This window comes from Takifugu rubripes, chromosome 8 (genome assembly GCF_901000725.2).
Source record: "Takifugu rubripes chromosome 8, fTakRub1.2, whole genome shotgun sequence".
Lineage (NCBI taxonomy): Eukaryota > Metazoa > Chordata > Actinopteri > Tetraodontiformes > Tetraodontidae > Takifugu > Takifugu rubripes.
This window is the reverse complement of record NC_042292.1, coordinates 15,706,316-15,989,850: the sequence shown is the minus strand read 5'-3', so window position 1 is coordinate 15,989,850 and position 283,535 is coordinate 15,706,316. Positions and strand designations below refer to the sequence as shown.

The 283,535-nt window shown below is 45.7% G+C and overlaps 14 protein-coding genes, 2 long non-coding RNA genes and 1 other non-coding gene across 37 annotated transcripts; 14 read left to right on the top strand and 3 right to left on the bottom strand.

Annotated features, from left to right (window-relative positions):
* The first annotated feature begins 50,329 nt into the window (after positions 1-50,329).
* On the top strand, positions 50,330-58,422 carry LOC115250708 (uncharacterized). Of its 4 annotated transcripts, XM_029840443.1 has the most exons (6): positions 50,512-50,776; positions 55,378-55,440; positions 55,536-55,661; positions 56,770-56,830; positions 56,909-56,983; positions 57,175-58,422. In XM_029840443.1, the coding sequence occupies exons 5-6, from the start codon at positions 56,950-56,952 to the stop codon at positions 58,077-58,079; spliced, it is 939 nt and encodes a 312-aa protein (XP_029696303.1). In that variant the 5' UTR covers positions 50,512-50,776; positions 55,378-55,440; positions 55,536-55,661; positions 56,770-56,830; positions 56,909-56,949; the 3' UTR covers positions 58,080-58,422. The 4 variants fall into 4 exon arrangements, with proteins under 4 accessions (XP_029696301.1, XP_029696303.1, XP_029696300.1 ...); XM_029840441.1 differs by lacking the exon at positions 50,512-50,776 and adding an exon at positions 50,330-50,396 and having other exon boundaries at positions 55,536-56,830; XM_029840440.1 differs by having other exon boundaries at positions 55,536-56,830.
* A 1,816-nt stretch (positions 58,423-60,238) lies between these two features.
* Positions 60,239-106,107, top strand: trpc5a (transient receptor potential cation channel, subfamily C, member 5a). The gene is made up of 18 exons (XM_029839644.1): positions 60,239-60,728; positions 83,514-83,555; positions 83,967-84,069; positions 84,172-84,422; positions 86,045-86,161; positions 86,254-86,316; positions 86,413-86,550; positions 86,631-86,834; positions 93,077-93,214; positions 93,542-93,740; positions 94,315-94,454; positions 95,479-95,679; positions 96,110-96,231; positions 97,397-97,592; positions 97,673-97,879; positions 99,254-99,295; positions 100,331-100,420; positions 101,770-106,107. The coding sequence occupies exons 2-18, from the start codon at positions 83,523-83,525 to the stop codon at positions 102,787-102,789; spliced, it is 3,264 nt and encodes a 1,087-aa protein (XP_029695504.1). The 5' UTR covers positions 60,239-60,728; positions 83,514-83,522; the 3' UTR covers positions 102,790-106,107.
* Positions 106,108-107,989: 1,882 nt separating this feature from the next.
* cnpy3 (canopy FGF signaling regulator 3) lies at positions 107,990-111,193 on the top strand. Its single transcript, XM_003966875.3, has 6 exons — positions 107,990-108,250; positions 108,687-108,813; positions 109,125-109,221; positions 109,652-109,774; positions 109,856-109,973; positions 110,098-111,193. The coding sequence occupies exons 1-6, from the start codon at positions 108,145-108,147 to the stop codon at positions 110,397-110,399; spliced, it is 873 nt and encodes a 290-aa protein (XP_003966924.1). The 5' UTR covers positions 107,990-108,144; the 3' UTR covers positions 110,400-111,193.
* A 7,670-nt stretch (positions 111,194-118,863) lies between these two features.
* On the bottom strand, positions 118,864-159,319 carry LOC101075414 (dachshund homolog 2-like). Its single transcript, XM_029839645.1, has 12 exons — positions 158,399-159,319; positions 136,284-136,399; positions 129,965-130,075; positions 127,204-127,428; positions 126,081-126,250; positions 125,829-125,934; positions 125,352-125,426; positions 123,919-124,019; positions 123,696-123,843; positions 123,465-123,623; positions 122,788-122,853; positions 118,864-119,997 (listed from the first exon to the last, which is right to left on the bottom strand). The coding sequence occupies exons 1-12, from the start codon at positions 159,046-159,048 to the stop codon at positions 119,960-119,962; spliced, it is 1,965 nt and encodes a 654-aa protein (XP_029695505.1). The 5' UTR covers positions 159,049-159,319; the 3' UTR covers positions 118,864-119,959.
* Positions 134,132-136,548, top strand: LOC115250618 (uncharacterized). Its single transcript, XR_003889172.1, has 2 exons — positions 134,132-134,985; positions 136,074-136,548. It is a non-coding gene; the product is annotated as an uncharacterized lncRNA (long non-coding RNA).
* A 12,258-nt stretch (positions 159,320-171,577) lies between the features above and the next one.
* LOC101075634 (FERM domain-containing protein 7) lies at positions 171,578-176,108 on the top strand. The gene is made up of 12 exons (XM_003976616.2): positions 171,578-171,737; positions 173,122-173,226; positions 173,304-173,346; positions 173,417-173,495; positions 173,568-173,665; positions 173,747-173,861; positions 173,933-174,080; positions 174,150-174,245; positions 174,332-174,495; positions 174,567-174,635; positions 174,699-174,774; positions 174,845-176,108. Exons 1-12 carry the CDS (start codon positions 171,588-171,590, stop codon positions 176,021-176,023), a joined length of 2,322 nt encoding a protein of 773 aa, XP_003976665.2. The 5' UTR covers positions 171,578-171,587; the 3' UTR covers positions 176,024-176,108.
* Positions 176,109-176,145: 37 nt separating this feature from the next.
* Positions 176,146-186,303, bottom strand: stk26 (serine/threonine protein kinase 26). 2 transcript variants are annotated; one of them, XM_011617588.2, is made up of 12 exons: positions 186,036-186,301; positions 181,257-181,325; positions 180,956-181,117; positions 180,815-180,871; positions 180,363-180,471; positions 179,847-180,004; positions 178,452-178,637; positions 177,808-177,950; positions 177,632-177,728; positions 177,425-177,487; positions 177,168-177,295; positions 176,146-177,058 (listed from the first exon to the last, which is right to left on the bottom strand). In XM_011617588.2, the coding sequence occupies exons 1-12, from the start codon at positions 186,054-186,056 to the stop codon at positions 177,043-177,045; spliced, it is 1,209 nt and encodes a 402-aa protein (XP_011615890.1). In that variant the 5' UTR covers positions 186,057-186,301; the 3' UTR covers positions 176,146-177,042. The 2 variants fall into 2 exon arrangements, with proteins under 2 accessions (XP_011615890.1, XP_003976661.1); XM_003976612.3 differs by having other exon boundaries at positions 176,934-177,058; positions 177,155-177,295; positions 186,036-186,303.
* Positions 186,304-186,688: 385 nt separating this feature from the next.
* Positions 186,689-191,012, top strand: LOC101074974 (palmitoyltransferase ZDHHC3). Its single transcript, XM_003976613.3, has 9 exons — positions 186,689-186,833; positions 187,223-187,311; positions 187,390-187,463; positions 187,808-187,920; positions 187,995-188,056; positions 188,144-188,264; positions 188,356-188,428; positions 188,839-189,016; positions 189,109-191,012. Exons 1-9 carry the CDS (start codon positions 186,709-186,711, stop codon positions 189,198-189,200), a joined length of 927 nt encoding a protein of 308 aa, XP_003976662.1. The 5' UTR covers positions 186,689-186,708; the 3' UTR covers positions 189,201-191,012.
* Positions 191,013-192,557: 1,545 nt separating this feature from the next.
* Positions 192,558-195,960, top strand: LOC115250775 (transcription factor 7-like 1-A). Of its 2 annotated transcripts, XM_029840802.1 has the most exons (9): positions 192,558-192,658; positions 192,901-193,047; positions 193,138-193,349; positions 193,432-193,579; positions 194,191-194,246; positions 194,326-194,361; positions 194,473-194,617; positions 194,690-194,797; positions 194,883-195,960. In XM_029840802.1, exons 1-9 carry the CDS (start codon positions 192,569-192,571, stop codon positions 195,552-195,554), a joined length of 1,614 nt encoding a protein of 537 aa, XP_029696662.1. In that variant the 5' UTR covers positions 192,558-192,568; the 3' UTR covers positions 195,555-195,960. The 2 variants fall into 2 exon arrangements, with proteins under 2 accessions (XP_029696662.1, XP_029696663.1); XM_029840803.1 differs by lacking the exons at positions 193,138-193,349; positions 193,432-193,579 and having other exon boundaries at positions 192,600-192,658.
* Positions 195,961-199,124: 3,164 nt separating this feature from the next.
* Positions 199,125-200,592, top strand: LOC115250750 (transcription factor 7-like 1). The gene is made up of 6 exons (XM_029840641.1): positions 199,125-199,193; positions 199,277-199,338; positions 199,413-199,454; positions 199,564-199,720; positions 199,808-199,915; positions 199,989-200,592. The coding sequence occupies exons 4-6, from the start codon at positions 199,631-199,633 to the stop codon at positions 200,436-200,438; spliced, it is 648 nt and encodes a 215-aa protein (XP_029696501.1). The 5' UTR covers positions 199,125-199,193; positions 199,277-199,338; positions 199,413-199,454; positions 199,564-199,630; the 3' UTR covers positions 200,439-200,592.
* A 689-nt stretch (positions 200,593-201,281) lies between these two features.
* pip4p1 (phosphatidylinositol-4,5-bisphosphate 4-phosphatase 1) lies at positions 201,282-204,666 on the top strand. The gene is made up of 7 exons (XM_003976614.3): positions 201,282-201,537; positions 202,113-202,294; positions 202,466-202,572; positions 202,993-203,104; positions 203,197-203,249; positions 203,333-203,423; positions 203,496-204,666. The coding sequence occupies exons 1-7, from the start codon at positions 201,435-201,437 to the stop codon at positions 203,637-203,639; spliced, it is 792 nt and encodes a 263-aa protein (XP_003976663.2). The 5' UTR covers positions 201,282-201,434; the 3' UTR covers positions 203,640-204,666.
* Positions 204,667-208,883: 4,217 nt separating this feature from the next.
* LOC115250852 (zinc finger protein 638-like) lies at positions 208,884-218,348 on the top strand. Its single transcript, XM_029841097.1, has 13 exons — positions 208,884-208,987; positions 211,158-213,156; positions 215,418-215,479; positions 215,571-215,609; positions 215,693-215,869; positions 216,028-216,425; positions 216,545-216,795; positions 216,873-217,007; positions 217,157-217,252; positions 217,335-217,372; positions 217,464-217,828; positions 218,057-218,276; positions 218,345-218,348. The coding sequence occupies exons 2-13, from the start codon at positions 211,456-211,458 to the stop codon at positions 218,346-218,348; spliced, it is 3,486 nt and encodes a 1,161-aa protein (XP_029696957.1). The 5' UTR covers positions 208,884-208,987; positions 211,158-211,455.
* LOC105418324 (titin-like) lies at positions 217,612-228,265 on the top strand. Its single transcript, XM_029840187.1, has 27 exons — positions 217,612-217,618; positions 218,245-218,782; positions 218,898-219,065; positions 219,157-219,191; positions 219,329-219,487; positions 219,570-219,683; positions 219,771-219,809; positions 219,889-220,014; positions 220,103-220,244; positions 220,336-220,473; positions 220,556-220,590; positions 220,686-220,850; positions 220,948-221,082; positions 221,311-221,349; positions 221,430-221,582; positions 221,798-221,898; positions 222,169-222,192; positions 222,309-222,474; positions 222,741-223,472; positions 223,572-223,633; positions 223,733-223,907; positions 224,089-226,056; positions 226,141-226,231; positions 226,452-226,559; positions 226,646-226,882; positions 226,955-227,193; positions 227,288-228,265. The coding sequence occupies exons 2-27, from the start codon at positions 218,506-218,508 to the stop codon at positions 227,363-227,365; spliced, it is 5,706 nt and encodes a 1,901-aa protein (XP_029696047.1). The 5' UTR covers positions 217,612-217,618; positions 218,245-218,505; the 3' UTR covers positions 227,366-228,265.
* Positions 228,266-229,489: 1,224 nt separating this feature from the next.
* Positions 229,490-245,369, bottom strand: LOC101076575 (uncharacterized). 7 transcript variants are annotated; one of them, XM_029840175.1, is made up of 34 exons: positions 245,249-245,369; positions 242,119-244,449; positions 241,178-241,239; positions 241,025-241,063; positions 240,318-240,518; positions 239,772-240,235; positions 239,450-239,604; positions 239,219-239,353; positions 238,721-238,819; positions 238,610-238,647; positions 237,750-238,522; positions 237,579-237,659; positions 237,465-237,499; positions 237,239-237,391; positions 237,015-237,146; positions 236,823-236,861; positions 236,503-236,628; positions 236,310-236,436; positions 236,050-236,220; positions 235,916-235,950; positions 235,668-235,826; positions 235,458-235,592; positions 235,326-235,364; positions 235,104-235,244; positions 234,835-234,929; positions 234,729-234,752; positions 234,135-234,633; positions 231,216-234,005; positions 231,041-231,131; positions 230,713-230,820; positions 230,603-230,626; positions 230,390-230,527; positions 230,079-230,317; positions 229,490-229,995 (listed from the first exon to the last, which is right to left on the bottom strand). In XM_029840175.1, exons 2-34 carry the CDS (start codon positions 244,207-244,209, stop codon positions 229,933-229,935), a joined length of 9,501 nt encoding a protein of 3,166 aa, XP_029696035.1. In that variant the 5' UTR covers positions 244,210-244,449; positions 245,249-245,369; the 3' UTR covers positions 229,490-229,932. The 7 variants fall into 7 exon arrangements, with proteins under 7 accessions (XP_029696035.1, XP_029696034.1, XP_029696033.1 ...); XM_029840174.1 differs by having other exon boundaries at positions 230,390-230,626; positions 242,119-242,550; positions 242,581-244,449; positions 245,249-245,368; XM_029840173.1 differs by having other exon boundaries at positions 230,390-230,626; positions 242,119-242,640; positions 242,671-244,449; positions 245,249-245,368.
* On the top strand, positions 230,238-235,194 carry LOC115250665 (uncharacterized). Its single transcript, XR_003889240.1, has 3 exons — positions 230,238-230,374; positions 234,392-234,460; positions 235,071-235,194. It is a non-coding gene; the product is annotated as an uncharacterized lncRNA (long non-coding RNA).
* On the top strand, positions 243,973-282,974 carry dysf (dysferlin, limb girdle muscular dystrophy 2B (autosomal recessive)). Of its 10 annotated transcripts, none has more exons than XM_029840177.1 (59): positions 243,973-244,098; positions 247,384-247,568; positions 251,612-251,667; positions 251,785-251,876; positions 252,386-252,491; positions 252,669-252,792; positions 252,869-253,125; positions 253,200-253,328; positions 253,407-253,469; positions 253,579-253,629; positions 253,721-253,751; positions 253,819-253,934; positions 254,129-254,255; positions 254,326-254,429; positions 254,517-254,585; positions 254,666-254,709; positions 254,826-254,908; positions 255,631-255,663; positions 255,840-255,955; positions 256,032-256,145; positions 256,222-256,399; positions 256,473-256,597; positions 256,671-256,777; positions 256,890-257,085; positions 257,166-257,312; positions 257,389-257,520; positions 257,686-257,852; positions 257,919-258,033; positions 258,102-258,207; positions 258,285-258,427; positions 258,671-258,844; positions 259,045-259,129; positions 259,204-259,281; positions 261,359-261,540; positions 261,621-261,761; positions 261,846-261,875; positions 261,957-261,992; positions 262,209-262,250; positions 262,613-262,714; positions 262,815-262,976; positions 264,541-264,712; positions 264,795-264,868; positions 266,109-266,168; positions 269,982-269,993; positions 270,988-271,086; positions 273,195-273,323; positions 273,532-273,687; positions 273,885-273,976; positions 274,806-274,976; positions 275,101-275,243; positions 277,291-277,430; positions 277,510-277,598; positions 277,686-277,781; positions 277,857-277,998; positions 279,638-279,737; positions 280,488-280,660; positions 280,799-280,908; positions 280,974-281,121; positions 281,220-282,974. In XM_029840177.1, the coding sequence occupies exons 2-59, from the start codon at positions 247,481-247,483 to the stop codon at positions 281,274-281,276; spliced, it is 6,414 nt and encodes a 2,137-aa protein (XP_029696037.1). In that variant the 5' UTR covers positions 243,973-244,098; positions 247,384-247,480; the 3' UTR covers positions 281,277-282,974. The 10 variants fall into 10 exon arrangements, with proteins under 10 accessions (XP_029696037.1, XP_029696046.1, XP_029696036.1 ...); XM_029840176.1 differs by lacking the exon at positions 243,973-244,098 and adding an exon at positions 249,371-249,422 and having other exon boundaries at positions 247,502-247,568; XM_029840181.1 differs by lacking the exons at positions 243,973-244,098; positions 266,109-266,168 and adding an exon at positions 249,371-249,422 and having other exon boundaries at positions 247,502-247,568.
* On the top strand, positions 271,731-271,819 carry trnar-ucu (transfer RNA arginine (anticodon UCU)). The gene is given in 2 exon segments: positions 271,731-271,767; positions 271,784-271,819. It is a non-coding gene; the product is annotated as a tRNA-Arg (tRNA).
* Positions 282,975-283,535: the final 561 nt, after the last annotated feature.

Here is a 283,535-nt window from a genome sequence, read left to right as displayed (position 1 = left end):
TAACACATTTTTAGTTAATGCAAATCAGAGTTAGAGCTCAAATTATGGAATACATCATCACAAGCTCAGTAAAGTTTTACTTAGTAAGGATATTTCAAATATCAACAATGTTTTTTTCTGATATCAGAGGACCAGTGTTGGTTAGTGACACACAGGTTCAACGATAACAGATAAATCAATGAATTGAAATCAGAATCTATCCATGATTGGAAACCTTGAACAGCATATAAATGAAGCACAAACCTTATCAGAGCTGCTTTCTGTGTGTCACCTATTGACCGACAAAGCCTCTTAGCTGTCTCCTGCATTAATCTCTCTCTCTTCAAAAAAGTTATCATTTGAATCCACATCTAATTACTAACCCGATGCAGTAAAAATGATACTCTCTATTACCCGTCACAAATGACACTTTTCTGCACCTGTTCTGACTTCATTTTTCATCCTTCTTCACCTCTTTTCCACCTCAGCCTCCAGCCTGGATCCCTCTCATCCTCACACACATAACCTGATTTGCTTCACCTAACCTTCATCCCTTTTCTTTCCGGGGCAAATCACCATTCTAAATGTTCCTCCACCTTCTCCTGCTCTCAATACAGATCAGAGCTTCATCTTTGAATATCATAGTTGTTGTCTTACCTCATCTTTCAGCCCCTTCTATCACCATAGCGATCAAGAAGAAGTTCTGAGCTGATCTATGGTGCAGTCCTACCTCCGCCCTGAACTTCTCCTACATCTCACCTCATTATCTCACAGCTCTTGTCCATGTCCTGAACCACTGGAACAAAACTTTATTCCACTGCAGACTTCCTCATGCACTCCCCTTGTTCCTCTTTCAGCTCCCTGTCATATTCTTTTTCTATATCTTTAAAGGCACTTTGCAGCTCCCTCTGACCGTCTCTGCACTTCTTTACTGCATCATAGTACTCTTTCTTGGCATGAAAACCATACCGCTTTTCTTCCGCCTTTGATCAAGCTCTCCACATCTCTTTTCCATGACCTCACTGTTTGGCTCTTCAAATATATTCCATTGTCAATGCCACATCTCTATACATCTCTGTTGTTCTTAATAATCCGATTCAACATAAAGTAAATTTTTTAAAATGACCAAAATTGTAATTATTTTTTTCTACCTTTCTCCATGAACACAGGTATTTTCTGAAGTAGCACTCCTCCTACTTGAATCTCTCACTCTGTTTTATTCTATTTATCATATTTAAATGTTAAATGGTGTTTTGACATGACAAATAGGAGGTTGCTGGTCATTTTCCTATGAATTCTGCTTTCATAATGATGCCAGCTCCTGTGACAAAACTGCCCCAAGCCAATAGTTGCACAGTGCTTCTGATACACTAGATATTTTATAATTTTACAATGTGAAAGTAATTTGAAGGATCTCTAACCCAATGTGCTGAGACTACAAGCTGATTTCTGCCTTTTTTGGGATCTGGACTCAGCAAAACATTATCTTGGAAAGCATGGGGATCACTTTTCCTAAAAATTTAGAGAAAGGACCATTATATCTCTCTTTAGTTTCCTATGTTATTCATGGCGTCCCCCAGGGCTTCGTCTATGGATCATTTTAATAAAAATCATAAAACTTTTTCACACACACACGCACAGTCCACACTTCAATTACAGTGAAAATGATTTTTCAACACCGACTTATTGTTACAGAACTGGGGTTGAACAGAACCCAAACGCAGGCCAGGACACAGTGGTAAAATGGTCACAAGGTTTTATTTTTTGGGGGGCAACACAAGGAACTGTAGGGCAGCCCTTCAGGACTGCCAAGCACCAGGGAACAGAAGCGGCCCTCCAGGGCAGCAGGAAACTCGGGAACAGGAGCGGCCCTCCAAGAAACAGGGAACTCGGGAACAGGAGCAGCCCTCCAGGGCAACAGGAAACTTGGGAACAGGAGCGGCCCTCCAGAACCACAGAACACCAACACACGACGAGGGAAACCAAAATTCACCAACATGCAACAAGGGAACCCAAACAAACACTCATTACACAATGAGGAAGACAAACAGACACCCTGGCACTGACAGGCAGGCACAACCTGCTTAAATAGGCGGCAAGATGTAAATTGCCTACAGGTGTGCCTGCCTGCAGTGCCAGCTGCCACCAATTGTGCTCCACACCACCCCCTGCAGGACAAAGCCAGACACAACCCAGAACCCCAACACTTAAACCAGTTAAGGGAAATCAAGAAATAAAATGAATGATTTTCTTTTGTTTTGTGAAATAAAAAAAACACTGAAATTTTGAAAACAAGAAAAATGTATTGAATTGAACATAAATTAGAGTTTTATCTGAATTCCTTTTTTTTCACGTTTAGACATTTCTTGATCTAAACTGTTCCTTATGTTGTATTGTATGTAATTACATTCCAAATTTGTTTTTTCCATTAACTATGAAGATAAATGACTGACATTAACCTCACAAATATAACGGCAGATATACTCTCCAACTGCACTCACTGGCCATCAAATATACGTCAAAACAGAGATAATATGTATGAGCAGGTCAAATTTGTATGGATGATTGTTGAGCTGAATTACGAGTGTGTTGTTTTGGTTATTTATCTGACAGGAAATGGACAATGCAAAACCTTGTTCCTAATTAGCATTAGTGATACAAAATGTAAATGTTCCTGATCTGTGCAGAAACAGTAAAGGTAACAACAGAATACTGGGCAGATTAATCCAAAGCAAAAAATTAAATGCCACACAACTGCTGCCTAATATTGCAATAAAAACAGACCAAACCAGATTAATTAAAAGGTGAAGTGACACCGCTCCCAGTATGAACATGACAATGTAAAAAGCCTTCTTTTTGATTGATTGGACATGCCCCTGCTCCCAGGCTTGTCTCCTGGTCCTGGGCGAATCAGAACACAAAGAATAGAAATGCTGCAGAAGGACACCACAAACATGCTAAAAAGCATAAAAATGTAGTTCAATATTGTATGTACTTGCACTTTATCCATCAGACCTGTCCCTCCAAAACAAATTAGCCAAACACACCCAACACAGGTGTTTCTGATTCTGATCCCTTGTTCACTCCTGGACCTCAGGTAGGTGATGGGGTGAACAACAGCCATGTAGCGCTCTAGACAGGTGAGGACCTGAAACAATGCTTCTCCATACCTGGGGATAAACCAGAAATAAGACCCCAATGTAAAAATATCTTTCTTGGTCTGGATGCCAACACAGCAGAGGATGCACCCCAAGATCCCAACAAGCTCCATGACAACCAAGTGGTAGATGAAAACGTCTGAGTGACCCATCGTTGCTGCTGTGGAGGTGGAGCGCTGCTGCCACCATTGTTGGAGACCCAGGTAGAGAATCAGGACACACATTGGAAACATTAGTAGGATGTTTGTCAGGTAGAAGATAGTGAAGTTGATGGAGCCTGGACTGATGAACATGCACTGTATCTCAAAATGGAGGGCTTCTTCAGAGGATGATCCATTTGATGAGGAGGCATTTATCATCTTCATCTGAAAAAAACCCCACAAACATCCTTTTTCACTGGTTTTCAACGACCCTGTTTCATGGAGAACTTCATCATAAACTACCAAACATCAAAACTTTAGCTCTTTGGTTCCTATAACTTCACAGACTAACACATTTTTAGTTAATGCAATCAGAGTTAGAGCTCAAATTATGGAAATACATCATCACAAGCTCAGTAAAGTTTACTTAGTAAGGATATTTCAAATATCAACAATGTTTTTTTCTGATATCAGAGGACCAGTGTTGGTTAGTGACACACAGGTTCAACGATAACAGATAAATCAATGAATTGAAATCAGAATCTATCCATGATTGGAAACCTTGAACAGCATATAAATGAAGCACAAACCTTATCAGAGCTGCTTTCTGTGTGTCACCTATTGACCGACAAAGCCTCTTAGCTGTCTCCTGCATTAATCTCTCTCTCTTCAAAAAAGTTATCATTTGAATCCACATCTAATTACTAACCCGATGCAGTAAAAATGATACTCTCTATTACCCGTCACAAATGACACTTTTCTGCACCTGTTCTGACTTCATTTTTCATCCTTCTTCACCTCTTTTCCACCTCAGCCTCCAGCCTGGATCCCTCTCATCCTCACACACATAACCTGATTTGCTTCACCTAACCTTCATCCCTTTTCTTTCCGGGGCAAATCACCATTCTAAATGTTCCTCCACCTTCTCCTGCTCTCAATACAGATCAGAGCTTCATCTTTGAATATCATAGTTGTTGTCTTACCTCATCTTTCAGCCCCTTCTATCACCATAGCGATCAAGAAGAAGTTCTGAGCTGATCTATGGTGCAGTCCTACCTCCGCCCTGAACTTCTCCTACATCTCACCTCATTATCTCACAGCTCTTGTCCATGTCCTGAACCACTGGAACAAAACTTTATTCCACTGCAGACTTCCTCATGCACTCCCCTTGTTCCTCTTTCAGCTCCCTGTCATATTCTTTTTCTATATCTTTAAAGGCACTTTGCAGCTCCCTCTGACCGTCTCTGCACTTCTTTACTGCATCATAGTACTCTTTCTTGGCATGAAAACCATACCGCTTTTCTTCCGCCTTTGATCAAGCTCTCCACATCTCTTTTCCATGACCTCACTGTTTGGCTCTTCAAATATATTCCATTGTCAATGCCACATCTCTATACATCTCTGTTGTTCTTAATAATCCGATTCAACATAAAGTAAATTTTTTTAAAATGACCAAAATTGTAATTATTTTTTTCTTACCTTTCTCCATGAACACAGGTATTTTCTGAAGTAGCACTCCTCCTACTTGAATCTCTCACTCTGTTTTATTCTATTTATCATATTTAAATGTTAAATGGTGTTTTGACATGACAAATAGGAGGTTGCTGGTCATTTTCCTATGAATTCTGCTTTTCATAATGATGCCAGCTCCTGTGACAAAACTGCCCCAAGCCAATAGTTGCACAGTGCTTCTGATACACTAGATATTTTATAATTTTACAATGTGAAAGTAATTTGAAGGATCTCTAACCCAATGTGCTGAGACTACAAGCTGATTTCTGCCTTTTTTGGGATCTGGACTCAGCAAAACATTATCTTGGAAAGCATGGGGATCACTTTTCCTAAAAATTTAGAGAAAGGACCATTATATCTCTCTTTAGTTTCCTATGTTATTCATGGCGTCCCCCAGGGCTTCGTCTATGGATCATTTTAATAAAAATCATAAAACTTTTTCACACACACACGCACAGTCCACACTTCAATTACAGTGAAAATGATTTTTCAACACCGACTTATTGTTACAGAACTGGGGTTGAACAGAACCCAAACGCAGGCCAGGACACAGTGGTAAAATGGTCACAAGGTTTTATTTTTTGGGGGGCAACACAAGGAACTGTAGGGCAGCCCTTCAGGACTGCCAAGCACCAGGGAACAGAAGCGGCCCTCCAGGGCAGCAGGAAACTCGGGAACAGGAGCGGCCCTCCAAGAAACAGGGAACTCGGGAACAGGAGCAGCCCTCCAGGGCAACAGGAAACTTGGGAACAGGAGCGGCCCTCCAGAACCACAGAACACCAACACACGACGAGGGAAACCAAAATTCACCAACATGCAACAAGGGAACCCAAACAAACACTCATTACACAATGAGGAAGACAAACAGACACCCTGGCACTGACAGGCAGGCACAACCTGCTTAAATAGGCGGCAAGATGTAAATTGCCTACAGGTGTGCCTGCCTGCAGTGCCAGCTGCCACCAATTGTGCTCCACACCACCCCCTGCAGGACAAAGCCAGACACAACCCAGAACCCCAACACTTAAACCAGTTAAGGGAAATCAAGAAATAAAATGAATGATTTTCTTTTGTTTTGTGAAATAAAAAAAACACTGAAATTTTGAAAACAAGAAAAATGTATTGAATTGAACATAAATTAGAGTTTTATCTGAATTCCTTTTTTTTCACGTTTAGACATTTCTTGATCTAAACTGTTCCTTATGTTGTATTGTATGTAATTACATTCCAAATTTGTTTTTTCCATTAACTATGAAGATAAATGACTGACATTAACCTCACAAATATAACGGCAGATATACTCTCCAACTGCACTCACTGGCCATCAAATATACGTCAAAACAGAGATAATATGTATGAGCAGGTCAAATTTGTATGGATGATTGTTGAGCTGAATTACGAGTGTGTTGTTTTGGTTATTTATCTGACAGGAAATGGACAATGCAAAACCTTGTTCCTAATTAGCATTAGTGATACAAAATGTAAATGTTCCTGATCTGTGCAGAAACAGTAAAGGTAACAACAGAATACTGGGCAGATTAATCCAAAGCAAAAAATTAAATGCCACACAACTGCTGCCTAATATTGCAATAAAAACAGACCAAACCAGATTAATTAAAAGGTGAAGTGACACCGCTCCCAGTATGAACATGACAATGTAAAAAAGCCTTCTTTTTTGATTGATTGGACATGCCCCTGCTCCCAGGCTTGTCTCCTGGTCCTGGGCGAATCAGAACACAAAGAATAGAAATGCTGCAGAAGGACACCACAAACATGCTAAAAAGCATAAAAATGTAGTTCAATATTGTATGTACTTGCACTTTATCCATCAGACCTGTCCCTCCAAAACAAATTAGCCAAACACACCCAACACAGGTGTTTCTGATTCTGATCCCTTGTTCACTCCTGGACCTCAGGTAGGTGATGGGGTGAACAACAGCCATGTAGCGCTCTAGACAGGTGAGAATGTTAAACAATGATTCTCCATACCTGGGGATAAACCAGAAATAAGCCCCCAAAGTAAAAATATCTTTCTTGGCCTGGATGCCAACACAGCAGAGGATGCACCCCAAGACCCCAACAAGCTCCATGACAACCAAGTGGTAGATGAAAACGTCTGAGTGACACATCGTTGCTGCTGTGGAGGTGGAGCGCTGCTGCCGCCATTGTTGGAGACCCAGGTACAGAATCAGGACACAGATTGGAAACATTAGTAGGACGTTGGTCAGGTAGAAGATAGTGAAGTTAACAGAGCCTGGACTGATGAACATGCACTGTATCTCAAAATGGAGGGGTTTTTCAGAGGATGATCCATTTGATGAGGAGGCATTTATCATCTTCATCTGAAAATGAAAAAAGACAAATGTCCACTGGTTTCCAACAAGCCTGTTTCATGAAGAACTTCATCATAAACTACCAAACATCAAAACTTTAGCTCTTTGGTTCCTATAACTTCACAGACTAACATATTTTTAGTAATGCAAATCAGAGTTCAAGCTCAAATTATGGAAATACATCATTACAAGCTCAGTAAAGTTTACTTAGTAAGGATATTTCAAATATCAACAATGTTACTTCTGATATCAGAGGACCAGTGTTGGTTAGTGACACACAGGTTAAACGATAACAGATAAATCAACGAATAGAAATCAGAATCTATCCATGATTGGAAACCTTGAACAGCATATAAATGAAGCACAAACCTTATCAGAGCTGCTTTCTGTGTGTCACCTATTGACAGACAAAGCCTCTTAGCTGTCTACTGCCTTAATCTCTCTCTCTTCAAAAAACGTATCATTTGAATCCACATCTAATTACTAACCCGATGCAGTAAAAATGATACTCTCTATTACCCGTCACAAATGACACTTTTCTGCACCTGTTCTGACTTCATTTTTCATCCTTCTTCACCTCTTTTCCACCTCAGCCTCCAGCCTGGATCCCTCTCATCCTCACACACATAACCTGATTTGCTTCACCTAACCTTCATCCCTTTTCTTTCCGGGGCAAATCACCATTCTAAATGTTCCTCCACCTTCTCCTGCTCTCAATACAGATCAGAGCTTCATCTTTGAATATCATAGTTGTTGTCTTACCTCATCTTTCAGCCCCTTCTATCACCATAGCGATCAAGAAGAAGTTCTGAGCTGATCTATGGTGCAGTCCTACCTCCGCCCTGAACTTCTCCTACATCTCACCTCATTATCTCACAGCTCTTGTCCATGTCCTGAACCACTGGAACAAAACTTTATTCCACTGCAGACTTCCTCATGCACTCCCCTTGTTCCTCTTTCAGCTCCCTGTCATATTCTTTTTCTATATCTTTAAAGGCACTTTGCAGCTCCCTCTGACCGTCTCTGCACTTCTTTACTGCATCATAGTACTCTTTCTTGGCATGAAAACCATACCGCTTTTCTTCCGCCTTGATCAAGCTCTCCACATCTCTTTTCCATGACCTCACTGTTTGGCTCTTCAAATATATTCCATTGTCAATGCCACATCTCTATACATCTCTGTTGTTCTTAATAATCCGATTCAACATAAAGTAAATTTTTTAAAATGACCAAAATTGTAATTATTTTTTTCTTACCTTTCTCCATGAACACAGGTATTTTCTGAAGTAGCACTCCTCCTACTCGAATCTCTTACTCTGTTTTATTCTATTTATCATATTTAAATGTTAAATGGTGTTTTGACATGACAAATAGGAGGTTGCTGGTCATTTTCCTATGAATTCTGCTTTTCATAATGATGCCAGCTCCTGTGACAAAACTGCCCCAAGCCAATAGTTGCACAGTGCTTCTGATACACTAGATATTTTATAATTTTACAATGTGAAAGTAATTTGAAGGATCTCTAACCCAATGTGCTGAGACTACAAGCTGATTTCTGCCTTTTTTGGGATCTGGACTCAGCAAAAACATTATCTTGGAAAGCATGGGGATCACTTTTCCTAAAAATTTAGAGAAAGGACCATTATATCTCTCTTTAGTTTCCTATGTTATTCATGGCGTCCCCCAGGGCTTCGTCTATGGATCATTTTAATAAAAATCATAAAACTTTTTTCACACACACACACACACACACACACACACACACACACAGTCCACACTTACACAATTACAGTGAAAATGATTTTTCAACACCGACTTATTGTTACAGAACTGGGGTTGAACAGAACCCGAACGCAGGCCAGGACACAGTGGTAAAATGGTCACAAGGTTTTATTTTTTGGGGGGCAACACAAGGAACTGTAGGGCAGCCCTTCAGGACTGCCAAGCACCAGGGAACAGAAGCGGCCCTCCAGGGCAGCAGGAAACTCGGGAACAGGAGCGGCCCTCCAAGAAACAGGGAACTCGGGAACAGGAGCAGCCCTCCAGGGCAACAGGAAACTCGGGAACAGGAGCGGCCCTCCAGAACCACAGAACACCAACACACGACGAGGGAAACCAAAATTCACCAACATGCAACAAGGGAACCCAAACAAACACTCATTACACAATGAGGAAGACAAACAGACACCCTGGCACTGACAGGCAGGCACAACCTGCTTAAATAGGCGGCAAGATGTAAATTGCCTACAGGTGTGCCTGCCTGCAGTGCCAGCTGCCACCAATTGTGCTCCACACCACCCCCTGCAGGACAAAGCCAGACACAACCCAGAACCCCAACACTTAAACCAGTTAAGGGAAATCAAGAAATAAAATGAATGATTTTCTTTTGTTTTGTGAAATAAAAAAACACTGAAATTTTGAAAACAAGAAAAATGTATTGAATTGAACATAAATTAGAGTTTTATCTGAATTCCTTTTTTTTACGTTTAGACATTTCTTGATCTAAACTGTTTCCTTATGTTGTATTGTATGTAATTACATTCCAAATTTGTTTTTTCCATTAACTATGAAGATAAATGACTGACATTAACCTCACAAATATAACGGCAGATATACTCTCCAACTGCACTCACTGGCCATCAAATATACGTCAAAACAGAGATAATATGTATGAGCAGGTCAAATTTGTATGGATGATTGTTGAGCTGAATTACGAGTGTGTTGTTTTGGTTATTTATCTGACAGGAAATGGACAATGCAAAACCTTGTTCCTAATTAGCATTAGTGATACAAAATGAAAATGTTCCTGATCTGTGCAGAAACAGTAAAGGTAACAACAGAATACTGGGCAGATTAATCCAAAGCAAAAAATTAAATGCCACACAACTGCTGCCTAATATTGCAATAAAAACAGACCAAACCAGATTAATTAAAAGGTGAAGTGACACCGCTCCCAGTATGAACATGACAATGTAAAAAGCCTTCTTTTTTGAATGATTGGACATGCCCCTGCTCCCAGGCTTGTCTCCTGGTCCTGGGCGAATCAGAACACAAAGAATAGAAATGCTGCAGAAGGACACCACAAACATGCTAAAAAGCATAAAAATGTAGTTCAATATTGTATGTACTTGCACTTTATCCACCAGACTTGTCCCTCCAAAACAAATTAGCCAAACACACCCAACACAGGTGTTTCTGATTCTGATCCCTTGTTCACTCCTGGACCTCAGGTAGGTGATGGGGTGAACAACAGCCATGTAGCGCTCTAGACAGGTGAGAATGTTAAACAATGCTTCTCCATACCTGGGGATAAACCAGAAATAAGCCCCCAAAGTAAAAATATCTTTCTTGGCCTGGATGCCAACACAGCAGAGGATGCACCCCAAGACCCCAACAAGCTCCATGACAACCAAGTGGTAGATGAAAACGTCTGAGTGACACATCGTTGCTGCTGTGGAGGTGGAGCGCTGCTGCCACCATTGTTGGAGACCCAGGTAGAGAATCAGGACACACATTGGAAACATTAGTAGGATGTTGGTCAGGTAGAAGATAGTGTAGTTAACAGAGCCTGGACTGATGAACATGCACTGTATCTCAAAATGGAGGGCTTCTTCAGAGGATGATCCATTTGATGAGGAGGCATTTATCATCTTCATCTGAAAATGAAAAAAGACAAATGTCCACTGGTTTCCAACAAGCCTGTTTCATGAAGAACTTATCATAAACTACCAAACATCAAAACTTTAGCTCTTTGATTCCTATAACTTCACAGACTAACATATTTTTAGTTAATGCAAATCAGAGTTCAAGCTCAAATTATGGAAATACATCATCATAAGCTCAGTAAAGTTTACTTAGTAAGGATATTTCAAATATCAACAATGTTACTTCTGATATCAGAGGACCAGTGTTGGTTAGTGACACACAGGTTCAACGATAACAGATAAATCAATGAATAGAAATCAGAATCTATCCATCATTGGAAACCTGGAACAGCATATAAATGAAGCACAAAAATTATCAGAGCTGCTTTCTGTGTGTCACCTATTGACCGACAAAGCCTCTTAGCTGTCTCCTGCATTAATCTCTCTCTCTTCAAAAAACTTATCATTTGAATCCACATCTAATTACTAACCCGATGCAGTAAAAATGATACTCTCTATTACCCGTCACAAATGACACTTTTCTGCACCTGTTCTGACTTCATTTTTCATCCTTCTTCACCTCTTTTCCACCTCAGCCTCCAGCCTGGATCCCTCTCATCCTCACACACATAACCTGATTTGCTTCACCTAACCTTCATCCCTTTTCTTTCCGGGGCAAATCACCATTCTAAATGTTCCTCCACCTTCTCCTGCTCTCAATACAGATCAGAGCTTCATCTTTGAATATCATAGTTGTTGTCTTACCTCATCTTTCAAGCCCCTTCTATCACCATAGCGATCAAGAAGAAGTTCTGAGCTGATCTATGGTGCAGTCCTACCTCCGCCTTGAACTTCTCCTACATCTCACCTCATTATCTCACAGCTCTTGTACATGTCCTAACCACTGGAACAAAACTTTATTCCACTGCAGACTTCCTTATACACTCCCCTTATTCCTCTTTCAGCTCCCTGTCATATTCTTTTTCTATATCTTTAAAGGCACTTTGCAGCTCCCTCTGACCGTCTCTGCCCTTCTTTACTGCATCATAGTACTCTTTCTTGGCATGAAAACCATACCGCTTTTCTTCTGCCCTTGATCAAGCTCTCCACATCTCTTTTCCATGACCTCACTGTTTGGCTCTTCAAATATATTCCATTGTCAATGCCACATCTCTATACATCTCTGTTGTTCTTAATAATCCGATTCAATATAAAGTAAATTTTTATAAAATGACCAAAACTGTAATTATTTTTTTCTTACCTTTCTCCATGAACACAGGTATTTTCTGAAGTAGCACTCCTCCTACTCGAATCTCTTACTCTGTTTTATTCTATTTATCACATTTAAATGTTAAATGGTGTTTTGACATGACAAATAAGAGGTTGCTGGTCATTTTCCTATGAATTCTGCTTTTCATAATGATGCCAGCTCCTGTGACAAAACTGCCCCAAGCCAATAGTTGCACAGTGCTTCTGATACACTAGATATTTTATAATTTTACAATGTGAAAGTAATTTGAAGGATCTCTAACCCAATGTGCTGAGACTACAAGCTGATTTCTGCCTTTTTTGGGATCTGGACTCAGCAAAACATTATCTTGGAAAGCATGGGGATCACTTTTCCTAAAAATTTAGAGAAAGGACCATTATATCTCTCTTTAGTTTCCTATGTTATTCATGGCGTCCCCCAGGGCTTCGTCTATGGATCATTTTAATAAAAATCATAAAACTTTTTTCACACACACACAGTCCACACTTACACAATTACAGTGAAAATGATTTTTCAACACCGACTTATTGTTACAGAACTGGGGTTGAACAGAACCCGAACGCAGGCCAGGACACAGTGGTAAAATGGTCACAAGGTTTTATTTTTTTTGGTGGGGGGGAGCACCACAAGGAACACAAGGGCAGCCCTTCAGGACTGCCAAGCACCAGGGAACAGGAGTGGCCCTCCAGGGCAGCAGGAAACTCGGGAACAGGAGCGGCCCTCCAGAACCGCAGAACACCAGCACACGACGAGCGAAGCCAAAACTCACCAACATGCAACAAGGGAACCCAAACAAACACCCAGCACACAATGAGGAAGACAAACAGACACCCTGGCACTGACAGGCAGGCACAACCTGCTTAAATAGGCGGCAAGATGTAAATTGCCTACAGGTGTGCCTGCCTGCAGTCCCAGCTGCCACCAATTGTGCTCCACACCACCCCCTGCAGGACAAAGCCAGACACAACCCAGAACCCCAACACTTAAACCAGTTAAGGGAAATCAAGAAATAAAATGAATGATTTTCTTTTGTTTTGTGAAATAAAAAAAACACTGAAATTTTGAAAACAAGAAAAATGTATTGAATTGAACATAAATTAGAGTTTTATCTGAATTCCTATTTTTTTTTTCACGTTTAGACATTTCTTGATCTAAACTATTCCTTATGTTGTATTGTATGTAATTACATTCCAAATTTGTTTTTTCCATTAACTATGAAGATAAATGACTGACATTAACCTCACAAATATAACGGCAGATATACTCTCCAACTGCACTCACTGGCCATCAAATATACGTCAAAACAGAGATAATATGTATGAGCAGGTCAAATTTGTATGGATGATGGTTGAGCTGAATTTCGAGTGTGTTGTTTTGGTTATTTATCTGACAGAAAATGGACAATGCAAAACCTTGTTCCTAATTAGCATTAGTGATACAAAATGTAAATGTTCCTGATCTGTGCAGAAACAGTAAAGGTAACAACAGAATACTGGGCAGATTAATCCAAAGAGAAAAATTAAATGCCACACAACTGCTGCCTAATATTGCAATAAAAACAGACCAAACCAGATTAATTAAAAATTGAAGTGACACCGCTCCCAGTATGAACATGACAATGTAAAAAGCCTTCTTTTTTGATTGATTGGACATGCCCCTGCTCCCAGGCTTGTCTCCTGGTCCTGGGCGAATCAGAACACAAAGAATAGAAATGCTGCAGAAGGACACCACCAACATGTTAAAAAGCATAAAAATGTAGTTCAATATCATATGTACTTGCACTTTATCCACCAGATTTTTCCCTCCAAAACAAATTAGCCAAACACACCCAACACAGATTTTTCTGATTCTGATCCCTTGTTCACTCCTGGACCTCAGGTAGGTGATGGGGTGAACAACAGCCATGTAGCGCTCTAGACAGGTGAGGACCTGAAACAATGCTTCTCCATACCTGGGGATAAACCAGAAATAAGACCCCAATGTAAAAATATCTTTCTTGGTCTGGATGCCAACACAGCAGAGGATGCACCCCAAGATCCCAACAAGCTCCATGACAACCAAGTGGTAGATGAAAACGTCTGAGTGACCCATCGTTGCTGCTGTGGAGGTGGAGCGCTGCTGCCACCATTGTTGGAGACCCAGGTAGAGAATCAGGACACACATTGGAAACATTAGTAGGATGTTTGTCAGGTAGAAGATAGTGAAGTTGATGGAGCCTGGACTGATGAACATGCACTGTATCTCAAAATGGAGGGCTTCTTCAGAGGATGATCCATTTGATGAGGAGGCATTTATCATCTTCATCTGAAAAAAACCCCACAAACATCCTTTTTTCACTGGTTTTCAACGACCCTGTTTCATGGAGAACTTCATCATAAACTACCAAACATCAAAACTTTAGCTCTTTGGTTCCTATAACTTCACAGACTAACACATTTTTAGTTAATGCAAATCAGAGTTAGAGCTCAAATTATGGAAATACATCATCACAAGCTCAGTAAAGTTTACTTAGTAAGGATATTTCAAATATCAACAATGTTTTTTTCTGATATCAGAGGACCAGTGTTGGTTAGTGACACACAGGTTCAACGATAACAGATAAATCAATGAATTGAAATCAGAATCTATCCATGATTGGAAACCTTGAACAGCATATAAATGAAGCACAAACCTTATCAGAGCTGCTTTCTGTGTGTCACCTATTGACCGACAAAGCCTCTTAGCTGTCTCCTGCATTAATCTCTCTCTCTTCAAAAAAGTTATCATTTGAATCCACATCTAATTACTAACCCGATGCAGTAAAAATGATACTCTCTATTACCCGTCACAAATGACACTTTTCTGCACCTGTTCTGACTTCATTTTTCATCCTTCTTCACCTCTTTTCCACCTCAGCCTCCAGCCTGGATCCCTCTCATCCTCACACACATAACCTGATTTGCTTCACCTAACCTTCATCCCTTTTCTTTCCGGGGCAAATCACCATTCTAAATGTTCCTCCACCTTCTCCTGCTCTCAATACAGATCAGAGCTTCATCTTTGAATATCATAGTTGTTGTCTTACCTCATCTTTCAGCCCCTTCTATCACCATAGCGATCAAGAAGAAGTTCTGAGCTGATCTATGGTGCAGTCCTACCTCCGCCCTGAACTTCTCCTACATCTCACCTCATTATCTCACAGCTCTTGTCCATGTCCTGAACCACTGGAACAAAACTTTATTCCACTGCAGACTTCCTCATGCACTCCCCTTGTTCCTCTTTCAGCTCCCTGTCATATTCTTTTTCTATATCTTTAAAGGCACTTTGCAGCTCCCTCTGACCGTCTCTGCCCTTCTTTACTGCATCATAGTACTCTTTCTTGGCATGAAAACCATACCGCTTTTCTTCCGCCTTTGATCAAGCTCTCCACATCTCTTTTCCATGACCTCACTGTTTGGCTCTTCAAATATATTCCATTGTCAATGCCACATCTCTATACATCTCTGTTGTTCTTAATAATCCGATTCAACATAAAGTAAATTTTTTTAAAATGACCAAAATTGTAATTATTTTTTTCTTACCTTTCTCCATGAACACAGGTATTTTCTGAAGTAGCACTCCTCCTACTTGAATCTCTTACTCTGTTTTATTCTATTTATCATATTTAAATGTTAAATGGTGTTTTGACATGACAAATAGGAGGTTGCTGGTCATTTTCCTATGAATTCTGCTTTTCATAATGATGCCAGCTCCTGTGACAAAACTGCCCCAAGCCAATAGTTGCACAGTGCTTCTGATACACTAGATATTTTATAATTTTACAATGTGAAAGTAATTTGAAGGATCTCTAACCCAATGTGCTGAGACTACAAGCTGATTTCTGCCTTTTTTGGGATCTGGACTCAGCAAAACATTATCTTGGAAAGCATGGGGATCACTTTTCCTAAAAATTTAGAGAAAGGACCATTATATCTCTCTTTAGTTTCCTATGTTATTCATGGCATCCCCCAGGGCTTCGTCTATGGATCATTTTAATAAAAATCATAAAACTTTTTCACACACACACGCACAGTCCACACTTCAATTACAGTGAAAATGATTTTTCAACACCGACTTATTGTTACAGAACTGGGGTTGAACAGAACCCGAACGCAGGCCAGGACACAGTGGTAAAATGGTCACAAGGTTTTATTTTTTGGGGGGCAACACAAGGAACTGTAGGGCAGCCCTTCAGGACTGCCAAGCACCAGGGAACAGAAGCGGCCCTCCAGGGCAGCAGGAAACTCGGGAACAGGAGCGGCCCTCCAAGAAACAGGGAACTCGGGAACAGGAGCAGCCCTCCAGGGCAACAGGAAACTCGGGAACAGGAGCGGCCCTCCAGAACCACAGAACACCAACACACGACGAGGGAAACCAAAATTCACCAACATGCAACAAGGGAACCCAAACAAACACTCATTACACAATGAGGAAGACAAACAGACACCCTGGCACTGACAGGCAGGCACAACCTGCTTAAATAGGCGGCAAGATGTAAATTGCCTACAGGTGTGCCTGCCTGCAGTGCCAGCTGCCACCAATTGTGCTCCACACCACCCCCTGCAGGACAAAGCCAGACACAACCCAGAACCCCAACACTTAAACCAGTTAAGGGAAATCAAGAAATAAAATGAATGATTTTCTTTTGTTTTGTGAAATAAAAAAACACTGAAATTTTGAAAACAAGAAAAATGTATTGAATTGAACATAAATTAGAGTTTTATCTGAATTCCTTTTTTTTACGTTTAGACATTTCTTGATCTAAACTGTTCCTTATGTTGTATTGTATGTAATTACATTCCAAATTTGTTTTTTCCATTAACTATGAAGATAAATGACTGACATTAACCTCACAAATATAACGGCAGATATACTCTCCAACTGCACTCACTGGCCATCAAATATACGTCAAAACAGAGATAATATGTATGAGCAGGTCAAATTTGTATGGATGATTGTTGAGCTGAATTACGAGTGTGTTGTTTTGGTTATTTATCTGACAGGAAATGGACAATGCAAAACCTTGTTCCTAATTAGCATTAGTGATACAAAATGTAAATGTTCCTGATCTGTGCAGAAACAGTAAAGGTAACAACAGAATACTGGGCAGATTAATCCAAAGCAAAAAATTAAATGCCACACAACTGCTGCCTAATATTGCAATAAAAACAGACCAAACCAGATTAATTAAAAGGTGAAGTGACACCGCTCCCAGTATGAACATGACAATGTAAAAAGCCTTCTTTTTTGAATGATTGGACATGCCCCTGCTCCCAGGCTTGTCTCCTGGTCCTGGGCGAATCAGAACACAAAGAATAGAAATGCTGCAGAAGGACACCACAAACATGCTAAAAAGCATAAAAATGTAGTTGAATATTGTATGTACTTGCACTTTATCCATCAGACCTGTCCCTCCAAAACAAATTAGCCAAACACACCCAACACAGGTGTTTCTGATTCTGATCCCTTGTTCACTCCTGGACCTCAGGTAGGTGATGGGGTGAACAACAGCCATGTAGCGCTCTAGACAGGTGAGAATGTTAAACAATGCTTCTCCATACCTGGGGATAAACCAGAAATAAGCCCCCAAAGTAAAAATATCTTTCTTGGCCTGGATGCCAACACAGCAGAGGATGCACCCCAAGACCCCAACAAGCTCCATGACAACCAAGTGGTAGATGAAAACGTCTGAGTGACACATCGTTGCTGCTGTGGAGGTGGAGCGCTGCTGCCACCATTGTTGGAGACCCAGGTAGAGAATCAGGACACACATTGGAAACATTAGTAGGATGTTGGTCAGGTAGAAGATAGTGTAGTTAACAGAGCCTGGACTGATGAACATGCACTGTATCTCAAAATGGAGGGCTTCTTCAGAGGATGATCCATTTGATGAGGAGGCATTTATCATCTTCATCTGAAAATGAAAAAAGACAAATGTCCACTGGTTTCCAACAAGCCTGTTTCATGAAGAACTTTATCATAAACTACCAAACATCAAAACTTTAGCTCTTTGATTCCTATAACTTCACAGACTAACATATTTTTAGTTAATGCAAATCAGAGTTCAAGCTCAAATTATGGAAATACATCATCATAAGCTCAGTAAAGTTTACTTAGTAAGGATATTTCAAATATCAACAATGTTACTTCTGATATCAGAGGACCAGTGTTGGTTAGTGACACACAGGTTCAACGATAACAGATAAATCAATGAATAGAAATCAGAATCTATCCATCATTGGAAACCTGGAACAGCATATAAATGAAGCACAAAAATTATCAGAGCTGCTTTCTGTGTGTCACCTATTGACCGACAAAGCCTCTTAGCTGTCTCCTGCATTAATCTCTCTCTCTTCAAAAAACTTATCATTTGAATCCACATCTAATTACTAACCCGATGCAGTAAAAATGATACTCTCTATTACCCGTCACAAATGACACTTTTCTGCACCTGTTCTGACTTCATTTTTCATCCTTCTTCACCTCTTTTCCACCTCAGCCTCCAGCCTGGATCCCTCTCATCCTCACACACATAACCTGATTTGCTTCACCTAACCTTCATCCCTTTTCTTTCCGGGGCAAATCACCATTCTAAATGTTCCTCCACCTTCTCCTGCTCTCAATACAGATCAGAGCTTCATCTTTGAATATCACAGTTGTTGTCTTACCTCATCTTTCAACCCCTTCTATCACCATAGCGATCAAGAAGAAGTTCTGAGCTGATCTATGGTGCAGTCCTACCTCCGCCTTGAACTTCTCCTACATCTCACCTCATTATCTCACAGCTCTTGTACATGTCCTAAACCACTGGAACAAAACTTTATTCCACTGCAGACTTCCTTATACACTCCCCTTATTCCTCTTTCAGCTCCCTGTCATATTCTTTTTCTATATCTTTAAAGGCACTTTGCAGCTCCCTCTGACCGTCTCTGCCCTTCTTTACTGCATCATAGTACTCTTTCTTGGCATGAAAACCATACCGCTTTTCTTCTGCCCTTGATCAAGCTCTCCACATCTCTTTTCCATGACCTCACTGTTTGGCTCTTCAAATATATTCCATTGTCAATGCCACATCTCTATACATCTCTGTTGTTCTTAATAATCCGATTCAATATAAAGTAAATTTTTATAAAATGACCAAAACTGTAATTATTTTTTTCTTACCTTTCTCCATGAACACAGGTATTTTCTGAAGTAGCACTCCTCCTACTCGAATCTCTTACTCTGTTTTATTCTATTTATCACATTTAAATGTTAAATGGTGTTTTGACATGACAAATAAGAGGTTGCTGGTCATTTTCCTATGAATTCTGCTTTTCATAATGATGCCAGCTCCTGTGACAAAACTGCCCCAAGCCAATAGTTGCACAGTGCTTCTGATACACTAGATATTTTATAATTTTACAATGTGAAAGTAATTTGAAGGATCTCTAACCCAATGTGCTGAGACTACAAGCTGATTTCTGCCTTTTTTGGGATCTGGACTCAGCAAAACATTATCTTGGAAAGCATGGGGATCACTTTTCCTAAAAATTTAGAGAAAGGACCATTATATCTCTCTTTAGTTTCCTATGTTATTCATGGCGTCCCCCAGGGCTTCGTCTATGGATCATTTTAATAAAAATCATAAAACTTTTTTCACACACACACAGTCCACACTTACACAATTACAGTGAAAATGATTTTTCAACACCGACTTATTGTTACAGAACTGGGGTTGAACAGAACCCGAACGCAGGCCAGGACACAGTGGTAAAATGGTCACAAGGTTTTATTTTTTTGGTGGGGGGGAGCACCACAAGGAACACAAGGGCAGCCCTTCAGGACTGCCAAGCACCAGGGAACAGGAGTGGCCCTCCAGGGCAGCAGGAAACTCGGGAACAGGAGCGGCCCTCCAGAACCGCAGAACACCAGCACACGACGAGCGAAGCCAAAACTCACCAACATGCAACAAGGGAACCCAAACAAACACCCAGCACACAATGAGGAAGACAAACAGACACCCTGGCACTGACAGGCAGGCACAACCTGCTTAAATAGGCGGCAAGATGTAAATTGCCTACAGGTGTGCCTGCCTGCAGTGCCAGCTGCCACCAATTGTGCTCCACACCACCCCCTGCAGGACAAAGCCAGACACAACCCAGAACCCCAACACTTAAACCAGTTAAGGGAAATCAAGAAATAAAATGAATGATTTTCTTTTGTTTTGTGAAATAAAAAAAACACTGAAATTTTGAAAACAAGAAAAATGTATTGAATTGAACATAAATTAGAGTTTTATCTGAATTCCTATTTTTTTTTTCACGTTTAGACATTTCTTGATCTAAACTATTCCTTATGTTGTATTGTATGTAATTACATTCCAAATTTGTTTTTTCCATTAACTATGAAGATAAATGACTGACATTAACCTCACAAATATAACGGCAGATATACTCTCCAACTGCACTCACTGGCCATCAAATATACGTCAAAACAGAGATAATATGTATGAGCAGGTCAAATTTGTATGGATGATGGTTGAGCTGAATTTCGAGTGTGTTGTTTTGGTTATTTATCTGACAGAAAATGGACAATGCAAAACCTTGTTCCTAATTAGCATTAGTGATACAAAATGCAAATGTTCCTGATCTGTGCAGAAACAGTAAAGGTAACAACAGAATACTGGGCAGATTAATCCAAAGAGAAAAATTAAATGCCACACAACTGCTGCCTAATATTGCAATAAAAACAGACCAAACCAGATTAATTAAAAATTGAAGTGACACCGCTCCCAGTATGAACATGACAATGTAAAAAGCCTTCTTTTTTGATTGATTGGACATGCCCCTGCTCCCAGGCTTGTCTCCTGGTCCTGGGCGAATCAGAACACAAAGAATAGAAATGCTGCAGAAGGACACCACCAACATGTTAAAAAGCATAAAAATGTAGTTCAATATCATATGTACTTGCACTTTATCCACCAGATTTTTCCCTCCAAAACAAATTAGCCAAACACACCCAACACAGATTTTTCTGATTCTGATCCCTTGTTCACTCCTGGACCTCAGGTAGGTGATGGGGTGAACAACAGCCATGTAGCGCTCTAGACAGGTGAGGACCTGAAACAATGCTTCTCCATACCTGGGGATAAACCAGAAATAAGACCCCAATGTAAAAATATCTTTCTTGGTCTGGATGCCAACACAGCAGAGGATGCACCCCAAGATCCCAACAAGCTCCATGACAACCAAGTGGTAGATGAAAACGTCTGAGTGACCCATCGTTGCTGCTGTGGAGGTGGAGCGCTGCTGCCACCATTGTTGGAGACCCAGGTAGAGAATCAGGACACACATTGGAAACATTAGTAGGATGTTTGTCAGGTAGAAGATAGTGAAGTTGATGGAGCCTGGACTGATGAACATGCACTGTATCTCAAAATGGAGGGCTTCTTCAGAGGATGATCCATTTGATGAGGAGGCATTTATCATCTTCATCTGAAAAAACCCCACAAACATCCTTTTTTCACTGGTTTTCAACGACCCTGTTTCATGGAGAACTTCATCATAAACTACCAAACATCAAAACTTTAGCTCTTTGGTTCCTATAACTTCACAGACTAACACATTTTTAGTTAATGCAAATCAGAGTTAGAGCTCAAATTATGGAAATACATCATCACAAGCTCAGTAAAGTTTACTTAGTAAGGATATTTCAAATATCAACAATGTTTTTTTCTGATATCAGAGGACCAGTGTTGGTTAGTGACACACAGGTTCAACGATAACAGATAAATCAATGAATTGAAATCAGAATCTATCCATGATTGGAAACCTTGAACAGCATATAAATGAAGCACAAACCTTATCAGAGCTGCTTTCTGTGTGTCACCTATTGACCGACAAAGCCTCTTAGCTGTCTCCTGCATTAATCTCTCTCTCTTCAAAAAAGTTATCATTTGAATCCACATCTAATTACTAACCCGATGCAGTAAAAATGATACTCTCTATTACCCGTCACAAATGACACTTTTCTGCACCTGTTCTGACTTCATTTTTCATCCTTCTTCACCTCTTTTCCACCTCAGCCTCCAGCCTGGATCCCTCTCATCCTCACACACATAACCTGATTTGCTTCACCTAACCTTCATCCCTTTTCTTTCCGGGGCAAATCACCATTCTAAATGTTCCTCCACCTTCTCCTGCTCTCAATACAGATCAGAGCTTCATCTTTGAATATCATAGTTGTTGTCTTACCTCATCTTTCAGCCCCTTCTATCACCATAGCGATCAAGAAGAAGTTCTGAGCTGATCTATGGTGCAGTCCTACCTCCGCCCTGAACTTCTCCTACATCTCACCTCATTATCTCACAGCTCTTGTCCATGTCCTGAACCACTGGAACAAAACTTTATTCCACTGCAGACTTCCTCATGCACTCCCCTTGTTCCTCTTTCAGCTCCCTGTCATATTCTTTTTCTATATCTTTAAAGGCACTTTGCAGCTCCCTCTGACCGTCTCTGCACTTCTTTACTGCATCATAGTACTCTTTCTTGGCATGAAAACCATACCGCTTTTCTTCCGCCTTTGATCAAGCTCTCCACATCTCTTTTCCATGACCTCACTGTTTGGCTCTTCAAATATATTCCATTGTCAATGCCACATCTCTATACATCTCTGTTGTTCTTAATAATCCGATTCAACATAAAGTAAATTTTTTTAAAATGACCAAAATTGTAATTATTTTTTTCTTACCTTTCTCCATGAACACAGGTATTTTCTGAAGTAGCACTCCTCCTACTTGAATCTCTTACTCTGTTTTATTCTATTTATCATATTTAAATGTTAAATGGTGTTTTGACATGACAAATAGGAGGTTGCTGGTCATTTTCCTATGAATTCTGCTTTTCATAATGATGCCAGCTCCTGTGACAAAACTGCCCCAAGCCAATAGTTGCACAGTGCTTCTGATACACTAGATATTTTATAATTTTACAATGTGAAAGTAATTTGAAGGATCTCTAACCCAATGTGCTGAGACTACAAGCTGATTTCTGCCTTTTTTGGGATCTGGACTCAGCAAAACATTATCTTGGAAAGCATGGGGATCACTTTTCCTAAAAATTTAGAGAAAGGACCATTATATCTCTCTTTAGTTTCCTATGTTATTCATGGCGTCCCCCAGGGCTTCGTCTATGGATCATTTTAATAAAAATCATACAACTTTTTCACTCTCTCTCGTGCGCGCGCGCGCACACACACACACACAGACACACACACACACACACACACATACACACACACACACAGTCCACATTTCAATTACAGTGAAAATGACTTTTCAACACCAACTTATTGTTACGGAATGGGGGTTGAACAGAACCCGAACCCCGGCCAGGACACAGTGGTAAAATGGTCACACGGTTTTATTTTTTTTGGTGGGGGGGGAGCACCACAAGGAACACAAGGGCAGCCCTCCAGGACTGCCAAGCACCAGGGAACAGAAGCGGCCCTCCAGGGCAACAGGAAACTCGGGAACAGGAGCGGCCCTCCAGGGCAACAGGAAACTCAGGAACAGGAGCGGCTTTCCAGAACCGCAGAACACCAGCACACAACGAGCGAAGCCAAAACTCACCAACATGCAACAAGGGAACCCAAACAAACACCCAGAGCACAATGAGGAAGACAAACAGACACCCTGGCACTGACAGGCAGGCACAACCTGCTCAAATAGGCGGCAAGATGTAAATTGCCTACAGGTGTGCCTGCCTGCAGTGCCAGCTGCCACCAATTGTGCTCCACACCACCCCCTGCAGGACAAAGCCAGACACAACCCAGAACCCCAACACTTAAACCAGTTAAGGGAAATCAAGAAATAAAATGAATGATTTTCTTTTGTTTTGTGAAATAAAAAAACACTGAAATTTTGAAAACAAGAAAAATGTATTGAATTGAACATAAATTAGAGTTTTATCTGAATTCCTTTTTTTTACGTTTAGACATTTCTTGATCTAAACTGTTCCTTATGTTGTATTGTATGTAATTACATTCCAAATTTGTTTTTTCCATTAACTATGAAGATAAATGACTGACATTAACCTCACAAATATAACGGCAGATATACTCTCCAACTGCACTCACTGGCCATCAAATATACGTCAAAACAGAGATAATATGTATGAGCAGGTCAAATTTGTATGGATGATGGTTAAGCTGAATTCCGAGTGTGTTGTTTTGGTTATTTATCTGACAGAAAATGGACAATGCAAAACCTTGTTCCTAATTAGCATTAGTGATACAAAATGCAAATGTTCCTGATCTGTGCAGAAACAGTAAAGGTAACAACAGAATACTGGGCAGATTAATCCAAAGCAAAAAATTAAATGCCACACAACTGCTGCCTAATATTGCAATAAAAACAGACCAAACCAGATTAATAAAAAATTGAAGTGACACCGCTCCCAGTATGAACATGACAATGTAAAAAGCCTTCTTTTTTGATTGATTGGACATGCCCCTGCTCCCAGGCTTGTCTCCTGGTCCTGGGCGAATCAGAACACAAAGAATAGAAATGCTGCAGAAGGACACCACAAACATGCTAAAAAGCATAAAAATGTAGTTCAATATTGTATGTACTTGCACTTTATCCACCAGACTTGTCCCTCCAAAACAAATTAGCCAAACACACCCAACACAGGTGTTTCTGATTCTGATCCCTTGTTCACTCCTGGACCTCAGGTAGGTGATGGGGTGAACAACAGCCATGTAGCGCTCTAGACAGGTGAGGACCTGAAACAATGCTTCTCCATACCTGGGGATAAACCAGAAATAAGACCCCAATGTAAAAATATCTTTCTTGGTCTGGATGCCAACACAGCAGAGGATGCACCCCAAGATCCCAACAAGCTCCATGACAACCAAGTGGTAGATGAAAACGTCTGAGTGACCCATCGTTGCTGCTGTGGAGGTGGAGCGCTGCTGCCACCATTGTTGGAGACCCAGGTAGAGAATCAGGACACACATTGGAAACATTAGTAGGACATTTGTCAGGTAGAAGATAGTGTAGTTAACAGAGCCTGGACTGATGAACATGCACTGTATCTCAAAATGGAGGGGTTTTTCAGAGGATGATCCATTTGATGAGGAGGCATTTATCATCTTCATCTGAAAATGAAAAAAGACAAATGTCCACTGGTTTCCAACAAGCCTGTTTCATGAAGAACTTCATCATAAACTACCAAACATCAAAACTTTAGCTCTTTGGTTCCTATAACTTCACAGACTAACACATTTTAAGTTAATGCAAATCAGAGTTAGAGCTCAAATTATGGAAATACATCATCACAAGCTCAGTAAAGTTTACTTAGTAAGGATATTTCAAATATCAACAATGTTTTTTCTGATATCAGAGGACCAGTGTTGGTTAGTGACACACAGGTTCAACGATAACAGATAAATCAATGAATAGAAATCAGAATCTATCCATCATTGGAAACCTTGAACAGCATATAAATGAAGCACAAAAATTATCAGAGCTGCTTTCTGTGTGTCACCTATTGACAGACAAAGCCTCTTAGCTGTCTACTGCATTAATCTCTCTCTCTTCAAAAAAGTTATCATTTGAATCCACATCTAATTACTAACCCGATGCAGTAAAAATGATACTCTCTATTACCCGTCACAAATGACACTTTTCTGCACCTGTTCTGACTTCATTTTTCATCCTTCTTCACCTCTTTTCCACCTCAGCCTCCAGCCTGGATCCCTCTCATCCTCACACACATAACCTGATTTGCTTCACCTAACCTTCATCCCTTTTCTTTCCGGGGCAAATCACCATTCTAAATGTTCCTCCACCTTCTCCTGCTCTCAATACAGATCAGAGCTTCATCTTTGAATATCACAGTTGTTGTCTTACCTCATCTTTCAACCCCTTCTATCACCATAGCGATCAAGAAGAAGTTCTGAGCTGATCTATGGTGCAGTCCTACCTCCGCCTTGAACTTCTCCTACATCTCACCTCATTATCTCACAGCTCTTGTACATGTCCTGAACCACTGGAACAAAACTTTATTCCACTGCAGACTTCCTCATACACTCCCCTTGTCCCTCTTTCAGCTCCCTGTCATATTCTTTTTCTATATCTTTAAAGGCACTTTGCAGCTCCCTCTGACCATCTCTGCCCTTCTTTACTGCATCATAGTACTCTTTCTTTGCATGAAAACCATACCGCTTTTCTTCCGCCTTTGATCAAGCTCTCCACATCTCTTTTCCATGACCTCACTGTTTGGCTCTTCAAATATATTCCCTTGACAGTGCCACGTCTCTATACATCTCTGTTGTTCTTAATAATCCGATTCAACATAAAGTAAATTTTTTTTAAATGACCAAAATTGTAATTATGTTTTTCTTACCTTTCTCCATGAACACAGGTATTTTCTGAAGTAGCACTCCTCCTACTCAAATCTCTTACTCTGTTTTATTCTATTTATCACATTTAAATGTTAAATGGTGTTTTGACATGACAAATATGAGGTTGCTGGTCATTTTCCTATGAATTCTGCTTTTCATAATGATGCCTGCTCTTGTGACAAAACTGCGCCAAGCCAATAGTTGCACATTGCTTCCGATACACTAGATATTTTATAATTTTACAACGTGAAAGTAATTTGAAGGATCTCCAACCCAATGTGCTGAGACTACAAGCTGATTTCTGCCTTTTTTGGCCTCTGGACTCAGCAAAATATTATCTTGGAAAGCATGGGGATCACTTTTCCTAAATAATTTAGAGAAAGGACCATTATATCTCTCTTTACTTTCCTGTATTATTAATGGCGTCCCCCAGGGCTTAGACTATGGATCATTTGAATAAAAATCAAACAACTTTTTCACACACACACACACCTACACGCACACAAACACACACACACACACACACACACACACACACACACACACACACACAGAAAGACGCTGTCCAGCCTTCAAATGATTTTTCAATACTGACTTAAACCAGTTAAGTGAATCAAGAAATAAAATGAAGGCTTAACTTTTGTTTTATGAGATAAAAAAAACACTGAAATTTTGAAAGCAAGAAACATTTATTGAATTGAACATAAATTGGCTTTTTATCTGAGCTGCTTTTTTTTACATTTAGACATTACTTGAGCTAAACTGTTCCTCATTTTGCATCGTATGTAATTACATTAAAAGCTTGTTTTTTCCATTTACTCTGAAGATAATCACTGACATTAACCTCACAAATACAGCAGCAAATATGTTCTACAACTGTATTCACTGGCAATCAAATATACGTCAAAACTAAAATAATATACATGGGCAGGTCAAATGTGTATGTTTTGAATGTTACTACACAGTAAAACATATGCTATTATTTTTAGTGTTTTTACAGATGACAAAAACAACATATGCTTTTTCTCTTCCACTGATGGTGGGTGTTTGGAATAATTTACAGCCTGTTATTAGATTGGGATTCCCGTTCCAGGTTTCTCCTGAGTGATCAAATGCACCACACAAACCAGTTAACTCACAACAACGTGGGAACATGATAGACATAAAGGATGACTTAGCAAACTCTCATCATGTTGAACATGATTTGACATGTGTGGAAGAGTGATGGAGAAAAATGTGGCAAGAGAGGATGTTAACTGATGGTTGAGCTGAATTAATAATGTGTTGTGTTGGCTATTCATCTGAAAGTCAATGGACAATGCAGAACTTTGTTCCTAATTAGCATTACTGATACAAATTTTAAATGTTCTTGATCTGTGCAGAAACAGTAAAGGTAACACCAGAGTACAGGGCAGATTAAACCAGACAGAAAAAATAAATGTCACACAACTCCTACCTAATATGTCAATAAAAACAGACCAAGCCAGATTACTTAAAAATTGAAGTGACACTGCTAGCATAATGATCATGACAATGTAAAAAGCCTTCTTCTTTGACTGGTTGGGCATGACCCTGCTCCCAGGCTTGTCTCCTGGTCCTGGGCGAATTAGAACAAAAAGAACAGAAATACTGCAAAAGCAGAGCACCAATATGATAAAAAGCAGAAGAATGTGGTTGAATATTGCATTTATTTGCACTTTATCCATCAGACTTGTCCCTCCAAAACAAATTAGCCAAACACACCCGACACAGGTGTTTCTGATTCTGATCCCTTGTTCACTCCTGGACCTCAGGTAGGTGATGGGGTGAACAACAGCCATGTAGCGCTCTAGACAGGTGAGGACGTGAAACAATGCTTCTCCATACCTGGGGATAAACCAGAAATAAGACCCCAAAGTAAAAATATCTTTCTTGGCCTGGATGCCAACACAGCAGAGGATGCACCCCAAGACCCCAACAAGCTCCATGACAACCAAGTGGTAGATGAAGACGTCTGAGTGACACATCGTTGCTGCTGTGGAGGTGGAGCGCTGCTGCCACCATTGTTGAAGACCCAGGTACAGAATCAGGACACACATTGGAAACATTAGTAGGATGTTTGTCAGGTAGAAAACAGTGTAGTTAACAGAGCCTGGACTGATGAACATGCACTGTATTCCAAAAGGGAGGGCTTCTTCAGAGGATGAACCATTTGATGAGGAGGCATTTATCATCTTCATCTGAAAAAAACCCCACAAACATCCTTTTTTCACTGGTTTTCAACGACCCTGTTTCATGGAGAACTTCATCATAAACTACCAAACATCAAAACTTTAGCTCTTTGATTTGTGTAACTTCACAGACTAACATATTTTTAGTAATGCAAATCAGAGTTCCAGCTCAAAATATGGAAATACATCATCATAAGCTCAGTAATGTTCACTCAATAAGGCAATTTCAAATATAAAAAATGTTTTTTCTGATATGAGAGCACCAGTGTTGGTTAGTGACACACAGGTTAAACGATAACAGATAAATCAATGAATTGAAATCAGAATCTATCCATGATTGGAAACCTTAAACAGCATATAAATGAAGCACAAACCTTATCAGAGCTGCTTTCTGTGTGTCACCTATTGACCGACAAAGCCTCTTAGCTGTCTACTGCATTAATCTCTCTCTCTTCAAAAAAGTTATCATTTGAATCCACATCTAATTACTAACCCGATGCAGTAAAAATGATACTCTCTATTACCCGTCACAAATTACACTTTTCTGCACCTGTTCTGACTTCATTTTTCATCCTTCTTCACCTCTTTTCCACCTCAGCCTTCAGCCTGGATCCCTCTCATCCTCACACACATAACCTGATTTGCTTCACCTAACCTTTGTCCTCCCTCTTTCCTGGGAAAATCTCCACCTTTCTAAATGTTCCTCCACCTTCTCCTGCTCTCAATACAGATCAGAGCTTCAACTTGAATATCACAGACGTTGTTGTCCTGAACCACTGGAACAAAACTTTATTCCACTGCAGACTTCCTCATACACTCCCCTCATCCCTCTTTCAGTCCCCTGTCACATTCATTTTCAATATCTTTAAAGGCACTTTGTAGCTCCCTCTGACCATCTCTGTACTTCATCAACATCTTCAAAGCAAATACTGCATCATAGTACTCTTCATTGGCATGAAAACCATACCACTTTTATTCTGCCCTTGATCAAGCTCTCCACATCTCTCTTACATGACTTCAGTGTTTGGAGCTTCATAATTATTCCTCTGTAGTTGTCAGGTCTCTATTCATCTCCCTTGGTCTTAATAATCGGGACAAACGCAATTTCAGCAGACTCTTGCTATATAAATAAATGTTATAAAGGACCTAAATTGTAATTATTTTTTTCTTACCCTTCTCCGTGAACACAGGTATTTTATGTAATATTACTCCTCCTACTCAGATTTCTTTGTCTGTTTTATGCCATTTATCACATTCAAATTTTGAATGTTTTGACATGACAAATCGGAGGTTGCTGGTCATTTCCCTATGAAATCTGTTTCTCATAATGATCCTTGCTCTTGTGACTAAACTGCACAATGTCAATAGTTGCAAAGTTCTTCCTATAAAATAGATATTTTATATTTTTACTGACCAGAAAACATTTGAAGTTCCTCCAAACAAACATGCTGAAATTACACAGTTGCCCCTACGATGAATGTGTTGCCTCATTCTGGACTGATCAAACCCTTATACTACACAGCATCATGTTTATTTTTTAAATAAAATTTACAGTAAGTACCACTATATGTCACTTTCATTTTCAACGTTATTAATGGTGTCCCTCAGGGCCAAGTCTTTGGATCATTTTTGTAAAAACCATACAATCTCCCAAAACATTTCTTTAACTGGGAAGAGCCCCTCTTGGGACAATTCAAAAGATGTTGTACAGCCTCTAATGACTATTAAAATACCTTTAAAAAAATAAATAAAAATAAAAACTAGTTAATGAAAATCAGGAAATAACATTTACATTGTACTTTGGTTATGTGACTGAAAAACAACTACTTCCAAATCATTATCAATTTATTGGCTGGAACATATATTGTATCCTTATTTAAACTAGTTTTCACTTTCAGAAATTAAATGAACTGAACTGTACCTCATGTTGCATAGTATGTAAAAAACATTATTGTATAGAAAGCTAGACTTGTCCATTTACTCCAAAGATAACAAATGGCATTAGCTTACAAATATAACTTCAGGACAGTAACTAAACTTTACACACTCACTGTCAAATATTGATAAAAACAGTGGTAATATGTGAACAGTTAAAATGTTCATGTTAGAAGGTTTCACAGGTACACATTAAGAAACATGCTGTTATGTTGGGCATTTTTACAAATTACAAAAACAAAAGATGCAATTTCTTTTCCACTGATGGCGGGTGTTTGGAATCATGTACAGCCTGTTATTAGATTGGGGTTCCTGTTCCGGGTATCTCCTGAGTGACCAAATGCATCAGACACCAAACCAGCTAACTCATAACAAAGTGGATACATGATAAACATTAAGGATGACTCTGCAAACACTCATCCTGTTGGAAAGGATTTTTGGCAAATTTGGTGACGTTCGGGAGGTAAAATGTCTGTGTATTTTCTCAATCATTCAGGTCATAGCTATCCAAGGTAGTTTTCTCTGTCACCTGGATTGTTTTTCTTCTCTTTTGAAGACATTTTGCATTCTATCCAGAAGGCTTTTTCAGAACTGAGGATGCCTTCAAAAGAGAAGAAAAACAGTCCAGTTGACACAGAAAACTACCTTGGATTTGGGAGGTAAAATGTGACAAGACAGGATGTTCACTGGTGCTGAATTCCGAGTTTGTTTTGTTGTTGGTGATTTAATCTGATGTTTGTAGTATATGGATCATGCAGAAATCTTGTTCCTAATTAGCATTACTCATGCAAAATGCAAATGTTCCAGATCGTTGCAAAAACAGTAAAGGTAAAATCAGACTGCAGAACAGATAAGGCCAGGCAGTAAAATTAAATGCCACACAATTTGTGTCTAATCCTAAATCTAAAACAAAACAAAACAAATTGCTCAAAAGTCGAAGTGACACCACTCCATGTATGACCATGACAACATAAAAAGCCTTCTTCTTTGATTGATTAGACATGCCCCTGCTCCCAGGCTTGTCTCCTGGTCCTGGGCGAATCAGAACACAAAGAATAGAAATGCTGCAGAAGGACAGTACAAGCATGACCATAAGTAGAAAAATGTAGTTGAGTATTCTACATATTTCCATTTCAGCCGGCATAATTATCCCTGCAAAACAAATTACCCAAACACACCCAATACAGATGTTTCTGATTCTGTTACATTGTTCACTTCTGGATCTCAGGTAGGTGATGGGGTGAACAACAGCCAAATAGCGCTCCAGACAGGTGAGGATGTGAAACACTGCTTCTCCATACCAGGGGAAATTCCAGAAATAAATGCCTAATGAAAGAATTTCCTTCTTGGCCTGGATGCCAACACAACAGAGGATGCACCCCAAGACCCCAACAAGCTCCATGACAACCAAGTGGTAGATGAAGACGTCTGAGTGACACATCATTGTTTCTGTGGAGGTGGAGCGATGCTGCCACCATTGTTGGAGACCCAGGTACAGAATCAGGACACAAATTGGAAACATTAGTAGGATGTTTGTCAAGTAGTACATAGTGAAGTTGATGGAGCCTGATCCCATGGAGATACAATCTAAATAAAAAGATGAGGGTTCCATTATCGATGAACCATTTGACGAGGAGGCATTTATCATCTTATCTGAAATGGAAAAAAATGGACAAATGTTATTTTCTTTCACTAGTTGTGAATGAACCTGTTTGATGGAGAAGTTGGTCATAAACTACATGCCATCAAAACTTTAGGTCTTTACTTTATAACTTTACAGATTGATGTGGTTTTTGACTAATGCAATTCAGAGTTCTTCAAAATATGGAAACACGTAAGCACAAGAGCAGTAATAAATACTTTCATGAGACTCTTCAAAATATTGAGAACATTACCTCTGACATCAGAGGACCTGTGATTTTTGGTGAGAAAACAGGTTCAACATCAACTTATTTAAATAACAAAATTAAATCATTATCTATTCATGATTGTGTGGCAGCATGGAGTTCATGACTGCCCATCACCTTAAATGTTGGGGCAGTTGCAGCTGTGGTGTTCCCCTTAAAAGGAGACTGTGCTGCACGGGCTGCTCTTTCTTGTTGTCGAGCTTTTGGGTGCCACGCCACAGCTCACTTGGTCCTCATCTGATTGCTGTGCGGTCGGGCCGTGCTATCCCATGTGCACCTGGGTCTGCTGTCATCCGAGCTGGGGAGCCTTGGGTGTCTTTGGTTCGTCAGCTGTTTAGCCCTGCTAGCGGGAGCACTATAGTGGCTCGGTGTGCGTCTCCACTTTAGAGATTTTTTTCCTTTACCTGACCGTACGTAGCGGCTGCTTTTAGCTTCACCATATGGGCAATTATTGTCAGGAACCTAAAATTGCTTTCTCTTAACAGGAGAAATTGTTACAGGTGCCGGCTCTAGTGCGCTTTCCTCCCGTTGCTGTTGGCCGGCTGCTGTTTTGCCCTCCACATCGGGTTTATCGCGTATGCTCCCAACTGTCACTCCTGTCTACCTCTGAGAGGTATCATCGTGTGGGGTCCAATCTAAAGTGCGAGTGTGTGAGTGAACTGCGCCTCTAGGAGGACTAGGATTGCCTTTAATTGGTTTAACGTTTTGTTGCGGGGGGAGGGATTTGGGGCTGATTTGTGATGGTAATTGTTTGTGTGGGTTATTTTTGCATGTTATTTGGGGTTTGACTAAGTGTGCTCTCTGTTCATGTGGGTTATTTTTTTGCATGTTATTTGGATTTGATTAATTGGTGCAGATCCTACCCTGTGGGGTGCAGGTGTTTTAAAGATAATCTTGAACATGAATTTAATACCCATTCACACACGTTGAGTGTGTGAATGGGTGCGTGAGACTATTTTAGCAATTGTTGTTAGAGGATATCTGGAAATAAAAGTATTAATTTTGCACATTGGACCAGTCTCTTCTCCTCACTAGAAAACACTTGTGCGGCCTTAATAATAATTCTCCAGGTGGAATTCCTGGGGTGGCGTTCTCAATTTAGAGAAGAGATATACTGAGTCCCGTTAGGCGCGTGCCACATTCGGAAACTTTGAACAGAGTACAAATGAAAAACAAACCTTATTAGAGCTGTTTACCGCATGTCACCTGTCCCGAGACAATGTCTATATGCTCTCTACCTTAGTAATCTCACTCTCTGTCTCTCTCTTTTAAAAAGATCTGATTTGCATCAAGGTCTAATGACAATGCTGGTGCCAACAGTAACTTTTCTCCACTTGCACCAAACTTGCTTTTTTATCCTTCTTGCTTTGCTCATCTTCATTCCTTTTCTATCCTGGGCATACCAGCGCCTTTCTAAATGTTCCTCCACCTACTCCTACTCTCGATGCAGATCATCATCTGTCATCTGTGAATATCACTGCTGTTTAACTTTCTCTTTCAGCCTATCTTTCACCATAGTGATCAAGAGGGGACTCAGAGCTGATCCCTGGTGCCATCCTACTTCCGCCCTGAACTTCTTTTACATCTCACCTCATTGTCTCACAGCTCTCATACATGTCCTGAACCACTGGAACATAACTTTATTCCACTGCAGACTTCCTCATACACTCCCCTTGTCCCTCTTTCAGCTCCCTGTCATATTCTTTTTTTTATATATATCTTTAAAGGCACATTACAGTCCCTCTGACCATGTCTGTACTTCTTTCTCAACAGCCTCAAAGCAAATATTGCATCATAGTACTCTTCCTTGGCAAGAGTACCATACCACTTTTCTTCTGCCCTTGATCAAGCTCTCCACATCTCTCTTACATGACTTCACTGTTTGGTTCTTCAAATCTATTCCCTTGTCAATGCCACGTCTCTATACATCTCTGTTGTTCTTAATAATCGAGCCCAATGTAACATAAATGTTACAAAAGGACCAAAATTGTAATTACTTTTTTCTTACCCATCTCCGTGAACACAGGTATTTTCTGTAACATCACTCTTCCTACTAATATTTCTTACTCTGCTTTATGCCATTTATCACATTCAAATTTAGAATGTTTTGACATGACAAATAGGAGGTTGCTGTTCATTTTCCTATGAAGTCTGTTTTACATAATGATGCCTGCTCTTGTGACTAGACTGCACAATGTCAATAGTTGCAAAGTTCTTCCTGTAAAAATCGATATTTTAAATTACTGAGCAGAAAATATTTGATGTTCCTCTAAACAAACATGCTGAGACTGTCACGAACCAGATGAGAACCCAAATGCGACACAGGAGTTTGGCTGAACACCACTTTATTGTCAGACACAGACAACAGACAGGATTCACCGGGGAGCGAGCAGAATAGAATAGTCGAGGACAGGCAAGGTCGAGATTGGGCAGAAGGCAGACAGGGTTTACCGGGGAGCAGGCAAAACAGAATGGTCAGGAACAGGCAAGGTCGGAACCGGGCAGGCAGGCAAACAGTAATACGCTGGAAAGTCATCGGAACATGAATAACGATCTGGCACACACATACACACACACACACACAGACGCTGTCCAGCCTTCAAATGATTTTTCACTACTGACTTAAGCCAGTAAAGTGAATCAAGAAATAAAATAAATGCTTTAATTTTGTTTTGTGAAATAAAAACCACTGGATATTTGAAAGTAATAAAAATTTATTGAATTGAACATAAACTGGATTTTCATCCGAGCTCCTATTTTTTTTTACGTTAAGACGTTACTTGAGCTAAACTGTTCCTCATTTTGCATCGTATGTAATTATATTACAAGCTTGTTTTTTCCATTTACTCTGAAGATAATCACTGACATTAACCTCACAAATACAGCAGCAAATATATTCTCCAACTGTATTCACTGGCCATCAAATACATGTCAAAATAGAGATAATACGTATGTGCAAGTCAAATTTGTATGTTTTGAATGTTACTACACAGTAAACCATATGCTATTATTTTAGTGTTTTTACAGATGACAAAAACAATTTAGATTAGATTAGAGTTCTTGTTCCAGGTTTCTCCTGAGTGACCAAATGCACCACACAAACCAGTTAACTCACAACAACGTAGAAACATGATAGACATAAAGGATGACTTAGCAAACTCTTATCATGTTGAGCACGATTTCACATGTGTGGAAGAGTGATGGAGAAAAATGTGGCAAGAGAGGATGTTAACTGATGGTTGAGATAAATTACGAAGGAGTTGTGTTGGTTATTTGTCTGACAGTAAATGGACAATGCAGAACTTTGTTCTTAATTAGCATTACTGATCTTTGCAGAAACAGTAAAGGTAACACCAGAGTACAGGGCAGATTAAACCAGATGGCACAATTAAACATAATACAATCCCACAGTTTTTCTATAGTTAAAACAACCCAAGCCAGGCTGCTTAAAAGTCGGAGTGACACCGCTCCCAGTATGATCATGATAATGTAAAAAGCCTTCTTCTTTGATTGGTTGGACATGCCCCTGCTCCCAGGCTTGTCTCCTGGTCCTGGGCGAATTAGAATACAAAGAATAGAAATGCTGCAGAAGAACAGCACCAACATGACAGATAGCAGACAAATATAGTTGATTATTCTAAATATTTCCATTTCAGCCATTGCAATTGTCCCTGTGAAACAAATTAGCCAAGCACACCCAATGCAGATATTTCTGATTCTGATCCCTCGGTCACTTTTGGACCTCAGGTAGGTGATGGGGTGAACAACAGCCAGGTATCGCTCCACACAGGTGAGGATGTGAAACAAACCTTCCCCATACCTGGGAATATTCCATAAATAAGCCCCTAATATAAAAAAAATCATGTTGGTCTGAATGCCAATACAGCAGAGGATGCACCCCAAGACACCAACAAGTTCCATTACAACCAAGTGGTAGATGAAGATGTCTGAGTGGCACTTCATTGCTGTTGTGGAGGTGAAGCGCTGCTGCCACCATTGATGGAGACCGAGGTACAAAATCAGGACACAGGCTGGAAACATTAGAAGGACATTTGTCAGGTAGAAGATAGTGACGTTAACAGTTCCTGGACTGGTGAGGATGCACTCTAATTCCAAAAAGAAGGGTTCTTTTGAGGATGAACCATTTGACGAGGAGGCATTTATCATCTTCATCTGAAACTAAAAAGACAAATGTGATTCTGTCACTGTTCTACAAAGTATTTCATCACAATCTACGAACTAATTATTGAGGTCTCTACTTCACATGTATATTTTCTTTTTGACTGATGAAAATCAGAGTTCAAGCTCAAAATAGAAATTGAATAGACATAATCACAAGCTTTGTAATATGGAGTATATATTACAAAGGTCACTTTGGAATATTCATCATTAACTCTGATTTATGATTACAGGTTACAGGTACATCAACAATTCCAAAGTGAGATCTAACTTTGGTTAACTATGACCTGGATGAATGAGAATCTACACAGACATCAGCTCATATAAAATAAATCCCAATCTAGCCATGACTGGAAACCTTGAACAGAAAACCAGTCAAAGACCAACCTTATCAGAGCTCCTTTTTGCATGTCAGCTGTCCACGGACAATGTCTGTACGCTCTCTCCGCACTTAAGGTCTCTCCCTCCCTTTAAAAAAAGGTTCTATTTGCATTAGTGTCTCATGACTATGCCGATACTGAATGGGATAGCTGTATCACAATGAGTTCAGAGACACGGTTGCATGGAAACATCCCAGATTCAGCCATAAAACGTCAGGGAAACAGTGTCTACAGAGCAGACTGCACATCAGAGGCTGGGAAAAAACAAAATAGGATGTGTGTGTTTTTGTGAAAGATGATTTTTACACTGATGTCTCTGTCATAGAGATAGATAGTTGGCGTTTCCGATGCTAAAATGCACATGGGAATATCACGTGTTGAAACAGGATCCAGGTGCTGCACAAAAACAGATGAAACAGCTTCTGATAACAGTGAGATCTCTCACCGAAGTAATCCTGGAGATAAATCCACAAACGTGAAATACTCAGGCAGACAGGAACAGACAAGGAGCAGGCAGAGACTCGGCCGAACAGAAAATATGGGCAGGGTCAGGAACAAGCAAGTTTGATACTGAGAAATCAGTCCAAAAAAAAATCTGGAAGGTCTGGCATGAGCGCAAAACAATCCGATAAGGAGCGAGTGTGAGGTAGGGGCTTCAAATACCTGGGGAAAGAACAGGTGTGCCACATTATGCTGCGGAGCAGAGAAAAGTCACAGGTGAGTTGCATGAATTAAGATGGAGCAGAATATGACAGGGAAAATGGAATAGAAAAACATCCATCCCTGCTGACCTGGTCCAGTGAAAGTTTGCCTGTAAAATCCAGAGGTGCACTGAGGATACCATCTTGACACACCTAAAGAACCCCAATTCCTATGAGAGGATAAATTCCTCGCAATCAGCTCAGCTTTTAATATTATCAACTCACGCAACCCGCTGTCACTGGACCTGGACTACCACCTCTGCAGTTCGATTAAGGACTTCCTCTTCTACAGACCACAACATGCGAGACTTGGAGACCTCATCTCCTCCAGCACAATCCTCAATACCAGTATGTTCTTAATCCACTCTTAAACTCACTCTTTACACACATATTTGCCCCATTCATCACAAAACCTCCATATACATGTTTGCAGATGACACAGCTGTTGTCGGGTTAATTACCAACAGTAATGAGACATGCTATAGGTAGGAGGTCCAGGCCTTCACATCCTGGCGAACAATATCAGTACAATGACTTGCTCCTCTAGTTCGACGTTGGGGTTCTCGCAGTCAAGCGAAAGGGTTGCTTCCCTGCTCCTTCCGGTCGGGGAACGGGTTCTGACGGTTGTTTGTGCGTATACCCCAAACAATAGTACCCACCCTTTTTGGAAGATCTAGGACGGACGCTGGACAGCGTCCCAACTGGGGACTCAATCGTGCTGCTGGGAGACTTCAACGCTCACGTGGTCAACGGCAGCATGACCTGGAAAGGCGTGATTGGGAGGAACGGTCTGCCCGATCAGAAGTGTCAGCTGATCTGCGGCCATATGTTTTGGACACTAGGGTGAAGAGAGGAGCAGAGCTGTCAACTGATCACTACCTGGTGGTGAGTTGGATCAGGTGGGGGGGGAAGCCACCGCGCGGACCTGGCAGGCCCAAACGCTTAGTGACGGTCTGTTGGGAACGCTTGGGGGAGGAACCTGTCAGGCTGGTCTTCAACTCCCACCTCCGACAGAGCTTTGATCGTGTTCTGAGGGCGGTAGGGGACATTGAGTCTGAATGGGCCACGTTCCACTCTGCCATTGTCGAGGCGGCGTTCGCGAGCTGTGGCTCCAAGGCCGGTGGTGAGGGGAGCCGTCAAGCTAAAGAAAGAGGCCTACAGGTCATGGTTGGTCTGTGGGTCTCCGGAAGCAGCTGACCGGTACAGGTTGGCTAAGCGGGTTGCGGCTGCGACAGTCGCGGAGGCAAAAACTCGGGCATGGGAGGAGTTCAGTGAGGCTATGGAGGAAGACTTTCGGTCTGCTCCGAGAAGATTCTGGCAAACTGTCCTGCGCCTAAGAGGCGGCATGCGGCAACTCGCCCATACCGTATCAGGTGTGTGTGGGGAGCTGCTGACGTCTCCAGGGGCAATTATCTGGCTGTGGAAAGAATACTTCCAGAAGCTCCTCAATCCTACCAACACGTATCCTCAAGGTGGAGCAGAGTCGGATGACCAGGAGGTAGACCATCCAATTTCCGAAGCGGAAGTTACTGAGGTAGCGAAACTGCTGCCCGGCGGCGGAGCTCCGGGAGCGGATGACATCCACCCGGGGTATCTTAAGGCTCTGGATGTTGTAGGGCTGTCCTGGTTGACACGCCTCTGCAACATTGTGTCGACATCGGGGGCAGTGCCCTTGGACTGGCAGACCGGGCTGGTGGTCCCTATTTTTAAGAGTGGGGACCAGAGGGTGTGTTCCAACTATAGGGGGATCACACTCCTCAGCCTCCCTGGGAAAGTCTATGACAGGGTGCTGGAAAAGAGGATTAGACTGATAGTTGAACCTCTGATCGAGGAGGAACAATGCGGGTTTCGCCCCGGTCATGGAACCACAGATCAGCTCTTTACCCTTGCTGGGGTGCTTGAGGGGAGTTGGGAGTTTGCCAAACTAGTCCACATGTGCTTTGTGGACTTGGAAAAGGCTTATGACCGTGTCCCCAGGAGCATCCTGTGGGGGGTGCTCCGGGAGTATGGGGAGGAAGGTTCCTTGATAAGGGCCGTCCAGTCCCTGTACCAAAGGAGCAGGAGTTTGGTCCGGATAGCCGGTTGTAAGTCGGACTCGTTCCCAGTAAGGGTTGGAGTCCGCCAGGGCTGCCCTTTGTCACTGGTTCTGTTCATAACTTTTATGGACAGAATTTCTAGGCGCAGCCGGGGAGTGGAGGGTGTCGAGTTCGGTGGGCTGAAGATCTCGTCTCTCCATTTTTTCGGATGACGTAGTTCTTCTGGCGCCATCGAACAGGGACCTCCAACAAATGCTGGGACGGTTCGCAACTGAGTGTAAAGCGGCAGGGATGCGCCTCAGCACCTCCAAGTCAGAGTCCATGGTCCTTGCCCGGGAAAAGGTAGAGTGCCTTCTCCGGATTGGGGAGGAGGTCCTGCCCCAGGTGGAGGAGTTCAAGTATTTTGGGATCTTGTTCACAAGTGAGGATAGGAAGGAACGAGAGATCGACAGGCGGATCGGAGCGGCGCCAGCAGCGGGCGCTTAACCGATCCGTTGTGGTGAAAAAGGAGCTGAGCCGGAAGGCAAAGCTCTCGATTTACCGGTCGATCTACGTCTCAGTCCTCACCTATGGCCATCAACGCCACTTATTCATGTCCACTATCTCCTTTGAGTGTTTTTTTTTTCTATCATTTATATTTTATGTTTATTTACATTACTTATACAGTATACTGCTGTGAACACTAGTTGTCAACCAATTTTTCTGTATCAGAATGTGCAGTGTTAATAAAGAATCTATCTAGAATCTATCACTATTCAGGCAGCATTTCCATTCTCCATTACATGTCACAACTGACACTTCTTTCAACTTGCTCCAACTATCTTTTCCATGCTTTTTCAGCTCTTTTCCACCCTACCATTCTATTGAGATCCCTCTCATCTTTATATATTGTCTGTATTTCTTCAACCTTCATTCCTCTTCTTTCCAGTGCATAACTCCACCCCATTTTACTCTCAATACAGTGTCAACTTCCTCTTTCAGCCTATCACCTTAGCACATAAGGAGGGACTCAAAGCTGATTCTTGGGTTAGTCCCACCTCTATTGTGAACTTCTCAGCTCACCCCACCATTGTATAATGGCTGGAAAGCACTTTGCGATTCTAACAATCCTAGACCACTGCATGACACACTATGACACATGGCTCTAATAAACATGCATTGTCATATGTGCATACATTTCTAAAAACAACCAAACTGAACTTCTTTTTTTCTTTGATTAAAAAACAGTCAAAGTGTAGCAGCTGAACTACTTGCTACTTTAAAATAGATTTTTATAATAACTTAAGCTTAATGAACTGAAGTTCCAGTCAGCATTGAAGCTGACAGGTGGATGTGGAATGGCAGTGGCAGGAGGCTGGACAAATCTGCTATGTCTCTCTTGCTACATGTTGACCAAAATATGTTGTCAGGACTTCAGTTTTCTCCAACCTAGGCTTAACTTCTCTTTTCCCCTGATACTGCTGCATTTTGCCTGTTCAGTGTTCAGCAAGTAGTAAACCAGAAGGAGTAAAACTGAAGGTTCATTAGCTATCGACAGTGTCACTGTATTTTTTTAACCCATGATGGCTGAAGAAGAGAGATTTGATCCCTGGATCCACCACTTCTGCTAAATGTCACAGTTCTTGCTATTAAAGCACATAAAAAAACTTATGCCAGAACGGCGACTGGAAAGAAACGACTTTCCACATTAACCTTCATGTCCATGGAAAAGGACTAATTGATGGAATTGAAATGGACAACAATGGAGTGGTTGAAATCTTCTTGAGAAGAAGAATGGATTTGGTTTTCAATTAAGCAGGCAATGCACTTTTCGTTTGTTAGGTTCAAACAACCTGAAACATGAGAAAAACAAATGAGGCAAAGACAACAGTTTTGAATTTTACTTGCAAGGAGAACGGAGAAATGTGCTCAGTTACAGATCTCCAACACGTTCTGACGCACAACTTCCGCCATCCTTCTTTTATTGAAATTAGGAGGTCCCTAGTTACACAGAATTCAAATGTGTCTAAAGAGAGGGGGAAAACACAAGATAGCAGGACCCAAACAAAGCAAAAGACTGTAAATCATAATGGTGAGATTATACGTAGGTCTTCACTGATTTGATTAGCTTAGCTTGCACACAGCACATTCTTCCATATCAGACAGATTAAAAACACCTCCTGGGTCATGCCCTGCAGCTCTATCTCCAGTCAATGTCACTTCTTCACAGCAGCTGCATTTCTGTCGCCCTTGACCAGAGAAGTTCGAGTTGACACATCAAGCATCATGAACATTAAGCATTAGCAAATAATAAGAAACATTAAGTAATGAGAAACAATATAACAAGAATAAAGAATATAACAAGGTAAAAGCAAATAAGAGATAACTTTAATATAATGGATCTAACGTCGTTTTAATGTCTTTGTCATTTTATTTTCTGAGTATCTGGCTTCAGTCACAGCTGCGCTAACATGCTTAGCTGTTTTGATTTTGTAAACTCTTTAAAACAAATGCTCCTTTTACTTGTAGTTTGAATTGTTATTGTCACACTGATGTCTCATTGGTCATCAAATACATATCAAAACAATGATAAGAGTCAGATTGGATATATAAATATTACACTACATAATTTTTTTTTTTATTAAAAAAAAAAACTACAATTGGAGTGGAATTCTAAGTGCTTTTCCTGTCAACAATATTATTCCATTTTCTTAAGTAACCTGGATGATGCGGAACCTAATTAACTTTGCACATGAAAAATGTAAATGATCCTGATCTGAGCAGGAACAATAAAGGTAACATCAGGGCAGAGAGCAGATTAAACCAGACAGCACAATTCATCGCCACACAGTCACTCTGGAATTTTAAATGAGAAACAAACCAGGCTAGATTACTTAATAACCGAAGGGACACCACTCCATGTATGACCATGACAATATAAAAAGCCTTCTTCTTTGATTGGTTGGACATGCCCCTGCTCCCAGGCTTGTCTCCTGGTCCTGGGCGAATCAGAACACAAAGAACAGAAATACCGCAGAAGGAGAGCACCAACATGGCAAAAAGCAGAAAAATGTAGTTGAGTATAATAAATAGTTGCTTTAAAATCAAAAGACTCGTCATTGTAAAAGACAATAACCAAACACATCCGATGCAGATGTTTCTGATTCTGATCCCTCTTTCAGTTTTGGAGCTCAGGTAAATAATGGGGTGAACAACAGCCAAGTAGCGCTCCACACAGGTGAGAATGTGAAACAATGCTTCTCCATACTTGGGAATATTCCATAAAAGAACCCCCAGTGAAAAAAATTCTCTCTTGGCCTGGATGCCAACACAGCAGAGGATGCACCCCAAGACCCCAACAATCTCCATGACAACCAAGTGGTAAATGAAGACGTCTGAGTGACACATCGTTGCTGCTGTGGAGGTGGAGCGATGCTGCCGCCATTGTTGTAGACCCAGGTACAGAATCAGGACACAAATTGGAAACAATAACAGAATGTTTGCTATGAAGAAGATAATGTAGTTAACAAAGCCTGCTGTGAAAAAGATGCACTCTGCATCAAAAAGTAAGGATTCTTTAGAAGAGGAATTGTTTGATGAGATGGCATTTATCATCGTCATCTGAAAACAAGAAAGACAAATGTCATTTATTCACTTAGTTCCATCGGTTCTATGCAAACAATCATTAACTGCAAAACTTTTTACAAAACTGTCATAGTATGGCTTGTTTCTATTTTTGACTCCTGTGACACAGAGTTCAAGCTTAAAGCAAATGGGAAACACATCATAGCTGTCCAAGTTAAATACAACATGGCCCTTTCAAATATTCAGCATTACCTTGGATGTTAGAGTATCTGTAATGGTCAGTGACAAATAGGTCTATCATCATATGATACAACGATAAAATTAAACACACCATCTAATAGTGAGCGAAAATAAAGAACACCACAAATGAAAGACAAACCTTGCTTGCTGCATGTCACCTGTATGTGGGCAATGTCTGTGTGTTATCTGTTAATCTCAGTCTGTCTCTCTCTCTCTCTTAAAAAAACATGTATTATTTGCATTAGTACCTAAACACAATGTTGATGTATACAATACAATGCTGCCACCATTCGGGTACAATGGCTGCACACATACACTCTCATCCCTCAATGTTACATGTAAAGTCATCAGGGACCTGCAGACTGTTAGCGGATAAATTAACTATTTGTACCAGCAGCCACAAACAGTCCAACAAGAGCATTATGTCAGGGTGCATTGGTTCAAAGAAGGTTGATAATCACTGCTTTAGGTGTCCTGCGTTCGACCTGCCCCTCAGTTTATATGCTCTTATGCCTGCACAAACATGTTCCCTGAAGTCGGCCCCAATCTGTTTTACTTTTGTGGATACTCTGATCGCAGCATCGTCCCATCATGAATCTTAATGAGAAGAATGATGTGACAAATGCTCACGACTGGACTCACAGCTAGATTGACACACGATTTCCTTCAACTTTAGGCATTTCACTGTCTCGTTCACTATTTCCGGTTTGCGGTGAATGTCTCATTGTAAGAAGTGGCAGGCTGTAATCATTTCGAGGTTTTACCTTTCAAAGCTTTATTCAGTTTACCACCAGTCCACGGAAAAGACAGATTCTAAAAATCAGATGTTTGCAATAAGATGGGTGTCCAGCAGTTTCAGTACTGTCAAAGGTAAACTGAAAGATGTGTTTAGTGTTAGTACATCATTTTGAGTCCGCCAGTGAGGATGGCTCGATCCTACTTTGGTGCAGCAGATACACCAATTTATGTTAGCATCTAACATCCACTGGATTCCTCGCTGATTTGGCTTCAACGAAAGATGTTTTATGCGAATTACAAAGTCTTTCTGTGAAATTACAAAAACGCGTCAAATCCCTGGCTGATACAAGCCATGACATCCACCAGACAATCGAGATGCTTTCTGTCATGATGGACCACAGAGGAGAAATAGAACTGAAAGTCATAAAAAGGGTGTAACCAATGGAAGGTTCAAAGGGAAACTCTGTAGATTGGTCTCCATAATCCCACATGATTAAGGATGATGTCTGTTGAACCTGGCTGCCATCATATATTTGTCAAGATTTGTTAAGGTTCCATTCAGTGTGATTTGTTTTAAGCTTGGTAAAAAGTTGTAAAAGAAAATGTGAGATACAATGGGAGAAAAAAGGACAATAAAAATGACCTATGTGTTTTACACGTCTAAGTTTCTGTCAAGTTTGGTTCACCTTTTGATCAATGTATATCACAGGTTTCTCTGGCAATGATTCAGCGGAGTCTGACTCAGAGATGGAAAGGTTCTCTCACCACACACAAATTGAATGTCTGTCAGTTGTTGCCTCATTCATGTGAGAGAACCACTTGTGTCATCAAATGCCCTCCACAGAATTAATCCAAGATCCTATTGGTGGGCTTTGAAAATCCTTTCCTACTTAGGAAGACAGTAATAATGAACAATTTTTTCTTTTATTTATCCCACATTGGATATTTTTTTCAAGAAAACTCTACAAATTGGAAAAACAAGACATTTACAAATAAGATGCAAGTCTATCAGAGGTCTATCTGCTGATGTCAGTGACTACCAAGGATATGAGCTTGATATGGACATAAAAGGTAGGCAGTTCCGATATCAATTTGATTCTTTTCAATTTGATATGTGATATTTCTTTAATATAACGAAATCAACCAAACAATATTGAAAATCTCCATTTAAAATGTGCTGACTTTTGCCAGTGGCTGCATTTTGCTTCCAATACACACTTTTTTAACAAAAAAATATTTTCACTACACAGACACCAATTCAGAAATGTGTTCCAAAATAGTATTGCTTGTACAAAATTAAATTAAGTAAATTTTCCTGATCTGTGCAAAAACAGGAAAGGTAAGAAGAGACTGCAGGGCAAATTAAACCAGATTAGAAAATTTACCACGAGACAATTACTGTGTGAGCTTAAAGAAAAAGCTATATAAACTATATTACATGAAAATCTCAGTGACACCACCACCAGTATGCTCATGACAATGTAAAAAGCCTTCTTCTTTGATTGGTTGGACATGCCCCTGCTCCCAGGCTTGTCTCCTGGTCCTGGGCGAATCAGAATGTAAAGAACAGAAATACTGCAGAAAGACAGCACCAACATGGCAAAAAGCAGAAGAATGATATTGGCTATTATAAAGGTTTGCATTGCAGGCAACAGACCTGTCAGAATAAAACAAAGAAACCAAATACATCCAATGCAGATGTTTTTGATTCTGATCCCTTGTTTACTTCTGGAGCTCAGGTAGGTGATGGGGTGAACAACAGCCATGTAGCGCTCCAGACAGGTTAGGACATGAAACAATGCCTCTCCACACCAGGGAAAATTCCAGAAATAGTTCCCTATTGTAAAGAAATTCCTTGTGGCGCGGATGCCAATACAACAGAGGATGCACCCCAAGACCCCAACAAGCTCAATGACAACCAAGTGGTAGATGAAAACGTCTGAGTGACCCATTGTTGCTGCTGTGGAGGTGGAGCGCTGCTGCCGCCATTGTTGGAGACCCAGGTACAGAATCAGGACACAGATTGGAAACATTAGTAGGATGTTGGTCAGGTAGAATATAGTGAAGTTTACAGAGCCTGGACTGATGAACATGCACTGAATTCCAAAAGGGAGGGCTTCTTCAGAGGATGAACCATTTGATGAGGAGGCATTTATCATCTTCATCTGAAAACAATAAAGAAAAATAAATTCACTGGGGTCCAATGAACCTGTTCTATCTATTGAGACAAGATTCAAAAATGCAAAATATCAAAACTTTTATGTTCAAAATAGCAGATGGAAACGCATCATCACAAGCTCAAAAATACACCCTCCACTGAGACCCTTTCAAACGAGTGTTACCTCTGATATCAGAGTACCTCTAATGTTCTTGGCAAACAGGTACATCAGCTGAAGAAACAATGTAACATTGTTCCGTACATGAACGACGTAAGGGAATCAGCAGCTATCATGATTGGAAACTTTGAACAGAAGACAAATAAAGAACAAACCTCATCAGAGCTGCTTGCGGCATGTCACCTGTCTGGGGACGATGTCTGTATGCTCTCTAATGTATTAATCTCTTGCTCTCTCTCTCTCTCTTTAGAAAAGGTTGAATTTGCATCAGGGTCCAATGACGATGCTGATGTACTCAGTCGAATGCCACCATTCAGCTCCAACGCTACTCTCTGTTACATGTCACAACTGACACTTTTCTCTGCCTCCACCTTCTCCACTTTTCTACTAGCTTTTTAATCCTTCTTCACCTCTTTTCCACCCAACCCTCCAGCCTGATCCCTCTCAACTTCTCCTGCATCTCAACCCACCATTGTCTTGCAACATTCATACGTGTCCTGAACCATGGAAATATAATTTTATGCCAGATTAGGTCATATGCTGCCCTTGTTTGTCTCTTAGCACCCTGTCATATATTTACATTTATGTTAAAAGGCACACTTAGCTACTCCTTTCTATACATCTAATTTCCTTTCAGGTGAGACACAAAGTGCTGGCCTAAACTTGTATTTGTGAATTCATGGAATGACCTTTTGAACACCCAAAGCCTATCTCATACCCCCATGAAAACCCATACAAAATCATTTTTAGCTTCCCTGACTTCTTGAGGTTGTCTTTGTCCTTTTCATTTCACTCTATTTTATGCTGTCTGGCTCTGTACCGTTTCTGTATGTCACAGCTCCATTCCCCCAGTTCCTTCCTGTCCCTCTGCCTCAGTAATTTTCCATTCTACCTGCCAGCCACTCCCACCCCGTCAGCTCAACTCCACTCCCCTGCAAGCACAGCTGCAGCCAAGTCCCAATCAGCCCGGATTATAAGCCTCCCCTGCACCCTCAATCCTTGCAGGATTGTTCTTCAATGTTTCCATGCAAGACTCTCCAGCACTTATCTGCCTGACCTCCTGTTGCCAAACCTGTTTGCCCCTGACCTGCCTTCACTGCCTGTCTCCCGGTAAACTCACCAGCCTTCCGTCCCTGACCACGACTTCTGCCTCAGCGTTTCTGGTTCCTGTCTGCTCACCTGGTCCTGACTTCTCCGCCTGGTCCCGACTTCGCTGCTGCTCGTCCCCAGTCTGCTCTGCTGCATCGTCGGCCTCATCTCCTGTAAGCCTCTCTCTGTCACTCCTGCCCGCTGTAAACGGAACTGTACGATTCCGAGGGTTCACGTCCTCCCCCTCGGTTCTGCATCCTGGCTCCGCTCAACCCAATCCCCGAGCCCGAGCCTGAAACCCATAGACTTTGTGCGGGCCCTGAGCCGGAAGAACATACTGTTTCCTGTGTTTCTTTGTCTGCCTGAGTTCCTGTTTGCCTGTGTACTAATAAAGGCCATTACCACTGGTCCCAGCTTTCCAGAGTGCTGCATTTGGGTCCAAATTGCACCCCGTCACACTGTAATTTGCAGTTGCTAATATCTATAAATGAACCTTCTCTATACAAGATGACATTCTCTTCTAAATCTCCTTGTTTTTCTGCCTTCCACCTTTCCCAAAGAGTCCCTACTCTTAGTTCTTCACCCTTGCATGTCCTCTTCGCTTCCTACCTACAGACGCACATTCCTCCTCATTTTTGGAACCACAGTAGCAGTTTCCACAAGCACATTGTAGGATGACAGCACTGATGTCATGGAATTGAATTGCATTTTTACTTTGGTCGAGTCTCAGTGTTGCTGGTATGGGGACAAAATATTGGCATCATCTTTGTAGACCCAGAGAGACAAATAACGATATCGGCAATAATGGGACACAGCGTGTAATAAAGAGTTTGGTAATGATGAAGCCTTGTCCAGTTGTCATGGAATCTGATGTCAATGTTTTATTCAAGTAAGTGGATGCAAAGTCTAGAAAAAGGTTGTTGATACAAGGATTTTTAGAAATCTGAAAAAGACATATTACACATATGAACTATTTTGGTTTTTAAAAAAAAAAAAGATGTTAAGTCTTTTGTTTGTACTAAATAAATGTGGCAAAGGCACCAATCTTTTCATTATTATGTTCTTACACTTTTCTTTAATTTGTGTGGGTAGGGGAGGGGGGTTCTGCTGAACATACATGTATTGGAGAGAGTTGGTGGCAGAGGTACACATTCCTAATTTCTGTGTAATTCTGTAGTTTTTTTTATATATCTTAGTATATACATTTCTTATGATTATTTAATCTCACTTTTAAAATAAATAGAAAAGGTTTGAGTGGAACCTGCGGTTGGTGGGGTGAGGTGATATGACCCATGATGCTTAAGGCTTACAAAAGTTTAGCAGCTGCCAGGCCTGAAGACTCAGGAAACGTCAGAAAAACACCTCCAGCACAGGTCACACTGGATCATTAGTGTCGCACAATGTCACACAATGTGTTCCTACCATTCTCCTTTGGAAGGCCCTTCTGGTCACAACCAGACACAAGAACTTTTTTTTCCTACAGGCCAACACTTTGATAAAAACCTAGTATTTAGTCATCTTATCTGCACTGCAAACTCAATGTTAATTGCACTACCATTTCAGTATCTTTTTGCCATCAGCCACTTTTATACCTTTATGTGTGCATTGTATATATGTCTAAATGTGTGTGCACATGCGTGCATACACAGGGGAGTGAAAGTACTATCAACCAAATTCCTTTTATGTTTGCATATACACGGCAAATGAACATGATTCTGATTCTTTATTGAACAATGTAAAACAGACTAATCCATCAAGTAGGAATTGAAATGAAAGAGATTGTTTAAAATAAAGAATGTCAATATTTCAAAACAGGTTTATTATTCAGCTCAATGTACACAGACAAATCAGGATGTCAGATTTTTACTCTTGCAGATATGATTGAATTAATAGCAAATCGTCAACTGCTGTTGCATTTACAGCATGCAAATGCTCTGTTTTTTTGCAGATACAGCAGAGGTATGACCAGTGTGCACGGCACATTAAACCAAGCTCCAAACATCATCACAAAACACTCGTTCATGACCACCGCCTCGTTCAAACCAGACCAAGTTATATTCCAAAGACACCTCAGCAACACAGTCCCTAATATAGATATAAGGGTGATAAAGGCCTTCTTTTTAGACTGGTCCAACCTTCCCCTTTTCCCACACTGTTTTCCTGGGCCAGGACGAATCAGAATACAAAGAACCGAAAGGGTACAAAAGGAGATGACAAACAAGGTTAAAAAGGCGATCCATGAAGTAAGCCTAATAAAGACCATTTCCTCTCTCATGAGAATTGTTCCCACAAAGCAAAGCAGCCAAGCATTTCCGATGCTGATGTTTCTGATTCTTATCCCTCGCTCTGTTCTCAGGCTCCGATAAGTGATGGGGTGAACGACAGCCAGATAGCGTTCCAAGCAGATCAGGAGGTGAAAGAATGTCTCTCCGAACCATGAGAAGGTCCAGATATAGTAACCCACTATCACAATGTCAATGTTACAACAGACCTCGTAACAGCAGAAGATGAATCCCACAACCCCAAAAAGTTCTATGACCACCATGTGATACGTTAAAATGTCTGTGTGGCTCTTCGCTGAGGCTGAGGAGATGGAGCGCTGCTGGTGCCATTGTTGGATCCCAAGGTAGCATATGCAGGTACAGGTTGGGATGAGGATGGCTACATTTATCATGAAGAATACGGAGTACACAATAGAGCTTGGTCTGATGACAAGGCATTGTACATTTAAAGGAAAGGAGATGTTACGGGAGGGCAAGTTAAGGGAATCATAATAAAAGGGACAGCCCACAGGCATCTGAAAGGGGGACACAAAATATTTTAGTTTTGGCAGTGCCGAATGTGAGCAAATAAAAACAGACAATGAAAGAAACATTACCAGATCATTAAACTTTGCCTGGCTCTGTGTTAAACACTTTATTAAAAAATACACACACAAAAAATCCTCATCACCTGACTGCGCAAAAAGACATGAGAGAGGCCGCAAGACCCCTATGACTACCCTCAAAGAGCATCTGAGGTGAGAAAGATTCTTCAAAAATCTGTTTACTGTCTAAAGAAACTGACTTTCTTAAAATCTGTTCTTCAGAGACAAAGAGTTGAGTTCCTGCTGTCTAAAAAGCAACTATGATTCCGTTCTTTTATGGGTATTGATAAGTACAGTGGCCTCCACTCACTAAAGCTAAAGCAAAATTCAGTACAGACTTTTAAGACATTACAACCTACTGAGAAACCTGTTTGAAATGATTAATTCTCATCCATCCATCCATCCATTCTCTGCCGCTTATCCGGGGTCGGGTCGCGGGGGCAGCAGCCTAAGGAGAGAATCCCAGACTTCCCTCTCCCCAGCTACTTCCTCTAGCTCATCCGGAGGGATCCCCAGGCGTTCCCAGGCCAGTCGAGAGACATAGTCTCTCCAACGTGTCCTGGGTCTCCCCGGGGGTCTCTTACCGGAGGGACATGCCCTGAACACCTCACCAGGGAGGCGTCCAGGGGGCATCCTGACTAGATGCCCAAGCCACCCCATCTGGCTCCTCTCAACGCGGAGGAGCAGCGACTCTACTCCGAGCTCCTCCCGGATGGCAGAGCTTCTCACCCTATCTCTAAGGGAGAGCCCAGCCACCCTACGGAGGAAGCTCATTTCAGCCGCTTGTACCCGGGATCTTGTTCTTTCGGTCATGACCCAAAGCTCATGACCATAGGTGAGGGTAGGAACGAAGATCGACCGGTAAATCGAGAGCTTCGCCTTTCGGCTCAGCTCTCTCTTCACCACAACGGACCGGTGCAGAGCCCGCATTACTGTGGACGCCGCACCGATCCGCCTGTCGATCTCCCGCTCCATTCTTCCCTCACTCGTGAACAAGACCCCGAGGTACTTAAACTCCTCCACTTGGGGCAGGATCTCCTCCTTTACCCGGAGAAGGCACTCCACCTTTTTCCGGTTGAGAACCATGGCCTCGGATTTGGAGGTGCTGATTCTCATCCCAGCCGCTTCACAGGCGGCGGCGAACCGATCCAGTGATAGTTGGAGGTCACGGGCCGATGAAGCCAACAGGACCACATCATCCGCAAAAAGCAGAGACGCGATCCTGAGGTCACCAAACCGGATCCCCTCAACACCATGACTGCACCTAGAAATTCTGTCCATAAAAATTATGAACAGAATCGGTGACAAAGGGCAGCCCTGGCGGAGGCCAACCCTCACCGGAAACGAGTTCGACTTACTGCCAGCAATTCGGACCAAACTCTGGCACCGATCGTACAGGGAGCGGACAGCCCGTATCAACGGGCCCGACACCCCATACTCTCGGAGGACCCCCCACAGGACCCCCCGGGGGACACGGTCGAATGCTTTCTCCAAGTCCACAAAACACATGTGGACTGGTTGGGCAAACTCCCATGTACCCTCGAAGACCCTGCTGAGGGTGTAGAGCTGGTCCACTGTTCCACGCCCAGGACGAAAACCACATTGCTCCTCCTGAATCCGAGGTTCGACTATCCGGCGGACCCTCCTCTCCAGTACCCCTGAATAGACCTTGCCAGGGAGGCTGAGGAGTGTGATCCCCCTATAGTTGGAACACACCCTCCGGTCCCCCTTCTTAAAAAGAGGGACTACCACCCCGGTCTGCCAATCCAGCGGCACTGCCCCCGATGTCCACGCGATGTTGCAGAGTCGAGTCAACCACGACAGCCCTACAACATCCAGAGCCTTAAGGGACTCTGGGCGGATCTCATCCACCCCCGGGGCCTTGCCACCGAGGAGTTTTTTAACTACCTCGGCAACTTCAGCCCCGGAGATACGAGAGCCCATCTCCAGGTCCCCGGGCCCTACTTCCTCACTGGAAGGCGTGTTGGTGGGATTGAGGAGGTCCTCGAAGTATTCCTTCCACCGATCCACAACATCCCGAGTTGAGGTCAGCAGCACACCATCACCACTATACACAGTGTTGACAGTGCACTGCTTCCCCCTCCTCAGACGCCTGATGGTGGTCCAGAACCTTTTCGAGGCCGTCCGAAAGTCGTTCTCCATGGCCTCACCGAACTCTTCCCATGCCCGAGTCTTTGCCTCGGCAACCGCCGTAGCTGCACTCCGCTTGGCACGCCGGTACCCATCTGCTGCCTCAGGAGTCCCACAGGCCAGTAAGGCCCGATACGACTCCTTCTTCAGCTTGACGGCATCCCTCACCGCTGGTGTCCACCAGCGGGTTCGGGCATTGCCGCCACGACAGGCACCAACCACCTTGCGGCCACAGCACCGGTCAGCTGCCTCGACAATGGAGGCACGGAACATGGTCCACTCGGACTCAATGTCCCCCGCCTCCCCCGGGACATGGTCAAAGCTCTCCCGGAGGCGTGAGTTGAAGCTCCTTCTGACAGGGGACTCTGCCAGGCGTTCCCAGCAGACCCTCACAACACGTTTGGGCCTGCCAGGTCTGTCCGGCATCCTTCCCCACCATCGGAGCCAACTCACCACCAGGTGGTGATCAGTTGACAGCTCCGCCCCTCTCTTCACCCGAGTGTCCAGAACATGCGGCCGCAAATCCGATGACACAACCACAAAGTCGATCATCGATCTGCGGCCTAAGGCGTCCTGGTGCCAAGTGCACATGTGGACGCCTTTATGTCTGAACAAGGTGTTCGTTATGGACAATCTGAGACGAGCACAGAAGTCCAATAACAAAACACCACTCGGGTTCAGATCAGGGGGGCCGTTCTTCCCAATCACACCTCTCCAGGTCACACTGTCATTGCCAACGTGAGCATTGAAGTCACCCAGGAGGACGAGGGAGCCCCCAGAAGGGGCACTCTCCAGCACTCCCTCTAAGGACTCCAAAAAGGGTGGATACGCTGAACTGCTGTTTGGACCATAGGCACAAACAACAGTCAGGATCCGTCCCCCCACCCGAAGGCGAAGGGAGGCTACCCTCTCATCCACCGGGGTAAACTCCAATACACAGGCACTGAGCCGGGGAGCAACCAGAATTGCCACCCCTGCTCGTCGCCTCTCACCATCGGCAACTCCAGAGTGGTAGAGAGTCCAACCCCTCTCAAGAAGACTGGTTCCAGAGCCCTTGCCGTGCGTCGAGGTGAGGCCAACTATATCTAGTCGGAACTTCTCAACCTCGCGCACCAACTCAGGCTCCTTTCCCACCAGAGAGGTGACATTCCATGTCCCTAGAGCCAGTTTGTGCAGCCGGGAATCAGACCGCCAAGGTCCCTGCCTCCGGCTGCTACCCAAAACACAATGCACCCGACCCCCTTGGCCCCTCCTGCAGGTGGTGAGCCCACGGGAAGGGGGTCCCATGTTGCCTCTTCGGGCTGCGCCCGGCCGGACTCCATAGGCAGAGGTCCGGCCACCAGGCGCTCGCCAATGTGCCCCACCCCCAGGCCTGGCTCCAGGAGGGGGCCCCGGTGACCCGCATCCGGGCAAGGGAAACTTGAGACCAATGTTATTTATCTTCATTAGGGGGTCCTGGGCTACGCTTTGTCTGGTCCCTCACCTAGGACCTGTTTGCCATGGGTGGCCCTACCAGGGGCATATAGCCCCAGACAACGGAGCTCCTGGGATCATTGGGACACGCAAACCCCTCCACCACGATAAGGTGGCAGCCCAGGGAGGGGATGATTAATTGATTAATTCTATTGTTATTTATTAAATTGCAAACATACATTGTAGCATTTTAAAGGAAATTTGGAGACCAACCTTAAAAATCCTTGCTGTCGTTGCAACTTTCTTAACTCAAATGCTGGAGTTTTCCACCGCTGTCTAGTTTTCACACCCAAATTGTTTATTTGCATAAAACTCAGAGTGATCATGAAGCTCCCGTTGGGGCTGGAAAACTCAACACTTAATGTCACATCCTTTTAAAGCCATGATCATAACTCCACTTTCCCTGTTGTATGCTGATAAATGTTCCCAAAATTTACCTCCACAAATTTAACTGTACATCAGACGGAGTCACACCGAAACTATGGAGTTACATGATTAATTTTGCAATCAAATTATAATAAAAACAAACCTGTAGAAAACATAAGTAATGTACAGCATGGAAAATCTAGCACTATATCAATACAACCAATGTGTTTGAGTTTTTTTGTCCCAAAATAGAAATTCTACATAAGATTATTCTATATTTACTTCACTTACATGCAACAAAAATCTAAACTGTCTCATTTTTCATCGTTCTTACGACATGAAAATATTCCTGCTCTGTGCAGGAAGTGTACAGGTAACACTAGCCTACCGGGGAGACTTAGCCATGTTTCGAATATGATTGTGTGACAAAGATGTTGTTTGCTTAGGTTAAAACTTGACCAAATTATACTCAGAGAGATCCTCAATAAGAGCATCGATATCATGGTCAGGAAGATATGGTAAGCCTTTAGCTTAGTTTGGCAACCCCGGTCATTGTTACCACTTTTTTCCCGGGACTTTTTCCCCAGAGTGTAGACAACAGAAATACCGCAGTAGAACATGATGACAAAGCAGAGAATACAGGCAACGATGTCCATTATTGCAAAGATTTCACTGGCTATCATCAAACCTATTCCTGCAGAGGAAAGAAGCCAGGTACACGCAAGGCTGATGTTTCTGACTGTGATCCCCCATTCTCTCCTCAGGATCTGGTATCTGATGGGGTAAACCACAGCCAGGTAGCACTCCATGCAGGTCAGGATGTGAAAGTAAGTCTCACCATACCAAGTTAAGTTGAAAATCAACATCCCAGTCATCAAAAGGTTGAAGTCCCATTTAAAAATACCAGTACAACACACTATAGACCCAAAGATCCCGACCACCTCCATGATAGCCAAGTGGAAGGTGAAGATGTCTGCGTTAGTTGTCCCTTCTGTGGAGTGCTGCTGCCATCGTTGGAGGCCCAAGTACAGGACAAGTATAAGGAGAGGTAAAATGAGGATGAACGTCATGATGATGTATGCAATGTATATATGGTTGAATGGGTTAGTCATGTAGCACAAAATAAAGCTGCCTTCACTGGTGCTGAAGGACTTATTAGGTTGAGAGGGGCCGTTCACAGACATGTCTGTCAGAGAAATAGAAACAACAAATTAAGGTAAGTTTTTAATCTAACAACATTTCAAGCTGAATGTAATTACCATATTTTATATTGGGTAAGTAAACCCAAGCTGTAAGGTGCAAACCTCAATACGTCATAACAATTTTAAGGGTTTTGGTGAGAAATATCAATTGAAATGAGACTTATAAAACCCAAAGGAAAAGAAGAAAAGTGACACACAAGTGACAATGATGTTAACATAAACACTAGAAGCAGTATTTACTAGCTTTAATCGAACATTAGCATGTTTTTATGGTTAATGACTAAATCCACGGGTGACCCCAAGGTCCGCTGAAAGTATAACGCACTGCCTCTAAAAACACAATAACGAACACAGGTGCTCTGGGAGGAGTATGATCTGCCTACCAATTTATTTGAATCCTCTCACCAGAACCTGACAGGAGACAAATAGGTTTTTGTAAAAACACTTGATGACTTATTAGTGATGACCATATTCAAAGATAAATCAAAGATAAATTCCCAAAGAAATGTGAAGAAATGTTGCTCTGAAATACTTTAGTCAGTTATGACATTCAGGGTGGCAACTGAGGGCGTCGCATCACAGCTCGAACAGTCAGCACAGACATTTTTACAGTTTAAGTCCATATTATGATTTAAAATGAAAAATCATTAAAAATATAATAAAATTCTTCTTAATTCCCTGTGTAATTTGATGAGTATATAGTGGTAACGTACCTGAACCTCAGTACTTGAGTAAATGTACTGTTTTGTATTCGATTTCTTCGCGAACCAAAGTGAAAGGAGGTTACTGAGTTCAGTCCCTTGTCGTGATTCGGGTTTCAGTCTGGGTTCACTGCCTGCTCTTTCTGTTTTAATTGAAAATGTGATATTTGCATGCTGTCGTATAGCACGATCTCGCTACATTATTGTTTTTGCTGTATGCAAAAAATAAAAAACATCCCACATGTGGTTGGAGGGCAGCGTCCCATGAGTGAACACTCGAGGGAAGCCGGACAACAATTGGGACGAAATAAAAGGTCGGTGCCTTTCATTAGTCTTTTTGCAAGTACAAATAGCGCTAATGATAAATTAAGAGGTGTTCTCCTCTCTTACAGCTGTCAGTGTCCCACAGACCAACCCCACAAATCAGCCGAGCATGCTGAACTCCAGGTCCTTAGACATAGATGAAGGTCAGCACTTCTTGTGCTCTTCACGATCGGCGTGTGTTAAAGATTTTGAAGTGTTTTTTTGGGAAACCGAAATGGGAAATGTCTTCAAAGGCTACGTGACACCCGTATCAATATGCCCATATTTATGTCAAAATGTCTGATGTCGTAGGTATGAACGCAACTTCTTCCCCATCTCTTGTTTCTCCGCACAGCTCCGTCTTACCTATCTACCTTCAATGACAGCAACGCCTCCTCTAGCTTCCTCAGCACCTTCTCAAATCCGAACTTCACACCCTGCTCCAAATCCAGTGCTAGCACGCTGGTGTTCCTCACTTTCACCTGCACCTCCTTCCTTTTCGTCGTTCCCCTCAGTTGTCTCGTGCTTGTCCATGGGATCCAGCGGCAGAGGCAGCGAGCGTCAGCTGCAACAACGATCAGCAACTGCAACTTACTCACCTACAACATCCTCGCCCTGGAGCCAATCCATTTGCTTGCATCTGTAATGTACTGCCTTGGTATATACACGTCCCAGTATGGACTGATGAAGATGGGCATCTCTGCGATATACCTGGTTTATCACGGTCGACTCCTGTTTCATTGTCTGACCTGTGTTGAGCAATACGTGGCAGTCATGCATCCCCTCACCTACCTGAACCTGAAAACAGAAAGAGGTGTCTTGGCCAGAAATACCGTGATTGGTTTTGTTTGGCTAGTGTCTGTGCTAAATTTCGTTTTTTCATATTTGTACAGCGACAATATACCCACGGTACCCTACTTGCTGCTGTTTGCCGCTGGCTTAACTGTTATATCCTACTGCTCACTCTCTGTGCTCCATGCTCTTGCTCGCCCTAGGCTGAGTGAAGTGTCTGGAAACAGGAGGAAGGTTGACAAAGTGAAGAAGAGGGCATATGTCACCATTGCAGCTATAACAGGTGCCATGTATGTGAAATATATAGGGACGGTGACTTGCATGGCATTGCATACTGCGACAGTGTTGGGATCCAATAAAGGGTGCATGGTGCTGATGCTGGCGTTCTGGTTCTGTCTGCCGAGCAGCGTTTGTATGCCTCTGCTGTATCTGTACAGACAGGGGAAAATACCGTGCCTCAGAGCCTGAAAGGGGTCGGGTGGGGGTACTTGGTGGGAAAAGTACCAGGTCCGCTCCGCATTCATACTGAAGTTATAGTATCTAAACTTCTGCCATACAACCACTAGGGTGGCTGTAGAGTAGCTCCAGAACAGCCACCCAGTGTGGAAGATGAGCAGAGCCAAGTAGAAGTTTGGGATTTATATAGATTATTCTTTTCTCTCAGTGCCGGTGAGTTTTGCTTGTTTGCTTGTCATTTTGCTTTTAAAAAGGATGTTGTTAATCTGAAACTCAGACGTCATCTTTCTCAAAGTTTTCATGCGCAGATTTCTGATGCTTTGTCGCCCTCCAGCGTTCTGTAAGCGAGTCACAGGAAAAGCAATTGGATATTGGAATTAAAGATGCTTCCTCAAATTAAAAAATTATGAATGAATAACATTTTTATTCAACACTTAAAAAAAACTTTTTATCATATTTTTTATATCATATTCAGTAAAATAGGAAGCCATGTTAATTGGTGTTAATCTATTGCTGTAATCCCCTCATTAATTCCATGGTAACATTTAGGTGTTCCTCACATGTGGATGAGCACGTTGCTGCAGGTGATTTTGAAGCTTCCAGAACAGCTTGGTGGAACTGCAGAAATTAAATATTGAACGAGCACTCATCTCCCTCTCCCCAACTCCCGTCTGGCCTCATCTGTATTCCCGCATCCCAATCTGGAGCCTCACTGATGGGGTGTCATGCCCTGTGCAGCCGGAGGTAAATTCTAACCACATCAGGAATTTCCTAATGAGCCTCAAATAAGTCTAAAATGTCTGTGAAGAAGTTTCATCACATTTGCAAAGATAAACTCAGCTGAGCACGAGCACAATATGGGGTCGCGATTATCTGGTGGTCTGGGCAGGGTAAGGTGACTTTGCCATAATTGGACAACTTGGTCTTTTAAACCCCCCCCCCCAAACAAAAGGAAGATAGAGAAGGGGAAGAAAGAAAGAAGAGCCCTTTCTAATCCGAATTGGCCCGGCAAAGGCTTCTATCCCCACGCGACCAGATTAATGGAGACTCGTGGTTCTGAGTCACCCGCCGCAATCTCTGCCCTCTGCTGAAGACATCGAGCTCGTGGCCCTTTGAGTGGACCCCAGGGGCAGTTAAGCAGAGGGGCGCATAGCTGATTAGCATGCGTACAATCAAAGGTTACAACAACAGCAAAAATGTCTAAAGGAACAGCTCAACCCTGTTTAAATCCTCCTCTTATCTCTGGTCTCTCACTCTTCCCGATCTTCACTTCCTCCCTCTCTTCCACCCCCTGCCTCCTTACCAGTCTCCTAGCTTTCCTCCGCTCTTCTATTTGTCTCCTCGTGATGATTCTGTAATTGAATCAGGTGTCCCATGGATACTGACTCCCACACACAGAGTAGAACAAACAGACGCGCCATCCAGAAGCGACGAGGGCACCAGGTGTGTGTGTGTGTGTGTGTGTGTGTGTGTGTGTGTGTGTGTGTGTGTGTGTTTGTTCTGATGGATTATGTGTTCCCACGCCCACAGACACACACTCACTCCAATTGGAACATTCAGCACCGGACAAGCTTACAGTTTGAACGGTGAGTGTGAGCTGCACACCTTTTGTGCTTCGGCAACATTAGTACTCTTCTGACGCCATTGATTCGATCATGCTCACCCATGTGAGCGACACTGAGCTACTCCAGTTACATCACCGCCATTATGGGCTGATTGGATTTGTTACGTCTTTACCCCCAAAGGCTTTGGGCCAAAGCCCCGATGATTCCTCCTTTGGAGAACCACTGGAGGAGAGAAGACGTGGCAAAGGCTTAGAATAACAATTGGGTTGTTCTATGGAATCCAGGGGTTCCACAAGTCCTCAGAGCGCTAACTCCACATTTCCACCTCCACTAACCGTTCTCCTCACCTTGTCCCCAAGTGCCATCAAATGAATGAATCAATAATAATGAAATAATAACGATTAGATTTCATACTTTTGGGTTTGGGGAAGACTTGAGGTCTGGTGCATGAGGATGTGGGCCTCAGTTTGATGCAGACCGGCCATGACCTCAAAACTGTAGTTGGGCACTTGAGAAAATGACGTAGTTTGGGAAATGATATGTAAATTGACTGTTACATAAAGCAGTCAGTCGAGCGTATTTCAAGAGAGAGAGAGAGAAGGAGAGAGAGAGAGGGAGAGAGAGAGAGGATCGATTCGATGTGGCGCAGGGAGCGTCACTGCGCTCCGGAATAAAATACATCTGGTGGATCACCTGTAGCTTCAGCACCGACGCAGGAACACGCACACGTCCTGCGCTGTTTCCACATCAGGATGAGCCGCGCGGAGACGCAGCATCAGCACCGCGAGCTGCTCCGTCTCTGCCCAAGAGGCGCGTGGATGAATACGAGCTGATCCCGCGCAGCGCGCGAGAGAGAGAGGGAGAGAAAAGAGAGGGAGGAGGTGGTGGAGGTGAAGAACAAGACGGTGGTGGGGAGGAAGAAAATCCCGCGAGAGAAGAAGAAATAGGGACGGAGAGACGCGGAGAGAAGAGTAAAAAAGAAGAGAGAGGTGCCCGTCGTACGCGAGGTGCGCGAGAGCCCCGGGAGAGGGGACTAAACCCGTACATTTTGTGGGGAAAGACGCGTTTGTTTCATCGTGGCCGTCTCCGGAGAAAGGTAAGAAACACTCACAGCGACAGTTTTGTTTCTGTAAAACCTGTTTTTTAAAGCTATTAAAAGGCGCGAACTGAACACCTGTGAGCGTCGGTAATTGATTAATTAACTGCAGCTGTTAGCGCGCGGCCGAGGCCGGCTGACCAGCCCGGGCGCGAGGCTCTCCTGCCTTTCATAACCCCCCTTTTCCAAATTAAAACCTCAACCACAATGTAGGATATAAGTTCTAACGTAACAGGGGTGCTTGGAGAGACAATCCCAGCTGCTCAAATCACATCTGGGAGACTTTTTTTCCCTTCTCCGATGTGATTAAACCAGACGAATAACGGATTTGTCCTCCCGAATCTGCTGCGTTCCGCGGGAGAAACGCACCGTGCAACAAACGCACCGTGCAACACTCCCACATGTACGAGCTGGAGGTGGTGCAGCTGATGATGCTGCTCTGTTATGGATGTGATGGATGCCCAGTCTGGAGCTGAACTCGCTGCGCTTATTTTGTGTGTGTGTGTGTGTGTGTGTGTGTGTGTGTGTGTGTGTGTGTGTGTGTGATGCCGATGTGGATGCTGTGAAGGCTGAAGCTGCTGTTGCAGGTTGTGTTGTTGCAGTAGAGAGAGAAAAAGAAAGAAAGAAAGGCGCACGAGAGAGAGAGAAGTTTGCTCGGGAGATGCTTTGGGTGACTGGTGGGTGGTTTATGTATCCTGACTATTGACTAATACTGGAGAAAGAGGGGGTGCAGAAAAGGTGTGTGTGCGTATGTGTGTGTGTGTGTGTGTGAGAGAGAGAGAGAGGGGTAACAATGAGTTCTCTGGGTTCTGTTAAGTTTGTTGCTTGAGTATATTTGCACTTCAAATTAAGAATAATTAAAGAGATCCCTGTGTGTGTGCATGAGAGAGAGGGGGGGGGGGAGCGAACAAGTGTTATAACAGCAGCAGCTTGATGTTATGGCTGACATTTAAAGAGAAGAGTATCACTACACATAGAGGGGGAAACACTTGAAAGATTTTGAAATGGATGAGGAAACCTTTTAGAAACACACACACACTGACACACACACAGAAATGTTAAGAATACCACCTATCTCTGCAGGGCATTCTGTATATTATTCATAAACCAGCGTAATACACCTCTTTCTTGCAACAGTTTGCCGATGCACCAGTGTGATCATTTATTAAACACAAACAACAGAACAGGTTTAATTAGTGTCAGACCTTCCGTGACGTTACAGGCCAGAGTTTCATTTCACACCTCACTTTTTTGTCCAAGTCTCCTAATTCATCACTCTTTAGCGACATGTGTCAAGCACTGGCGCCACACACGCACGCACACACACACACATCCTCCAACGGTGCGTTCAAACTGTGTTTGTTTGCGTCTCCCCCTGCATTAGCCTCCCCGGTGGTTGGGGTTTGGTTTAGCACGCCTGGTGTTTTTTTTCCTTCCTAGAGCCCATTTTGGATGATGAAAGCAAACATTTGCATAAACAGTCGATGGGAGAATCCCAACACGAGGAACATGAGAGAAGAGATGAGAGGGATGGAACAAAACCAGTCTGAGTGGAGGCTTTCACAGGAATCTTTGCTCAAACGGGGTATATCGGAGGACGGGGGCTTAACAGACCGGAGCAGCAGCTCCACAGTAAGAACCCCGGAGCTCAGACTCAGACTGGTCACCAGTATCAGTGCGTACCTCCTGATGGGATGGTGAGATATTTTGCTTTTGCTGCAAACTCTTCGACTTCTTAATTGGACCGTTCGCACCTGGGGCATCTTTCCCGCCTCCTCGGGTCATTTCTCAAACGTCCACCGTCCATTTGACTCCACCAACCAGTCAACTGCACCAGCCGGGCGGGCAGGAAGAGCGGAAATCCTGTCACCGAACGACTGCACTTGACAGAAGTTGCTTTCCTAATCCGCCATGGAAGCTTGAATCAATCCTCGGTAACCTGGCAACGTTTCAGCTGGAAAAACTGTGGCGGCACAAAACGTGGTTTCATTTAGCTCCAACCTGATAGCGTTAGCATCGAGCCCTGGAAATATCTACAAACTCCACCAATAGACAGGACCGTGTGTGTGTGTGTGTGTGTGTGTGTGTGTGTGTGTGTGTGTGTGTTTGGATAGTACCTGTTCACCTGCAGAGAGCTTTTTTTGGCATGAAAAGGCAGCGTGTTTGATTTTTCACCCCCCCGTGTTCCGGTTCTGCGAGAGTTCTGGTTATTATTACATCAGAGCTGCTGGAGCCTTTGACAGAGTGAAAACTTTCCCGTCCTTATTGTCTTTTTTGGTTTGCGATCTCGCTGGGCTCTGACCCGTGTGGGTGAGCACTTTTTTATTTATTTTTTTTATAACAAGCTTCACTCGCTCTCTCTCCAGCACTTCTCCCTCCCTCTCCCTCTTTCTTCCTCCTCCACTTCTCTGTTTTTTTTTTTCTTTCCCAGATAGACAGATAGATGGAGAACGAGGCGCTTGGCTTGTGATTGTTTTGTGCATCAGAGTGAAACCCAGGCAGCGCCCTTCATCCCACTGTGGTTGTTTTCCTCTTGATTTTCCTCCGTCTTCCCTCCTCATCACTCATTGATGATCCTCACACAGCTCTCTCTTCTCCATTTACTCCATCCACTCTTCATCATTTCATCAGGTCCCATTTCAGCGTTATTCCTCACTTTCCTCCTTCCCTTTATCTTGGGTTTCTCTTCCTGTTTGGATATGCCTCCACCTTCTCAAGTCAACAATAATATCCAGGGCACAAAGTACAAATTAGATTTCTTTCATCTAAAGTGAAACTCGCCTGAGGAAAACTGTGATGCAGCTGGAATTGTTAAAAAAAACTATTATACTCAATATTTGCCTCAAAAATATGGAATGAGATGTGAGAACCTGTACTTGAATACACCACAGGAGGCAAGAATGTCCTCCTCTATCCTCTTTCCTTCATACGCTCCTCACACCTGCTGTTTGCCAACATGCCAAATACATGTTGTAAAAATGCTGTCTATTCCATGCCAGGCCCCTAGGGGCGCTGTTTTTTGCGTGATACAAAAACACACGCGTGCAGACACTTCCTGTCTGGCCCAATGTGTCTTGTTGTCGATCGTCTCAAACGTCTGGAAAAGGGGTCGTTTATGCCGTATAACCTGTTTTCAGCGCCGTTTTCAGCGACTGAAATCGCCGTTTCCAATCAAACAGCCTGCCGTGAAGGAAGCTTCCTGTTTTCACTTGAGACCGCCGCCATCCCCCGGTTTACCTGGGATTTTGCTTTAAACTTATCCTTTTCTTCCCCCAAACAACACTTTTCCTTTTTGAGCCCCTCAGAATGTGAGACAGCGATGCGCCAGTATTCCTGGTACCGTTTCTGTACAGACATCAAAGGGAACATAGGAAGGCGATCTGGTTGGCTTATCGACTGTGACTGTCTGACCACAGACAGGCTCACAGACCTACATTTGGGCATCTCTTTCCAAATTATTCTCTTGTCTGTTGTCCTCATTTCATAGCTTTTGTCTCGTTGACACTGCTTCATTTATCCAATCCCATCAGGCAATGCGGATGTCTGGCCAGGGATCGTGCAAGTCGGAGCTAGTAAGCCACATTTGTGCACAATTGTTTGGATATAATAGGTTTTTTTTTTCCCTGACCCACGATGGCTGGTGGAACGGAAAAAATGGATTGGGTCCAAGATGTACTTACAAAGCCATTCTCAAGATGGACTTTTATAGTAGAGCTGGACCTCATGAGGAAATGTCGGCCAACTCTGATTACCGAAAGCCCCGTCCGTGCGGGTGGATTTTCAACTTCAGATACGATGAACGTCCTCCATTGAATCAGCCCCCAAAGAGCCCAGCGAATTGTGTCGCCCGGAGAGCTTTTTATTTGCAGCCGATCGACTGTTTGGCGCAACAATGCAAACCTGAACCGCCGGAGGAGAAATAAAACCAGTTCTTTGTGGTTAATAACGCTACGCTAAAATCTTGGTGAGCCTCTCGTGTTTCGGCAGCGCACGCCACAGGAGGCCGGAGTCGATTTTCTCTCCGCGCACTCGCAGGTCAAAAGCAATATCACGCAGTTGTCACAGTGCCGGAGCATCGCCAATGAGGAGCATTTGTTGAGAAAAGGAAGGTCAGGACAGCGGCCTCTCAACAGCAACCAGAAATGCACCGAAGAAATGAGCTTTGGATCAAAACCAGCGGGGTACCGAGAGCAAACCCGGGCCGTTCAAGATAATCAGATAACCAGAATTTAATCTCGGAGACGTCAAACCGAACAGTGACCACACGGCTCCCTCCCCGTCCTGTCGCGCCGTCGTCATTCATTCAGAGTTATTGATGTAGCCCGGAAACATTAGCTAATTAAAGCTAAAAGCATGAAGAATGTCCAGCTGTCTCTCTCAGTTCAGCCCAGCAGAATTTACTGGTGTGTTGTCCTTTTACCGGAACCTCGTGTGACCAAACCGACCCGTCAGCAGCCACAGAAATGCCAGTTTAAGTCCTGATTTAATGTTGAGTATTTACGTTTCTGTTAAACCGAGAAAGCTTCTCCACATGTTTACTTCTGTTCTTTTCGGGTGGGGGGGGGGGTAATTGGCCCGGACTCAGCTGACTGATTTCAGTAATCTGTTAGTGCAGCGGCCATTACGTCTGTTTTCAGTCTTTATTAAGCCACATCAGTAATTCAATGAAGTCTGTTTTAACCTTTTTGCCTCCAAGCTTTCAGATAAATACTCGATGCCGTTTGGCCGCAGAGTCTTTGTCGGTTTCTAGCGCAGCCTCGGCAGTCACATTATAATCTGGAATACAGGGCTCTCTTTAAATTCATGCTTATATCAGGCATACATTAGAAAAAACAACAGAACCATAGATCCTAGTGACCCACAGCCTCTCCAGCAGCGGGTTGAACCAACAGTCGGTTTTTGCTCAGCTTGTTTTCTCTCCTTGCTGTCTTATTGACAACGGTTGTTCCTGGAGCTCAGGAAGCCCTGCAGAGGACATAGAGCACTGCACAGAGGCTGGCTCCTTTATGGCACTTTTCTCGTGCAGGCATGGCCGGTGGAGCTTTAATTGGGAGTAATTCATTAATAATTACCACCTTCGGTGCCGTAACAACGTCTCCTCTGTCTCTCGCTAAGCCGGTTAGCAAGATTACGCAACCGCTGGGCTGATTACAGCAAATCTTTGGAGGAGACAGCAGAGGGAGGAGAATGAAATTTGAATTTTTCATAGATTGGGGGAATTTTTAATGGTACGTCCAAGTTTTCGCTGGCCCTACAGAGTAAAAAACAAGAAAATCAGATCCATCAGTGTTGCACCTCCGTGTCCGCAGCTTGTCGCTTGTCTATTGCACACACATGTAAACCTGTAATCACACCATCAGGGGGTACAGTGTCATATTGTCTGGAGGATGCTGTCTAGACATCAGACGCGTGGCCTTTTGACCTCTGGAGATTAGTCATCCCGGCTCCAGGAAGGTGCTTCTGTGCGTGACAAACAGCCAGGAGGAGGAAAGATTCAAGAAACTGCAGCAAAACTTCTACAAATACCACTTGCTAGTGGTGTGTTTTGCTAATGTTTATGCAGGCAACAGTGCTAATTACAGTGTTTATGTAATTTAACTGCAAACACAGATTTGAACTCTGCAGTTTCATACAAGGTTAATATTTTGGGTTTCAGCCTTTATTTGGTGCGGCTCCATTTAGCAGGAAATCTGCCTCAGACATGCGTCGCGCTAAAAAGCCCCCTCCATTAGAATAATGAGACGAGCAGCCAGAGCTGAAAAACTACAGAATCTTTTATGTTCCTGGCACCGACGGAGGGAGTCGGAGGACTGAGGGTGCTGAAGGACAAGATGAGAAAGTCCAACAAACGTCCATCGTAAACAATCTGTTTTCCAGGATAAACTTCCTGTCGTTACAGGAAAGGGACAAGCAGGACTCCAAATCCACAGGTGGTGCACCAATCTAGGTTCTTGTGCTCCAATTCTTAATTATATGGCACATGAATGCATTAATGACACTATATCGTTGGCATTAGAGGCACAGGATTAGAATTAAAACAGGGAAAAGAACACAAAAGTCCAACTACAAGCCAATAAAAACAGCAATGATCATTATAAAAGAAATTAAAACTATAAAAATGCAATCAGGAAAAAATGGATTTACTCAGCTCAGGAAAATAATCTGTTATTATTTGTTATTTAAAGATAATGAGCTTATTTTCTGGCTTTTGAATAACAAGGACATTTTGTTTTAGTATTGTCTTAGTTCCATGGGATTTAGTGCAATAACGTGATAATAAATTAAAGTACACGGCTGTCACGCTCTGCAAAGCGCTGCAGGAATTTTAGCTGCACTTGAACACATCGTATCTTTTTGTTGTTTGGACCGTGAGTATCACAATAAGAGGACCTGTTAGCATAGCTTGATAGGCTGCTTTAAATGATCTCAGCCTCTGTGGCTGCGTTTGCACCCTGCAAGAGTGCAGTTGCAGGATGTGGCCAGCAGGGGGGCCTTTCCGGTTAATGTGCGTTAAACCTGACTCACAGCTGCTGCTGGCAGTTGATTCCAGAATCCTGAGAGTTGAATTCTCACTCGTATATGCCCGGACGGATGATGTAGCGTCTGCAATCACGCGTGTCTGTAGGCGCACGTGTTGCTTTGCGTTCAGACACATTTCAGTTGTTGTAATTTTGTGGACTCAGTGGTTGCTTCAACCCATTTAATGGTTACAAATCAGGTCTGTTTTCTGGTAATATGGTCATTAAAAATGCTAATTGTGGATCTCAAAGTGAGCAACACATCAGCCCTGTCTGGGTATGGCTCCACGTGCAGGAGACGGCTAATAACCGTGCTAATAGCATGTGCGTATGACCACATTCGTCCCCGTGAACGCCACCGCAAGACAATCAGCACCTCGTCGAGGAGGCGAAGCGATCGTGCGGGAAGAGGAGTCGTCCATGATTTGAGCAGCAAGAGCAACAACAGCTACCTCCTGAGATAATAGGCTGGAATTTATTTGTTTGTGGAGAGCAACCTTTTTCTCCCCTCTTTTTCATCCCTTTCCCATGACTCTGTCTATTAGTGCACACTCATGTGTGGAATTGCATAACAAGGCCTCGGGATTGTCTTGAAAAATAATGTGAACCATTACGTCCCCCCCCCGCCCGTCTCACCTAGCATTACAGCTACATTAAAAATATATAAAGATGGGCCGAGACGTAAAATAAAGGTCTCTAATAAGAATTCCAGCACTGCATGTGCACTTTATCAGAGTAATTGAACATGAATATTGCAGCATTAGATGGATGGAAGGTGCTAAATGCAGCACGGATGTGGGACTCCTGGGTCGGTGCCCAGTTGTCTCAGTCATTTTAGCCCCGTCCAGAGCCCCAGGACTCATCATTCCTTCCCTTCTTCTTGTTGCTTTGAGTAGCCTTTTGTTTAATCGTGCGCGGTGGCTGTGAGGAAGTGGGCGTGGCCAAGACAATTGAACATATACATCATCTGCCATTGATTTTATGGGCTGCAGCATCTGCGTGCGTGCGCCCACTCCAGGTGATTGGAATAACTTCTGTATGATGCACAGATGCTTTTCCTGCTCGTTTCTGGGCTCTACTGCTGCTTCTTCTCTTGTCTCTTTAGAGTTGAGTCCTCACAAATGTGTAGGGTACCACACGACCACGGAGAGTACCATTAGAGAAGCTATAGTCTCATTTTATGGTCCCTATTCACTGCGTATCAGTGTCCAATATCCATTACTGAGATTAATTATCTGTATCTGGAAATAAAAGGCTTCTAATTGTGGATATTACAATAGGCAATTTGATGCTCAGACGGGAGAGAGTTAAAGTATGGCGCTAATTGGCATTCCTGGAGCTAATGACAGTGAAAGAAAAGAATCTGAAGCATGGCTGCCATTAGGACGTGGCGCCCATCTCTCCGCTGAGGCCCCTCACGTGATCGATATCTCAGGAGGGCGGCTAACATTTTTCTGATCACCGTGGATCTGCCTAATCAGGGTTGGCCGCGGCCGCCGGAACCTAGAGTGTCTGAATCCCGTTTGTCTTTTTCCAGTTGTGGAGGGTTTTAGTGTTTCAGCGTGCTCCAGACTCCTCGTGTCCTTGCACGACTGACCCGTTGGAAGCTGTTTAAAGTGATGTCATACCTTTTCTTTTTTTTTCTTTTTTTAACCACAGAGCGCTTCAAGTAATCGATACTTCCTGCCTCTATTATATCAGCCTGTGCTGCCTTTTTGGTTCATTATATTCATTTTTTAAGAGATTTTTTTTTCTTTTCGCGCTGCTTTCAGGTCTTTGCGGCGCGTGCCCTTGGGATTTGATAGTTTAGCTGTGCTAACTGCGCGGCTGCTTGATTCCGGTCCTGCGATGAAGAAATCCACAGGAAAGAAAGGAAAGAAAAGAGCTTCAGTGACATCAAATGAAGCCATCCTGCAGATGCTGTTAGCCTCTGTTAGCAAGGTTAACACGTTTGAAGAAATGGACAACGACCTCTCCAAAGTGCTGTATTTGGTAACAATTACCTCTGATCTGCAATATCCATGCCAAGAGAAGCATGTTTGGGTTTAAAAGTTAGCGTGAGGAAAAGAAACAAGGAACAGGACTAAACTCGGCAAACGTGGAGGAAACTTGGACGATGGCAGAAGTGGAAAAAGCAACATTCGGTGAGACGGATTCCAAACAAGACAAAACAACTGCAGTGATATTAAAGTTATTGATTATACTCTGCTGATTGATTCTCGACCCCTGGCGACCCCTCTTCACGCTGCACTGGCTGCAGAAAACCTGGTGAATCAGACGCCGATGGAGCCCTGCACACTCTCTCTCTCTCTCTCTCTCTCTCTCTCCCTCCCCCTCTCCATTTTCACCTCCTCCGCCTGATGCATTGTCTCTTCTTCTGTTCACCCGTCATCTCACCTCTGCAGCGTGTGTGCGTCCGTCCCAGCGTGTCCCGTCTCGTGGTTTCTCTCCTCTCTCACCATATATCTGTGTCCCTCGCTCGCTCGCTCTCTCTGCTGTCTCCGCTTGGCTGACTGCAGCTTGCAAATAGGATTAAATTTTAACTCTGTGTGTGTGTGTGTGTGTGTGTGTGTGTGTGTGTGTGTTAGAGGGAACAGAGGGAGAATGGGTTGCTGAAGCTGTTGTTTATCACATTTAATGGTTGGTCTTAGCGCTCTGTTTCCTCCCTGATTTTATTGGCACGGTGACATTTTTTTTTTTCAACGTTGCTCTTCGCGTCCTCGTGAAAGTGCTTCATCACAAACTCCCGGGCGGCATCAGCCTGTTTTTCGGGGGGTCGGCGCAGGCTCCCTCTGCCTCGTGGAGCACGCCAGAGCAGCAGGGGTTTAGTTTTGCGTTTTAGCTGAGACACAAATGCACACACACGGAGCGATTGGTCCCTTCAGGATCCCCTCCGAGAGGTCCTGCCTTTGCCCGAGCTTGTATTTAAGGATCAGGGTCAGAGGTCAAGTCAGCTGGTTCTTATTCCTTAGTACAAACCAGAAGATCCAGGTTTTTGTCTACTGTGTCCTGTGGTGGTGCCTGCTGCTGGTACTGGTTCACCTGTGTTTCAACCCCACAGGTTGGGTTACTGTTGGCTCTTTCGGCGCCAACGCTGATGGCTTAAAACAAAACTACTCAAAAAGTTGAGGAAAAGGAACATTTCAAACACCGATGTTTGGCTGAGCTATTATCTCATTTTCCTCACAACAGTAAATGTTACCTGTTGAACTTCCCACCAGGGTGTTGAACAGCTAATGGATCATTAGCTGCTAACACACTTTTGTCCTTTGGGGACGGCGCTGGGGACAGGACCATATTTACGTCCCGCAGATGCTTTCAGCTGCACATTTCCTGCACAATTACCCCCAAAAGTCGCCATCCTTAACTCTTCCCACGATCCGATCCAAGAGCTTGATGGTTGCACAGCCTTTCGAAGCAACATGGCAGGTTTCACAAATTAGGACTTCAATTTAGTTGCTTTAAAAAAAAAAACCCTCTGAGGATCAAAGACTTTCTTGCTCATTCTTTTGATGCTGCTTGATGTGTTTGAAAACTAATGAAAATGTAGCCGTCCAGTAGCTTCTGGCGTGGCTAACAATAGGCTTGCGCGACAGCTGTTTCTGCTCGCGCAGTCTCCTCACGCCCGATATTATCTCCGCCTTTCATCGTTGTCTCTCTGGCCATCGCTAGGAGAAGCGTTAGCAGGCCTGTCCACAATAATTCATACCTCTTTATTTTCCCCTTTTCAGTCATTTACCCACATCCATGGAATCCAAGGTTGACATTTAATTTTATAGCCACATTTTATTGATTTACATCATATTTAACCTCTGACTGCTGAGCTCATTTCGGATGAAAGCTTAAATTATTCATAATACCCTGTAGCTGATCGGCTCCATTCGGCCTGAATCGACAGTTCAAACTTGGAGGGGAATCTGTGTCACATTCCTGATGCGTGCTGTTTGGACCCGCTGATGCGTTTCATTGTGCTGTAAGTGCGCAGCGCGGCCCTACTAAAGGCACCGGCAACGAGCAGTCGGCGCAGGTTGGTTATTCAAGGACTTTCAGCACTCGAAGGCTTTTCACGAGGAGAAACGTGTGATTGTTCAGAGAAACGTGTGAAACCACTTCAGCAAGAAAACATAACGTGGCTGACACTCGTGCTGCTAACAATCGAGGACAAATCTGCCCGAGAAGGAAATAAAATATATAAATTCTGCAGTGATCTCAACTTCATCGATGGCGAGCTTTTCTTTAGATATAAAGATGTTTTCCCATTAACAATTGAGTCGAAATCATAAATTAAAGCTCTGCAATTTAGCCTTCAAAACTTTAATCAGCTAATTATGCTTTTAAATAAAGCCATATTTCAGTGGGGAACTTTTAATTGTTGTAATTATCCCCCCTCCCCCCAGTTTATCTCATTACCCCTTTAGCTCAAGTTTTTTCCCCATCTTTCAACTTCCTCCTCTGACCGTGACCCTCCTGATGAGGAGTTTTAAATCAGGCGTGCAGTAACAGAGAACCAGGGCGGTGCTAACGGCGCCACAGGTGTAAAGCATGAACTCGATGTCGCCTGCCACTGTCAACCTCAGTGAATTTACTTTCGCACTCCTTTTCGAGTCGACAAGGGAACGGCGGCGAGGTAATACAAAGAAAGCCGAATTCAGCGACGCCCTTTGAAGCAAAGCTTTGATCGCGTGCTGGGTTCGATTTTCTTGACGTCTCGGCCATTAAGGGCTGCTTTAGTAAGCAAGGACTCTTGGCGCAGTCGATCACCACGAACCACTGACATTTAATCTGAGCATCAGAAAAATCAATAAAACCCAAAAGGACCTCTTAAACTACTCCACGCTTGAATATATTAAAGTTCATTGCTTCGGTCTCTTATGGACGCACATTAGCTTAGCCTAGCGTAAGCTCCATCACGCAGGCGATAGGATCTGGTATTATAAATACAATAAACCTGTTGTTGTGACGGTTTGGAATGAGCTGCGTCGTTTCCAGTTCTGATTGCAGCTTATTGATGCAACTATTTCGTCCAGCACTTCATGGCCGACCGTAAACATCTACTGTTTATTGCCACTCCGCCAGCCCAAAGGCCCATGCTAGCGCAGAGGCCCGGCCAGCTGCCGGGGATTGATCAATGTATTGATCTGGGTTCGGCAACGCGCCCAGTACGGATGGTGGGCAGCAGGAAACTGCATGGATGCAGAAAATTGGTTTGCTTTCACCTTGCGATTTTTCTCTCCATCATCGTGAACCTGTGACCAACGTCCGCCGCCTCCGAGACGCTCCGCCCGATGCATTATTCACGGCATGCGCTTCTCCACCAATGGGTTGATTAAATCCACGCCACCGAATTCCTCAGCTATATTCACATATGGACACAACTGAATCGCTTCAGCAGCACCAGAGTGCCTCTGAATTATTATTAGCATAAATGCTAATAATAATTCAGAGGCACAGCAGTCAGACAGCGTGTAAAATATTTAGATGCAGGTATCTTCAGTTCAATTTTAATGAAGTGTGTGTGTCACTTGTTCAGAAATGCATCTGATCAATGATCCCGCGAGGAACTAGCTTAATGGCTAACGTCATCAAGAATGAACGTTGGTGCAAAGAGGACAACTTCCTGCGTGGCGTCGTTCTGGAGGAAATCGGTCGGCGGTGCCAGTAAAACATTCATTTAGCTACAATCCGCAGCGGTTTACAGGCAGAGGATTCGATCCAGACTAATTGGCTGTAGAAAAAAAATGATGATTAGTTTAATCAATTATAGAGGGCATGTTGCTTCATCACAGTTGCTCATCTTTAATTAGATATGAGTTTGCGTCTCCTGCTGTATTTGTTGAGCACTAATGAGGCAACGCAGCTTATCGCCAACATTTAGACTCATTTCTGAGCAACTCCAGCTCTTGAATGACTCTTTATTGTCTTCAAACGTCAACCACTTCCTCTCCAGCTTAAACCCGATGGACTTTGCTCGCCACAGCGACCAACGCTGCCGCCGGGGAGTCGGAGCGGTACAGCACTTTTCTCACTTGTTTTTAAGATGAACTGTAAGCTTCATCGTCGCCACATCAACCAGAACACACACACGCACACACACACACATTAACCTTCGAGCTGGAGGGCGCGATTCAAAGGTGGAGATAAATTTTCAAAGGTGGAGATAAATTTTCCACCTGTGTCAGACGGTATTTATGCAGGCCTCAGGGGAACATTTACAGGGGAACAAAAAGGTCAAGCAATCTCTCCGTGGTCATCTTCTTCCCGAGGAAAAAAAACAATCGGTACATTGATCGGCTATCAGACGATTGGAGGGGATATATATTCGCTCGTGCAGATTACTGTGGGGAAAAGTAATGTTTGTAATTAAGACCAATCAATACAGGAGAGATCCTGAGCCGTGTTCTTGGTCTTCCTGCGTTTGTGATTGATTAGCGAAAGACCGATAACCCACATTCACCACGCCGTTCCCTGAATGCGCCGAGGAATGTCCCGCATCGCTCGTCTCGCCTAATTTCCATACGTTTGAAGTCTGAGTTTGTTTATTTATTTTTCCAATGCACGTCAGTGCACCTCATTACGCGGCGCCGCTAGTTCGTGTCGTGCGCACCGCTGGAGGAGAAGCGCGGCGGAAAGGTCTTTTGGTGGCATTTTACTGTTATTTATGAGCGTGACGTCGCCGGCGGGCTGCGGCGTCTGGGAGAAAAAACTCATTAACCCTTGACAACAATGGTGCCATTTTAAGGGCTGCATTTTTTGATTGATGTTATAATGGCGTCGGTAATTGAAGGATGGAGGGTGTGCGTGTGTGGGGAGGGGGTATTAGAGCTTTTAAAAGACGAATCAGAGTGGCTATGTCATTTTTTTATAAATATCTCACCGTTGTCATGGTGTTTGAGCTCGTTCTTGCTCCCGGTTCATCAAATGATGACATAAATGATGCTTTTGGATTCTCTGATGTAAGACATGAACATGGCGCTTCGATACAGATGAAGATCGCAAACGAGATCACCAAGGATTAACACAAGATGTTCCCTGTGCCAGTCGCCCAAAAAAAATACCCCCAGATTGGATCCTTAAATAAATGTGATTAAAGTGACATCTGCGGTGCGTCTGTTGTGATGCACAGGAAGACGCTGGGGCAACTCTCTGGGCGTCGCAATCAAAGAAGTAGCGGCTGGAAGAGGAGGGGAAGAAAAGGTCGCTGGGAAAAGTCACGCTAGCACGTTAGGAAAACTGGCACTGCGGCAGCTAACTTCACATCTCCGTTCGCTAATCTCCATCTCACTTTCTCTGCATTGACCTCTGCAGCTAAGTGCATGTGCATGTAAATCCATTTTGTGAGCTTTACCAAGTGTGTGCGCACCCCAGGGAGCGATCTGTGGTGTCTTTAGTGGAACACTCTGACTGATGGACGGCCCTCCGTGGCTGCCACAGCAACACACGGGCTGTGATTACGTCACATGACCAGAGTGAGCGAGCGAGCAAGCGGAGGGGAGAGTTTGTCAATCTCGCTGCGTGTTTTAACGTTCATACACACACACACTCGATGGTCAGCTAAATTCAGAGCGTGGCACACGGTGGAAAGGACTTTTGAAGGGGCACGTGACTGTGCGTACATGTTTTTAATAGAACCTGTGGGTGTTTTGACTCCAGATGTTTTTTTGGGGGGGGAAAAACACCTGAGCACAGTGCCCCCTACAGGAGGGAGACATCACTACAACAGCTCAATAGCCCAATTGACCCTAAATTGGGGGAAAGAAAACATTGGTTTTATCCAGCCCTGACAGAACTGCCACAGCAACACACGGGCTGTGCTGTGCAAGAATGTTGTCAGGACAGTCGCTATGGTAACCAAGACAGCCCCAGCATCAGGCCGCGGGGACAGAAAGCGCCGCCATTCATCATCCACCTGTTCCTCCCTCGTGATTTTGCTCTTGTTTTTATTCCCGTAGCTGCAGATTAATGAGACCAGTAAAACAGGAGGAACGATCCCGCGGAGCTTTACAAATCCCCGATGTTTGACAAACCCAAAGAGCATATTTGTTGGTGAAATGATCAATTAGAGCCGGCGGGGACGTCGTCCATCTCTGTCGAGTCCCGCTCGTTTCTGCTTCGCATCAACTGTATGCAGGTATATTTACATTGACAGAAGCCCTGTTGCAGATGTTAACAGTGGGGATGCATCGGGGGCCATGTTGAGATCGTGTCCAACAAGGAAATAAATGCACCTAACATCCGGAATCCAGAGAAATGATCATTTATTGATAGTAGATAGGCTTCTCACTGTGTCTCACATCAGTGTAGGAATACACTGTTTTAATTCCTTTTGAAGCTCTTCCATTCTTTATGCATGTAAGGCATGGAAAAAGGAACCAAATATCAAAACATCAAAGCATTTCTTTGCAACATCAAAGCAGACTTTCACTCCGAGGGCATTTCTCATCTCCAGCAACTTCTCAGGCAACCGTAGCACACTCGTCTCCCGTTTTCCTCGGCAAAGTCAGTAATCTTTCAATTTTCCTCCTTTGGCGGCTTTTTACGACCAGGATTTAATGTTTTTTTTATTTGCCTGCAAGCAGGGTCCGTAATGACTTCCGCAGGACTAATAGCGACTTAATGGACGGCGAAGAACACATTGTTGTACTTTTGTGGGGAAGACAGAGAGTGAGAGGGAATTTAATCTCAAAACCCACTTCATTAAAAGTTACTTAAGCAGATGCGGATCACTGTCAGACAAACTACCACCAGGGTTTTTTCGTGATTCATCACGCCGCTGTGGAACAAGGACCGGCCGTTTCATTCATTCTGATGATGTATACGTGGAAAAACCTTCGTCATTTATCATCCGCACCTTCCTCGATAATATCAACTGGGAGCTCCGTCCCAGAGAGTCGACAACTGGCTGATTTGTGCAGCTCTGGCGAGCCATAAATGCACTTTTATTTCATTTTAAATCATTTTTTACCTGAGATCTAATCACAGAAATGCCTGTTGAATAATGTTATGGTTCTAGATAAACAACTGTAGGTTTGCCCTGTGTTTGGTGAAGGGATTAATCATGATGGTTTGGCCCCCGTGTGACAAGAATTCAAAGAAAATGTTTTTAATTGGCCGGCTGACGGCCTCTGTCCTCTCACCCTGGAAGAGTTCACTGTTTTCATGGTGACGCGGATGAAACGTGGAGATAACTACGCATGTCAGAGGACGCCACCAGTGGAAGCACGCTTGCTGTGTCAGAGCTTATCCGAGAAACGAGCTTCCGTCTCTCCCACAAGTGGTTGCAAACGAGGTTTTCCTTTTGTAAATTTGCCACTTCAGGGAAGAGGAGTTACGTCTGCTGGCACGGCTGACTTCAGCTGGATCTGGGTGTCACATAAAGACGGCAGCTCTTACAAAGGCCAGGATAGTTGTGCGTAATTGTGGTCACTAAGACACCGTTCACACCGAGATTGGGTCTGCTAATATCCGCCGCTGCCTGATACGTCACATTCATGCAACTCATGCAGGAGGCTGGGGAATGTTTTAGCGCTTAAATGCGCAATTAATGTTGTTAAATGCCCAAGCTGAGTAAGTGTTAATGATATCTGAGGAGAGTCGGGTTAGCGACGTGAGGACGATGAGGAGGGAGGTGTGAGAGAGGGAGGAAATGAGGCAGTGATGAGTGAGGGGACGGTGGAGACCTGTTGCCAATCTCTTCCTCGCTGAATTTTCCCAGTTTTCTTCCGTTCCAAACATTCAATTTGACCTGCCGGCTCTATTCAGGGTTTGTTTGAGGCTGATTGACTCATTTCTTCGCAGCACAAACACTTGTTGGTGCTGATAACCCAGAGGAAACACACCAGGGAAGGCTCGAACTTTGTCTCCATGTTTGAGTGGAGCCACGTGAAACTGCACAGACCGGATGTTTCAGAGCTCCACTTGGCCAAAAAACAAGATAAAAGCTACAGAAGTGTATTTACAGTTTTATTCTGATCACAGTAAAAAAAAAAAAACCTGTTAACCCGACATGTTAGAAAAATGCACATCAGTACTATTAATAAAGTTCTTGGAGTTTGAAATATCAAAGACCTTTAATGTAACAGAGTTGATATTAACTACCCTTCAGTTTGACCTGCTTGAGTCTGTGTGTGTGTGTGTGTGTGTGTGTGTGTGTGCGTGTGTGTGTGTGTGTGTGTGTGTGTGTGTGTGTTGGGTTAATTAGTCAGGAAGACAGCAGGCAGACATTAGAAGGCTTCCTTTGATCTGACATCGCTAAGTACTTCCCACACACACACGCACACACACACACACACACACACACAGACGGTGACTAATTAGCCACTGGTCTGTTTTCATGGTCTTGTCCACGTGTGTGTGAGTGTAGACAACACTAACTGTGTAAACAAGGATGCTAAAATATTCAACCCCGTTACAGCCGCACAGGCGAGTTCAAAACCAGAGCGCCACGTTCCGTTTAGCGGCTCCACATTTCGGCTGCCGTCAGTATAAAATCTCAGGAATTCCCTTGAATATGGTTTGTGTAGAATGATGAATAAAGACTCTGCAGTCTTTAATAAACTACTTGGGCTGCATATAGAGTATTTTTTTCCCAGATTCGGGGTGAGAGCAGCCGGGTTAGCCGCCATTATCCCACTGTTGTCAGTCGCGTTTGATGTCCTGTTGAAATCCCAGATTGACCTCACACAAACGGGCAACTGAGGGTCGCGATGACTCCTGTTTAAACCTCCGAAGAGGTGAAACAACCACTGTCACGCCTCCCTGCGTCTCACACAGAAGTGACAATGAGGCGTCACAAAGGAGGGCAGCGTTAGTCTTTATCTGCCACATTGTAAGACAACATATGGGACACACGTTCCGCTGCCATTGTTTTAAAATAAAGCGGCCGCTTTGCAATTTCTCACCACCTTACTTGGATTCTCGTTAATTAATCCCTTCACGGGTCCGTAACCAAGACTCCTCATGAGTCAACCCGGATTTTCCGACCCTTTCTCTTGGATCCAGACAGATTATGTCATCTAAGGCTGCTGGAAAACGGCAGCGGGGCACTTTTACAGCAATCCCTCAAAAAGACCCGCAGGTCGGCGTGCACGCTAGGAAATTAAAGGTGCTACTTAATCCCCCCACACAGGAACTAAACACCCTGTCAACGATTGTGTGTGGTAATAGCTCCGTTTATCACTGCTTAGCTGAATCCCCGTGTGTATGTGTTTGTGTGTATATGTTTGCGTGTGTGCGTGTTTGTGTGTGTATGTGTGTGTGTGTTTGTGTGTGTGTGTGTGTGTGTGTGTGTGTGTATGCTTGCGTCATCTCCCTTAATGCCAGGCCCAAAGATGCAGATCACAGCACTCACATTGATTAAAGAAAGCCACATACAACAAGCACTCACTGATACTGCAGTCGTTTTTCTCACACACACACACACACACACACACACACACACACACACACACACACACACACACAGAGGCCAGGCCAATTAAGAAGACTGATGTAGTGTTACAAATTCAATTATATCTCATGGCATAATTAGGTATTTGTTCAAATTAAAGGCAGGAAGGACAGAATAAAGGAAGGCGGGAAGAAAGGACAAGTGGAACAATCAAACTCGCTGTGACATTCAAGTCCTCCGTGAAGTCTTCTGCCTTTGGTGCTTTGATTTTTGTCTCTTTGTGTCTTGGAATTGCCTCAGTCTACACGTACAGCTGTCGCAATCCTCGGGAACCCTCCGCATCCCAAAACCCAGGTTCTCCATGGCGACGTTGTCAGTGTAGTTAAGTAGCTTCCCTCAGCATATCTGAAAGATCTCAATCTGTGGAAGCGGGTATCTCCTCTGGTGGTATTACTGAGTGTGGATGAGCATCGGAAAACAGGTTGACAGATAAATGGATGAAGGTGTAGATAGGGGATGGCCCAAGGATTTCAGGTGCATGGAAGGGATGATGGTAAAGGAGGAAAAGGGGGATTTATGAAGCAGGAAGCAGGGAGATAAACGTGAAATGTGGGCAGTCGAGAGGGGATGGAGGGAGGATGGCTCGAGGGAAGATAAATTAGCTGGCTGACAGGTGAAGGGAAGAAAGCAAGATAGATGAAGCAGGTAGAGGATAACAAGAAGGTTTGGAATGAGAGAAGGAGGGAGGGCTGGAAGGATCAAGTCTGAGGGCTTGATTGATCTATAAAGTCCTTCTTTTGAAGATGTAATTGTACAACAATCGAAATGACAATAGAAAAAAGAGGAGACGGCGGTTGCTATGGCGCAGCCGCGGGACCACTTTCGGGTGGAAAGTGGGGTGAGAACAGGAGGGACCGTCGTGATCGGCCAAATCTGGTGAAGCAATTCAGAGGGAAGACAAGTGAAGAGCTGCTGGGGGCGATGAGAAGGACGAGAGGTAGAAAACTGGAAGAAGATTAGAGCTGAAGAGGGGGTCAAATTAGTCCCGGTGGCCTGAAACCAGAGGGAGACCGGAGGAACGAAGGGATGGATGACGGAGGGGTAGAGGGATTAGAGTCAGGGGGGAATCAGGCGCCAGATCCCCCAGGATTTTAGGTGGGTCTGGAGATGAGATATTTTCAGTTCAGCTTGCGGCCTCGGCTCCCCAAATGCCGAATGATCCGTTGGTTCTATATCGGGAGCGTTACACAACAGCGCGTTGCATCATCTGCCAGCGTCGTCATATTTGCCAGAATTTGTTCCTCTTTCCTCGTCGCGAGGCTGTTGCTGCCAGGTCGATGCTGTAAATGAAATGCCTGTTTCTAATCGGGGGGGGGGGGGGATGAAAGAGCTTTCCAGGAGTCTGACGGGTTAGTCTTTGTTCCTGCAGCATCGTGTTGAGGTTCCTGAGAGAGGAATCTGTTTTTTAACAGTCAGAAAGTTTCTCTGAACTTTCTGAATTTACTCTCTGACCTCTACTTGCACCTCCCAGCAGGTGATGACCAGGTCCTGAAACAGCTGCAGGAAGCCTCCATCTTCCTCCCTCCCAGTGTAGCTTTGCCTTCCTCTTCGGGGTCGTCTGAAACTAATTAAGATTCCAATTAAGATCCTCTCTGTCCACCCTTTTACCCCATCATTAAAGGAACACTAATTGGGCAGATTTAGCTACTTCCCCCCTATTTCCCCTCCATTTCCCCTATGCTGGTTTACTTAAGAGTCCTTGCGTGCCATTTTTTTAAATAAAAAAAACTGACTAAAACATTTGCAAAAGTGGCTAAAACCTCAGCCTGATTTGCAGATTGAATTCCTTCTGTGACCCACGTTGTGTCCTGTAAAGTTGTTTCTTTTACTGGTCCAGGATGATGTAGGAAGTGGTAACCAGAAGATGTGTAGTTTTTTGAGAGAGAGAGAGGAAATGGTCGAGGGTTCAGAAGACCGGAGCCCAGAATCCAGAGGCTGATCAATTATTTACGGCACAAAATCAATCAGCAAGACAACTTTCTCTGGTTTAGAGGACAGCAGTCTGGTTGCGCCGCTCCTCGGTGGTTAGCAAGCTTGTTTACATGCACGAGAGTGACGGCGAATTGATGGGAGGAAGTTCAGACTTTAGATTTAACTTTAGATTTGGAGGAGATGTGAAGGATAAAGGATGTCTGAGGGGAAAGAAATCAAATTCAGAGAGTTTTTAAGCCTGATCTAACAAAAAGATTAGCCCGACAACATATTAGCCTTCAGCTGCAGAGCGGACGAAAGATTTCCAGGAATTATGATGAAGTGGAGGGAAAATGGAGAGAGACGTGAGGGGGGGAAATATGAGTATGAGGGCACCAGGAGCAACAGCAGAGAGTCAGAGAGGGTGAGACAAATGGCAGAAGTAATATAAGAATATTGCAGAGCAGGAGGAAGAGCTCAAGAAAGTGTAACATGAGCGAAAGAGGGGTTGACAATGTGAAGGTGCGCCTGTTCTTTTTGATAAACCTCCGTTTCTGCACCACGATTTTGATCTCTTGCAGAGCGTGTACAGATTCCCCAGCTTCTAAAGGGCTGCGGTGCAAGATTTGGTGACTCGCAATGGTAAAAACACTGATTACAGGAAGCAAACGTGCTCTCCAACCCCCCTTTCAGCAGTATCCTGGGGATTTTCATGAAGACATTTGAGACACACTTTTTTAAAATCTCTCACAATATTCATTACAGCCCGATGATGAAGGAAGAGTAGAAGGTGGGGAGAGAGTGATTAGACAGGAGTGAGAGATTGGAAAGAAGCATGTTGTTCTGAGAAGAAGAGAACCGCCCACATATGTAATAAAATGCAGCAAACGTTTGGCTGGCAGCGCTTTCGCTCATCAGAACCTTCGGCGTTATTGCTGAGTGGCCCGAAGAGGACGCAGTGGTTGTGCTTATGCTGCCGTTTTCTGCCACCATCTGCCCTCAGATGTACATAAATCTAATGTCTGCTGCCGATGCACGTGTTTAATTAAGAAAGGCCCCCACCTCCCTTTAAGGTGCAGGCATGAGCCAAAACGCAGCGCTGGCAGAAACCCGATGAACAGCAAAAGCAGATAAGATGGAAATCAAAGGAGCCTTCGGCTCGTCTCAGAACCTCCTCCCGGAGCAGTGCTGGAGGCATTTGGCAGGAATTTCGGTTCGTAGATACGTGTGCCATAAATCGGCAGTGATCAGGTTTGAATTACAGTGTATTTGAACTTTTTGGGGCATTTTTAGCACTTTGCACTCTCGCAGAAATTCAGCAGCAAGTCCCAGGCCGCTCCGCTCTTTATTCCCTCTATTGTGACGCGTTTAGGCGGAGCGGGACCGCTGTGATGAGACGTCAGCGATATGACCACGCAGCTGTGGCTCCCCATTCCTCTTTTCCTCCTCCCTTTGTCGGCGGCGGCCACATTTCAACAGGGAAGCTGCACAAGGCGTCGCCGGGACACACTGTTTCAGCAAATGGCAGCCCGCCCCGCCGCGACTGCTCGGGTCCTTTGGTGTGACGCGGAGTCGTCAGCCCCCGATGCAGCACAGCTCGTCCCTGTCCTATTTCTCCGCGGCGCTCCAGAAATACACCCCGTCAGAATATTCGAACGCCGCCGAGGCGGCTTGACTTCTGAGCGAGCGTCAGAGGGTTCGCTCTGACCACCACCACATCCACATCGCCGCCGTGAATGTGCAAAAACATTCACGGAGGGAGGCAGGAGAGGCGAGGCGGTGGTGGTGGTGGTTGGGGGGGGGGGACAAGGTGGGGAGCAATGGGAGAAGACGGGCTGTTTTATTGCCTCCCAAAAAATCTGAAAGTTGCTGGGTGAGAGATGAGGAGGAGGGGGAACGGGGGAGGACCCGAGGGGAGGGAAGGTAAAATAGGAGGGTGTGGGAGGCGGGGCCAAATGTTTCCGATGACGGGCGTCGTGCGGGAGTTTATCTGCATTGCTGTACTACAGCGGCACACTGGCGACGTCAGCATAAACCCCCCCTCGCTATGCAGATCCTGAACATCCTCCGTCGTAACCTCATGCGCGACGTCTACGAGAGGGCGTGTAAAGAATGACGAGATTAACACGTGTGGGCAGTCCGTGGTCGGTGCCCATGTACGGCGAATAAATCCTCCAAATTGAAATGACAAACTGCTGCATAAAGGTCAGACACAGGCAATGAGTTTAATCGGCCTCATTACTTCTAAAAAGAACAGCCGGAAACATTTTTTGGGGGGGGCCGCCGCCCATCACTCTCGGACTCTCTGTAGATTAAATTCAACCACGGCTGAAACCATCACCCAAGTCGGGCTGTTCTGTTGGGGCAATAGTGGAGCAGACCTGTTGATCCAATCTCTGAGCCCCCCCCCCCCCCTCCGCCTGTGTAATAATCAGGCCTTATTTATTGAATATGCTGAGCTTGCACTTTCACAGTCAGCTCCAGGCTCCTCAGATTTACTCCCCTAGCATCTCTGACTAATGTGTGTGTTCTTCAGCAAATGTTGGTTTCTCCAGTTTGTTTTCACCACATTTCCGCTCCGGGCTCCCATCTTCTGTTGCTCTACCAGATGTTCCATCTTTAGAGCGCGCCCTACCACTAAAACTTCTAACGTGACAAGAGCGGCCAACACGTAGCCTGCGTTGGTGTGTGCTTTATTGCAGCCTGGCTATCACTGTCTCTCAGCTCCGCCTCAGCAGCTGCGCCGTCTGGCCTTAATTAATAAGGCAAAAGAGGGATTTTATACGCCTCATTTCTGTCCATAAGCCAATGACTACCTGTCTGTCGTGGTTGTGTTTTCTGGTTTGTGGGGGTCTGTCAGCAGAATAAAGGAAAGCCCTGCTGTAAATCTTGTTTCTCTCTGTCTTCCAGACAGGCCAGATGAATCCCATGACACAGCTGTACTACAAGAAGGTGAGCGAACAGTGTGTGTGTGTGTGTGTGTGTGTGTGTGTGTGTGCGCGTGTGTGTGTGTGTGTGTGTGTGTGTGTGTGTGTGTGAGTGCATTCTTGTACTTTCTATATATTGAGTTCCAAAAGCCACATTCTACTAGCAAATTGAGGACTTTTTCTTGGAAAGTGAGGACATTTTGGCTTGTCCTCACAACCTCAAAAGAGTGTTTGAGGGTTAAGATCTGGTTTTGGTGTTTAGGTTTGGGTTTAGGTTAGGGTGGGGGTTAAGGGGTTAGTTGGGATGGTTAGAGTTTAGGTTAGGATCTGGTTAGGGTTAGGGTTCAATATGCCAAACAGGTCCTCATGAAGAAGAACAAGAATGTGTGTGTGTGTGGGGGGGGGTTCTATTTTCTTAAATATTGTGTGTTTTCAGGCGATATACTCGCCGTACCGCGACCGCATCCCACTTCAGATCGTCCGGGCTGAGGTGGAGCTGTCTGCAGAAGAGAGGGCCTACCTCACCGCCGTGGAGAAGGGTAACACTCCTGCACCTTCACCTTTTTCATGAGTTTTTGGGATGTCCAGGCACCCAGATGGCTCTCTCGAAAGTGTCGCAAACCACCTTTACCCTCCCTCAGGGGACTACGCCGGTGTCAAACATGCCTTGCGGGAGGCAGAGGTGTACTACAACATAGACGTGAACTGCCTGGACCCGCTGGGGCGGAGCGCGCTCCTCATCGCCATCGAGAATGAGAACCTGGAGATCATGGAGCTCCTGCTGGACCACGGCATCCACACGGGCGACGCCCTGCTCTACGCCATCAGGAAGGAGGTGGTGGGCGCCGTGGAGCTGCTGCTGTCGCACAGGAGGCCGAGCGGCGAGAAACAGGTCTGCATCCACGTGTGGAGAAGGAGAACACGGCGTGGATCTGTGTTATTGCACGTGTGTGCGTGTGTGTGAGAGAGAGATAATGAGTTTTACCGCCATTCCTCCGAACGCTCGCTGCCACGTTCCTTTGAGAGGTCGAACATTAAACAGCTCATTGTGTAGACACTGTGAAATAGGATTTTAAGACAGTTTATTTGTCTGCACACTGCAGCGTGTGTGTGTGTGTGTGTGTGGGGGGGGGGGGGGGTGTCACAGTCCAGGCAGGCGGCAAGCAAAGGAGGAGGAGGAGAAGGTGAGAAGACACGGGGCGGTGGGAGGAGGGTGCAAGGGGAAAAGTGAAGATGAGAGGAACTTCTGGCTGCTACACGATTTCTCGGACAGAGATTTTAAGGGTTCCTGTCACTATGACAACCAACCCTCGGCTGAAGGAGGGATTTGCGGGAAGGATGCGTTCTCCTCCGTGTCGGCCGGGGGACGGGAGCGCACGCACCACTTCTCCTTTTTTCTCATTTATTATCGGCACGTCGACACAGAGCGTCAACTCCAAACAAAGAGCGCCGATTGGTGGGAAAGCCGCTGTAACGCTTCGGGATGGAGGTCAGATGAGGCGAAAGAGCGAGGAGGAGCGTTGGGAGACACTGACGCGGGAAAGGGGGGCTGATGGGGTGGGGGGGGGACGTGACAGACGGACGGACGCACTCTGCTTCATTCTCCCTCAGAGAGATGAAAGGGTCCACTCCTCCTTTGCTCCCTCTTCTTCCTCCAGACTGCTTCCCCTGTCCTTCTGAAGTGTGTGTGTGTGTGTGTGTGTGTGTGTGTGTGTGTGTGTGTGTGTGTGTGTGTGTGTGTGTGTGTGTGTGTGGAGATTACACACCATATGCTTCATAAGGCCTTTTTATTTTTTAACACTTGGAGGGAACAATCGGCAAACATTTGGTGTTGGTTCATGTGATTTCCTCCCTGAAGCAATCTGTCATGAGAGATCAGACGTTGAAGTTTTTGTCATCCTTTAATTCTCCCGTAAAGCCGCGGCTTCCTGGATATTTGTCTTGACTCGGTTGTTCTAATCCCGCCTTCCTCTCTGTGGGCGGAGCGGCTTCTCGGTAGGAGAAGAAGTCATTTAGTGTGTAAAATGACTTTTGCGCTGTTTTAAATGCCTGTTTTTAGCAAAAACAAGCTAACTGGCTAAGGAAAGGTGTTACAGTTGTAAAACAGAGGCTTAAGGTAGAGTTCTATACAGTACTGACTAAAGTACTGTATAGAACTGACGTCTGCTTTGAAATATACAGTGAAATCGACCTCTGGCTTTGATGATAATGGACCACCTGCGTTTTAACTGTACCAAAATATTATTTTATGGTTATTTTTGCTGTTTTGGCAGCTGCTGCTAACTGGAGTAAACGAGGGTTTTAACGAGGTGACATTTATTGTTGGGAGCATTAATTCAGTTCTGTTTAATCCCACTGAAGTGACTTTAATTCGATCCACGCTTTATGATTTCATAAAAAGCTTCAGTGAAGGTTTTTTTTTTTTTTTGCTCATAAAAGGAGGGATTACTCGGCTGATATTGGATTGTCTTCTCTGACGGAAGCGTTTCATTGAGTGTGTTTTTCCTCCCTAAGGTTCCCTCATTGATGATGGACAGCCAGTTTTCAGAATTCACCCCAGACATAACTCCCATCATGCTCGCTGCTCACACCAACAATTATGAAATCATCAAGCTCCTCGTACAGCGGAAGGTGATCAACTCTCCCCTCTTTTGTCCACATTATGGTCACCAAAGGCTCATTTGCTGAGAGATATATGTGTTTTTTTGGGGGGGGGGTCATAGGTCACCATTCCTAGACCACACCAGATCCGATGCGACTGTGTTGAGTGTGTGTCCAGTTCAGAGGTCGGTAATTTCGTTGTTTGTTTGGTTGTTTTTTTTTGCTTTGATCTTTGATGGTTTTGATGTTAATCAGGAAAGATTCTCCTTCTGTTACTGAAGGTGGACAGTTTGCGACACTCGCGCTCTCGGCTCAACATCTATAAGGCCCTGGCCTCCCCGTCGCTCATCGCGCTGTCCAGCGAGGATCCCATCCTCACGGCTTTCAGATTGGGTTGGGAACTCAAAGAGCTCAGTAAGGTGGGGCCCTCTTGGTTACGCTCGCCTCGTCTCTGAAACGATAAAAACGATACAAACGCCCCTTCCTCCTTCCTCCTCAGGTGGAGAACGAGTTTCGGCAGGAGTACGAGGAGCTGTCGCAACAATGCAAGCGCTTTGCCAAAGACCTTCTGGACCAGGCCAGGAGTTCCAGAGAACTGGAAACCATACTGAACCACCGAGACGACCAGAGCGAGGAGCTGGACCCCAGGCAGTGTCACAACCTGGCAAAGCTCAAACTGGCCATCAAATACCACCAAAAAGAGGTACCGGCGGATATTCATAACCATTTTTCCAGCCATTCGAGGTTAACAGACGAGAACCTTCTGCCCTAGTTCCAGCTATTACAACTTAATATATGTGCTCGCATGCAAAATCCCGCAGAGCGACATTCCCTCATCTTTGTGGGATTGAAGGGCTTTGTGTCACTTCTCCTGGGACCTGTCAGCGGGAGAGGCAGGATGGTGTACGCAGCAGAAACTACGGGAGCGTGGAAAGAAAGAGTGAAGGCAGGTTAGCGGAAGAGTTAGCGGGATGAAAGGGGAAGATGGATGGCGCGGAGGGAAAGCGCGGGAGATAATGAGCTGCGGCGTCTGTGATCTGAGGAGCAACAAAACACAAAATAGGGATTTAATGGGACAGAAAGAGAAGGATGGAGAGCTGGAGGGGGAGCGGGAGAGAGATTAGATGGGATAAAGTTAGCGAACGCTGAGAAAACCCCGGGGTCTTTTCCACCCTGTCCGTCCGTATGCCAGTTCCCCACTGCAGCTCTGTGCAGCAGAGGGATCCTGCCAGACCCATCTGAGGGGAGACGAGCGATGGTGCAGAGACAGGCGGGGAGATAAGAGGTGAAGTGCTTGCTCTCAGTCAGGAAGCAGAGGTGACGCAAGGAAAGACCGGAGGAACCCGGATACTAGATAAGGAGAGCTTGGTGGACTGGTGTCCGATGTTCAAGGATTTCTAGTTAGAGGGTCTTTTTAGTGCCGCGTATTTGGGGTTTTTAGCATAGCGCAGAAAAGTCATGAATAATACAACCTCGGCTTGAGGCAAAGCGGGTTTAACGTGTTTTCTTGCGCGTGAAGCAGACGGAATCCACCTTGAAGAACTGCGATTCTTGTAAACGCCCCAAAATTATGGCCTGGGCACTGCTAAAGTGCGAGGAAACAAGCACCACGTTCCAGATGTCACAGGCTAACATGTTAGCGCTCTAAACGATGCCCGGGGAAGTGTTGACCCACAGTCGAAGATTTGAGACTTCCGGACGGGAGAGAGGATAAAGATGAGGCTCATTACGGTGGATCAGAAGACCCAAATCTGCTCCCTGGGCCCCGCGTGTCAGTGACGGAGGTTATTATTTAGCGCACGGCGCCGTTTACACATTTGCGTTTACATCGGCGAGTTAAGACCTTTAATGGGTGGTTAAGTGAGTGTGATCTCCTCGTGCATCAGAAATGTTTCTGTGAAGGCTGCCGGATGGCGGGCGCGCTGCCTGGAACGCCGGCGTGTTTGCGCTTCTTCTCAGAGTAAATACGCTCTTATCCCGGCCGAAAGAAACACTTTCGAAGGCTTAAAGGCTGCAGACGGCAGATGCTCTGACGCGTGATGAGGGAGAGGCGGGGAAAGACCATACGGTGGGAGGTCGGCCTCTGCCGGGAGATCGGTTGGTCAGTTCAGACGTCCGCAGTCAAGCCGGCCTCACCGCGGCCTCCGCCCCCCCCCCCCCCCCCCATCCGTCAGTGTAGCAGCTCCTCACCTGGGTGGGGAGCCTGTGATCTTACAGGCAACTTGTGGTCTGGGGACAGGAGGATACAGACGGGCCGTCTGGACGCCATGACAACCGTCAAGGAAGCATTAGCGCGTCCAGATGTCCTGGAGATGTGTGCGCATGGAGACGCGTGCGTGCTGCTTATGTAAGCTGCAATGTTCTGCAGTCTCTCCCCACCCCTGCTGCCCCCCCCCCCCCCGACACCCCCTTCCCCTCCTCTCCTCCCTCCGTCTCTGTCTCTGTCCACAAATTCATGATACGGCTCCTCCATTGCATGTCGTCCTTCTATCGTGAGCGTGCAGGTGAGAGAGGGCTGTCAATAATGGTCAAAGCATATCAGGTCTCCAATGTGATTTCTGTGTTTGTCGAGGATCGATAGATGCTGGACACGCATACACACGCGTGCGCGCACGTGCGCCATCCATGCCTTTTTAACCTTGCATGTGTCTCCAAGGAAACCAATTCCTCCATCTGACCGGTCCTCCGTCCCTTAGGTCTTCTGACGCTTTCCACATTTCTTCCTCTATCTGTCTCCTCCTCCTCCTCCTCCTTCTCTTCCTCCTTCTCTTCCTCTTCTCTCCTGGATTTCATCCTGGATTACTGTACATGAAATTCCAAACTCAGCAATTTTGCTTGAATCTCATTTAGTTGCTCCCCGGTGGGTAAATTGGGCGTAAACACACCACAGGTTGCCCAGCTTCGAGGTGCTCTCCGTAAACCCGAAGCCTGTTCTGTTTTCTGTTTGTTCCTAAGGCCCACAGACTGCCAGGATACCAGGTGCATTTGTATTTAGTCCGGAGGGTGCGAAGAAAATGAAGCAAGGTTCAGTCGGGTCACGTCTCGCAGCCATCAGCCTTGTTTGGCTGCGGGTTTTGCTCGACGTTTCTGCTCTTATTGACCCCAGAAATTCAAGCCAAGCCTGCAACAACATGCTAACCCCCCTGTGGATACCTGGACAGATCTCTGGTCATTTACTGCTCCGGTGCAGGAGCCAGAGAATTACGCTTTATACACATGTGCGGCACAACTGAATGCAGCTTTGGAGCGAAAGTGAAACCCCCCGAGGTAAACAGACGACCTGCTTTTGATTCAACACAGAAACACTCACACACGCGCTGCTGCGCAAACCAAACCTGTGGTGGAGAAGGCTTCCATGCACGGGGGGGGGGGGAGTCAAAAGGGAAGGGTGCAGATGACCGGCTCGGTATTGGATTTCATTCATTTAAAGAAAAAAGAGGCAGTAGAAACATTTGTGATGAATTTTGTGTCAAGACAAGGAAACAGCACGAGAAGAAGCGAAACCAGAGAGAACTGCAGCAGGGCTGCAGAATTAGAGAGGAATCGAGAAAATGGCTGACAATAAAAGGGGGAATGCGGCGGAATGTAGATGAACTGGGGGGATGTGTGTGTGTGTGTGTGTGTGTGTTGGGGGGTATTTGATAAATGACAGCAATCAAAGAGGAATGGTTTTTGGAGAAGAAGTGGGTGTAGGTGAAATAACGGCAGATGGACAAAGTCAGAGATACATTACACAACAGAACGAAGATGAGCTCCTCCCCTTTTTCAACAGGAACATTCTGTAATTTGATGATGTCTCAAAGCTGCTGCGAGCTCCAGATTCAGATGTAAAATGGGTCTACGCACAGCAGCCAACAATAGACCACTTTAAAGGCAGGAATCGTGTAGCCGCTTCCCGCTGTGTTTGGATCTGGGAATTCAGAGTCACTAATGGGTGCCCTAGCGTTAGCTACATGGCTAACCAAACTAGCGGGAAGTGTGTAACACTCATCTGAAAGCAATGAAGAGGCAGGAGTCACTGCTGGCATCTAAAAATATTCTTTCAGGCTTTTTTACCTGTTTCCTCGTTGTTCTCGATCCATCTCTTCCCCTCAGCTGACCTGCAGATCAGAGCAGTCGTTTAACAGAAAAACTTTAGCTCCTTTTCACCACTTTAGCCTGCATTTAACCCACAATAAAACCCCTGAATCTTTAATGTGTTGTTTGCGTGTTTGAATCATTTAAATGCCTTTTTTCATCTGCGGACCTGCGATACCTTCAACCCGCTAAATTAAACATGAACTGCCGTCTCAATAATGAATGTCGGGCATGTGTGTTTGCAAACATTTGTCCTCTGGATGTCACCATATTTGTTTGCTTTTATTAAGTATTTCACGTTGGCGGCAGAATAATGTGCAAACAGTCATTTTTGTCATTTGCATTTCTTAAATAAGGGGATCTTTTAATTATTAGGAATCATAGTTAAGTAGACTTTAAGGCTAATGTTGGCTGTGGGTAGCTAGCTAAGAGCAAATGGCACAGCAATATGGGAAACTGAAAGGGTAAATGTTAGAGCACCAACATTAACTTTTCTGATATTTACATATAAATCATAAGGCCTATGCATTGCCTGATGCATATCTCCTGATTCTATAATGCTTTGTTTAGCATTGAGGAAAGATTTCATCAGAGCTCAGCAGAATTGAATCAACCGGTGCTGCAGCTTAGCATATTTCTTAGTTTAGTGGTCATGGCAGAATGCCCTGCAATTGAATTAACTGGAAAGTAGAAAGTATCAGATCGTGCTTTAAGGTCTGTGGCTGACTGAAATGTGGGATGGTACCATGCGACAGTGAGCTGATCCATTAGAGATATGGACAGTTTGATTAGAGAAGATGAGGGGAATGCACCCGTTGATCATAGTCTGAGCATAGAAGCGCTTCTAAATTCATTATGATGCGCGCTATTGTGGAGGTGCACGAGGGGGGAACCTCTTTCCTCAATAGGCCCGTCACATTCGCTCAGCCCCCAGAGCTGCAGTGCAGAGGTAATCACAGAAACGCTGTGTCCTTGACGACAGTTTAGGGCTAATACATCAACCCTGGCGAGCACTCACGGCATTAGCGGGACCTTTTAAAGAATGCTAATAATGTTTGAGCTTGACTTTAAAGTGTATCTTGGAAGAAACAGTCGAGTGCACGGACCTGTGCTGACTTCCTGTTTGAAGCCGCGGTGCTAACTAGCCATTTAAATTGGGTCTTTGCCCCTCTTGATGCCAAGGATGTGTGTAAACACGGGAACTGGCGCAGCAGCGACGCCTGACAAATTCAGCCGGTTAGCATCAGATTCTGCTCACAAGACTGAATAACTCCCTCTTATCTCTTCAGATTTAATGAAAAGCTGGCTGTACCGTCTCCGGTGTGCAGCCATTGTGCCTGTGCAGGAGTTCCCTGAACAATATCTGAAATGCAAATGTCAGTCACGGGGAGCCATCGCCAGGATCTTGTGTTGTTGTTTTTTTTTCATTTAGAACCATTTCCTTGTCTTTGGCGGCTCAGTCCCCTGCTGCACTGTCTACGTTAGACATTAAAAATACTCCGGTCTCCGAAGGCCTCATCCCAGCGCAGCATGAATCCAGACCAAAGAACCACTTCCTGAATAGTTCAGCAGCACAGCTGACATCTATGCAGCTATTTTCTTGATCCGCATCCAGCGCTTTCTGAATTATCCCTGCGTGTTTTGTCATTTTTAAACGCCAGATTTCCTGTGACATCCTGTCCTGCTTGTTGTTACTGTCGGCGTGTGGGTGTTAAATTCTCTTTTCCGTGCAGGGTCTGGAGGCAAATAATCCCACTGCAACATGAAAGCTGTTAAACTTCTGACGAGAAGTTAATTAAAATGTTCAGATCTGGACTTTAATCTACATACTGTTCATAACCTGTAATAATCTACATACACCCAGAGCCTGGCCTAGTCTGGCAACTTAATGTCCCAAAATACCAGTACAGCCGTTCACACGCCCCACTGGGAGCTCGGGGTTCGCCCACCTGGCGCTCTCTGATTGGCCGCAGAGCCCACCTGGTGGCGTCCGAGGAGTGAGGACGAGCGACGAAGAGCAGCGTCTGATGGGCGGGAACGGAGGACGAGGGGAAGGAGCCGGCTGCTGTAGTTTAGAGGTGCTCAAAGATCGGCTCCTTCATTATCATGCGGCTGCCATGGCAACAGGAAACCCAAACTGGAGCTGAGCGAGAGGAAGAAAATGAAGAGGAGGAGAGGAGAATGGAAAGAGTGGAATAAAGGAGGGAGACAGGCAGGTCTGGAGGAACGTAGAGAAGCCTGAACGCTGCAGCGAGGAGCCACCTTGGTTTGACTTCCACTGCTCCCCCCCCCCCCCCCCGACCCCCCACTGTTCCTTCATCTATTCAATTAAATCCTCTTGTTCTTCTCTATTCGATACACTATTGTTACACACCGGTCCAAGTCCAGGACGGCGTTCTGCCGCTGCTGCGCGCATGTTTCTGCGCCTCAGGAAGGGACCGCGCAAATGAAACGTGGCAGGATCAATTATTCATGAAACACGTGTAATGAAACAAGGACGTGTGGAGAAACGCTGCCAACGCCAAATGTTCAAAGCGGCGTCTGAGCATCGCATATGATTGACAGGCCCGAGTTGACCGCCTGAATGTTTCTGGCGCCGCTTGTGCGCCGCGTCTTCAGCCAGAACCTACAGGAGCAACAGACACGGTGGGGGTGACGAGAGAAAAGAGATCAGTAGGATTGAAAGACATGAAGATGAAAGGAAAACAAAGACACGATTGGAGGATGAAAGCGAGAAAACTGGGAGGAAATTAACAGAGGACCCAGCTGGTTTTGAGGGATTGGGGGGGGGCGAGTGTGATGTGTTGTCGGTTGTATTTTCCTTATTCAACGTCCTTTTTCCTTTATCTCCACTCCCTCTCATTTCAGTTTGTGGCTCAGCCCAACTGCCAGCAGCTGCTGGCCACACTGTGGTACGACGGCTTCCCGGGCTGGAGGAGACGGCACTGGGCCGTCAAACTGGTCACCTGCTTCATCATCGGCCTGCTGTTTCCTGTCTTCTCTCTGGTACAGATGGGGGGGGGGGGGGGAGTATAAGTTTAGGAGGAAGAAAGGTGAGGAGAGGAATTAAAAGAGGTGAAGAATTAAAGGAGTGATGGGACCAGACATTAAAGGAAGGGAGGAAGCTAAACTACTCCGTCTGCCTCAAAGTAAATTTGTTACTAGGGAGTTAAAGGCTGCTGTTGCTAGGAAACGGTGGCTCGACAACAACGGTCGGCCTGAGAAACAAACAAGAAATTGATTTCATTAATAAGGGGATATTAAGGAGCAACACGTAGCAACCGCACAGTTAGCTAGCGGTGCGACGATAACAAACATCTCATTGCTTGTCAGATCTACCTGCTGGCTCCGAAGAGCGCTCTGGGAAACTTCATCAAGAAGCCCTTCATCAAGTTCATCTGTCACACCGCGTCCTACCTGACCTTCCTCTTCCTGCTGCTGCTAGCCTCGCAGCACATCGCTCGCACCAACCTGCACATGCAAGGGCCCCCGCCCACCGTGGTGGAGTGGATGATTCTGCCCTGGGTGCTGGGTACGTAGCTGCCACACTTTGAAGATAAAAGTAGCCTACAATGCATTGTGGGCGGGGCTTGACACATTGCAGCCCTCTGATTGGTTAAAAGTTTTCCTTCCAGAATTCCATCTCCACCTGCAAAACGTCAAGAAATGATTGCGTTTGCCGGTCCTACTTCTTGTTTTAGGTGTTTCTTTCTCGCGGGTGTGTATTTGCGTGGGAGGGGGGCTGATCATCCGGAGGTGGTAGTTTGTGTAGGCGTGCGTGGAGATGCGTAGCTGTAAACATTACATCTGCGGCGCCACATTCTGCCTCCACTCATGCTAACGTGCCTCTCGTCTGAGCTTTAATGCGCCCTGAATAAAAAGACTCCAAAATATGTGTAAATGATTCAGAATAAACTCCGCCTTTGTCTGAACTCAGTCCTACAGATGCATCGACTCTCTGCTTTGCGCCCAGAGCTGCTGCCAAAATGAAATATTCAAGCGGGGCAGTCGAGCAAACAGGAACCGCTGATGGATGACACTGATGCGCTCACACATGCGTGACCGCGGCGTTGGATGTAAATAACTGGTGTGTGCGTGTGTTTCAGGGTTCATCTGGGCAGAGATCAAGGAGATGTGGGACGGTGGATTCACGGAGTACATCCACGACTGGTGGAACCTGATGGACTTTGCCATGAACTCGCTGTACCTGGCCACAATATCGCTGAAGATCGTGGCCTACGTGAAGGTAAAGATGGCCGCCGCGGTTATGCAACGGTGTATCATCCGGCCACCTTTAACCTTTGAAGCAGCGGTGCTGCGGCGCCGGACAGGAGGTGGACGAGCTCCGCCAGTGCAGTTGTGCGACGGATTTCAGTTAACTTTCCGTCCCTGCCTTTCGAAACGGGAAGGTTTGCCTTTTTTTTTTTTTTAAGAGCGACGGGTGAAATGGCGGCGCTGCACGCCAGACGGCCTGGCCATCTGCAGCAGCTGTGAGTCACTGGTGGTGGTGCATGTTCCTCCTACGCAGGTCCCAGACACCCACTTATACAGTATAAACACATGCAGATTTATTTTTCATATCAGCATTTAAAATCCTCCAATGAAAGCCGGGACGTTGAAAAAAAAGTGAAGCTAGACGGAGAAAAAGCACCTATAAATTAATGAGAGTGCATCCGCATGTGTGTTTCGGGATGTTCGCCGGTGTGTGTGTGTGTGTGGGGTGAATGTTAATAGCAGCGGAGTTAACAAGACAGACGTCCTGCGAAAGTCTAACGGATGAATTTGAAATGAAAAGCAAGCCATGCATGAGACAACCGAGGCGGAGGGGCACAGACGTATGAATAAAGCAAAAGAAGAAGAACAGAGGGGAGGATGGAGAAAGTGACGTGTCAGCGATAGAGAAAGGTGTGGAATGTTGGATGATGAGGGATGAAGAGGGATTCCTGCAAAGAGGAAACTGTGAAATCTACTGAAAGGCGAGGGAGCGGCAGCCTCGCGGAGGGATCTTCTGGAGGTTTTGCAGAGTTTGTCATGATTTTCTTTGTTAAAGGGCCACATTGTGCACGTGATAATGGAGTCATGAGTCTAGCTGCACATTGGGCAACAATAAATGTTACGTTGAACCACAAATCACTCGCGAAGCAAGTGTCCATTCGGAAGAGACTTACGGACTCATTACGGCTCTGAAACAAGCTAAGCTAGGCTAATTTCTTCATTATCCCTCCCTCTCCTCCTCACGTGCTTCTTAACTTGCCTTTTCTACCCTCCAGTACAACTCTTCCCGTCCAAGGGAAGAGTGGGAGATGTGGCATCCGACCTTGATAGCCGAGGCTCTGTTCGCCATCGCCAACATCTTCAGCTCCCTCAGACTCATCTCCCTCTTCACAGCCAACTCCCACCTCGGGCCCCTGCAGATCTCACTGGGAAGGATGCTGCTGGACATCCTCAAGTTTCTCTTCATCTACTGTCTGGTGAGAGTTCTTCCATCCGCCTGTGTTCTTCTTGGCATTAAGTTCTTCTGTGTTTGCTAAATGCATCACCGATAACGCAGCCGTATCGGTGACCTTCACTGCTGGACCAAGGACATCGCGGGACTGTTTCATTACATTCAGAGCTGATTAACTCCCTCTCAGGGGAACCTGCAACACGTTCCACAGAGGAACCGTTAACTCCCCAAAGTCCTAAAATCAATCCCAAAGAGCCCGCGGCACAGAACCCACAGTGCTTTGAGTAACGCGACCGTGTTCACGTCTGGTTTGACAATAAAGCTGTGTTTTAAAATGCCCCCGAGCAGCAGAGGGTCAATGCTTGCAGAATTAGAATACCTCACATAGCAGTTGCAGTCATTACACGTTGGGGATGGTCTCATTAATCGTCTCCAGCTAATGTCTCCTTTTATAGGTGCTGCTGGCGTTTGCTAACGGCCTGAACCAGCTGTATTTCTACTACGAGACCAAGGCCTCAGAGGAACACAACAACTGCAAGGGAATCCGCTGTGAGAGGCAGAACAACGCCTTCTCCACGTGAGTGCATCCACACCACGCTGAGAAAAGAGAAAAAAACACCTCAGGAAAAGGCCGAATTCTCTGGATAAAGCATTTCAGGACGGTTCGATGCGTAGCTAAAAAAAACTTGCTACACACAGACAGGTTGACATTAAAGGAAGCAGTATTTCTGTTCCACATTTATGAGTTCAAAACTATCAGTTTCCATTAGCCTTAGCTAACATGGTTTCCTAGCAAAGGAGCAGCATATACGTTAATGTTGTAGATCTCTATTCACTGGACAAGTTTTAACCAGTTTTGTCTTCTGTGTTTATGCGTATAGACTTCCGATACAAACATCTTGATCTGTATCGGATGTCATCGCGGACTGTCCCAGCAGTGCACGTGGGCTCTGACAATTGAAATGTTCTCGTACGCGGGCCGCTGCTCCACACACGCTCCCCCAGGAAACTGGGGGCACTGGACTTGCTTTTACATGAGCCACTTGGAATCATTGCGGCTCAAGTTTATCTCCCGGCGGGTGCAGAGCGAAGGCGCGCTGTTTGCTTTAGATATTGGCTTTATCACGTTGCGATTGATTCGAGCGAAGGTACGCGGGAGTCGAGGCGACTGTTGTGAAAGAAACACCCGAGTCGGCCATGAATGATAAAGAGCCTCCATCCCAGCAGCCTGCTGCTGGCTCGTAGCGCGTAGAAGCCACATCCGACTCGTGCTGGTGCCGAACATGTGACCCATCGCCATGGTGACGCCCCAGCCACGAGTTTGCCGTCCCTCTTTACGTTTCCTAATGGTTCTGTGACATCGTTCCCTGGTCCTGCGCCTGCTTTCACCAACAGGCCCACCTCACAGACGGAGACAGCGACCACCAAAAACCTCGTCCACCCATAAATATTTAACGCGGCACAAATAGAAATAACACCCCACAGACAGAAGCCCTCTCTCCCGCCCACTCTGCCAATTGTTGCTTCATCAAAAATTCAATAGCCAGCGCCGTCGCCGAGGCTGTCGCACAATCAGGCGACAGATCAGAGCGGGGGAGGGGGGGACAAGCCGAGCTGAAATGGCGAGGAAAAGGGGGAAAATATCGCATTTGTTCACAGCAATCGTGCACGAGAGCGGTCCAAATCGTCTCCCTCTACTGGTGGGCTGCGTTATATCTTCGCCTCTCCCTCTTCCCCCTCAGGCTATTTGAGACGCTCCAGTCTCTGTTCTGGTCCATATTCGGGCTGTTAAACCTGTACGTCACCAACGTCAAGGCCCGGCACGAGTTCACTGAGTTCATCGGGGCGACCATGTTCGGCACGTACAACGTCATCTCGCTGGTGGTTCTGCTCAACATGCTCATCGCCATGATGAACAACTCCTACCAGCTGATTGCGGTAAGTCACCGCAGGAACCGCCTCCAGAACCCGTGAACTCCGTCCGACCCGTCTTCTCGCTCACCCCTTCGCCCCCGCAGGACCACGCCGACATCGAGTGGAAGTTCGCTCGCACCAAGCTGTGGATGAGCTACTTCGACGAGGGCGGGACGCTGCCTCCCCCGTTCAACATCGTCCCCAGCCCCAAGTCCGTCTGGTACCTGCTGATGTGGCTCCACAACAAGCTGTGCAGGAGGGGGCCGCTGGGGGACGACACGCACAAATGCGAAAATCTCCGAGAATTCACGGTGAGAGCTTCCAAATGAGCTCGCGTGGCGTTCCCGGCCGCGACTGTAAAGGCGGAAAGAAGTTTCAAAGTGATTGGCAACAAAAAAGTTCCTTATTCATGACTCAGCAAATTGAATCTTTGTGTGATTCAGCTCGATCTCCGCGGAACGTTTGTCTTGGTTGTTTCTTTAGCGTCGTCTGCCCCCTCGGAGAGGAGCGGCATCCCGCTCGCAAATCAAATCAGGCCTGGCTTTGAATCCGATGCGCTGCGACAGGGCAGCTGAGCAGCTACATGCTCCGTCCGGAAACAACGTTAGGAGAGTTGCGTTTCATTTAGCGGCACGTGCATGGTCGCAGGTGCACGTGTGTTTACATCTGCGGGTCAGTTTGAATCTGGAGAAGAACAACCGGGATATCAGAGGGTCCTTGTGGGATTTTAAAGGACATACGATGTCTGACAGGTTGTATGAGTCAGGTGGCGTTCCCGACGAAACGCCCGGTGGGATGTCGGAAGCATCGGTAGACAGGGCGGGGGAAAAAGTCTGTCGCCGCCGCTAAACTTGAGTGGATAAGAAAAGCTGTGTGACACTAAAACAGAGGAACATAATCATGGACGGGATCAGCCGGAGTGGAAGAGGACGCGTCGTCCAGCCTGTTTCGGAATAACTGGATTATACAGAGAGACGGCATCAGCTGAGTGAGCGCAGGATCGGTGAATAAAGAGCACGGCGAGAGGGCTGACACACACATGTGCACGCACACACACACACACAGGCACTGCAGCTGCCATCACCTCAGCTGAAATCAGCTGAGTTATATAAGCCCACCAGCCCACATAGGTTTACTGAGCCACACGGATCTAAAGTGTGTGCACGCACGCACGCGCGAGTGTGCTTCCGTGAAAAAGCGAGAGAGAGAAATTAAAAGCACAGATGGGGTCAGAACAGTGTGAAACGTGATGAAAGGGAAATCAAGACCGAGGTAAAGACGGCCCCAAAACGCACAGACTCAAGTATGAAGCCGACCTGATTACCGCCGACAGTTCACCCTGACGGTAAAACGACCACCTCGGAACGCCCGTTTCACCGGGCGTCGCCATCGGAGGCGAGACTTCAGGTGCTGTTCAGCTGTCCGGGTTTATGAAACAGCAGGAATCCGGTTGTCTGAGCGGAATGAAAGGATGAGTGCTTCCATAAATCACACCAGATAATGGAGTAGATTGTTCCCCGCTCGCCTCTTTTTTTTTATCACACTCACTCCAGATTGGATTGTTTCGGTCCATTTTTATTTACCGTGGGACTCCACATCAGCGCCTAACAGCTGGAACGCCCTTTGTTTTAGTTTTTTTTTAACTGTATTTCCTGCAAGTTTGATCTGATTATTTCTCTTTGCAGGAACGCCATGCCGACAGTCTGATCCAGAATCAGCACTACCAGGTCTGTCTGGCACACACACTTAGTTCTGTGTATTTTCTGCAGCAGGTCCAAAGTGATGATGATCCTTTTTGAAGGACCAGGCTGCAGTCGGTGTTTCACTGATCAGTGGAGAGAGTTGGCAAAGAAAAAGGCAAAATGCAAATTTAACTGGTGGATTGGGGAAACTGCAGTGAATGGCCCTTATCTCTCCCAGAACAATGGGCCATGTGGTTTTACAGGCCTCCCAACACTGAATTCAACGATTCTGACGTTATATAAAGCAAATGAACATCCGGTTTGTTTATGCTGCCCCCTAATGGCGAAGCTCTTTGAGGTGGCATAAAGCCTTATGAAGGTTCGATGTCTTCGTGGGTGCATCCTTGCACCTCTGTGCGCTGCAGTTTTGAATGTAGATTTTAAAAGGACAGTTGTCCTGATATTTGGACTCCAGAGCTGCAGGATTATATCAGCGCAGCAGCAGCCGAGTTTACAAATGTGGGGACGTCAATAACGTGCTTGGTGACACTGATCGGCGCTTTGATATCTCTCCATGTTTTAGGGGTTGTTTGTCAGAATGTGTGTGTATGTGTGTGTGTGTGTGTGTGTTTTGGCAGTTGTGGGCACTGACAGCATGCCAGACCGTCCTAGTTGGCAGTGACAGGTGTTAACTGTGGGAGGAAGCAGTGTGTTAATGGATGTGTGTGTGTGTGTGTGTGTGTGTGTACTGTACAGTGTGTCAGGGTTTGACTTGCCTCCCACCAAGCACCAAATGTTGGTGAAATTTGTCTGTGCTCTTTAAATCAATCAGTGTCACCGGCTGATTATTTAACGTGGCAACGATGCTTCATAAGTCGGTGGAATTATTTATCTCTTTTTTTGACAGACTGGCAGCTGAAAACATGATAAAATGACATTTTCTTTGTGTGTCCCACGTTGCCTTCGCTGTCTCTTAATCAGGGTTGATCACTTTTATGCTTTTTTTGTTTTATTGCATTTATCATGATTCATCACAAATTAACGTGTGAAATTCAATCTCTGGCAACATGTCGCCAACAGGAAGTGATTCGGAACCTGGTGAAGAGGTACGTAGCGGCCATGATACGCAGCGCCAAGACAGACGAGGGACTGACAGAGGAGAACTTCAAGGTGAGCATCAGCGGCTAACTAGATGCTAGCAAGTACATCTTTATATGGGTTTATTTTACACAAATATAGGTAGGTAGGTATGCTAAAGCTCATCAGTGGCAAATGCCTTGACCTGTGATGGATTCTGAGCTGTTTGAGCAGCTGAGACTGTTACCCATGATGCCTCAGGAGCCCAGAGTGAGCTTTAAAGTGCAGGAACATCAGGTGCACACTCGTACACTTGCCAGCGTGCCAGCGCCGTATCTACAGCGGCCACTGTTGCAGGATCGAACGGTTAAAATGCTCGACTGGCATCAGGTGCATGTTGGAGCAAATCAGTGTTTCGCTGGCTGAAGATTCAAGCCACGTGATCCGTGTTTGTCTCCCACATGGTGAGCACCAGGGAGGGGGGAGGAGGTGTGTGTGAACTTTACACCAAAGCTACAGGCTGTTATTCGAGTGGCGCATGAGTGAACCGTGAACTCTAAATTAGTGTTCCACTCCCAGAGTCCTTCGTGCCTGATTACCATGATGTCCCAACCATAAATGCTGCATTTGTGAATACAGCATTGGAGCATATGGCAAGTGTGGAGATGGTGATGAGCGGAAACAACCACTAGCATGTGTGAACATGCTAAGCAGAAACTGTCCTGCTGTTTGCTGCAGACAACCACGCAGAAACTCTTGATCTTGTTCTCTGGAGCTCCTGTGTAAATACAGCACTAGCTCTTTTAAAACCTCCTCATTTTTCTTTATTCATGTGAACAGGAAAAAATTTGCCCCGTTCGCTGACTTGGTGACTTCACCACCATCCTCGCAAGTCCTTACCCTCCACTTCAATCAATCAATCAATCTTTATTTATATAGCGTCTTATACAATCAAAATTGTTTCAAGGCGCTTTCCAGAATCCCAGAGCCTGACCCCAGACAAGCAACAGTGGCAAGGAAAAACTCCCCTTTAACAGGAAGAAACCTTGAGCAGGACCAGGCTCATGTAGGGGGACCCTCCTGCTGATGGCCGGCTGGGTAAAGAGAGAGGAGAGGTGGGAGGACAGGTAGAGGATAGGATAGGTAGGAGAGGAGAGGGGTAGAGGAGAGGAGAGGTAGAGTGAAGGGGAGGTAGAGGAGAGGAGAAGGAGGAGGAGGGGAAAGAGGAGAGGGAGAGGAAAAGGAGAAGGAGAGGAGAGGAGAGGGAGAGGAGAGGCACAGAGCACAGAAACACACTTACCCCCCCTCCTTCTAGAGATTGAACCTCTCATTCAGGCGGGGGTCTAGTGTCCTCCCCCGTCGTCACCTACAACTTCATTTTGTTCAATTTGATCCAGTTTTCATAGCTGTACATTCATTGAATCGTCTGTTTTTTTCCCCAGGAGCTCAAGCAGGACATCTCCAGCTTCCGCTACGAGGTCCTGGATCTCCTTGGAAACCGCCGTCCGCCTCGACGACATTACTCGTCATCCAGTGAGACGGCGAGGGAAGATGGTGCCATGGCCATGGAGGATGAAAGCGAGTCAGGTGACAGTTGTGGAGGTGGGGTCCAGAAGACCAAGGGTGTGACCTTCATGACGCCACTGGAGGATGAATCAAAGCCATCGCCAAAGCTTGGCGTGTCGGCTTTGGTGCGCTCCATCTCTGGGATGACCCAGGCAGAAAAAGGCAGTGATGATGGAGACGAGGAGCTGGAGGAGGATATCAGGTGGGGGCAAGAGGAGGAGGAAGAAGAGGGGAAACCAAAGAGCAACGGGCTAAAAATTATCCCGCCATCTTCTGCCAAAGTCCTGTCCTCCCCATCGTCATCGCTGTCCTCATCGCTGTCATCCTCGCTGGCTCGTACAAGGAGTCGCCTGCAGCGCCTCTCAACTCCGGGAGGGAAAACAGACTCCTTCAAACGCTTGTCCTACCTATTCTCACGATCCAAGCGCAAAGCCCCACCTGTGCCTCTTCCTCTACAGTCGCCATCCTCCTACACCATTTCCGACGGGTTGCTCCGCCCCCTGGGAAGCCACAGCCACTCTGATTTCAGACTCAGTGACGTAACCAGAAGCGAGACTCACCTAAATGAGGTGGGCCGCTCTGGCGACGTCGCCATTCCTTCATATTCACCTCTGAGAACAAATGGACGGGATACACTCTTGACTCTGCCCCTTCCTCCCCCGTGCCCCTGCCAATCCCTGCACTGTGCTTCCAACATGTCCGAGTCCAGCTCACGCCTCCTGGACTCCAGTGAAGATGTTTTCCAGGGTGGAGGCGTGGGAGGAGCCGGACAGGTCGGCATGGACGTGGGAAGGGTAAGAGAGGGGATGATGATGGGAGGCTGGGTCGGACCATGTGAGGATGTCTTAGAGGACAGCTGTGAGGTCATAGAGGACTCTGTCACCACACAGCTATAGGAGGGACAGACACTCAAGACTATTTTTTGGCTGAAGTTAGAGAGTTGGAGTTAGAGAAGTGGAGAGAGAGGAGGCAGTGGAGAATGTAAGGATAGATATTGGAGGACTGGATCTCTTGCCTTGCCTTGGTTCCATGGTTACTCTTCCATGCAAGGACAGGTGTTTATCAAGACAGATTTGCATGGATCAGTTACTGCATTTTCAAAGATATCTCCCGTTATCGAAGGCTGATTATTAGAAAGAATCAGGGAACTACCCAAGCTATGAGGTAGGGCACTAATGAATTCAAATTCAGTCCAGCTTTATTTATGTTGTCGGTTGCAAGCAAATCTTCACAGAAATGCAGAACCTGGGTAAACAGCAGTGGCAAGGAAAACCAGGAGGAAGTAACAGGCGGAAGCCTTGAGCAGGACCCGACTCATATTGGTTGACCCTTGGCATTGTCTCTCAGCATAGGGTGTTAGAATAAACCAATAAAATGACACAAAAGCAGCCGGCATACTACGTCAGGCTAGCTCTCCAGGTGTGTTGGTAAGATAATCAGAAAAAAAGCCCCATCAGGAATTAGCTCGTGAGCTTGAAATTATAATTGGAGGAATTGCATCACACTAAGTAATATGATGGTTCAATTCTGTCTTTTTAAGCATCGGCCTTCTTTAAGAAGATTTTTGTTTTTACCTTTCTTCTGGAAGATCCTGACGCGCATTACTCTGGAACATACGTAGCCAAAGCGACTCTTCAGAAGTGACATATCATTAAAAGTCCCCGTTTGGTTTTTAACAAACGACGCAGCGTTTCCCTTTAACACACTCTGAATCCGGAGTTTTTAAAAAGATGTGTTCCACTTCCGAAGGAAAAAAAGCGACTGAAAAAGGAATAAGGTCCTCTTGAACAGTGGATTTGGATTTAACCGGGAATAACTTGGAAGCGCTTCACTGCTGATGATAGCCTGCAACCTCTCTCTCTGCATCAGCAAGGGCCAAGGAACTTTGTTTTATCCTAATAACAGTTATACTAGTAATAATAATGATAATAACGCTAATAATAATAGTAATTAGGACTAGTCTGGGTCCTAAAAACTGTCTTTGCTTCTGTTTGAGTTGCCTACGATACCCTGGCTTCTCGTTCTGCTCTTCCTTAATAAGTACACTTTAAAACTACTGAAAACTTATAGTAATTTATTGCGAGGAGGGATGAAGGATGCATGAACAGGCTGGTCTCCGGAATAAACCTGGAATGTATCGCATTGCGAGGAGGCGGGAAGGGGAAGATGGCGTGGAGGAGCTGGGAGTGACCTGGGAAACGATCCTAACGCACGGTTAGGACGGTTTAAAGGAAAATGACGTGGGATCCAATGGGAGAAGGTCGAGATGGGGATTACCTCTTTTGTCTGGGAAATCTTTTTAAAGGGGAAATTTCTGCGGAATTTCATCACTGTTCATGAGTCGCGGTTTCAATAGGCGGTCATGAGCCGGCAGCCGCTGATATCTGGTGAGAGCACAGCTGCCAGGAATGGGGAGAAGTTCTGCATGTTTGAGCAATCTAGAAAAAAACTGTTACTCTCTGCACACACTCGGAATATCTGCTGGTGTGATGAGTTGCTTCCGGTCAGATCTTTTACCTTCCGTTTATTTATTTTTCCTCCCACCGTCCTCACTCTCAATTATTCCCCGCATGACATTTTCTTCCCTTTTTCAAAACCCTCCAAATAGAGAATTCCCTCCAGTTGCCCCTGGGTGCAACCTCCCCAACACCTGGCGCGACTGCAACCCCTTGACGAAACCCCCTCGGTGAATCCTAAAATGTCAGGTTGTAACCATGGAGACCTGCTCAACATTCCGTAACCACAAAGTTTCCTCCGGAGCTGCAAGGCACAGGCAAACTCAGTCATTGGCGTGACGCCTCCAGCATAAACTGATAATGTTGACGTGGCCTGTTTGGATAACGCTTGATTTGAACCATTATGCTAACCACACAACTCTGAGTCCTGGTAGTTAGCATCGTATTAGCATAATAATGTGACTTATCTTTCACTCTCTGAATCCTCAGGGCCACAGTTAGATGCAATTTTAGTCACCAAATTTTAAAAAAAAACACAGCACTTACAGAGCAAATTGGACACATGAAATGCACGAAACTTCATAACAATGAAATAGATTCACATTTGAATCATCTTCCTACCTGCTCAGGGATTCGTTAAATCCACGTATCATTGCATAGCACCTGTATCGACAGAAGCCGACCACACAGATTGTCGAAGTGAACAGTAAAAACTTGCTTTGTTTGCACAGTCCAAGCAAAGTGATCAGAACGGCACACCGGGTTACCTACATCCATAATCAATTATATTTATCAATTATTCTAAAGCGCACTTTACACTGACATTAATACAACTATCTACAAAACAGATATAGAGAAACACTTGCAACAATTTGTGTGTGTGTGTGTGTGTGTGAAAGGTATTATTGATCCTGCCAGAAACCATAACAGAATTGTCTTGACGTGTTTTAAAAGTAAAACTGTACATTTTGCATGTGCGTTTAGAGAAGGAAGTTATACTCAGTTGAGACTCAACACACACATACAGTACATGTATTTGTGTGCTTGTGGGGACTTATACGGGCAAAATGAATTTCCCAGCTCCTTACCCTAACCATCCCACCCTAACCCTAACCTAAACCCAATCCTAACCTCAACCTTAAAACCGTGTATTAACCCCTAAACAGTCCTTTGAAGTTGTGAGGACCAGCCAAAATGTCCTCACATTTCTCATAAAATAGTTTGGTACTCAGTATGTAGCAAATACCAACACACACACACACACACACACACACAGCAGTGATAGTATTCATTCTCCCTCTTAAGAATCAAGGTCACCACCCCCGTCCATGAGCGTAGACTGAAAAATCCATCAACACACAGACACAAATGCTCTGTCATAAGATACAGTTGCAGTTCTAGAAACACAAAGCGTCTCTGCGCTGACGTGCTGCAAGACCAGACGAGACCCAAATCGGGAAAAAGTAATTCAACTAATGGATTCAAACTGTAGCATTAGCCGACGTGGGTGTACACCTGATGTCAGCTGGTTCTTGGCTGTAACATGCAGTAGTTTGGCGTAGCCGCTCATCACACCAGCACAGACGGCAGGATTCAGGTTCCCATCTCAACCTCTCGAAGAGCTTTAAGAACTAACGTTATTTTATCTTTGTTTTTAGGGATTCCCACAGGAATGAATGTATGACTGTGTTATTTTTCTAGAAGCGGACAGCTCGCGCACGTTGTTCACTCTTTAATAAAGGCATCCTTAGAAAACTGGACCGTTGTCAGGCTGTTTCTTTGACTTGTTTAATGCCCACAGATCAGGTGGATGTGGGCCGGAACCTCTATCAGGCTGGTTCGCGATGCGTCCACGATGTTCGGATCATCATCACAACACTGGCGAGGTCCCCTACAGTACCCAGGATGCTTTTAGTGAACACGCTTCTGTCACTTTGGTCTTTGTTTATATTCACATTTGAGCGCATAAACTGCTGAAAGTTGCGTCTTTTCATGCCGAGTGGAGAGCGAGAGGCCTTTTCAACGACCTGCTATATCCCCTGAATGTGTGATTGTAATTATCATTATTACTGTTGTTATTTCACTCAAGGAACAGCTGAAAGAGAGAGAGGGATGAGAGTTTTAACAAAGCTCTCGTTCGCCCGGTGTGTGGGCCGCACTGCCGAATAAAAAGCTGCTTTCATCGCTCTCACTCTCTTTCTGCATCAACCTCCCCTCCACCAACTCAGTGTCAAGTTCTGCTATGAGACACACAACAGCATGTGTGTGTGTGTGTGAGAGAGAGAATGGCTGTCCTTTTGCCAGGCAGCAGTAAACTAAAGCACCTCTCAGAAAAAAGTGGACTTTTATTGAACATGGTGAAACACACTTATCCCACAATGAAATCCCTCTTTCTCTCTCTCTCTCTCTCTCTCCCTCTCTCTCCTACACAAACGCACATTTTGTAAAGATACAAACTCCTGCAGGAGAATATGTGGAGGTCATCATGAGACGTATCCCTGCGCTTGACGAAATTCTTTCCCTCAGACTTTTTCCGGTGTTTAAGATAGAGGTTTGCATTTCTTCTTGTTGAGGTAATAGAACTAATACATTCACCTAAGATCATATCAAAGATCCATCCTGTGAGTGGCTTGTTTTTTTTACCTGTCCAGTTTGGAGCCCCTGCGGGGAGGGGTCAGCTAATTGGCTTGTGGGCTATTATTGCGAAGCATTCTTATTTACATTTAGTTAAGTATTAGTGGGATTATCAATAAAGAGTGACAAAGTTATTTTTAGAATATTTAAAATGATGTGGCAACGCAACGTTATCAGAAAAATACAGAACAACGGTAAAGAAATGGAGGTGGGGGAGCTAGACTGCAAAACGGGTTTCGGAGAAATTCTGAGCTGAATATCAAGCCTTGAAAACTGAGAAGATAATATAACTCGATGGTGCATAGAGCCTTTGCCTGAAACTAAAATAGAAAAAGAAGAAAGTGGGGCTTTTCTATTTCCGGCTGCACAAAAGATAAAAAACGACAAAGGCGGAGAAGACAAAAAGATGAATTGAATGCGGGAGAGGTTTGGCTGAGTGCACCAAAAGGATGAAGCAGCTGATTCTTCTGTTCATCTCTGTTCCTTCTCACCCTTCACATCAATGACTCTTTTTCCCCAACACTTGGTAACAGAAAACAAGTCAATAGTGTGACAGCAGTTTCTGACTCAACCACCAAAACAGAAACTTCAATCGCCTTCAATCAAATTGTCTCCATCAGTTAAATACCCGTTTTGGGTGAGTTTTAAAAGCAGAGTGCTTCATTAATGAGTTTATTTTCATTATATTGAAAGACACCGTGTCATCGAGTTGTACGCGTGAGCTTGTCTCCCTCTGCTGGACAATAATAGAATGGCAATTAGAAAGTTTACACCTGGAATGATAAAAACAAACCTCACCAAGTCACCGTTAAAGTTGATATCAGGAGAGGAACAAATGATTACATAAACCATGCTGTTGATATTGTTTAATGATTTTATTTTTGTATTCTATTATTTACATAGGCGTATATTGACGGAACTCTTCTTCGGCGTCTCCCCCGGCCCTCCTCCGAATCTCATTGGTCCAGCACCTGCCACTTCTCCCTCTCTGATTGGTCGAGAGCTCGCAGGGCGTTTCACCAACACGGAAGTAATTTGTTTGTAGCTTTTACAGCTGTGGGGAGAGGAGCATGTGAAACCTGAATTATAACCGATTTTATAGGTGTTTTATGTAAAAGAACGTTTTTAAAGGCGGGAAAAGACTCAGAAAGCGCCAACGACATGTTTGTTGCTGCATTCACGTCGTTTTTTGTGATAATTTGGTCGGTCGGAGCAGCGAAGGATGGAGGCGACGATGAATGGGTTCATCTTCCAAACAGATGCGAAGGTAAACGTGTCAAATATCAGCCTTGATATCAAAAACAGCACCCAAGGACCTCAGGGGGCCTTCTAAGTTTGGAAACATATTATAAAATATTCCTGCAGTTTCGTTATCTAACGACTCCCATCGTCATTATACAGCCATTGTTTACGTGTCGTCACATCAAAGCTTCTAGTTTTGTTCAGCTTTGATGTTTATTGCAGAACAGAGAAGGCAACAAAATAAACTAAGGTGTGTTTTAGAATTAAAACTCAATGATAATGTTTGCCATTGCTTCACTATGTAACTACACGTTTTGTGGATAATCTCTTAAAAGTAGTGTCTTGTAGGTTAAGTCAAAGCTGATTCCATAAATGTGTTACTTATTTGAGTCTTGAAGCAGAAGGTTATATTCAGATCTGAACCTGTCCTTGAGTACACCCCCCCTGTCTGTCCCCCCCAGTGTGTAAGTTTGTCAGTATTGAGATGAAGTCTGCCTTCGATGAGACGGGGAAGACCAAAGAGGTCATCGACCGCAACTACGGCTTCATAGACAACAAGGGGGCCCCGCCGATCAAATACGTCAAATCGTGAGTTTGTCCGTGTGCGTTTGTTGCTGAAAAGTCCTGTTTGAGGACGGAGACGCAGCTGCTGTCTCCGCAGCAGCAACAGCAGCTCAGCTCTCACTTCCTGTCAGACTTAGAACTGGGAAGCTGCTCCACTGACAGAGCTGGAGTCCATTTCAGTCTTAATTCTGACAGTTGTGAAGATCTCAGTGCTGCTGATTAGATTGTTTTTGCTCTCCACGCACACCATTCAAGATGTGTTTTCCAGATGTAGAAGCTCTGATCGCTTCAAAAGCCCACATCTGTGAAAGTGAGCTTATTTTCTCCCTCCACAGAGATCTGCGCTTCATCGAGGTCGTTGAGAATGTGTGTCAGAGGCTGCTGGAATACAACCTCCACAAGGAGAGAGCCGGCAGCAACCGCTTTGCCAAGGTCAGGCAGTGTGTTTGGTCTATTAAAGTGGGATTCTCAATGTCAAAGTGGGCTTGAACCCACTGGGCTGTGGTCTGTTATTGACCGGTAGTACCGATTGTGTCCTGGGGAGGCAGTAGTGAGTCACTGGGATTTGCTGTGAAGCATGAAAGGATAAAGGAGAAGAAGTTAGGCAGAAGAACAATTAACTAAATGACCTTTATCACCATCCCAAAGCATCCTCAAAGGAAATGGAGACATTTGTGGGTGACGATAAGCAGCAGCAGAGGAAGTAACTCAGATAAAAGATGTATTTAGAGGTCTTTTGGGTGCATTTTGGCTCAGGCGCAATATCTCTAAAGTAGAAGTCATCCTGTTATCCTGCTGGCAACACGTACGTGCACCCTGATCAGTCCCACGGCTGCAGACTGTTGCCTGTGTCTGTCTGCAGGGCATGTCGGAGACCTTCTCCACCCTTCACGGTTTGGTCCATAAAGGAGTGAACGTGGTGATGGACATTCCTTACGAGCTCTGGAACGAGACCTCTGCGGAAGTGGCCGACCTCAAAAAGCAGGTGCTTTCTCACAGGGTGAAATGACAGAAAATTCCAGTAGAATCGCTACGATTTAGAATTAAAGGAGCGTGCGTGTGTCAGTGTGACGTGCTGGTGGAGCAGTACGAGGAGGTGATTGAAGACTGGTACAAAGGGAGCCAGGAGGAGGACCTGACCACTTACTTGTGTGAAAAACACGTTCTAAAAGGACAGGACACAGGTGACGCATGAGCTTAATTCTTTATCCAAATTAAACAGAAGGGGCTTTAGTGACGCCTGGACAAAAGCACAGGGAAGCTTATTTCATGGTTGTTCCTCTCTAAATTGTTTGTTCTTATGTTCAGCCTGTTTGAAAGAGGAGTGGAATCTAAGGAAGAAGAAGGGAGACCAGGCAGCCATCACAGAGGACAAGAAGAAGAAGAAGAAAAAGAAGAAGGGGGGCAAGAAGGGAAAGGGGAAAAGTTTGGAGGGAGAGGACGGAGGAGACGATGCTCGGGAGGGAGAGAAGGCCTTGAAGAAAAAGAAGGAGAAGGTGAAGAAGAAGAAAAAGAGCAAAGCTCCTGTGGAGAGGACGGATGGGGGCCAGTCTTCAGAGGATGAGATGCAGCCACAGGTGCCTCTGTCTGGGCCGAAGACGGAGCTGTGAGTCCTGGGGTTAAACGGGTTGTGATCAGATTATTGTCGCAGTTATCGGCTGCGCTTCGCTTTCAAATGAATCTCTGATACTTGAATGCACCATCAACGATTTCTTTCTTCTGTCTTCTTTAATTCCATTTTATTTTCTCGAGCTAATCTTTTAGCCACCCCTGCTTTTCCCATGTTAACTGCTAGCATTGATTTTATCCAATCATTCACGTTTGCAATATTTCTCCTTTGGAAATAAAATGGATGTTTTGTAATAACGGTCAGGTGCTGCATTTGGCTGAATACTAAAACTTGGAGTTAGAATTATTTTTCTTTTGTCCTTTAATGTTTAGTTTTGCCATCCGTAGTGTATCTATCCATGTTGCGGTGTTTATTGAAAATTGCATTTAAATTTCCATAATGTGAAAGCTTTTAAAGATAATTGAAAAAAAAAAAAACTTTGTGTATGTACAAATTAAGTTAAACTTGCAGTTACACCAATATAGTAATGTTTGAAAATATTTTATATCCGTGGAAGCTCTGGAGAATCAATGATACGAACGTGTCTCAGTTTTTTGAATTTTGAGAATGTCTCATTTATTTCAAAGTATTATGTTGAATAGATGTGTTTTGTGCGTGCAGTTGTCCGGATGCTGCTATTTAAAATGTACGCGTTCTGTTGTGTGCCTGTTGGCCCTTGAGCCGAGGGTGAAGCTTTGTTTTTGCATTTGGTTTTAACGGTTTTTATAGATTTTTATTCCTGAAGTAAGACGCTGTCTGTGTTATTGGATCAATAAACAGATGTGAAGAATCTGATCCGATTGCATTTCTAAATTGGAGTGTTTTCACAAGTATCACCATTTGCTGATGGGCTTAACGGCTACAAAAGGTCCGTTAAAATGATCCGTTTTAGCAATGTCCTTGTTTGTGTAATGTAAAATATTGACCACTAGATGGAGCCAGAGCCACGGGTTAAAGTTGCGTTTAGTCCTAAATTATAGTAATTTTGGTGTTTTGTGTTAGTGACTTCCCAAAGTCTTGTCCGATGCATTGGGAATAGGAGTAAAAACGTGTAGACTTCTCCATTATTTGCTAAAGTGCACTCAAAATGTTCTCTTCGCTGTAAAAGTTTTTCGTATTTTGATGGGTCCAACTGAGTGGGCGGGGCTTAGTTAAAGGTCAAAGGTTAGACTTCTCGGTGATTGGCGTTCTGCAGGTGAGCACATGTCGAATGGCGGTGCTGTCTTAAACCCGACAATTGGATTACTTTCTTCTTTTGACCTTTTTGCGTAAGTTATATCGCGCCGGTTGGTCTTTCCGAGGACGCTAATATTAGCTATAATGCTAACTGCTTTTCTAACTTTTGGAACAAAACCTCCCCATCAAACCTGGCCCCGGGACACGAAGTCTTCAAAGGTAGGAAAATGTTGAGCTGCTCGGTGCTAAAGACGTTTGGGAGTGAAAATGTTCAATTATAAGTAAATAAATTACTTTATGATGGAACATTGTCACGTTTACAGTTTGTGACTGCTCTGATTGGTGGATCGGTTCATTACTTGATTAATTGATAAATGATTGGAAACATTGAATCCTGTATATATTTGTACACATTATATATTCTGTAAATATATCAGCTGTCTTATATATTGTGTAAATAGTGTATATTATATCTGAAGGTATTGTGCAGGTGCACTTTTGTGCTGCTGTTGCCCCTGGTTACCAGGCTGAGGAGGCTCTCTGGGGACCTATTGACTAATACAGTAGACATCGTCTTTGACAAGCATTTTCTTTCATCTTGCTCTGAACTCCTCTTAGATGTGAAGTGCGTGCGTGTGTACGTGCGCGCCCGTGTGTCTGGTCAGTTGGAGATGGAACAAAGTCTCCTAATCTGTAGGAAATGAAACGGCCATTTGAACAGAAATATTGATTCTTCCTAACATCTCAAACCTGTGTGTGTGTGTGTCTGTGTCTGTGTCTGTGTGTGTGTGTGTGTGTGTAGCCAGTACATGTTACTTATATATCTGTGGAAAATCTCCATAATGGCAGAAGCTCGGCGATATTAATAAGCAGCCTTCGTTGAGTGCAATAGTGCACGTTGGCTCCCGTCTCCTCTTGGAAGGTTGAATATGGATCGTAGAGGTCAAAGGTCATTGGACACTGCAGTGTCCTAGACCCACATCGCGACAGTCGCTGCTCCTTGAACGCTGCGTTAATGGACCCTTCTGACCTGCTGTCAGATGGGCTGTGGAGGCGCTCCGGACCCGTTGGTGCTGGGACCCTGCAGCGCGGGAACACGAGGCCACCGCACGGCCATTATTTAATGCGCTCGCACTTCTTGCACGTCACGTCCCAGCACTTAAGGTGGCGGGGGGGGCCGGCGACCCGACGGGGAGCCGCCGCTGCACTGGTGAAGTCGACAGCGAATAACCGTCCTCGGGAGTAGATTTGATTTAGCCCCACATTACGGTTTGTTGCCCATATTTTATTTAGACGGCCTCCCCCCAGCCTGACCCCGACGTGGCGGCGAGCAGAGGAATAAAAGGAGGCGATGGAAACGGCGAGACCGGGAGCAGAAATGTTTGTGCGAGGAGGGGATGGCTGAACCTCGGTGACCCCCGAGAACGGGCCACCGTCTTGGCTGGAGCGGTGCAGGTTAACGTCAATTCTTTCCCCGGGTGCTACGCTAACCGCCATCCGCAGAATTTAGGCGGGCGCCTCGCCGTGACCTCCGGCGCTCCATCACCGCGGAGCTGAGAGGGAGGGGAAAAAAGGGCCTGCAAATGGAGAAAATGAGACAAATACTTGAAAATAAGACAAATCCTCGTGCACGTCGAAGAGCCCCCCCCCCCCGTTTTCACGCGGACAGCCTCGCTGCTCCAATTCATCTTCGTTCTCCTCGCGGCGGCGTGTTCAGGGAAGGTCAAAACCTGGAAAATAGGCTACACGCGAGGTATTTTGTCACCAGACACCCTTCACCTGCCTCCCAATACCGGGGAGACGCGCGCAACTGGGACGCGGCCCGAAATACGCGGGCGCGGGCGGCGCCGCAGCGGGCGTCCCGACGCATTCGCTCCGCGTCTTCGTCCCCAGAGACCAGAACAAGATGACATTTGAATGCGTTTCAAGTTTGGAGAATCGGGATTATTGTGAGTGTAGCGTGCACCTGAGCGTGTCTCCTCAGCACGCCGCCCCCCCCCAACCTTCCCGGCTCGGAGGCCGCATTGGCACGTGCGTCCGCAGCCTCCAGCCCCGCGGGGAGGATCCCGCCACGACGCTAATGGCGGGCTGCGTGGCATTTAGAGCAGAAAGGTGTGACATGCAAGGCTTCACACTTCCTGTCTGACTGTCTCGCACACATTTGCATACCCCCCCCCCCCCCCCCCCCAGCATTTACAACGGCTGACCTTTGCACGTTTAGGCTGCCAAATGACAAGAGAGCGGCGAGAAGACCACCAAGACCACCGGCCCCGCTGAAGTGATTGTGCATCATATTTTTGTGTGTGTTTCTGTGCTCTGTTTGTGTCCCCCTCCCCCTCCCCCGCCTTCTCCTCTCCTCTCCTCTCCTCTCCTCTCCTCTCCTCCTCCCTCTCCTCTCCCCCTCCTTCTCTTTCTCCCTCTCCCTCTCCCTCTCCCTCTCCTCTCCCTCTCCTCTCCTCTCCTCTCCTCCTCCCTCTCCTCTCCCCCTCCTTCTCTTTCTCCCTCTCCCTCTCCCTCTCCTCTCCTCTCCTCTCCCCCTCCTTCTCTTTCTCCCTCTCCCTCTCCTCTCCTCTCCTCTCCCTCTCCTCTCCTCTCCTCTCCCCCTCCCCCGCCTTCTCCTCTCCTCTCCTCTCCTCTCCTCTCCTCTCCTCTCCTCTCCTCTCCTCTCCTCTCCTCTCAGCCATCAGCAGGAGGGTCCCCCTACATGAGCCTGGTCCTGCTCAAGGTTTCTTCCTGTTAAAGGGGAGTTTTTCCTTGCCACTGTTGCTTGTCTGGGGTCAGGCCCTGGGATTCTGGAAAGCGCCTTGAAACAATTTTGATTGTATAAGACGCTATATAAATAAAGATTGATTGATAAAATAAAGATTGATTGAAGACGGCGCAAAGCGCCTCACGCTCCCGCCCAGCCTCTCGCCTCTCGCGTCCCGACTCGTCCCTCTGGCCGCCGCTCCGTTCCCGTCTGTTTTCCTTCCTCTAAGGTGCAGACGACCCGAAGCGCTCGAGGTCGTTCTACCCTTTCTTGGATCCGTTTTCGCAGAAATGGGTTAAGTTAGCGCGCGTGCACGCACGGCCACATCTGCTATAAATAATTAGCCCTGCACAATACTTATTGTGTCCAAAGTCGAGCGGCTCTAACTTTCTGCAAAAACTCTCCCTTTCAAGCCCGTTCAAAGTGCTCCCCCCCCCCCCCTCGTTTCTTGGCATTAATGTTAAAAGAAAGCAGCGCTGCCAAATCCTGTTTACTTTTCCCTCTCTTCCTTGGTCTAAGTGAAAAATCTCGACTTGGATAAAAGACTCAATGGAGCAAAAATAAATATTTGCCAAATGAATTTCTCAGTTTTCGCGGCGCTCGTTTCCGTTCCTTCCAGAGGGGTCAACAAACGGCGGGGCCGCGCCGTCTCTGCCTCCATCTGCTTTTTCAGATCGCCACGGCCCAAAAATGAGCAGAGCAGATTTGAAAGTTTGAGCGATGACCCGCTGTTATCTTTGTAGAGGTCAGCAGAGATTCCAGGCCACCCAGCTAAAACAACACACACACTCCCAGCGGGCCTCTTTTAATTCATCCATCCATTTCCACCTCACATGCTCTCCCTCCATATTTATTTCACCCCTTTTATTTTAATTCCCGTCCTTTCTTCTGTATCCCTACGCCCTCTTCCACCTGCCAAACCTTTGTTGTTTTTTTCTAAAGGATCTAATTTGGTATAAATGCTAATAGTCTGGTTTTGTTGTGGGTCTGAGTGTGTGTTTTGTTCCCATGGCGCCATATGGGACACACACACGCTCACTTTGTCGCCCCCTTGAATCGGACAGAAATAGTCGTTCCTCTGTTTGTGATGGTGGCCACAGCCTGCTGGAATAGATCTTTATTCCGTGTAATTGTGTTGCCATAATTACCTCTTTTCGGGCAGCATTGACGCTACACACCGGGCGCTAATGTGTTGGTAGCTAATCCCAGATTTGCTTGTTAAACAGGCGTGTACTTAATGCTTCGGAGCGCAGTATTCCCACTTCCCGGCCTTCAGCCAGCGGGTCACATCCTCCTCGTCCTCCTCTGCCCCCCCCAGACCGCCTGTCCGTTTCCACTCTATGGAGATAAACAGTTTGTTTACTGCGAAGGCCATAAAGTCAACCACGGCAGAAGAGGAGGAAAAATCCGATCACATGTGGCTATTTTTACATCTGATCCTCGTAAGCTAGGAACGATAAACACACGAGGACCTGTGTGTGTGTGTGTGTGTGGGTGGGGGTGGGGTTGGGGGCAGGTGTTTTGTGTCACCACCCTCCATCCATCAAGTCAAATAGGCGGATGACAGGAAGAACTAAAACAAATCTGTTGTTAAGGCATAGAATAAATGACCAATGACAAGTGTTTGTTGTGCTTGTGCGTGTGTGCGCCTTTGTGAGGAAAAGACAGGAATGTGGGTGTCGGTGTGCGTCTGATTTGTCTACACAGTATTTGTGTGTTTTGAGGGGGAACTGGAGGGAGAGATGGGAAAAAAGGCAACGCAGGATGGATGAAAGTAGCTTAATCAGGCTGCTGTTTATTGTTTCATCGGCTTATTTTATTTTTCTTGGTGGTGAAGATTCTGGTGATCGTGGAGACCTGCAGGAGTTCAGGGGCTCTAGTTTCGCACGAGCGGAGGCTTTTTTTTTCTTAAAGTCACTGGTGTATCAAACTACCTAAAATGAAGACATCTGCACCGATACCGATCTTTTTAATCAGGCCATAATAATCTCTTCTACGCTTCTCTCTGCTGCCCTCTTGTGGCGATGCTGTGTTTGTGTGCAGTACCGGCACAGGCCGGTGGGTGGCAGCAATGCGCATCATAGTCGCGGAATGATCAACGTGTGATAAGGTCTGGAGGGTTATGTGGGCCGTTGAACAAATGGTGGCGATGTAATGAATATATGCTGGTCTGACCGTTTATTCCAGTCTGGTTTATTTAATTTACAACACACACACACACACACACACACACACACACACACTTTCTGCTTGACTTTCCTCAGCGTCACGTTCTTCTTCTTTGAATTTATTAGCAGGCAGCAGCGATGTCACGCTTCACGCGTAGCTGCGGCGTCTGTCACCACTCTTCATCCACACACTCTGCGTCAGAAATCGGCGTGCCCGTCACGCTGAACTGACCCGTGCTTCCTGAGGAGGAGTTGCTAGTTTGGCTCCTTCTACTCTTCCTCGTTTCTCTCGAGCGTCGACACTTTGGTTCCTCATGAAAACAGACAGGTACATCATTACTTTGTGCAGGCAGGATCTGCTCCCCCCCCCCCCAGCCCCCCCCCCCCCCTCCGACACACACACACACATCTGTCATCTGAGGCCCATGTAGGAATTAACCACAATTACTCACACACACACACTCGCTCTGTCATTAGTCTTCATTAGTCTTTATGAGGAAAATTAGAAAGGGAGTTTCCTTCCAAACGGAGGTGTGTGTGTGTGTGTGTGTGTGTGTGTGTGTGTGTGTGTGTGCGCGCGCGTGTGCGCGCGCGCTGTCTGGGAATGTCTCTGTTCTCTTCACGCTCCTTCCTTTCATCTTTCATCCCTCCATCATTTCACTCAACCATTTTGTGTTCATTATTTCTCTACTTTCAGCACATTTTCACTCTTTTTGTCTTTCTCCCACCTTCCTTCCCTCTTTAATTTCATCCTCTAATCCCATCTTCCCTCCTACATTTTGTCTCTTTCCTGTCTTTTTTATTTCCTTTTTTTACGTTTTCCTCTTTCCAGGCGCTGTTTGAAATATTTCTCTGTAATTTGCAAAACAAGAACAGGTCAAATTAGGTAAATTACCGCTGAGCAGATTTTACAGATGGATGCGCTTGACTACAAACTTTGATTTTCGATCCGTTTTGCAGGTCTGGTTCCTCAGCTTTTCTCACAAACCCCAGATTTGTTGTTATTGGATGTTTTTTATTCAGCGGGATGGTTCCATGATGGGGAAATCTTCATTCCGGACTGAGGAATGTCCTTCGCTGGGTTCTTGGGACTGTCCGTAAGACATAATACATACTTTTTGTGGGAAAACTGAATATTTGAGGTCGAATTAAGGCAAAAATGTGCCCAGATTGGCTCAAAGGCGTCTTGTTCTCTGCCCTGGACCGTCCTGGGGGGGGGGGTCTGGCCTGGCAGGCCTTAACACCCAGCTGATGGTACCCGAGACGGGTCACACGGTTCCTGTCCAGTTCCTCCAGACAGGAGTTGTTTGCGAGGCCTGATTCCGGACGGATTGGTGATCAATAATGGATACCTCCATGATGGGTCGCGCTTCGTCCTCTCACTTTTTACCTTCTCATTACCCGTCATCCCTGGCGTCACGCTCCATCATGCTCTCCTCCCTTCCTCCCCTCTCTTTGATTCTTTCATCTTTCCTCCTCGCTGTCACCTTTTCATTCCACCTTGTTTCCTCCTCCACTCTCCGTCCATCCTTCTTCATAGCTCACCGTTTCTCCTCCTCCGTCCATCACTCTGTGTTTCTGCCTCCATTAAGGGGAAATGGAAAAAGTGACATCAGCTATTTGGTAAAGCGAGAGAGATGGAAAGAGAAACAGAGGAGATGAAACGGGATGGACAGATGGAAGACAGAGATCAAAACAGTGATATTAGGAATGATCGGGAATGAGAGAGAGGGAATTAAATATGGTATGAGAAGGAGGAATGAGAGTGGTAGAGCTCCATTAGTGAGGGAGACGGTGAGAGAGACGGAAAGGTTTCACCTCATTAACCCCATAATGCAGAGTAAATATACAGTCTTAATGGAACATGGACTGTGTGTGTGTGTGTGTGTGCGCATGTGTGTGTGTGTCCATCCGCTCACAAAATACATTACAGAATACCAAACGGCCCATCTGTAATACCAACAAGTCGGCTAGTTTTTAAGCTAACTCCTCACACGTGTGAGCGCGCCACAATCTCACAATGATCATTTTACATGATGGGAACGGGAGCAAAAAAACGCTGCCTGCTGAATTCCAAATACGGTGAAAGAGGCCGTCCCCGGTCCGTCCTTCCCTTTAGCGCCACGGGTCGATGTCGTAAAAAGCTGCCGGTGCCGTGGAGGAATCACCGGGTCAGAGGTCACAGGACCGTGTCCCGCCGGTCGGCAGCCAATCGGCAGCCAGCCGAGCAAGAGCGTGTGATGCAAACACCTTTTCAGACGCACGCTGAATCTGGATTCTGAGGTAGGTAGGTGTGTGTGTGTGTGTGTGTGTGTGTGTGTGTGTGTGTGTGTGTGTGTGGGGGGGGGGGGGGGGGACACACCATAGGACACTATCATTATAATACTGTATATTTGCAGTCAGCTCAAATCCAGAGAACAGTGACAGACTGAGATCATCAGGAAGAATAAAACAAAACACTGAACGTTGCTTCTATCTACAGGAAATCCCCCCAAGCCCCGCCCCCCAAGCCCCGCCCCCTGAACCCGTCCGTACAGAGTTCAACTAGTAATAAACAAAACACGCGGTGGCATAAACAAACTGCAACACAAGTCGGGTCGGAGGTCCCGTTGAGGGACCCCAGGAGAGGTTCTTCAGTCCACGGTCGGATGATTTGCAGCTCATCTTTGAGGCGAATTTCTGAAGCTCGAGGGAAGAAAATTCCAACGTCCCCTTTTTAGGGCAGAAGGTCTAAAAATCACTCCGTTGTAAAATAAAAAAAAAAAAAGGGTTGTTTTAAGTTCAGCGTCACTTGATTTCACAAATTAATAGATAGAAAATACATTAAAAGCTGCGTTAAACATGTGGAGAGGAAGGCCTCTTCAGAGGAGAGCAGAGAGAGAGGGAAGAGAGGGATGAGTTCCAAAAGAGGAGGAGGAGGAGACAGAAAGTGAGCGCTCAGGGGTGTACATTTGATACAGCATCACTTTTCCCATGCACTTTTTTTCAGTCCTTGTATGGAGGAAAAAATGGAGACAGAAATAGCATCCAGAGCTGTTTTCCTTGTCTTTGTCAAATGTCTTCTTCGTGTCCCGTCTTCCTCCGTTCCCGGCGTTCCGGACCAGTCCTGTGGGAGCCCGTCACGACGTCACCGGACCAGCTTTAGTCAGACTAAGGTCTGTCGCTGGTCCTGTTGCGGTTCACCCCCCCCCCCCCTCAAATCACGACTGGGATGGTTTTATTTTGTCAGTTTTAGAAACAAATAAGCGAACGGTGATGGAAAGAAAAGGGAGAAAACAAATGCTGACGCCCCATTGGTCCAAATCAGGGGGGGCGTGGCTCCTCCTTGTTTTCCCCAAATATCAAAGTTAGCTCGTAGAGAAGAGGATCCCACGCTGGGAGGGGGGGGGGAGGGAGGGTTCGTTGAGGTGGGCTGGTGGATTCTTGTGCAGGAGTGGAAGGGGAACGAGTGAAGTGATGGCGTCCTGTTCAGAACATCATTGGGGTCTTCAGAAACGCTCGGGATTCTGGGTAGGAAAAGCAAAAAAAAAACGGCATAAGTTGGTACTCAAGAGGAATGCTTCTGAGTTTTAGAGATAATATTTCATTTGTCTTGGTTCCTAATCTTATAAGCTAGCTTTGTGGCTAGGTGTGGACCCTTGTTATGTTGCCATGGCGATGGCCACGTTAGCCATACCGAACCGCCCTTTCACCTCCTGCTGCTCCCTCCCATTTCAGTCGAATCCTCATTTTTAGCTTTAGTTTTTAGTTGGGGGGGAAAAAGAGGAAAATACCGAGACGTAACGTATCGCGCCGGCGAAGTTAGCGGCTGCGGTTCCGTCACGCGGCGTCCTCGGGCCGTTAACACAGGATGTGAGAAGCGTTCCCCCGCCTAACGAAGCATCCGCTTCCGATCAAAATCTCATCCCTCCAATTTCGCCGGGCTCCGCGCGCCCTCCTTCTCATTTCACCTCCGTCCTTCTCCTTCCGCTCCCCGCGGTGCCGTTGCCGCGCCCGCCCCCGCACACTCGCCCGACGCACACACGCAGAGGATGGGAAACGCTCGCACCTTCCTCTCCCCGCGGTGTCATTGTTTTCTGCCAACGCTGCAAAGTGTTTACATTTCTGCATAACAGCAACCATAAAGCCCCCCCCCCCTTCTGCCCCGGTCTTCTCGTTCTCCTGCCCTCTGCTCCTTTCTTCCCTCATCAGTCCATCTTTATGAAAGAGGCCTTCACGTCAGGGGAAGAAAAAAACTTTACTTCTTTCATCTTGCACTCTTCCTTCCCTCCCTCCTTCCTTCTCATCTCCTGCCCTCCCCTATTTTTATCGCTGCACGACCCCCCCTCCTCCTCTCCTCCCCTTTCATCCCTCTATCCTACATTCGTCGTCCTCCTCGATCCCCCTCCTGTTCTCTGTTTCTCTGATTTTTTATTTTTATCCGGGACCCTTTTGCTGTGCTCCGTCCTCTTCCCGTCCTTTCCTTTCGACTGCAGGTTTGTCCCACCACTCATTTGCCCCTCCGATTGCCCCGGTGCTGATAATTACCCCAAAGTCTTACCGTCCCCTAGCCTGTTAGCGTAGCATTTAGCTTTACGAATGCTCCCAAGGATGTCGGTCGTGCTTCCTGTTGTGACCCGGCACACTCGTTCTCTATCTGTCAGGATGAAATAACACCTCCCTCCGTGCACGCGCACCGTGCACGTTCCCTGTCCTGGTTAAAAAATGGCGGTGACCTGCCTCGGTAAAAGTCTATCAGCAGGGTGGGGAAATGTCACCAGGAAATTGGTGCGCTCCTCCTCATGTCCCTGCTCTCCTCCCCTTCATACTTTTCCCTTCTTTTCTCCCACCTGCGCCGTCCTCCTATTTCCCTCCTTGCATCCATCTTTCTCTCATCCATCCCGCTATCATCGCCATGGAGAACCTGATTGTGTGTGTGTGTACACGCACACAGAGGATTATCATCCGTTCCCTTAAATCCTTCAACATTTCCTGGGAACATCTAACAGGAGACCATCTTTGTTGCCACAACGATCACGGAATTCTGAAAGGACTCAACGCAGCAGCACCTTTTATCGTTGTCCTCTATTCCTCCTCTTGCTGTCACCAATATTGTGTACAGCCAATTAGTCTTTAAACAATCAAGAGAAACCTCCCTCTCCCTCTCCCTCCCTCCATCTCTCTCTACCTCCATCTCCATCTTTCTCTCTCTCTCTCCCTCCCTCCATCTCTCCCTCCATCTTTCTCTCTCTCTCTCTCCCTCCATCTCCATCTCTCCCTCCATCTTTCTCTCTTTCTACCTCCATCTCTCCCTCTCTCTCCCCTGCTCCTCATATTCCTTCTTTCTCTCCCTTTCTGATTGTAATGCGATGTCTTTTTTGGTATTCAGCAGTTTTCTCTTCACTTGTTAATTAAGAGAGTGGAAGGTGAGAGAGGCGGGGGAGGTGTGTGTGTTTGTGTGTGTGTGGGGAGGTGTGTGTGTGTGGAGATGCGTGTGTGTTCCACTGTAGGTGCAAAATGCTTTTATGGCAGGAGGGATGAGTGTGTTTGTCAATGTGTCTGTGTGAGCAAGGCAGCAAAGGGGTCCAACTGGACCAATCAACATTAATGAAATCAGGTGTGTGTGTGTGCGTGCGCGTGTGTGTGTGTGTTTTGGAGTGCTTGGCTTGCAGAAGAGAGGGGATCTAAAAGGGGTCTAAAGAGGAGAGAGAGCTAATTAGAGATCCGTGTCTTACCAGAGTGAGTGTGTGGATCAAATACACACACGCGTGCACGTACTCCCTCACACACACACACACTCAGGTAGAGAATACACACACGCAGAGGGAGCGTGTGCTTGTAGATATTAATTTATACACACGCAGAGTTTGAAGTGAAGGTTTTCAATGTCAGGGAGGACTGAGCACAGCTGGTGGAAACACGATGACACGTGCATACTAACACACACACACACACACACACGTATTGTACTTGTGAGGACCATCATCGGCATAATGGATTCCCTGGTCTCGGAGTTTTGTGCTCCGTGCCGTCTCGTATGGACGTGAATGTATTTTATTAAACGTAAGCTCAGTTTTATTGAAACATGCTTTTTTAACGGGGGCCCAGTCACGTCCCACTGGGATGGAACACAGATCCAGTCAATGAAACATTTCCCAACACACGACATCAAAGGGAGGCCAGAGCGTCTCCAGGTCTGCGCTGATCTAACCTGGGCCCCAGCACACACATGCCCACCATGTGTGTTAGCACCTCCGTCTTTTTGAGCACTTTTATACCTGCTAGTGTGTGTGTGTGTGTGTGTTTTGCTGGTGTACCTTGTACAGCGGCGTTGTCTTGCTGGTTTCCATTAAGTTCGGGTTTGTCCTCGACTACAGCGGAGTCTGTAAGACAGGACAGTCTCAACCAAAGGACACCTTTGACAGGCCAGGCCGGTCCGGTCCGGTCCGGGTGGCGTTTGTGTTAAATATTGTTGGGGAAATTCAGCTTTTGTCATCTGTGATCGTTTATGTAAAGGATTTGGTGGTGCCTTCAGGGCCCTTTCCACATAAAACTCCTGAGGTTTTTGTGTTTCTGCTGGAAGTTGCCAGATTGTTGCCTGGTTGACGTGCAGCAATGTTCATGTTTGATCATCATTAATAGCATTAGCTAACATGCTTCTATTGTATCTATTAACAGCACTGTATTTATCAAACCCCCAAAAAGGCTACATCTAAAGTGGCATAAAAGAGGGACAATCATATTTGAATGCATTGGGCTTTAATGCAGCGATGAAAACATTAATAGTACAGCTTCACCTGAGCTAAAAGTCTGGTTATAATAACAACAGAGAGTAAAGTAGACATAAACATGCAGTACGAGCTATTAGGTGCCAGTTTTTGATGATGCGGGAACAGGAAATTGTCGTTAAATGCTTAAATCGATGGCTCAGCATGGCTACTTTAACCTGACGGTGAAGGAAGTGTTTCTAGCGTCACTTTATGGTGCGTCATACCGTTGTTGTTGGCGTGCAGCGGCTCGGGAGAGGGGGAGGATGAGGACGAGTGTTTGAGGGCGTCTTCCACCCGTTCCCTCCTCTTTGACTCAAACTCCAGGGCCTCCTGCAGCTTCCTCTTGGCCTTCTTCTCTTTCTTGAGGCGCTTCTGGATGGAGGCTGTGGAGACACAACGGGGTTATTTCCTTCCACGCCGTGGCACAGGCGCGCGTGCACGGTGGACGCTCGCACCTCTGCTCTGGAGCTCGGAGGTGAGCTGCCGTTCCAGACTCTCCCTCATCTCCCTCTCCCGATACAGCTCCATCTTCAGCTCCCTCTTCTCCGCCTGGATCTGCTTGTCCTGCACGCGGGCGTTCTCCACCGCCACCTTCAGCAGGCCCTGAAGCAGACGCCCCGTTAGTTTGCGTTTGCTCCCAGTCAGCTCTTAATGGTTGCGGGGGGGGGGGGGTCTGACCTGTATGTTGGTGAGCAGGGTCTCCACTGACGAGAGGCCGTCTGCAAACAGGAAGGGAGCGGGGAACCCAGGGGGGAGGGCCTGTCCCAGCGGAGACTCCTCTGTCATCAACACAAGTTTTCACCTCTTTAAAACGCTGCACAAACGGCTCGACAAAGTCGGGCTTTTAGATCACGTTCGGCCCCGCGCACGCGTGCGTGCGCCAGCGTGGCGCAAAGTTCACGAAACGTTGTTTACTGGGGTATAAAAGGCAACGGAGCGGCTACGGAGGAATCAATTACTGTAACCACACTCGCCACAAACAACGCCGCGCTCGTTAGTATTCACACCACCGTGCGGGGCACTAATTGGCAGGGATTAAAGACATTCTCCACCCTGCACGTGTGTGTGTGTGTGTGTGTTGATTTTGGGTGCGTCACAGCGTCTGATCAGGCCTTAAAGCCGAACACTGACAACTGAGTTAACTCTGCTGTGAAATTAACACTGATTAAGATGCACTCTCTCACCACACACGCCATCTCTCCCCCTATCTGCCTCTCCTCCGTGCATCCTGTTACTCTTGCCTTTCCTTTCTATCTCCCTCCATCACCTTTCACCCCCCCCCCCCACCCTTGAATGTGCGTCATTTACTTCCTTTCCCCAGTTGATAACTTGTACTGCAGCTATGCGAAAATGGCTGGATCTAATATTTCTAGTTTAGGATGCTATCGCCCACGCTGCCCATTTAGCACCATTTAGATAAAAAGCTGATTCAGCCAAAGGTCAATTTCGGACCCGTCTGGGGTTAATGGATCCGCTCGCTCGACGGATGAAGGCCAGTCAGAACGTTTGGTCACCTCGACCACGATAGCTAAATGCCAGGAATATTCAAGGCTGATTGATGCCATCGGGCCTTGACGTGCACGATTTAAGGATTGGATGCCGATATAGAGCAGAGGGACGTTTACACAAGTTAAGTTAGCATCTCGCGGTAGGAGCAAGCTAACCAGAGTGAAGGGGAGGGTGAGGAGGTGTTCAGAGGAGGATTAGCTGGAAACTGAAAGTGTTACAAGAATGGAGGGGGGGTGGAGGGAGGCGTCTTCCCCCCACACGCTTTTAGAGGGTGACCTCTTCACCCCTTTTAGCCGCACCTCCTTCACTTAGCCTGGCGTGCTCCCTCGCTCCATCTATCTAACCCTCCCTCCTGCTCTGATTGATAGCTCAAAGACAGGTGATCAATAGTCGGAGGGGGCGGGACATCCCCGTGCCTGTGTGTGTTTGTGTCCAGCTGGGCTGATTCTGGGGTGTGTGTGTGGGGTCGTATTTGTCCGGTGTCAGAGTGAAGCGGGTTAAAGGTTTGGGGTTAGCTGAGTGATGGATGATGGCTGCTTCCATAAGTGTGTGAGATGCTTGTTCATTGTCAGGTGTGTGTGTGTGTGTGTGTGTGTGTGTACCTTTGTCTTTAGCTGGTTTCTTGATGGGGACAGCAGGGTTGGACAGCGCCCCATCTGCATCAGCGGACACCGACCCTGTCGGAGCGAAACGGTCAGTTTAACCAAACATCTGTGTGTTTTGTCCCATTCAAATCAATTTGTCGTCTTAAACCATCTGTATTTGTGTTCTCGCAAAACATCTGTGCACAAATTAACCCCCTAAAACTTTATAAGTGCCCACCTAAAACCACCTGCCTCTCCTTCCGTCTCCTCCCTTCCTCCCTCTCCTCATCCCACACATCCTGCCCTCTTTTTGCCCTTTCATCCCATCTTCACTCTATCCCACCCTCCCTGCCACCTCCTCCCATCTTCCCCTCCCCTTTTCTCCCTCCCTACCTTCATCTCAAACCTTAAAGTTCCATAACTTCATACACCACCACTGCTGCTGCCTTTCTCCGTGGTGTGTGTGTGTGTGTGTGTGTGTGTGTGTGTGTGTACCCAGTCGTTCTGGTGAGCTGGAGGCTGAGCTGCTGGGCTGCGACTGCAGGGGTGTGTTGGCCTCGTCCACAGATGGGGAGAGGGATGGACTGTCACACACTCTTTCCTGGGCAGAAAGAACAAATAAGCTGTGATGCAGCGGGGCTCCTAAAATCTGACGTCCCTCCGAATCACCGCTGGTGAATAATCTGAGGAGTTCCTCTGCAAATAAACTAAAAATCCACCTGCCAGGACATTCGGGGGGGTCTCTACCTTGATGACTGGTGCTCGGTGTACGTGAGTGTGTATCTGCTGGGCTGCGGCAGCCATGTTGGCGATGGTGTTGAGGTGGTTCATCTGCGACATCGCCATGGCTACAGATGCGGGGGGCAGCCCCATGGGCAGCAGCGGGTGGGGCATCATCATGAAGGGCAGTTCTAACCCTGAGGGAGACGGGGAGAAGATCAGCCACTTGGGAAGCCGGTATTTGAGCGGATCTCCTCTGCAGACGGCGTCAGATTAAACACGTCCTAATTAATTTAGTCAAGGCGACGCGAGGAGCGTGAACGGCGCCGTCTGAACTCCTGTTGAACTTCACTCAGGGAGAGAAGGTGTCATCTGGGTGTCACATGTCTGGCTAATAAAAGTTGACAACGCAGAGGGAGGGGGGCAAGAGTAAGAGGAAAACACGGGGTCAAAAGGGCAATCAAGTGGCAAAAGGGCAGTTCTTTCAACCATTAGAATCCTTTCTTTCAGTTCTCGTCTTACTGTACCTGCAGCTTCCATCATGTCTCAGCTGGTTCCTAAACATTAGCTTAGCGCTAATGTTTCATTAGCTGAACCCGACAAAACCTTGACCCCCGACCCTCCTTGACCTTGAAACTGCTTCTATTTTTAAAGGAGAGCGCAGCTGTAAACTCATGATACAAGTTGCCACTCTCTCTCTCTCTCTCTCTCACACACACACACACACACACGTGCACACACACTCTGCGCTGGAACAATAACACTGATTGTTGTTGTGATGACTGAAGCGTTGGAATAATCAATGTGAGTGTTTGTCACCCACCATGTGTGCGCACAGATGTATTGCTTCAGCAATAAGAAAAAGACATCTGAATGTTTGTCTGTCTGTCCGTGTGTGTGTGTGTGTGTGTGTGTGTGTGTGTGTGTGTGAGAGAGAGAGAGAGAGAGATCTTGATAGATTGAGTCATTAAGGAGAGTGTGTGCTGATTAATCCAGACAGAGTGTTAATACAGAAGATGGGAACAGATTAAATGGCGCACATTAACAAATATTGCCACCACTTTAAACACACAGAGTGTGTGTGTGTGTGCGCACGTGTGTGCGTGTGTGTGTGTTCCATCTCTGATTACATGTGAATGTGTGCACTCACTGTTAGCCAGGAGCTGCTGCTGTTGCTGTATTTGCTGTTGATTGACAGCTCCGATTGCCGGTCCTCTCCCACCACCTCCTCCTCCTCCTCCTGCTGTTGCCGCGCCACCTCCTCCTCCAGCTGCTCCTCCTGCCGGGGCTCCTGCTCCACCCCCTGGACCTCCGCTGTGAGCCCCAGCTGGAGGGCTGGTCAGACGGTCTTTATCCCAGGAGCACTCGCTGCCTCCTGACAGACAGATGCACAAAGACTTGACTTCAAACGGCTCAAATGACACAAATAAACGCTAACGTTGCTGCCGAGATGCACTTCTTAAGACACCAGCTGTTTAATTTTTGAAGGATGGGATAAAATTATGAAACTGTATCCAACTTCCTGTTTATTTTTGGGTCGAACTGTCCCTTTGAGATGGTTCAGATACGGTCTCTCAGCGAGGGGCACGTGCAGATATTTACTGTTCTGTTGCATCAATACGACTTACTTTGGAAGTTTCAGGAGTAAATGCCGGAGAATAAAACACTTTTCATCACTCTACTCTTCCTCTCCTCTCTCTGTAAAGCTGCCTCTCTCGCCCTCCGCACCTCTCTCTGTTCCCTCATTCCCTCTCTCATCCATCTTCATCGCCCTCCATTAGTTTGAATTAGCAACCGTCTCTCTCTATTATTGCCTACTGAATTCCCAACACTGTGTGTGTGTGTGTGTGAGTGTGAGTGTGTGAGAGAGAGAGAGACAGCTGGGCTTCATCCCTTCTGCCATTTACACCAGGGAAGAAAAAAGTATAAACAGATGGGCAGATGTTCTCTCTCTCTCTCACACACACACCTAAATTTTTCCTTGGCCTTGTCCTTTCCCTCTGTTCTTTCCTCCTCCAGTTTCTTTTGCCTCTTTCACTTTTTCGGACCTCCCCATTTGCCATTTTCTTCTTCTCTGCACTCTTTAATTAAGCTTTCAAGTTTCCACTTTGGAGTTTACAAGTTAACGACCTCATTTCCAGGGACATTAGCTCGCCGGGTAACACGACTTCTATAGTTTTAGTGTTTTTCCAAATTTCATGCAAAATAAGGATTAAAGGTGTGTTAACTTGACGATGTGCAGCAAGAAATTGTCAATAGTTGATCATTTAAAGAAAACAACCTGAAATTAAATCTTAAAAATTGATTTTAGGACGTTCGGTTTATTTCTCGTTGCACAGCGACAGATTTTTATAATTCTGGCTGCTGGAACTGCGCCATTAATGCTAACTGGCGCAAAAAGTTACCTTCCTAAGCGACCTGTAGCCAGATAATTAACCAAATATATTTTTGTCAAAACTTCTTATTTGAATAAATACAAAACTTTCGATTTCCAATTTGTCTTAAAAGTGGCCAAATTTTCTCCCAGGGGTTTTTGTTTTCCAGCGTTAGCGTCCCGCACACGTTCTCATTTCTCCGCTCCATAAATCTGTCGTCCGTCACTCCCCTCATCTGCTTTTCTCGTTTCTCCGGAGGAACAAAACCAGATCCGACTGTCACTGCGAGCGGGACCGGCCCACGGATCAACTTTCACCCATCAAAAATACCTTTTCTTTTCCACCCTTGTCTCCTCGTCCCACATAGACCCATCTCTCATTATTAGCCCGTTTTTTCCCCTCCGCTTTACTTTCTTTTGCGTCTCTACGCTCGTTCCTCTCCTCTTTTGTCCGCGGGAGTTTCCCAGGCCAGCGTGAGTGACTGTTACAAAGAAAAATAAGGTCGGACAATGAAAGGGAGGCTTTACGCGCCCTCTCAAAACACGGCGGAGAAACACTCCGACTGAAATAAAAGAAGACGGTGGAAGCAGAGAAGGGGGGAATAAATAAAAAACGACAGGGGCGAAAGAGAATAAAACAAGAGAATGGAGTAACACTATCGGCCTATTTGCCAGGTCAGCTGAAGAAATGGAAAAGAAAGAAAACCAGAAATGGAAGCGCGGCGCCCTCTCTCCCTCTTCCTTTCTCTTGGCTTTTTGTTTTCCGTCTTTTAAATAATTCAGAGAAGCAAACACAGCAGATATGGAGTGGACCGGAAAGTGTCTGCGTGTGTTAAATTATTGTTTTTAGACATGTTTGTTTGCTATACCCCCCCTTTCTTCTCATTATTCGGGCTTTTTATTAAACTTTTTTATGCTGAATCATAAATAACAAAGGCCTTTAATGGTGGGAGTAAGCGTTTAATAATTTCTACATTAAAAAGAAACACAGGCAGCAAGTTTCTCTTGGTTTTAACGCGTCAGTGGTCGCTGACGCTTTTCTCGGGCCAAATGTTGCTTTGAGCTTCCTTTTATGGCTTTGATCTTTTTTTTTTTTTCCTTGTCGGCGTCGTGACCTTAGAACTGATTCAGGAGGGAATTTTGGAGTCCGTACGACTAAAACTTGTGCGTATCGTGAAACCTCGGGCGCTGTGACAAGTCAAAATGGCTGACTTCCTGTTTCCGCTTTTTGGGTTGTTTTTTTTTTTTAATCCGAGGGATCAAAGAGGATCATTTTGCCTTCCCAACCATAGCAAAGCTCTGAAAAGTGCCACATTTTCCCCTGCTACACCTGTGTACTTACTTTATCTACATATCAGCTTCTTCTTCTGTGGTATTCTACACTGCCACCTTTCCCTTTTGTACCCCGAGGACTTCCGCCCTCGCTGAGACGCTCTTACAGGCGACCAGGAAACGGCTCGTTGGCTCTGTGTCACCTTCAGCTTTTCCCCGTTGAAACGTTGCTGTTTGTTGGGGAACCTCGGTACCGGCGTCCTACCTGCGTTGGAGTGAAGGTCGTCGTTGTCCGACTCGTTGCCGTTCTGGAGACTCATCATCATCTTCATCTTCTGAAGCTTTTGGAGCTCCGCCATGGCTGCCGCTGTCAGGCCTGAGACACACACACACACACACTACCATTAATGTCTCGAAGCCATCCCTCCGCCTTTACCCATGATCCTTTGCTGTCAGCCGAGACACACATGACGGCTGTCGCTGGCAAATTTTCTTTTCACTGCGAGTGTTTTGTTCAAGTGTTTCAGGGTGTGAGTGCTGTTTGTGATGCCTCGGGCTTCATGTATATTCACTGATACATGCAGGCAGGAAAACACACACACACCCACCACTCCCCCACCGAACACACTCTTTTGTGAGGCCTAAGATCCCTGGCTCTGTGCACTGACCTGGAACTGACTTCTATACACAACAACCAGCAGAGTGAGAGCAATGACCCTGTGTTTGTGTGTGTGTGTGTGTGTCTGTGTGTGTGTATAAATGCACTATTATGCTTCCAAGTGTGCATGTGAGCTTTTACATCATGCTGAGGTTGTATGTACAGTTGTGTGTGTGTGTGTGTGTGTGTGTGTGTGTGTAGGTCAGTTGGTTTTGGGCCGGTCACGGTTGAAGGCCCTGCAGGAATGTCCATTACACTGTACAGTTGTCTGTGAGCTATAAAGAAAACAGGGTCGAGGGAGGGAGGGAGAGATTTAATTAAAAGCAGGACGGATGGATGAAGGGGGGGTGACAGGTGGGGAGAAGGTGTGTCTGTCTTTAAATGTGAGCACCGGACTCACGGCGGCGCATTTAACAAGTGTGGGAAAAGACTTGTAACTTTGAGGAAAAGGGCGGAGAGGAAGAGTGATGGGCACAACGGTGATCAGCAGCAGCAAATGCTAAGAGGTGGATCAGCGTCGGACGGACGTTAGAGACGACAACGACTGATGTGAAAGTGTGATGGAGTGTGTATGAAGAGGGAGAGGCGGAATTTTGGGACTGGAAAAGGGGAAGGATGAGTGTCGAAGTGAAATGGATGAAAATAAAGGTCAAAATGACAAAAGTGGCACAGCAAATCAGTGGAAGCCATTTTGACTCTTATGTCGGTGCTCTAAGCTAATGCTATCCACGCTAGCGCACCTTTAACTGTGATGGGAACGATTTCACCGCTTAGCATAAAGTCAGCGTTTAGCTCTTAATCTGTCTCGTTTAAACACAATTGGCTACAATGAGCTTTTCCATCGCTCAGTCAGTCATTAAAAATGAGTGTAATGCTAAGAATCGCCTTTGAGAGGCAGCAATTATGAAAGGAAGGACTGAATCTTACCATGGCTGCCCAGCGGTTAGCAACAGGCTAGACTATTCTGTTACCACACGTAAGCTACAATGCTGACATGTTTGGGAAGCTTTATCCTGTAGCACAGCGCTATATTAGCATCGGGCTCAACCGAGCAGACCAGACTTGACTTCCAACATCGGCGTCTTCGAGCCCTTACGCGAATGTTTAAGGTTCAAGTAGGAACGCCGGCACAGAAGCGGACATAAAAAATGACCTTTAAAAAAGAAAAGATGAGTGCAGAGTGTGGGAATAAAAAGGGAAAATGGAGTCGCACATTGATTACTGAGGTACACCTTGACACACAGAGATGTGTGTACTGATACAGACACACACACACACACACACGCCCGCTTCGCCTCAATGCAACCAGAAGACAATCAATAGTGAGGGCAGAGTCACAATACTGTTCTCCATCATGACAATCAAACACGCGCGCACACACGCGCACGCTCGGATCAATGGCTGCCTGCTCCGACCACGGATACTGAGCATCGACCCCGTAGCTAATGGCGACCAAGGAACCTTGGGAATTAGTGTGTGATTGATTGACGGACTGCTTCAAAGACACATGCATTACACGGAACGAGCGTGTGAGACAGAATAAATATATTCCAGAGTGTGTTGGCGCTCCCCCGTGGATCGGCCCAACATTGTTTACCATTCTCTTTTTTTTTTACCCCTCTCATGCGTCCCAACACTCCGAAGGCCAAACGAGAGGCGGAGAGAGGAGGAGGAGGAGGGTCAAGGGGATGAGGAGGAGATGAAGGCAAACAGAAAGGGAAAAGAAGTGAATCGTCAGCGTAACATGACAAGCTTGATGGAGTGAAATCCATTCGGATGGATTGAAGAGGGTTGTCCAGCCCAGTTAAAGGGACCACACACTGGTGGGAAAACTGGTCTTTCCTGGATATTTAACAGCCTTTTTTTAAATGTTTTTTTTTTTTTTTTTAAATTGCAGATCAAAAAAAGTCAAAAGCAGCTCATCAAAGAAGAGTCGTTTAGCTTCAGCGGAGAGCTGCTTGGCTTCCGCACTTGTGAGGTTTAAACCGGAGCGTCCCGGCATAGCCGGAACTCAAAGCTAATGCGGTGTTGTGGGTAAACATGCGAGGGCCTGCGTAGCTTCGCCGTCAGATCAAAGTTATTAAAGACTTCCGAGGAACGCCCAGTAAAAGCATCGCCGCACGGCGGGCGCCTCTCTGCCAGGGTCCTCCCGTAGCCGTGATGCTCTTTAATAGCTTCCAGTCTGCCGGCGGCTGCTGGGCGATCTTCTGGACGCCCGCCGACGCTCGCGTGAAACCCACCCCCATTTGGCCGCGGCGGTAAATATTTAATGCGCTGCACCTACATCTCTGACGGAGTGCTGGGAAGGCTCTCAGAGACGGAGTGACACTTTGAATAAAACAAACAGGACAACGGAGGAATTGCTCTTTGTGTTCTGTATTTAGAAACGCACTGTTCTGCCCCTTTTTTTTGTGTTTCCGAGCTTTTTTTCCCCCTCCTTTTCCTGCGAGCACTCGGGAGTGCCGGTTTACAAATGCAGTCGATTGCTCTTGTGCTGAGTCAAACAGATTTCTGCGCCGCACTCGGGCACTTAGGTCAACCATCTTTAGCTTCCGCGGCGCTCGCTCGGAACCGTTTTAAGGCGGCCATTTTGTGTCCTCTGGAACAGAAAGGGCTGCAAACTTCAGGCAATTTGAATTTGAGATCTGTTGTGTTCCAACGGATCACGTCCAGAGTCCGAAGGTTACTTTACGCCACACGTGCGAAGCAGGTTCGGATGGAGGTTTTAGCATCCGAGCTTCACTTTTGTCGCGACTTGAACCCCTTTTTCTGGCTCTTCAATGCCAAAAGGTCCAATGTCGTCAACAAAGAGGGCACCAGGAAGCTCTAGTCAAATACGTTTCAGTATATTTTCCACAAGCGTGACTGCGCCACCTGGTGGACAACCTTGTTGGCAGACGATGGTAAGTAATCTATTACTTTTAGGCAGAAACACGCATCAAATGCCAAACATTTGCCGTCAAACATCACCTCCTTCAGTGAGTTCATAGCGGAACTAATCGCTGCGCCGCTCAATCGACGGAAAAAATAGGACAAAAAGACGTCAGGAGGTTAAATCGTGCCTGCAGGGGGCGCCAGCGAGGCTGAACCATGTTTGAAGACACAGGATTGATGATGAAGGAAAGACTTAATGTCACTTTAGCACCTCTGCCTGCCTGTCTGTCTGCCTGCCCTCCCCTCCGCAGGTGCACAGAAGAGTCCTCAGAAGAGTGTATTCTTTTCATGACGAGATTGAAAACACTTCATCTGTAACCTACTCAGAGTTCATGTGTGTGTGTGTGTGTGTTGGTGAGATAAATGCATGTAAAGTCAAATACATCAGTCAGGTTTATATCATCTAAATATGTTTGCACATGTGTTTTCAAATGTATCAAAGTGTGTGTGTGTGTGTGTGTGTGTGTGTGTGTGCGCGCGCGTGTGTGTGTGTGTGTTAGAACACAAGGTGAACCATTGAGCTGTTTTTGATGTGAATTAACAAGTCAAATGAGTGCCGCAGCACGCTGCATAGGTTCTCTCTCTCGCTCTCTCTCTCTCCCACACACACACACACACACACACACACACACACACACACACACACACAGCTTCTTTGTTAAGGAAGATGAGGCCAATTAAACTGATATCCCTCTCTTGTTATCGTTTATACCTCATCCTGCACCACTCTAATCTTTCTGTTCCAGTTTTTGACCTTTTCTTCCGCTCCTCTCCTTCCGCTCTTCCTCCTCCTCTCCCTCTCCTCATCTCCCCTTCTCCTCCTCTCCCCCCCTCTCCTCCTCCTCCTCTCCCCCTCTCCTCTACCATCCGTCCTTTTTTCTTCCCACCATTCCTTCTCGATCTCTTGTTTCACCATCTTTGCCACCTCTTCCCTAAACTCTTCCACTTTGCATTTTTACCTCCTTCCAACTCCTGAATAGCTTTTTTTTAACCTCATCACCTCCGTTACCCTCGTTCATCATCCCCCACTCAGCAGCTTCACCTCCTTCCTCATCCATTCATCTTTTCACTCACATTCCTCCTCCAAACTCTCTCCTCCTCCTCTCACTCTGTTTTCTAACAGTGTGATAAATGTCCATCTGTGATTGGCCGATGCCCCCCATCGCTGCGGCGCCCGTGAGGTCGTAAACAACGGACCGTCTCCCCCGGCAACGTGGCGTCTCCATGGACGCGGGGCCGCTCAGACGACCGGCTCTGCGTGAGCGAGTGTGTGCGCTGAATATGTGAACGGGCCGTGTGTGTGTGACCTAATGAGCGATCATAAGTGAGCAAATGTTTTCTCTAGCTTCAACTAATGTTCGCCAAAGTGTGTGTGTGTGTGTGTGTGTGTGTGTGTGTGTGTGTGTGTGTGTGTGTGTGTGTGTGTGTGTGTGTGTGTGTGTGTGTGTGTGTGTGTGTGTGTGATTAGTATGCCACAGTGAGCTTTGTCCATATGTCACTAAAGACAAGCATGTTTTATTTATCCTGGAGAGACAGAGAGGCCAACAGTGAGTGGACAGACAGGACGGGGGGGACGTGGACAGTGAGACACTTCCTCGTCAATCCTGCTCTGGACACTGGTCACCCTGCACGCTCCTACGCCTCAAGCTAATGGCTAACGGCTGCGATTGGCCGCTAACCATCTGCTTTGACTGGTAATCCTTCGCAGACGCTGGATCGGACCGGATCAACCAGCGGGCGATGGGGGGGGGGGGGGGGGGGACGGTAAAGTCCGCCGAGCAGGAAGCGGTCGGGCTCGCTTACGGGAACGCCGCCGTGGTCACGGGTTCCCCCGCCCTTTCTGTTTGTTGGGTTTGAGGTTTGGGGTTTTTCAAGGAAAGGAGAGATGGCGCAAAAAAGGAGGGAAGAGAAGGGTGAGGTAGGGAGGGAGGGATGGACAGATGGAGGAGTGGGACCCCAGAGACGTGTCGTTCATCACGCCACCGTGCAGCCTGCGCTCCTTCGGCATCTCTCCCTGCAGGTCTCGTTTCCCCTCCTCTTCTTCTCCATGCAGCATTTTCCTCTTTCATCCCTTCATTTACTCTCTTGTTTCCAGACCCGTCACTCGCTGCGAGACTTTGACATAATTTCACTCTCTCTGCCACCGACTGACACCACCCCACCCCCAACCCCCCCGCGTCGCCCTTCTTCTCTCTGGCACTTGTTTTTAGGTTTCATCATCTCCTCTGGCAACATTCTTCCACTTTCCCTGTATTCTATCCCTTCTTTCTGGCTCTTCCACTCATCTTTCCGCCTTTCTCGCGTCAGAATCTCTAAAACAGACCTCACACTTTTAAACTATTAACAACCAGAAGGTGAGAATGGACGGATTCGAAAGAAAGGTGGAGAGGAGTGAAAGTCAGGACACTTTGGCAGGTGGACAGCGGGTTGACCTTTGACCCCAGAGGACAAAAGACATTATTGGAGGAAAAAGAGCAGAGCATCTCTTGCTTTGGAGAGGATCTTTGTATCTAAATCAGTTATCTGTTGGACATCAAATTAGCATCTTTGCTAGGACGTTAGCAGTGACTTTAGCGCCATCTGGGGAGTATCAGCCAAATTTAACGGTGTCTTTTAACACAGAGGACCTGGAATTGTGATCTGAACTGTTAGCCTAATGCTAGGAGGTGGGACACTAGCGACAGTAGCGTCACTTGTCTGAAGCTCAATGTTACACCTGGTTAAAGTGTTGATGGCTCAAGAGCCAGAACCGTTAAACATTCCGTTTTTTTGTTCTTTTTAGGTGGGTGACTTCATCTCGTAGATGTCCGTGTCCCCCACCCTTGTTGATGACCTCACCAGGATGGAGGAATTACTTCAAATCCTCTGATTTAATTCAATATTAGCTCTGACTTTCTGGAGATCTGTTTTGTTACGGGACAACCCGACTGTGAGGTGACATCAGGCTTTGATCAACAAAAAAGGAGGAGGAGAACATGAAGAAGGAAGTTACCAGTGTGGGACAGCAGGTTGGGGGACAGCAGGCCGGGGAGGCCCGGGTGAAGCAGCCTGGGGCTTTCCTGGATCCCAGCACCAGAACAACGCTTGGGAGGACGGCCTGGACGAGAGCTGGAGGGGGAGACGGAGAGAGAGAGAGAGAGATCCATAACACAGAATCTAAACCACAGAAACTACAGATTCCTTCAAACTATCAGCTTTTACGAGTGAATCTGTTTGTATTTTAATGTGTTTGTATTTTAATAAAATTTTTGATTGACTGGAAGTCTGGGCTGACATCTCCGGGAAGGAAACGATCTGTCCGCGGCGTTACCGCGACGCCTCCGAGTGCCGGGCCCAGCGGGAGTCAACGGCAGGCGGAGCTCGATGCCATCGACGCGTTCGGCCGCCACAGAACCAGAGCTGACGTAAGAAAGGGAAGTAGCGCAAACCGGCTGGAACGCTCAAAAATAACCATTTCAATACATTTTTTTTGTGGCCTCAAAAAAAAAAAAAAATCAGGACGTAAGAGGAGCCGAGGTGCTGCAGCGCTGCCAGATATGCTAACGCTAACGCTAATGCGTCACGCCTGCAAACAAGCACAGGATCCGTGTTCTACATGTCCAAATGCCTGGATGTGCGTTCCCAACACCAGCCTCTCTCCTTTTTAATCAGCCTCACACACACGAGTGTGTTACGCATGTGCATGTAGGCACAAACACGCGGGAACACACACGTGCACGCAACCCAACATGAAGGAGGTGTGCATGCAGGCCAACTCTCTGCAGGGTGGCAAAGTAACAGATGGCCGTCCAAAGTCATTTACACCTAGAGAGGGAGGAAGAGAGAGAGACCTGAAACCTGTACAAGACCCAGAACACACTAAATCCAACCCAACAATAAAGGGACTACGAAATGATGCTAATTTGAGTCGGTTGCCGAGTTGGATTTGGAGCAGAACCTGCGTGTGTCGAGGTTTGAAGGCACAGAGCCGTGAATGAAGCCCAGATTAGAGAGTCCAGTCTGGGTTTTCAGCCTCTTGTGAGGTCACGTCCCAACTGTACAGAGAGAAAAGTGTTAAAAACGTGTGGAGAAAATGTCTCTGAGGTGCGAGCTTGTACGTGAGAGGACACACACACTCTCTCTCTCACACACACACACACACACACACACACATATGAGAGGACATATTTTTCATCTTCAGCCTTAAGTCTTTTCATTTTAATTTGCAATATTGGAGACATTTTGTCCCCCACAGTGATGGTGCCACAGCTTATAAAACACTCAGACTAAAAAACATGAACCCTCACTCTTCACCTGAACTTTGTCTAACCTCACACACACACACACACACACACCTGTACGGCAACCAGGTGTCTATATTCAAATATCCTAACCTTTCCATCAACACGCCTGCTGCTACCTTTCAACCCTTGCACGCACACACACACACACACGTTTATCCACAGTACAACGTGTGTTACAGTACCAGGTGTGTGTGCATTCATGGGCATCGAAGGTGTGTGTGTGTGGGTTTGGGCTAAGGACATATGATATTGCCTTCTCATTAGCCTTACAGTTCTTTGTTCAGAGTAATGACTGCTGCGTGTGTGTGTGTGTGTGTGCGTGTGTGCGTGTGTGTGTGTGTGTGTGTGTGTGTGTGTCTCTCTCTCTCCCGTAGGGTTGCCATATGTCGGGCATTAATCCTCGTCAATGGTCCACTCTCCTCTCCGCACCGAGCGCAGGAACAAAGAGCGGGTCACGCACGCGTGCACGGCGTAGGCTACCTGCTCTCATGCACACACTCGCTAATACACAAACCTGGACACACACACACACACACACACACAGCTGTCAGTCCACTGACCTACATCCATTTGTTAACTCTTAACCTTGACTGCATTCAGACCCTTAAATAGAAACGAGTCCATTCAACCTCCTCGGGCTCCGAACCCAAACACACTCACACAGGTAAAAGACCTTTGACCCCCAAAACACACACACACACACACACACCCGTCATCGCCCGCCGCTGACAACCAGCGTAACCGTCAGACTTCAGTCCTAAAGGTCCGGCGTGGCGGGCGGGCACAGGTTGCACATAAGCAGCCACAGCGCTAACCTCCATATTAGCGATGCGTTCAAGGACAACTTAACATGCCGTCAAGGCAACGGGGATCAAGCCGACGACGGTCCGATCAATGGACGACCCACTCCGCATACCGCTGGAGGTAAACAGCCTCAACTCTTCATTCATACCTGGCCTGATGAACACAAGCCGGGCTACAGGATTCTTCCGCTAACGGAGAGAACGCAGGAGAAAGAGGGGGGAAAATGACAGGCGGCTAACGGCGTCTTCTAGAATTAGCTGCAGTTCTCAGAGGGGGGACGGCGGCGGAACCGAGGCGCCGTCAGGCGGAGCAAATGTTTCGACTTTACCTCATTAACTACAGATATTAGAGGCAGCGATCGGACGCGAGTCCAGCTAACGCCACGTCCGTGCAGCGCTAAGCTAACGGGAGCGACCGGGTGACGCAGCGCCGCCGCTGCTTGTTTGCGGCAATTATTGTGACGTCTCGTCATTAAACATTTATCAATGTTAATTTAAATCGGACGCAGCACTTTCGGAATGTTTCCGTTTTGGTCGATGACCTTTTAATTGGCAAAGGGTGCAAAAACACGCCGTAGCTGACATTTCACACACACACAAACACACACACAATCTGACGAGCCACCTTGAAGTAAGTCTTCCCACTTTGACACACGCGCACCCTCGCCTGTCCTCCCAAATGGCCGTTTCTATGGTGACAGAGCCTTGATCAATACTCCGTCATCGGCACTGATGGCCGGTCAGGGTCGGACTCACACACACACACACACACACACACAGGCGGAGGCATGGCGGTGAATAAGCACAGACTCACTAGCACGTTTGACAGATTGATTTAGCTCAGAACGCACTGGGGTCACACACACACACTCACGCGCGCGCACACACACACCCACACACACACACCCACACACACACACACAGCAGTTTATCAAAGCCCTGTGCAGTCGATACGCGGGGTAGAGCGAGGGGTCAACCCTCTTTAGCTAAAATCTTTCATCTTTCTCGCCCTCTCCTTTTATCTCTCCATCACAGCACTGGTCCCTCCCTCCCGCTTCCTTTCTTGTTGGTTTCCAGCCCTCCGTCTTTCTCTCCCGGCCCGTCTGAGGCTTCGCCCGTTCGGGCACGTGCCGGGACGCGCTCCCTCCAGCCCCGATTCAGGCGATAAAACCATTAAAGATGAGCTAAAATCAGGAAAATCAGCGGCTTCCAATAGTTACTGAAGACTTGAGCAGTTCGTCCCAATACAACAACGGTGCATTTTACCAACTATGCTAATTAGCGTAGCGTGCTAGACGGCGTCGCTCGCACTTCCTGTGTCTCAAACGCACCTGGAAGCCTGAACGATCGAAACCCCCCAATCAGAACCGGCGGGACCTCCCACCTCCCTCCCCCCCGACCCGGGGTCAAGCGATGATGTCACAGCCCCGCCATCGATTCCGTCCTGCCCCCTCTCCGCCACCGCCGTCTGTTTTCCGTCTCCACACCTCCGTCGGCCGTCATAAATCCGCTCGGACATCCGTCCTCCCGCTCCCCCGCTCTCTTTACTCTTTGTTTGCGGCGCAACAACAATCTATTCTTTTTAAAGAGACACCAGAGAGATGGGAAAACCTGTCCCCACACACACACACACGCACACACACACACACACACGCACACACACACGGGGGCGTCATAATCATGGATGCTCACGGACTCTCGGAGAGAACGAGGGACAGAGAGAGATGGATGTTTACTTTCCTCCGGGCTTCCGCCTCTTTGATTGGACAGATGAATGACTTCATTGTGCGTCTGCGTCTCGCTGCGTTTCTTCCTCCCGTCTCCTTTTTCTGCCCTCTCTTTTTGACGGGGGGGGGGGAGGAGTGAGGTGGCCAATAATAAGTATTGATTGATAAGGGAAGTAGAGCGAGAAAAAGGTGGAAGAAAGAAATCACCTTAAAACAGAGCGGAGGGGAGGAGAAGAGCGGCATTGATCCCACACCTCTTTTCATCCTTCCACTCGTTCGCGGCGGTTTACATTTATCCATCCACACGTCCTTCATCCATCCATCATCCTCCCACACAGATGTCGCGTGACCCCCCCCCCCCCCGCGCAACCTTAACCTGTTACCGCTACGGACTTCATCGCTGTCTTCTAGCCACTGCTGCTAATTAGCTTAGCTTCATCTCACCTTATTCTGTCCATTTGAACCTCCACGCCTTCATCTACCACCTTTCTACCCCTCCCTCCCTCCCTCCCTCCGTCCTCCTTTCGCCCGCTAACTCCACCCGTCTGCCGATTGTTCGTCCATCCACATCATCTATTCTTCTCCCCACCCGTCCGTGCGTCCAGACGTGACCGTCGCTCCGCTGATCTCTCTTTCTCGTGAGGAACAGGTGTGCTGCGGAACCAGAGACAAAAAACTCTCCTGCATTTTTAACCAGCACCTATTAAATATTAAACTGGACACACACACACACACACACACACACACTTGCTGAGCAGACAAGTTATACAGGTCGATGGGCTAACGTGTGTCTGCCTGTCTGCACGACTGTGGTGGCTTTAAGCGTCATTACCTTATTTCCTAGGCATGTTAGCTCGCGCACACACACACACACACACACACAGGAGAAGCAGGGATAATTCATACAGGCATACGCGGTGCTCTCACATGTTAGCATTTAGGAGGTAAAACTATAACAGTGCGCCCCCCCACGCCGCCCCCCCCCACCACCATTCCTTCCCTTTGAAGTGCTCATAACAAACTATAACAACAGGAAGTTTTCAATGCGCCACATTGAGAAGGAATGTCACATGTGGGAGGCAGGGAGGGGGGAGGCTGGGAGGGGGGAGTTAGCAGGAGGAGGCCGGCATAGACGTGTAGCTAATTGCAACATCACAAAACAGAGGCTAAGAGCTGAGGGGTATTTCACGCGGTCCCACCAAAAACAGCGTCTGTCCATAGTTTCGGACCAACCAAAGGTCAAAGGTCACCCCAGCCTGGTGCTAGTTGAACTTTTATAGCACTGGTTAAGCTGCTAATTAGCCCTGTAAGACAACATTTCAGGAATAATACATGTACATGCTAGCATTTTTAGCCATGCCGCTGTTACAATTAAGACCCATGAGCTTCAAGCTAAGCACAATCAAGATGAAAGTTTTTATCTTTATGCTAAACGTAGGAAAAATTGACATTGCGATGATTTTACCGAGCCATGAACAGGCGCTAACGCGGCTAACCTGTTAGCGCATAGCAGAGCGGCCAGCAGTGCTGCCCAGGGAAGAAACATAAGAGGAAGAGAGTGAGCGACGGACACGGCAGAGGAGGGATGAAAGTAACGAGAAGAGACGTGTGACACAAACAAGGGAGGGAGGAGGAGAGGAGGAGTGAAGGAGGTGAGATGGGAAGGGAAAAAGAAGAGGACGGCAAAAACACAGACTACCCCCAACCAGCTCCGGATCAATTCTTTTATCACCCATTCATCCCTCCATCACTGGAGACTCTCCCTCCCTCCCTCCCTCTCTCTCCCCCTCTCCCCCCCCCCTCTCTCCAGTTAAGTCAGTGTAATGTAAATGATGTGCCATCGATCGCCCCTGACAGTGCAAGGACGCTCACCTCCTCTCCTCCTCCTTTTCTTCATCGTCCTGTCATCTCTCTCTTTTCTCACACACTCTCTCTCTCTCCTTTTCACACCCCTCCCTCGGTTTTTTCCCCACTGCTCTTTCCTCCACCTTACATCTCTCATCCCTCGCTCACTCGGAAAGTCTGTGGGTTTCGGCCTCGCTCGCCCACTGCCTCCCACGTCTGTCGTCCTCCTCTCCGCCGCTTCTTTTTCGTCTTCCTCTCGCTGTTATCCATCCCTCTCTTCCTCCATTGTTCTTATTTCTTCTCCTTCGCTCTTTAGCGCGCTAGCCTAATATAGCGGATGCTACATCTCGTATCAACTTCTTTGTCTAAAATTCCTCTTTCTGCTAATTTCTGCCACCTTATTGCAGCTTTTTGTGTTGTAGGACTGCAGTCGGCCACCAGGGGGCGATTAACGACGTTGATACAGGTTGTGAAGTGAAAATCCAACCGAGGTCGAACCAACCGACCAGAACTATTGTCAGCATGACCCACGTTCTTCCTCCACTAATAGCTAAACCTCTACTTTTGGACCGCTGACCTCTGCAAAAACCAAACCGGATCCGTTGGTTAATTGGTGAGCGTTCCTGCCACCTTTGGACGGACCGTTTCTGGTTGCTAAGCTAAACTAAGCTAACCGGGCGCCGACTCTGGCCTCGTATCAACTCTACCGAGCCGGATCGGGTCGATTTGAACCTGCCTCTCCGCTACAAAGATAAAATCCTGTGGCTTTAATGGTTAACTGGGACGGACGACATCATCACCGGCGTTCCCAGATTGCTTAATTATGGCCGCTCGTCCTCGCCGCCGCGTCACTGTCGTCTCCTCCGTTGCTCCTTTCACTCGTTTTCCTTCACACTCCCTCTTTCCTTTCTCCTTATCCAAATAGAGGACATGGACAATCCAATAAACGCCACTGCTCTCAACAGCTGGAGAGTGTGTGTGTGCGCGCGCGTGTGTGTGTGTGTGCGTGTGGGTGTGTGTGTGTGTAGGCCCGAGTCAGCAGAAAACTAGGATGACACCCTCGGCGTTGGACAGGAATGTCACGGAAAAAGAGAGATGAAGAAAATAAAGAAAGGGAGAGGAAGGACATGTGAGGGAGGGGAAGAAGAGTGGAAGAAAACTCTGGGGACCCGGAGTGACACATGCTGGATTACTCACCGTCCACACACACACACACACACACACACACACACACACACACACGCGCGCAAAAACAAGGACAACAAAAGACAGAGGGGCTCTTTCACAACAGTCAACCGAGAAAACTCTGAATCCGAGAGCAGAAAAAAACACCCGGAAGCTCCTGTTTCGTCCCAGATCCTGGATCCTGGGTCCCAGATCCTGGATCCCGGGTCCCAGGTCCTGGATCCCGGGTCCCCTCCGCAGGTGCCAGGATGTTGAGCCTCCATCTGTTCCTACAGTTGGTGGAGGTTTGGCATTTTAAACTTCAGCGGTGTGGTAACGACCCCGGTGCCCCAGCAGGACCTGCAGTCTGGGTTCTGGCCTGTAGGTGCCACCAAATCTCACACTCTGTATATTCCTCTCTTCGACCTCCAGGTCCGTCTCCGATCGCGCTCTTATCGGTTCAGAAACGTTTTTTAAAAACACGTCCTGACCTGAGGGTCACGAGGAGGACTGTCCCCACGTGTCATGTCTGGGTCCGTGCACGTCATCGCGCCATACGTCTTCATTTTAGACTCGGCCGTGTCGGATTTCCACGCGTGACTCCGGCTAACATAAACGTAACAAATGAGGGGGAACCAGACGCTCCTGACCCGCCGACGGGTATCCGATGACATTGACGACATCGGCAAACGCTTCCTAATGATCCGCACAACCGTCGCCCAAACTGAAAGACGCCCAGGCGACGTCAGCCGCCATCCCGAACAACCGTTCCCCACCACAAGGGGGCAGCGAAGCTCGAACCAACAAAGGCCTCTAATCGATTTTCAGTTTTAGTGTCGGTAAAACTCTGCCTGACATGTAAACTGTCCTTTTATTCCAGCCACACACAGTCTAAATCCATGCCAACACACACACACACACACACACACACACACACGCACACACACACACACACACACACACACACACACACACATCAGAAGGTAAGCCTGGATCCTACAATAAGTCCAGTTTTATGACTAGTGTATAACACCAACAGCTGAATCAATATTAGTTTACACTGGGTCACAGTGGACACACACACACACACACACAGCTCTTTCCTTTCATAAACACACACATCAAATCCCCTGGAATATATTATTATTTCAGATTCACACACACACACACACAGATTAGCTTTTATTCTATTACACCCTTGTGGTGGGTCGACTTGCCCATGTAAGGAAACACACACACACACACTAGCCATTATAAAAGTGATAACGGTAGCGTAATAAAACACACACACAGTTGGATATTATAAAGAATGATAAACATTCGAAGCGTTGTAAAGTTTTACGCTGATGAAATAACATCAACTTTATTAACGGCCGACTGGTCATTCTCAGGCTTTAACGCGGAGCGCTAGTGGTCGCCGGCGCAAATGCAGCCATGGCAGCTCGTGGACGGACGGAAAGGTCACGGAAAGGTCATTTTATGACAGGCCCGCAGTAGAAACGCCCGGGTCCAGCTAGCTAAACAACCCTTGAGCTAACGCACCTTTGCCGTCTTTGACCATTATCCTAACAATGCCAACGTGTGGCGTTAGCCGCCGCTGACTGGGGAAATACGGCGCGCATTTAAACGACGGCGGCTCGTAGGTGACACAACCAACGCAGTCACATCTCAACGGCAGGCGAAGTAATCGGGCTAATAGCGAAGAACCAGGAGGCAATAAATTAGCACGCTAACGACTGCAACAATAAAACTGCTCTGTCATTCACTTTTCTCGACATGAGATTAAATATTAAGGTGCGTGCGTGCGTGCGTGCGTGCGTGCGTGCGTGCGGCCTCTGTTCTTTCCTTCTTTCGCGCCACCTGTTTGGTTTTATTCCAGCCTGAGCGACGTGCGCGCGGCCGCTGTGGGGTTTTATACGGCCGTCAATAGTGTCCGATTGCACGTGTATCTTTATCGGCCCGTTAACTTGTTTATCAGTTCGTCGATGTTCAGCGGTGGAAGGGGGGGCAGGGCTTCGGTGGCGCTGCCGTATCAGAGGCCGCGCCCGGTCTACTCGTGACCCCCATCACAAGCGGTTTGTTCGTGCTCGTTATCGGGTCCGATTGGAGGTGTCGGCGTCGTTTTTAATGTTAGCATTAAAAGCTACTCGCGCCCCGAGGCCCGTTCATTAACGTGATTCATTTCTGACGCCGTTAAGACACCAGATGGGTTCTCGCGGAGGCTCTTTAAAAAAGCGCGACATTCCTTCCAGATCCCGGCGTCGGGGCGACAGGAAACAGGCAGAGGTGTCGCCGGGGAACCGTCCCGTTGACCTTTGACCTTTGGTCAGGATCAAGGCCCGTCTCTCCGCCATGTATTGTAATTCCGATGATACGTCTGATATAAAACCGGCCCAGATTCCCGCGTTATTAAAGCGTCCAGTTGAATCCAGCCCGACGTCTGAGACCCGCCTGCGCTGGCGCCCGCCCGCCAGGCAGGTAGATCGGGTCCAGGATCGGGCTCCAGACCACCGCCGCTCCGTCCCGGCGTGCTCTTTTCTGCCCACAGACGATCACTCTTTGTGACATTAGCGTGTGACGCAGCAGCGGTTAGTCAGAACCTTCAGCTTATGAGCTCGGAGCCGTTTCCAGTAAACAGCGGGCCCGGTGTGACACACCGCCGCTCGCCGTCAGCGACAGTCATCGCCTTTCCTGGAAACAGACGGTGTGGAACACAAGCGGACTCTGCCCGGCTCCACGTCGGACAACAGCCACACAGACCGAACTGTGTTGTTTTTTAATAAACGGCCTCGTTACCGGCCTCATTATGCTGCCGTAGCCTAGTTAATCTGTTCCAGGGGAGTCCGCCGTGCTCCGGCGATTGTGCTGAGTCAGCCTGAACCAGCCTCCAACAGTCGGTCGAGTCCTCCATTTAGTACAGATGACTGAGATTTCTCCTCTTTTGTTCAGGTTACGTTACACAGGCGGTAAATGGCTGCGTTTCTCCTGCCGATACAGCCTGGTTAGCTAACATGCTAAGTATCATCTAAAAGCAGATGTTTTTGTTTTTTTACCGACTGTTTTGTTCGCGAAGTATTGTCAGAACACGATGGGCTCGCATGAGACACTCGGCTAGAGAGAATCCCTCGTTCCTTCGATGAATCAAAGCATTAAATAGATCAAAGCAACATTAAAGGAAAGCTACATGTTAACCGACCTGGACAAGATATCCAGGAATTTTGTTGGATTTTTCCAGATGATTTGACAAGATTCACCCGCTTCCATCTCAACTCAGGTGTTACCAGTTCACCACCAGTTGGTGTTTACTGGGAATTATTCTCATTTATGGCTGCAAATGCTAAATGTAGCCGATAGCATGAAGGTGGGGGTGCAGAAGAACAACATCCCAAACAAGCATGACTCCCACAAGCCCTCCATATCCCAGCTAACCGACAATGGTTCCATTAGGAACACACACACACACACACACACACAAACATGTCACGTTCTACTTCAATGTACACACATATATGTTGGCATCACTAAAGATTTTACACAAACAGGAGGCCCTGTGGAATTTATCAGCCTCAAGTGGATCTCTCTCTCTCTCACACACACACACTCACGCACTCACACACACACTCACACACACACACAGGATAAATAATCGTGCCGCTTTCAACCTTAGAGGCAGGAAATGCTGCTTTTAAGCTCTGTCTGTTTGAAGTGCAAGAGACTGTTTTCTCTCCATGCACCTCTCATGCGTGCACGAGCACACACACACACACACACACACACACACACACACACACAAGAACACAATTATATACTGTTTTTGGAAGCTTTACAAATGTTGAATCCCTCATATGTGCACAATAAACATGCAAAATCCAACAAGATTGCAGTATCTCTCTTTGTCTCACACACACACACACACACACACACACACACACACACACACACACACACATTCCTTCGATCTTTACACACCAGCGTGTTACCAAAGAAAAAGCCCACGTGCTCCAAAAACTACAAACATGGCTGAGATTGGACAAATCCTCCAAGAATCCAAACAACAACAGTGGGAAGAAGTTTCTCTCTCACACAGGAGAAAGAGAAGAGACGGAGGGATGAAGGATGGAGGAAGGAATGTGGCTAAAAGACACATTATTCTATCAGCTGCATCGCTACCTCCTACAAAAACAGGGGAAACGAGCACGTCCCTCGAGCCGCTACGCCAGGCTTAGCTTTGCAACGTTAGCAACGGGGCTAATGCCTTTACGCACAAACGCATGAATACGAACACAGCTGCAGGTGAAATAACCAAAAATGGCGGTTTGAGAGTTATTATGGGGTTAAAGTGGACTAAGCTACGCTAACACGCAGAGGACCGGCTCAGATTTCGCTTCTCCGGAACAGAAGAGCAACAGAAGAGTCCGTCAGGACGTCCGACGACAGAACTGCAGCAGAAAAGACGATAAAAAAGGCAGAGGAAGAAGTGGGGGGGGGGGGTTGACAGGCAAGAGAAACGTCCGAGAAGACGAAGAAAAGTGGGAGGGAGTGATTAATGGAGGAGGAGAGAGAGAATTCCCTCTGCCCATCCGTCCATTGTGATCAACAGGAGGGAGAGAGCAGCTCGCTTTTTCTCCTCCTGCTCCCAAAGGTCAAAGGTCAGGGGGGGTTCTCTCTCCCCGGAAAAACAGAGCTGTTTGGGGACACAAACCTAAAAGTGAAAGAAGAGGAGATTATTTTAGAGTCTTCTGGGCGGCCCCGGATGTGATGCCCAGATATTTCTTTGCTAATGTTTTTACGCTGGCAGAAATTAGCATCGCTAACAGAAATAGCACTTCCGCCGTATCTGACAGAGGGGCTGCAGACGGCTTATTTTCATGTCTGGAGGGTGAAACGCGCCCGTTCGGTCCGACCCCGTGACCCCGGCTGAAGAAAAAAAAGCAGTGGTGTCACCCGAGGACCCTTGTGAAACCAGAACTGGTCCTTTCAGAGCCGCCGGCGCCGTAAAGCAGCGCCAGGACCAAACACCCTGCAGCTCCGCTCATCTTTACATCAAGAAAAATATGTTTTCTGTTGTTTTAAGTTGGTTTAGAACCGAGTCGCAGAGAGAAACCTGCAGGTGGGATCAAAAAAGAAGGAAAGAAGGAAGGAAAGAAGGAGGCAGAGTTTTGGAGGATCCTCTCTGCTCAGGCTCCGACTATCTGTCCGTCCATCAGAGTATTGTTGATGTTAACACAACCTCAGACAGACTGATAATAGAGCAGCTGGAGCATGAAATCACACAGAAAGAGAGGGGGGGGGGGGGGGGGCAGGGGGGGCAGGGGGAGAGAGTAGAGGGGCGAGAGAGAGGGGGAGAGAGAGGGGAGAAGGGTAGGGGGGAGAGAGAGGGGGAGAGGAGAAACGACTGAGCACATAAAAAGGATAAAACAGACGTGTTGATATCTGAGTGGGGGGGGCAGGAGAGGTAGACAAAAGAAAAATAAAAGTGTGTGGGGGGGTGACATGGGGGTCACAGAGAGAGAGAGAGAGAGAGAGAGAGAGAGAGAGAGAGAGATATGGGCCGGGCGAGATGAAGAGAGAGAGACGTGGGGGAGGGCGAGAGAGGGAGAAAGAAACAGACACCAAATTCATTGTTTTCATTGTCTAATTCGGGGAGGGGGGGGGGGGGGGGGTGGATGGGGGGGGGGGGGTAACCTGAGAGGGCTGAGAGGGATTCACACACATTCCACAAGTTTGACACGGAAAACCAGACGGGAGAACTTCTTTTTCTGTGTTTTGTTTACAGCGCACGTGAGCACCTGAGCCGCTCCGGCTCTACCTGTTGGTCCCTTAGATCCTCCGCTGGTGTCGGAACGCCGCTTCCCGAAGTGCTCGCCGTCCGGATGTTGCTGCTTCGGGTGGGCCGGTTTTTTGGGATAGTTTTAAGGGTAGTTTTGCTGCGAGGTGCTTCGCAACGGCTCCTGAGCGTGGCCCGTGGGCGTGGCCCCTTAACATGGCCCGTGGGCGTGGCCCGTGGGCGTGGCCCCTTAACATGGCCCGTGGGCGTGGCCCCTTAACGTGGCCCGTGGGCGTGGCCCGTGGGCGTGGCCCGTGGGCGTGGCCCCTTAACTTGGCCCGTGGGCGTGGCCCCTTAACTTGGCCCGTTAGCGTGGCTAGCATCGGAGAATCGGCCGTGAAGCAACCATAGTCATTAGCAGGTGCATCTGCTGGGGCTGAAGCAGGTCTCAGGCTCCGCCCCCGTCTTACCTCATGACTTGTTGGGGCTTAAACTGAGTCCCAGACGGGCTAAATTTACTCTGCCTGGGAATCAAAGAAGCTCCTGATATGGGCTGAGTAAACATCTGCATCCCAGCGGCTGCGTTGATGCAGGAGGACGCTTCACGGCCTGTTTACGCTAATTTTTAATGACTTCCTGTTGCACGTTCTCACACTCCCACGCCTTCACCACGACAGCGGGCCGGGGTCGTTCGCCGGGCTGACAACTTGTCATTTCAAATATTTTGCCGACGCGACGTTGTTAACGGCAACGACGATGATTAACGGCTACTTGTTAGCATTCAAATGAAACCTCTTTATTGGGCATTAAAGAGAACTCGAATAAACCTGAAGCGAATCTTTAAATATAAGAATTTCCTTTCGTTGTGATCAGTTTGGTTCCTGCTCATTTTCCCTCACACACACACACACACACACACACACACAGCGTAGATGTTGCTTACATAGACGCTCTCTGTCCTGTTAGCTGCAATAAACCCAAACACACACACACAGACACACTGTAAATCTCACCATAATACGCCCTCTGAGTGTACGTACGTGCGTGCATGTGTGTGTGTGTGTGCGTGTGTGTTTCTTTTATAGGTGTTGTAAATTCGGCTGCCGACGTTGTTTTTATCAGCATATTCGCAAGCTGTTTAGCCAACGGTGCAGATGTCACTGTTACGACCACACAAACACACATCAAGCCGCGCACACACAGTGGAAAACATGTCCACACACACGCCACTATTTATGCAGCCCGTGTGTGTGTGTGCGTGTGTCATCCTATCCTGAAACTGTGCATCCTCTCATGCGCTCGTATTCTTCTCCTACACATTTTTTTTTAAAAATGCGTGCACGTCCAGCGTGCAGGCACGCGAGTGTCTGAAGGTCAGCGCAGGAGTGTGCGCACGGGCGCGCGTGAGCGTTATTTGATTAATGCTGAGAACCGTGGAGTGTTTAGAAAGAGGTCGCGACCTTTCAGCTTCCATTCAATCAGATGGAGATAGAGAGAATACCATCCTCTTTTTTTAACCTCCTCCTCCCTGCTGCCCCCCCTTCCCTTTGCCCCATGAGGATCTGATAAGGCTTAGTCAGCACACACACACACACACACACACACACACACACAAATAAAGAAGCTCCTTATTTACCTCTCAGGTGGCGCCGTCGTGCTCGTGCTGGACAGTTTGGGGAGTCACTACTGTAAATTAACCCCCCCAAAACTTTGAGGTGGCAGTTTTGCGCCCGATGGCGTCGTTAAAAGAGGCCACGCCCCCTCCGACAGAGCGCAGGTTCTGACCCGGCTGAGGCGTCCAGCGCCGCTCAGCTGTCCAAATACTTTTGAGGCTGGTTTATTTATCCGCTGATCTTGTCGTCCTCCGAGTCAACACTTTCTTTTTCCCGTATCTTCTCTTCCTCCCTTCGTCTCCTCCTGACTATCTGTTAATTTGCCCCCCCCCCTCCCCTCCCTGCCCCCCTCTTTGAACCTCTTCTTTAGCCCCTGCGGCCCCAGCCAATTACACACTGTTTGTCCACCCGTTTTCAATAAAACACTGCTTTCCTCCTTTCATACCTCCCCTCCCCCCCCTTCCGTCCACTCCAGTCCCCCCCCCCCCCTTCCTCCCTTCCATCCTCCCTCCGCTGGCTTTTTTTCATTTTTAATTAACTTCTTTTGTAACTTGGAGCCGACCTTGCCTCCCGCGCTCCCACACTCGCCTTCCTCGCTAACGCGCCGCCAAACATGCACGAAGACGCAGGTTAAACATGCTATTTACATATCAATTACAGGCAGCCACCGAATCAATGATTAACGCGGGCCTAGATTAGCGCCGATCCTGCTAGTTTACACTAATCTGCTGGTTTTTAACGACCAGTTTGAGACTTTTTAATCCGAGATCCGAAGTTTTTATATCTAAAATAAATGAAATTTGACGACTTTCCGGCTCTTGATTGGACAACTTGCCTCAACGCTAGCTTAGCTGCTACCCCCCAGCAAGCTGGAGCGTGTCACATCTGAGATTTGACACACATGATCGGGATTTAGATTAATTTTTGATGTCTCTGTGGCGTCGAAAGGCTCTGCATCTGTTTTTTTACTGAGACAAAAAAAAAAGTTAAAAAACTGTGAAACTTTCATTAGTTTAGCTAGTTAATTAAGTTAAAACCGAATCATTTTAGAAAGACTGAAAAATCTGGATTAATTTCCCCAACAGTTATTAAAGCCATTAGTTCTTACGGTTTGGATTAGCTCCGAGTCTGTTAGCTTAACCGCTACGCTAGCAGCTGCTTTGTCCGAAGGAATTCTTAAGATGGATTACAAAACGCCTATATTTTAATTAAATATGCGATAAAGCTGTGCGAAAGGGAAACGGCGACGCTGGGAAAGAAGCAAAAAATATCCGTTTAAAGCCTTAAAGTTGAGCGTGACTGTTACGACGGAAACCGACTAGCGTAATTAGGCTAATGAAGGAAAAGTGAGCTTTCATGTGCGACTGTTCCGTGTTTAACTCCTCTTTCATGCTACAGAATGCGGTTTTTATGGGCCCGGCTGCACTTTTATGTTGACGTTTATGAATTAACGGGCCCGAGGTGGAGGAACCTGCAGGCCGGACGTGCTGTTTTACAAAGGTGGACGTGGAAGCCTGCGAAAACTTTCCTGGAATTTTCAGGAAAACCTTCCCAAAGCGCCATCTCAACTGTCCTTTTTCGCCTCCAACTGTCCCCTTTTTCAAGATGGAATGTGTGTAACAATTTAACGGTGACACTAATACGTCAAACACGGTGGTGGCGGTTGGGGGGGGTGGGGCTGAAAAATAGATCCGGCGTGGACAGGAGGGAAGAACGGAGAAGAAACAAGAATAGAAAAAAGTGGGAGACAAAGAGATTGAAAAGTAAGACTGATTTCAGCAGATGCAGTGACGGGAGCACGAACACCCACCAAACACACACACACACACACACACACACACACACACTCAAAGCAGAGGGTTTGACAGCAAAGTGTGTATTGTTATATTGTTCCCTTTGAGTAGAAAATTACAGTGGACCGGTTCGCTTCAATGACAAGCTATCAAAACGACGGCATGTCGGCCCGCACGCGCGCACACGCGCTAACGCACTGGTACAGTGTTCGGTACGCTATCACGTATACACGCATTAACATGCAAACACTTTTATACAGTGTTGCCGTGCGCCGCTACTGGATGACAAGCTCATAGCAGGAGAAGAAAACAACTGGTTTTCAAATACTGGGTTGTGCTGCTGGAGAGGCAAACGGAGGAAACGGCAGCTACATTTAGCCGCCAAAAGCTACGCTGAAAAGAAAAAACTGTTTAAGCCACTTTAAATTGTTTCTGTGAGCAGTGTGGACATTTCTGTGTTAGTTTGAAAGCGTTGAGCCTCCCGAAGCCACAGAACACATCAGTTCAACTATGGAGTTAGCAGGCTAGGTTAGCTAGGCAAGTTGTGTGGGAAAATACCACATTCTCCGGGTTCCGCTCCTCTAAATCCTCTCAAAGGGAGCTAAAAGCTAACTGGTTGTCATCTGTTAAATTTGGACTCCATTCGGAGTCAGGGCAATATTTATTTTCTTAGCTTTAGCCTTAGCTCGCTTTGCTTTTGGGTGGGAGGGTTAGCGGCATTCGAGAAAATAGGAAACCCGACTGCAGGATTAGCGTAAATCATCAAAGAAGGATTTGAATGCGCCGGGATGGAGAGAACTCCAGAACGCGGCCCCGCTAACCCTGAAATGAGAAAAGGGTGACCTTCCAGAAGGAACCGATTTCATGGTGGAGGTCAAAAACACATCCCCACATCTGGCTGAGAGCAGGTAAAAACCTAATCTAAAGCATGCGGACGCGGGGGGTCACGCGTCGTGTGTGTGTGGCACCCAAATAAGAAGAACTGGAAACCCTCCGACGTCGGGGGGGGGGGGGGGGGGGGGGGGGGGGGGGGGGGGGGGGGGGGGCGAGTTAGCGGCTGCTGATCCAGTTTATTTCCTGTATTTAAGTTGAATTAACGCAACTTCTCCAACTTTTACGTCTCTTATTTTCCTGTCCACGATTTCTTTGTGTGGAGACAAAAGAGAAAAGACGAGTTTTCTGAAGTGTTAGCATGTTTGTTGGCTCTCTCTCTCTCTCTCTCTGTCTCATACACACACACACACACACAAACAAACACACACACTCCCACGCTGGTGGACCGGTGAGAACTTTTTCCTCCGCAAACGTCTCAGTCAGTTTAACCACTGTTATTATTCTAATCATGATGACATGTTTTTAAATGGATTATTATACGTTTTCATTAATAACACGCTGTCTGGGGACAGTTTGACGTGCGCGTGGTGGTGCTGGTGATGGGGGGGGGGGGGAGACGAGCGCGCACATCCATAAAAAAGTTAAACCCAAAAGAGGCGACTCCGCGCGGAGAGCCGCGCCGCGGCGGCGGCTAACGCTCCCGTTCTTCCGCCGATAATTACAAATTACGACAAGTTTCCGGTAATGACATGTTGTCCCAGTGAGTTTCTGCTGGCCAGCGCGCCAACGTGCGCTCTTGTCATGTCTTTAATTGATTTTAGCTGTAATTATACTGTAATCCCTCACACACACACACACACACACACACACACACACACACACACACACACACACACGTCTGCTCATCACTTGGAAAATGGACGATAATTACTTTTTTCTTCCTGTTTTTATTAATAACATGTTGTCTGTAGGAATGCGCACACACACAAACCCGCGTGCACACACACCTGTCATCCCCCAGGCACCCCCCTCTTTACCCTCCCCTCAGCTCCCCCTTTCATCTCCTCTTTGACCTCTGACCTTCTTCCTCCCTCTCTGCTCACATCGGTCACTGGGTTTTTCCCCCATTCATCTCTCCCTCTCTCTCTCTCCCTCTCCCTCTCTCTCTCCCACACACACTCATGTAAAACAGGGGCAGGTAAAAGTTTCGAGGTGTGTGTCCGACCCAGCACGACTCAAAGGAACAGAGAAAGAAAGAAAGCCTAAAGGAGAGTCGGGACAAAGGGATGAAATATGAAAGGCGAGAAGGACGGAAGAGACGGAACGGGAAAGGAAGAGGAAAGGAGAGAGAGAGAGATTAGAGCCAAAGAAGGGAACGAGATAAACGGATATGAGAGGAAAGCAGGAGGTGAAAGGAGGAGCAGAGGAGAAAAGATGTGACAGAGGGATGGAGAGATTACCTGGCGAACGAGAAGAAAAGCTGTTGTGACACTCCCTAATGCGATTTCTAGACCAATCTCCTAAAGTGCACCCCAGCGAGTGTGAGTGTGTGTTAAAAGAATCACGTCGTAGACGACACCCTCCCCTCTGCCGCCCCCTCTTTTCAGGTGTTCACCACTAAAATTAATTACCAAAAAATAATTACATTTTGCCAAATGTCAATAAAGCTTCTCCAAAACGTTGGTGCCCCCCCCCCCAAACTGCTCAGAAACATGCCGACGGGCTGCAGTATAGATGAAACCTGCTGAACGTGGGGTGATTAAAACGCCCGCTAAGGGTTTTTTTTTTTTTTTTTTTTTTAGCGTTAGCATTAGCCGGGTGCTAACACAAACAGATTCGTTCCATCTCTCTCTCACTCTGTCATTGTCAAGGTCTCTCGGCCTCTTGTTCCCATTAGAAACTATGACGTTTGAGACTGAAACAGTATCTATTTACACACACACACACACACACACACACACACACACACACACACACACACACACACAGGGCCGCCTCTCCCCTCTTACTGTTTTGTTAGGTCAAAACACACACACACACACACACACACGAGAGGATCCCTTTCGTTGAAACAGAGGGTCGTATTTCCCACTTTGATCTTCACCTCTGAAAAAATGAGAAGAGAGAGAGAGAGAGAGAGAGAGCGAGCCTTCCTCTATGTCTCTCGCCCTGCCTGCCGGTGCGTACCAGTGAGGCATTAGCTGCCTCCTCTCCTCCGGAGGGACGCTGATGGATGGAAAACATAATTAAAATTAAACTCTTCAACAGACTCGCTCACGTCCGACGCGAACAGCTGGATCCAAAATGCGTGTTTGTTTTAGCCTCCGTCTTGGCCGCGCGTGTTCGCGGAGAAACGCACGTATAAACAACACGTGCGCGTGATGGTCTTTCCGAACAGCTGGACCAGTTCACGCGTGACGTCACGGTTCTGTTGCTGAAAATGAGCATTTCCTGTTCATTAAAGCCTCTTTAGCATAGCCGTTAGCATTAGATCGGCCAGTCGTTGAGGACTGGCCCACTGGTGGAGGTTGATGGTTTTAAGAGGAAGAGGGTTAGAGGCGACAGCCAGGACAAGGACCAGGACCAGAACCAGCTGGGTGCAGAACCTTCGCAGCAGCAGGTGGAGCTACTGCGTAAGCAGACGACAGCTCCACGCCTGAGCGTCACGCCAAACAAGGTTTAACCTTTATCCATTAGCCAGCAGCACGAAGACAAGAGAACACACACACACACACACACACAGAACTGTGAATATACAAAAACAGCAAGACACAAACTTGACCAACACGAGCGTCACAAATGTGAAAAACGACTGCGGAATCACACACACACGCAACCTGAGCCACTGTGACAACCGATAGCTCTGTTTGTGCTCCTGAAACCATCTCTCACACACACACACACACACACCTCAGCCAGGAGGCAGACAGCTGACCGTGTTGTGTCGAGTGTGTGTGTTTTACAAACCACTGCGCCCCATTAAAAGAACTTAATGCCCCATGCAAAGAGTGAAAAACATCAAACTGGTGAAAGGAGTTCACGCTGGGTGTGTGTGTGTGTGTGTGTGTGTGTGTGTGTGTGTGTGTGTGTGTGTGTGTACGTCATTATGCAGCCGCGTGTGTGTGCGTGTGTTTAAAGCCGCGGCGCTTCACAAAAACAAAAACGACTTTGCTCCCCCGTGTTCCGAACAATGCGACCTCCATCCACGCCATGCATGTGTGTGTGTGTGTTTGTGTGTGGCCTGTTGTGATAAGAGGGCCCAGAATAACACCCAGACATCAGCAACCCTCCTGCCTGTCACCCACCATCCGCGCGCACACACACACACATTCTAATTATTTCCACCCTAAAATTCCCAGTTTATGCTAACAGCCAGGAAAAGGCGGATAAAAGCTCGGAGGAGCCGCCGTCAGGTGGAGCCGGAAAAGGCCGGGCAGCGACTCCCGTTGCCGGTGTCGCTTCACTGGTTCCTTTTAGCAATTAAATCTGATTCTGTAATTGTTTGATCGGATCTCTGCTGAGGAATCAAACCTTTTGGGGCTTTTCCGCCTTTTTTAGCCAGTTTCCTCAGTTCTCCCTCCACATTTTTCCACCTTTGACCTTAAATTTGTGGCCATTCTCGTCCGGTCCAGAAAGGAGACGCGTCGCTCCTCTTGCTAATGAAGGAGCCTTTTTTTTTTTTTTTTTTTTTTTTTTTAAAACACTCCAGACATTAAAAGTTATTTTTCACCGGAGGGAGATTCGGGCGCGAGCGGATGTCGCATTTTTATGGTTGCCGAGTAGCCAAAGTATGCGCCCGCCCGGCGGGGGGTCCGCTCCCTCCTTCACAGCCTTTCATTTTTCTTTTCTTTTCCCTGAGAGTTACGTCAAGAGGGAGCGAGAGGGCGGCATCGCAGGAATGCCGATATGATTTGAGGGAGGGGGGGCGAGGAGCGCCTGTTGGCCGCGCACGGCCCCAACAATGGCTCTCCAGCCGCGGCGCTTCAGACGCATTCACATGATCCATTATTACCCCTGACGTGCGCCGCCGGGGAAGGGAGCCGGGCTGGGACGGGGGATGGAGGGGAGATGGAGGTGAGGAGCGTGCGGGGAGGGGGGGGGGGCGGTTGGAGAAGCAGCGGTTCCACCGCGCGCAGGTCGCGCCACCACCGTCCGGAGCTCCACGGCAACGCACGGCGGTTAATCATTAGCCCGCAGCGAGCGGCTCCAGAGCCTCCGTCTGCCGCTCCTCTCTCGGCCGCCGACACGGAAATAACCGGGCTGAGGCGACAGGCGACATCCGGCGTTCCAGGACTTTTTTTAAAAAGGAGTTTTCCAGAAATAATTCCGCTCGTTTGCGCTTCTGCCTGATGATGCCGAGGTGATGCGTCCGACTTTACAGGAAACTCACGCCATAAACTACCGCAAAGAAAATCAATATAATCCCTGGCAACTTCGGAAGTTGCCCGGTTGCTTGAACTCTGCAACTTTTAGTGGAAATTCCACATGAAAAGCTCAACATCTGGATCCGGATCACCTCTAAAGCGGGTCAAAGCAGCTGTTGCACGCTGAAAAAAAAGGCCAGTGTGAAATATGTTTACACCCAAACACACACCAGAGCTGCACTTCCCCATTAATCCCCCTCACGCACGCCAGCACGCGCACACACGGACACCAAAGTAATGAATTATGGGAAAGAGGAGCTTTTGAGTCAACAGAAGGTTGTTAGCTTTATGCCTGGTTGCTGTCAATGTGTTTTTTTTATTCTTTCACTCAAGCATCAACTTGCTGCTGCAACACACACACACACACACACACACACACACACACACGCGCGCGCGCGCGAAGCCTTTAAGTCGATACAGTAAAAGCATCAGTTTGGACAGCTAAGCACAATACGAAACTGGACGGGTAAGAAGACAGGAGGCACATTTAAACTCACATCCGTGTTGCCAACGAGTCGCCGGGGACCGTTTAAACGTCGCTAAAACCTGAAATTTAAAAAGGAGAAAAGCGCAAAACGCCATTTCTGACAACAGCACGTGGGTCTTAATTAACGGCCTCGCCAGAAACACCTGGCTCGGTGCGTCTTTTACCCCCAACCCCCCAATAAAGCCACATTTACAGAGGAAAAGTTGGAATAAATCGCCATTATAGAGGGTTTAAACCGTCAGTCAGGCGCTGCAGTTAAGTGTAAATCGATTTTTTTTACAGTCGCCACACAAGCACGAACACGCCGAAAAGTTGTCAGACTGTGGCCGGAAGCGCGATGGTGAAGGCGGCGTCGGTGGGGACCAACCTGGCGCTGGTGCAGTCCTGGTACAGCGTCTCGAAGTCCTTCCTGGAGATGAGCTTGCAGCGGTTCACGCCGGGCTGGATGGCGCCGAGCCCCCGCAGGACGCGCACCTGCTCCACGGTGCACACCACCGGGGTGATGTCCAGCCTCTTGAGCTTGGTGTAGACGGTGTGCAGCCCCCCCACCAGGTGCTTCAGGAAAAGGTCGAACACCTGCGGCAGACAGATGAGCTCCTGGCCGTCCACGCTGAAGCTGGCCACCTTCACCCCGTGTACCTCCACCAGTTTACACTCGCTGCAAAGACCCGGGCTGGACGAGCTCTGCACCAAACCGGGGGAGCCGGGGGTCAAACCGGCCGAGCTCAGTGAACCGAGCCCGCTGAGAGGTCCCAAAGCGGCGCCGCCTCCGGACACGAGCGGCGCGGCCGCTCCGTTGCCCAAGCCGGGCAGGAAAGCGCTGAGCATGCCGCTGGTGAGCCTCGGGGACGGCGACAGCGAGTGCGCGTGAGAGTGCGAGTTTGTGTGCGCCGGGCTGGAAGTGCCGGTGGTCGCCGCGGAGGTGTGGAGCGCGTCCGGAGCCGAGCGGTAGAGCGCCGCCGAAGTTGGGACGCCCGTGCCCGCCGAGAGTAGAGGAGGGGATCCAGGGAGCGACATGGAAGTGTTGATGAGAGGAGAAGAGCGTGATGAAGGCGCGGGCGCACTCTCCCCGTCTCTTTTCGCCTTTCACGACCTCGCACGCACTTTAGTTTCCACTTGCCCCAGTTGCTGAAACACTTGTGCGTCCTTTCCAGGCGGTTCCTCGCTGTTTTTCCTAGTTTTTTCCCCTAGTTTCCCCCTTCTATCAGTCCACATCAGACTTCAACTCGCGTCATACGCGCACGGAAAGCGGACTGTCCGGTCTGTGCGTAAAGTGCGACTGGATCAGCCTCCAGGTCAGCCCCGGTCTAAGTCCTGCCTCCCCCCGCCGGACTGACAGGCACGTCAGCCAATCACAGAAGGCTCTGTGTCGGCCTAGAGCGGCGATTGGAGGAGAAGTGAGTGGGCGGTCTCCTGTAGTGAATGCGCGTGTGTGCGGGGTATCAGTCAGATCTCGCCCCGGTATTTTATAAACTTTCTCACGAGCTGTTTCATTTGCAAACGGGAAGTTTTTATTTTTGTTTCGGTTGTTGTTGTTGTTGGGGGGGCACCGATGGCTTTGACTCAACCCCCTCCCCGCGGGCGCGTACACGCACGCGGGTGTCCTGTCCACGGCTCACATGCGAGCTCTGGTGGCGAGACGGGCGCATCTTCGCGCACGAACCGCAGCCAATCGGACACGCCGCTCGTCCGATGGAGGAGAGGAAAAAGAAGGGAGAGAGTTTGTAAAAGAGGGGTGGGGGGGGGGGGGGGGGGGGGGGGGGGGGGGGGGGGGGGGGGGGGGGGGGGGTAATAAATGAGCGGGGAGGAAGTGCGGGATTACAGGACGGAAGTGGATGAAGATGAAGGGAGGATAGAAAAGGAAGTGACAAGTGGTGAAAAGGGAGAGAGGGATTAGAAAATAAAAGATCACAAGAGGACTAATTGTGTGTGTGTGTGTGTGTGTGTCTGTCTGTGTGTGTGTGTACGAGCAGTGAAATTGGATTGAGTGGTGTGGATTACAAAGAGACTGGGTTTCATAATCCAGTGTAATCTCATTACAGCGAGGAGCCCTGACTGGGGGGGCACTGACGTCTCTTTCTAAAATGACAGTTAAATGTCAAAAACCTCCTATTCTGGGTCTTTAAGGGTCTCCTTATTTTGGGTTTTTAATCTTTGGAGGATTTAAACTGACATGTCAGATATCAAACATTAAAGACAATAATGTCGTTTTTACGGTGAATAATAGCTTTAAAATATCAACCGTTTTGTTGTTGTACACTTACAGATCATGGATTTACAGGAAATATCGACCCAGGTCCCCCTCCGACAACGTCAGAGTTGATCCGCCATGTTTGCTATTGATTTCTATCACTCATCCGCAACTTTAAAAGCGAAATTTCAGGAGAAATGTTTCCATAAGCAAGATTTGTCCACATTTTCCTCATGGATTCCTTAATAAGTTGTGGTAAAAGCAGCCCAATGTACAGGAAGTGAGAGAATACAACAAAACTAATCCTAATTGGATCAGTTGCAGGGATGATTGGGGGGTCAAGAGGAAACGGTGGCTCCCGACAAGAGGCGAAAAAAGTAAAAAAAAAAAAAGAATAGAGAGATAAAGAGAGAGAGCCCTGTTGGCAATAATTTGTCTCCCAGGACTAATAATGATCAGACTGAAGCTGGACTCAGAGAGAAAGACGGAGAGAGATGAGGTCTTAGTGGAGGTGAATATCTCTCCGCGGGGCTGTAATGACTGATATGAACTTGGGCCCGGACGGTGGGATGTGGGGAGTGAGAACGAGAGGAGAGGATTACGCTCGGAGATGAAGAGGAGCTGAGACAGAACAAGTGGGGGAAAAAAAGCTTGATTAGAAAATGCTCCTCGTCCCCCGAGAGGGAAACTGGAGAAGAAGCTTCTTTACACGAAAGGCCACTTTGCTCTTGTGGAGCCCATTAAAAATGGGCCCTTCACCATGTCAGATTTGGTGCTTGTCCCTCTCTGGACTGGTGTGCAACAGGAGATAGAAAGAAACCTTCTGGGCCAACAAGCAGACAGCTTTGGACCGCTCAAATGGCTGTTAGCAACAGCTGCTAACAGTAGGCCGAGGGCCAACCTGGACCCTCTAATCCGCATGACGTCTATGAGTACCTGGAGAAAATGTGCGCGCCAGGGCCCTGCTTGTAGTTGCATTTGTGGGTTAACGTAACGTTAGCATCTATGCTAACCACTGTTATATTTATTGTATTTTTCAACACGTTATAGTGAAATGTAAAAAATGAATGAGAAAACTGCACAGTAGCATGTAAATCTCTGATCACTGCCCTCTCTCTCTCTCTCTCTCACATACACACACACACACACACACACACACACACACACACACACACACACACCATATCCGAACCATCACTAGAGGCCATCAAGATTTATTTAGCTTTTATTTATACAAGCTTAAAGTCAAACCATCCATCTCACACAGAATAGCCCCCAGCTTTCATTACTCTGTGTATGTGTGTGTGTGTGTGTGTGTGTGTGTGTGTGTGTGTAAGGCAGTAGATGACACTACTTGCATGTAAGCAACTTTAATGTTTATAATGATATACAGTCCTTCATATGTGTGCCTTTACCCATCATCCTCGGCACCTCTGGCGGTGATGTTGACGACGACGGTGGCGGTTTAAGTTGTGTTCTTTAATAATCTCACTCAACAACACAATTACAAAGTGTCAAACTGCGGCGCGAGTGTCTCAGGGCCGTGGAGAGCGACAGCCGAGCTTAGTTTCCATACGAGATTTCTGAAAACAATTATCAACTGGAATTAGTGCCCGGCGGACACGCCAAAACATCAAATAACTCCCCTCGCTTTAGCCAAAACTAATAAAACTATATGTTCAAAGGTTCGTGGTTGTTGCTAACATCTGTCCCAGTGACTGTGCCATGACGCTAGCTAGCTAAAATTCTCCTGAACCTCTGACACGTGCAAAGCCAAGTGATGCCTCTCGGGAGGGACTTGTCCACAGGTGTATTCACGCATACAACATGCATAAATATGGACTACGCTGAAATAGGCTAGCGTGATCTTGCACCAACGGGGGCTCACAGACTTTCATCGTCACTTGTTCCTGTGTGAATATCTCATCAACAGAGCCACTTCCTGATCTCGAGGGTCCTCTGCTGTATTCACACATGGGGCTCACTTCACCGAGGGTGCCGGGAGGTAAAAATCTTGATAAAATGAGGCACAGATGTTTGGGTTGACTCCAGTCAGACGTACACGTGTGACGGCAGGTTCGCCGAACAACACACGAGTTCAAACACCCTAATCACACATGATAAAGACAGAGCGGCAGGATTAGCGCTCGTTAATCCCGCTCAGATTTCCAAATCGCCCATCATTTAACGCCTGTATATCTCCACACGCATTGGACCAAGCAAAATTCTGACCTTTACCCGACACGACCACGTGTTGGGATAATTAATGAGTGTCGGACACGCACCACAGCAGCTACAGGAAAAGCGCGGCTTGTTGGGCGGAACATTATCTTCTGCATTGTTTATGAAGACCACGGACAATTGACAGCGGATCAAATGACTTAATTGCGCGGCGCTTTTGTGCTTCGGTCCATTGTGTTAAATTTACAACACCATTGGAGTCAGTTTGATGCGACGTGTTGGAATTCATCAGTATTTATAGTTATTTCCGACGTAGATGTGAATTGCTCATAATTAGCTAAATCATTGCTATCGACTCGCTTTTGGTTGGAGGCCAAAGAGAATATCGTTTTATGGAGCGCAATGACAAATTGCAGACTTTTGCAGGTCGTTTTTTTGAGATCCTTCGCTCTTCCGCCGCCGTCATCCGGCCGGAATGACTTGATTACGACCCAAAATTGACGACATTCCCATCAATTTTTGCAAAATCTTATGGGAGGAGAGAGAGTCAAACCAGATATAAAACCTTGATACGGACATTTCAAACGTAAAAAAAAAACGTTCTTGGACGCTGTCGAGTCTCGTGTTATAAACAGTGAACTCGTCCCTGTCCCCCCCTCCCTCTGTCCTCCACCTCTCCTTCCCTCTCTGCCCTTCATCCCCCCTTCCCTTTATCACTCCACTCGTAAAACCTGCTCATCCAGAAAGAACAGACTTTAAAGGAGGATGAGGGAGGGAGGAAAACGGATGAACGGAGAGGCCGGTGTTTGTGATCGTAAAAATTTCAAAATCTTCCCAAATTCAGTGAAAATGCAACGTGGGCTTGGTCACGGAGGCGTCGGAAATGTGTTTTTCTGGAGAGCCCAAATGTGCCAAAATGCAGCTCAAACTATTTTCCGCCTTTTTGTGCTGCCCTTTCGGGGAGCCTGACACCGGCTGTGCACCATTTAATTTCACAGAACCTGCTTAGCTGGAGTATAAAGCGCCACAAGAGACACGACGTTCCCTTCACCTGCATCGGGAGTTTAACCTCCTTCCTCAGGGACACAGGAATCGGATAGAAGCCCCTAATCCACTAAAAAGAGCGGGAAAACAAAGAAAAAGTGTGATTTCTAGTCTGAAGGTGACAGGATACAGTCCCAATTCTTCTTCTGAACCCAGTAAAGAGGCCAAAAACACATCTTTTCCCAGTCCTCTCATCTTCCCTTCCTCTCTTTGTTGTTGATGAAAGTGACTTAAAACATGACCTCCGCCTTTCCCTCTCTTTTAGCATTAGCGTCCCACCATCCCGATACTCCCCCTCACTCTGTTCCTGTTGTCTTTGCCAGCAGCGATGTCTTCAAACTCTGATTGATGACGGTTGCCCTCGGTTACTGTTGTGTCCTGCTTTCCTTTTTTTCCAAGCTTCTCTCGTTTTCTCTCTACTTTCAAAACTTCAACACCTTTTTTTTTTTGCTGATGCAAAAGTCGACCATGTCGAATCCTTCAGGGTGACAGTTTTGTGACTAAAATGACTAAACGCTAATCGGGCTTCTTTCCCGTGAATAACTAACTAGCTGGTTATCGGGGCTTTGATCTTCATTCAAACTGCGGTTTGTGCTCGCCTAACTCGGTGTGCTAGGCGCTAAAATTGAGTAGATTAACGACTGAATCGGTTTCACGGGAACGGACCAGTCTGGCTGCAGCATTCTTGGCCATCTTTATTAATTGTCTATCTATTAAACGTGTCTTTTAATGTTTATTTCATTATTAACATATAATCAGTGTCATCAATCACGGTGACAGCCACCCATTGTCAGCCCGGAATGTGTGTGTGTGTGTGTGTGTGTGTGTGTGTGTGTGTGTGTGTGTGTGTGTGTGTGTGTGTGTGTGTGTGCGCGCGTGTGCACGTGTGTGACAGGGGACGGAGAGATAAATAAAGGGAGACAGTGAGTGTGCATCTGATGCAATTTCAACAAGGTGTGTAAAATCAATAGACCACGGCGAAGGACAGAGGAGCCAGCGCAAGAAGGCTAGGGAAGGGAAGATCAAAGGAAAGAAGGAGCAAAGAAAGGAGGATCAAAGGAAAGAATTGTTGGACAAACAGCACAGGAAAAACAAAGGACAAGAAGACACATAAGACATTTCATTCCCCCTCAATGTGTTGATAGGATAAACTTTCAAGTTGGTATGGTGGGGTAGGATAGGGTAGGGTAGCGCAGGGCAGGGCAGAGCAGGGTAGGGTAGGGTAAGGTAAGGTAGGGTAGGGTAGGGTAGGGTAGGGCAGGATAGGGTAGTGTAGAGTAGGGTAGGGTAGAGAAGGATAGGCTATGTTGGGGTAGGGTAGGGTAGGGCAGGATAGGGTAGGGTAGGGCAGGAGAGAGCAGGGCAGGGTAGTGTAGAGTAGGGTAGGGTAGGGAAGGATAGGGTAGGTTAGGGTAGGGTAGGGCAGGGTAGGGTAGGTCAGGATATGGTAGGGTAGGTCAGGATAGGGTAGGGTAGGGCAGGATAGGATAGGGTAGGGTAGGGTAGGGTAGGTCAGGATAGGGTAGGGTAGGTCAGGATAGGGTAGGGTAGGGCAGGATAGGGTAGGGTAGGTCAGGATAGGGTAGGATAGGGCAGGGTAGGGTAGGGTAAGATAGAGTAAGATAGGGTAAGAGATAGCAGATTTAAAGACATGAAACCCAAATGTTTATGGAAAAGAGCCTCAAATTGCAACAAAAGACACAATTGAACACTTAATGTGCTCCTTTTGATAAGGACTAAAACAATCCCTGTCTGAGCTCACTGTTGCCAGTTCGACCTCGGGGAGAAAAGCTAAGTGCTTGATGGGGAAATGATTCAGAATACCAAATATTGAAATGCCCTTCAGGGCCATCGCTGAGTGCTGGGAAAGGAGTCAGTCGTAAATTTGTTAAGAAGTCAACATGAAACCTAAATTTGCACTGAAAAATTCCTTCAAATAAACAAATCAAAAATCCACTGGCGGGGGGGTCCCCAGGTGGTGCTGCAGTCTCCATTTCCTCGGGAAAAAAATAATAGATAAAATCAACAGGGGACAATGAAATGGCACGGGACGAATGAAAGCGCTTGGACGAGTGCTGGGTTTTAAATTTTGACTCAGAGAACTTTATTGATCCGGGCGCCAAACGGAATTATGGAAACGAACTCGGAGCTTTGAAGAGAAGTTCTGCTGTCGTTATCGTAAGTCCCTCTAATCCATCATATCTGAGAATCAAATTAACATATATTTACACGAACACACACACATTTAAATACAAGCTTTCACATAATTTCTCTCTCTCCCCCCTTACACACACAGAGGGGGAGAGAGAGGGGGGCCAAATCATTAGTTGTAGGTTAATTAGTGTTATAATTAATAACCCAGCAGATGTGTGAGTGTGTGTGTGCACGCACGTGGGGTGGGTGAATATGGGTAGTGAGGGGGTCGGGAGTTAAATCATATTAATTTCCACATTGATTAAGCAATAAAAAAGACTTTTAACCAGCGGGGGTGTATATCACTTTACCACACAAGCATCACATTTTAAATCTATGTATTAATTAAAATGAATCCCTGTGTGTGTTTGTGTGTGCGTGCGTGTGTGTGTGTGTGTGTGTGTGTTGTGAGACTTCCAGAGCGAGGAAGGGATCAACACTCTTTCAAAGAGATAAAAAAAAGTGAGAGAGGGAGAGATTTGAAGGAGGAACGATAGCAAAAACATGGATCTAATTCAGAGAAAAGGATCAGTGACAGGGAGGAGGGAACGTGTGAGAGGTGGAGATAAAATGAAAGGAGGACGAGAGAGGCGGGGGGGCGGGGGGGCTGCTGCGTGATTGGATAAGCGCCAGTGACTCTTTGAAATTGCCTCAGATATGCATTTCAACATATAGCTTAACTTTTCCCGTAAAGATAACGCCTCCGTCAGTCGGGAAACTTTGGAAAACCGACTTGAATTTGATCGGCTTTGAAGGCCGAGCGGTTTTTCGCTTTGACGTGCGACTGATCTGCTTTTTGATGTGGCCCGAGCGCTTTTTAGGGGCCCGCTGAAATTTGGACAGGCTCACGTATGGCGGGGACCGGGAGATGAACGGGTTTCTGCGAGCGCGCGCTGGGACGCCGCAAAGGTGGGAAATAATTGAGTCCTAGCAGCGCCGCGGAGGCACCGGAGTGAGTTACTGGCTCTGTTCGGCTGCCAAGGCTTTCCCGAGACCCCGCAAGGCCTCACTGAAGGTAAGCTCAATAAAACACTGCAGGCTGGAAGGTTAAACCTGCAGCAGGTGAGATTTTAAAGCTGGAAATACGTCCCGGCTTATCAGCCGGAATCACAAAGAGTCCTGCGGAGGAAAGGAGTGTCACATCAAGAAGACTAAAATGCTATTATGGGAGGGGGGAAAAATCTGGGAACGTGCCATAAAAACACTGGGAAAAAGGAAGCCAGAAGCAACGCCTGATAAGCCCTGGACAACAAGGAGCGTGCCGTCTGAATCGACGGCTCAAACCGTTCCGATCGGACATGCTAAGTGCTTTGATCTGGCTAAAACCAGACTTCCAAGGTGCCTTTTATTCGCCAGGCGACCGACTGAAATTTTGCGAACTCTAATCCAGCGGAACAACAAAGGCGTTTTCTCGCATTTCTCACCGTGACTCGGTTTGGTTCCAGTCATTTTCCGTGGCCTCAGCTGGGGTGTACGCTTGTAAACGAGTCGTCATGTGGCACATCCAGCGATGTCACTCGTGGCTTGAGCCCCAGGGGGCGCTCAAGAGGCTTTGGCTTCACATATGAGGAGCTTCCACATGGCCCATCCTCATTTACAGCCCAAGGATTTCATTGCTACTGCTATTGCTAAGGCTAGCAGTATGTCATAGAGCAAGCACAGTCATCTCACACACCCACCCACACACACACACACACTAGAGCTCAACATTTCGGGCACAAACACAAATACTGCGGGGTGTTTGGAGAAAGAGCTGATGAGAAGATCAATCATCAGCTGTCAGGAGCAGCTAATAGAGTATGAGAACAACATATTAAGGATAGCGGTCAGATTAACGTGCGTGCCCGGCGTGAACTGTTAGTTATTGATCAAATTTAGCTGATTAGTTGGACAGAACACATCGATACGTGCAAAAGAAGAAGCAGGATTAGCCCGTTGAGCTAACGGTGGCTGCAGCCACCAGCAGTTGGTATTTGGACCCCGGTACCTTCACAAATAAATGCTCCTCTTTTCACAAAAGGTTCATTAATTACCTTCCAAGGCGTGCGGCTGCATTATCAAACTCGCCGTGCGCTAACAGGGAGTATTGTTAGCAGCCAGTGGATCTAATTTAGCACGAGGAAATATGGCAACGCGACATCCCGCGTAACGGTAATTGATGGGGTTTTAATAGCTTCTGGACAACAATAGATGCAATGAAACGCCTAGCGGACAGTAGCGGTACTGCATCCATGAACACACAAACACACGCACACACACGCACACAAACACAGTAAAGCAGATTAATGAAAAACTCACATTAGACAGAATAGTTTCACTAAAAACAATGTCGAGGCCCAAACAGGAAACAAAAGCAGCACTCTTTTCTTTGACCTCCTTAATGATCCATTACAGCTGTGTGTGTGTGTGTGTGTGTGTGTGTGTGTGTGTGTGTGTGTGTGCCTGCATACTGACCTTTCCCTGGTGTTAGCCAGTCTTAGCCATCACAGGAGGTATTAATGAACTAATCACATTAAACGGAGAATCATTAATCATCCCCCCTCAGCGCTGTCACTGCCACGCAACGCCTAATCAACTCTATTGTTTACACACACACACACACACACGCACACACACACACACACACACACGTATAGCTGGAAAACACATAGAAGAATTTTCATCAATTTCTCTATTTTCTCACCTGTTTGTTCTTTTAATTTACATTTTTCCTCTCATCGTTCCTCCTTTTTCCTTCTTTTCCATGAGATTTTCCGTTTTTCCCTCCGCCCACGTCACCCCCCTCTCATCTTTGTCCATCTTTTTTAATCCACTCTTTCTCCCTTACTCTCCATCTTTCATCCTCTTCACTTTGGACATTGTTTGCTGATTCAGCAGCAGCATCATTAGGATGCTAAAACACACACACACACACAGACACACACACACACAAACATGTCCTCTCTTCATAATTTTTTTCTAATGGAAAAATGCTTGTTTTCATGAACCAACGTCAACATTATTCAATTTTAACCAAATTTGTCAGTGAGACCTAAAAGTCAGCAACCCAACGACAACTTTAATACACTCGCAGATGAGTGAAAATGGCCGAAATGTGCGTGAAGTGTGCAAAAAGCCGCTGTCTTTTAGCTAGCAACTCATTTTGAGAGCTAACGAAGTGGAAAACGGCTCCTAGATTAAACCTTTCCACTGTAATAATGAGCTGTACTCCGATCCGTTTAACGCTCCCTTCTAATCCACGACTTTTGAAACAAGAATTTATAACCAGCCGTGTAATTTGCGTCAATATTGCTGTGTTTTAATCATTTTATGGGCTCATCCTTGCTTCTTTTCATGTTTCACAGTCTCGCTAATCCATCTTTTTGCTCTAAAACCCAAAGATTGGCTGAAATGGGCGACCATTTTACTGAGCGTGGGGTGCTTTTTTTGGGCGAGCGCTGATCACCAGGTTGCCCTGGTTTCCAAATGGCGCCCTTTATCCGAGAAGGTCAACTCGCTTTCACGGCCTCGCAAAGGCCAGAAAAGTAAAAATCTAAGAAAACAGACGTGTGTGTGCCGACACTTTCAAGAGAACGTGCTGGATTGCGGAAGCCGCGCTAACCGTCGCGGTGAAACACCCTTTTAGACTCGGCGCCTTCTAATCTCTGTAATTGTCAAAGCGAAAACCTTTCAGCAGACGTTTCACACCGACTTCCATTTCCTCAGTGTGAAATGGGCTCTTCAGTCGTCTTAACTGGCTTACGGCCGTCCCCCTCTGTTTCAAAGACAAATCCTATTTTCAGCTCTCATCAGTCAAGAACAGATGCGAGGATGTCTCCGTTTCAATATCTCCTTCAGCCCCACACACACGCACACACACACACACACACCGCCTGTTGCTGCTCCTACATTTGGAGACAAATCCCTTTTTCTGCTTTGCCCTCTCAGACAAAAAAAACATTTGTCTCATTTTCATACGCTGCCTGTTGCGCAAGATAAAACAGAGCCAAAGAACGTGTGTGTGTGCGCGCACGTGTGTGTGTTCTTCTTACATACAACATGATGAGAACTAAATCCACTTTTCTAATTCCAGATGAGGACATTTTTGCTGCTCATAAATTTAAAAAGTCAATAAAGTGTCCTCACAGTGGTGAAAGTACAGATGTGTGTGTGTGTGTGTGTGAGAGAGAGAGAGAGAGAGAGTGTGTGTGTATTGAAGTACCTGGTAAAAGGGATCAACGGGGATTTGCACAGGTGGCTCGACCAGGTTTGGCCCCAACTGGGATCACAGGTTTGCTCCCAGTGGGTCACTCATGGAGTCAAAGGGCAGCAGGTGTCGCAGATATCCTGGACCCAGATGAGCATCAGGGAGCTACAAGATGTGGTTTCCACCTGGATAACACACACGTGTGTGTGTGTGTGTGCGTGTGTGTGTGTGTGATGTATTGGGGATGTAACTGAAGCAGGTGAGTAACCTGTGGTTCCTCTGAATGACCAGTTCTGTGGGGACAGAGTTGACATTGTTGGAAACACACAGGCTGTATTTTTCCCAGCTGATAGCATCTGCGTCTTCAGATTTCCTCAACTTTCCCACATCCTATCATCACAATCAGACCGCCATTATTTCCATCAGCCGGGCTGGAAAGTCCGCATGATGTCATTTATGGTTTTAAAAGGAAAACAAAAAAGACCCCTTGCCTGCTTTAAGTTGCTCGGTGTTGACGGCCGCCGCATGTGTGCGATCTAACGGCAGATATGTCCCAGGTCGGCCTAACGACCCTGGCTCTTTTACAGCAGCTCGGCTCCAGCATGGGAACTGGGAGCCCTGTCTGTGGCCCTCAGCAGCGCGATAACAGCATCCTGCTAACCCTAACCTAACATCGCCACGACAACGCGCACAGACGAGTGTTTGCTGACGAAGGAGCTGCTTGGAGAACCCAAAACAGGTGGGAACCATTAACCACCGTAACTCTGCTGCCGATCGGAACGATCATTCACTGATTGTCTGGAGACAGTGAAGCGAGCAGGCGAAATGTCGCCGGTCTTTGTCGCCATCTAGCGGTCCGATCTGTCAATACAATACCACTGATCACGTGATCCGGAGTGTTCCTCGAATTCTTTTTCGATATTGCGCGCACTGGATTCCACCTCTGCGCCGTCTCCGACTGTATTTCGTGTGCGCGCGCGATGAAGCCCATTAAAAAGCAGTTTTAATGGTGTCAGCGACGGTCTGGCGGCTCTTTGTTGCCGCCGCGAAATGTGTGTCAGTCGAGGAACCGGACAAAAGGCGGCAGAGACCGTGAGAATGCGCCTTGACCAACATTTTACGCGTGTGCCACGCCGGCATTTGTCTGTTTGTGAAGCACTCGTGCGCGCACACACGCACACACACGCAAAGTGCTCAGTTCAGGCTGGAGGCAAAGCGAGCCATTGCACTACTAGCCTACTTTAGGACAGGTCAGTGGTCTAAAAGCGTCCAGCCACCGTGAAATTCATATTATTCCCATGAAGGACACACACGCACGCACGCACACACATATGCAGCGTTCAGAAGCGTCTATTTATATAAAAGTTCTTTTTAAGAAATTAAATTGTGGTTTTAGTAGCACAGCTACAACCGGTTCATCATTTCCTTTATTGCTGTAATAAACTGTAATAAAGTTATTTCAACACTCGGGATGTCTCGTGCGTCTTTACATTAAAGCAATGTATATTGCCGTAAATGTCCAGGGACTTTTTTAAAGTTTTATTTTGGATTGATGCTCTTGAATCGCGGATGTTGCTCCTCTTCATCTTCAGGGTCGCTTGCGGTCAGACGCGGAAACGTCAGCGCGCCATCCACGCGCGCCCCATCGATGGCGAGGATGATGATGATGATGAGGAGGAAGAGGAGGAGGAGGCTGAGGAGCGCGTAAAAAAAGAGATGGTTTCATTTCAGGGGGTGCGATGGATGAGTGTTCCTCCTGACATGGAGGAGCGGCAGGAGCGGCAGCAGGCGCGGCAGCGGCCGACGCGGGCGCTGGCCGCCCTCACGAGCTTGTCGCGGGTCTCCAAGGAGACCAAACTCCGGCTGCGCGTGATCTTCCTCGACGACAGCGAGCGCTCGTTCGAGGTGGAGGTAAGTTACACTAAAGTTACTTTCCTAAAAAGTTCATTTGAAGCTGCTCAGCGTCTAAGTGTCCTCATAATGATTCTTTGACGAGTGCCGCACACGTTAACGACGGATTCTGCTCGAAATGTTGACGCAAAATACGAATAAAAAGCAAAAGTGGCGCATTGTTCATACGAAATTGCTCATATTGCCCTTTAGTTTGTATTGCTGCTGCGGTTTATTCTAACACCACTCGATTGCACTCATCATAAATCTTATTTTTGGTAAAATAGTTTCCTTTAAAAAAAATATATATACCGTCAAATTTAGTTTAATTCCCCTTCTCTGCACCAATGGACGTCGTCAGACTCCTGATTTTGTACAACGACCCTGTTCTGGAAAAGCAGATTGATGGCCCGCTTTCTCAACACGGCGGCGTCGCCTGGGAGGCAGTAACGCAGCTAAAAGAGACTTCACTATCTGTGTGTGTGTGCGTGCGTGTGTGTGTGTGTGTGCGTGTGTTGCAGCATTGTGTTAGCTCCATTTTCCACCACTGTGCTTTCTCTGTAAGTTTTCCTGCAGCCTCCAGGACATCGGGAGCATCCTCACTGGAGGAGGGAAGTAGTGATGAAGGGATGGGGGGGTTAGAATGGATGAAGGAAGGAAGGAATATGTGGAAGGATTTCCTTCCTGGGCCATGTGGCAGTGCTGGAAACACACAACCAACCAACTTCGGTAACAACTACCAGAAACAAAGAAGCGAACAGATGATTGATTTCCCTCCTCGCTGCTCCATGATCTCACTCTGTTCATCCGGGGGCGACCGTTTATTTCCAGTAATCACCAGTTGGTCCCGTTTCCCCTCCTCCTGACGAGTAAATGAGGGACATCCAGCAACCCTCTTGCTGGCTGCTAAATACTGGCTAGCAGACAGCGGAGGCCAAAAAAACACCCTGAGATGCAGCAGCAAACATAAAAAAAACAGCAACTCTATAATTAAATACAAGAAAAAAGTGTTAAAAAGGCGTTAAATGAGTGGAGGCCTCTGATTTCAGCACTACTAGTGAGCACACCAGCCATTCCAAGTGCACGTGTGAGCGGATGGACAAATATTCGCATGGTTTTCAACCCTGCGGCGCCGCCTTTAGCTCTCGGTGAACCGCTGTTTCCTTTCCCTGTCTGTTCTTTGTTGGGGGGGGGGGGGGTCAATTATGACTTCCCCTGCAGCTGACATTGAAAACTAAACCTATAGTTCGTTCACGGCAGATAACAGTAATTACATACATTCTCATTATGCAAAGCACTTGAGTAGAGGAGGAATTGAACTGGACGTTGAGCCCGGGGATCTCCCGAGGGTCTCCGCTCTGGAGATCCAATTATCCCCCTCACCCTTGCTGTGATTCTTCCCCAGCAAAGGGTTTTAGGGGGAGACTTCTTCAACAAAGTCTGTGGTCACCTGAAGCTGCTGGAGAAGGAGTACTTCGGTCTGGAGTTCAGGCACCACAACGGCAACTACGTAAGGACACTGGATGCACGTGGACGTCGGGTTGAAGCTCTGAGGGGGGCCTTAAAACTGTGTGTTTGTCGCTGCAGGTGTGGTTGGAGCTGCTGAAGCCGCTCGCCAAGCAGATTAAATGTAAGTTTGGGTGCATCTATACCTTCCTCGTGAAATATACAGACTTGACGCCTCTTCTTCTCTCCGTTAGATACCAACGACCTGTTCTTTAGGTTTATAGTGAAGTTCTTCCCACCTGATCCAGGTCAACTTAAGAGGGGACTCACCAGGTAATCACTTTAGACGGAGGCATCACTATTTATCGTACATTAACATAAGCCCATGCGTGTGTTTGTTTGCAGGTATCTTTTTGCCTTACAGATAAAGCAAGACTTGAGTAACGGCGGCCTGACCTGCCACGACAACAGCGCCGCCCTGCTGGTGTCTCATATCCTGCAGTGTAAGTTGGGGTCATGATTAAAGAGGCATGCGAATCCAAAAAGCCGCTCTCCTGACACCCGGTTGGTGACGCGTGTTGCAGCAGAGGTAGGGGACCATGACGAGGAACTGGACTGCCACCATTTGGAGATGAAGCACTACGTCCCAAACCAGGAATACCTGGACCACAAGATCATCAAGTTTCACAAGAGACACAGGTGACTCACAAGTGAATCGGCATATTAACAGTCAGAAATCCAACTCTGATGGTCAAGAGTTGTCCCTGCAGGGGCATGTCGCCCGCACAAGCCGACATCCAGCTGCTGGAGGTGGCCAGGAAGCTGGACATGTACGGCATCAGGCCTCACCCCGCCCACGACGGCGAAGGCATGAGGATCAACCTCGCCGTCACGCACTCGGGGGTCCTGGTCTTTCAGGTATGTGGCCGAAGCTCGTCCGTCTGCGTAGATTTGGAAGGAATCCAGGAAGTCCTCTGTCCGTTTCAGGGAAACACCAAAATCAACACCTTCAGCTGGGCGAAGATCCGCAAGCTGAGCTTCAAACGCAAACATTTCCTCATCAAGCTGCACGACAAAGTCGGAGTGAGGCTCCGTTTTGGGTGAACCCGTTGTTTCCCCCTTTTTTTTTTTTGGACGGGTCGATTGAAACTGTGCGATTCTCCCATCAGCCTTCCTGCAAGGACACGCTGGAGTTCTCCATGGCCAGTCGGGACGTGTGCAAGTCCTTCTGGAAGACCTGCGTGGAGTACCACGCCTTCTTCAGACTGCCGGAGGAGCCCAGCTCCATGCAGAAGACACTGCTCTTCAGCAAAGGCTCCAGCTTCAGATACAGGTAAACCCCCTCAAAATGAAATGCTGCGTTTTCCCTGGTGTTTCTGTGAAAAATTCCATCTTGTGTGGCAGCGGGCGCACACAGAAGCAGCTCCTGGAGTGTTTAGGATCAGGCGAGAAGAAGCTTTCACACTTTGACAGGTAAGACAATAAATAATCCTCTTTATTCATGCAGCACATTTAAAAAGTATATTGTTCTTCCAGGACCTTTGGCCCGTCCGACTACGATCCCCGACAGTGCCGCTCCTCTCCTGACCTGCTCACAGACGTCTCCAAAGAGGTAACAAAATCGATGTTTCTGAAAATTGGTAACGCTCCCAACGGGCGCCAACGGGTTCTGTCCCCCCCAGCTGTACGAGCACACCCACCCCTTCGCCCCGATGAGACACGCCTTAGCCGTCTGCAGCCAAGATGCTCTGGACCCGCGTCTCCAAGGTGGCGACGAGGACGATGTCGACGAGGCAGAGGCCGGGCACCACCAGTCGCTCTACGGCATCGACCAGAGGACCCGGCCTCTCTGCCAAGTCACCCCCCTCTCGCCGTCTTCGCTCCACCTCTCCCCCAAGATGAGATCGGTCTCCACCTCTGGGATGGAGGAGATACGGTGGGCGAGGAGTGGAGCTCATCGCCAAGCCCAAAGGCTAGCCGGCGTCTACGGGAACCGATCACGGCGTCGGCCCAACCCCCAACCGCACCCGGACTCTGCCCAGCAGCTGGTTCTCCTTTACCCCAACACCCCTGCTTACCAGTATCACCCTGTGCTCCCGTCCTTCCCACTGGCTGCTTCCTCCCCTCTCATACAACACCCTTACCTGACAGACTATGTCAGCGTTCCACCTGTAGAACGCATCCCGCTGGCGAGACGGCGGGATTACGTGACAGTGGACGACCTGCCGCGGCCGTCTTTCTACCCTCCATCCGTCTCGCCGATACGACGGAACCTCCGATCTGGATCAGGCGGTCTGGGAGCGGCCAGAGTGTACCAGCCGGGAAGTAACGGCATGAGGCACTTGGGTGTCGGGCGTGTGGAGGCGGGGCATTACAGCGACGACTCCACCTTCCTCCCAGGGCTTCCTCGCCGTGTGGCCAGCCAGCCGGATGTCAAGTTTCAGCATTCCAGGACTTCTAACCCCAACTTTAACCCCGCCTCCGAGTTCCGTCCTCTAGGTTACTATCCTCACCTGACCCGCCCCTCCAGGCCCACCTACCTCCCATTAAACTCCTCCCCCCTTCCCGAGCGGCCGACCTCGCTGTGCATGATGGGAAGCGCCGTGGGAAGCTACAGCGATTCGGAGCCGGAAGTGTTCTATCCCTATTACTTCCCACCGGTGCTGCAGGGGAAGGTGGTCCGGCATCCAGGGCTCGCCAGGATGAGATTTTCCTCTGGGAGTCTCCAGCTGGATGAGGAGGAGGAGGAGGAAGAGGGGGAGCAGGAAGACTCCGCGGCAAAGGAGAAGACAAAAGAAGCGGCGAAAGGAGAGGAGGAGAAAAAGAAGGGCGCTACAAAGGTCACAAAGGTCACGCTTTAAGCCGTGACTGCGATGACCTCGTTGTTCTGTCGCTCAATAAAACCTTTGGTGTGGCGGAAACGGGTCCCGATGTGGTTTTAATTGACAGATCACACAAAAAACACTCTCAGACGGCAACGACCTTCGATCAAACTTAAATATTTATTCATAAAACTCTAAGTCCCGCTACAAAACAGACTACATTCCTGCAAAAATCTCACATCTTTCATTTTACACCCCACCCCCCCCCTCCCTCGGCAAGCGTCGTCGCGTCCCTTCCGATATATAAAAAGGCAAAAAAATATACAGTGAGCAAGTTTTATAGTGTCTTTGGTACAAACGGTTTCTCCTGTGGAGGCTCCCTTTGTGCTTACGCTGCGTTTAAATAATGTCCTCACGCATGGAGAGAAGAGTTCTGGCACCATCCTCGAGAGCCTCGACGCGTCAAAACTAATGTGTGAGCGACTGTAAACGTTGACGTAAACCTGACAAGTTTGGACGCAGGCCTACTTAGGTTGTATAGCTGGGCTGATAATGTCCGCCTTCGGCTCCCGACAGCCTCCGTCGATCCCATCGGCTGCTCGGAGCTTAAAAATCATCAAATTTACACCTGGGGAGGGGAACGTGTGCTGCTGGGATGTTGGCAAAAGGGATCTGTCTCAAGTGCTACTGAAGAAACGTCTGGAAAAGTTGCGGCGGCCACCTCCGCGCGTGCTCAACGGGGATAGCACAACTGTATCGCCATGTTGTGCTGTTAGTCACTGTCCAGGGGGCCACAAATCATCAAGGCACGTGATGTTTAACTAAACTCTACTCTGAATAAATGAGGACAAATAAAAACATTGTCTTTCAATCCTGGTCTGGGAGATATAATGAATATTATATAGTGTGTATATTACATTAGTGTGTGTGTGTGTGTGTGTGTGATGAGGAGACGTCGCACAGCAAATCTCCCGTTCCCAATCGTCCAGCAGCGCCGCCGTATGGAGACACAGTCTCTCTTCACACAACGTTACTTCCCCTTTGAAAATGTCCGCCCCTCACTTGGCCGTGAATCTGAGGAATGGCGGTGGACAGAGCGAGACGATTGGTACCGGCGGTGAACAGAAAAACGCGGGAGAAACAGGGAGGAAAATACCGTCCCAGACACACCTACTTCTGGTACCTGGCAATGATGTGTGAGACCATCCTGTCCGTGATTCCTGGACACACGTCCTCGGCCAATCGGATGTTGCGTTCCAGCTCCTCTATGGCCAGACGCTGCTGCGAGTGCTCCTTGTGCTGCTGCTTTAACTACAAACAGTGAGAAACCCCGTTAAACTGCATTTATTCACGATGGGGACGCTGGTGAGCAAGTCCAGGTTTGGGCACCTAATGCTAATATGAGTTGGAAATAAACCCTGTGCATTTACATACACGAACCTCTGTGAAGACAGGAGAGATGACCGTGGTCAGACTGGCTGATTTACTCATCTGATCCGGACTCTAAGGGGAGAGAAGCAGATATGAGGTGAAAAAAGGCACAAAAACCTTTTTGTGCTATTTTCTGCCATCTAGTGGAGACACAGCAGAATGCAATCAATAATACACGCGCAATACCATCAACATTTATGGAGCTGTGACACTCACCGTTCCATTCAGGACCTTTCTCCCTTCCGTCTTCTTCTTCCTGACAGTAGTGAAGGACCACTCTGGAGACTCGTTGTTCTCTTTGTTGCTAGACTCACTTTACAGGCACAAAACACGCTAATGTTACTCAGGAACGTTTAAGATGGGCGCCCTAGACGCGCGGGGCGACGGCCCACCTGTCAGAATCGTCAGAGCTGCTGTCGCTGTGGCCCTGCTCCTTCCACCTGCGGTACCTGTCGATCAGCTCGCTGAGGTAGGACGTCTTCTTGCAGTGTTTGACGATGAACTTGTGTTTGAGGAGCTCCTTGGCTGTGGGCCGCTGCAAGGAGACACACCAATGAAGAAAAGGCTGACGGGTCCTTTCGTCCACCAGGGGGCGCCAAAAGGCAACTATAATTACACATCAGAGAACTTGAGCTGTCCCATCCTCCTCTTATAACACTCCCCAGACGAGTTCGGGCTAACTTTGGATCTTCTGGTTTCCTCTAAACTAATATACAATAAATCTCTACTTTCACCAGATCTTCTAACCTTTTGAGAGCGCCTCTGGGAATTTTGTGTCTCTTTAAACCTCTCAGCGTCCATTTATATCTTTTTAGTTAACCTATAATGGGTTCATTGTGTGTATTCATTAACCCCGTTACCATGCACATTTGGCATGTTGTGACCTGAGCTAAATTTCAAGGGACAATAAAGTGGTTCTTATCTCACATCTGCAGTCATCAGGTGATGATTAAAAGGTGACAAAGCGTTTTGTTTTCCATCTGATCTAAGCTCTCTGCTCGTTGTACGTGTTGCACCGCATGTGTCGGGGTCTTACGAAAGCGGGGTCTTTGTTCAGACAGGCCTCGGTGAACTCTTTGAAGCTCTTTGAAAAGTCTCCGGTCAGCGTTGGCGCAGGAAATTTGGGGATGTGGAACAGGACTCGCATCGGATGCATGTCTGAGTTCGGAGGTTCGCCTTTGGCCAGTTCGATGGCCGTGATGCCCAGAGACCAGATATCAGCCTGGAGGAGAACAGAAAAAACAACAGACAACGGCAGCTGTTACTCAACGCAAGCCAACGAGTACTTCCTGTCTGTCTGTGGGCGTGGCAATCCTGCTCCTGCCGAGTAGACGCGGCACACACGTCAACACAAACACAGATCGTAGTGCTTCGGGTGAAAGTTGTGCGACTCTGTTTGCACGACAGCTGCGACGGTCGCCGAGCCGTCATCTGTCAACCCGACGCAAACCGAGGTAAACAAACTCTCCGGAATGGCGCATGCAGGCGGGGGTGAATGTCACACGGGTGTGCCTCGCTCCATCGGCCATGTGGCAGGCGGGTCAGCTGCTCATGCACAGAGCTGCTCTGGGGTCACATTACAACAGGATGTTCTGTCACCGTTTGACTGGCTGCGGCTCTGTTACACACCAAACATATGTCAGCCTGTAGCAGCACCCCCCCGACACACACACACACACACATGCGGTTCTCATGCGGTCCTGGACTTTTTCCTGCTGTCACCGCTATCTATCCCACCGTCCTGCAGATTTCAATACAACACAAACTGCAGTCAAGCTGCGTCCCCAACTTGAGCGTGCTCAGACACCCCCCCACACACAGGCGTGATGGGGTGGTTTATTCAACAGCTCGTCCCCTTCAGGTGGATAAACACAAGAAAGGGAAGCAGATTAATCCACACAGGAAGGTTAATCCCAAACACCGACCATTGCAACCTTATATTCCACACAAATTGCTTCAATTGGATGCAAATAAAAAAGCAGCAACACTGGAAACTATGCAAACAACCTCAAAGGCGGACACGGCAACAAGTGCACTTGGGCTGATGAGCCGTTTATATTTGAGCCTGTTACTCTTCTGCACGATCAACTAAAACCAGGCAAATGCAGTCAGGGTGGAGTCCCAGTGCAGAAAAATCAGAAAATTATTCCATTGAGTTTTTCCCTCACCACCAACAGCTGATTAGATTAGCTAACTTCTTACATAAGGGCCCATTGCCTGTTATCTCCCACAACAATGTGCATTTTTGTGGTCTGAATCAACACAGCCAAAGTCACTTTCACATCGTCGTCCAGCTCTGGGGAATTGGGATGGTTACGTCTGAAACGGCGCGCTCTCGGGCTCAACGCCCAACAAACAGGGCAACAAGAAGTAGCAAAGCAAACTAGCTAGGACATGCTGAAGTTAGGTGCTTCGGGTGGGAAACACTCACCTTGGAGTCGTAGGCGGACTGCTGGATGACCTCTGGAGCCATCCAGAACGGCGTCCCCACAAAGGTTTCCCTCTTGATCTGCGTATCCGTCAGCTGCCCCGCCACACCGAAGTCAGCCAGTTTCACCTGGCCGTGCTCCGACAGCAGCACGTTGGCAGCTGTGGAGGATTATAAGCATCATTAGCATCGATTTTGTCCCCATTCTCTCTGGAAAATATGCCTTTTACTCATTTTTCCCCCCATCTGCGTTGATACCATCCCAGTCAAAGCAAAAAGTAAAAGTAAAGCTACTGCCCAAAATACCTGCAGCAGCCATTTGTTGTACCAGCAGGTACAATGGCCCAACTATCCAGACCCTTAAAAAATGGCTGCCCCTTGGCTCCTAAAGAGACCCGCCACCAATTCAGCGTGACGCAGCAAACCATCTGTAAAAACAGCTGCTGTAGAGAGTGGAACGCCGCTCTTCCTTCTCTCCACTACTAGCACAATTCCGGAAGAGTCTCCCAAATCCCAAACCTTTGATGTCCCTGTGGATCTTCTTCTCAGAGTGCAGGTAGTCGAGGCCCTTCAGGATCTCCTTCAGCATGGTGGCAATCTGAGACTCATCAAACGGACCTGCCCGCAGCTGCACACACACACGCGCACGCACACACACACACCATTTCCACTTGAGCATTTCCAACTCACAGCATTACTGAATCTCCTCCACAGGACTGAGTCACCGACTCTAAATGAAAGGACGTTCTGTCACCTTAAGAGTGGAACCTTTATTTTTTGTTCTTACTTCGGCTGCTCACTTTCTCAATAACTGTGCTGTCTGAAAAGGATCAACTTGGCTTGGAGTAGCTCCACACGCGGAAAAACATTGTACTTGTGCAGGTTTGCAGACAGGAAAAGCCCTCCCAATCACAAAGATTCAATCCCTAGATGAGATATTGAGAGATGTGATCAGACAAAACAGCACTTACCAAGTCCAGGGCCGAACCTCCGCCAAGATACTCCATGATGATCCATAATTTAGTCCCCTGGAAAACAATTTATTTCCTGAATGTCTCCTTCATCCACAAATATCCTGCACGTTTTATATCCCAGAGTCCCGCGTTCCTCACCTTCAGATAGGAGCCGTAGTACTTGGTGATGTACGGACTGTCGCACTGACTGAGGACCGTGATCTCCTGCTGGATGTCCTCGATCTCGTCCTCGGCCTCCTCCAGGTCGATGGTCTTTATGGCGACAACGCTCTGTGTGCGATTATCGATTCCTTTAAACACCTGCGGGGGAAGGAAACGGGAGGAAGAACTTTTAAAATGGGCAGAAGTTCAACTCCGAGTGAGCAGGAAAGGGCTTTTTCTGGGAAAAATATTCAATTAAAACCGGTTATGGAGGAAAAAAGGCAGCGAAGGCACGCACCTCTCCAAAAGAGCCCTTCCCAATGCGATCCAGCTTGGTGAATAACTCCTCTGGATCGATCTGAGTACTCTGAGGGGAGAAAACACACGGATAACCGGTTAGATTTATGGATCCAAGGAGGATTCTGCTTCCTGTCCAAAGCCCGATGTGCTACCAGAGGGTACATCACCACATAATTGTCGTCATTGGGCAAAAACTAACTCCCAACACACACACACAAACCATAAAACCACAGAAGGAAGCCAGCATGACAGTTGAAGATAACAGGAACTGAACACATACAGCTGCCCGACCAGACACACACTTATAATTCCATCTTTGTGAGGACATAATGCATTCCCCAGTTCCTCACCCTTAGCACAACTAAATGCCCAACCTTAACCTTTAACCCTGGAAGGAGCAGCAAGAACAACAGCCGACCGGACTTGATGACAGTCACGGCAACAGCAAACCTGTCACACTCCATCCTCCCTTTATCCATGTGATCCTGCATGACAGCATCTGCCCAAACCCACACAGTGACGCGCACACGCGCACGCGCACACGCGCACGCGCAGCACCGCTGGTGCTCAGCTGGGTGTGGGCAAATTCTTAAAGGCATATGATAATGGCATTGTATGCAAACAATGCCTTCCACTTTTACTGCGCTATTACTTATTTACCAGCTGTGGAGCGTGTCTCAGATAGTCAGTTATGTCACCAGTGGGGCTAAAGTGGTTACACCCACGGGGCAACAGGGCAAAGAGCAAATAGCCAGTTGCTAAATTTAAGAGAATGGACCGAGCTCTTATTAGCAATTACATTGCTTAGTAATTAAAAGAGCCAGGAGAAGAGGATATGGATAAATGCACGAGGCGCAGCTCTAAGCTGGGAGAAATGGTTGCGAGGCCGTTTAATATGCCATTTAGGTTTCCCCTCCGGTCTAAAAAAAGGAACAACTGCGCGCACAAGCACACAGTGACCACAATGTCGCCACACCCTTTCAGCAAATCCAGTCTAATGATACTGCAGGCCTGCGGAGAGATGGAGTGAAAACAGATCGGAGGATGGCAGACGGTGAATACAGAGGGAGAGGTAAGCCCGTCCACATCCTCCGGAGAGGAGCCTTCTGGTTAATGTCCTCTCTGCGCTTTAATTAACGTAAAAGGCCCAAACCAGCAGACCAGCAAGGCCCCGCTACGAACTTTTCCTGCATGCTCGGATCTGCTTTGTGGCAGCAGTCGGCGACCAAGTCCAACAGCTGCACCCATAACCTATTTCGGATCATTTCCCCGCATGGATCGGCATCATTTCCACCTGCCCTGAACTGGAATAACCTGCGAGCGTGTGGGCGCCCACAGAGAATTCTCTCTTTATCACTCAATAGCCCTTTTACAGCCGCATTTGCTTATCATTCCCGGAAAAAAGGATGTATGACCTGCGATTCCAGGCAGCACTGAACCATCCCAAACCTGAGCAGGGTTCTGATCGGGAAGCTCTGGAAGGATCAGATAATGTGCAATAAAAAGCAGGGCTTCCCCCAAAAGACTTTAGCTTTAACTTTAGCATCCAAAAACCTGAAACTTATGGATTAAAGAGAGTACAGAGTGGAAGACAGGAGGGGTTGTAAAGTGGAAGCGTTAAACTTTAACCTTTCCGGCTGGTTTCGAGGTCAGTCGGAAGTTAAACATCGACGATGGCGCAACCGTTGCACAACCTGCAGACTGGTGAGAAGATGCAGAACCAGTAGATGGGATTTTTGCTCCTTTTTTAGGAGGGGGGGGGGATTTTTGAGACTACACGTCATACAAATAATAATAAGTGCGAGTTCTGCAAGTGGTGAAAGGACAAACAGCGTCAGAGGCGAGCCAAGACTGGTCAATGTAAACCTTCTCCTCCCCAGCAGAACTTGGACAAGGCCGTGGAAACTCTGCGAGCGATGTCAGCGAGGCAGAGGCAGGTCAGTCCCGTGCGCTCGCTAATAAGCGCTGTCCAAATATCCACACAAGAAAGGCTCTGTGTGCGCGCGCGTTTGAAGTCACAGGTCACAGCTGCGGGAGGAGGAAGTACAAACACCACATTCTCCAATGTGACCTTTGCAGAGCCGCATCATGTGAAAAGCTCACTGCTCTTTAACGTTTCCCGTTCCGCTCCGGCTCGGCTAAGGGATATTTGTTGGATTATGTGGGCGCCCGTTTACTGATTTAGTAACTGACCAAGACCCCCCCCCCCTCCCCCCGCCCCCCGCCAAAGGTTTTCCACGGGGAAAAAAACGCCTTTAACACAAACATCCGAGGGGCAGAGGCAGTTCGGCGAGGGTGCTTTGGGTTGTGATTATTGTCACGGCAGGACCGTTGCTGGTTGGAGTCCTGGGAAAAAAGGTGCAGCTCTGGCGTCACAAAAGACAGAAGAAGAAAAAGAGGCAGAGGACACTCCCTGATGTTTGATCAGAGCCATCCCTGTCGACACGCCTGCAGCTGCGTGCATGTACCTGTTTGTGGAACTTGGACGCGCGCCGAGGAGCCTCGGCACCGCAAGAAGCCAGCTACCGTTTTTGTGTTAAAAGTGGGTAAAGTCCCCATCTGGGGGACGGAATCGCCCCGTCTGGGGAGACGAAACAGCCGAGAGGTTTGACACGGGGGTCGATGAAACCCACATTAGCTCTGGTGCAGTTTACAGAAACACCCAGAAGCTTGTCATTTCACACAGACTATAGATCCATACATCGATGGACAGGGTTGTTGTGGGGATAAAGAACCAACAGCGGAACAGTGGCCTCGCCGTCTCCTGCTCGGAAGCCAACGCACGCCGCCCGAGGCCACACGTGCTCCGGCTGAACCGTAAACATCTTCACAGCAAAACCTAAAGTCATTATTAATGAGTCATCCGGGCTAATTGAGCAACAATTGGGACGGGTTCTGCGTTATGTAATTTTCTTGCAGGGTGCAGGTTGGGTAATCAGCCAGGAACAGGCTACAGCGTCAGCGGTCCCACATCCAACCATCCCGCGACGCGCAGCACCGCCGGGAACGCAGGAGCATGAGAGCCAAGTGCGTGGAAATCTCCCCATAGAACACTTCCACGCCGCATTGTTCTCATTACTAGATCTCCAGGATGCAAAACTGCAAACACGCACCCACTCAACGTGCTCCAATTACAGAGCCGCTGTCTGAGCAGTCCTGGGGATTGTGTTAGCCTGCACGCGTCTATTAGAGTCATTAACATCTGTTAGCTCAGTGGTTCTATACAAACACACTAATGGAAACTGGTGGAAGCCACCGTCGCCGGCCCCCTTCGTGGCGACAGCTGTCACTGCGTCTGTTTGGTGGCGAGCCAGCAGCACGCGCCGAGCACGGCGACGAAGGGTGAGAACGTCACAGAATGACGTTCAGCATCGTGCAACGGGCCCCAAGTGTGCCAATCCAGCCCAGCTAACGCGCGTTGACCTTAAATCACTCCCACGTTGGCCTCAAACAGATGCAACCTCGTTGCCGCGCCGACATGCTGCCCTCGCTTCTGCAACCACACTGGACCATTTTGATCCTGAAGCTTTAAAATGCGAATCTTCAGACGAGCTTTTTTCTTGAGCACCGCTGTAACCTCCTGTTTTATCTCCCAGCTACTGGGACAAAACGCACGTTGTTCACGCAGACGTTTCCACCGGGACAAAAGTGTGAACGCTATCTTAAGGGCACAAGTGGTCGGAATACGTTGCACAACGGCTGGTTACATAAATACTCCAGACAATGTTTCTGGAACTGGGCGGAATATTTTCAGCAGCCCACAAGCAGCTTCCGTCATCTGTCAGTGGTTCCCCATTAAACAAAACCACATCCCTCTATCTTTCGCCGGCCTTTACAGGTGAAGCAGATGTTATCCGTCAGCCTCAGTGATGCGGCAGCTGCTGCCGGGTGTCAGGAAGGTGTTGACTGGAGCGGCCGCCCCGCCCGCCCGGGGCCAACAGAGCAGGCAGGGCGAGTGAGCTACCAGACAGGCAGCTCGTCCCACAGGTAGACACACCTGAGAGCTGGCCAAACAGGAGGGGAACAAATGGTTTATGACACAAGGTACACATCATCGCGTCTCTCGCGAGTGATTTCCTGATTAATTTCAGGACTAGAGCTCTATTGATTATGAGGTCAACCTTGTGGAGGTAACCGGGTTTTACAGGGGGAGCAAAGACACACCTTCATCCCATTCAGTCACAATAATGCCACATTACAACTATACAGAGCTATAAATAAGCTCAAGGAAACAGTGAGTCACCGAATCATGTACAGAATGTTATATATATGTTAAGAGGGGTGTCTTAAAACCCCAAATGCCTTGTGAAATATCAGTATCTTGCTCTGAAACTTCAGCTTCACTCAATGTATCATGTCACCCCAATCTCGGCAATATTTAAAATGTGAAAAACATTCATTTTAGATGACCAAATCCACATGATAAGTCCCGACAGGAACATTATTAAAACTGTTATTCAACATAAGAACAAACGTTTGATCGAAATCATAATACGCGCACATTTCTGCCCCGTTAATGGGCATTTGCAACACAATCTAATGACCTTTAACACTAAAGAGCCCGGCCAGACAACCAAGTCAAACATGCCGGAACATCTTTAAACAAATAAACACAGCGTCATTCTGAGGAGAAGGTAGTTGGCACTGCTCGTCATCAGACCCAACTTTTCAGAGATTTAGATCAAAAAGCAGGCAGTAAAACTTCAGGAGGAGCAGCGGAGTCACATAACACGAATATTTGTCGGTTCAAACCCACTGAGTCCACCTTTCGGCTCACCTGCATACCAGGAACTTCCATGGTTACTTCGAAGCAAGGACGCCCTTTTCTTCCTCCAGGTTTGTGCACGTTTTTCGGCTCTTTCGTCGAGTTTCGTCTATTTAAAATGTGAACTCGTCTTCGCTTTTTCCCCCCCCGAGGAAACGTTTGGCCTCGAAGCAGAAGTGAAGGAGAATATCCGTCAGAAACGGGAGGTTTGTTCGCCGCGGAGGGGAGGAAAAAAAACTACTGAACAAACTCCAAACACACGCGCGCGCGCACGAACACGTTCCGTGAGTGCGGCAGTAAAACGCGTTCAACCAATGGGAATGAAGAAGGGGCGGTTCCTGCCATAGGTTACTGCCCATTTCGGGGGCGGGGCCACGCACTGCACAAACGCGAACTTGACGCGCGGAGGTGATATACTGCCTCCCCGTGGTCACTTTTGTAATTTCAGAGACTTGCATCCATACCGCTATGGCTATTGTGTCTTAGTTTTCCCCTATAGTTTGATAATGTTTTGTAACTTACATTATAAAGTAAGAAAAAACTGTGTTTATTGAATCATCGTGTTCATTTTTAACAACAATGTGACGGTGTAATCGAAGATTTCCTGCGGTTCTTGAACGCAGCATCACGTTTCTACGTGATGTCACACGGAAGTTGTGAACATGGGGGCGGAGCCTGGCAGAAGATGGCTTCTCTACGCTGTCGGCGAGATCCCTGCGGGGTGATCTGTCTGATCTTAACATATTTCAGCGTGTTTTATGCGGACTACGTAGTCATACATTATGTGCTCCTCCCTGCCTACTCGAACAGGTCGGTTATTTGTGTTTTTATGTCCTTTTAGCCCTATAAAAACAGACAGGACCGCCGTCGCTCTGTGCTGTTTCCATTGAAATGACCACAGCCAAATCTGACAGCGTCCTTACTTTTGTTAGTTCCCATCCTAAATGGAAACGAAGACTAAGCCTCCTCCCTTTGAAATAAGTTAACCCCTTTTAAGTCGTGTTAATCGTATGTCTTTATGCTCTATTGTTTTCAGCTCAGTTGTACATATATAAATAAATAAATGGTCTTTCTCCCATTAAGAAATACAAATATGGAAGAATACCAGGAACTTCTTATTTCATTAGGTGCAGCTTTTTCATAATCAAGAAATGGTGAGAAATGGCAGTGAGAACTTTTGGAATTTGACTTTTTTGCAGTGTATGGTGCACTCTACATGGATCTGCGTTTAACCTGATTCTGATGCTGCTGCTGGCCTGCCACTCCAGGGCTGTTTTCTCAGACCCAGGTCAGGGATGGATTTTGAGCTCACAAAAAGACACAACTAAAGACACAACTCTTCATTTGAATTTGTGTGCCGGTTTAGGTGTGGTGCCACTTCCTGACACCGCCATTGACTTCTCAGACCTTCGCTCGCAGTCATCTCGGATGAATGAACGGGTGAGTTGTAGCATTTTAGATTTATAGTTATTTTTCTTTGGAAGTATTGCTTCATACATGTCATGAACGTCAGTGTGATGCTACCTGTACATCCTGACTGTATTTATAACTATCGCGGACGCCTCTGCTGCATGTTGCGTGGCTCATTGTCGAGAATGACGACTGTGTGAGAAGAGAATTTTGTAGTCAAATTCTACAGGTTTGAACAGTCTCGAGATTGTTCTGCCTGCTGCCGCATGTCTAGTTGAGACCCAAATGTTGCCTCACAACTGCAGAAATGATGTTTATGTCATAAACCTCTTAATGACCGAGGACTTCAGACACATACACTGTTACGTTCTCAGGGCTGCGAGGGCTGGACGGTGTGCAGCCGCTGCGAAACCTACAGGCCACCCAGAGCGCACCACTGCCGCGTCTGCCAGAGGTGTATCCGCCGCATGGACCACCACTGCCCCTGGTGAGAAGCATCCAGCGCTCTCTTCTCTTCTCTTCACTTCCTTCTCATCTTCTCACTGACGTCTGCGTTTTTAGGATCAACAACTGTGTTGGAGAGTTAAACCAAAAGTATTTTATCCAGTTCCTCTTCTACACTGGTGAGAAATCTTCCAAAACCAGTAACACTCAAAGGATTCTGATGATTCGAATGCACACTTTTAACCGTTTGTCCGTTCTGGCTGCAGGTATGGCCAGTCTCTATTCCTTGGTGTTGGTGGTGTCATCCTGGGTGTGGCGAATAAGGAACGAGAGGGAAAGCGACACAGAGAAAGAGGGCGAGGAGACACCAAGCAAGCACCTGATAGTGTGAGTGTTGGTGTGAACGTGTAGTTCAAGAGCTTCTTTACATTATTGTTGTTGAACTGCCTGGATAGATCTCTCTCTCTCTCTCACCCAGTGCTCATTACATAATCCTCCTGGTGGAGTCGGTGTTGTTTGGAGTGTTTGTCATGGTCATCTTCTATGATCAGGTACGCACATTGACGTCCTAAGGCTGAGACTTTAAAATAAGCCTATTCTACACCCTCATTCACTATAGCTTAAACATGTCACATGCACTCTTGACAAGTGTCGATATTCACACACTCTGATATTAAAGGACATTTCTCTGACACTTCCTTGTATTTTACCCAAAATAGCAGTTCTCTCTTCATCTAAAAATAAGGATTTCAACATGCCAGTGACTCTGTCCTCAGAGCTCTATTTGGTTAGCATCTTATCCTATGATTTCATAGCCAGTAATTTTTAGCATCTCAGAAAAAAAGGAGAACATTTTATTTTAGAAAGTGTTTTAATTTCAAATATCAAAACACCTGGTTAAACTACAGTGAAAAGGTGTTCTTTAAAAACAAAAATCTGAAATAAGCCAGTCTTTCTCCAGTTGGTGTCCATAATCACAGACGAGACTCCCATCGAGCAGATGAAGAACAGGCTGATGATAAAGGACAGAAGCACATCTCCTTCCTCCTCGTCATCCTCCACCTTCTCCCAGCTGCCTCATCAGCCCCCACACTCCCGCAAGCCAAAGCTCGCTCTTCTGCGAGAGGTTTTTGGAAGAGGTGTTTAATTTAACACAATCTGTCATAGTTTTCGTATTGATCACATTTTTTTCATTCATAAGCTGGTTTATCTTTGCTTCTCTTTTCTCCAGGTTCCATCTTTTGCTGGCTTCTACCTCTCCAATCCAGCCCTCCATCAGTGGGTGGGGTCACGTACTCTGCCCTGCCTGACTACAACGTCTGATTCACACCAGCTACACCCAAAAATGACAAAGAAGGTTTTTGGGGCGGCTGCGTTACAGTCAAAATGTTTTGTTTTTTTTCCCCCAAGTACAGTGTCTTATCTTTGGACCGAAGAAATGAAGAAACAAAAATGGCAGCGAAGTCTAGGACCAATGAAGAGAGTGTATGCAGGATGGGAAAGAATGAATGTGTCTTTGTGTGTACCCTGCTCAAAAAAGGTCCAAAGGTCCCTGTTTAGCTCTCTATTTACCAGCATCCATAATTTCTTTTTTAAATATTGGTGGACTCCCAAGTCTGAATAACAATCAGATGTGATTGTCCAATTTTACCTAAGTCAAGCCAATAGAAGTAGTCCAAACACTGAACCCTGTGGAACTCCATTAATCTTCAGGAGGAGGAATAATGACACATAATATGACATCTACTCATTGTCAGATATTTGTTTTTTTCTTTTGGTTTATGCTGTTTGAACAAAATGTCTGCCTAACAATCTGCCTCATTTCCAGATGCATTTGAAGATGATCTGGCCAGTATTTATACAACCAACACGTTGGTCAGTTCATCTAAATTGAACAACTTGGACTTCCTCATTTGCACTACAAATTGTTAAAACGTCAGCATTATCAGCAGTTTTACCCCTGGGGATGTTTCTACATATGTATATAGCGTTGCTTTCTCCTGACGTGGACTGAACAGGAAGATGAGGCGGAAACAGAGACGTTGCTACAAGTGCTTCAGTGGACTCTATCCATTTTATCGGATGTTCTCTTTCTACATGTGTGTTTCCTGTTACATGATTTCACATTGGAGAGCTGTTGACAGCATTTATGGGACCCGCATCACCCTGAAAGTTTGCGTCATGTTGCATTCACAGCCAGACTGATGCTCTGATCCTCCTGTGGCTCAGTGGCTCAGTATAGGGCATCGTTACGGAAGCACTAAAGACATCCTGAATGTGAGCGAGCAGTTTTGTTTGCTGCTGGCAGTGAAACTTAAACTTTAAAAAAAAAATGGTCAAGATTTGGGTTTTAGAGCAGAGCAGGAATGACATCTCGTCACTTACTGATCGAGGGTTTACCGTTTAATAGCTGTACATATGAAGGGTTGTATTTTATATCAACAGTGTGCACTTTTTAAAAAAGAAAGGGAAATTTACTGGATTTTGTCCTTTTTTTTTTAAAAGAAAATTTACATTATGGATACATATTAATATGTACTTGAGATGTACCAAAATCAAAGGGTTTCAGGGAGATTTGGGTGTGTTTTGACTTGTGTCAGTTTTAATAAGCTAATACCTTTATCAGAGTGTGGCTATTTCTCTTTTAAATTAAGTAGTAGTTTTTGGGGGTAAAGTCTCATTTTCTTTGCAGATTGTTTATGTTTTCATAAATGGTGTGCTCATGTTTCTGTACAAGGGTCTCAAAGCAGCTTTAATCCGTATTCCCGGCATTTTGTGAAAAACGGAGCCAGATTTTGTGCAGTGTTGATCAAATTTGGGACCCTTTTAAAGAGTTTCTCTCTGCACAGTACCAAGGGTCTACATTTAGTTGGCAGCCAACATATTTTGGCTGTATTTTCGTGGGAGGGCCCTCAGAGGGTTTTAATTCTGCTGTTTTTCACACTCCCGCCGGTAGATTGTGGAATTAATCAACGTGGAGCCCTGCGGACAAAGACAAGTTTGATGTGTGTGTTGGTGATGAACCGGTTTACAGCTGCTTGATGTATTTGTTGTTGCTGTCTTGAAACTGTGACCTTTGTGATGATCCGTCGCTCTGGCTCATGAAACCGATGGTAAAGTCGATGACTTTTCAACAACACTGCCTGCTTTTGTCTTTATATCTGCCGTTTGTGTCCTTAGCAAATGGAGCAGTACACAAATGACATGATGCGTTATTCAAATCAAATTTCAAAGCCATTATGATCATGTTTGTTAGTATTGAGAGCTGTTTGAAATAATTTGAGGTTCTTTCTTTCTTTGCAATTTTGTTCTTTCTGTCCTTTTGTCATGTCTTTGTTATTTGTTGTTTCTTTCACCTTAGGTTTTTCATTTCTGACTTTGTCTGCTTGCATGGGTGTCAAATTCTGGTGGTGGTTCGGTGCGAAAATCCACACTCCACACTAATGCACCAATTCCTTGCATGCCAACTCAAATCAAATCAATCTTTATTTATACAGCATCTTATACAATCAAAATTGTTTCAAGGCGCTTTCCAGAATCCCAGGGCCTGACCCCAGACAAGCAACAGTAGCAAGGAAAAACTCCCTTTTAACAGGAAGAAACCTTGAGCAGGACTAGGTTCATGTAGGGGGACCCTCCTGCTGATGGCTGAGAGGAGAGGAGAGGAGAGGAGAGGAGAGGAGAGGAGAGGAGAGGAGAGGAGAGGAGAGGAGAGGAGAGGAGAGGAGAGGAGAGGAGAGGAGAGGAGAGGAGAGGAGAGGAGAGGAGAGGAGAGGAGAGGAGAGGAGAGGAGAGGAGAGGAGAGGAGAGGAGAGGAGAGGAGAGGAGAGAGGAAACCAAACCATGACCCAGTGGGGTGACAGAGGCCTGTCAGGTGATCATGTTTCCGGACTAAGTATGATAATTTGACTATCTATGATAGTAACTGGAACTACAGAATTAGCAACAATAAGCTTTTTCAAAGAGGTGCCAAGAAAACCCACAAAGAAGAAGTAGTCATAGCAACCTTATATGCTAATACTGGCACCGCGCTAAGCCACTGAAAAATGGCAATAAGAAAAGCAGAAAACAGGAGTTTTCTGGACAAGTGAGAAGCAGAATATCTGTTTACATATGTGAAAGACGGACCTTGCACAAGTACAACATCAGATGTTCTATGAAACACAACACCAAGATAAGCAAAAGAACCTGGACATGACTCAAAGGTGCCAGAAAGTAGAAGAGATGAGAAAACATTACATTTATTGTGAGCCTGTGGAAAATGAATACTGTTGAAATTTAATTCAGAAGGCTGCAAATAAAGAGTCATACAATTTTTAATTAATCTTTATTGAAGAAACGTACGCCAGCGATGTGGGGTTTTTTTTTATTTGAATTTTGCTTTTGCATGGGTGCAATATTGAGTTATATAATGTATAGCAGGGGTCCCTGAACAATTTCCTGTGAGGGCCACATAACTTTTCCCTTCTCTGATGGGGGTCCGGGGTCAGTTTGTAACAGAAAAAGTGTGACAACCTTCATGACAGAATCCCACATCAACACTTTGCAGCACAGTGCTCACTGTTACTTTGTACTTCAAAGGAAACACAGCATTTCAAAGCAACCTGAGTTACAAAGCTTTTGTGGTGTAGGAAAAAAAATTAACCATTATTGTGATACTGCTTCGCAAGCAAACAGTGTAAACTTGAACCATGTCGACAGAGCGAGACCTTGAAACCACATTTTCCCATCCGATGGCTTTGTTTGCGCCACATCCTCTATATCCTCCAACACATGAATCGGTAACTTAAAACATTTGCATTGGGACAACCACTGAATCTCTTTCTATCAAGCCTTATTGCTATAAAAACAATTTGGAGATCATTTTAGAAATTCTTTGGGATTAGTGTAATTTGGTGCCTCGGGGTGAGACGCATGTTTTATTAGAGTATGACCTACAGTGCCCAAGTAGTTCCCATTTTTGCTTCAGGCTGGCTAGAGCATAATCATTGATACCAAGATCTGTTTTTGATATGTGTTACAGGCTCCAAAATGTACAACAGCACATCATGAACAGGAGCTCTGGGATTTGATAGAACAGACAGAAACAGCAGTACCAATATCTCCGGTCCAGGACCAGTCAGTCCACCCAGATATGCAAAATGCAAAGCCTTCTTTTGTCCTTCCTGACGTAAGTGCGTTGAGCACGAAAAGAACACAAAAAACTGTTTTCTTGAAGACGATGATGTGAGCTGTACTCGTGAATCAATGTGTTTTACAGTTTGATGACATGGAATTTAATGACCTCAAACATTTTTGGAACTGTTTCGAAACGATGCCACCAGAAAATGTTTCTGATGAAGCCTTTATGGCTCATTTTCCTGCCAAGCTAGTCCCCCCTTCTCTGCAGTCTGCACCCCATCCTACTCCTCCACTTGCACATGCTCCAAATGAGTCAGATCCACCCACCCCGACTCCTGTTCCACCTCCCAGGTGAATTCCATCTGCTTTAAGTCTTTCATCTGGTTGATTTAAACTTTTTTTTTAATTAGCTATTTTTTTTTTTTGAGTACAGTACGAGTCCTATATCGGCACTACCACCTGGATCTCCCCAACCTGGGCAAAATTGCCCAAAGCTCAACTTCGTTTTTGGGTCTATAAAGAAAAAGTTGCCGATTAAGGAGTCTAAGACGAAAAGAAAAGGTCAACGAGGCAAAAAAAAGGTATTCAGTTAACTTGAATGCCATAAATAACTCTCCGTGTTTGATTCTTCGTGGCAGTTCTCTGAGCAATAGCTGTCCTTTCTTGCATTGACCAGTTGGTTGCATAGTTAGCATGCTTGGGGGAAAAGTGACAGCTAATGTCTTCCTTCAAAGCTGCAACAGTTTCTTGACAAATAAGACATCGATGCCTTTGAGCGGACTTCAGTGAAAAAGTATTTAGCTGTCCATTCCTTGCTAAACACCCGGCACGCACTGTCGACTTTTCTTTTCTTTGGGCCACTCATTGCTGCAGACGGGCTTAGAACGATACCAGTTTTAACACAGTAGCACGTGTTCGGCAAAAAAAAAAAAAGTCAATCCATCGCCGGGTTTAAAGCCCCATTTGGTAGAATGACCAGGTATTACAGGAAAAGGTGATCCTTATCGCAGTCAATTTACCATCGTTTGGCATTCATGATCTACACACGTGTTTCCGACCAGTTTCCCGAACACAGTTCCACATGTTCCTGAATCTTGAGTAGGTTTTTAGTAGAGTAGGCTTTTATGTGTATATCCGTTCACAAATTTCCTAATGTTTCATGAATGAGATCCTCTGAGTTTTGTTGTTACAGCCTGATTCAGCATCAAAAAGCACCCAAGACCAGCACGGGCATTTCCTGGGATGGATGTGAGTATCAAAACATCACTTGGATTGATATAAAAGAATTATTAGTGTTTATGCCAATGCTCTTTATGTGTCTGTGAAGGAGCGGACAACAGTTGTTCAAGGTTCCGGAGGACGGGTAAATCTTTTATTCTCTGCTACACAACTAAAATTCCTCTACAATCACATGCCAAAGCACCAGTTCTTCCATTAGATTTAAATGCGATGTTTCATGTGTCCCAATGAATAGCAGTGACAGAGATGACAACAATCGGGTTTACATCAAAAAGCCTCCCAATGCCTTCATGCTGTTTATGGAACAGCAAAGACCCAACGTTTCAAAAGAAATCTGGCGTAAAGGCAGCGGGGCTGTAAACTCACATCTGGCAGCAATAGTAAGAGGATATTTGGGTCGGCTTTTTTTTCTCAAAATTGTCCTTATTGAATTCAATGTTTTCTCTCTCCAGTGGAGGTCAATGTCTAAAGAAGAGCAGTCCTCATATTTTAGTGAGTCAGAACGACTGACTATATTACACAAAGTGATGTACCCTAACTGGTCCCATCAGATGAATTATGTAAGTATACATCACGCCTCTTATGCATTGCTACACTGGTGGTAAAGCACAGTCACAGAAAAAATGTGTTTTTTATTTTATCTAGGGTAAGAGAAGGCAGAGGGACAGAAGTGAAGTTAGTTCTCCAGAGTCCAATTTTGCCATGCCTGATCCAAGAAACCCCGCACAAGTAATTCAAGGTCCTCACACCCAGTCAAATATGACGCAGCCACCCGTCCAGCATGGAGCCTACATTCCAGATCCTGCCCCGCAGGGGCCCTTCCTTCCATATGATCTTCCACAGGGACCATACATGTGGAATCCTAACCCGCAAAGTTCCTTTTTCCAAAATAATCTTCCGCAGGGGTCTGGCATGTTAAATCCTCACCAGCCGGGGCCCTATGTGCAAAATCCGCAACCACAGGGGCCATACATGTGCAATCCTAATGCACAGGGACCGTTTATGCTAAACCCATATTCACAGGGGCCATACATGCACACATCTCACCCACAAGGGCCCTTTATGATGAATTACTATGCACAAGGGCCTTACATGCATAATCCTCACTCACAAGCATCCAACATGAACTATCCTTACACCGAGGGACCCTACATGAACAATCCTGTCCCACAGAGGCCCTTGCAGAGTCACTACCCAGAGGGGATCTACATGTGCAACCAACAGTCACTTGGAGATTGTATGCCAACCCAACAGACCACAGACGGAGTGCATGCTAAATCAACGGCCACAGGCATACCTGCCAACACTGGGCTGTGAAACAGAGGGAGATTATTTGGTGTCCCCTCACAACGTCCCTGGCCCTTCATAACAATAATGAGGACGTGAACAACATTGCAGCCGCAGTTGGGATGCGCACACAATCTACCAGATCATTTGACTTCCATGCCTGACTTTCCATCATTATTTCTGTGGGGAACTACAGAATGGGAGAGACAGGCCTCAGCCTGTTCTTCACTGGAGATCTATGAAAGGTTTTCAGAATGGGTTCAGTGGACCAGATGTGGCTCAGCGTCTTCAATATGTGACAAGGAAGATAGGGAATCATGGACTGCCATGCCATCGACTTTCGGACCAGGGCCCACCAGAGTGATCGGAATTATTCTTGTGTGATGGATTTTTGCATGGTTTAGAGAACTTTATTAAAGATAAACTGGTGTCTTATAAACTTCCTGCCTAGTGTCATTATTGACTGTCGGGCAGATGGAAGAATTATGGATAAGGATCTTGTGCATCAGCTGGGAATTGACAGGGATCCTCTTCCCCATCATGTATTGGGTCAAATAACTCACCAAAAAGCTCCTGTACACGTATCCCTGTCAGCCGAGCACCCAGAAACCATGAAATTCTTGCTTAATTTGTTGCCTTGTCTGCCACTGATTTTGTGTTACTCTTAGTTCGGTCATCACAACCCACAAGGGAGTCATCTGGTCTGCACAACAAACATAATGCCCGCTAGCACAGACTGAATATTATATATTCTGATATGTATATTGTATACACCCTCTGTACTATGTACAGGTATACAAGGGCTGAGTATCCATTTACCCTGGATTATTGCATATATACATCCTTTTTTTGTATATTCTCTATTCTATCCTAATTTTATTTTTTTTCTGCATGCTTTCGCTGTTGTTGCGCTGTAAATTTCCCTGTGTGGGACAAATAAAGAGCCTGAATCTGAATCATAAGACTCCTCGTATCTCCAGCTCTCTAATTCATATACCGGTAACGTGATCTGTTTTCAAGAAGGCGACAGATGCAAAACAGCTTCTAACACTTCCCCAGGTCATTACCAGTATCTTTTAATGCCGTTCAGTCTCACCAATGCCTCTGAAGTAGTTCAGGCCCACCTTGATGACATCCTGATCTTTTCCAAATTCTGTGAGGAGCCACTCCTACAGTATCCTCTCAAATTCTGTTTGTCAAGTTACATACTTCTCAAGTACTTTTCAATGATATATCAAATCTCAGGGAAGCATTAAGATGTAAACATGCCCCAAAACTGTAAACGTGCCCCAAAAATGCAAGAGAGAAAAGCAGCAAATTCAACGCAATGGGAGCTGACATTCTTGAAAGATGAGCAAACATAATTGAAGTTAGCACGCCGAGCAGAGCAGAGCAGAGCAGCGTCATCTAGAATGCAGTGATTTCTCAATCAGAAATATCTGCCTTATACCTGGTTTCTAGCTACGTAACTGCTGCTCTTCTACGATATTGTAAAGGATTGCATCCATGCATTTAAGAGACAAGGGATAACGTAATTTTTCATTGTCATTTCCAAAAGTTAGCTTCCGTTGTGGTGTGAGATGTGCTGACGAGGACCAGAGGGCGGGAGCACATCACACCGGTTTTAGAATCGCTGCATTGGCTACCCGTGCGTTTCAGGATCGATTTTAAGGTTCTTTTATTAGTTTTTAAATGTCTTAATGGTCTTGGCCCGACTTATTTATCTGACCTGCTTTTATTCTATCAACCCTCGCGGACTCTGAGGTCCTCTGGCACCGGCCTTTTAACCATCCCACATGTAAGCTCTAAAACGCACGGGGAAGCGGCCTTCTGTTATTATGGTCCCCGACTGTGGAACAGCCTGCCGGAGAACCTCATTTTAAAAAGAGGCTCAAGACACACCTTTTTAATCAGGCCTTTAATTGATTTTCTGATTATTTTTAATTTATTTTATGTCCTCATGCTTTTTTCTTATCCTTATTTTACTTGACACTTTTACTGTTTTACTCCCTCAGTTCTTAGTCTCTCAGTTTTTAGTCTTTACACCTTTTATCCCATTTACTGTTTTAGTCTGTTTTAGTCTTAGTACTGTTTTACTCCCTCAGTTCTTAGTTCCTCAGTTTTTAGCTTTTATACCTTTTATCCCATTTATTGTTTCAGTCCTTCAGTTTTTAGCTCCAGTGTTTCCTCAAGGTGTTTCCTCATGGGGCCCTGCCAGGCTGGGAGATGTTTCCGGTCTACCGCTGGGGGTGCTGTCCCGTTGTCGACCCTGGCCTGGGTGGTTAGGGGGCTCTGTGCTTTGGTGTGGAGTCTCCGGTCTGTCCGGGTCGGGGTGGTCTTTGTGGCTGTACGGCCTGTGGTCATGGACCGTGACCTCCCTCGGCCTGGTGGGCCTCCAAAGGTGGCGTCTCCTTCGCCTCAGGTCTCGGTGCCCAGCCGTGTCTCAGCTTGTCTAAGCTTATTTGTGTGTGTGGGTGTGTGTGTAAGTGTGTTGTATGCATGTGTGTGTGTGTCCTTTTCTTGATTCTCTTGTTCTCTTTGCTGTTTTTATCCTTTGTGAGGCACTTTGTGCTACCTAGCGTATGAAAAGTGCCATATAAATAAAGATTGATCTTGATATTGATATTGAAATGACATATCTTGCATTTGTTTGTATTTCCATTATTCCTGTATTTGGTGTTTGGCCGGTTGCAACGTGTTTACTCTTGCAGTGCATTTGCCCCCATAGCCCGCCGTACTTACACAGCAGCACGTCCTGAGCAGATCGCAGAGGTGTCTACTCAAGTGACGTCTCTAATATCCTCACTCAATACAGTGTCAGTACATTTACTTGCTTATAGTCTTTATTTGTCTTTGAAGTACTTTGATGTCTTGATGTCTTCCATGTTTGTATCAATCTTTGATCCAGCCCAACTTACGATTGCTTTGATGTGAATGCTAAGTGAAGGCTCTAATATCCTCAATTACAGCGTAAATACATTTTCTTACTTATAGTCTTGGTTTGTCTTTGAAGTACTTTGATGTCTTGATGTCTTTCATGTTTGTATCAATCTTTGATCGAGCCAAACCTATGGTTGCGCTGCTGTTTATCATCATCATCTGTATTACAAGAGTCAAACGGTAAAATGTCTGAACATAATCTGAACGAGCTGTGGAGTTTAATAGAAGCGACAGATATCACAAGTGTAGAGGAGCCAAGTTCTTACACATTACTCAGTGGATTAGAACTTCAAGATGTCTTCTTCCCTGAGCTTGAAGTGAGCACATACCCTCAATCTTGGGACAATCTTGACGTGAGTAGATGTTAAGACATGAGGATAGAAATCTCAAATTGAAGACTGATGATGAAGATGATGATGATGTGTTTTACAGACCATCGAACTCAGTTCAAGTGACATAGGAGCCAATTGGAAAGTGCCTGATGTGACGTTACCTGCCCTAACAACATCGAGTTCAACATCCCATACAAAATCTGACTCTGGGTGCTCTTATGAACAATATCCGAGTCCTACCACATTGGCGTCAGGTCTTTTAAAATCTATAGAATCTCTTTCACCCACTGGGTCGCTTGTGCAGTCTCCAAAACAAATATACCCGAAGATCAACATCATTTATGGGCAGTTGAACAAAGCCGATTCTAACAAGGACCAGGTCAGATGTTGCAACCAGGTAAGATATTGAGTTAAAAGTTGTTGGTGATCATTGCAGCATGCACACAGCATTTCATTGTATTCTCTGTTTATTATTTACAGTTCGATACACAATCAGAAAGCATTTTGTCCAACGAATCCCCAAAATGTTTTGTTGGATGGCTGTAAGTGTCACAAACAGCAACAATAAAATCCCGTTAGCTAGACTGTCTGATGATGTGTACCTGTCTCTGTGAAGGAACGGGCAGGAGTTATACAAGCTGCAGGAGGATACTCAAGAGTGAGTTGAGTCTTAACAGTTTAAATCACCTACAAATTCATATTAGAAGGACACTTGTATACATTGGTTGCGTTAATCCATTTGATTCAACATGTTCCTCATTAAACAGCACTGACACCTCTGACAGTGATGACGACAGTGAGGAGGTCTATATCAAAAAGCCTCCAAATGCCTTCATGCTGTTCATGACGGAGCAGAGACCAAACATCTCAAGAGAACTCTGGCGCAAAGGCAGCAGCACTGTGAACTCATATCTGGCAACAATGGTAAGAGATTTAGATCTAGATGATCTAGATGAGCCAATTACGGAAAGTGGCTCATCTCGAGGTTTTTCTGTTGTCTTCTGTCTCCAGTGGAGGTCAATGTCAAAGGAAGATCAGTCCAAATATTTCAAAAGGGCAGCACAACTGAAGCAGATTCATAAAATGAACAACCCCACCTGGTCCACCCAGTTGAATTACGTAAGTAAATGTGATGCTTTTCTCACCTGCTGCACTGGCAATAGAGAATGACAGGAATGTTTGGTCTTCTTAGGGTAAAAAAAGACACAGGGACAGGAAATACAGAGTTTTCCCCCTCGATCCCAAGAGCAATTATCTCATGGGGAACCCTGGACAGCCTGTGCAGCGCAGATTGAGTCTTCCCACCTATCTTCCACAGCAACCTTACAGCTGCAGTTTTCCCCAACAAGGACCCCTCATCCAAGCACCTTTCCCACAGGGTTCTAGCATGTCTATTCATCCACACATGGCAGGGAGGCAAGATCAAAACCCACATTTGTGGATACACAGTCAGGAAGCATGCATGCAAAGTTCTGAGATCCAAGCGCATGTCCCCCATGCACTCTACATGAATCCTTGTCCCCCACAAGGATTCATGAGAATTCCTGACAAGGGAGTGTGTACACTGAATCCCCCACAGGAGCTGTGCATGGAGAACACTGTAGTTGGTCCAGTCCCAGACCATGTTCTGGAGGAGCGGTAAATTAATCATCTGCGATTATTTGCATCTCTGTCAAGAAAGTGATGCCGTGAAAATGATTAAGAGAGGACACATGTGGCTGGTTGCAATGCAAGACTTGTGACTTATTAAAGTTTATGAAAAAAAAAACCATTAAAATATGCCTTTGCTTCATGGAGCTGTCAGGGTCCTGGGTGTTTGTTTTGGTGTTGTCTGTTCCTGCTCTGCACTTTCTCCAGGAACCTGGTGTGATCACGTCAGTTTCGAGGTAAATGTCAACTCAGTGACTTGATTCCTTTGAGATTCAGAATTTGTGATTGTGTTTTTGCTCTTTGCTCAAGGTCTCCACGCCTCCCTCCTTTGGTGAAGAAATGTGCAGGATTTTTTTTTAGACCTAGTTGGGTGTTTCCTCTCTGCATTAAGGCCCGCTTCAAACTAAACTCTAACAGGATCATTACAATAAACTGATTTTATGAAAATGGTTTGGCCAAATATTTTAACTACGGCCTTAGATAACATTCTCCTCAACATACATCCAATACAACACTTCACCACATGTATAAATACTTGTATTACATGTATACACAATTGCACACGTCATTTATCTTCGCGGGTCAAATATAATTACACTGCGGCCAAATTTACCCAGAGTTTGACATATCTGGGCTACGGTGCCCCAGTCTTCAGTACACCAAGTGGCAGACAAACATACACGCTTTACACAGACATAAACACACCATATCTATAGCCAACCGATCCGACCAATCCAACAGTTTTCCTGATCCCCGCCCATTCGACCAAGAGTTTAATTGGCTAATTTTGCTGTCAATCAGGGCTCTGGCCAGGCCACGGTCACGTGACGAGGTGTTTTTGTTATTTTGCTTCCGCCTTTAGCAGTTCAGCTGTGTCATGTGGGTGTCAGGATCGCAAACTCAAAACCTTTGGGCTTGAAAATCCCTCGGCTGCTCTTCTGAACATTCCTGCCAGGGTTGTGACCCGTCCCGGCTGCTGCCAAGAGTTATGGCGGATCCGGAAAGGTCGCCGCTGCTTTCCGAGCAGCACGACGGGACCAACGGCCTCTCTCCCGGAGGAAACTGCTATGGATATCCGTCAAAGCCGCAGAGTATGTCCGCCGTGTCCTATTGAGGCCCTCGCCAGAGTGAGGCTGCCATAGTTTAGGGATTAAATTCCACAAATGTTTTTAGTAAAACTGAACTGAAAGGCTCCGCATGGCACAAACCCGATCATTCATTGCGCTTTGCTAGCAAGCTAGCCCTGTGGCTAATGATGATTGTACATAATATCTACAGAATATGTCTTATATAGTTTAAGTTTATGTTCATCTGTGTTTGCGCTGCCACGATACTGTAAAATGAAGATTGTTAAGAATAAGGACTCGCCACCAAATGCTGACTTTGCAGTATAAATCATGCAAAAGAACCGCTTATACAGCTTCCTGAAAGGTCAAAGTTCAGCTCATGACAGGGTGATATGCATGAATCGTTTGTTTGTTTTTTATATTTTCATCACTGGTCTTCTAGCATCTACAGATAAACCTTGATGTTTGGGTGTGTCGCTCGCAGGTGGTAATTTTATGTGACCTGACATATATGTGGGTTATCAAAGGTTAAGCTCCTTCCACGTCTAACGTTATGCATCCCTTCTGGCTCTTTTCTTTAAGTGTCTGTCTGCTTTCAGGTCTGGCATCATTCCCCACCTCGGTGGTGCTAGGCGAGCCTCCACCTCCATACTCGCCGCAGGGCAGCCCCGACAGCAGCAGCGCTCCAGTCATCAACTGTCGGGTCTGTCAGAGCGCCATATCTGTGGAGGGCAAGATGCACCAGCACGTGGTCAAGTGCGGCATATGCAACGAGGCCACCGTGAGTCCAAAGCCGCTCTGTGGATGATGGTCCTTATCATTTCGCCTGCCTTGATTGGAACCACGGCTGTCTGTTGTGAAATAAAACAAATGAAATTGCTGGTATCAACCAGAAGGGTCTTTGGTTTCAGCTCAACTCACCTTCTTAATGCTTTCGTCTCTCTCTTGGTAGCCAATAAAGAACGCTCCGGTCGGGAAGAAGTATGTTCGCTGTCCATGCAACTGTCTGCTGATTTGCAAAGTCACATCGCAGAGGATCGCCTGTGCCAGGCCTTACTGGTGAGAAAGAGAAAGAGCAGGTTTTTCTTTTTCAGCCGCAGTAATCCCGATTAATTGAGCAAACTAGTGAAATAACTGCGTAATTAGTTTGATAGTTACAAGGCAGACGTGTATTGCTTTAGCAGCATGTTTATTTTAATGTATAGGTCACTAAGAAGTCAAGTCAATGCAAGGTTACATTTATTTCTATTAGATCGCTCAGTAAATAAAGATTATTCAATTGTGCGTCCACTAGATGGCGGTAAGAGCCCGTTGTCTGAGCTCATGAAGGGTTTTAACAGGAAGTTGAGCAAAACACATCTTTTTCAAGGGACACCACTAGTTTTTTGGGTTTTTTTAGATATTTCAAAATACAATGAAAAGCAAGCAGTTTTTGCAACGGTTCACATGACTTTCCATTGTTTTGTTTTTTTTTCCCAGCAAACGCATCATCAACCTGGGTCCAGTTCACGTAAGCAGGGAGAGTCCTGAGCCGCAGCATCAGCCCGTGGGCATCCGGGTCATCTGTGGCCACTGTTCCAACGTATTCCTGGTGGGAGACAAGCTCACTGCTCTTGTTCATGTTCAATGACTTGACGCAGTTTCTAGAATGGCTGCATATTAGCTCTTGCTCCTTTTTTCCAGTGGACAGAGATTTCAGACAGGACGTTGGCCCGATGTCCACACTGCCGGAAAGTGTAAGCTCCTTTACCCCTGCTTGTGTCTGGGAAGCGAAGAGAGAGCGACTCTTGATCTGTGTATTTCTGGTGTTTGTCTCCAGCTCCTCCATTGGCCGGACGTACCCCCGGAGGAGGAGCCTGCTGTGCTTCCTGCTCTTCATTGTCCTCGTAGCCTCCACTGCAGGACTTACGGTGAGTGTGTGTAAATATCTCCCTGCAGGGTCCGACCATTTTCTGGGTTCCACATCGTTTCCTCTCCGTCAGGTCGGTACGTGGAAGCCGGCCCAGAACTCCAAAGGAATCTACGTTTCGTGGGCGCTGCTGATCCTCCTTGCTTTGTTTACTGTGGCACGAACCGTCTACTGGACATGTCTGAAAATAAGCAACCCCATATCCAACATCACGTAGTCGGATGGCGAGGTGGGGGGGCACATAAGCGGATGGCAAAGCTTGAAGAGGCGAAACGGAGGACAAGAGTGATGTGATTTAAAAAGAAAAACAAACTGGTTGTACTTTTCTGCTGTGCTGTTTAGCCTCATAGCATCAATGCTAACAAAAACCAATTGAGTGGTATCGTCTTCGGAGCATGAACTTGACTCTGCGTGGCCTAAAGTTAGTGTTTAACTTCCCCTTTAAGACGCATAAGCACTTAAATTCAGTTGGTTTTTTTTTGCGAACATCGTTTGAAATTTGAAAGGAATCACTGGTTTGCTGCTTCCAGATTTCTAAGTGTGCTTTCCCCCCTATTTTCATACCAAGTGAAGATCATTTGGGTTTGGGGCTATTGTAACTATCTGCTGATATCTCTTTCAGTTTTCTCTACATATGTAGAACAGCCATCACACTAATCCATTGTGAAGATAAATGTTACTTTGTGCGTGTTTTTCATGTCCTGCGTTCAGCCTGAAGACAGTTTACGGATCATCCGATGTGCTAATAATAAGAGAATCCTAATATTATGGGGGAAAATGAAGTTGGGCATTAGATTTTTTTAAATTGATGTGGACATTTCATATCCAGAACTCTAACGCTCTGTTTAATCTACGCGAGACACCGGTGGAAACCACAAGTTCTGGTTCCATGACTATAAATTAAACTTTTAACCTTAATGTTTGACTCCGAGGGGCTGGTTGCCATGGAGCCCCCCTCATCTGTGTTCATGATTAATCTGCGCGCTAATGTGAGTTGTTACTGCCCTCTTCTGGTTGGTGGATGCAAGTACCTCCTGGCTGTGAAATGTGTTGCACTAGTGTCCTGACTTTTGTTGTTGTGTCTTTTTATATTGTGAAACATGAATCATTTTAACATGTCTGGCTCACACGCCTCAGAATCTGACCTCCACGAGGGGCTGTGACTGCCACAAAGTGCCCCGACGCACTAAAATTGGCTAAATTAACACGTATTAAAATAGATCATTGACATCATTCTAAATGGAGTTGTTGTCAGGTGGTTTTTTTGTCACTTCATGCACATAGTTTTCCTGAAGACATTTTTAAAGAGCATTTTACCTAATTCTTTTTATTCATTTATTTTTTGCCTCTTCAGAAGAGTTCTGCGCTCCAAACTGGGGGGTGTCATTTTAGAGGCTTGTTATAAACACACACCTATATCTGCGCAGTCTTTACATACAGCCGGAGTCCCCATCAAAATGCCATCGAGAGCTCCTCTCTCTCTCCGTTCCCCCACCCTCCAGCTGCTGCGTCCTGGGACATTTTTCCTCATTCAACATTCGGACTCTCTTGCGACTCAATTCCCGCTGAGGCACCAAGAGCTTTGGTCCTCGGACAGCCCCTGTGGATGTAGCTTGAAAAAATTCCCAAAACAAAAAATCCTTTAAGCAATTGTGTACCTGTTTATTTATTTTAGGATTTAATTTTTGTTGCTGCCATCCCATTTGGGGATTGTCTTAGTGGGGGACTTTTTGGACTTCACCTGTGTCTGTGGACGCTTTGACCATGATGGAGCCACAGAACTCCAGGGGTTCGAAGCAAGGTGTCCCGGTGGAGGAGGGTCAGGCAAAAATCAACAGCAACAGCCCAAAATCCAACCTGGACCACAGCTGCCAGCAGGGAAACGCCATCAACACCATACACCGGTGAGGACAGGACTTTTGTTTGTCTCTGGGACAATTATGTCAGTGTCCAACTAACAGTCTGAGATTTTTATTAAATCTGGTCATTCTGAACATTTGACATTGACAATGCATATAATAAAAAGCTGAAATAAAGGGGAAATCACATGCAAATGCACAGTAATCAGATAATTACACACTGCCAGGTGTTGGTATCCTTTATCTTTATGTTCCTTTAGCTTAGCGTGATGCTATACTGGCTGTTTTGCCTCTGTTCTGCTATGAGAGATGCTTGGGAGAAGAAATCAGCCAGATTCTTCCCTCCCTTACAAAACCTTGTTTTATCATGATGTCAGATTTACGACCTGAATTTAAATCCAACAAGCTTGAAGTATTTATTGACCTCTAACATAAAGCCCGGCGAAAGCAATGCTAACATGACATCACAGTGTTGCTGGAAATATAATTACACGGTTGATATTCTATCAACGCTCTGAAGTGATGATGTTCCTGTGTGAACAATTGTGCATATGGAGCAATTAGCACGTGTAAAAATGCCCACCGGTACTGAGCCTCAAGCCCCACTGACCCGGTGGGCAACTGTTTAAATCTGTTGCTTTAAATGTCTTCTACAAAATCCATGCGACAGGAACACGACACTGCAGAATCGTAACTTTACAACATCAAGTCGCCTTTTAACACTTGCACGGACATAAAACTTTTCACTTTGGAATAGAGCAGAAAGACCCTTTAAAGGTTTCCTGTCCCACCAGGCAGAAAATGCTTTCACCAAGGAAAATGGGATGCCGGGGGAAAGCGCTGTCACCCGAGTGGAGGGATGGGTCTGGTCACCCCTGGTGTAAATGACACCATCGTCACAAGATGGCCGCCCCGTGCTGTCATCCAGGGGTTTCACCTTTCCACAGGAAGTGGATGACCCCAGCAACTATTTATCCGCAGAGTCACATTTGTGTCTTCATGACTCAGCTGATGCTAAATTAGCTGCTTGCTTGCAGTTTTGTATATCTAGATCAGAATACACTCCTCCAGCAACAAGCTCGAGTTGAGTTGGACTCAACGCTGCTCAACGGTTCGAATCGAGAGGAACCTCCCGGCGACGGTGTCACTTTGCGTTGGTCTCCATTAGCTCATCGAGCCGTGGCACAGTGCAGCCTCAGAGTCAAATGATGACTGTGATATCGTTTGATGGGGCGTGATAGGACGGGTCCAAACCAAGACAGGCTCCAATGCTCCATTTTTGGTCCCAGTCGAATTAGAGTTCTGAATTAAAGCACGGTGGGTCCGGAGATGATATTTTTAGTATTCTGGTTAGCTCAGTATCAGTTTGATGGGGTGATAATTCACCGCGGGTTCGTCTGAGTCAGGATGATGCATGGCTGTGCATGCATGGCGATGAAAACTCTCCTCAGCTCTGAGCCAAGTGATGGTGTGATGGTGTAACCCAAGCTGCACCAATACCTACAACCAGCACACTGTCGCTATCGTATTCAGCTGCGACTGTGAGATCACAGCGAAAGCTTGCGGATTATTTCCATTAGAGGACTCAGACGTCTGTCCTGAGTCTCGCACTGGGTTACCAAGTTACCGATGCCGTGCCAAAGGGAATTTGCAGGATGCTCTTGAATTGTGTAATATTTTAATATATTGTAACTAATTTCAAAAACTATTCCATAAAACAACCCATTTTCTAGCGCTTAATAAGATCAGTGTATGAAATAAAAGCCAGAAATAAATGTTTTTAAAATCCACTTTACACTGGAAAGGTTTTATTATAACAACACAGTGGTGATTTAACACATTTAACATCTCAGACAAACAATTTATACACCCATTTGATATTTTACTCAAACTATTAGCACCACTAAGCTAATGTTAGCTTCATAAGTAGGCTCCTGTAACTACGGTTACAGCCTCTTCGGATGGTGTAGATGTTCAGCATCGTTTTAATTATGCAAAAAAAAAAAAAACACCCCCAGCTTGTGTGGTTTATTATGTTCCTGTTCAATCATGCATGTGTCCCCAGAGTCAGGTTGTGCTTTGGCCAAGTTCAGACGCTAACAGCTGTTGCTAACCCCCGAGCGCCTGGAGTCACAACTGTCTTGTAAAAAGGAGAACTTGAAACTTCACTCGGACTCAAACTCCACTGCCTCTGACCTTCTTGAGGCTATAAAAAAGTTCTGGAAATGTGAACAATTTGGATGTGCCCCAAAAGTCTTATTTATATAAATTAATAAACGGTTGGTATTTATATCCAACACAGCAGAACGGCCACATTAAAACACGTGTGGATGCCACAGCTGTGAAAGCATCGTCGCATCTCCCATAAAGGACCAATATACTGTGTGTGTGTGTGTGTGTGTGTGTGTGTGTGTGTGTTAGTTGCATTCACACACAGGTTTTCTGGCTCTTCTTACCCAGAATCCCTTGCAGAGATGGGGAGATGAGACTTGGGATGACTTTCAGGAAATTTAAGGAATTAAAATATGTATTTTGACTCAAGTTTTATATTTCTGGCATCATTGTCCGGAACAGAGCAAGGAAGTACTCTGAATGTGGAGTTTTCACAACTATGGAAAAGTTGTCCAAGCCCTTAATCTGTGGTAACACACCCGTCGTTGTGTGCTCGCTCCCTGGCTAAGCTGCAGCCATGTGATCAGGCCTCTGCCAGGGCGGTGAGAGCAGCTGAAAATAAAAACCCAGCATCCTCGGGCACACGCACACTCAGCTGTTGTTTAATGGTCAGGTGTTAAGCCCTGTGGTGAAGGGGAGGAGATAAAGAGGATATATCATTAATTTGGTGCAACACCCCGCAGAACACAATCCCTCGAGAAGCATATTCTTCATTTATCTTTTGATTAGCTGTTGATTGAGCAGTCGGTGCACTCAATTATCACAGATTTAAAGATCATATGCTCCTAAGATCAATTAAATCCTCGCTGGTTTCTGTTTTTATTTACAGGAGGAAGGATTATCACTTTCTCTTTGGGGATCATTTAAATATATTTGCTCGAAAGATTAGACAGTTAAAGTGATTGTGTACAAAATAAAGCTTTAGTAAATCAAAGGTTCTTAATTAACTTTAGTAAAGAGGTTTAACATTCTCACCTTATACAGTATTCAACAACCATATTATGTAATATCATGTTATAGCATTTCCACTGTCATGGTGTCACCTTGTGGCAGAATGATGACATTTCAGGTGTCTGCATTTTTTAATATTTCAAAATAATTTCTACTAAATTCATCTAACGAGGGGATTTCAGCTAAGATCAGACAAGAGGAAATAAATATAAAAAAATTACAGTGGATCAGGGTACTTGTTAAGTGCCTATTTAATCGAGCCAACTCAAAATACCTTTAAAATACCAAAATAATTCTCATCGCTATTGTGCTACTTATTCATTTTATTTTTCTACAAAACGTGCAATCATGCAAACACAGCTCTGCTATACAAACTCACGAAGTGATTAATTTTGAACAGAGTTTTGAGATCTTAAAGCAGCTTTTAGGCGCCTCTCTGGGAAGGTGCGATACTTCTTCCGGTCACTAAGCGGCGAAAGACAAACAAAAAGCATAGAAGAAGATAAAACTTCCGGTTCTGTCTGAACCCTCATGGACCCTCAAGAAAATATTTGGATGTTTTCAAGAAAGGTGACGCAGCCAGGTAGGCGCAAATAACCGAGATTTTTTAAAACGGAAGTTGCGAATATCCGCCCGTTTGTACCTCTTCGGTGTCTATTTGAATAACACGATAAATATTCTCCACAGTTTTGGAATGCCGACCATTTGTTTTTCCTGTATGGGCTTCTTGAAGGTTCAGCGTTTTTGTTAAAACATTCTTCTTCTCTTTTCAACCGTAATATGCAAAAATATTGTTTAAAATGGCGGCTTTAATACCCGTGGCACTTGTCTCTACCCCCGAAGGTTGTGTCAGTCACATGTAATCGAAACCAGGGGAGTTAGGTTCGGTGCGAGTTCGGTACGTTGACCAAAAGTGGCACTTTTTCATGTGGCGCAGCTAAAAAAAGGAAGGGCGGTACTTCATCTTAAGTCAGGTTGCGCCCCGGAGGATAGAACCGGGAAGCCACAACAGGAAGTGCCCTACATCGGCCTCTTTTCTCATCAATATCTCCACTCCAGGCAAATATTGTTCACACAAGTCGTGTTGAAATGAAATAAGGTTTGTTTGGAGAAACACATGTAGGCGCTGGCGCAAAAATCCGAAGACATACTTTTGAGACAATTCCTTGTATTTTCTGGAAATCTTGGCCACCTTGGATTTGGCTGGTTTTTGGCTGGTTTTAAACCTTAATATGCCAAATATGTTTCTGGAACAGTGACTGGATTAGGCCAGGTCCTGATTCAGAAGCATACTTGATTGGAACAGAATAGCTAAAGACTCCATAAAATGCTTACACTGATATGTGGAAACTTTATTGTTATACACAGTTACACAGCTGTGATGTTAAAGTCCAAGTCTCAAGGGAATGTTTCTGGATCGGTCTAAATCCCTTTAAAGGCTGAACAATGATGGTTCAGTTGCGCCGCATTCTCATTTTTGAGAAAATGAAACCAATCGCATGGGGCGTTGGCAGATGTTTAACCTGAAATCAGCGGGGTTGGGTTTGGAGAAATACACCCGGTTTATGCGTTTTTCATACAGCGATTGTTTTCAGGCTTTATTTTCGAAAATAAAACTGCGTTGAACCCAGTGGACTCCTGGTGCTTATTGGATCTCATGTTTTACTGGGGGGTGGACTATTAAAAATAAGGAGAAGAGAGCTTAAAGTTGGCCTCCGATCGGTGGACATTCATGCACACCAAAACAATCTGTTGGGGTCTTCTGGATGGCTTGACTTCTCTCAAGGACTCGTCCTAAAATCCAGGTGAAAAATGGAGAGTTGTGATAACACATGGCTCTCCATGTCAGCTCTTGATAGAATCAGGACTCCAGTGTGTATGTTGGCATGTAAATGGCGCTTGCTTCCTAACAACTTTAGTGTCTATGTTGCTATATTTATTATCATAAATATCAATAATCTGGCTGAGAATTTTACTTCTTCCACTGCAAAATGGTGGGGAACTTTGTTTTTAGGTACTGGGAAGTCCTGGAACACCAGAAGCATTTTTTCTTCTTTTTTTACTTTGGTAGTAAAATTAAAAAGCAACACAATCAATATCTATGCATTTTGGTGAAATTAGCATAATTGTGCAGCTGCTCAGAGGGAGCCTTCGTATCTTGATGTTTGCTTCTGTAGTTTCTGCTACAAAGAACACTGTAGTCATAACTGATGTGTCAGGGAAAAAAGAGCCTTGATTTCCCCCACTCCCTTGGAAATATACTTTATTTTCTGTTGTGTGTGTGTGTGTGTGTGTGTGTGTGTGTGTGTTTTTATTATTTTTGTCTGTGGCATTTCTATCTCACTGACCTCCAGCCTGGATCTTCTGGTCTGTGTAGATAGTTGCAGTTTCTGACAGATTTTGTTAACTATCCAGAAAAATGCCATGCCAAATGTAGAGTATTGATATCTAATGATCAGTAAATATATATTAATGCACCTCTACTAAATGTGCACATAACCTTTTAATGAAATGTTTCAAAATGCAGCTTTGTGTTCAGCTTTCTGTATCTGTACTTTGTTGCTTTTTTTTTGTTTCCTCGTCTTTGTCCTGTCAGCGAAAATCTCAGAAAATTGAAATTCTTTCCATGTTTTTTGACCTAACATCAGCAGCACGGCCAGCTGAAGAAACAGCCCTCAAAGGTAGACTTTAACAGCTGAGATACAGTCCAGCCCAATAACCCCTTCCTTTGTTGTGTTTGTTTGTAACTCCAGCTTTTCTTTGCAAACGGAGCTTAGTGCCCCTCCTCCTGGTCTAGGGCCGTTTCCAAGTCCTCTACTTGGAGGGTTCCCGGGCGCCTCTCTCCTGATTGGACAACATGCTGCCTCCTTGCATCTGGCTCAACTGAAAACACAGCTAGCTCTGACTCAGATCAATAGCGCACTTGCTGTTGGCGGCCAGTCTCGAGCCTTTAAAGCCAACTCCAAAACACGCGCTCGCTGCAGACATTCAGCAGCTCCCTCTCCGACTGCCGTGGCCATTAACCTCCTCAACATTCTGAAGATCGCAAACATGTCCCACCCGCCGTACAACCCCTGTGGTTCTAGGAAGCAAAGATCTGCCCAAGGACAATATGATTACTCAAATACGCAGCCAGAAGCTGCTCATCTGGGAGCTGATTTCAGTTTCAGCTCCTCTGCAATTCCTGAGAGATCCGGCACAATCGTTCCATCATTAACATCTTTGAACTATAGACATGAACAGAGAAGAATTGTAAACGATGAGCCCATACTCAGGTCTGCAATAACCAACAGTACCAGAGATAGAGAGGTGAGGGCTGCGGGAATACCAGTGCCACAAACCAACCAGAACGCTCCCTTTCCTGGGAGGGACACTGGCGAGATTGGTCCCTTTGGAACAAACAAGGCATCCCTCCACATGTCGTCATCATCCTCTGCCTTTCAAGGGGACGGTGGCACATGTGTTGTTACTGACAGGTGCTCCTTGGATTGGTTGAACTACAAAAGACCACCGAACCAAAGCACATCCGCCACGTCACATGGCGAAGAACACAACGCACCATACATTCCTGGGCTTGGTGACGACAACCACGTCGTGCCAGAGGAGCGATCGGCTGCTCCCCCGTCCTCTCAAACAAGGGACACGGCTGAGACCGCTACGAGCATCCTTCGTCAGTATGGACTCGATAAAGAGGACCTGGAATATCTCATCTCCTGTCCTGAGGACCAAATGACTCTGGCCAACATGCAGAAAATCCTGCAGCAAAGGAGCCTGGAAAAAGCCAGCAAAACTATGGCTGCCAGTCACACAAAGACCTATCCTGAGCCTCAGCCCCTCAAAAGTTTGAGTGGACCATACAGCCACAGTTCTTCTGTTGGGCCTGGGCTGAGCCAGAAAAGAAGGTCACCAGCTGTTCTTCAGCAGAGTAAAGTGATTGACTATGGACATAAACGCCGATATAACGAAGGAGCGTCGGATGGCGTTGGAATGACCGCTGACCCACCCAGCAGCAGCCACAGTGGAGGTACATTTCTGTTGGATTCTGGTCATTCTGGAGGAAGCAGACAACAACCACAGGAAAAGAATAAAAGGGGCACAAATAGTGACAGTTCTGGCTCTTTACACATACTGAACACTCTGGGCCCCTACAACAAACCACTGCAGACCCCAGAAAAGGTTCCCAGCACCATGCTTGTGCCAAAAACTGACACGGACATGAGAAAATCTACAAGAGCTGTTCCTGTTAAAGAACCAGAAGATGGACAGTCGCCATTAAAACCCGCGACTTCCTGCGTCCTGATGCAGGGTTTGCATTCAGGCAGGCCTGGCCTCATCAGCGATAACAAGAGCCACAGCATCAAGGCCAAACAAGACCAGGCGCCAACAGTTGGGAAGCAGGCGGGACAGCATCCACTGGCGCAGCAGTCACAGCCACACACGCCCACAGAACCATTAATGCGGACTGTGGTATGGTCTTCGGGTTATTCCGCCAGTCTACAACTTCCACCTGCTACTACCGCTTCAAGGATCAGCGAAGCCTCTTGGGCCACCCATCACTCGCCAGGCATCCCGCCGCATTTGCACCAGCCTTTCCCAGCGCAGGCGGCCAATCCAGAGGAGCGCACACGAGGAAAGGCTACACCTTTTAAAGGTCTGCCAACGCTGGCCATGATGCATGACTATGCCGCCACCTCCCCGAGAGTCTTTCCACATACCTGTTCACTGTGTTCCAAAGAATGTGCTGGGATGAAGGTGAGTAGAAGATTGCACTTTGTTGTCTATTGCCAATTGTGAGTCCCCGTCAATTGTAATACAAGATGTTTTGAAAGAGTTTGGTATTTCTTAACATCCACTTTTTCATTTCATTCTGTATTAACTGGAAAGTTCACGTGCACCAGAGATCATGATGCTGTGAGTCCTCTGTTGCAGCAAAGGCTATTGAAACCTGTCACCAAATGTGCTGGCTCAGGACACGTTCGATGAACTGAATAATGTTGTGCTGGAGAATAATTTTATTTTCCGAGCATCCATTAGGCCAGTTTTCCCCTTGACAGAATGGCGGGTTCTTGATCCCCGGCAATGCAAAACTTACTAGGCTGCAAACAATAACCCAGGAACCTCTGCAGCTTCTCAACACGCAACAGTTTTCTGTCTTGACCTTGAGTTCTCCTGGGAGACGCAACAGAGCTGCACACTTTGTACTGAGACCAGTGTTCCAGAGACGTCAGAGGTTCGTGGGTTATATCACTCGCCCGCTGCAGCGCTGTCTTCTAGATTCCCTCCTCACCTTCGTAATTCGGGGAAAGAGACAATTCTGCAGTGCCTGCAATAGTGAAACGCAATCTGACCAGTCCGGTCAGGTTTTGTTTAACTCATGGAGGCTTCCAAGACTCAAATGCACGTTCCATAGTGACTGGCAATCTGTTTGATGTCTTGTTCAACCCCAGGAAATCCTCGCCCAACATACTCTTAGGACTTTTGTAGATGCACCGTTCACCCAGCAGATTTGGTGACAAAACGTTTTCAAGGTTCTACTCATTTTCAGACCTGTGTACGATTTACTGGACTTAATTTATTGATATGTACTGATCTTTTATATATGGCTGTAGACTTTCGGGTATGACATATGCATTTATTAAAAGACAGGATGAGGAGATATCTACTCCGGACCATCTGGACCACCCTCAGACAAATAGCACCTAATTACTTTGTTTAAAATTAGAAATGGAAGTGAGAAAAATGACAATATCTCCTTGTTTGTGTGGGGTTTTTTTGTCAAGTGATTCATTTGTTTTTGTTCTTGTTGAAGCTGTCATTTCTTTGTCAGTTCATTTTATTTTTAACAGTTGTGAGGGTGAAGTTTTAGTCACCGTGCTGTTCGTCACTAGACTCAGATCAACCTTGCAAACAACAGGAGACCTTACAACAGGAGATCTTGATTCCTTACAACAGGAGATCTTGGTTCCTTACAACAGGAGATCTTGGTTCCTTACAACAGGAGATCTTGGGTCCTTACAACAGGAGACCTTGGGTCCTTACAACAGGAGACCTTGGGTCCTTACAACAGGAGATCTTGGGTCCTTACAACAGGAGACCTTGGGTCCTTACAACAGGAGACCTTGGGTCCTTACAACAGGAGACCTTGGTTCCTTACAACAGGAGACCTTGGATCCTTGCAACAGGAGATCTTGGGTCCTTACAACAGGAGACCTTGGATCCTTACAACAGGAGACCTTGGTTCCTTACAACAGGAGACCTTGGGAGAGCTGAACATCAGTTCAGGCTTCCTCTGTCAACTCTGCTCGTCTGCTGCTCGCTCGCCTCTATTATTGGTGCAAACAGGATTTATGTCAAACAGGACCTCACGACTCCTTATCTCCTATCTACTTTTCCCATCTTTACAACTTCCTTGTCTTAACGAACAGGATACCTCTAAGTGCTGGTGTTGTAAACAGCTCCAGCACTTAGTTTAAACATTTACACTTTCCTTTTTTTAACAGCATTCCTCAAACACTTAAAATCTACACATCACAGCATCTAAACAATAATAGTAATAACAACAATTCTTCTCGCACAGTACACTTTTTTTGCAAAACATCCATCCACCTCAGCGACACACTTGCCCCACCAGTGACTTTTTTGGGTTACGTTACTTCAGGAATTCCAGACTCCAGCCGTGAGTGTGGTTTTTCTCTGCATCGCTGTTTTCGTCCCTGGACTCAGCTGGAAGGAGAACCTCCATATATCAGGAGCTCAAAGAGAACTGCATCATCAAGAGGATTTTTTCTATTTTTTCATTTTATTTTTAAATCGGGGTTGACTGTAACTGTCAATTGTTGTCGAACTCAGTTCCAGTGCACAAGGATACAATTTATAAAATGCATTTATTTTGCTGTTTTCCAACAACTTGTGTTTATTTCTTCTGTGCATTTTCCATGGTGAGAGAAATACAAATGTTTTGTTGGACAAATTAATGATGATGATAAGACACTCTGTCTCATTTGGGTTGCCAGGACTGGATTGCCCATCAGAATACAAGTCTTCACCTGGGGAATTGCAAACTCCTGCGACACCGGTCCGTCTAAATCTATTAAAATAATAGATTTTTTTAGAAGAACGTGTTGAGTTATGTCTTAAAAAGGTGCTTCCTGACCTTCTATCTACAGATACCCAGATTGGGATGGCACCATCAAAACTGAGCCACGGTAAATTTGGTTGAAACTGATTTGGTTGAAGCTTCTCTACATTCTGCTTTAGCTTCAGATACAAAGTATATTTTTCTCCTCAGATCTGCAGATAAAAATGTCAAGCCCTCCACCGCCACTGCTGCAGATGTTCGCCAGAAAGCCGTGCGTGGGAGTCGCTCTCGGTCCCACTCGGCCAGCCCTCATCGCCACGGCTTGGAAGGTAAAAGGGAGAGACACAGTAGATCAAGATCTCCGCAGAGTTCCAGATACACTCTCAGGTATGCAGCTTAAACCCTTTAACTATCGACTGTCGTTTTCCTGATCAGCATCTACATCAGTATTTGAGTTGACTTCTTTAAATGTGTCATGCATGTTGATTTGTCGTTCAATTTGCCAGATTTTAAGTTAATTTTCTCTGCTATTGGTTGTGTACAAGGAGCCCTGATAAACCGGCATCATGTAGGTGGATTGAAGACAGTCCAAGATGGATGAATGTGAGACATTCACCTCCTAAGAGGAGATGTTCGCCACCTCTGAGATGGAGTGATGACAGAGGATTGGCACCCAGAAGGGATGACGGCAGACTTTCGCCCCTGCGAAGAAACGACAAGAGACCAGAGAGGATTGACGAGAGACGACATTTGCATAGGAGTGAGGAGAGAGAAAAGGTCAAGACAAAATCACTAGGAAATAAGAATGATGACAGACGGACATCGCCTAGGAGGACTGAGGAGAAATGGCTGTCATCAAGGAGGGTTGTGGAGAGACATCTGTCGCCAAGGGCGGTTGAGAGACGATTGTCCGCAGAGACATTGTCTCGTCTAGAAGCATCAGGTTTGACCTTTTTAACATTCACACGAATAAGATGCATTCAAAGTTACGATGTTAAGAACTTGAGCTATCATCCAGTCAATGCAGAAGCACATCAACACTCTACTGATTCATCCCTGTAGGTGTCCAATCGAATCATTCTGACCTGGACACCATGGTGAAGAACCTGGCTTCTGCCCTGGTGGCTGAGATCAAAAAGATTACTCCAGCCTCATCATCCCCATCCTCCTCCTCTTCTAAAGCAGGAAAACCGTTCTCTCTTTCACTGCCTGCCACTTCCTTATCTTCTGTTGTAAAGAAATCCACCTTAAATCCCCTGAAGTCAAAGCCCTTTCTGCAGAAAAGTGGCGAAGGCTCTTCCAGAAGGATTGAGGTATCAGTGTGTTTGTGTGTTCAGTCTGTTTTGAACCACCAGTATTTTCTCTCCTGACTTTTCTCTTTTTAATTCAGGTGGGAAAGTCTGGACCTCCAACTATGGTGAAACTGGAAGGGATTACAAATTCACTGTCACACAATGATATTAACACTGCTGTGGAGAAATTTGGAAAAACCAAATCATTTGTACTGTTCAGGTCCAAGCAACAGGTACTGACTAGATGAAGACTCAAGCTAACCATTATTCTTTATTGTCGAATGAATGGCGATGGTTTAGCAGGAATTCAGGCTCACTTCCTGTTTTTCTGTTTTCCTACTATTATTTTCAAATTTAAAAGCATTTATTTGTGATCTTGTAGGCAATTGTCTGTTTCGAGAAAGAAGAGGATGCTAAGAAATTGAAAAAAGTGAAATTTCTTAATGTCAAAAGTGTAATGATCACCGTGGCGGATAAGGTATTATATATTCAAATTCATTGTTTCATTCACTCCTTTTATTTTGCGGTTTTGTTGGATGATGTAAAAAATCTGTTTGCAGGGAGCTGTTTCAAAGGAGCAAAGGCTGCCTTCTCACAGGTTAGTTGTGTTCCTCTCAGAACCTTTATATCTATAAACTGTTACATTCTATGCAATCATAGAGGTTTTGACCTAACTTTTTTTTCTTCAGCAAGTCATGTTCGTCTGGGGCATCCACATCAAAAACAGCCAAATCAGCAGCTGTCGGTGCCTCCAGAACAGCGCCTGCCAATACTCGTCATAAAGGGCCTTCGGCATCTGAAGCAAGCAAGATCATGAAAAACGCAGCTGCGGCCAAAGGCTGTGGTAAAGGTCTGAAGACTGCCACTAAATCGAAATCTCTGCTTTCCAAAAGCAAAACAAATGCTACCGTGCCAGCAGGTAAAAAGGTCAAAGGTAAACTAGCTGTGACAGGAGCTGTGAAAAAGGCGGTTCTAAAGAAAAAGGGCCCCCTTAAATCCAAGAATGCTGCTAAAACAGGCAACTCCAAACTCAAACCAAAGCCTGTCACATCAGATACGGAGGATAACAAATCTGCAATGTTAGTGGAAGAAACGGAAGGTTTCCTCAGACCCGTAGAAACGACCTTGACAGACTCAACACCAGATTTAGATGAACTTACTAAGAAACTGTTGGTGGCAGGAGGAGACATGAGGGAGGAGAGCGTACCTTTAGAATGCACGGATGCAGAAAACCAACTACAGACTGGCAACTCCAAACTCAAACCAAAGCCTGTCACATCAGATACGGAGGATAACAAATCTGCAATGTTAGTGGAAGAAACGGAAGGTTTCCTCAGACCCGTAGAAACGACCTTGACCGACTCAACACCAGACTTGGATAAACTTGCAGAGAACCTGTTCATGGCAGGAGGAAACGCGAACGAGGAGAGTATGCCTTTAAAATGCACAGATGCAGAAAACCAACCTCAGACATCGGAAACTGTGTATAACAAATCTGCAGTGTTAGTGGGAGAGGAAGGAGGTGAGAAACTGGCCATAATAGGAACGGATGTGGTTGTGGAAAATGCAGATAGAGAAAACCAACCTCAGACTGGTCAAAGTGAAGACACATCTGCTTTAGCAACCTCTGTGACGCTCAAAGAGATCGTTCAAGGTGATAAATCAACAGCTTTCGACCGCAACCCTCAAACTGAAACTGTCAAACACATTAAAACTCAAGATGCCGAACCGATGCAGCTCGGGGAGACGGATTCCACAGATCTCCAGGAAGTTAGCAATGGTGCGATCCTTAAGGAAGAAAAATCGCCTCCAGTAAACATTTCAGAAATTAAGAAACCTGCAGCTCCTCCAATTGAGACACCTCCACCTGTAAACCCTGCCAAAGCTTCTCAACACGTGGAAGAAAACCTAGCAGAAAAAGCACAGCCCACGGCAGGAACCACAGAGATCAAGACAGAAGCTTTGTACGTGAAGCAGAGTGGCAGTGGCGTGAAGACACAACAAGAAGGTATGTGGGAGTCTTGGCCATATGGTGAAAGCACCTTTGTTCCATTGAAATGGACAATTTCAGTCTTTAATTTTACCTGTGATCACACAAACTAAATGGCTTGGCTATTATTAAGGGGCTGCGCATCTCCTGAAGACACCCAGCAAGGCTTCATCTGTAAAAACCCCAAAAGCTGTCAAGAAAGAGGTGCAGCAGCTTCCGAAATGCAAAATGTTTCAGTCGGACGTTCTCCCTCTGACTGACGGGGAAACCATAGCAAACTTCATTGATCCTGATGCATTGAGTAAGAGATCTATCTGTTTTGCCATTTGTGGGTGTCTTCCGAAGCTTCTTAACACATTTATGATTGCTTTTTGTTTTGGTCTCTTTCACAGTTTGCTTCAAAATCGAGGCCTGTAATCCTACAATGGTAGGTTTTTTCAGATTTGTGTTAATGGCTGCATTCATATCACGGGACGATTATTGAGTTATACCACATAAACACTTTTTCATAGTACAAAACCTAAAAAAAGTAAGGCACTGGTCTCTTCTCTGGTTGTTTTACAGGTCCCATCATACAACAAGAAGCTGAAAGTAATCCAAATAACCTCGCTGCCCTTTTATAATGAGTGCTGCTATACAGAGAAGGAGCTGGCCGAAGTGCTCACGCCGTTTAAGTTTCACTATACGCCCAACACGATGTTTGTGCTTCCACAGGTGCAGATGGTACGTGTCCATTATCCTGTGATGTGTGCACTGGTTTCTGGTTTTCAATTCAGCTCTTGTGATTTTTGGTTTATCACTTCAGGCTTTTGCTATAATACCAACTAAAGGCCTCAAAAAGTTAACCTCCACAAGGATTGCCTTCAAAAAGTCAAGGCCGCACATCCGAGTGATCCCCGGCCAGAATTTATTGACGTCGGTAAGGGTGCAGGGTGCTCACAGATGCATTCACATCACAATAAAAAGAGGCAGTCTGATTAATACTTCCCTGTTGCTGCTGTTTTAGATCACATTTTATAAATCGCTGATGAGCTTGACAAACTTTGTGAGTACGCACACATGCAACGCTAGTTTCTGTCCTTTGATTCATGTTGTTTAGATCTGCTCTTGTTTTCTATATCCAGCCTGTGCGAGGTGCTGCAGAAAGAACTATATTCATCAAGAATATTTCCCTCGACAAAGCCAGAGAGCTCTGCAACACTTGGAAGAAACACAGTCATGTCGTCAATTTTCTGCCTCTGCTGAACAAGGTACAAACCCTCCAGAGGTGTCTTTTTCAGTGGACACGGTTGGTCATACCAGGCAGCGTTTTGGAGTGCTTCTGTCGCTTTTTTCCAGGCATACATACAATTTTCATCCAATCTTGATGCGGATCGGTTCGGGGTTTGGCACAGCCTCAAAGAATTTTCTGGCGAAGAAGTCTTCAGGCAGAGAGCTCCGAATGTTTGCCCAGCACAGGCGGACATCAAGACAGCAGCAGGTGAATGTTTCTCTGACTGCAGTTCAGTTGTGAGAAATGGAACAAGTCTAACAAATGTTAACAAACATGATTTCCTCCTCCTTTTTGTAAGACAATGACGATGTTGTTGCTGGAGTCACAATCCCGCCAATGAATTTCGCTCCTCCAAAAGGCAGCAGTCCACCATATTGGATCACAAGGAAAAACACTACTTTGTTCCCTACAGCTTTTCCTTGGTTCATCATCCCAGGTAGGAGACAGTAACTTGAGTTAGTTGCTGATGTGTCCCCATGTTAATTCATTCACCTGACTTTTTCTGTTTTTCTCTTAAGATTATCTGACAGTCAGTGCGGTGGAGGACATTCAGGTAAACCCAGTAACTAATGATTTGTGTGCTCTACTGGACTTTGTTGGAATTTGACGCATTGCTTTCATGGGGCTTTAAATCTCATGATTTTGTAGGCAGCCAGCAGTCGTGGTTCCATGTTCTCTACGATCATGTTGACCAACTTGCCAATGGAAAGGTACATGCATGAAAACATCGCCCAGGTGGTCTGGCCGTATTTTTCCCAACGCACCTTCAAAACACTGTGCTATAATGTAATCGTGCTGCCACTACAGAAGAGGGTAAGTGAGCAAAAAGGTAATTTAATTACTGACACGGTATCTTAATGTCACTGACTATAATCTGTTTTTTTTCCCTTCTGTTGGTACAAACCTCCAGGCCTTTGTAATTTTTGAGGACTGGAGCGCCTGCTGTCGTTTTGTCCAAGATCACATCAAAAATCCAGTGTGTGTAGCTGACTGCACGCTCACTGTCCACTTTGTGTTCCAACGCTTGATTCCAGAGTACACTCAGGTATTGGACTCGCTCTGGGACTACTCTATACAGGAGGGTGTTTGGCTACAACATTCTAAACTAATCCATTGCTGGAAATTGATGGTTATTTTGTCATTAGTGGGTGCCAAAGTGCTGTGCGATTTGCACTCCTGATTTGGACTCGGGGAAATTTCAATGTTCTGAACTACAAAAGAGCGACCAGCACATATTGGTCTTGGTTAACTGTCTATTGGTGTCTTTTTGCAGGAAGTCATGTACACGAGTCTGATTAAACTGAGCGAGACGGTAAGTCTTGATTCATGCATATTTTGTTGATTCTGAGCAGCTTTTTTTCTGTTCCTCAAACTCATCTTTTTTTCCTCCAGGGACCTTTGTCGGAAGTTCCGGAGCCAGAATCTCTGAGGAAGCGGCTGCTGTGCATAGAGACTACTCAGACATCTCTACATATCATTGGGGTGGTCATTGAAAGGTTGGCGTTGAGTGCAACCTTTGTCAGATACTTGCCGCTCGCCAACAGGGTACAAAACACAAAACCTTGACTATTTTTACATTACGTCACACACCTTAATCCAATTTTTGTTGGTGCTGCACTAAATAATCAGTCAGTTCTACCCTGAGCTGGATACCAACAAAGATTACATCATTTTACCTCTAAACCTGAGGAGAATTGACTTACAATCTTTTTTCCAATTTTTTCTTCATTGCTTCTTCTCTCTGTGTCATTCTGCTTTAGATATACGCTGAGTTGGCTAAAGCCAGTGATCTGGAGCAGGTCCTGGAGAAATTTAAGCACTTTCAGTGCAAACATTTCGAAGGGCATCTGTGTGCAACTGGGTGAGTGTCCTTGTGAATGATGCGATGTGCATTAAGTCTGTGTGTGCATAATTTATGTTCAGAATTACTATTTGCTCACAATCTGGTATCAGGCAGGTATGAAGGAATATAGATATCAGAGGCAAAGAACAAAGGTCTGAGTCATTGAGCTCATGTGAAGAATCATTTGAAAAAAGACAATTTTGATTTAAATTCATCCATTTTCTACATCATGTTGAACCTCCTCGTTCTACCTGTCTCAGCCTAAACCAGGTGCTTTTCTCTCTCTAGGTTTATAATAAAAAATCCAGAAACGTAAGTATATCCCCTTTCCTAATGTTTTGGCTGTGTCAAAACGCAAATGTTTAAATTCATCATTTACAGGTCAGTCGGCTTGCTCATGTTTAAGCATTTTGTCCGTACATGTGTAGTTTGGAGAGCTTTGAAAAGCGGCTGGAGATCAACGACAAGACCCCAGTGAACTTGGGCCAGAACGCAGCCAAAGACAAACCCCCGTTTGACGAGGGCGTTTTAAAGACCATCAAAGTGACCATTCACCAGAATTTAGGCGCTAAGGGGATATCAGGAAGGTACAAGGTGGGGAATACATTAAATGCTAAATCCACTGGATATTATTAATGTACGCCATGGTTGTAAAACCGTGATATATACTGTATGTGATATAGTCTGCTTATAATTGTAATCTGATTGCTAAGAACTGAGAAGACTCACCGGTATTCTGAAAATTTGTTTTGGAAAGGCAACTAATTTTGGAGATATAATGGAAAGAATTAATAGTTCCTCTCGTTTTTGGATAGGATGCTTTTTAAAACTATCGTTTGGCAATTTTTTTTTTTTTACAGGAGACGGATGATTTTACATCGGACGCTCTGTCTCCAAGTGCAATTCTTTTTGATAAGGTCTTTACTCCGCCAGACGCTAATCCAAATCACAGGTGCTCATCCGAATCCAGAGGAAACAAAGGAAGCGCAAATATGTCCAACTTGGTCACACAAACTACAACGGGATCTTCTCATGATCCAAAAACCGCCTCCGAGTCTGCAGTGTTGAAAAAAGCTGCCGCAAACCTGTCTGAGGCTGTCAAAGCTCAGGCTAAGCCCTCATTCTCTGATTGTAGAAGTAAAAACTTGCGGGAACCTTCTTCCTCTTCTGGTCAGAAAACTGAGCAGTGTGAGAAAAAATCTGTGGCAAAACAAACTGACGCATCATCCGATTGTACTGAAAAAGCCTCAATCCAGCCTCAACCAGAACAGCCTCGAGAAAAACGGGTCGACCTTGCAGTTGCATTGTCTGACCACAGGGAAGCAGAGGAGAGCACAGAAGTTGAAAAGGAACAGCAGGTGGGGTGGGGTGGGGTGGATGGGGAAAAATACCAAATCCTTGATTCATTTGAAGAACAAACAGATCCAAAGGTGGCTAATGAGGACCAATGGGGCAGCTCATTAACACAGCCGATTGAGCCTGGGGTCACTGTGGATGATGAAGGGAAAACCCACCCACAGGAGAATGATGACATGTCAGTGGATGTGTCTGTCCCCAAAGAACCAGCAGCTTCTGCTCCAGAGGATGTCCAGGTAAGGGACATCTTAACAGTATCATCTAATGTTGAATCTGCAGTCCGAAATTAAAGAAAACATTTTTCACACTTGTTTGTACCGTCTATGGTTCTTCAGTCCTGTGTTCCAGTGCCTCCTGAGAAAAACAGTTCTTCCACAAACATTTGCAAAGAGTTCAGGTAAGCATGCGCCCCTACTAGTTTATGCTTATATTAGAAATTATATTTGTGAAAAGGGCACTCTTGTGCTCATCTGGTAATTCTTTGATGTCTCTGTAGTTCTGTAGAGTGTCTTGGAGATGCAGACAAGACTACAGTAGATTTGGAAGAAGACGCAGTCAACGTCGATTCTTGGTTGGACAAAGACATCTTGAAGACCATCAAAGTGACCATTCACCAGCACACGTCGACTGGAGAGACCTCCAGAGATGAAGAAGAAGAAGAAGAAGAGGAGGTGTGTGGTGGTGTATTTAGATGAAGGCATCAGTTCTGTTTCAGTTAGTTGCATGTTCATTTCATGTCCATAGAACCCATTTTTGGTAATCTCAATAGAGTGACAATGTATTCCAAATAAATTTAGCATCACATGCATTTCCTTCACTAATTTATTAACTGTTATGTCAAATTCATTACAGTCTTTCTTTGAGGAACAAAATTTCAGCATGGAGGATTTTGTAACTGTTGATGAAGTTGGTGCAGATGTGGAAGACACAGCTCCTGAGCCCCCGAGTCCCTCCACATTCTCCTCCAGCATCACACCAATCCCCACAAGATCCTCCGAGGATTCGAAAAGCAGCATCCTTGAAGACCAGGCAGCTTTGTCTCGCAAAGATCCCCAGTTACAATATGGAGGCAGATCTGAAGGAGTGAAAGATCAACCAGAGACTGCAGAGTCAGAGAATGACAAAGACAAAACAATCAGGAGAGGGATGAGGACGAGAAAATATAATGAACCATCAAAGATGGATTTGACTTCCACAACATCTGAAGGTGAGTCTCCTCTCAAGCAAATGATGGTTAAAAAGTACGACACTCGGGGGAAGGTGGACACTCGGGGGAAGGTGGACACCTCTGCACAAAGGTTTAAGAAAGACAAAGAGGTGACTAAAGAGATGGAGCTGGAAGAAGACGCTCAGAATGCTACCACTTCAGGAAGACCTGTCAGGAGGAGGAGCGCACGAGGAAAGAAAGATGACAAACTCACCCCGACTCCCACTGAAACATCAGAAACTCCCATCACAGACGAAGAAACACCTTACAAAATCTTAGACTCTGTGGATGAAGAGACCCCTGACGATGAAGCTAAAGTCACAAGATCGACAAGAGGAAAGAGAGAGAGAGCCAACAAAAACGATGCTTTGAGGACACCAGCGAGAAGGCGGCACACTGCAGCCAGAGAAGCACGGGAAGGAAGTGAGAAGAAACTACCAGAAGACCAGGAAACACCATCGCCTGGAGGTGAAGTGACTGGAGAGGTGTGTCACGAAGATGCCACTTACAAAATACAAAATTCTGTTAAAGATGAGGTCGTTGAGGAGAGTCCAGCTCCAACACGGCCAAGAAAACGAGGAAGACCAAAGAAAATGGTCAAAACTAAAAAAGAGAAACAGCCATTAAAAGATGATGCATCTGAAAAACTAATGAAGGAGGAGGAGCTATATCAGGTGATTGACTCAGTTGAGGACGAGACAGCCGACGATCAACTCGTCCCAGGATGGCCTGAGAGTTCTGGGACAGAAGAGGCACCCAAAATTGGGGATGAGCAGACTGGAGATGGCACTTCTGTTACAGGGTCGACCAAAAGGAGGAAGGAGGAAGAGCAGCAAGAGCCTCCGTATCAGCTCGTAGATTCTGTGATTACTGAAGCGGTTTCAGCTGAAACAGAAGACACTTCGACGTGTCCTACAGCTGCAGAAGCCTCCGACAGTATCGCTGTCACAACAGTTAATGAGACGGTTTCTAATTTGGGGGTTCGTGGGGTTTCAGCTGCTGGAGAAGGTTCTGGTACGAGCAATAATTCATCCAGGACAGAGCGGGATCAAGAAGACAAACCAGGAACCAAGTCCAAAACCGACCCTCTAAAACCAGAAGAGGAGAGCCAACTGGAAACACCTGAGAGAAACACTCTGGACACAATGGTGAACCTGGATGAAGTGAGTGAGGAGGAGGAGAACTACCCTGATGACACAGCTGAGGAGGAAGAACTGAGGAAGAGACCAGCTGACTCAAAAGAGAAGCACGAGCGAAAACTGAGGGAGAAGCCCAGGACCAGCACCAGAGCGCAGAGAAGCCGGAGCCAAGAGGACAGAGGGGGAGACGGGAGCAGCAGATCTATGGATGAGGAGAGAGAGGAGCAAGATGAGGACTCTGTGGAGGAGGACACCAAGGAGCTGTTGACTCTGGACGAGGTGGGAGCAGACGAGCCTGAAGAAGAGAGAGCAACAGAGAGCCGAGGCAAAGATGACATCACAGAGACAGAACTGCAGTCGCTCGTCACTCTGGACGAGGTCGTAGAAGAAGACGACAAAATGGTCGAGCAAAACAGTGCAGAGACCCACCCGCTCAGAGAGGAGGACCAATCGGTGGACTTCTTAAATCCAGAAGTAAACATTTACAAAAGTTCTTCTTTCATCCATCCGGAATAAAAGACAAACATTTGTGTTGAAACATCGGCTGTCTGTTTTTAGACTTTAGTAACCATAGATGAAGCTGGTGGTGAAGATAAAGAAGAGCAGGAGCAGAAGCACTCTGGTAAACGCAAACTTGACACCGAGCCAGGTTTGTGTTTATCCACCGTGAAATATACATGCACACTTAACTGCACATATATTTGATCGGTTATTGTTGCGGCTGCATTAATGTCGTCTCAAGATGTCATATTTGTTATTGCATTGTTGTCACGCAGTAAATTACTGTCGTAAATCATCAGGTACCCATCAGACTTGTACACTATCTTCATATTTACAGGATATTCTATGATTCTTTTGTGTGGTTTTAGAGGAAAATCCAAACTTTGTGACCCTAGATGAGGTTGGGGAGGAGGAAGAGGAGAAAATATCCCCTAGGGCCAGAGGTCGACCTAGAAAGAGAACCAGACAGACGCCAGGTAACCCTCCCTGTCCCAACAGTCCACCACACATTTGCTCATCAAACGTCGTTCTTTGTTTCATACTAAACTTCCTTTTCATGCAGTGAAAGTGAGAAGATCTGTCAGAGGTAAGAACGTGACTTCAAAAGATGAAGAAGAAAAGGAAGCAGCCTCCGTTCAACCTGCCACTTCTCCGGAGAAAGACGAGTCTTCGTTGTCAACTGGAAGCCGGCGGGAGCCTCAGAAGACGGAGGTGAAAGCTGCCTCGGCCGAGCCGCAGCCTGGGAACCAGAAACTGGAGGGATGTTTGGAGGGAGACAGGAGCAGGACGGACATTAAAGGTATGAAGAACAAACCTTAGATGCTGGGTTGAGTCTCTTTCATATAAATGTGGGATGTTTACTCTGTTGCAGCTGCAAACAAACAGAGGAGGAAGCTGACTGGACCAGAAGCAAAGCGAGCATGCTCCCAGTCTCCTGGTGTCCGTTCTAGCTTCAGACTTCCAGAATTCAAACCCAACAACCCTCTGGGTCAGGAGTTTGTTGTCCCCACATCTGGATTTTTCTGTAATCTCTGCCTTGTGTTTTATCGCAATGAAAAAACGGCCAGGGAAGTCCACTGCAGCAGCCAGAGGCACTACGACAATCTGCAGGTACAAACAAACACAGCGAGTGAAACCCTAGAACACACACCAGTTATCCCGATAATACACACACTAATGGTTGTTGGTCTCCCCGGTTTTTCAGAAACATTATCAGAAGATCGAGCAGAAACTGTCATCATCCTCAGCAGAAAGGCCCAGAGGCGGTCCCACCTCTGATTAAGGCTACACTCACTTGTCAAGTTGCAATGTGTGGAGATGGATGAGCCACAATTGACAGAAAAGCCATTTTAATGACAGTCAAAGTGACTGAGGAAAATCCAAAGACAGCACGCCATGGCTGTGTTGCAGTGTTGTAAACCAACGGTGCCTTCAATGACCTGTGGAGGAGGTTAACAGTGACTACTGATGACATTTCTCTTTTCTTCCTTCCATTTTTGTTTTTGCTTTCAGTTTAGATTTAAACTCTTAAATGTGTGCACAGTTACTCTCAACACTGTTGCTCAGTTGAGTTCAGTGGTTCCTGCTGTCCACTGGCATTTTTAACCAATGCACGGCCATGAGATCAATGATCCTCAAAGTGTTGTGAGTGGCGTCGACCTCACATGTACAAATCTCTTTGAATTTCTAATTCTAATACAGTTTTAAGGAAGTGTAGTTCAGGCTATATTTTCTTCTATATTTTTGATCTTCTACCTTAGAGAAGATATTGTAATAATTTACTGCTTTTGGACTTAATTTTGTCATGGAAATGAATTGGAACTGTTCTGTTTTTTTTATTTTATTAGAATTGTCATTTAAGAATAAACCTTGCTGTCGTTGACTGCTGCATTCTTTTTTAAGCTTAGTTTTTAATAGATTTTACTTCTTCCACCACAAAACAATGATGGCTCCAAAGTAAAATGTTTGTTCATGAAGTTATTATATAAATCTCATTCATAAAATAAATTATCACTCTATTAATGTAAGTAATTTTAGATGTATCATAGTGTTACTCTGTATGTAGGTAACAAATATTTGTAAAGGTATTGTTCAATTCTGTAATTGATCAATTATTGTATATCAATATGCCCCATACGGAAATATTTTGCTGCTTTTTTACGTAAATACAATTTAAATGCTGTATGCGTACCTGTGTTATTTGTCAATTCTAAAAATTATTATTTTTTTTTTAAAGAATTAAAGGTTCCGGTAACGGGCTTTTAATCTGAAAGCTGCGACAATCAAACCGGAAGTTCAGACGAATTTGCACTCAAAACACTTAAACATTGTTTCTATCCCCGTATTTTCACATATCAGGTATGTTATAAAGTACAACATAACTAACTATATTGTCTCATTAATTCAATTCATCTTATTCATTTTGAAAATAATTACTTTAATAATTCCCAAGCTGTATGTTTAAAATAGGAAATGTTTAGCTTTGGTATTAGGAAAACAAAGTTCCCGAAATTATATAACATTTAAAAAAATTTACTGGCTTCATTTCTCAAATAACAAGCCTTTTAACGTTTGCGATAATTACAACAAAGTACTCGTCTATCAGATAAAACCGAATTCTGGCGTCGTAACTAGTGACGCAGCTAAAAATGAGCCTTCCCGTTAGCAAGTGCCATCATTTTATCTGTGTTTTGTTGAGAATTGTCTTTATCTTGTTGTTATGTGTTTCACCATATGTTCCTGTCTTCCCTTAGAAGTTAGGCAAGGTAGACTAAATGTAATTAAGAACAGAGACATTTGCAGGATTGTTGTTTGATCTACTGTTATCTCAGGAGCCAGTCAGGCAGGGGGTGTCAAACACTCATTGTAAACAGGACATCAGGGGGGTTGATGATGATCACATTTGCATGAAGAATGGGATCTGGCCTGGGAAAACAATGGAAGAGAAGAACTCTACCAACACCAAAGGGACTGGAGGAAGAGGACGGGGACATCTCAGCGGGGGATTGCATGGACATTGTGAATTTGCATGTGTGTGACTATAAAGGACTGGGCCAAGGGATAGTTAGCTTGTCAGACTTCGTGCCCTGACAATTGACTCTGTTGTTGCTAGGGTTATGAACTGGCCCGGAGCTCTGTAATATTTGTGTCTGGAATTGATTCTATTGTTAAATACATTTTGAAATTGGTACTTTACTTCTCGAAGTCTTCATTCAACGAACACGCGGATCGGCAGCTACATACAGGAGGTATTGCGATCCAACAGTTTACAATAGTGGCAGGATGAATTCTGTGTGGAGGACTGACTAATTAAATAAGCTTTTTCATTCATGAAATATTGGTTGCTTCATTTGGTAACGAATATAGGTTCTACCGGATAATCTCGGAAAGTGTGGAAACAGTGCAATTTGAATTGGTTGCTTAGATACAAATAAATGTATTTATTGTAGAATATGGGCGATCGGGAAACATGACAGGATATCGAGTTTTTTTGACAATATTGTTTTGTACAGCTGAATGGTCATGATTTTGTTTCCAAAATATTATTATACATGATGCTTCCTAAAGATCAGGACCCCAAAATACCCAAATTCCTACTCAAATTAAAACAGTAAATGTTCTACTTCTCAGTACTTTACAGGTAAACAAAATCACTGTTGCCATTTCTAAACAGTTAAAAATGAAATCTTATGGGATCTGGAGCCTGACTTTATCTCAATCTACAAAAAAATCAAGTTATTTTCTAAGAATTACAATGACTCATTAGATAATTGATATCTTGAAAACTATGCTATGAAAACTCAAATCTTTGTACATTTTTACGCAGTAAAATAGTCAGTGGCATCTTCATCACTCAGAAATGGAGCTCTGCGATGACTGTCTTGAATTCTGTTCAATCTCCCGATAATATTTCTGAAAAACAAGCACGAGCACATAAAGATTAAAAAAAAATGCATTGTTTTTGGAATTTCACTCAGCCCTGTGTTTGTTTGCACCTGCAGGTTGTCGTAGTGTCTCCGGCTGCTGCAGTGGACTTCCCTGGCCGTCTTCTTGTTGCGATAAAACACAAGGCAGAGATTACAGAAAAATCCAGATGTGGGGACAACAAACTCCTGACCCAGAGGGTTGTTGGGTTTGAATTCTGGAAGTCTGAAGCTAGAACGGACACCAGGAGACTGGGAGCATGCTCGCTTTGCTTCTGGTCCAGTCAGCTTCCTCCTCTGTTTGTTTGCAGCTGCAACAGAGTAAACATCCCACATTTATATGAAAGAGACTCAACCCAGCATCTAAGGTTTGTTCTTCATACCTTTAATGTCCGTCCTGCTCCTGTCTCCCTCCAAACATCCCTCCAGTTTCTGGTTCCCAGGCTGCGGCTCGGCCGAGGCAGCTTTCACCTCCGTCTTCTGAGGCTCCCGCCGGCTTCCAGTTGACAACGAAGACTCGTCTTTCTCCGGAGAAGTGGCAGGTTGAACGGAGGCTGCTTCTTTTTCTTCTTCATCTTTTGAAGTCACGTTCTTACCTCTGACAGATCTTCTCACTTTCACTGCATGAAAAGGAAGTTTAGTATGAAACAAAGAACGACGTTTGATGAGCAAATGTGTGGTGGACTGTTGGGACAGGGAGGGTTACCTGGCGTCTGTCTGGTTCTCTTTCTAGGTCGACCTCTGGCCCTAGGGGATATTTTCTCCTCTTCCTCCTCCCCAACCTCATCTAGGGTCACAAAGTTTGGATTTTCCTCTAAAACCACACAAAAGAATCATAGAATATCCTGTAAATATGAAGATAGTGTACAAGTCTGATGGGTACCTGATGATTTACGACAGTAATTTACTGCGTGACAACAATGCAATAACAAATATGACATCTTGAGACGACATTAATGCAGCCGCAACAATAACCGATCAAATATATGTGCAGTTAAGTGTGCATGTATATTTCACGGTGGATAAACACAAACCTGTCTCGGTGTCAAGTTTGCGTTTACCAGAGTGCTTCTGCTCCTGCTCTTCTTTATCTTCACCACCAGCTTCATCTATGGTTACTAAAGTCTAAAAACAGACAGCCGATGTTTCAACACAAATGTTTGTCTTTTATTCCGGATGGATGAAAGAAGAACTTTTGTAAATGTTTACTTCTGGATTTAAGAAGTCCACCGATTGGTCCTCCTCTCTGAGCGGGTGGGTCTCTGCACTGTTTTGCTCGACCATTTTGTCGTCTTCTTCTACGACCTCGTCCAGAGTGACGAGCGACTGCAGTTCTGTCTCTGTGATGTCATCTTTGTCTTGGCTCTCTGTTGCTCTCTCTTCTTCAGGCTCGTCTGCTCCCACCTCGTCCAGAGTCAACAGCTCCTTGGTGTCCTCCTCCACAGAGTCCTCATCTTGCTCCTCTCTCTCCTCATCCATAGATCTGCTGCTCCCGTCTCCCCCTCTGTCCTCTTGGCTCCGGCTTCTCTGCGCTCTGGTGCTGGTCCTGGGCTTCTCCCTCAGTTTTCGCTCGTGCTTCTCTTTTGAGTCAGCTGGTCTCTTCCTCAGTTCTTCCTCCTCAGCTGTGTCATCAGGGTAGTTCTCCTCCTCCTCACTCACTTCATCCAGGTTCACCATTGTGTCCAGAGTGTTTCTCTCAGGTGTTTCCAGTTGGCTCTCCTCTTCTGGTTTTAGAGGGTCGGTTTTGGACTTGGTTCCTGGTTTGTCTTCTTGATCCCGCTCTGTCCTGGATGAATTATTGCTCGTACCAGAACCTTCTCCAGCAGCTGAAACCCCACGAACCCCCAAATTAGAAACCGTCTCATTAACTGTTGTGACAGCGATACTGTCGGAGGCTTCTGCAGCTGTAGGACACGTCGAAGTGTCTTCTGTTTCAGCTGAAACCGCTTCAGTAATCACAGAATCTACGAGCTGATACGGAGGCTCTTGCTGCTCTTCCTCCTGGTTTTTGGTCGACCCTGTAACAGAAGTGCCATCTCCAGTCTGCTCATCCCCAATTTTGGGTGCCTCTTCAGTCCCAGAACTCTCAGGCCGTCCTGGGACGAGTTGATCGTCAGCTGTCTCGTCCTCAACTGAGTCAATCACCTGATATAGCTCCTCCTCCTTCATTAGTTTTTCAGATGCATCATCTTTTAATGGCTGTTTCTCTTTTTTAGTTTTGACCATTTTCTTTGGTCTTCCTCGTTTTCTTGGCCGTGTTGGAGCTGGACTCTCCTCAACGACCTCATCTTCCACAGAATCTAGTATTTTGTAAGTGGCATCTTTGTGACACACCTCTCCAGTCACTTCACCTCCAGGCGATGGTGTTTCCTGGTCTTCTGGTAGTTTCTTCTCACTTCCTTCCCGTGCTTCTCTGGCTGCAGTGTGCCGCCTTCTCGCTGGTGTCCTCAAAGCATCGTTTTTGTTGGCTCTCTCTCTCTTTCCTCTTGTCGATCTTGTGACTTTAGCTTCATCGTCAGGGGTCTCTTCATCCACAGAGTCTAAGATTTTGTAAGGTGTTTCTTCGTCTGTGATGGGAGTTTCTGATGTTTCAGTGGGAGTCGGGGTGAGTTTGTCATCTTTCTTTCCTCGTGCGCTCCTCCTCCTGACAGGTCTTCCTGAAGTGGTAGCATTCTGAGCGTCTTCTTCCAGCTCCATCTCTTTAGTCACCTCTTTGTCTTTCTTAAACCTTTGTGCAGAGGTGTCCACCTTCCCCCGAGTGTCGTACTTTTTAGCCATCCTTTGCTTGAGAGGAGACTCACCTTCAGATGTTGAGGTCAGGCCCATCTTTTTGGAATTTTCATCATGTTTTCTCGAAGTTGTCCTCCGTTTCCTGGTTCTTATGTCCTTGTCACTCTCTGACTCAGTCTGTGAACTCACCGTTGGACCTTCTTTTTGGTGGCTGATGTGTTTTTCTAACTGGTCATTGGGAGTTTGGTTGTCATCTTGTGGTGCAGTCGCCTCATCTATTGTATCCAATATTTCAAAGATTTCTTGTTCAAATTCATCCTTTTCAGGGCTCTTTGGATCTTGGGGAAGCTGATCTTTCCCTGAGCCTTCCAACTCATTTTGTTTATTACTCTCACCATCTTTAATTGCTTCATCTCCGACTGCAGATTCATTAGATTTTTCCACAACAAGATTTTTTTCACCCTCAGACAGCTGCTTTACTGATAAAGACCCATGTTGTACCTGTATATCCTCTAGAGCTGAAGCTGCTGGATCTTCTGGGACAGACACATCCACTGACATGTCAACATTCCCTCCCGGGTGGGTTTTCCCTTCATCCACACTGACCCCAGGCTCAATCGGCTGTGTTAATGAGCTGCCATGTTCGTCCTCATCATCCAAAGTTCCATCTGTTTGTTCTTCGAATGAATCAAGGATTTGGTAGTTTTCACCGTCTTCCTGCTCCTCCTCTTGCTTGTGAATAGGCAGTTTTTCAGCCTCTGAGCTCTCTGCTGCCTCTTTGTGGTCAGATGTTACAACTGCACAGTCAACAAGTTTTTCTTGATGCTGTTCTGGTTGAGTCTCTATGAAGACCTTCACACTAGAATCATCTGATCCAGTACCTGTTTCTTTTGCAGAGGAGGGAAATGTTTCTCTTGAGGTTTTACTTCTGCAGTCAGAGACTGATGGGTTATCCAGAGATTTGTTTGGTTCGGGAGAGTCTGCTGGTTTTTTTGGTGAGTGACACGATTCTTCATTCAGTTTTGGTGCGGAGGATGACAAAGATAATGAAGATGATGAGCCTTTTGAATCATTAGAAGACCTTGTGGGCTTTTGTTTTCCGCTTGATGACGCACGTGAACAAGTCCTCTTTCTTCTTTTTGTGGAAGATGTTGAGGAGGAGCTATGAGCAGGTATATCTTCCACGTCTGCACCAACTTCATCAACAGTGACAAAATCATCCATGTTGAAATCTTCCTGATCCATGTCATCTGTGATCTCCTCCTGGGTCTGGATATACAGACAAAGATTGAAATATTGTATTATTAATGTAATAAACCATATACCTTCTTTTCTTAGTAAAGCTGTCAAAACAACTGTTTTTATGTGTATGTTCATGCTGTAATAACCAGATCTTACTGTATTCTCTTCCTCCATCGTCATCTCTTTCTCGAGCTTGGGCTGACAAACTGTCTCTGTAATGACCTTCAGAATGTCCCGATTCATCTCACCACACTGAGGTTCTTCAGCCATTCTTCCATGTGTGGCTGCAGCCTCTTCGGAAGGAGAACTGGGAGCATTGCATCTTTTTTCAATGCTAATGTCAGAGGTCTCATCAGCAGTCGAGTGTAACGTTGCTGCTGATATCCTTTCTTTTATTTCATCCTTTGTTTCAGGAGCAGAGCCCCAGTCCTTGCCCATCTCAACGCCAGGTTTTTCTCCCTCCTCGTTCATGGCTACATTGGGTAAGTCACTTGAGCTGTGAAGGACTAGCTTTGAATCATTTTCTACCATCTCACAAGTAGGTGGCTCAGTTTTAGGATTCTTAGGTGAAGGGAAATCAAAGCTCAATAAATCACATTCAAAGGTGATTCTGAGTTTACCATGATCTTGAAGACGCTGTTTAAAGCTCTTCAAACTAAAAGTGCAGAAAAGGGAGAGTCAGATTTGGTTTCAATCAATCAATCAATCAATCAATCAATCAATCAATCAATCGCAAGGTCATGTACTCACTTTTCAACACGCTGAACTGTATCACTGTAGAGCAAAAACAGATGGAGTTAGTGCACAATTCAACCTATATTCAGAAAGATTAAACTTTTAAAATGATACCACATACCTAAACATTTGCTTTTGATTCAAGAGTTCAGTTTTAGATTTGTACACTTCCAGCACCTGTGTTACACCGCTGGGTTGGGCCATTTCAATGCAGATCTGTTGGGATTGATTAAAGCATTTTTGAAATAAACCTTGAGCATCACCTAAAATCGTTTGAACTTGCAATGGGTGAATATGTAAAAAGTCCCCACAACAGGATCTTTATCACCGATAAAAAAATTCTATTTTTCCAAACAGATGTTAAACAATCTGTGCCCTGTGTGCATGTACCCTGTTGCCGAGCATCAGGAAGGAGACGAAAGGTGCAATGGATGCCACCACGTCCAGGACGATCTGGGTGACATGCACGGCTGCTTCATTAATCTCCACACAAAGCAACCGTTCCTCCAAAGCCTCCATCTCTGACACTCTCTAAACAACAACAAAATTGTCAAGTGGCACAGTGCAAAGACACCAGCATAATGGTAATTGGTTCAACAATTTAGAACTTACAGCATTACACAACTTCATTGCAGTTTTGTACAACATCTCCTGCAAAATCATGAATAAACACAAATCCTGTTAATCAAAATCCTGTTAATCGCAAACTCGTCCTAAGTTTCATCAAAACAGATGCGTTCTCACCTCACTAAATTCTAAACTCATGGGTTCCGTGACAAAGTGGACACTGAGTGCGTTGCCATTGAGAGAGACGGGTTTTGAGACATGATCTTGGACGAAATTAGAGCACGCTGTCCAATCAGGAAAAAACACAAAGGCCTAAAATGGCAGAATCAGACAGATGAAGACCATCATAGTGATCACGATGCTTACGCCTTCATTTGTACCACTTACCCTCCTCTGAAGTGGTAAAACAATAATGTTGTAGTACAGGGTTTGGATGCCCGGCTCGGGGAAATACTGCCAGACTAACTGGGCCACATTCTGATGGGTGTAAAAGGATTCTTGCAATCCCGTCAACATGATAATGTTGGAACCACGACTTCTGGCCGCCTACACAGCACAAGGTGTAACAAGGATTTAGTCATGTGGTCAAGACGTACATATCAATAATGCAACAGGTGACTTTAATGCTGCCGTACTTTGATGCTGTCCATTCCCGTCACAGTCAGGTAATCTTTTGAAAATGACAAAAACAATTGAGAATCGGACTGAAAACGTCACGACACATTTTTAACTTTCAGTAACTTTTTGGAGTGATTTCCAATATCTCTACCTGGGATGTTGAACCAAGGAGAGATAGTAGGGAATAGATAAGGACTGCTTTTCAGTGGGATCCAAAATGGAGCAGCGCTGCCCTGCGGAATACCAGACTTTATGGACGGGACAGTTGCCCAGGTAACAGCTTCTGTGCTGTCTGGCAAAGCCTGCTCAGGGAGTTTTGGTGCTATGAAAAAAAAAAAAAAACAACAACATGAAAAAGCCTGTAAAGTTCCCACTTCCCATTTAATTTCTTTTATTACTTCTCAGACTAACAGGGTGATGTGCAACTGCTGATCGGTGTTTTCTCCCTATGAAGGATGTGACCAGGTGGTTTTTTCAGAAGACTGTACCAAACTCCGAGCCGGTCGGCATCGTAGACGGACTCAAATTCTATAAACAGCTGGAAGAAACTGGGTAAGACTTTGAAGTGGAGTCGTTTCAGAGACACCGATTATTGTTTATTTACCTTATTGAGGAGAGGCAAGAAGTTCTTCACACAGCCGATTTTTTTCAAAGTTTCCCTGAGGTCCTTAGATTCACTCAGTGAGATATTGTCAATGTAGACCAGGCTTGATCCATCATCAGTCACATGCTACAAGAAATAAAGGGATGAGTTTGGCTTTTTTAATCATTCATATTTGGGCATCTTCTAAACACAGCTCAGCCAGAGAGAGAGTTCATGCTCTACCAACTCAGCTATTTTTTAATCAGCTTATAGTCTTTCTATCCATTTCATTCGTGGGTTGTGTTCATTTTTAATATTTTGTATAAATGATGGATACTCACAAAGTTCATCAGCCTCATCAGCAACGTATAAAATCCATACTGAAAGACAAAGACGGCAATCACAGTGTTTCTTTAAAACAATCTGATGAAGGCATTCTTAAAAAGAAAATAACAAGGAAACATATTTAACTAAATTCATTCTAAAGTATTGTCAACATCTGTCTCAACGTTAAACATCAGGACTGTGCTCACCGGGCTGCTTGGATTATCAAAGCCTAGCGCATGGAAAGAGATTTTGGCACCTTTGAATGTCATCCTTTCCTCTCCCCTGGCTTTTGTAATTAGGTTGTGCACAGACTCCATTGTTGGCATTTTGACAAAAGCCTGAGACCCAAAACACACAAACCCAGTAACGCAGCCATCGCATTTTCCAAGTTCCAGTTTTTGTTCTTAATTATCATCCGATTTTTTTTTACCATGCGGATCTGGGGAACGATGTAAATGTTGTTGTCTCCATGTTGGAAACCAAAAGGAACCAGCAGTTGGACAACGTCCTCCATCTTGTAGCAGCCATCATGATACTCCGGCAGCCCAGTTATGAGCATTGGCTTCAGCCCAAGCTGAAAAAACTGAATTACAATAAACAGGATTAATGGTGGCGGTGTATACTCATTTGAATAATTGAAATGCGAGTAAACCTACTCTTTGAGACTGGCAGGTTTTCCATTTGAGGCACACTGAAAGAGATAGAAAGATTCTCAAAAGGTGCAATGACACACATTTATTATGAACACAGCGTCCTCCTGGATTTCTTACCTATTTGTTTTATATCCAGGTGTTTTTCTATCACCTCCCCTACAGTCAGAGGAGCATCTGCAGTTGAGTAGGTGGATGCTGCTGTTGAGAAAGGAGTTTCGATAAATGAGAAATGAGTTCACTGTAATAAGTGCAACAACATTTCAACCATAACAATAATCGTATCGATACCTTGTGCATTTATTAATCCTTTTTGGGTGGAAGGGGTCACTGCTGTACTGACTGCTGGTTGACCCTCTATGTGCTCGTCATCTGTTTTTCCTGAAGCAACCACTTCAGTTGTCACATTTCCTTCTTTAATAGCAGCACTTCCACTCTCGTCCGACTTTACATCTTTACTGGTTCGCACTGGTTCAGTTGCGTCCATTGAGGTCTCATCTTTGACTTTTTCACTAGTTGTTTCCAACTTCTTGCACGAAGGTGATGGTTTCTTCCCAGTTGAATCCATTTCAGTCAATTTATCAACCTCAGACTCCATTTTCAGACTTTTTTGTTCATTGTCACCAGTTTGAGGTTGATCATCTGATGCTGTAGATCCTGTTCCATCCAAACTGCCTGAGGGATCGGAGGGTGTCTGTGTCTTTGCGATCTTTGCTTCTAGGACAGGTTTAGCTTTGACGGCAGTGCCATCCTTTGATTGACTGACCAGTCCTGTGTCTTTTCCCACCACCTCGGATTTTTTATTGCCGGTTTCAGGTGTTTGCTCAGACTTGCCATCTGGACTTGAGGATTCTGCAGGGGTTTTCTGGCTTACTACAGCCTCTTTCTCTGCAGCCTTGGGAAGCTGAGTTCCAGATTTTACAGCCTTACCCGTCTTTTTAGCCTTGGTAATCAATGCTTTTGATGTATTTTGAGACTTTTGGTCCATATCTGCAGTTGCCTGAGCGGCGATTTTGCCTGTTGTGGCTGTTTTGCTTGCAGAGGCTGCGACAACACTCGGCTTTCTGTTGAAGGTAAAGAAGCACATGGGATAAACAAGACAAATACAACTTATCACATTATTTATTTCAACTAAAATCCAAACATCTTACTCCTTAGCAGGGGTCTTTTTATCTGTTGGCTGGGTCTCCTGCAAAGGGAGATTTATAATATATTGAGAACAGGTCCATAGGAGGCAACGGTTAACCTTAACAGAACCATACCCTATCTCTCATTACATGGACCTCAACTCCGTTCACTTCAAAACTCGGCACCATCCTGAGCTTCTCGGCATCATCTTCTTTCTCGAAAAGCACAACTGCCTACATATACACAAACATGTTTGGTGGCACGTATTTCTCAGCAAACATTTCTCAGCAAAGAATGTCAGATATGTAGTTTTTTACACTTCTCAAACATGAAGAAAAGCAGTTAGTTGAACCTCGTACGGGCATAGAGTACAATCATAGCCACGTATGCAAGGAAAACAACCTTTGTAGTGAGTGGATGGATGATTAGAATTTGTCATTAATAATTACAAAATCAGTTTAACTGACACAATCTTGCAAATTATACAACCAATTGAATGCATTCCAATTTTTGCAGCAGTGGGTTCACAGGGGTGGGGGTGGGGGGCATGTATCGAATACTATATTTAATTAGGTTTTTCAATAAAATGAATTATGAAAACAGCAAAATGCAGCAAAAGTTATTTTCCATACCTGTTGTGCGGACCGGTGCAATACAAGAGACTCTGTTTTTCCAAATTCTTCCAGAGCCGAGTTGACGTCACAGTGTGAAAGTACAGAATAAATCCTTCCCAATCTTACTGTCCTTGCAGGTGAAGACTTGTTGGACTAAGGGGCAGAAATATAAATGAAACAATTTGGACTTCCTATGCAGAAGGTAAAGATTTTTTAATGAAAAAAGAACATGTGTAGTAGCAGAATCACCTTGCTCTTCTGTTGGCTCGTCTCTGAAGTTGAATCCTTCTTCGCTCTTGATGTGGAAGTTGACGGCTTCATCTTAACTAGCTCAGCCAGTAAGGCAGGAGCAAGCGTTTTAACCACAGCTTCCAGGTCAGACTGTTGGGTCAGAGACTTTACCTCTGAAGGAATCGAGACAGAAAAGAAAAATCAGGCAATGCTGTAAGTTTTCTAGTTCCAAGAATCAGGGTGTGACAGGGGCCAGAACTGAACCCACTTGACAAACACTTTCAACAAACACTGTTATTTGAAAAACACTTTGTAATAACGCGTGTTTCACTTGATAAACCTGAATTGTCCAGCAGCTTTCTCGCCAGTTTCTCTGCAGTGGTAGAGATCCGTTGTGGGGATGACTCCTTTGTAGACGACCGCCTGTCACGTCTCCTCGATGGCGACTGCTCCTCGCTTCTCCTCGGCGACCGCCTCCGCTCATGGCTCCTCCTGGGTGGCGACTGCTCCTCACTTCTCGACGACCGTCTCCGTTCGCGGCTCCTCCCCGGTGGTGGTGACTCCTCACTTCTTCTCGACAACCATCTCCGCTCACGGCTCCTCCTCGGTGGCGAGAACTCCTCACTTCTTCTCGACAACCATCTCCGCTCACGGCTCCTCCTCAGTGGCGATGACTCCTCACTTCTCCTCAGTGAGTACCTCCACTCATGGCTCCTCCTAGGAGATGATTGTCTCCTCCTCATTAAATGATGACGATCATCTCTTCTCCTGGGCGATCTCCTCTCCGGGCTGCTTGATTGTGACCTTTAGTGTCACACCAAGGTGAGTGAGACCGTGACATTAACAAAACACTTACCCCTTTTTATTTGCCCGCCTTGGTGTTTACCTGCGACTATATCTGGAAGAATACGGTGAGCGTGACCGGCCCTTACGTCTACTTTCATAACCACGGTAGCGATGTTGATGGCTGGAAGAATTAGAACGAGACCTGGAACCAGAGCGAGACCGGGATCGTGAGCTACTTTCATGCTTTTCTCTCTGGTGACGATCCTGGGATGTTGACGGCTTGGAGTCGTCCTTAGCAATCCTGAGAGCAAAAGATAAAGTATGGTAAGTCACATCACATATTTAAGAGAAGTTATTTATTTTAAACATAAGACAATGACTAGACTTTCAAGAAGACGTAGGCTTATAATAAAAGAACAATCTCTTCTTTGTAAGATGACCTTGATATTTTTAGGTTTGACAAATTGATGCTGGTTTCAAGGCCTGACTCAGGCAGAACTGTGTCCTGACTGTTCCTGAACGGTTCTGGTTGTTTCATAAAATACTGTATATCACTGGTTCTCAACTGGTGGGTCGCAACCCACTTTTGGGTCATGGATCTGTTCCAGATGTGTCACAAAAAGTAACGCTAATTTAATGAGCATCTGATGTGGGACATTTTTGTTGATTGAGGACAGAACCCCCAAAAGTGGGTCACGAATTAATGACCGTGGGAAAATGTGGGTCCCAGAATGAGACCAGTTGCGAACCCCTGAAGTAAATGTGTTGTACTTGTTCAATGAACGTGCATTGCACAGCCCAATTTACCTCTCGCCGAGCGTGATCTCGCCATCCCAATTTGGATACCTGTGAAAATCAAGTCAAAAACATCCATTAAGAGTGGCGGTTCGATGTCCATAACAGATGTTGTAGTATTCCCATCTCTCAGTAAATATCCAGCATTTCCAAAATAAGACTGACCGAGTTCGCAAGAGTTTGCAGTTGGTAAGGTGAAGAACGGTATTCTGGTGTGCGATCCAGTCCTAAAGGGTAGAACAAAATGGAGCAAAATTACTTTCAGTCCATACACGTTTTATGTTTATGGAATAGGCGTTCACCAAAGTCTGATATATTCACAGCAAGTAAAAACACTTTTAATTGTGGAAGATGGCAGATAAACAAAAGTTGGACATATGTAGAACATTGGGAATGTTTTTTTTTTTCATTTTAGAGAAATCAAATGTTGTCGAGATTTAATATTGTGCCGTCAAGAAGCTTTGAAGTTTTCACTTGAGCTGAGATATCCATTACAAAATGAAAACAAACAGGTTTCTTTTTCTTTTTAAAACACACACACACACACACACACACACAGAACTTGGATCTTCTGGTTTCTTGAGGGTCATCTCAACAGGTCCCAGTGGTCCGGATCAGGTGTTACACACAGGTAACATGGCACATCGGGGGAAGGAGCAGTAAACTGAAGAAATGTAGAAATATGCCAGGAAATGTGGTCCATGTAGTTTTGTCCCGGCAACAGGAATCCCTTCATCTCGTCTTCTTTTACACAATTTTCCCAGGTATCTGGTAATCTTCCAACTTCATCTTCAAAGGCTCCGTCTCAAGGCACCAAGAATACTTTATTAACTCCAGGAGATTGGCCAGGATGGTCTGATTAGCCATAATCCTATATTCTGTTAAAGCTCCATCACTTTGCTGTGTCACAACTGGAGGAGAGGAATGGGGGAAAACACCATCTCCTAAAAATTACATTTGTTTTAAAAAGAAACAAGAGAAAATAAAAAAAATGGCTAAAAGAAAGAGAAACCTTGTTCAGGGAACGACACAAACCAATTGGTACAGAATGTTGACTGTAGGGAAAGTAAAAAAAAAAAAGCAGCATGACAACAGAGTGCACTCACCTTCATACGGATACATTCTGTCTTACACAGAGAACAGGTATGGGGAAAGCTTTTCGGAGAGGTCGCCGCGTAATCGTACATCATGGCCAACGTGGGCTGGGAGGAGGAGGCTTCCAGCTTTTCTGCAGACGGTCCGCTGCTGGTCGCCATCTTGACGTTCGGATGACCGAAATTCATCATCTGAGGCAAAGCTGAAGGCGGAATAACGACAGGAGGACCACGGGGGATGAAGGCCGGATTACCCATGGCTGGTGAAGCACCTAATCCAGGGTTATGAGAAACCAATCTTGAAGAAGAAAAAGCTGGAAGCCACGTCGCTTGTCCCGGCTGAAACCCTGGCTGGTTGGGCTGCTGCACCTTTGGCTGCTGCTGCTGTAGCAGCTTTAATTGCTGGTCCACTGGCTGATGCTGGGTCTGGGGCTGCTCCTGGGCCTGCCGGTGGATCTGGGGCTGCTCCTGGACCTGCCGGTGGATCTGGGGCTGCTCCTGGACCTGCCGGTGGATCTGGGGCTGCTCCTGGACCTGCCGGTGGATCTGGGGCTGCTCCTGGACCTGCCGTTGGATCTGGGGCTGCTCCTGGGCCTGCTGCTTTTTAAACTGCTCAGCACCTGTTGGGACTTTAACTTGACTCTTATTCTGAGTTTTAGCATCCCTGTTTTTACTGTCAAACAGCACAACACCAGTAACAGTGGGAGACATCCCATGCCCTTTGCTTGTGGGTTTAAAAGCGGGTTGTATTGTTTTTGTTGGAGGCCGATCAGCCTCCAACTCTTTCGAAGGAGCCAGTTTTGAGGCTTTCGATTTCAGAATGCCACCGCCTGTGTCCTTCAGGGAATAAGGAGAGAATACCTCCTGAGAAGGCTGGAGTTGTCGGGTTTGAGGATCGACAGAGTTCAGTACTGACCGGTACAAGGAGCTTTGACTGGTAACCGAACTTTCCTGGTCATGAGAAGCACCCAAGGCAGCGCTTTTCATCTCTGTTCTATTTTTTTGCAGTGGTTCTTGCTGGTCTCGGCCATGGCTGTAGGGGTCCCTCAGCAGCATACTTCCACTTTCATCATGTCCACTGTCACCGGTCCTTCCAACTTCATCTGTGATGCCTCCAGTATATCTGCTCACATGTCCATAGTCAATCACTTTGCTTTGCAGAACACCGCTTGAAGACATTCCTTTATGACTCGCCGCTGTCGAAGAACTCATACCGTGGCTTTCCAATCCACTCCCACTCGTTGTGGCCCTGGGATCAGGGTAGGGATTTTTCTGACCTCCAGCTGCTGTTTTTTCTTTCTTGATGCGAATTTGGCGTAATATAAATGGGAGATTTGCGGGCGTGAGCTGGTCTTCGGGATAGGATTTGAGCTCATTCAAGTCTTCCTTTTCAAGTCCAAAAAAGAGCAGGATATCAGCAGCTGACTGTGGCGAATATTTGGGTATCGAAGACTCGGAGGTAGACACTGAAGGCATTTCTCTCCCAGCATAGTCATAATCCTTTGAACCTGCCCCAGAATGCATTTCACCTTCTCTTTCACGGCGGGTATTATGGCGACTATCGCCACTACTTGCGTATTTAAAAGCAGACGATGAATAAAATTCCGAGTTATCAGAAGCCGGCCTTTCGTAACTTGACGTCCAGGCGCTACCATCACTGTCAACATCCGAGCGCCTGTGTTGTCCTGAAGCCGACGATGAGGACATTGGGTAGTGCATTTCTCTGCCCGTTGAGTGGAATTCTTCTCGTTGTGTGGTGGTGAAGCGAGTGCCCTGGTCCGTGGGTTGGTGTTTGCCGTAGCCCTTCACCTCCTCTCTGGCTCTGCTGATTTGTATTTCCACAGCCCTCTCATCGATGTCATCCATGGAAGTTCTACTCTGTTCGGGCCTGTAGCTTACTGTCTGTGATAACAACGATGGAATACCTCTATCAGATCTTTCAACCCTCGACGAGGATGCTCCAGAAGAACCGTAACTGGAACCAGGTCCAAGGTTAGACCCCCAACGGTGCTCCCTCTCCGACTGCATACTCGAGTGGTCGTATTGCCTCTGGGCAGACGTTGGCCTCCCAGAGGCATAGTGGTTGTATTGGTGATGAGACATGATAGTTGAAGTCTTCAGGTTAAAAAATGACCATCACAGCATTTGGGGGGACAAATGTGCAGATACGTGGAGACCAGGCGTGCCAAAGTTACATGGGTGTTCAACAGCAACACCTGCTAGATTTATGTCTGTGCTAACGGCTCAAATTGGGGCTACACCATCACAGTCAGTCTCTCACAAGCCCTCAGAGAGGAGGGCTTTTTGGAGGCCCTTGTTTAACAGGAGAGGAGCAAAGCAAAGCTGAAACAAAATTAAGAAATGATTATAAATGTAGTATTGACAATGGGCTTCTTGGGTGGAGAAGATCCGTCATCGGGGGCGATGTGTGATGCAGCATTGCCAAGAACTTCCTGTTTGACACCTTCTGGTCTTTCCTAACAGAACAAAGAAAGCAAACGCAATAGGGCACACAGAAAAATACAAAAAAAAAGCAGGCTATTAGAGGGAAACCCATAGTTATATTTCTGTACCTGTCCAGCAGCGGCAGGAAATTGTGTCAAGAGAGTTTATTGACCGTTCTTTTTCATTCCACAACGTTAGGCAAATGCCGTAAACGAACTTGCGCACAGACGCGTGTTCTATTGGGCTCTGCGGACATTGAGATGGTTAGCGATAGCCTACCTCAACCGAGAGAAGCAGAGAGAAAGCCCGAACCTTCAGATACAGCCGTTTGCACACATGTAGTGTTTTATGCTTTATTGATAGTCGCTGCGGTTTAAAAACAGTGATGGGTGCGTTCCTATTTCAGATGCCACTGGGTTTGCAGCTCCAGGATGCGCCCACACAGGCCCGGGCCCCTTTCCTCACGGAAATTAAGACCTAAAATTAGTTTTGCTGCCTAACACAAACTCTTTTACTCATAGACACACGTATATGTTGGATAAAATGGCAAATGGGGTCTATGTGAGACCAAAAATGGCCGTTGTCGGAATCGGCAGCATCTAAACACAAGGCTACAACACCAAACAGAAGATAAATTCCTGTTTACCAACACTGCAGCCCGCTTCGTGGTATTAAAATGCTGATTTTGAAAGCATACCTTCTGTTGTTCGTCAAGACAGTGTCGCCAATTAGCTGCTGCTCCTCCGATAGTTACTTTTGTGGTTGATGGCAAGAAAAGGAAAACAAATCTTTGAATTCTCCAAGGAAGGATCCGTTTTTCCGGTGCAGATATTCAGCGTAAAAGCTTCAAGATATATTGGCTTCAATTTATTTATTTATAGGTATTTTGATGCTTCGCGGTGACCAGAAAGTTTTAAATTTTCTTTAATTGAGAGTCACAAACTCAACAAAACATTGTTTCTCACTCAGTAGTGATCGATACGATCGGTCATTGCCGCGTCGTTTAACATCTATCGACGTGTCCAGTATTTTGAAAGAGTATTTTAGCTGTTTAAAATCGTCATGTTTTCGAGCACTTCCGGCATCCTCGGGCAAACGGTTTTTCAGGACTGTACCACAGTTATATTTTATTATCCCCGATAAACATGTCAACAATTTGCTTTTAGCCACTCTTTGTATTATTTTATTATTAGATTTTTTCCCATTAAAACACTATAGGGCCTTAAAATAGTGGTTGTCATAAATGCAGTAAAAAATAAATGAAAACAGCAAAGAAATTCGATGGAATTTTTCCTTTTTTAGCTGCAGTTGCACTTCATTTTTTATTGCTTTTATAGCGTTAAAGTGACCCTTTTATAGGTAAACAAATCTTAAAATAGTTGAAAATTGTAACACTAGCAAGCGTGCACCTTAAATATGTAGTTGACATGACAGAGGTCAGTAATACAGACTATAAATAGAAAAGCAGCAGAAATCCCTACCTCCCCCATGTGCTAACATTTGTAATGAACTCACATTCTTTCTTGTTACTGTGCTTTTATGTGTCTCTATCATGTCACTGTGAGCCTGTAATCCATGTGGAACAAGATCTCAAACCTGAAATGTCACATGATTGTGACTATTATGGCTTTTCTCTAAAAAATCCTCATGTGACGGAGATTTGCTTTACATAACACAGTCACAGGAAGGATTCAGATTTCATGATACCATTCCAGGTTCTCTAATGTTTCATACCTCTACAGTCCACAGACTCAATAGAATTTCTTTCTTATCTTCACATATTTCATTAACATTTAAATGTTCTGATGCTACAACTTTCCCATGCATATGCTGCATGTACAAGCTTTTGTTTTTGGATCAGAATCATTAACACACTCATATTAGAGAAGACAATATAGTTGTAGTAACTGCAGCATATACAGTAGATCTTGCATGACAAAACTCTCAGACGTTTCTTATGGTTGTCAGCTGATTCAGTTTTGTCAATGTGAATCATTCAGTAATTCAACATTTCCCTTTAGCAGCCCCTCAAAAATAACAGTTTAATTTTCTGTATTCTGCTTCTGACTGCACAAATCTGCACTGACAGGCACATTTTGCCTAATACACTTGTCCTTTGTCTGGATGTGCGTCTGTTTTCATACATATGTGGGGTCCCAACTTGGATAATCCTCTTTCACACTGGGGTCTGTTTATCTTTGTGGGTTCAGGGTAAAGACATATCAAGAGTTAGGTATTCATTTGGAGTAGGGTCAAGGGTCATGGTTGTGGTGTGGACTAGGGTGCTCAGAATTGTGGTCACTTCCCACAAAGTTAATGTTGTTTGTTGGAGTTTGGGGGGCTGTCAAGTTCCAATGAGGTTTGTTTGCTTTATGACATTATGCATCAGACATTATCATGGCAACAGACCTTGATTACCCTAATTGGGCACTACAGATTGCTCCTAAAGTGGCACATCATTGGTTCACATATCAGTGTTTTGTGTTGTGGGGCATGCACGTTAGCATGTACAGCTAAATAAAATGAAAACAATATTCCAATAAAGCTAGGTATGCATAAATGTATGTGGTTTTCTGTCCCTTTAAAGCCACTGTGATTGAAGGGACAGACTGTGTGTGTGTGTGTGTGTGTGTGGGTGTGTGTGTGTGTGTGTGTGTGTGTGTGTGCATGAGTCAGCCACTGCAATCGGCTCGCTCTGTGTGTGTATGTGTGTGAGAGCGAGACAGAAACAGGGCCAAGTGAGACAGCTGAGAGCTGCAGCATTACAACTTGCTCTTTCAGTCTCTGTTCACCCTCTGTGCCTCTCGCCCATGATTCTCTCTCCATTTATAGATTACGGCTCATAAGGATATTGATCTGGAGGCCCGTACATGGACTTAACATCGTCTGCCGGGACAATCTGACGGACCGCTGCTGCGTCCTCTAAACTATGCTGCGTGTGTGCATTCTGTGTGCGGAGCGCCTGCAAACGCCGGACGATGACATCAGCGACGCGTACTGCACCATCACCTATGACGGTAAGACTGGTGTGGTTGAGAGGGCGAGTGTACGTGAGCAGGAAAGTCAAGAAGCAGACTGAAAGATAAAGTTCATGTTCAGGGAAACATCAAACCCCCTCCTGTCTTTAACAGCTGAGGTTATTATTGGAACGACTCCGCCAGTCTTGTTTCATGGGTTCCAGTCTGTTTAGGGTGGGGTTGGGGGTGGGGGGGGGGGAGCCGACAGAGAAGTGATGATGGGAGGAAACAGTAGCTAAAACAGGGAGGACTTGCAGTGTCGCGGTGTGATGGTGGTGTTGGTGGCTGGAGAACATGGCTCTCCCTGTTCTTCTCCCTGAAGAACTGACCCCCCCAGGGGTGTTAGAGTGTGTTGTTTGTCTTTAAGACATCCGGTTAAGTCAGTTAATTATTCAGTTCATCTGAAGAAGCCTTTTTAGTTATATTTGGAACGAATAAGCCAAAAAAACGTTTATTTTTTCCCCTTAATTTGACATTTTGAGCGATGCAATGTTAGTGTTTTTGAGTTGATGTGCTTATATCATTCCATCCTCCTCCTTAGTGTACTAACCAACAACTAGGAATGATTGACCACTGATGATGCAGTAAGCTCAAAGAAATATTTTGTGTATAAAAAAAAAAGCCTTAATGAATTTATATTGGGAGAAAATAACTCTTAATATATTTTGATTGATGGCAAATTTAACAACTATGCTGTGATTCACCAGATTCATTCATCTCATCTCATCTTAACCATTTTTCCCTTTCGGGGGTCACGGGGAGGGTACACGGGGAGGGTACACATACGGGCGAAGGCTGGGTAGATCCCTGGAGGAATAGCATTATCTGTGAAGGCTATTCACAGATAACGTATATATTTAATTTGTTTTTATATATTTGTGTTGAATGATACATAAACAGGAAGTACTTAACACTCAAAATACTGTTAACATATTTTCATTCTTTCTGCCTTCTTTTAATGAAATAAAAAGAAGAATAAGAAAAATGAAGTTCCAAAACAGGTGATTCTATGTCTGACCTCCTGCAGGTGGCGCTCTCTCACTGCACCACATTCGCTGACAAGTGACCCCTTTGTAATTGTCTCATTTTTTCCCAGTTTTTCTCATCCAAATCTTGTTTGGAACCAAATACTGTCATAAAAGTGATATTTTTAAAAGTTGCTTTCAGCCACTTCTGGTTGTTATTTTACAAAAGCTGTACCTTATCAGTAGTTCAAATTTATAAGCACCCACATGCACCCATATTCCCAGGTAAGCCCATGTTTTGGAATCCTCAAGAACCTTACACGGTGCACTGAAAACACCTGATCTCCCTAAATCCACAAAAATGCACAAACATTGATGAAGCAAAGATAACAGGGTCACGGGACAAAGGGAATGCCAAACGGAGAGGCAAAGATGTGGGCAGAGCGGGGAAACAGCCAGGAGACAGGAGAGGAAAGGAGAACAGGAAATGTGGAGATTTCCTCTGGATGTGAGGTGTGCGTCTGTTCCCGGCACACTTGTTCTTTTGCTCCCACCCGAATGCGTTCAGGTCAGGGTGACACGGATTTGGCTTTAAGCAGGTATATCAGAGCGCTCCAGTCGTAGACAGAGCCGGAATCATTCCCTGGATAGCTGCTTTTAAGCTTCTTTTTGGGATGTAAGGACCCCCTGGACACCATTCGAAAGTCTGGACACCATTCGCCTTTGATGGTTCCATTTCATATAACTGATTGTCCATATCGGCTGGGGGACTGATCTGTCAAACACATTTTTGAGCGTCCGTCAGCGTTTCCAGCCATGTTGCGTTGTCTTCTGCAGCGAGCCAACAACCTGAGACACTCTGACCCCTTGGCGAGCGTCACCTTTAGAGGTAAGAGGTTCTCTGCCCATTCGGGTGGCAACATGCAAGGACCCCTCTGTGGCTTCCATACAGCAACATCATAATTCTAAAGACAGAGAAGCCTGGAGCCTTTTGATCTTTGGAGATTTGCCTGATCTCATGTGTCTGCATGGTTTTTTCTGATCTTCTAAAATGAGATCAATCAGGACAAACCTACACATCAGGTTGTCCTCTGATGACCCGTCCAGGCTAAATCTCCTGCAACAAAACGCTGAGATAGGCTGTCGCACCCCCATGTGTCCATTCAGTCTGTTAATTCATCAGTTTGTTTTTGTGCTTTCCACGAGTCAATTTCTGTCTTCCTAATGAAGTGAGCTTTGCTGCTAGCTTCCTGCTTCGGTTCCTGACATTGTTTCCTGGTGCCATCATAAGGAGCAACGAGGAGGGGTGAAATGTCAAACAGAAAGTTAAACGGGCGATTCTGAAAGGAAAAATATGTCCTTTTAATTTCACACAGGTGCCTGGGCTCATTGTGTTGGGGTTGATGCTGTTTTCCAACAGGCTGCAATCCTGCTGATTGTTACATTATTTAATGCTTCACCTATTCATTCATTCTGAGCTTCATATTTTCTGGTAGATCTCTGCAAAAATGAGCAAAGATGGTAGGAAATTTGGCTCAATAATCCAGTGAGTCTTTAATTTTATTTGATAAGAAAAAGTAATATCTTTTTTAGTTTTATGTGTAGTTTTATCTTTTTTAATGTTATATTATTCAGCAATACTGTCCATTGTTCTCATGTTAGTGCTACTCAAGCACTGGAGCAGAAGCATCGCATCAATTACTTGTTATCTGATTAAATCGAACGTGTTTATCATCATGCTAACACACACAGGCACACACACACGCACACACGCGTATCTAAACTTAGCTTTCCCATACGTAGTTGACAGTTTTTGTTCTATTCTTAACTTGTGACAAAACCTGTGCTAAGCTGATCCAGCTGGGAAGTTAATGCGGCACCACTTCCTGTCTGATACCAGCCTGTCCCTCCTCTCCTGCCCTCTTGACCCATCAGGGGGAAAGGGTGGAGGTGTTTTTAAAGATATCTTCCAAGAGCGGAGGTACACTTACGCAGGCACTTGTGTGGATGTGAGCGTTTGAGTGTGTGTTTGTGCAGTGTTGTTTGTGTGTGTGCAAAGGTAAAACAAGTGTTTTCACATCGCACGATGGCTCAAGGGGGAAAACAGGAAAGCAAACAACCATTCATCCACTTTTTTAGGTGTGTGGAAGCAGAGAGAACGTGTGTGTTGATGGATTATTAAACATGGACCGTAATCTAGACCTAACCTGCCATGACAAGTTTCAGTAACTAGTTATACAGACACCAGAATAAGAGAAAATCATCTGGTCAGATCAAATGCAGCAGTAAAATTTAGGTATAATCTCTTTTTTGGACTTAAACCTTTGTTAGAATGGTTAAAATGATAAATCTGATGCCAACACAAGAGCACAGCCTGAGCTAGCTAACTGTGCTAGTGTAGTAAATGATCTCTCTGCTCGAAACACCATGTGTCTGAGTCTCCCAGAGCTGCCAATGTGCCCTTTGTTCATCTCTCAAACTCAAACTGTCCCATGGAAATTAATGAGCAGCTTCTAAAATCAGACAATAGTCATTGTTCCTGTTTCCTTTAATCTGGAAAGAACATCTCAGTCCCTGGTAAAGCTTTTATTCTTCTTTCCCCCCTGACATTGAATGGAAACGATGTCAATATCCAACCTTATTTGCGTCATTTGTTAATATTTACGTCAGATGTGAATAAGTGCCTGCTCTGATGAACTCCCTAAAGCAGTTAAGGATGAACACGGTAGTTTATCGGTCCATGTTGTGCCCAACTTCCTGTTAGAACGTCTGACAGACAGGAAATCAGAATCCATGTTGCAGGAAGTCACAAAAGACACCCCCCCTCACTCACACACACACACACACACACCCCCCCTCACTCACACACACACACACACACACACACACACACAAAAATCATTACTGCCTCAAGGTATCACGGCACTTATTAGAATTTAAGCAAATTATGATTGTTGTTCTGTTGCCTCACACAAACTGTGATGTATTAAGGTGTTACTTGCTGCCAAAGTTGTTCAATATTTACACTTTTGCATCCAAGATAGATCATGATTTGCCCCTTTTTGCTATTTCATTCAGGTTCCAAGAAGAAGACAAAGGTCATCAAGAACAATCCCAACCCTGTTTGGAATGAGGTAATTCCTGTACACAAGCCAGCGTTTTAAATGTGATGCTAACCATCAACTATCAGTTACCTTTACATTGTCCTACATCCTTATGTTCATTCATTTTCTTTGTTCTTTTCCTCTCAGGGCTTTGAATGGGACCTGAAGGGAATTCCTCTTGACTATGGGGCAGAACTCCACTGTGTGGTCAAAGACCATGAGAAAATGGGGAGAAACAGGTACTTCCTCCTGCAACAATTAGACTGATAAATGCACTTTCAGTATCATTAAAAATGACTAAGCAATTGCTCGCAATAATCTCATTAGAATGTCCTCCTTTTCCAGCACACTGTGTTTTCAGCACCACCATGTGGGTGTGAGTGTGATGTTGGACAAAGTGACTTCATTCAGTACAACCATCAAATCATATGTCCCTGCTATTCACTACACTCATAAATCATTCCGAAAGAGTGATTTATGGAAAAACTGATATGGCTGGTTATTCCTGGATCATTGCACTTCATCAAAATGTCAAAATTATTATTGTTTCCTTAGAGGAGAGAGTACAGGCGTGATAGAATCCAGCCATCATCTCTTTGTGTTCACGTGGAGTTTGTTTTTTCACGTTTCCACCAATTCACACACGATGTGTGTGATTCATTTACTGATCTGACCGCTCGGGTTTTCTGGGGAAAAAGACCTGTCACAGTGGGGTTTCCTGATAATGGAAAATGCCTTTGTGGTTCAGATTTCTGGGTGAAAGTCGTCTGGCTCTCAGAGATGTGCTCAACTCTCCCAACCTGGCCGCCTCCTTCACAATTTCTCTGCTGGATACCAAGAGAAACAACACAGGGGTGAGTGGTACAGTGAACCAGAAATGCTTTTACATTCCTGCTTAATCGATCTGTACAGGTCAGCCTTTCCTTCCTGGCTCGGAGCCGAAAGCACAGCTCCCTGCATCACAGCTTTGTGCCTTGAAGGGGATCCTTCAGGATGTATTCTATTATTCTATCTCTCTATCTTTGCACTAGGCCACACTGACCCTGCAGGTTTCCTACATCCCTCCTCCTGGTTCAGCTCCCATCTTCCAGGCTCTTCACCAGCCTGAGGTTCTGCCTCACACCAACCCCAGTGTGGAGATGGACACTGTCACAAGTGACAAAAATCTGTCATGTGTTAAATGTCTGGCTGCCTGCGTTGCTTTGGCTTTACTGTTGTGTTTTTAAAACAGTGATTTCTCTGGACACTTTGGGTGAGGAGGACACAGAGAGCATGATAATGCTGGAGCCAGCAGAGGACCAGGGTGCTGATGACGGACACTCCATGGTCATTGTGGGCCCTCAGGGGCCCACAGGGCATGAGTCCCCAGCCGCCCAGACGCCTAAACGTTCGCCACCATCCAACAACACCCACGGCGGGCTGAGGAAGAGGAGAAGGGGATCCAGCGGACAGCCCAAAGCTTTGCCTAACAAGCCGCAGGACATGCAGGTATGCATTCCCTATACCGCTAACATTAGCCAATATGGCCGCTGTGGTGTAAACAATTCTGACGTGCTGACCAGGTTCGCGTTCGAGTCATCGAGGGCCGACAGTTGCCAGGCATTAACATCAAGCCCGTTGTCAAGATAGTGGTAGGAGGACAGACGAAGAGGACTCGCATCAGGAAGGGAAACAACCCAATATTTGATGAGGTGAAAAACAGAAAAAGCTCCAATGATTTAGCTGTGAATACATTTGCAAGGCACTAATTCATTTCTCACTTCCAACAGACCTTTTTCCTGAACTTCTTTGAGACGCCATCGGACTTGTTTGATGAGCCTATCTTCATCACTGTGAGACTGGTTTCCATTGTTCTAGCCTATGTTCACCCCTGCCATGGTGTGTATCGTATAAAGATGACCGTAATGAGTTATAAATAAATAACCATAACCCTCCCCTCAGGTTTGTGACTCCCGGTCACTTAGAACTGATGCTGTGATTGGTGAATTCAAGGTAAACTTCTGACTTTAACCTGCCAGTGATGTAAGACCTTTGGCTCAGACTGTATTTTCTTCTATGTTCGTGCGCTGTGCCTATGCTGCAGTTGGATGTCGGCACCATCTACAATGAGCACAGTAAGTCCATGAATTTACGCCGAAGGTGCACGTCAGCTGCAGTCTCAGTCTCTTCAATCATTTTTAGGACACTGTTTCTTGAGGAAATGGCTGCTGCTCTGTGACCCCGATGACCTCTCTGCCGGGGTCAAAGGATACCTGAAGGTCAGCCTGTTTGTCCTGGCAGCCGGAGATGAACCCCCAGTGAGTGTAAAAACGTCTTGGAAAAACAATGTTGAAGTCCATTGTTAGAGATTCTCCTCTCCATATATATGACTTTAAATTCATCTAGTATATTTGGCCAAGACCTGAACCTCTTCAATAATGACCAGAAACGTGTTTCCACCCCATCGTTTTCTGTGTTTCCGTCCGTGTCAATGCATTTGTTGCTCTTCAAGGCTGACAAACGTGAGTGTGTGGAGGATAAAGAAGATATAGAAGGAAATCTCCTGAGGCCAGCAGGGCTTTCGCTGAGAGGAGCTACTTTCACCCTGAGGATCTACAGAGCTGAGGACCTGCCACAGAGTAAGTGAGTGTTTGTGCTTTAAAGAGCGGAAGAATGGAATAAAAATGGTCTTCATTTGTTTGTCTGTAGTGGATGATGCCTTCATGGACGGAGTGAGGCAGGTTTTTGGGTTTGACAGTAATAGGAAGAACCTGGTGGATCCATTGGTGGAGATCCACTTTGCTGGCAAGACTGTGAGTACAAAGTCCTGCTGCTTGCAATGAGCATCTAATCTCATGTTGGAGAAAGGACCGTGTCTATCTTCTTATCTTCTGCTTTAGGTCTGTACTAAGATTCTGGAGAAAAATGCCAATCCCCAATGGAACCAGAGTTTGAACATGCCCATTAGGGTAAGGAACTTTCATTTTCTTTACATTTATGACCAAATAGTCTGAGTCCTCAACATTTTATCCATCGTCTCTCCCTTTAGTTTCCATCCATGTGTGAGAAGATGAGGATCAGAATTCTGGACTGGTGAATCTTTACAAACATTACTTTACGCCTACATGACAACCCGCTGAAGCTCGTGGTGCAGCTATTCTGATGTGTTCAGCTCTCTCACCTTTTATGGTTCTCTCGGATTATTTCAGGGACAGAGCCAGTCACAATGACGTTATCGGCACCGCTCACCTGTGCATGTCAAAGATCTCTGCCCCTGGTGGTGAAATAGAGGGTGAGTTCAAAAAAATCCAACCCAAAAACCAATTTAACTGGGTCTGTTTTGGTGTGGAATTCATTCATGTCCACGGCACAGGGTTATTTGCACTTGTCTTGTCCTCCGCCTATATTAATGAAGTAGCTTAAAAGAAAAGGTTCAAATATATAAGCATCATTTTAAACTTCATATATTACCTTTTGAGTTTGTAAAAGACCTGACAATCTTCTAAAACCACACAGATCTGTGGTTGGCAAAAATTGTGCATTTTATTTTTTGATTTGCATGAAAGCCAGTTCTTTGATGTTCAATGACTAACACTGCTTGAATCCTTAATGGCCACCTTAAATCAGTGATTAAATCATGTGTTTTGGAGCTTATTTCAGAGAAAATGTACCTGAATCTATCAGGTTAGAACAATGAGGTCAGAGATTTGGACCTGAACCTTTTAATGTGTTTAAAAGTTGTTTTTATTTGTCATCATTGGCTTTGACATAAGTTCCCATTGTGGTGCATTGGTAAGCCTCTTTATGTGCTGCTATTTAGATAATGTTAGAATTTCCTGGGTGTCTGCAGCGGTGGAACTTTTGAGCATCATCTGAGGTGATGAAGCAAATGAAGCTTGTGTTGTGTTGTTCCCCTGCATTTGCCTGCTTTCTTTTACACGTGTGTGGCATTCAAAACATCTCTTTCATTTCTGTCTTTTATTCTAAATCAATCCTTCCTTTCTACGCACTCAGATGACTTGACTCCCCGGACCTTCCCCTCCGGCAGTATGTCCAACACCCTCTCTAAACTATTTTCACTTCATTTTTGTGACTTGTCTTCTTTATTCTGCTACATTCTCTTATGTTTTGCCATTTGTGCCACTCCTTTTTCCTCTTTTTCATCGTCGCTCATTGGGTCCCGTTTGGTTTAAAAACCTGGCGGCCATTTTGTGTCATTACAGTGGATGACAGTCTCGGTTTCCTGCCAACATTTGGTCCGTGTTTTGTCAACTTGTACGGCAGCCCCAGAGAGTTCTCTGCCTTCAATGATCCGCATGAAGTGCTTAACCTTGGAAAAGTACTTTTTTATTTTCTTACACTTTAAAAATATTCCTGTTAACAATCACTTTTAAAGATCTGCTCCTGTCTCTCAGGGGGAAGGTGTGGCGTATCGAGGACGGGTTTTACTGGAGCTCACTACAAAACTGGCAGACAAGCCGGAGCACAAGAGTGACGACATCCCATCAGATAACCTGCTGGTGGTCGAGGTGAGGCGCCGCTGCCATGAATCCCAACATTCATGCAGGCAAAACTTCCATCAATGTTTTCCACGTTATCCCACAGAAATTTCTAAGGAAAAGGAAGTTCTCCCTCTTTGTTGAGTTTTACTCAGCCACACTCCTCCAGGACGTTGACGATGCCATCCAGTTTGAGGTCAGCATCGGTAACTATGGTAACAAGTTTGACTACACCTGCCTGCCGCTGGCCTCCACGACCCAGTTCAGCAGGGCTGTGTTCGATGGTAATTCCCAAATAATGCGCAAGTTAATTTTTTAACTGAAGCACATTACTCATTTGTGCAACATGTCTTCCAGGTTGTCACTATTATTACCTCCCGTGGGGAAACGTAAAGCCAGTGGTGGTTCTATCGTCAGAATGGGAGGACATCAACCCGAGGATTGAGGCTCTGAACATGTTGCTGGCAATCATAGACAGACTGGTGCGTCTTTATCCACTGTGTCCATGGTGTTTGTGCAGAGTGGGAACAAGCATCTGTGTGTATGTATATTCAGGAGGCAAACCTGCAGCGGGTGCAGCTGGAGGTGAAGACAGGCAGTGAGCTGGAGGAGGTGGAGCTCCGAGTGATCGAAATGCTGGATCAGGTCATCGCAGATTGCAGGTAAAAACTGTAGAACCCTCAAGGCTATACAAACCTCCTCCCTTCTGTAGATGGTGGTTCTGTTGATTTAATCCTTTTTCTATATTTTGTCCCTTTCTCTGTTGCTCTCAAGTGAGGAGCTGCCCTCTCTGAAACAGTGGCAGTGTGCGACTCCATTGGATCACTCTTTGAGGCACCTTCGTGTTCTCCACCTACAGCAGATTGTCTCTGCTGCAAACGCTTTAAAGCACGGCCCAGCAACAGAACTCTCTACGGTCATGGAGCAGGCAGAGGACTGGGCCAGCAGGCTCAGGACCATGGCCGAGGAGGTGAGACGCTCTCATAACTGTGTGATGATTTAAATACATGTGACGTAGGGACTGATAGGTGGCCTGTATCTCCCATCCAGCCTCAGAACAGCCTCCCAGACATTGTGATATGGATGCTCCAGGGGGACCGCAGGGTGGCCTATCACCGCATCCCTGCACACACAGTCATCTTCTCCCAGCAGTATTGTGGAAAACACTGTGGACAGCTGCAGACTGTCTTCCTCAAGGTACACAGATACACACATATGCACGCATGTTGTTCTGGACTGCTCGTCTCACTGGCGTGCGTGGCGTGTTCTTCAGTACCCGCAGGGCACTGGCGGAGAAGCTAAACTTCCTGGTCAGCTGAGAGTGAAAGTCTGGTTTGGTTTGGCTGCTGATGTCAAACACTTCAACCAGTACGCTGAGGGAAAACTGTCTGTCTTTGCCGAAACAGTAAGAGGCTCCTTCCAGATGCACAAAATCTTAATAGTATTGCTTCAATATGTGATTCTAGATCAGATATGTACCTACAAAGCATCTTGTGTATCCAGGGGCAGCCCATAAACATTTGAATAATACTGATAGTGTGAAAGTAAATCTAATTGTCTTTCTCCATAGTATGAGAACCAGACCCGACTGGCTCTGGTGGGAAATTGGGGGACAGCGGGATTAACCTACCCCAAGTTCAGCGACATCTCTGGAAGAGTTAAGCTACCCAAAGAGAGCTTTAAACCCTCACATGGTTGGAACTGGGCTGGGGATTGGTTCATTAGCCCCGAGAAGACGTAAGTGTGCGTCTGTGTTAGCAGCTGCTTCCCGCCGCTGAATTACATCTGACATTGTTCCCTCAGGCTCCTGATTGATGCAGATGCTGGTCACATGACCTTCACTGAAGAGGTTTTTGAGAACCAGATGCGGTTACCTGGGGGACAGTGGATTGGCATATCTGAGGGGTACACTGATGTGGTATGTGTGCATCCATGCTCTAAATGTGTGCCTGCACGACGCCATACTAAAACGGGCTTGCCTGTCAGAATGGAGAGAAGGCGGTCCCAAAGGACGAAGTTGAATGTCCACCAGGTTGGGTGTGGGAGGATGAAGAGTGGAGTGAAGATCTCAATCGTGCCGTGGATGATCAGGGTGTGTGTAAATACACACAAATACATCTGCAATCAGAGCCAAATCCAATTCTTATCTCGTACTCCATTTACATCCAGGCTGGGAATACGGAATAACTATTCCTCCAGACCGTCGGCCGAAGTCGTGGGTACCATCAGAGAAGATGTATCACACCAACAGGAGGAGAAGGTGGATACGACTGAGGAGACGAGACCAGAAGAAGATGGACGCTCTCAGAAAGGTAGAAGAGGATCCATTTGTGTTTTAATGCATTTTGTTATTTTTCATTCAGCTTGGACAATACAGAGAGGTTTTTTTTTTTTTTTACAGTAGATAAAATTTGAATTTTTCCTTATTTGAGCAGATGATTTTACCTATATTTGACACTAGATGGCAGCATGGGTGCATAAATGAGTTAGAAACAGACTGCAGCTTTTGAAGTATGTGCGTGCGTGCGTGCGTGTGTGCGTGTGTTTCTTTGCAGCAGCGTCCAGATGAAGCAGAGAGGGAGGGCTGGGAGTTCGCATCATTGTTCGGTCTGAGGTTCCACCTGAAGCAGAAGAAGACAGACTGCTTTCGGAGGCGCAGGTGGAGGCGCCGGATGGAGCCGCTGGAGAAGACAGGACCTGCGGCAATCTTTGCTCTGGAGTGTTCTCTGGTGAGAGAGAACCTGGTCCAAGAACGTCAACATTATCTTTCCATTATACTGATGAGAAATATATAAGTAGTAGCTTCTAAAACAGTCATTTTCCTCAAGTAGCTACAGGTGTTACATAGTTGCTTTAATTCAGAGCTGTCGGTTCTTGTCCATGTGTGACCTTCAACTTTAACCCAACCCTCATCCTCACCCTTCCACAGAGTAGTATAGAGGACAAGAATGATGACAAGTCTGTCACGACGACCTTTGGAGTCACCAGACCCACCATTTCCTGCTTCTTTGACCGTGAGCCTCTTTTTCTCTGAACTTTCTGCCTTTCAGTGTCAATGTAAGAAAGACTGCCGTATGTCTGTGTTTAGGCGGTACCCGATACCACCTGCGCTGCTACCTGTACCAAGCCAGAGACCTGATGGCCATGGACAAAGATGGTTTTTCAGGTATTGTGGCATAAGGGAAGATCGCGAACTATAGAATCTGTTGATGCCTATGATCAAATGATGCCAACAACAACAACAACACCACACACTTGTAAAAAAACCCAAAACACCTCCAGAGACACAACTTAGGTCTGAGCTGGTCTTCAGATATTTGTGGAGCTGCTGTACAACAAAAAACCCCACTTTTTTCAGTGATTGAGTGTCCTGCAGAGAATTCAAAAGTACTTATTTCTATATATATATGTATATAGAGTACGTATTTTTTCTAAAGGTTTTTGTCTGGTTCATTTTGTACTTTTACATGATTGAAACATGTTTCTTTTGGCTCAGATCGAGCAGCTCTAAGATACTTTAATAGTATGTGTAAAATTCAAAGGAAGGAAAACACAAAGATATTGACCTTAAAGATGAGTATATAAAGCCAGTTAAAGAGGGGAGAGTAAGGTTACATAAAGAAACAATGACCGAGAAATGGCAGAGAGAAAGAAACGATGTTTTTCTTTAACTCGGAGAAGGTCATGGAAACTGTGGCTACTGTGCGAGCGTTAATCAGAAACCCACCGCAGATGTAAAAATAGAGACGGAGCGTTCGAAAAACAGTGGGATGAATAGACAGAGGAAGAGGGCAATGATAGATGATGGAGGGACGTTGGTTAAGGATGGAAAGCAAAGAAACAGACACATATACAGTGTAAAGGCTGAGTAGAGTTGATGGATGGGGCCTTAGCTGTGTGTTAATGTAGTGATAAATGGCGGCTGGCGGGCGTGATTAAAGGCTAAGTCAGCAATCTAACTTTCTTTCTTATCCCTCTCTCCTTTTTCACAACTGATTTTCCATCCTTCTTCCCAGTCATTTATGGTGCTTTTTTCTTTTACCCCAGTGGCCCCGACTGGGGTCTCAACTGCTGCTGTTTCCCTTTACACACGTGAATGTTCTCAACCCCCCTGAGCTTTTTGTATTGCTGTTTATATGAGCTAATGTGCTTTTGGGAGAGTGATGTAATTGAATGGGTCACCATGGGTGGTGTGTTAGTATATATTCATGTATGTGTGTGTGTCCATGAGTGTGTCCGAGGTTAATTGAGGACTTGTGGGAAAATGCAACTTTGCTTCTGTTTACTCAAATACTAACGGCTCCATAGAGACTCTTTGCTCGACCTGAAATAATAAACGAGCTCTGTGCGTTTGTGTGTGTGTGTGTGTGTGTGTGTGTGTGTGTGTGTGTGTGTGTGTGTGTGTGTTACTGTATTTATGTGTTTTTAATGCATTTGTTCTTCCCCAGATGTCTGTCAAGCTCAGCATCCCTGAGCGGTTGATGTCACTGTTTGGAATACTGATATATAGCACACACACACACACACACACACACACACACACACACACACACACACACACACACACCACACTTATAACAGACACCATGAAATGAGACAATAATCTGTATCATTTTAATCTGTGTTAGTATGATGCTAGAGCACAATCATGGACATCTCTCTGCACTAATACAATCTTTACACACATGTTAATTAAATCCGCATTACAGATTATGATTATTAAAATCTCTCAGGGGTATTCCGTAACAGTAGAGGTTAGGCAGGTTTAAGTAAGGTAAGAGTAAATGAGGTTGAAAAGTTTAGATGTGTACTCTGAACTCATGTGCTGCTGGCATTCTATTCCACAAACAACAAAAAAAAATCTCTGCTTCATGTTCACACTGTAAGAATTTTGCAATTATGATGTCAGGATAAGACACAGAGAGCACAAAACGACAGTGTTTGGATGCTCCCAGGCAGACATTACACACTGCTTTGTGTTGCCAGTGTTATTGGCGTCTCTGATTCCAGTCTGCAGCGCTCGCTCCACGCTGTGTTGGCTAACGATGGCGCTTTCACAGTCAGTTTTACTCTGTAAACACTCCAAAATTCACAGCAGTGACGACAAACTGGAGCCAATTAGTAAAGCGGCATCTGCTGTAAAAGGGCTGCTGTTGTTGGACCAGACAGACGTGCATCCACAAATATAATGTTTGAAGACCGTGTTGTTCCTGAGGTTGACAGAGGACGCCGTCTCTCTCCAGACCCCTACGCCATTGTCTCGTTCCTCCACCAGTCTCAGAAAACCGTGACTGTACGTAACACCCTCAATCCCACCTGGGACCAGACGCTCATCTTCTACGAGGTGGAGATTTTCGGCGACCCAGAGGTCACGTCGGCCACGCCGCCCAACGTCGTGGTGGAGCTCTACGATGCGGACACATACGTGAGCGTCTGTCCCTCAGCTTCTGTGACATTAAGAAAAATGCCGTTTAAAATTCTTGGCCATGCATTCTCAATCTCCAGGGTGCCGATGAGTTCATGGGCCGCTGCGTGTGCCAGCCCTCCCTCACTGCCTCCCCATGCCTGGCCTGGTTCCCCATTCGCCAAGGAAACAGGAACGCCGGCGAGCTGCTGGCCGCTTTCCAGCTCATATGCAGAGAAAAGGTTGAAAAAAAGGGAATAGTTTGTTACCTAATGTTTTTTGAATGTATTTAATCTCATAAATGACATAACTTCTTCTTCCTGTAGCCTGCAGTTCATCATATTCCTGGACTAGAGGTTGGTTTTTCCTTTTCCTTCTTCTCTAAGTATAATTTATTACTCTTAACATCTTCTTATCAGATCCTGTCACACCCACAGGGGGATGTCGTGACCTCCATGAGTGTTCTGGATGAGGTAATACAAATTGAAAATCATGTTTATTTGTGAAATAGGCACAATAATCATTGATTTTTATTTTATGGATCAATGAAAGAAGTAGTTGTGGTAGCAAACATGTTTCTATCACTTATTCTGAAAAACTTCTTCCAGTGTTTCTTCTTCTTTTAATTACATTTCTGCTCTTTCGGGCTCGTTGATCTTCATCTCCCTCTCTGTCCTTCGCTTCCTTAGTTGATGTTCCCAGGATTCCTCTTTGAAAGTCTGCAGGAATGGGTACAAACACAACGGGAGACATTTGAACACACCATCCTGTCTCGCGTCTGCATGATCTTTATTATTTATTCATTTTGGAGCTCATAATAAGCTAAATAGCATGTTAATGGGAAACATACCAGTAAGAGTAGAGCAAATACGTCTTATGAGTGTTGTCTTCAGCTGCTTCTGGGGAAAAAAATCTGCACCTATCTTAATCTAAATGTTTCACCCAATTGTCTTCAACACTACAAAACTCATCTAACACGCTAACATGATTGACCAGTCATTGAAAACAAGAATGCAGCAGCATGGCTCATCCTTACGTCTGTGTCTCCTGATGGTGACCTGTCACTGACCCTCAACTGTCCTACTGTTGGCAGCCGGATGAGTCCGACCTTCCCCACCCACCTCCTCAGAGAGAGCCCAATGTCTTTGTAATTCCTCAGGGAATCAAACCTGTTCTGCAAAGAACTGCCATTGAGGTACCACAATATGTGTTGTATTAAATCCTTTTCAAGGAATTCAAAGATAATGTGATGGTTGAGACTAAAGCAGTGACGGATCTCTGCTCCGCCCTTTCAGATACTAGCGTGGGGCGTTCGTAATCTCAAAAGCTTCCAGTTGGCCAGCGTCAACTCCCCCAGCCTGCAGGTGGAGTGCGGAGGGACGGTGGTCCAGAGCTGCGTCATCCGCAGCGCAAAGAAGAAGCCCAACTTTGACGAAAATAAGCTCATCCTTGATGTGGTGAGAACACAGAGACGCACATGCTCACATTATGTAGATGTAATCAGCACAGAGGCTCGCTGCTTTCATGGCTAATGAGGCCCTTGCTGTGATGTGGCTTTGGCCAGTAATTTATCTTCATCAGTGATGCCACAATAGTGTACTCCAGTCCTCTGCGTTCTGTTAGCCATAAAGCAGGAATTTTGTCCACAGATGCTACTTTGTAAATCAGGTTTCTGCAGTTAAAAATAGGCCACAAGCCCAAAATTACTAACACTGGTAGAGTCAGAAATCCTGCTTTTATCCTAAATTTCACTTTAGAATTCAACAGAAACAGCAAAAAAATCTTAATTGGACTATCTGTGTTGGTAAATCATTAATTAATTCACTATTTGCACACATGTTATTCAAGTGTACCACTTAAATGTTGATTCTAATCAACATAATGTCAAGTGAGATTGGTCTCTTGTAGTTTCTGTTCTTCTAATATGAATCTGCTTTCTGTAACGGTTCATTTTGGTGCCTATCATTCTGCCTAAGGGCTTTCTTTATGAACTCCAAAGCTTAAATGTGGAAATATTGCTCTCATTTTTCCAAATGGTGACTCCAGAGAGCTTAACGTTAACAATATTAAGGTCTTAAGTTGATCATTTCACAGTTTTATTGTGACAGCTTTAAGTGGATTATGGAAATATTCACATATTTTCCCTTTAAATACAGGTCCGCGCATTGGCACCAGTGGTTTAACGTTGAGATTAAGGTCCTATTTTGACCACGGCATGAGCGTGACAACCTCAACTGGACGGTGGAAATATGCACTTAATTTTCCCTCAGATTAATTCAAACTCTGAACTCAGTCCAGGCTTTTAATGTTAACAATATTAAGGTCTGAAATTGACTGCGTAAGTGTTTTTGTGTGGCACAAGGGCATAAGAAAATGTCATGTGCATAGTTTCCTTAAACTCAACTCTTCAAGAGTCTAACCACTTAATGTCGGTTCGCTCTCTTTAATGTGCAAGTTCAAGATCATCAGTCCCACTCAAACCTTTTCTAAATGCCAGACAGGTCAACCAGATCATTTTGTCTGGATAAATGAGGCTATAATTACAGGGAAGCCCAGTCACGGCTATACATTTTCTTGGATTTATGAAAACGTGGTGGTGCAAAGTCAGGTAATAAAACTTGGGAAATAAAAATATTCTGAAAATTACAGACATTAACTACAAAACTAATAATTAGAATCACAGTGTGTTTGTGCCTGTCATATCAGTATAAATCAATATCTCAGTATCATCTATTTTGAAGAAAAGGCTAGTATTAGCATGTTAACCAGCGGGCTGATGAGTTAATACACCAACATACCATCTAGCTGTTTACTTTAGTTGCTGCCAGTCTTCCTTGTTTTTGTCTGTCCCACTGTGAAGTTCCCAAACTTGAGAACAATGCCACTTCCTATTTCCTGACTCCGCAATGGCCGCTGTGCCAAAAAATACCTGTTTACTCCGAGATTAAAGAAAAACAACAGTAATTATAACCAATCAGCATTCAGGCGGCCGATCACAAGAAGCCCCTCTTATCTCTGCAGAGGCTTCCCCGGGAGGACCTTTACATGCCGCCCATTGTCATCAAAGTCATCGACAACCGTCAGTTTGGGAGGAAGCCCGTGGTTGGTCAGTGCACGGTCCAGTCCCTGGAGGAATATCGCTGCATCCCTGACGAGGAACAGGCAGTCGAGGAGGAGGGACATGAATGGAAACGTACGTGTGGTGAGAACACAAGCTGGCCCAGTAAAATAACCGAATTAGGAATGAAGTGTCTTTCCCTGCTGTGTGTGTGCAGGTGAGATGCCCCACTCGGCCTGCGGTGATGTTTTTATTGACATTGATGACGAGCAGCCCCTCATGCCCGACCAGGTAGAACCACCTGCAGACATCCACAGAGGTTTCAACACACAGAACCAATCTTTATCTCTTCGGGAAGACTCATGACAAAATATACAGTATAATATAAATAGTGGTGTACTTATTGAAGAAAGCCAGCTGAAACATGTTATCAACTATGGAAACTTTGATTGGAGATTGTCAGAAATTGAGTGAATTGTTAGCGCTGAGTGGGGTTTTCTGTTTTCTTCTGATATTTGTTGTGGCCCGTAGTGATTTAAGCATACGTCTGCCATTTTAGAGAAATCTGTCGACCATAGAAAATCTTGGAAAATGTTCTGTAGGCATGTTGAAAGTGTTCTGGGTTTGATGTTAATGGGCTACAACATGGAAAACCACCGAATCCGCCCTTTATATTGAAGTTCAAAGACCGCTCACCCACCGAGGAGTCCTCTTTTTTTCATTCCTGTCAACCTCGTCTCCGAGGATACAATGAATCAAGGCTTCTGTTCTGGGGTCTTTCTCTGTTTTCTATACTTCTCATCACTTTTTCCTCTCCATTCACTTTCTTTTCACCTCCTTTTGGCTGTCATCATCCTGGTCTTTTTCCCTTCTCCCTATCGTCTCCTTTTTATCTCCAACCCCTTAACCCCTTTCTCATATTCTGATCTCCATTTTATGGCTCTACATTCAATTCTCCTGTAATGTCATTTGCTTTTATTCATTTTCTCTCCTTTTTCTCCTACTGTTTCAGTACCATCTCTTTTATTTTTTGACACATGCCCTCTTAAACACATAATTCATATTCGACATACTCTCATTCTGTGGTTTGAAACCTTTAATTCATTTTCCTATTTCTTTTCTTCACAGACACCTGATGTGTTCATGTTAAAATTTCCTCCTTGTTTCCTGTAAATTGTTCATTCCTGTTTCATTCCTTTAACATTACACGTCCATTTAGGCTTGTTCTGTACACTGATATCAGAAGTCGGAATGATGTTGACAGCTGAGTGCGAGTCCAGTACAACTGGAGGACCACATGCTCAACAATGATGATGATGAAAACTTGCATATATGAACACCGTCTTTCTAATGTTTGTCCGCTTGACATCCAAAAGCTGGCGCCAGAGAGAGGAAAGGTTTCAGTTGGGCCCAGTTATCCTAGTTTATTTGGATGTTAGCTCATGTAAAAGACTTGGCATCTTATCTAATCACATGTGTTTGTTGCTAACAGGTGTGTGTTGTGTTGTCTCTGCGTGCATGTTTCCTGCAGCTTGCAGACGGGGCCAGCTCAGCTATCATTAACCTCTCCACCTCTAGTTCCAGCCTCCATGTAGGTAACATCACCATCATTTAACTCATCCACCTGCAGTTAAACCCGTTAATGTTAAACATCCTTTCTGTGATTCCCTTTCACTTCCTGTCCTCTCTGTCTCAACTTCCCTTCTCCACGACATCCACGTTCCTCTAAACCCATTCAAACATGCTAACATTGATGTATTTTGTAAGTGTTCACACTGGCAACACTGGCTCTCTATAGGTCAGAAGGTCCAAATATCACCGCCCTTGCAGAGCTGCAGACTTGTGAGCTTCTTGTTGACATTTCTTCATTTTGGTTCAGAATCTTTGTAGAATGATCCACAGTACGTTGTGCATATTTGACACAAAGAACTTAAAATGGCATGAAGTACAAAGCGCTACCAAGGATGTTTGAGAGACAAGTGTGAGACAGTGTTATGGTCACTTTATTGCAGTTTTTAGGGTTTAATTCAGAAATACTGCCTTATTTTTATCTGCACCACCTTAATAAGTTGAGCTTTCGACTCATCCTCTGATATAAAAGTAACAGTAAGTGAAATTTAAGTTCCACATGCAGAATTCCTTCTGTAAAATCAGAGAGTCTTCAATTAAATGACTGAGATCTAATATTTAAGCATTCGCACACGTTGCCCTAATACCCCATGTTCACTGGAAGCCCCATGATGGTTTATTTACAAGACTGTAGCAAAGATCTAATCTCAGAGAGAATTCCCTGCATTTATGAAGCCTGTTTAGGTCCAGCAGGAGATGTAGTTTTCATCTAGATGGGGGGATTAAATGTTAAATTGTAGAAAAACAGAGTTATTCAGAGAGGTCTGCACACTAAGTCACATGTTTACCAAAGATATGTGAGCCTAGATTTGAAAAGGAGACATTGCTCTTCATTATAGGTTTTACAAAATTGTTATTTACCTAAGCCAGGTCAACCTAAAGGCCTTACTCACTCAATACACACTTCCAATAGGACTCTCTTTTCTACACTCAACAGTAATTGTGGGTGATTTCTTTCTCTCTAAACAAAGATATTTGTTTTTATTAGGGATCAGATATTGAAACAAGTCAAATTAAAGGCTCAGCTTTCCTCCTGGCAGGGGCCAAAGTCAACAGAGCTTCTATAGAATCTCTACGCCACAAACGTCTGTAGGCAGACTGCTACTAAAGGGAGGGACAGAGAAATGAGAGAGGAGAGAAACTGACTTTAAAAGAAACAGAGGGAAGGAAAGGAGGCAAAAAAGAGGGACTTCTAATATCTCATGGCACCAGAAGAGGAAAACTCCCTCTCTCGTGTGCTGCAAAGCATCTTAATGTCTCCAGAAATCAGGTCGCAGGCATATGACGGTGATTAGCAGATAGCCGCAGCAGTGTGTGTCTTTAGACTCCGACTGCTAGCATAAACACAATAGCGAGAAGAGGCTTTTCTGAAATCCTCCAAAAGTGAGGCGAAGTGATGTGCTGGTCACCTCCAGCACCTGAAGGCTGAATAGATTTGCTGCCTGGCCAAAAGTGACTGCACAATCCTGGGTGTGTTGCTGTACCAGTCAGCCTCGCAGGCTGGTTTAACAGTTCTGTCTGTACTCGTTTTCACTTTTTAATCTGCCACAAAATGAAAATTCAAAGCTCGAGAATATGAGCAAAAGAAAGCGAATCCAGACAGAATGTCCTGCCAAATGCACGAAGACCACGTTGCCGTGAGCGTGAGGCCGACGCGGTAGCTCCCGTTTTTATCAGGCTCTCCTGGAAGTGGGGATTCCATGATTCAGCGTTGGCCATCGCTGCTCACTTCTTCTTTAGGTTCTTCCAGAAAAAACTCCTGGTGTGCATCATTCCCACCACATCAGAAGACATTTCGGGCAAATTAACCGAGACTGCACAATAGTGACCGGGAAAGCTTTCTGAAAAGAGATGTGGAGTGAAGCGCCACTGTGCAGCATGCAGCCAGAGATGCGGATTTAGACGACAAATGCTGCCCATTTTAACTTGGGTTCGGAGGCTTTTCCTTCTACCAGGATCCTGGGAATGCTAAATGAATCTCAGCATTTTAGCCTCCATTAAAGAGCCTTCAGGGTGTTTAGTAGTTGTGAATCATGACAGGGCAAATGCCCTAAACTCTCTCCGACTTTCCCATATTAATTTTTTGTTCCTGGTGCTGACATTACCTGGGATCAGCTTGAGTCTTGCAAAAAAAACAAAACAAAAAAAAACAGTTAAAGGTCATTATTCCTCATTTCCAACAGCATGAATACATATTTTGTCACATCTTGTGTGTTATTGTTACCATGACAGCCGTTTTCTCCCAAACCGCAGGGTTTCCATCGACCTACACAAGTTTTGTTTGAGCTCGAGCCTACCCAAACTTTAACAGTAGTCTCATGATAAATCAATTACTAATTGAAGTTATAGCATTCTGGTTCCAGTACTTTTTTTAAGTCTGTCTGCGGGTGACACTGAAAAGAAAGGTACAAAGTAGTTTATAAGATAGTTTGAATTTCAGAGTTTCAGACTAATTTGCAAACATGCCTAGTTCACTTGCTTTCTTGCTGGTCCTGCTAACACTGCTCTGAGAGGGATCCCCTCCAAATAAGCCTTTATGAAGCAGCTCAAAGTTCTTATGTAAATCCAGACGCTGTGCTCTCAGTTCTTGGCACTGCCAGTCCCTTTTGGTTAGCCTGGCTGCTCCTCCAGGGCGTAATGATAGGCTGCAGACCGCAGCGACACCCTGAAAGACCACTGCATGTGTGCGTTTGTGTGTGTTCGATGTCTCGGGCACGCGCAAAATGCCCACTGCAGTCTGGAATTCTCCACTGACAGCCTTAATCCGTCTGAACCCAAAGTCGGGACTGCGCACACCTGGACACACACTGGAAGACGCTCGCCGTTCCCGGCGCCCCACTCCTCAGTGCTGGACTCACGGCACCGCGCATGCATGTGTGTGTCATGTTCTACTTAAACCCCACGTGCTGACCTTTTCCATGCCAAGCTGCCACTTTGGAAGGATGAGGAATTCCATAGTTTTCCACTCTCGGTTCGGCGGGAAGCGGGAGAAAGGGGATTCCACCGAGAGCCGGTGCCATAAGAGCACTTTTGTTCTACATTTATGTATATGCTGCCACTAAAACACACACAAAGGAAAAAGTGGTGAATGCGTCACAAACGTGTGTGTTCACTTAGAGTGTTCCTCAGTGGGTTGAAGGTTGCAGGGTGGGGACAGGTCTGTGTGTGTGTGTGTGTGTGCGTGTGTGTGTGTGTGTGTGTGAAGGGGAAAGCTGGTAGATCTTTGCTTGGTGTGTCCCGTTGGTATTCCCCATCTTTGTAGTCGATGTTTCCTCAAGATCAGACCTAATTAATTATCCATCACATGCACACACACACACACACACACACACACACACACACACAGACACACACAGACACACACACACACACACACACACTCACACTTACAGAACTTCTGATTAGGCCAATTAATGTTGCCAATGTGAACAGACTTTACAATTAAATGAATGCTGTTTCCTGGGTTTCATTCGAAAATGATTTATACCCACCCCCTCAATGAGAAACCGTCCATCAAATAGTCATCAGTGGACATTTGAAACACACCGTTTTTATCCACACACACAGCACAAAACACAAGAGCTGGCCTTAGGCTGACTCGCAGTTGTTGCAGGTATTGCCAGTAGTCATTTAGCAATAAAGTGTTGAATTATTTCTAATCTTTTTAATAGTCTATATTTCATTTTGGAATGAAACCTTTAGTGAGAATAAGTGCTGTGTGCATGTTAAATTTAATATGTGCTTGACCTCCTCTTGCTATTAATGCTGACGCAAGATGGTGCAGTGGGTAAGTTTGTGAACACGTCTCTCTCTAGTCGTACACACCGGTCAAACCGTGATCGAATGTGGTATCTCTTGTATTTGTAATGATTGGAAAGGTGCTGATGAAGGTGGGAATTTTCTTCCTCTCGATTCTCCATCATTTTGACATTGGTTGTTTTCATTTGGCGGTTGCTGAAACCTCTTTTTGCAAGGGAAACAATGGAGGCAGATGTCCTAGTCTTACATCAGAAAGGTGTGCTTGGACGTGATGGCTGACATTGACTGATGTGTTTGCGGAGTGCTGCTAACCAGTGCACACGTGATCTCTGTGCAGGGGTCATGTCCAAGACCTGCAGCTCTGTCTCATTCACATGAGAACAGAGTGCCCCTGTTGAAAAGAGAGAGGAACATAATAACAGTGCAACTTCGTTAAAAGTGGGCATCATTCCTATAATTCAGTCAAAACGTAAATGTCTTGATATTGTGTTTTAATGACGGATGGACGAAACCGTGGATAAAAAGGGATCACATCCACTTTGTGCCCGTTGCCGTTCTCATATTGCCCTTTTCCATTGCCTCAGAACATCCATATACCATGACCTTAGTGCCACTAGAGGCAGCTTTTTACTTGTGTTGACGTGGGTTGGCTAATGCCATGTTGCCATGCAATCACTGGAAAAAGCATGAAAAGCAGGTCATTTCCCAGCCTGGTGGCGTGTTGCCATACAAAGGCTAGCTCTACTCATTACTGCCGTTTTCATACCGTTTCATAAAGGTTAAAGGTTAACACAGCAGCCAAGATCATTTGCAAAATCATACTTGCTAATGATGGTCGGGTGGCCACAGTGACCACAGAAATAGAGGGAACTTTGAGGTCATTTTCTATAAAATGGGAGTTCAATCCAGAGAAAAGGTTTGAGTGATTTGAATCATAAAGCATAAAGCACATTCAGAAGTGAATTATTTATAAGACTGTTTCCTAACCTCCCTGCTAACCCCTCCGACCTTGTGGCCAACAGGAGGAGGAGTTCATGGACTGGTGGAGTAAATTCTACGCATCAACCGGCGAGAAAAATAAATGCGGCACATATCTGGAGAGAGGCTATGACAGTCTGAAGGTAAGACCGTGCTGTTTATGTATCCATTTGGTCCAACGTAAATGACTTCAATGAACACACTGAGGACCTAAAGGGCATGAAGTCAATCACGAAACACTCCAGTCCTCCATCCCTCCCCACCTCCCCCTCTCTTCTCATGCCCTGTTCTCCATTGTCTGCCATTTTCCAACGACTCCAGTGAGTCATCTGTGTTGAATTTGCTTCTGCAACACCACAGTGGGACATATTTGGAGAAAAGGCCACTCTCCGATGTTGGCGGGCGCCACTCGAGGGATCACGTCAGCTACTATCAATATATGACTTTAGACTTGTTCTCTCCTTCTGCTGCGGTTCTCCCGACATCCCAGGAGCTTGTCCGCCATCGCCCACGCTCGGTTCAACCCTTATCCCCATTCTCTTGGCCCGACTGCGGACCTTTCCCTCCAGTGGGACTCAGAGAACACGTCAATCTTCTGCATCGTACCCAAACAAATGACTAATGATGTCTGAATTTGGCAATTTTCTTTACTCTTATTCTGGACCTATAACCTTTCCCTCGAACGCCATTTTGCATCACTGCAGCAGATTTAACTCTTTCCTCTTTACGTCGTCCCACTTTCTGAGAACTAAATGAACAAAATGCTGTTGGCCCCGTGTGTTTTTAAGGCTCTGTGGTATAATGGATAGTACATTGGACTTCTAGGAGGTGTTTGAAGCTATTCAAAGGTTGTGGGTTCGAGTCCCACCAGAGTCTACTTTTATGTCCTGATATTGCCAAGTAACTACTTGTTTCATTATCACCTAACCCTCTGATCCTCATCGCTCCTGGATTTACTGTGGCAGCTCCATCTTCTCCCAGATTTCCCTTTCCTGCTTAAATGAGCAGCATTTCCCAAACCTTGCCTCCATTTTGCCTTCCTTTCACCCCCATGCTGATCCTTTAACCGTCATTGAGCGACTCCTGTCTGATCAGACATTCAAACCCCACTTTCACCCCAGGTAAATCCATCATTTGCGCCTTCGTTGCAACTGTGCCGTCTTCAAGGGCTCCTTTCTGTTTCCATCTCACACAGACGTTGCTGTTGCATCAGCAGTGCCGCACAGGGTTTAGCTATAAAACGAGCTTTATCCTCCTCCCCTGTCAACCTTTCCCTCATTTCTTTTGACCAAGGGTAGTATTGCTTTTGCCACAAAGATGCCGTTGTTCTCCTCCGTGTTTTGACTCGCTTCAACTTTTGTCCTCTCTTTTTAACCTCCCCTCCCTCCTCCATCCTTTCACATCCCCTCACGTTGCTCCCCTGGTGCCTGCTGTGGTGCAGGAGAACCGGGCCTGCTTGTGTTCCAGCCTTGTTTTTCATCATCCCAGTTTTCACACCTCCCAGCCTCCTTTGATTTTTCTTTTGTTTTCTGTTTCATGCAGCCGAACCATCATTCTGCTTAGATTAGAGTAAGATTCCCTTTTACATGTACTGTCAGAGCGTGCGGTGGAACACGTAGGAAACTTGTAGATCTGACGGGCGATCTTTGCATTTTCTGTCATCACCATATCAACCACAACCACTCATGCTGCGTCCAAGCGTTCTCCCCTCTCCTCTCCCGTTTCCCTCGGTGCTGGGTTTGGTGCTCAAGTACTGAAATGAACCCCTGTTTCCAGACCTCAATTTCATTTACATCATCCCCCTTCGTCACTCTTACCCCAGACCCCATCCCTCCTTTTCCAAAATGTTTGCCTCTCCTCCACCCAAAATGTTGAACCTTGTTCTCTTCCTCATCTCCTGTCATTTTCTCTAGTGTGGGATTTTCATGTCCAACCTTCTCCTCTGGTGCTCATGAGCTTACTTTTAGCACCTTTACAGTTTTCCTTGCTAGTGCGGCCCTGAAATGAAACACTCTTTCCAAAGAGCTCTCTGGGAGTTCACCTTTTCAGCAAGTTGGTGCAGAACTGTTGTTATTTCAAGTTGGGAAAAGAGTGAGGGAACTTCTGACTGGTGTAAACAAACATCACTAAAGACCGGGCCTGATCTGAAATTCCACTAGGAAAACCACTGGAACTGATATTTAACTCTTTTGAGATAGTGTTTTTTCATGACATATGTAGAACTTCAGCACTGCTCTGTGTTCTTTCTCAGGTGTTCGATCAGGAGTTAGAGAAGATCGAAGGCTTTAAAGGGTTCTCGGATTTCTGTCAGACCTTCAAACTATACAGAGGAAAGACTCGCGATGAAGGAGAAGATCCGTCAGTGGTGGGAGAGTTCAAGGTAAAACTGTCCTTCCAGCTGTTCTGATATAAAAGGCGTCACACTGTTCCGAAACAGAGCTCAGTTAATCCTGCAGTACCTCCTCCTGACCACAGGATGGCAACTGTAATACACAAGTTTCAAGAAGTCTACATCATATCCTTTGTTAAAATGAAGAAATGATACACACCGCTGAGCCGATGACACCCCAAAACCTTCTCGTTAACAGGGAATGTTTAAGATCTACCCTCTGCCAGAGGACCCCTCCACCCCTGCTCCACCCAGACAGTTCAGAAAGCTTCCCCCCAACGGCTTAGAAGAGTGTTTGGTCCGAGTCTACGTCATCCAGGCTCAAGGACTGCAGCCAAAAGACACAAATGGGAAGGTAGCATTTCTATTTTGTCGCCTTTTATGCTTTATGATTTTTTAAAAACCCATAATTAAGACTTGGCTGATAAGAATTCATATAAACTTTAATTGCTGTAGTAAAGTGAAAGACAATGGGTGCATGGTGATGGATATTATGTTAAGTTTTAGAGGGAGATGATTAAAAGTTATTGAAAACTTGGTCCTGTCTTCCAGTGTGACCCCTATGTGAAGATAACTTTAGGGAAAAAGACAGTGAATGACCATGAGAACTACATCCCCTGTACGCTGGACCCCATCTTTGGCAAGTGCGTACTGATTTCTTTGACCACCTCACTTCATTCACAGCACCAGATCGAATACATCAGCCAGGATTCTGCCTGGATCATTTGCTGAGGATCCGCCACATTGGACACAAACGTCCATGGGGACGTGTCAACAAGGCTAACGTAGTAATTACTAATCAGATCACAACTAACACAACAGAGACGCATCACTGAAGAGGTGACATGTTGCTTTTCCCCTCAAATTCCCTGGTGAAAAATGAGCGCTGGGTCCGCTCTGAGTGCTAGTTTGTGTGCTCTGGCGTTGGTTACATCTCCTAATGTGTGGAGGCAGTGTTCAAGTTCAACCAGGTGCTAAGCCGTCCTTTTTGTACCAGAGCCTCTCTAAACCCAGAATGTCCCAGAATGTCTGGGGCCCCAAGAAAAACCACCTGTTACCTCGGAGCCTTTTGGCATCTCACTCGTCTTAAGTTAACTGTGTGGCATAATTGTGGTTTGAAAAGTGAAAACGTAGCTGCAGAAAAGTCAAGGCTATTCTGATGCTCTTTAAACATGGGAAATGATGGGCGGACGTCCTCTTTCCAGCCCAAACACATGACTCAGGTCTGAGGTGGGGCAAACGTTTTCCATGATGACATCGGGTATTGTGGAGCTAAACGCATTGTTGATGACATGATGGGGTTCAGCAGGGGAGTGAATGAAGTGCTCGCTGATGACCCCGTGGTCCCTCCATCTTCTCCCTCTGGTTTGTTTTTCTTACACCAGTAGGGGTAGCTGCATTCCCAGCAAACAGAGCGTCATGGAAGCGCTCTCAGAGTGAACTCACACCTTTGCTGATCTGTTGCCATTGCAGGATGTTCGAGCTCACCTGCTCCCTCCCTCTGGAGAAGGATCTTCGGGTGATGGTTTACGACCACGACATGCTGACCAAAGACGAGAAGATCGGGGAGACTGTGATTGATTTGGAGAATCGCTTCCTGTCTAAATACGGAGCCCTGTGTGGCCTGCCCCAGTCCTACTGTGTGTGAGTTGAGACATGCGACATATTGAGGATCCTAATATTCCTTTGTACACCACATCCTGTCAAGATCTCCACCAGTCAAAACCAGTTTGTGCGCCTCACACCCATCATGTCTTTCGCCTGTTAGATCGGGTGTGAACCAGTGGCGGGACCAGCTGACACCCAGGCAGCTGCTGCACAGAGTGTGTGAGCGGAGAAACCTCCCCAAGCCCGTCTACCAGGAGGACGCCGTGCACTTCAGGGGGCTCCAGTACACGGCAGCTGACCTCGGTGAGTGACACATGCTCACAAAACCTGGCACGGATTTGGAACTTTAATAAACGCCTTGTTATTTTAGACTTGGTTGATTCATTACTTGATGAATGTGTATTTGTCCTTGTATTTGCTACATATCAAGAACCAACACAGTAACAGGATATTTTTACAAAATGCAGCCATCTTGGCTGGTCCCCAAAACTTCAGAGGACTGTTCGCAGGTCAAAACATGGTTAATATTGGGTTCACGTTGGGGTTGGAGGATTAGTTGGATGGTTAGGGTTATGGGATGGAGCTGGGTCGTGGATTACATCTGTGAAAGTCCCCACAAACACAGAAATATGTGGGAGTGGGTGTTCAGTGGCACTAACGGTGCCTTAGTTCAAATGTTCCAGCCTTTCACTCTTTTTGACTCTGCTCATCCCACACACACACACACACACACACACACACACACACACACACACACACACACACGGCTCCATCAGACCTTCACCAGCTTGAGAACAGAGTCTATGCTTGAGTGTTTTGTGGTTCAGTAAATTCACAGCAAATAAATCACTCTACACTGTACTCCCACTCCGCCCATATCTGTCCCTGTCTTCTCTTTTTCTCTATATTTCCCTTTTCTAACACTTTTCTGACTCTCCACTCTCCTAAATGTTATGAAGTAACCAGCTGATTCAGGGCCAGCTGCACTTTAAAATCAACGTGTTTTATTTCCAGATTGATGTAAAGAAAAACTAAATTGCAGCTGTATTGCGTTTGACATTTGGTGTTTTCCTTGGAATTGAAATGGCTTTAAAAAATATAGTTTGATTATGATAATCTGGGAGGTTTATACCTGGAATGATGTAAAGTAATGTTGTACTGGAGAAGAATACACAAAATCACACTCCAACACTATTTTGGGTTAAAATTTTCCTCGTAAATTTAGTCTTTTGTCCATCTGTCTTCATGTCAGTGTGTACGTTCTTGATCAAGCATCACTCGTGATATGATTGATTGGGGAAGCTCCTTTATCTTCTTCTGCAGTTGTTTAGTGGATCCTCACCAGAGCATTAGCGCCCCCTACTGTTTCTTTGTAGGGATTTCCGCTATTGTTTTTAGTTTCCTTCAACAGCAGCTAATTTTAAATGAAGAGTATGGATTTTCTTCTGTGTATATTTCTTTTTTCTGATTCCCTCCCGGCTTTTATTCTATGTTTTTCTCCTTCATTTCTTGTTTTCTATGCTTCTTTTTGCATCACCTCTTTCTGGAAGTGGAAATTAAAACACTGGGCCACCTGAAATGTGCAAAGATCACACACACACACACACACACACACACACACACACACACACACACACACACACACACACACACCAAAGAAACACATGTTCCACGGCTGGTGCAACCCAAGGTCATGGTTGTCGTTTTGGTGATTCACGGTACAGCTCAGTGCAAACGTGCACGCACGTGAGTGTGAGAGCCAACATCAACATCGCGGCCGTCTCCTGGTTAGCAAGGAGCCACCGGCGCCTTTTCTTTCCACGGCTGCGGCGGTCAGCAGTGCGTCAGCCTGCTGTCCATCAAGAAGTGACTGATAATTACCTGGGGGTTTCACTCTTCTCCTCCTCAACATTTTTAATTCCTTTTTTATTTTGCTGCTGTTGGTCCTTTGTAATATTTTGCCTAATTTTGGGTCTTTTGTTCAGGTTTCTTATTTCTCAGTGTCTATTCTCTCAATTATTTCAAAGATTCTTGATCTAATTTTTCATCTAATTGTCGAATTAATTGTCTTTCATGGGTTTCATTGTGGGTATTTTTCTCTTGCATTAATTAAATGAAGTCACTCATTTTGATCTATGAAAATCCACAAATATTCCAAATGATTCTCCTTTTTTTCACTTTTGGTTTTGCCTGGAAGCGACGCTGATTTTCCTTGACTGTGATGTGAAGTCCAGCTCTCCCTCCCAGTCCTCCCAGTTTCCATTTCCACTCTAAGAGCTTTAACAGCCTCATGAAGAGTACCCTGACTCCCATTCAAATCCAATGATATTTGTTTATTTATTTATTTCAGAGGACAAGAATGTATCCAGACATCACCTCGGCCCGATTAAAGAGCAACTGGCCCTTCATATTTTGAGATCTATGGGACTGGTCCTTGAGCATGTGGAGACGAGACCACTGTACAGCCCTCTGCAGCCTGAGATAGAGCAGGTATATAATCTGTGCGTGTGTGTTTTCATGTTTGTGTGTGTGTGTGTGTCCTGATTGTTTTTCGGTGCTGTTCCCTCAGGGCCGTCTGATGATGTGGGTGGATCTGTTTCCCAAGTCCCTTGGACCACCCGGACCCCCGTTCAACATCACACCCCGCAAAGCAAAGAAGTACAAACACAGTCGATGAGGCGTTGCCAGACGAAACCTTTTCCTTTTCAAACCTCCGTATCTGATACGCTGCGTCGTGGCTTTCAGGTTCCTCCTGCGCTGCATCATCTGGAACACCAGCGACGTCCTCCTGGACGACGTTAGCATCAGCGGCGAGAAAATGAGCGACATTTACGTCAAAGGGTAGGTTACTCCTACCTCTTATGTCGCTGTCACTCATGAATAAAACAATTAAATCAACCCGCGGGACATTCTCAGCTGGCTGGATGGACACGAACACAACAAACAGAAGACCGACGTCCACTACCGCTCGCTTGGAGGAGAGGGGAATTTCAACTACAGGTTCCTGTTTCCGTTCCAGTATTTACCAGCAGAGCAACTCTGTGTCGTGGACAAGAAGGTAGGAGCAAAGGTCAGGCGATGCTGACAAATCTTCTAATCAGTGCTGTGAAACGACATAAAAAAAGATCATAAATCCAAGCAAAGCCGCTGCGGAGGGGAGACGGAATAATGTGCAGTTCCCTGAAATTAATGAAAACTATTAAAGCAACATTTAGAAGATGGAGGGGCAATTAATTTGCAGAGTCTCAAAACTCAACAGAAACTTAAAGTGAAGCACTAGAACAACATCAGATGGAAAACTGGGGGAGCGCTTGCTGTTCTTGGACGGGAACTCAGCCTCTTTAGCCGTCTGACCGCCGACATGCTTTACGGCGGCTCCCGTCCGATCGGAGCAGCGTCCTCAATCAGCGAGCCACCGTGCAGAGGAGCGGGACTTTGGAATAAAAGCTCTGCTGGGCGGAGAACTTTCAGTGCAAACAGAGCCGGTGCCAGAGAGCGAGGCCAGGAAGCTCAGCGGTTAGTGATATAATGACTGAGTCACAGGCGTTGATCAGCACCACTGTCAACACTCGGGCCCACGTCCCTCTCTGCTTGATTAGTCCGACTCACAGAAGTTAATGTACGACTTCCCTCCTGGTTTCTGTCTCTATTGTGTCACAAAACAGAAAGCAGGGGTGCCGCTCTGATGGAAATGACATTTGTGACTGTTTTTTATTGCCCTACAGCACAATTTACAACTGAAAATGAGCTTTTCTGTCAGGCTGAATGACTCCAGATATTATAGCCTGTGAGATAGGGGAGACGGCTCGTGAGAGAGGCAAGGGAAGAGTAGATTCAGACATGCTTCATCTTCATGAAATAAATCATGTGAGGGTACTCAGCACGGAAAATGACCCGAGCTGACACTGGAAGCCCGTTTGATTTGATAGCAGAGGAGACGGAAGGAGAGGAAGACGAATGGGTGGAGGAAATGAGGCAGAAGCTTGAACAAGACTCGGCGTGCTGGCAACTCCCAGCAGCTTGATGGATGTTGATAGATATTGCAGAGCTCACACACTCCCGTTGGAGTGTGTTTAAGAGTGTTTTTGCATCGTTATGAGGTGAGAGCATATAGGCTCGGACGTTTGCCTCCTCAGCATTCCCATTATGTTGGGTAGAATTACTGCAGAGCCGAGCTCGTCTGACAGGGCAGACAGAATATTCAGAGGAGCTTCGGGAGTCGGGATCAGTTCCAAACCTCAGAGGAAGAATTCTGCATTAAATAAACCATGTGACCTAATGTCCTGCTCAAAGGCTTTATGTCTTTTTTGGGGGGTAAATTTAAAACCAGGGAACACCTGAACCTTGGTGCACATCCACAGCAGCTATGCTAATTTCATTTTGAGGTAAATTCTGCTTTTTCTGCTGCTGTCGAATTGTAGCATAATTTGGGAACACCACCCGGCAACGGTTGTCAAAACCAACAGTTGTGACATTGACCTGCAGCGTAATCCCCCGGCCCCAGGGAGAGAGTGAGCTCAGTCCGGATCATTGATTACTGATCCCCTTCCTCATCAGATCTGATGGTTGATATCCGTCAGGGAGGAGCTGGCAGCGTTCATCGTCATGGAGATTTGCCTGATGGCTTCGGCTCCACAGCCCGCTGTAACAAATCTAGGATTTACGATGAAGCGCTTTCCTCTTTTGTTTGTCCGCAGGAACATTTCTGGAGCATTGACAAAGCTGAGACTAAACTGGCCCCCAGACTGACCATCCAAGTGTGGGACAACGACAAGTTTTCCTTCGACGACTACCTGGGTAAAGCCGCAGGGGGCTGTGGTTTGAGTGAAATCAGGAGAATGCTGCAGTTTAACGGGCACAGACGCAGACGTGGTAGTTGAGAAACTACAGCTAATTTACTGTGGGAATTATGCAATGACGCGTGCGTGCTAACGTTTGTCTTCAGAATTAGCGCTCGTCCTTTTCCACTGCGCTGGCACATTTCAGAGCGAGGAAGGGCCCGTTTTATTTTTCTTTCTCCAGAGCTCAAGCTGTGAAAACGTTGCCTTTCTTTCACCCCGGCGCTGCCCTCAAAATAACTCTCTCACCCCCCCCCCCCCCGCACACTTTGCGTCTTCTTTTTCTTTCCTCTGGCAAAGACAGAAGGGATGACGGTCTGCGGACTGGTGCGTCTGCGGTGTTTTAGCCTGGGGGGACAATGAGGAATCCAGACTCTGATCCGTCACTGTGCTGCTCTGCCACGACGCGCTCGCTCCAACCGTCCTACACCCGAAGGGGTGCGAGACCACCTCAAAGCATTTTCTCCATTCCCGCCTGTCCTCGGCTCGTCAGCCCGGACCACACGATGTTAGTCTTACGCTACAGTCTGAGGGTCAGACACGAGCCAGTCTCCCTCCTTCATGCTGGCAAATTGCAGCTAACTCTGGAAAAGCAATTCTCGCGTCCAGAACAATCATCAATCATACAGAGCCTTCTCCTAAACTACTGTCTAATAACAGACTCGGCGTTCAACCATAAAACAATAATGCCTCATTCACTTTACTGCAGGTCACCTGGTGATGGACCTGAACCACATGCTGCGTCCAGCCAAGTCCCCTGAGAAATGTAGCCTGCAGCTTCTGGACCAGCCCAGGGACAAGCTGGTGTCTCTTTTCGAACAGAAGACGGTCAAAGGCTGGTGGCCCTGCACGTGCGACAAGGACGGGGAGAAGATCATCGCTGTGAGTGACGTCATATTCTAAACCAAGAAGGAAACGTATCCTCTGGAGGGAGCTTTGCCACCTTATGTTGGCACCTTCCAAGCTAGCAGCTACCGGTTAGCTGAACGGGGTTTGTGGGCCTGTGTCTTTTGTGTCCAGGGGAAGGTGGAGATGAGTCTGGAGATCGTGACAGAGGAGGAGCAGGAGGAAAGACCAGCCGGCCTCGGCAGAGACGAGCCCAACATGAATCCTCACCTGGAGGAGCCTCAGTGGGTCTCTCACACATGCAACAACACTCTCGTGCACACAAACACTCATCCATCTGTCCTCCCAGGCGCCCAGAGACCTCCTTCCTGTGGTTCTCCTCCCCCTATAAAACACTCAAGTTCATCCTGTGGAGGCGTTTCAAGTGGGTAATCATCCTCTTCATCATCCTCTTCTTTATTGTGCTCTTCCTCGGCGTCTTCCTCTACTCCTTCCCGGTAAGTTTGAGACCGTCAAAGATCTGAATCCTTCCTATGAGGAATCTGAACTGGGAATTTTCCACTATCATCACATTATCAACAATTCTCACCCTCAGAACTACGCTGCCATGAAGATGGTGGGGCCCTTCGGACCAGCCAAGGCAGCAGAGTGATGGAAAGAGGAAAGAGACAGAAGAATTTAGCAAATATTCATCCTTTTTTTCTTCTCTCAGTTCTCCCTTCATCTCTCCAAATTCACTCGCTCCAAACAGCAGCGCCCAGATCAGGAATGGTGCCTCATGTTCAGAACCACCCCTCTAACGTGTGCAAATGTCTTTTATTGTGCCATTTCTACATCGGCAGCAGAATTTCAAGCTTAGCATGATCAGATCTCGGCACGGGACGCCCTCTGTGCCTCCGCTCTTCCTCTCATTGTGACTAAAAGCCTTCTTAAATGTCAAAAACAGCCCATGTAGCATCAAAGTTTGTGACGGGTGATGGTTTTTACCGCCCGCTGGTTCTGCTTTTATGAAGAGGCAGGTCAGGCAGCGGTGAGGGACTCGGAGTTTATCGCTCAAAAAACAGGAGGAGGAACCTCTCGGAATCACTTCACCATGATGCCTTCGAGGCAATTGGAAATCTCCACCAGATGTGCTCAGCCACAATCACAATATCTGCCTTATATCAGAAAAAAAAGAGGCGCGTTGGCTTCCTGGCATCCTTTCCTTCACCTTTTCCTCTGCTGTTGGCTTTCCTTCCTTCTCCCAGAAACCCTCCCTCCATTTCCTCCTCCCGTCCTCCCGCTCTCTCCGGGCGGAGCAGGTTAAGTCTGCGGATTTGCTCTTGTTGGTCTGAGGCTCTGACTGGTATTATTGCAAAGCCTGGCTTTAACTAGATGTGTGGAGATAAGGACACAGAAACCAAAGAGCCCAACTTGTGACGGACTGAAAACAAACACATTTAAACTATTTATTCCGTGTGTGTGTGTGTGTGTGTGTGTGTGTGTGTGTCTGCAAACATCAATCAGGCCTAAATTCAGAAGCATCCCTTGTTTATGGGGGCAGGGACACATGCTTGATTTATTTGCTTTAGTCTCCATCAAAGCTGAAATTTTGGCTTTGTTCTCCTTGGTTCTTTCGTTACCCACCAGTTACCAAACATCAAGTTGTTTTTTCTTTTGTCCTTTTCAAGGAATTTGGTTTCGGAATCTTTTCATCTGTAATTTTGATGCCTTTTGTTCGTTTATATCGCTGCAAAAACAATGAAAAAAAACCAATCATGTATTCAAACCAGATTTAACAGCAATAACCATGGAAACAGTCCTGCTGCTGGTTACTCTTGCATTTTTCAAAAAGCCTTAAAAGAGTGAAAGATTGTTTTCAGCTCAGCACTTATCTGCCGCTGCCAGTAAATGTGCCTTTAGCATTTAGCCTTTAGCTTCACGTCACTCTGGATTTCTTCTGTTTTGTGAAATTTAAACTTCGCCTCAAAGAACGGCCAGCGATTGGAAAATTGGAATTGAATTTTCAGGCTACTCTTCCTCTCCTGACCACGCCTCTGTCACCTGCTGTGATGTCACGGATGTGGGCGGGGCCCGATTCAGTGGCTACTGTGCAACGCTAACTGCGACAAAGGCCCGATGCCACGAAACTGCACTACCCTGTCAAGAATGTGTCTCAACTGCTGTCACGTCCACTTTACCCATCGCCATGACGATTTCTTCTGCGTTTTGGTTTTGTTTTTTTTGCAGTGTTGGTCAGTATCAGAGCCTGAATCTATTCCCCTGTGTAACTGTCCAGCACAACACATGCAAAGAGTAAAATCACGTGCACGGTGTCGTGTTGTATCCTCATTAAAACCACATTTCTGGCAACCATTGTTTTGGGTTTGTTTATTAACATAAAGTGACTGTTGGGTGTAAATACCAGACTGTTGGGTCTGGTATTGGTTCACATTTACGGTTCTCTCATTTATTTGCTCTCTTAAAGCATCGACTTCGCTAAAGTTCAAACACGTCATAGGATGAGGGTGATTTTCCTGATTCTGGAGGGACTTTGCCCTTTGATCTTCAAAAAACAAATGTCGTGGGGCTTTGATCATGAAGCAACAATGTTAAGTAGCCTTCTCTCGCTACGTACAGGTAGATACGCTAAACTTTGGGTGTAGGTCCCGATGTGTGGGGACCCGACCTGCTTGGTGGAGGTCTGCGCTCTCCCAGCTCGTTTCTTCCAATTAAAGCTTGTGATTGTTAGCAAATGTTTCCACTCTGCTGCCATCCCTCCCGCCGTGTTCTTCACTCCTGCGCTGGGAATAAGCAGGAATTTAGGTTCAGGTTCTGTTAAACTGGTCTGAAGTCTTGTCAACTCTTAAATACCTGTTTGAACGCAAACCAAAGCCTCGCGCGTGCGTCAGCAAAAGACTACAATTAACAC

Coding starts and splice junctions, on each gene's coding strand:
- LOC115250708 (XM_029840441.1), top strand. CDS start 56,950: ATGCTGAACTCCAGGTCCTTAGACATAGATGAAG. Junction 56,984..57,174: donor GTCCTTAGACATAGATGAAG/GTCAGCACTTCT, acceptor TTCTCCGCACAG/CTCCGTCTTACCTATCTACC.
- trpc5a (XM_029839644.1), top strand. CDS start 83,523: ATGAATCCCATGACACAGCTGTACTACAAGAAG. Junction 93,741..94,314: donor GATTCTGCCCTGGGTGCTGG/GTACGTAGCTGC, acceptor CGTGTGTTTCAG/GGTTCATCTGGGCAGAGATC. Junction 99,296..100,330: donor TCCAGAATCAGCACTACCAG/GTCTGTCTGGCA, acceptor TGTCGCCAACAG/GAAGTGATTCGGAACCTGGT.
- cnpy3 (XM_003966875.3), top strand. CDS start 108,145: ATGTTTGTTGCTGCATTCACGTCGTTTTTTGTGATAATTTGGTCGGTC. Junction 109,775..109,855: donor TGGCCGACCTCAAAAAGCAG/GTGCTTTCTCAC, acceptor TGCGTGTGTCAG/TGTGACGTGCTGGTGGAGCA. Junction 109,974..110,097: donor TCTAAAAGGACAGGACACAG/GTGACGCATGAG, acceptor TCTTATGTTCAG/CCTGTTTGAAAGAGGAGTGG.
- LOC101075414 (XM_029839645.1), bottom strand. CDS start 159,048: ATGTCGCTCCCTGGATCCCCTCCTCTACTCTCGGCGGGCACGGGCGTC. Junction 125,427..125,828: donor CAGCTCACCAGAACGACTGG/GTACACACACAC, acceptor TCGCTCCGACAG/GGTCGGTGTCCGCTGATGCA. Junction 123,624..123,695: donor CTCCGAGCTCCAGAGCAGAG/GTGCGAGCGTCC, acceptor GTGTCTCCACAG/CCTCCATCCAGAAGCGCCTC.
- LOC101075634 (XM_003976616.2), top strand. CDS start 171,588: ATGGAGGAGCGGCAGGAGCGGCAGCAGGCGCGGCAGCGGCCGACGCGG. Junction 173,227..173,303: donor GGCACCACAACGGCAACTAC/GTAAGGACACTG, acceptor TTGTCGCTGCAG/GTGTGGTTGGAGCTGCTGAA. Junction 173,347..173,416: donor GCTCGCCAAGCAGATTAAAT/GTAAGTTTGGGT, acceptor TCTCTCCGTTAG/ATACCAACGACCTGTTCTTT.
- stk26 (XM_011617588.2), bottom strand. CDS start 186,056: ATGGAAGTTCCTGGTATGCAG. Junction 177,729..177,807: donor AGCTCTGACGATTCTGACAG/GTGGGCCGTCGC, acceptor GTGCCTGTAAAG/TGAGTCTAGCAACAAAGAGA. Junction 177,296..177,424: donor TCTCTCCTGTCTTCACAGAG/GTTCGTGTATGT, acceptor CACTGTTTGTAG/TTAAAGCAGCAGCACAAGGA.
- LOC101074974 (XM_003976613.3), top strand. CDS start 186,709: ATGGCTTCTCTACGCTGTCGGCGAGATCCCTGCGGGGTGATCTGTCTG. Junction 188,265..188,355: donor CCAAGCAAGCACCTGATAGT/GTGAGTGTTGGT, acceptor TCTCTCACCCAG/TGCTCATTACATAATCCTCC. Junction 189,017..189,108: donor GCGAGAGGTTTTTGGAAGAG/GTGTTTAATTTA, acceptor TCTTTTCTCCAG/GTTCCATCTTTTGCTGGCTT.
- LOC115250775 (XM_029840802.1), top strand. CDS start 192,569: ATGTCGACAGAGCGAGACCTTGAAACCACATTTTCCCATCCGATGGCT. Junction 193,048..193,137: donor CTTCTTTTGTCCTTCCTGAC/GTAAGTGCGTTG, acceptor TGTGTTTTACAG/TTTGATGACATGGAATTTAA. Junction 194,618..194,689: donor ACTCACATCTGGCAGCAATA/GTAAGAGGATAT, acceptor TTCTCTCTCCAG/TGGAGGTCAATGTCTAAAGA.
- LOC115250750 (XM_029840641.1), top strand. CDS start 199,631: ATGCTGTTCATGACGGAGCAGAGACCAAACATCTCAAGAGAACTCTGG. Junction 199,721..199,807: donor ACTCATATCTGGCAACAATG/GTAAGAGATTTA, acceptor TTCTGTCTCCAG/TGGAGGTCAATGTCAAAGGA. Junction 199,916..199,988: donor GGTCCACCCAGTTGAATTAC/GTAAGTAAATGT, acceptor TGGTCTTCTTAG/GGTAAAAAAAGACACAGGGA.
- pip4p1 (XM_003976614.3), top strand. CDS start 201,435: ATGGCGGATCCGGAAAGGTCGCCGCTGCTTTCCGAGCAGCACGACGGG. Junction 202,295..202,465: donor GCATATGCAACGAGGCCACC/GTGAGTCCAAAG, acceptor CTCTCTTGGTAG/CCAATAAAGAACGCTCCGGT. Junction 203,424..203,495: donor CCTCCACTGCAGGACTTACG/GTGAGTGTGTGT, acceptor CCTCTCCGTCAG/GTCGGTACGTGGAAGCCGGC.
- LOC115250852 (XM_029841097.1), top strand. CDS start 211,456: ATGTCCCACCCGCCGTACAACCCCTGTGGTTCTAGGAAGCAAAGATCT. Junction 215,870..216,027: donor AGTTCCAGATACACTCTCAG/GTATGCAGCTTA, acceptor GTTGTGTACAAG/GAGCCCTGATAAACCGGCAT. Junction 217,253..217,334: donor TGATCACCGTGGCGGATAAG/GTATTATATATT, acceptor ATCTGTTTGCAG/GGAGCTGTTTCAAAGGAGCA.
- LOC105418324 (XM_029840187.1), top strand. CDS start 218,506: ATGCAGCTCGGGGAGACGGATTCCACAGATCTCCAGGAAGTTAGCAAT. Junction 218,783..218,897: donor CGTGAAGACACAACAAGAAG/GTATGTGGGAGT, acceptor GCTATTATTAAG/GGGCTGCGCATCTCCTGAAG. Junction 223,634..223,732: donor AACATTTGCAAAGAGTTCAG/GTAAGCATGCGC, acceptor ATGTCTCTGTAG/TTCTGTAGAGTGTCTTGGAG.
- LOC101076575 (XM_029840169.1), bottom strand. CDS start 244,209: ATGTCTCATCACCAATACAACCACTATGCCTCTGGGAGGCCAACGTCT. Junction 240,236..240,317: donor TCTTCCAGATATAGTCGCAG/GTAAACACCAAG, acceptor GTGACACTAAAG/GTCACAATCAAGCAGCCCGG. Junction 235,827..235,915: donor CGGGAATGGACAGCATCAAA/GTACGGCAGCAT, acceptor TGTGCTGTGTAG/GCGGCCAGAAGTCGTGGTTC.
- dysf (XM_029840176.1), top strand. CDS start 247,530: ATGACATCAGCGACGCGTACTGCACCATCACCTATGACG. Junction 257,853..257,918: donor TTCATTAGCCCCGAGAAGAC/GTAAGTGTGCGT, acceptor TTGTTCCCTCAG/GCTCCTGATTGATGCAGATG. Junction 277,782..277,856: donor AGCGACATTTACGTCAAAGG/GTAGGTTACTCC, acceptor GGACATTCTCAG/CTGGCTGGATGGACACGAAC.